The 207,267-nt window shown below is 38.9% G+C and overlaps 1 protein-coding gene and 1 long non-coding RNA gene across 20 annotated transcripts; both read left to right on the forward strand.

Annotated features, from left to right (window-relative positions):
- The first annotated feature begins 13,779 nt into the window (after window positions 1–13,779).
- On the forward strand, window positions 13,780–106,622 carry LOC110469129 (uncharacterized). 19 transcript variants are annotated; one of them, XR_014955298.1, is made up of 18 exons: window positions 13,780–19,873; window positions 23,032–23,506; window positions 38,315–38,794; window positions 40,515–40,608; window positions 51,071–51,152; window positions 51,660–51,711; window positions 55,119–55,282; window positions 63,929–64,114; window positions 66,986–67,177; window positions 70,826–70,950; window positions 72,665–72,740; window positions 73,810–73,898; window positions 74,564–74,694; window positions 79,055–84,653; window positions 96,355–96,622; window positions 97,230–100,773; window positions 102,593–102,721; window positions 103,823–106,622. It is a non-coding gene; the product is annotated as an uncharacterized LOC110469129 (long non-coding RNA). The 19 variants fall into 19 exon arrangements; XR_014955294.1 differs by having other exon boundaries at window positions 79,055–79,196; window positions 84,500–84,653; window positions 96,355–100,773; XR_014955293.1 differs by having other exon boundaries at window positions 38,315–38,378; window positions 38,652–38,794; window positions 96,355–100,773.
- Window positions 106,623–111,030: 4,408 nt separating this feature from the next.
- LOC110469133 (inositol 1,4,5-trisphosphate receptor-interacting protein-like 1) lies at window positions 111,031–140,253 on the forward strand. Its single transcript, XM_085579660.1, has one exon. It carries the CDS (start codon window positions 138,147–138,149, stop codon window positions 139,635–139,637), a length of 1,491 nt encoding a protein of 496 aa, XP_085435786.1. The 5' UTR covers window positions 111,031–138,146; the 3' UTR covers window positions 139,638–140,253.
- Window positions 140,254–207,267: the final 67,014 nt, after the last annotated feature.

Consider the following 207,267-nt stretch of genomic DNA (forward strand, 5'->3'; position numbering starts at 1 on the left):
TTGTCAGATCTACAGATGCCAGCTGTCACCGGCGTGACACTCGGTGCCCTAAAAAGATGTGGGCACAGAAAACTAGTGGCAGGAGTCACTCAGTATTTTATTAAAAAAAACAAAACTAACGCAGGCACCAATCAAGCGAGAGGGAGTTGGTACATGCAAAATGTATCGAGCAGTAACGAAACCCTGCGATTGTGCATTGAAGCATTAATTGTGAAGAATTAAGAATGTTGGGAAAGTTAAGATGATAGTTAAATTAGATGTTGCTGAGTTAGCCGAAGTAGATAGATAGGCTTTGTTCATAGTTAACAGTAGCAGTTTCTTAGATAAGATATCCAGGCTCTATTAACTCATTGTTTGCCAACTTCTTGTTAGGGTAGCTGTGCTTATCATGAGAAACAGAATGTGATAAACAAATATCAGGGACACAAAAACAGTTGCAGACTTCTCATACTAAAGGAATCCACTGAACACAAGAAAACTACAAAAATTCATTTGTCACGTATGCATGGGAAAGGTAGAAAGGTCAGAACGAGAAAGATTCATTTTACTTCTTCATTTTGGAGACCCCTCCCCGAAATGGACCCCCGACTCACTTCAGGGAACAAAACTATGCATGCTTAATAGCCTTTTTGTCAATTAGCATATGAAGCAGAGCAGAGGAAGTGACAGGGATATGAATATGCATTCATATTTTGTGTATTTCAAGACTTCTGTAAATAAAAGGGCTTTGTAATACCTGTGATTTTGGCAGTGCACAATAGGGAATTATCCCACGTACTGCCCAGTGTCTCAATACACATACACTTTCTAACTTTAAACTGTTAGAGAGTTTTTGTCTGTCTCAGTTGGATATTGATATTAGATTGATATTCATATTTTAGTAAATCAGCATCAGCTTTGATGTAAAAAAAAAAATGCCAGGCATAGTTGGAGGCATAAAAAAATCCCCAAACCAAAACACACCCGCCCCCCAAAAAAATCTCAACCCAGAGGTTTTATTTCTGGCTCGGGAACACAGTGTTTGAAAGGGTGTAGTAAACTCCAGAAGTAGCATTGGTTAAAAGAAGTGAGGAAGGCACTGTCCTAAAAGTCTTTAACTTCTAGAGGTTTTTCTTCAAGGCTGTAAGTGAAATAAGCCAGCTACTGATGATGGAAGGATGCTGGTGATGAAATGAGGGAAAAATGCATCTTCAGGTGGTTGCACATGGCCAGCTGATGCTCTGCAGATCTGGTGTTCAGGATTGTGGGGGTTTTGGTGGGTGGGGATAGGGGTTTGCCTACTCACAGAATTTTCCATTTTGTTTGTTTCTATTTGAGGATGAGACCTGTCATTAATTCTGGTTGATGATTATTTCTTTAGCCTTACTTCTTTCCATGAAATGCGACACCCCGCCTCCAGCCCTAGGCAGCAAGTGAGGGCATTGCTGATTGCTTCTGTGGAACTCAGAGCAGGCCAAAAAGATCCTCTCAGGCTTCTGGCAGGAGGACTTTTGGGATGGATTTAAGCTGATTTGAGGCATTCTGGACAACCCTAGTAGTAGAGGTGCTATACCAGTACTGTTGATAAAATATTGGTGACTGCAGGGGCTGTGGAGGTTAGTCAGGATCAATAAATTCACTTAAATTGAGGTGAAAAACCCACTGCACTGCTAATGGAGCCTTGAGCAGACTTCAACAGTGCACAGCCCCTTAGGGACTGATGTGTACTCTGGAGTAAATTCCATTTTTCAAGCCTTCTCTTGAAAAAACCAAAAAGATTTTCTAGAAGCAGAACTTCTGTGCACTTTTAAGTGCAGTGCTCTGAGCTGTGACCCAATGCTGATGTGAATGTTTTGCAGCTTGTCAGATCTACAGATGCCAGCTGTCACCAGAGTGACAGTCAGTGCCCTGAAAAGAGGTGGGGACAGAAAAGTAGTGGCAGGAGTCACTCAGTATTTCATTTTAAAGCCCAGTGTTACAGGTTAGAGTTCTGAGTTAGAGTTTATGCATGCTGTGTTACATGCAGCGTGCCTCAGTAATTAAAATGCCAGTACCAGTGCAATCCCAGTACAGGCTGCATATTTTGTAAATGGAACAGATGTATTTGAAATAAACCCTGCTCAGAGGAGAAGTCTGACAACAAGATTCTCTCTGGGCAGCCTGTTCCAGTGCTCAGTCACCTGCACATTAAAGAAGTTTTTCCTCATGTTCAGGGGCAGGATTCCTCCCTGACCTGCTGACAATGTTTGGGGATGGAGGGAGGGAAAGTGCACCACAGGATGCCATTGTACTTCTTGGCTTCCAGGACACACAGCTGCCTCATGGACAGTTTTTTGTCCACCAAGACCCCCAGGTCCTTCTCCACAGAGCTGCTTTCCAGCAGCTTGGCCCCCAGCCTGTATTGGTGCATGGGGTTATTCCTCCCCAGCTGCAGGACCTTTAGGCCTGTGATGAATTTCAGGCAGTTCTTTTCTGCCCATCAAGACTGTCATGCTATGAGAGGTGAGAAAACCTCTGCTTTTAGCAGAGATAGCTGTGCCTTATTTATAGTGTTACACACAGCCCACACACCTGCCTTCCCCTTTGGCACTGAAAATTTGGTCCCAGAACTGGGAACATTTATTCCTAGGTTCTGCACGTAGACAGGCTGACCATAAATGACACAAAGAGCAGAGTTTTGAGACAAAAGTTGTCTGTGTGTGTTTTTTGGCCAGCAGCTGCACTGGGACCAGTAGCTACAGAGCTGTGATCCGGCAGAGGGAGGCAGACACACACTTGTTGGCGTGTCACAGTTTGTCACATTCAGCACCTTCATCTCTGTGTGTTTAGGTGCTGATGTTTGAAGTGTTTTTGAGAGTGTTTGCTTTGGAGAAGAAAATATTGTGCTTATCTAGCCAGCAAAATCTCTAGTGACAGCATTCCCTCCACTTCTTCTCTAAATACAAACATCACAGCTCTTTGAAAGTCTTTGCTAAGGATAGTGAATTGAAATGATGGAGTCTGAGGACAGCTAAAATATTCTCATATTACTGGCAGTAGTAGTTAGACTGCAGTGTTAATGACAATAACTACTGATACTCAGAAATGTGTGTGTGTGAATTCCTGTTTTCATACAAGTTGCTCCAAATATCTGTAAAAGCCACAAAAGCTACAGTTCTTCCCCTTTTACGCTAAATTTTGGTATCAGTTAAAATACCCCAGATTTTCATTGCTGATGTATCATGAAAGCTCATAGAAAAAAGCTGGATTTAACAATAATGTGTTGTTTAAAATGTATACTAATAAATCACATTATTGCACACAGTTGAGAATTGTGTTGGTGTTCAAGCATGAATATTCTGCCATCTCTTCTTTTTATTTTAGGTTCTCTTAGCTGAGTTGTCTTTTTTTCCTGCCTTTTATAGCCAATTTCATTGTATTGGAGTTCCTGGTTGGTCCAGTAATATATTTTATACCAACTTCCTGCTTTTGGCTCCCAAATTCCCAGCCTTTTTCCCTGTCATTCAGATTCTCCAGCAAAATTTTTTCTCCTGTATTTTCTCCTTGCCAGAGGAAATGCTTCTAAAAACCTCTCCAGGAGCTGCTGTGCTCCCAAAACCTGTGTCTGCAGCTGTGACCCTCCTGCTCCCCTCCTTCCTTTCTGCTCCTGGTGCTTCTTGTCTCTCACATTTGGGACATTTTTTGGTGCTGTTTCTCGATGAGAAGCAGGAGAGCCCCACTCTCCTGTGTGGGAATGATTGTCCTGCCTCTGATTTGCCCCTTGTTTCTGTTTGTGCTGGTGCTGTTCCACCCAAGCCTGATTTAGACGTGTGACCTCCACCACACAGAAAATGCAAATAATTTCATTAATTACTAATTATTCATCACCAACAGAAATTTTTATTTGCTGTTAACAACGTGTACTTGTTATTCCTCAGTTCCTCCCAGTTTCCATTTATGACCTGCAGGATTTCTCAGTGCAGTTGATTCCAGAAGGATGCCACTCCCTTGCCTGCTGTGTGCCTGGCCTGCCACATTGTCACATCACAGTGATGCAAACCCAGTATGAAGTGGGCTATTTATAAAGTCTCGGAGCACTTTGGCAGCAAACTTATAATTAACAGAGAGCAACTAATTAACAATTATACCATTTGAAAGAGGTGTTAATTGACAAGTTTTTTAAGAGGTGAATTTTCAATTGAAATACAGAATTAACCAGAGACTTAGAGCCTGAAATAGAAATTTGGACTGATTAACAGAAATGCAAAAGAAGTGCTAGCTGTGTAAGAAATGACTTTTTAATTTTCCCTTCAGTGCCAGGTTTAGGATCTGAAGATGTGCTGTTTTGCCTAGAAGGAATAAATCAAACTATTTTTCAGTAGTGTTGTTTTAGTCTTGCAGTGTTTATGGTTGTAGTCTATCACAAAAATTGGAGATTTTGGCAGAGGAGCCATGACTGCCTCTGATGATTTCTGTGCCACTGAATTCAAAATTCCTGCCTTATTTGAAGAACACAACAGGAAGTTTTCTGGAGGACAGGAGTTGCTTAAAGGAATTCAAGCCTGGTAACTGGGGAACCTTTTTATGTTCTGGGGATTTTCTCCTCTTTGCCATTTTGTCCTGTTCTATGCAGTGCTGGGAATGGGAATCTGGTGGTTTCAGGAATGGGTTAGATGTTGCATTCTTAGCAGAAATGGAATAAAAGCAGTATTAAAAACTGATCTACCTGCAGGCTCTCTGAAAATTTCCCTTGAAATTCCGTGGGTTTATGCATTTTATCTTCTGCATGAATATGTGTAGGATGATGGAGAAGAAATGAGATTGTTTTGATAGAGCAGAGTAATGTCTGCATATTTATTGAGCAGGTAAATACTTTGATTAGCTGTGTTTGTATCTGAGTTAACAATGTGTGTTTTTTCTTGAAACATGAATCTTTGTCAAACCCTGATAGTTCTCTCCAAATTTATCTCTAGAATGATCTCATTTTTAAAGTTTAATTTCATAGTCTGTCTCTTTTCAGGAGACTACATTGTTTTAGCTGTGTACTTGGCAATTTAAAGGAAATAATGAGATCTCCTGTGAAATGAGAAGGCTGAATTCCACTGAGCTTTAGACAAGAGATCTGGCTTCAGTGCTACTGAAATGAGTCATCACAGCAGGTGAGGTTGCTCAAAAAAGGCACAGTTCACCACATAAAAAATTAAAGAGATCCCAATCCATGCCAGCTTTGAAAGAATAGAAGTCATGAATAGTCCTGAAGGCAGAATCACATCTTGCCCCTGGCTGCTATTATGCCACACTCCCAACACCTTCTGAAATTCCTATTGTAGAATGATTTAATTTTGGCTCAATAAGCACTACTAGCCTTGGCAATAATAAAGTTTACTTAGCAATATTCAAACGGGTTGCATATTTTCCTTTTTCCTGTTTTGAATTGAGAGGCACTGAGAGGCAATGTACATGTCAGCCAAATATTTTTCTTCATGTGTTGGGAATTGACACCGTCCTAGATCTGTGCATTTTTAGATGGTGCTGTGTCTTTATGGGACACAAAATGAGTACACAGAAGCTTGGTAAGTTTAAAGGAGGAAAAGACCCAGTTTCATTTAAAAATCTGGTATTTATAGAATTACAAATGTGACTGTGGATTGGAGGATGCAATTACCACCTCTCCAACCACAATGGTCCAAAGATCAGTCATTTCTCTCTATCTACAGAGAGATTTGTAAACTATTCTGTTTGTACCTGAAATTGTGTGGGAACTCTGACTCTCAAATATGTAAACATTATCCGAAAGCTAAAGAAGTTTCATGAGAACTTTAAAACTTTCAAAAAAACTATAAAAGAAAACACTTTTAAAAATCACAGCAACAGTGGTGTGTGACCTATGGGTCTCAAAATTTATTTGGGAGGCTTTAGGCATCTAAAATTCATATGTATTTCACTGTGAATATACATATGCTCATAACTTAATTCAAATAGGCATTAACCAAAAAGCCTTTTCAGGAGTCTGTAAGATTTGTTCTTTAATAGTTTACACTGTAATTAGAGACTAAGCATTGTGCTAAAAGCTTACCACATCTTTAAGGGTCAGTAATGTTTTTTCAGAGCTGTGTGAGTATCATTGGCAAGTAAAGAGAGGATTTTTTCCAGACTTTGCAGTAGCTTCTGTGAAAGATGTTTTATCCTGGTTATCCTCGAGATTAGAAGTGCTGCAGTTTGGAGATGTAGATGGTTTCTAATTATGGCATCAGAGGAATGTGAGTGGTCTCTGATTCACTGGGGAGACTCTTCAGAGCTGCAACCTGTCCTGTCAAGGAATGTGCAATCTTTGCTACTTCCATTAACTAAGGATAGTGGAAACTGCCTCGTGCCAAACAGAAAAGCAGTGGTTGCAGCTGAAACTCTATTATAATGGTACAAGGGGTTTCATTCAGAGTCATTTTCATCACACAGCATAGCCGATTCAGAGCAGAAATGGAGAAATCCAGTATTTCAGAGCAATATGCCTCGGCTCACTCTTACTGGTGCCATGCACTGCTGAAGAGAAATTATGAGTAAAGTAGCATTTTCTTTGAAGCCAATTAAGGCTGCTTTATTAAAGTGTCCAAAAAATGTGTGTGGTTCATAAACAGGAATAGCAGCTGGTGTCTGTTGACTGATTGGTTAACTTTCTTCTGTTATCGGCTTAACTTTGCTTAAAATACATTTTCCCTGAAGCATTAGTATTTCTAGGGCTTTTTACTGTTTAGGCAGGTGTGTTACTGTAAATTTTCTGTTGCCTCTTGAAAAATTGTTTTCATATCCCTGCTATTGACTCATTTGGACAACAATTCAATGGCCTCATCCAATTTTCAATTAATCCTGAGACACCTCTGCTATTTTCTTACTTTCAGTACTAAATAAAAGCAAAAATGTGAACAGGTCATCTCATTTAAGCACATTTCGGGCAGAGGGAGGGAAAATACAGTGAGCATTGCCACACACTCACAAAACTATTAAATGAGGCAATTGCCTGTGCAAATGACCTGGAGGGAGAAATAAGAGCAGGGAAGACATAAGGAAGAGGAGTCCTGCCAGGAGCAGAAGGTATCCCTCCAGAGTGCTGCTTTCTAAAAATCACATATATGGGCAACCTGGTATATTCCAAAAGAAAATGGAAAGTCTGGTCACAAGAGTTTGCCTAAGACCTGTGGCTAAGTCCTGGAGAGGGAACAGCAGCTGTGGCTTGTGGATGCCACTGTCCCACCTTGCAGGGGATGGTGGAACAGGGGGCTCCTCCCTGAGCAGGGCTAGAAGATATTGCTTGATAATGGGGAAAAGAAGGCTGGACAATTTCAAAAGTGGGTGTGGGTTATCATTGCCTGGCTGTGGGTTATTTTGTGCCTCACTGTTTGTTTGAAATGTGCTGGACACCTGTGGCACATTTTCCTTCCTGGCTCTTGATAAAGTTTAAACCATGAATATGAAGCCACAAGCCAATCCAAACCAAGCTAACAAGGCTGGGGCTAAGTGTCACTTTAAGGCACTGGCTAAGAAGGCTTTCTCCTTTACAGCTCACATGAAACTTGGCTAAAAATAATCTTTATCTCAATTACAGGGAAGTGGCTCCAGCACTGGAGGCTGGCTGGATTCTCACCCCCGTGGAGCTGTGCCAAAGATCAATCACACCTCCTTTGGTGCCAGTGCCATTGCTGTGGGTGATGTTCGTTAAGGGATCATCAAAGCTGGATCGTTTACAAATAATTGCTGTGTACTAATTGGTTAATGAGCGGCATCCTCTCATTCATTTGCTGAACTTATAGGACTCATATTTATCAAATACCTTGCACTCAGAGCACATATTCCAGCTTTGATACAAGAGGTGTTTTTTTTCCTGAAAGGATCACAAATCTAACTCAAACAGCATCCATCCCACGAACATATTTGTGGGGTAAACAAGCAAACCACATCCAACAAAGCCAGAGGAAATGCATCACAAATGAAACAGGATGCAGCTGGGAGAGGGTGTCATGAAAGCAAACGTGGGCTCAGCAGATTGGGTATTTCTAATTAGCCCTGAATGGTTCATTGTCATGCCTAGGTAGGTAGGTAAATGTGTAGTGCTTTGGTGGTGGTGGTTCTTGGTTGTTGCTGCCAGCAGATGTCTCTCTTGATTATTGCACAGCACTGAACTGAAATCTGATGCGCTGCTGGTGGGCAGCAGGGAAGTGCCTCATTCCAGCCCTCCCCAAGAGCTGCAATCCTGCTCTGTGCAGGGATGCATCGAGGTGAGGCACCCAAGGGTGAACATGCACCAATGTCACCCACACCTGTGCCAGTGCCACGAAAAATAATAATGAAGTGATGCGCTTTAGGAAAGACAATTTGAGAAATATCTCATTTGGTTTGCTTAAAAAATATTACAGAAAGAAGTGAGGGCTCAGACACGGCTTGGATAATCTAGCTGAAGGAAGAATCTTTTACTTAAAGCTGAGAGAAAACATCTCTGGTATAATAATGAAATTACTCAAGTGCCATTTTAGATCATTTTCCCCAGTTCATGTTCTGAGCTGAAAGAATAAAGTAATCTAAGTAGGGGTGGCAAATGGATGTTATAACCTTTTCCATTTCTGACTGTGGGAGTCCAGGGCTTCCCTCTGGCTGCCCTGGCAGGTCTGGGACCCTGGCAGGGGTCAGGAACCCCCCTGGACAGAGCCCCCAGAGACACTGGCTGTGATCTCTGTCCATGGAAAAGAGTTTTCGATCTTACAGGATGAATTACAAGCTATGAGTGTTTGATATGAATAATAATTAAGTGTGGCACGGGTGCAAAAGTAAAATTTTAGGATTCTAGATGAGGGGTCCAAAGGGGACAAGATGGAGGAAATTGGGTGTGCCTTGTCCTTTTCCTCCTTCTCCATGCCCTCCATGTCTCACTGTGGTGTTGGCATTTTTCTGTTGGTTCAGGCTGGGGACACACTGTCCAACGTAGGTGACAGATATTGGCACGTTATTGTAAATCCAGCCCAGGGAGTTTCTGGTATTTAATGTTTGTCACATCCCACTGAGGGCAGAGCCCCACACGCTGCCCTGCAGGACAGAGCTGGGCAGGGCAGCAGAACATGTGAGAGATAAACAGAATAAACAACCTGGAAACCAGCACAGACCAATTATGGCTTCTGCTTTGGCAGGGGGCTGAGAGACAGAGACTTTCTACAATCTCAAAATCATCAATAGCTCAGATTCTGACATCTGACCTTTGCAAATACTGAAATAAGTTCTTGATGGAGAAAGTGTGATTTGAGGAGTAGTTTGAGCAAAGTGGAATTCTTCTGAGGCTGGTGTACAGTAGGCAAAAGCCTTTCAGGGGTGGCTGCTGAAGTGCTGAGAAGATGAAGGCAAGGCTAAAGTTGCCTTTTATCAGTAGAGGGACAGGTCAAAGATGTAATATGTTTGAAATTCCAGCTGCCCTGGTGGGTGACAGAAATTCTGATGTGTTGGAAAGGATGTCAGAGAGAAAGGGAGAGAAGTCAACGTGGAGGTTTTCTCGTTATGGAACAGAGCTTGGCGAGTAAATGTGGAAAGTAATTAATTAGTATATGTTGCAGAAGAAGTGGTCTGAAAATAAAGATTAAACCAGACAAGCATTCACTAGGGACTTTCTCTTTGGTAGCAGAGCCTGGTGCTGCAGCCTGCAGCTGAGATAAAGGTTCACAGGAAGGATAAGGAACTTTGGAAATGGGAGGGATTATTGAGAGGGGAAAACAGGGCAGTGGAAAGGGTCCAATTTTACAATGCCAATTGCAAACAGGGGTGGTGTGTCCAAGCAAGCATGTGCAGCATTAGCAGGCTCTTAAAAATACATCTTACTGAAATGCAAATGCACTTCACACCCTGCTCCCTCAAGAATGGTCGAGGTGGAGAGCGGTGAGGGCAGAGACTTATTTTTCTCGAGGTAGAACCAAGGAATTCTCCCCAGTGATCCTCTTCAGGTGCAACATGAGCACATTGCTGGAGTGGAGGATCTCATCTGCCCCCTGACATCAGTGTTCAGTGCAGCAGGATGTTTTCTTTTCAGATAGGCACTTCTGGAGACTCAGAAATGAAGCCTGATAGAATCCCTAAAGAAACCTGCTGTGTGTTTTTAAAGTGGTGTGCTTTTTTTTTGTTTTCTTTCTTTTTTTTTTATTTTTTTTTTTATTTTTATTTTTTTTTATACAAACCCTTTAGGAAACTGTGCCACATCTCCAAAAGAATAGCTGCTTCAGAAAAGCTCTGCTAGAAATAAATTCTTTTATTGTGTTTTGTATTACTTTTCAAGTTCTTTTAGTTTCCTTTATGAAAAGCTATTTTTCTTTCATTGTGAGAGTATTTCTCAGGGAAATACATATCTGATATCAACAGATTCCACACTGGGTTGTTTCAGGGATATTTGTAGTTTCTGATGGCACAACTTCCATTATAGGGAAAATGAAAGTTCTCATTTTCTAATGTACCACACAGTGTAAGAACAAAGAGGCCCTTGGTAACTTTGCAACAAAGAAGAGGGGAGAGAGTCTTATTTCCAAGCCTGTAAGCAGAGATTTTTTGAGTGTAGAATCCCAGATATGCAAAAGGAAGAAGAATCCTGGATTTTTAGGCAGATTACCTTTAAGGTGAAGGTAAATCCATTTTCCCAGCTGGCTTTGAAAATGTCAATTGTGGGGTTTTCCTTGCAAGTCTAACCTTTAAGCTGCTGCATCCTGTTGCTCTGCATACCCCCGGAAATAGTGGGACATCTCTCTCCAAACACAAATTGATTTTTTGGAAACTGTTCCTGCACAGCTGCTCAGACCTTATTCCACTTGCGTGCATGATTGTTAGAGTGAATTCTGCATAAAATGATGACTGTTGGTTTTGGTGATAGGAAAGGAGAAATAATTGCTGATAAATAATTGGGTTAAATTGCTTATCATTGCATTAACATTGTTTTACTGAATTGCTGTGCTTTGCTGGGGAGGGAGGAACTTTCACCATGTTCTGTGGGAGTCCAAGGCCTTTAGCTCTGAGTAGCAATCTGCCTCTGGAATCAGGATAAGTGATTAAGGGCACTGGAGTCATAACATTCCTGTTTTGTCAGCTTTGCCTGGATATCATGAGGTTTTACCCTCTCTGAATAGCAGGAGTGTGGATCAGCCCATGTTCATTGCTGCTGTGGATTTTGTGACATGGGGAGTGGTGTCTGGGCTTTAAAAAATGGATGGCCAATTAATTTATGGCTGTTAACAGCACTGCTGTTTGCAGAGGTGGGGGAAATATTGTTCAAACAAAGCTCAGAATCCCTGCTGGTTGCATCTAAATGGCAAAATTAGGATTGTTTCTGCTTTTCTCTAGTGCTGCACAGCAGGTACCAGACACAAATCTTCTTTTTCATCTTGTGGTGCCCTCAGTGTTGGAAGGTCTGATCTGCACTGGTCACTCCATGCATCCTGCTCTGAGCAAGCAGGAGGATGAGGTGGCCTCTGGTGGCCTCATCCCACATAAATAATCCCACTAAATAAAGTTCTGTGAGCATTTTCTATGCTAAGAATCAATTTTCTGTCCCCTTTCTGGTGATGGCAACTATGCAAACAAGTTGTGCATCATTGGTGGTCCTTTGCTGCTTTGTTAGTAAATAGAATTTTGCAATCAATTTAGTCTAAATGTTATATTGCAGTTGAAGTGAGTGGGAATATTTTTATTGGGAGCAAAAAGGTTTAGGTCAGACTTTCTAAACTTATTGTAAACATAGCAAAAATCTCAATTTTTATGTAAATGCACTTAAAAAGGTATCCTTTACTAAAATTACCTTTTTCCAGGGAGGAGAAGCCTTTCTGGAAAATGGCATAAACCCCTCATTTCATGTGAAATGTCTAATTAAATCAGCTTTGAAAGCTACTTAGATGGTTTAAGTAATTTATGCTGATTGATATTAAAAATCTGTATGTTTTTCACCATCTGAGATTTTGTTTATATTTTATTTATGAAGCAAAAGTAGATATACGTCTGGATATAGACACTTGCATTTACATTATTTTAATACCCCAATCTATTTTTTGATTTCAGTGTTGCACAAAAATATCAAGTTAAAATAAGCCTGATTTTAAAAGCCTTGTTCTATTACTTATACAGTGACATTAGAAAGATAATTTCTGTAATATTTTGTCAAGTCTTTTATGTAGCATCTAAAATTTACTTTTGAATTATTTGATTATATGATTCCTAAATAGTACCAGAAGTGTGATACAAAGCAAGACACAAAAATTGCTAAACTAAGGATGTAAGTATTCTAGGTTTCATTCACATTAAGATGTATCTGAGTAAATATTATTTCTTTGACCTTCATAAGTGTGTTGTATATATTATATTTATTTGATTTTTATCTGTGTATATAAACTTCATGTGATACTATACTCCAGTAACTTTTGCCTGAATAGTTCTGCAAAATTTAATAAATATATGCTGCAGTCAATTTATCCTGATTTGTTATAATTCATCTGAACTTTCTTTGTCATTTTAGGCTGAAGCACCCAAAACTCCTTGTTATAAAACTTTTTATTTTTTTAAAGTGACTGTGAAAATTGGTTGAGTAATTGCAAAATGATTGAAATGCACACAATTGCATGCGGTGTCTGCCTATACAATTAATGCAGTATTTAGAATTTACAGCTGTAATGCAGATCAAAGCAAACCCACTGGTTATTTCTGTGGTTGTAATGAGATATACTACAGGGAAATGTATTCTAAGGTTGCTGCTTCTCATAGGAAGGAACACAGCATTTGTAATGAAGTCTTTCCAGGGAAAAAAAAAAAGAAATCTGCATAGTTAATGTGGTGTTTTCCTTTTGGGCAATACCCTGATGCCTCAGGTTTTGGCTTTTCTATTTTTCACATTCTGTGCTGCTTTAGTGTGTGGGTCTGGGCCTCACATGAGGGGATGCTGAGCTCTGCACAGAGCAGAGACACAAAACAATTCCTTCTCCAGCTGGGCACCAAGGACAAATGATCCAAATCTCAGCCCAGGAGCACAAACAGCGTGGGCTGGAGAGAGAAAAACAAGCAGGATGGGGCTGCCTGGGCTGAAGCTGGAATGGGACAATGAACTCCAAGGTGCCAATGGAGCAGAACTGATCCCAGGGAGAGCCCCGGGAGCGCTCGTGCATTTTGGGACATTTTGGGTCATTTGGGTGCAGCCCTGGCTGGGCTCTGGTGCTGCCCAAGGTGGATCCATGGAGGAGATCCTTTTAATCAATCCTTGCTTTGTTCTTTAGCTCTGTCCAGCCTCTGTTCCAGGTCAGCCTTGACAAGGCATCACCCAGTACACAGCAAGTCACAGATGTGTTTGAGAACATCCAGGGAACTCTGAGGAGGCAGTGGGAGCTGTGGGGTTTGAAGGTATGAGGATGGCAGAGGGCCCTGTCTGTTCCTTCATGCAAAGAAAACCTGACCAGGATAAGTAGTCATCTTGCATTTTAAAACAGGAAAAAAAAAAAACAAAAACCAGCAAAACCCCATTTTTTTAATGATAGGAATGATACCTTGGGTTTTAAGTTTTTCTGTTCTGATTTGGTGTGCAGCTTTTAGCTTTATATTAAGTTATTACTGGTACCTTTTCACGGGGTGGGGAAGACAAGACAATTCTATTCCAGCTGGAGACTCAAGCACAGTCTCTTCAAACTTCAGGCCCAAAGCATAAACATGGTGAGAAGAGGAGGGAAAGCAAGCAAGCAAATAAGGAGGATGAAACTTCATAGTTTGAATCTATTAACTGGAAAGTTGGCTCCTGTGTACAAATGGACTAAAACTTATAAAAATGTGAGATCTCCTGACCAAGCCCTCTTTTGCTTCCATCTTGGAGCCATCTGGGCAGATCCATGACTGCCAGGTACTGCCGGGGTGTGGCCTTGGAAGGCTCTTCAATAAATCTCCACTTTATTCCTCTTAACTCTGTCTAGCCTCTGTCCCAGATCCTTAAGGCATCAGGAATAGCCTTGGAATATGGGAATTTTGATTCAGATTTGGGGCATGTTGCTGAGCTTTATTCTAAGGTGCTCCTGAACATCCAGAGATGTTCAGGGCTCTGTTTGCTCCTGTGCCATTTTTGGGCTGTTTGAGGCTTCTTGGAGCAGTTGTGCTGCAGTTCCCCTTTGTCCTGGCAAACTTTCACTTCTGTTCTGCTTGGGAATGTGACACTTAGGGATGGCTTAGAACCTGCAGTGTGATCAGTACGAGTTTCTGTGGTTTTTATGGCTTCATTCACACTGCAGCTACTTCGTAGTGCCTGTGCTGATTCCCAGGTTGTTGCTAGATGCATTTTAAGCAATTACCCTTTTTTTTTTTTCCCCCTGAGTGTTTTTAAAGTGAGAAGCCAATTGTCTCTCTCTTTTTTTTTTTTTTTTTTTTTTTTTTTTTGCTGCAATTAGGATCAAATGAGGCAGCTGAATTCAGCAGCACCAAGAACCTAATACTGCTCTGTTTTGATGTGACATGTGACAGGCATGTTTCATTCAATTGTTAAAATGTGTTAAATTTTCAAGAGCAGAGCCAGGGCCCATCCCTCTATCAATGCAGCTACCTTGGCTGCTTGCCTGGCTAGAGCTGGAATCTATACTCATTTCACAGCATGCCAAGTTACTAAATCAGAATTTAACCCAGAAGGAATTTGCAAGAATCAAAAGCAAAAGATGTGGTGGCATCAGCTACCAGTTCCCATCTGAAAGACACGATCTGTAAAACTGCAGAAAAAAAATGAGAAATAGGAAAGACAAAATTCCTGCCCTGAGCTTTGTATTTCACTCTCCTGCAGCCTTGCACACGCAGCCTTTGCTGTTGTTCCAGCTGAATGGGAATAACGCACATGAAAATACAGAATACAGCCACTGTCGTCCTCCTTTCCTGCCAGCATTGCTCCCTTCTTCCTGAGGAGAACTGAGGTCTGACTGACATCCTGAGCAGCATTTTATCCTTTATCCTTTATGCCTTGTGGGCCACAGATGCCTTTTGTGAGAGCTCCTGGGCTGTGGCCCCCGGGGGTCACGGGGTCCCTGCGTGTCTGGCAGTGGTTCTGTCTGCAGCACTGGGGCTGAAATGCTGAGGATCAGCCACAACCTTCCCTTCCCAAGCAGTGTCTGGAGACTCACTGGGACCCGGGGCCACTCTGTGTGAGGATTACCTTGGATTAAAGGAGGATACATGCCTTTATTTCCCATTAAATTTTCAGGAGGGGGCTGCTGGAGGGTTGCTGTGATGGGAAACCACTTTTCTGTGGCAGGCACATTTCTCTCCCTCTCAGGATTTTTCATGGAGGCGCACGGAGAGAAATGAAAGAGAAAACAATTTCTGTTTCTGCTCCTTGTTTTTCCCATGTGGAATGTGTTTGGAGAATTGTTTACCTAGGGTGAGTGCTTGGTTGGATTCTGGTGAGGATTGTTTGAGCCTGATGGCCAATCCAACCCACCTGGGGCTGGGCTCTCAGAGAGGTTCACGAGTTGTGTTAGAGTAAGTAGCATGTAGTTTTAGTATCCTCCTTTTATATAGTACATTAATGTATTTTAGCATAGTTATAATAAAGAAATAATTCAGGCTTCTGAATTGAGTCAGACATCGTCATTTCTTCTCATTGGGTTTAAAGCATTTACAATACTTTTCCATTTCCAGCCTGCTCTGCAGCTGACTGGGGCTCAGGGCAGTGAGGTTATGGACACTGCTGGAACATGGGGAGTTATGCACCTTCCTGAATTTCTGTTCCAATTTTCCATGCATGACATACCACAGCAGTGTCCTGTGTGTGTGGGAATGAGCAGCCCAGCACACAAACTGGCTCCCAGCTGGGAACTGGGCTTTACATCCCACTCCAGTGGCCCAGCCATGGCCCAGTTTTCTGTGTAGATGCATCCCAAGTGGTGGAATTGCTTGTCCTAATGTTTAATTTTCTCTGGTTTTGAGAGGGTTTTTTCCCTGGTCTTTATTTAAATCTGTGTTTCCTTGAATTACTTCTAGATTGCATTCCTGTAATGTGAGAGGTTTCCCCAAGTTTGTGTTATTAATTTATGAGCTACCTCCCACTGAGACTGTTCCCTGCAGAGTCAGAACTCTTTTTTTTTTTATTACAAGAGAGACTGAAATCCTTAAATGAAACTTTGATAAAAGGAGAACTATAAAATAAGTACAATTTTTAAAGAGAAGAATTATTTCCCCTGTCTTCTGCTATCAGAATGCTCAATGCTCGATTTCCAAAACAGGGAGTTTGCAATCTCTAGCACTCCATAACAACTGCAGGTCCCAAAAGATCAATAATAAACAAGCATTTATAGTCAAATCTGACAATTTCATTTTTAGAAGGAACTCTTTGTGTGCAGAGAATGAATCTCTGCTGTTTAATTTAATATTTATTGTCTGGCTGCCTGTCTCCCTTTGCTTTAGTGATGCCAAGAGGAGTGGGCCTTACTGATATTTTTGTCTTTGCTTCCTGATGCTTTAAAAATAACTAAATAATAAATTAAATATGGAAGTCTGGGTACTGGGCTGTGTTGCTTGTTACTGTCATGTTTATTTTCAGTAGCCTAAACACAAATGACATTGTATTCCAGCAGATCAAGGAAGGTACAGCTTTTGATAATAATAATAATGATAATAATAATGATAATAGTAATGATATAGGGGAGAAATCCCCCTGCACATTTCCTTCTCCATGTGCTGATTTGCCTGTTCACACTGACAATACTTGTAGTCTCTGTGTTTGTGCAGTGTCTGGCACACCTTGACTTTGATATCTCAGCATTTATTATTGATAACTACAATACCATGTTCAAGAATGTAGGGTGTATAAGAAACAAATCAGTTTTTAACTCCTCTTTAAAGATCCTGTTTTGTTTCCTCTCTGATCTGCAAACATTTCAAGGCACTTAATATTATGTGTTATTAAAAATTCCTGGGAACAGAGTTACCATCATCCACTCTAGGTTTATCTAAAAATAGCAGAATTCTGAAAAAGAAAAATAGTTCTTGAATCATAAATTGAGTAAGGAACGAACCTTTGTAATACTTATGATGTAGCTCTAGATGTTAGGACTTTATCAAAATGCACTATTTATGTGGATTCTTTCAGTTCAATGGAGCTAATAAATTAATAATTTTTCATCAGGTCTCTGCTGAATTAAAACATGAAACAGCAATTTTGTTTGGTGACAATATTAGTTACTTATACCAGTCTTGAACATGTTTCTATGACTTTAGCAGCTCCAAGCCACTGCTAGAAAAGTACTCTTCGTGTTAAAGTCCCAGGAGAGTAATGGTTTTCCTGAGTGGGTACTGTGCTCATGCATATTAAGAGCTGCATTTGAATATTTTTGCATACCCTAAAGGACGTATGACAAATGTTGCCCTGTGTATAAATAACCCAGGGGAATAAGGGTTGTCTATGAAGACTTCCCATTTCAAATCCAGCATCTTTACTGTTACTACGGTGAGTGATGCTGTAGAAATGCTTAAAAATAGAGTTGAGAGCTAAAAATTATTTTCTTTCTGGTTGTCCCTATGAAATGTGAGTCACCCTTGCTGCCATGAGACCACAGACACTGAGACCCCAGTCATCAGCAATTATTGCTCCTGTTCTAGCAGGTGCCACCCAGAAAACCCAAGGGTGATGGTGTTTATACTCTTTTATTACCTCGATTTTCTTGCTTCTTTCTCAAGCACGCTGATGGAGCTGTACCAAAAGATGGGATGAAATGCCTTGTTCTGCCATTTGCTTTGCTGGAGGCAGGACTTGAACCTTTTAAAGGCAATTATATAGTCTGTTATTATATGTTATTTACATAAGCACTGGTTTTGTTCAGCTTCTGCCATCAACTCCTCTTCGTACTCCTTCATTTGTAATTCACACAGGTAACATTAAGCATAGAAAATATTAAGAGATATTTCCAAAGCAGAGGACAATCAAATAATTAACAGACGGTGGCAGGAGCAATGCAGAAGGTGGAATAGTCACCCCAGGTATCTTTAAAAAGCTCAGAGAATCCTCTCCTCCTTTCAGGCTTATATTTATAGACTTTACCTCTTGGCTTAGGACACAGGTTACTCTGGCGTTTTTCTTCCTTTTTTCAGTTCATCTGAAACCTTTTTTTTCCCAGCAAAGACTAAAGTTCAAGTAAAACATGACTGTGTACTTGACCTTTTCACTACTGAGCATTGTAGCAGGTTTGGTGGATTCCTGGTATTCTCCCTGGGAGATAAGCCTGGGCGACACAGAGATTTTTTGGTTTTTTTGAGTGAGCTTTTGAATCTTCTGGACAAGAAGGTCCGTGAAATTTTAGAAATTTCAGAGTGGCTGAGGCCAGGTTAATACCTTCAAGACCCTTTTTTATTGTCCTAGTCACATTCACCTTGATGCTTGCAATTAGATTTTATAGGGGAGCATAAAAGTGCATGGAATGGAATGCCAGATTCAAAAATGCATTGCATGGAAAACAGAGTTAATTAATTTTATTGAATATTGACTCAGAAATCTTTTTTTTCTGATTACTCAGTTCTTAATTTTTTCAGTCAAGATGGTCAGAAAAGGAGAAGAAGAGGTGAAGGTATAGCAAACCTTTTCCCCTACTGTATTCATACAGTATTCATACATGTTGTCTGTCTGTAGTGGAGAAAAGTTTTTATATGTCCCAGGTTTTGCATTTATGTCTTCTTTATTTTCTTTTTCCTAAAATTTATTTGGACCATAATAATTTATAGCAGGCTGGATTATGGATAGTGCTAAATCCTGTAGAAACATTCATGAAAAAGCCAGTTCTTTCCCAAAAACCCATTTGTCCAAGTGATTATCACTTGTGTGACAATTATTACTTTACTGCATGTACTCTGCCAGAAGTTATTTTATCCGTTGTGATAGAGCTCACTGCTCTGCACCAGAATAATTTTGTGTATTACACATAATTTATTCCTACCCCAGCACATTATTAATAATTAGCATAATCTGCATCACAGCAATGCCAAGAATTATCAGTTGTAGGCCAGAAAGCTGTTGTGCTCAGTGCTGTTAAAACACATCACGACAGCAGTCCCAGGCAGGACAAGGTTTGCATGGAAAATCTTCATGGCTGAATGGATAATAGGTAGGATTGGAAGCCAGTAATTCTTGTTTTCTAGTTCTGCTTCTGCCACTGATTCACCGTGGGGTTGCTGCCATCAGAGCTACTGCAGATCTCTGTGTGTCTGTTTCCCTTGACACAAAATTGGCATTAATTCCCTGCCACGTTTGGGTGGAGGAGAAGAGCAGACGATGCATTCTGTGTGTGAGAGAGGTTTGCTGTGAGCTTGTAGGAAGGGAGAGCGAGACAGAAATTCCGGCTGGGGGTTCAAGTGAGGGGTCAGTGCTCATCCATCAGGGCCCTGGGGTTATTTCCTGCGGAGCTGCTGCCCAGCCAGGCAGTCCCCTCCAAGGAAGGATTCACAGGACTGCTCCAGCCCACGGTCTGGCCTTTGCATCCTTTGTTTCACTTCGTGATGTTTTTGATGGTTTCACCTCCAGCTTGTTGAATTCCCCCTGAATGTTTGCCTTGCCTTAACTCCCCCTCTTTGGTGTCGGCTGCAGGTTCGTCCATCCTGCTGGTGACCTGGGGTGGGCAGGTCCAGCTCCTCTCCAGCGTGGGCCAGGCTCTTTCCCAGCAGCTACACAAACACTCCAAACCCTGAGAAATCAGCAAACCTGATAAAACCCCTCTGCACAGCGCTCCAGATTCCACACGGGCATTGGTTTTATTCCAGCATTTATTCCAGCTGGCGGCTCTAATGGAAGGATGGGAGCCAGCCCAAGCCCTGGGGTTCGGACCGGAGCATTTGTGTTTGGGCAGCCAGTCTGTCTACAGCTGACAGAGCTCTGAGACAGCTCCGGTGACAGCAGGACCTGTGACAGCAGGTAACAGGAGCTTGAGGGGTACCAAGTGGCCCCACGGGGCAAATTTAATGTGGGAAATGCCAGAGCCAGAGCCCTGGGGGATGCCTGTGGTGTGCAGGGCCACAGGCTGGTGCAGCTTGTGTCTGCAGGAGGGGAAGGGTGATTTTGGAGAGAGGGGCATTCCTTCACCTTGCTAACAGCCTGTCTGCACCAGCCCAAAGGTGATTTACCCAGGGCTGAAGAGTGAGAAGCATCAGAACTCTCAGTGGCAACACTTTGCTCTAAGTGTTAGCCATGCTAAAATGAAGTAAAACTTGATTATACCAACAAAAGCAAGGGAAATGCACAATTTTATATAAAGTCTGATTCTCCTTCCCTCCTTTGTGCTCAAATGTGATTTTTTTTTTTTTTTAAGTGTTTGAGGGGAAGAAGGGAAAGAGGGACATTGTGAAGGCTCCTGTCTGCACACAATGGGGAGATTTAGAAATCAGGTTGCTGCCTTAACTCTGCCAGTTTAAGCCAAAGCCACAGGGATATTATTTTTGACACTGCACAGTGGATTATAACTTCAGCTCCCATTACCTCTAATGGGATCTTTGCTTGCAGTCTGCCACTGCTACAGCAATGAAAATTTGTCCCTTAATGCTATTTTGCTATTCCAGGTTTTTGTGTTTAATTATATTATATAACAATTTGTTGCAGCATTTGCACGATTCCTTTAGGAGTGCACTTGAAATGCTTATGAATTTTTATAAACACAAGCTGTGCATCACTTCAGGTCTCTCTCTGCTTTTGTAAACTATTCTGCCTTAATACAGCAACATTTTTTCTCTCTTTCTGGATGAGCACCATTTTTTACAGTGTGGCCATTTTGAAAAGCACAAGGATACTAATGCTGAGAAGCCCAAACCTCTTGTTATTGCATTTATGACTTGTAAGGAAAAATATTCGGTTGTTATAGCTGGCTCCCACTTGGGTTAAATTAAGGGGAAAAAAAGGCAAGACACAGTAGGTAGAAGATTTGTCTTTAGTGTTCAAATGCATTATAATAGTTATAAAATTACTGACGTGAGAAAATAGATATATATCATGGCATGCATTTTTTCACAGATGTCCATTCAAACTTTTACACAAACTAGTTTACATTTTGCTGCTTTCTTCTCAGACATGGAAGTACAGTTAAGTGATCCACACAATGCCAAAATTGTGAGCTATATCTAAAAATTACTGTGTCTGAATTACTCACCAAACTCTGTGCTGGCTGTCATCAGCTCTGTAGCCCTGCAAAGCTAATTTCTCAGAGAGATAAAAAATGAACATGATGGCTCCTGCAACCTTATTTTTTTTGTATTCTCTCTCTCCCTACATGTGTATACATTGGGTGTAGAGAGAAATCTGTATGACTGAAGGAAACAAACCCACAGATTTATTGCTCCCCTCTCACTTTGCTGGGGAGGCATTCCTTTCTGGAGACACACTCTGGACTGAACAGAGCATTCTAATTAAGCAGCAGAAGGCAAATCAGCCCAGTTACTTGAGACTTTGCCACAGATGCATTCATTGTTTACACATCACTTTTTTCCTCCCCTCTCCCTTCATTTTTGAACCATCTACCCACTTGTGACCTCTCAAAAAAGGGTGTGTGCTTAAGTGCTTAAGTGTTCCCCCCAGCCTTGAGCAAAGCACACAGAGGTGTGTGTATATTCACATGGAATTATGTGTATATTAAATATAAAATATAAATATATACATAATATAAATATAACATTATAAATAGAAATGTAAATTTAAATGTAAATATACACATAATATATTATGTGTATATTAACATGGAAATGCCACAGCCCAGCCTATGTGACCTGGAATAAACCATATGATGCTTTTTTTCCCCATGATCCGAGCTGCTTTTTTGACTCCCTCAGCTCAACCCTTACATGCATGTTTTAAAAGAACTTTTGAAATATTAGATAAAAAGGTCTTATAAAAGCAGTGCCTCTGGCAAGCAGAGAGGAGCAAATTTCTCATGGAAGAATCTGTATTTGGTGTGATTTCTATCCCAGATTGGCAGGATGGAGAGGTTTAGAGAGGATGGCTCTGTGTGATTTCACTTAGTCCATCCTTGCTTTGTTTTAAGTAGAAATTAATTTGTTTTGATTTCTAATTATTAGTGGAGCACTGACTGAACAGGGCTGTACCTACAGCGAACTGGGACTTTGGCTGTTTGGGAGTGTTCTCAAAATAAATTAAAGGCTTAATTCTGGTGCCTGGTGCCAAGTAGTTAATTTCTTCCAGGGAAAGAAACAAAATAGTAACCCACCATACTGTGTAAGTGAGGTATGATTTGTTCTTAGATTTTGAGGTTTGATAGATTTTTTTTTTCATATGTCTGCCTTCAAAGAGGAAGGTAATTATATTTATATAACTGAGGTAGAAATGGTCCCAGCAGGTTTTCAGAGAAATTAAGAAAGAACACACTGTTATTCTTGCTTTAAATTTATTACTTGCAACATAATAAAAACAACAGTATTTTTCTGGAGTTGATTTTATGTATTTGTGTATGACAAAACCCACTGCATGCCCAGTTAAATATCCAATTCTGCAAAATACTGTGTTAACATATAATGAGAACTGATTTCAACCATAGTCTCCTCTAAAATGCTAATAACTGAAGTGCATTTACACAGTGTCTATGCATTATTTAAAGGTAATATACTGTTGTTGCACAGGCAGCTGTTGGCACTGCATCAAAACCTCTTTATCCCTGCCTTGCTTTTTCTACTTTTCTCCTTTTTCAGAAACCAAAATATCTGTGTATTGCTTACTTATCTAATTTTGAAGATTTAAAAACTATATGTAACATTAATAAATCTCTGTCTTCAGAGGGCTGATATTTTCTTAGTGGCACTCCTTTTCAATAGCTTCTCTTTCAGATATCAATCTTAAATTGCAAATTAAAGATTAAAGATATTTCAGGAATTGGCAAGAATTCTGAACCATATTTTATTGAGTGTGACATGATTTGCCTTGATCACAGGCCCTGATAATTTCTCTGCACTAAGGAATACATAAATTATTGAAAGAAAACAAAGCACAAGGAAATTCAAGCCACTAAAACTCAGGAAGATAAGAAAATTCATGAGTAGCACAGCTCAAGGAAATAATTTTTCATTCCCTTACAGATAACTGAAGAACTGATTTTTCTGGTCCGGCCTCATCACTGTGGCTGCAGTAATGGCTATGTCTGGGACAAACTACTCAGGGTGTCTGTTAAAATGATGATTTGTTATTCAGCACTGGAATTATGGAAGCTTTAGGGAACGAAATGATTTTTACTGCGTGAATCCACACATTTAGAATTCCACCCGTCTCAAGAATAAGAGTAGTTGTAATCAAGCACTGGAGAATAAGAGATTGTTAAATTTAAATAATAGAGAAAAATGCCATTAATAATTTAAATAGTTGTTTTCTACAAGTGAAAAAAATAGGAGTAAGCACTTTTCCAGTAGAATAAAGTTTCTGGGCTGCAGGAGGTGAAATGTTGACCAGAACTCCCGAGTTCCTCTTCAGCACTAAAAATCCAATGTCTGAAGATCTGCAAGAAGATGCTTATTTCATAAAAAGTGCAGCCATTGTTAAAAGACTCCAAACCAACAGGTAAGGGAAGTATGTTTCAATACAACTGTTTCTTGACAATGAGGGAATTGGGCATAGTAGGTAATTTATTAGCTCTATTCCAGCTCACATGTCCCTGACACTGTAGTTTCACAGTGTTAGAGCAAAACAACAAGTGGATGAATTTGTCTGAATTTGATTTTTAGTCTTTTGGATGCTTTCTGTTCTGCCTATTTTCTCCAATTAAGACACCTGAGGGAAGAAAAAAAAGAAACAAAAATTTAGGAATGGCCAACTTCTTTGAAGGGAACTTGGAACAATAATTCATGTTAAGTCATTGTAAAGGACTTAATGATTCAGTCCATTGTCTGTGAGCTTAATACATCTATGCCTTGCATCAAGAGACATTCTTATTGGTAGCAATGCATGGTAATTACTTATTAATCATAGAGAAATACTTTATGTGGGAACTTCTCAGATAAAAATCAGCCATTCAACCAGATTAAAGACTTCTGTACTGCAGACCTTTCCTCTGCAGTTAATGGTTTTGATTTTCCTGCCTATTGTTAAAAAAACAAACTTAGGGAATCTCAACAATGGAGTTCGATTTTACATTGCAAATTTCCATTTCTCAGATGTTTTTCAAATTTTGTGGTCTGCAGTTATTTGCCAACCACTTTATTGCTCTTTAAATTGATAGCTCTGAATCCTGTGGGGGATGTAGATAACAAGGAATCAAAACAGGATGGTGTAATTTTCAGTGTCTGGGTGGGATCACACCTCCTTTGGGACTTCAGTCCCTGGTGGAGCTTCAATTATGCAAATAGCTGGTGTAGCTGTGACTGACATTAATGGCAACTGCACCAGACTGGTGTGGGCTGCTTGGAATTGTCCCATGCAGCTGGAGCACTGAGAGGGATTCCTGAGTGATGGGATTTGCTGGGCTGGCTTTGGAGCACAGCTGGGAAGGTGCCATGGATGAGAGATACTGAGGGGTAGTGGGGGCAAAATGCCATTTTTCAACACTGGGAAAATATTTTGGCTGTGGAGAGAGTGTTGACAATGCTCTCTCCTTGAAGACAAGTGCCTTGTCTTCTCTATAAATGGGAACCATGCATGTTTTGGCTGCTGAGTTGGAAAAAAATGAAATGAGGGGTAGCTGTGGCTCCCAGAGGGTGCATCCCATGCTGGGTGGGGAGCACACACCCAGCATCCTGCTGGAGCCTGGAAGTGCCAGGGCAGGAGTGCCCCCAGGTCCTCCCTGCCTGGTTATCACAAATTGATTCAAAAGGATGGAGCAAAACTGGCAATTTGAAAGGAACATCCATCGTGGGATAAAGCAGCATTTCTGAAATGCCAGGAATTGTTTAAATTGCCGTTTCTGAGAAGGGTAGTGCCTTTTTTTTTTCCTAGCAGTGAAAATGTGATTTAAACATTTTCTGTCCAGATAAGGAAACATCATTAATTGTGAATAAAACCAGGATGTGCAAGATATCCATTCCTGCTTTTTTTGTGTGCTAGCATCACACATCTTTGAATAATGGCTTCTGCTGAAAATCTTCTTCTTAGCAGAGTTTGTTTACACTCCATGCCTGGGCTTAACTCCCCTCTTCCCAGATTTGCTGTTTGTGTAGTTGTATTTGGTGTCATAAAATGAGAATTTAGGAACTATGGTCTTTTTCTCTATTTATTCCAATACAAAATTTGGACAGCCTTAAAGGAGAAAGGGAGAAATACTTTGTTTCTTTAAAGGGCAGACATGCAGCTTGCAGACAGAGTCTGAAAGTCAAGCTAAGTTTTTTAGCATCCCTAATAATAGAGATCTTGCAGGTCAGATTTGCACATCTGTTGCCCTGATTTGCACATCTGTTGAACTCAGTTATCATCAGGTTTAATGTGATAGCAGGTACAGATAAGTGGCTGGGGTTTTGGTTCTGCAACTGGAACTTGGCTGAAAATTCTGTTTATACAGTGGAGAGCTCCTCTGCTGCCCCAGGGTTGTTTGTGACTCTGCAGAGCTGAGAACAGTAAATTGGTGAGAAATGGTTTTCATTAGAGAATACCAGGCTAGGACTGTGAGAGAGGAGTAGCCTGCAGAACACAGAATTTCCTTCCTTCTGTTGCTGAGAGGTCTGCCTGGCCCTGGGCTCCTGAGGAATTTTTGTATCTGTTCAGAACTTCTGAATCTCTGATTCCCAAGGAGGCTGTGGCCTGTTTCTGCCAATCTGTTGTAGGGCATTGTGTCTTTGTACCATGGGAATGGCTTATTTTGAGTGGCAACTACCTATTATCTGTCCTGGGGGTCATGCTGACATCAAACTGTGAGAATCCAGGAGGTAAAGAAGTTATTTTTCATTTTGTTTTGCCCATTTGTGGTGGGTTCAGTGGTGGCTAATTATTAGTGTACTTATTGGAATGTGCTTATTTATTTCTTGTTGTGATATAGGATTAGGAGAAAGGAAAAGTGGGCTTAAAACTTTAAAAGGGTATAAAGAAAAATTAATTAACAGTATCTAAAAGAAAGAGTCATAAGAATTAGAATAAAACCTTTGTGACACTTCTCCTGTCCTTTCAACATTTTAAGTATGTCTCAGAGCTCTGAGTTCATCCCACTGAAGCCTTACACATGTCACTGTCTATGCCTGTTAACTTTTCAACAAGGATAAAAGGCATCTGGCTGAAAGGTTTTGGCCCCTGAAGTGAGACAAAATGGATTTGGTGGTGCATTATGACAATTAGACTTTTAATATTTAGTATTCCTCATGAACAGGTACATAAGCAATTTTTGGCACATAAAGAAGAGGCAAAGTTACTGGTTTTCAAAAGTAGAGAGGACTGCCACTGCTGGGTAAACAGGATGCTGTGAAAACCTTGAAAACCAAAATCCCATGTGAGAGTCATCTCACCAAACCCTTTGTGTCCAATGGCCATAAAAAAACCAAGTTTGGAGTTGATGCTCCAAGTGGCTCATCCATTAAAGCCACGTTGGATCCCAGGGTGAATTTTATCTGCTTGGTTGGCTGGAAAAGGTGGGACCTGCTGCACTGTTTGAGCTGTGTCTCTGTTACTGCTGCTGAGTTCACCCTGGTTCCAGCAAGCAGGGAAGGGTTCAGCACCCTCCACAAGGTTCCAAGTACAGATGGAGGCTAAATTGCCCAAAAAAGAACATATTCAGACAGTAACTTGCTAGTGTTGACCACCACAAGAGCCCTTCCTTGTATCACGTTGTCTGAATCCCTCAGCTGCCTGGATTGTCAGGACATAAGGCTCTGAATGAGGTGAATGTGCTGTTTGAGTGACAAATAACACTGTGAGTTTTCAAATTAGCACTGTGTTTTGTAAAAGGGCATTTGGCTTTGTCAACAGCCATGCCTCGAGGTGAAAATAGCTATCACCAGAGCGTAGCACTGAATTTGCTGAAGGGTCAGAAAGAAATTCAAATGGGAAATGAAAACGTTGCATGGTTCCTTGTGCCACTGATGAAGAGGTGGCTGAGCAGGATCAAGTGTTTCTCTCCTGCTGAGGTGCTGGACTTGTTTTGACCTCTGTGAAATTTGGGAGGGAATCGAGAGCACTCCGGCTCATGCCTGGCTGCAGAACTTCTGTGTGTGCCATACTTGTACTGTATAAATATATCTTTGCGCTATTACAAAGATGAAGTTAAAGTTCATGTGCTATTTTCTGCACTCCAGAGAAGATTTTGTGAGAAAAAAAACAGGGAAAAATGAGAAATAAATGCTGCAGAACTCTGCTTCACACTCTTGTCCTGCAGAATGCTATGGTCTAGGAGAATCAGCAGTACTTGGATGGAGCTCTCTGGACTTGCTCAGCCACGGAGCTGGGGGTGGAAGAATGCTGTGAGCAGAGATGTCCTCTGCTGGTTTGTCACCCCTGCACTGCAGTGAGCACAGTATGATTTGGGCATTTTAAAATTATCTGTTTCTGTCACAGGCAAATGAGAGACAAAAATAGTTGGACTTGATCATCTTAAAGGTCTTTTCCAACATAAATTATTCTGTGATTCTATGAAAAGCTCCATTTGTGAAAATGATCACACAGAGGCCTAAAAAAAGTGTGTAAGGTAGGAAGTGGGGTGTGGGAAGGCAAAGTGATGGACTGATCCCCTGACCAAATTGGAAATTACATGGAAATTCCCATCCTATAGAAAAAAACCCTTAGAACCTCCCATACCCCAGCAAGTTCCAGAGCCTAAAAAGCAGCCATTGTTCAGGACAAACATCTCCAACTTTCAAATGGGTAGAGCATCTGAAATCGAATAATTTCTGTAGTTTTCCTATGAAAGATGCTTTTTCAGAAAAACAAAGTTTTATCCTCCATTTTCAGCTTTCTTTTATCAAATCCAGGTTGTGTTAGAAGAGCAGCTGACTGGGAACAAAAAAAAGATTAAAAAGGGCCACTGGTGAGGAAGTTTTTTTCCATAAAAAATGGGCTTTATTTTTAAATTTGCTTCCCTGCCTGTGAAAGAGATGTAGGAAAAGGAAACAATGGATAAAAGTGAAAATAATGGTAATGTTGATGACACTGTATTTATATTTGCCTTCAGGCCACGTGTGGGATAATCTGTCCGTGTGGGAATATTTTTGGTTATTTTTCTGAGGCTGAGGGGTTTATGCCATGTGGCTTCCAGTGCCCTGTTTATAATAATAAATAAAAGAAGGCTAGAGGAGAGGTTTGAGAAGTGATCAGCTGTAACATTTAAAAGCTTGTGTGCTGCATGGCAGGGCAGGGACCCTGCAACTCCCACTCAATGTAAATGGAGGATTTGGGGAATTGTGTGAATGCTGAGGGACAGTGATGCCTTGTGCAGGCTGACCTAGAGCAGAGGCTGGACAGAGCTAAAGAATAAAGCAGGGATTGATTAAAAGGATCTCCTCCATGGATCCACCTTGGGCAGCACCAGAGCCCAGCCAGGGCTGCACCCAAATGACCCAAAATGGTCCCAAAATGCACGAGCGCTCCCGGGGGCTCTCCCTGGGATCAGTTCTGCTCCATTGGCACCTTGGAGTTCATTGTCCCATTCCAGCTTCAGCCCAGGCAGCCCCATCCTGCTTGTTTTTCTCTCTCCAGCCCACGGTGTTTGTGCTCCTGGGCTGAGATTTGGATCATTTGTCCTTGGTGCCCAGCTGGAGCAGGAATTGTTTTGTGTCCCTGCTCTGTGCAGAGAGCTCAGCATCCCCTCATGGGAAGCCCAGACCCACAGACTAAAGCAGCACAGAAACTGAAAAACAGAAAAGACAAAACTTGAGGCACCATTTCACAAGACACCAACAGCTCTCCACAGCAGGATGGATAAGAACTAGGCTAAGCCAGAGAAAAGGAAAAAGCCTGTTTTAATGTAGTGCATAGACAAAATTTTTACATTTGGCCCTGTGTAGCATGATTTGAGTGAGAAAGGAAGATTGTGTTCCAGCACGGTCTGACCTAATTTCCCAGGTTATTAGGAAATGGAGGCACCAGATTGCCAGGAGTTTCTGCAGCACAGAAATGGATCTGAGGGACACAGCTGTGTCTTGGATGACAAGGTGCTGTTCTGAGGTGCCTGTCACCCTGTCTTCCTCCTGCAAGCTGCAGCTGGTGGCCACCTCCCTGTCCTCAGCCTTCTGCCCAGCCTCCTCAGACCCCCCTGCCCCAAAACTCTCCTACACCTGCCAGGATTTGCATGTACATTTTTATTTCTTTAGGGGAAAATGTGAGGGGCAAAAAAAAAATCCCACAACTAGATTGTGTCTCTGTCTGAGCAGTCCTGCTTTTTGTTTCAAAGATAAACCAGGATGAATACAAATAAAGTTGCAAAATGCAGTGAATGCTGCTTTCTAGCTGATCTCTTGGGGGGAGCCCAGTGCATCAGGATGACTGGCTTTCCCCTTGCCTCATTAAGATTCCTCATTTCCCTCATCACACTGGCACATTCTCTAGCAGAGGTCAGGCTCATTGTGGAGGTCATGATCGTTTTCTGTTGCAGCGTTGTTTTCTTTTCCATCATGGAATCTTCCAGTGTGGAAAAAGCAGGGTAAAAATAGACCTTTCATGCCCTGCAAAAGCATGTTTGCATCCTTCTGTCCTTGCTCGAAATGTCTAATGCTTTATCTCATCTTTCTGTCAGTTCCTGAGTTGTCCCTCTGCCTCCAGAGCTTCCTACTGACAATCTGCCTCTGTCCTGACTGCATTTTTTGGTCCTTCTTCCTACCACCCTTCTCTTCTTGAAGAGAAAAAAAAAAATCCGTGTCCTTTAAACCCAGCCATCTCCTGTAGGTATTATTTAAACACTGAAAATGGTCATCTTTGAAATTATCTTTTTAGGAACTCTGTATTAAAATTTATTGATAGGTGTGCTGCAAAATTTTAGCTGAAATAGCTGCTTGCCTTGATAAAGGAGCATTTTAAATGTATAACAAATATACACACTGTAATCTGATGAAAATATTATTATGACCTACTGTTCCAAGATTATAAATTAATTACTTCTGCAGAATCTGTTCCTTCATGGTTTGGTTTTCTACCCACCACTGCAATTTTGGTGCCTTGTAAAGAAGGTCTAAAACAAAACAAAACAAAATAAAATTCATTGCAATACTGACCTGAACAGGAACTTTTGTTCAATTGAATATGTTACACAGTTCCTTCACGGGTGATTTTTAGTATTTCTAAGTTTACTGAAGTGAAAAGTTGCAAAGAGCAACAGCAACAAACAACAACCATATCCCTTAGTACAGGAGGCTTGGAAAATATGTTATTATTTGTTGGAATCCAGGACATCCCTCTGGCTGCCCTGGCTGTCTCAAGACCCTGGCACAAAGTCCAAAACACCTGTGGCTTTGATTTTAGCCCATGGAAAAAACCACCAACTTTGTGTGAGGAATTACAAGCCACAAGGGTTTGAGTTGTGTGATTGGTGAAACAGGGTGAAAAAGTAGAATTTTGGGGTTTTTAGAATGTGATTCAGGGGTACAAGTTGGAGGAATTTGGGTGTGTCCTGACCTTCTTCTCCTTCTCCTTGTCCTCCATGTCTTGGTGTGATGGTGACTCTTTTATATTGGTTTAAGGCACTGTCCAACATAGATGATAGGAATTGGCACAATATTGTAAACAGACTGCATGGAACTTTTGATATAAAATGTAAACACTGCCCTGAGGGCAGACAGAATGCTATGGCCTCCTTGCTAGCCAGAGCTCAGCAGGTCAGAAAAGAATATTATAGATAAGGAAAAACAAACAACCTTGAGAAGCTGATCTTATGCATTTCAGCCTCCTTCTTTGCCTGCTTGGGCTGGGAAATGAGGACTTTTACACTCTTGGGCTCATTCCAGCATAACAGACCCTGAGAATTACTCTGTTCATAGCCAACAGTTCAGACCCTGTGCTCTCCAAAACAAATGGGAGCACTGGGAGCAGAGGCCATCAGGAGGTTTGTTTCAAGTGCCTGTTCCTCACCCAAATCAAATGCTAGTGCAGATCCACCCTCTCATTCCAATTTATCCTTCTGAGGGGCTTTAGCCTGTGGAAAATCAGTTCTGCAAGACATGAAGGTGTTTCACAAATCAATATCTGGATCGCCGAGAAGAGTAAGAGTGTGGAAATGTGCTCTGCTCAGTTGTGTCCGGGCTGTAGATAGCACATCTGCAGGCAGCATATCTTCCAGCCTCTGTGGAAAGGGATGAAATGGTGGCCTCTGTGTCAGACACAACATTTTTGAGCAAGATTCTCACCAGAGATATGGAAAAAGAGATTAATGCTGTTTATTGACCCCGTGCAGCCACGGGAAGGCCCTTCCCTTACAGACTGGATCTGGAGATCCCAGGGTTTTTGCTGAGGATTTGCTTTCCCTTCAACTTATGCAAACATTCCTCAGGAGACAGTATTTTATCCTTGCCATGCCGACTTGGGTTCAAAGTGACTTCCCACTTCTGGTGCCCCCCGCTTGCCGAGCTCTGCGAGGAGCCAGCTGGGACAATGCCATCGTGGGCACCCCTGTGAGATCAATTTGGCTCACAGCTGTACTCGTTGTCAGCTGTAATTATTGGGGTTAATGTGATTAGCTTCACTTGTGGGGTTGGGAAGTGCCTGTTGTTGTTGCCTCTGGCAATAAACTCCCCTGTGTAGGGAGTTCTTTGCTGAGCTGCTTTATGGCACCAATTGCAATCACGGCAGGTAAGGGAGCAGCTACGTGAGGAAAGTTGGAAATAAAGACAGAGGGGAGCAGGTGGGTGAAACCTCTTTTAAAACCAAGTAAAATGCATACTGCCTGCTTGCTGTAAGAATAGAAAGAACCCCCACAGAGAAGATTTTTACCTTCAGATATTTTTTTTTTTCTATCTAAAGATTGACTCAAATTGACTACATTCTATTGGTGTCAAGTGGGTAATACCAAAATTCAGATAAGAATGGGTTTGCTGTTGATAATTTCCATCTCATTCAGGTGTTGCTGGCAAAAGCAAGCTCTTCTGTATGGTATTCCAAAATGCATTTATCATTTGTCATTTTGAAAGAAATAAGAGGTGGTAGGTGAAATGGTTCTTTCCCTCTCGCTTTTATGAACTGAGCAGGAAAGTGAGATGAATTGTAGTCAAAAATGAGGAATCTTCTCACTCTTAATTTGCCATCTGAGGATCATAAGGTTTAAGCACAACATGTAATGTGCGGGAACATGAGTCAGTGAAGGAGAGAATCAGCAATATAAATTAGTTTATTCATACAAAATTAAAAAGACTCGGTTTGTTCTGCTATTGTAGCTTAGTAGGGATGTGTGGAGTCTCTCAGATGCCTGAGATTTTAGGGATTAGCACTGCTCCTGGAAAAGAGATTTGTGCCATTGAATACCACTTACCATATTTCCTTTTAGCATAAAATAGCACAGGGCTTATTGCATAAAGCATGTTTTTTGTCTTTACCTGAGCTGTGTGTGCAGTGTATGTGCACATCTGTCCCTCTACCTTTCTGATTTTGGCCTCCTTCCTTTTCCTCACTCTCTCCAGGTATTTGGCTGGCTCCAGCATGTTTTTACATCCTTTTGCCAATGCCTTAATCTTTGCACTGAGTATCCATATTTCTCTTAATCTGCTAAAATTGATTTAAAGCTGAAAAGATAAGAAAACAGACAAGAAATATTTTCAAATTGCAGTTGAAGGTAAGAAGGGAAACCCCCTTCCTAAGATAATGGGGGTTTTGGAGCACTAGCAAACTGGAAATATGTACTTAGCTCTTGATATGGACATTCCGCAGAAGGAGCCTGTATAAAAAATGGATTTTGTTTTTACTGGTACAAAGAAATCTTTTAACATAAAGAGAGAATTCCAGTCTATAAAATTTAGTCTTTTGTCCATTTGAATGCATGTAATTCCCATTAAAGTGGCATTTGATTTGGTATGGAAATGAGATGCACGTTAGGCTTTTGTACAGATTTTGAATTAAACTCAAGCAGAAAGATTTGGTTTTGATGCATGTGTCCTTCTGCAGAAATAGCCATGGTGTCTTAGGCACTTTGAAATTCCCATCCCCAATCACAGATTTTATTGGAAAGCTTATAAAGAAAAACTTAGTGAGGAGAGTGGGGACTTTGTCCTCTTGTCCTTTTACCCAATCTTACTTTTGTAAGTTTTGTGATTACATTCTGTTAAACTGTCACAGAATTATTACTTGCAATTTAGCCTGCTCAGGCTCCTCTCACAGCCACCCTGGTGCCCATAAATTGCTATCGATGGCTTCTTTTTAATTTCCAAGCTGAGCAAGTGGTGCAGAGGAAAGGATCTTGCAGATGCTTCAGCTTGAGAGCCAATTTTGGCTTTCTCAGGAGCATGGAGAGGGTGGTGCAATCATGAGCAGATCCCTCCCTTACCAGCAGCTGGACTCTGTGCTCACCTCTTCTTTTGGCAGCTGGAGGAGCTGCCAAGGCAGGGACAGGATGCTGCAGGTTTCTTCTGGCAGGATTGAATTTGTTTATCTCTCAACTTCAGCTTGCTTTCCTGGGAGCCGTGGTGCTTCCCCAGGAGCAGGAGTTGGAAAAGCAATGTGCTCAGTCCCAGCTTGGATGTATTTTAAACATTCTATAAAGACAAGTTTTCCACAGACTTGCAGGATGTGTCTCCCCTCCTCCAAAAGAGGTTTTATTTTATTTTCAGGAAAACACATATTTTCAAAGGAATCACCTCCTGCCTGTGTGTTTGCAGCCAAAGCCTTGCAGTAAAGAGAAAATGCAGCACAGCCAGGAGTGTCATGGGCTCCAGAAAGCATTTCAGTCTCATGTGGAGGTTTCAGTTTGAAACTGGGTGGAAAAACTAATTTTGGGTAGTGGTTTTGGTTAATGTACTAATGAGTATGATGGGTTTAGTGTTGGTTAATCACTAGTGCAGATACTAGGATGTACTCACTTATTTCTTGTTGTGAGGTGGGATTAGGAGAAAGGCAAAGTAGGTTTAAAATTTTAAAAGGGTATACAGAAGAATTTATTAATAGTAACTAAAAGAAAGAGTAGTAGGAATCAGAATAACACTTTTAGGACATTTCTCTTGCCCTACAACCTTTACTTTCTTACTGACATTGTAAAGAAACAAAACTTCAAATTTAAGTCACAGCCATAGCCAAATGAAAGGAGAAAATTCTTCCTCCCCAGGCTTCTTGCACTGCATAAGAAAAGAGATGCTTTCTGCACTTTTTATTTTTGTGCAGGGGCACTCTGGGCCAGTGGCTTCAGGTCTTGCTCTGCCAGCCCAAACACAGAGTGCAGGTGCCTGAAAACTCTAAAAAGTTTGTTGGAACTCTTGGTTAAACTTTATGCTTTTCATCTTTTTTTCCCCCTGAGTGAAAGTTGTTTTACAATGCACAGAAGTTTTAGGAATCTATTTCCAGCTTAGAGTTGTGCTGTTCTTTAGGAGAATCCTGAGTTCTGTAGCTTTATGTGCATTTATTCAGAGCCTTCATTTTTGTGTTTCCATCAGGTAACTTTTTTTTCTTTAATTTTATTTACTTGGAATTTGTCTGTATGCATGCAAATGGAAATTTAACTTAAATGTAGTTTAATAGCAGACTTGATTTAATTAAATAGAAGCATTTTTAAAATGACATTTATTTTTCACTTAAACTTAGTTCACTAAAGAAAGAAGTGCACTAAAGTTAGTGGATGAAATGTTTCTTTAAAGCTGTTTTATAAATTCTCACTCAAATTCTGGAAAAAAAAGAATAGGTGCTTTGACAGATAGTTTTTGTTTGAGGTGTGTAATTATGTTAAAATCTGACTGAAACTCCAAAGGAGAGATTTACCAAGGATAGCCATTAGTTACCACCAATTGAAACAAATAAGGTGTCTTAACATTTGTTTCATTGTAGAGAATAAATCCAGAATAAATAAATAAAGCTACTAATACATTATGGAACACTGAAAATTGTGGAATTGACATAAAACCAGATATTTGCCTTGTAGTTTTACCTGTAATTAGAAAGCATCATTATTGCTTTATAAATTGTCTTGCTAAGAAGTGTTTTAGTCTTATTTAATACAATTAGGCCTTTCCAACAGTTGGCTAAAGTTGAGTTTAATTTTTAACAAGTTCTCTTTTTAATAAAGTTTGACTGCAAGTGTTTATGATTCTATTTTTTTTTTTTCCTCTGTGCTTTTAATGAAAACAGAAAGACAGAGGAACAAACAGAGTCAACTCGGTGGTGCAAAGCTGCTACAGAGCCCTGGAATGGACACGAGTATAAGAAATAAATAGTGTGCAGCCTATAGAGTTGTTGGATTTTAGTGAGTTGTGCTCCTGAGACTCCTGGCAGAGACACTTTTGCCATGGTTGTTACAGAATGAGCTCCACAGCCCTCCAGAATGGGAGTGGCTAAATGCCAAGAGACACTTCAAGGATGCCTGATGCTATCAATATGACCATGAAGTGATTCATGCAGCTTGTTGAGGTCATTAAACTGAGAGATGCAGCAGGCTAAAGTTTACAGTATTGATCCAATTCCCGTCCTGGTAAAGAGATCTGTGGAGGAAATATAATGGTATTATTGCCCGTCGTAAAGCCATGTGCAAAGTGAACAGGAGATCTCTTAAACTTTAGTGTTGCATAACCTATATAAAGCAAAGGTACATTCATGCTGAAAAAGCAGGGCAGATGTTTTGTAATGGAAGCAAATTCTAGAGCACAAATAATTAAATTGCAAGTCGCAGTTGGGATTGTTTCCTTTATGCTGTGCCTAAATGATTCCAAAGTTCCAAAGAAGACATAAACAGTGAAAAAAAGGAGCTGCTTTCAGATGCAAGCTGCAGGTGCAAGGAGCCACAATGGAACTCAAGAAGAAGTATTGAATTAAAACTCTTTACCCTTCCCATCTGGCCTACAAAGGGCCCCATCAGCTGGCTGCCACCTGATGTAGCATTTCCTCTCATCCTTTTCCAGTGACTGGCCTCACTGGAGCAGCTCTGGTGGCTGGAAAAGGTCAGTCCTTTTCTTTCTCTGCAGCATTTTTCCCCTGGGAAGTGCTGCTGTCTGGTTGCCTCGGGGAGCCCAGGTGGGATGTGCACTCTGGGGAGGTTTGGCTCCCTTCTGTGCAGCCAGGCAGCACCACAGAAATACTCAAACTAATGAAACATGGAGGGATTTCAATATTTCCAGATGGCCGAGTCCCTTGCAGTTTGTACTGTTGTAACTGTGCTGTATTTCAATTATTTCTCAGCCATTAGTATGCACAGCTTAGCATTTCTGGTTAACATTTGATTTCCCAGTGAAGGGAGCAAAGGAAACGCCTGCTACAAGGAAATGCTTCCAGTGGGGCTGAAAAATATTGCCCAGGAAAATTTTCTTGCACAAAATACAGTATGTTTTTCTGGCACTTTCCAGTGATTATGAAGCTAATGAAAATGGAAGCTGTTGCATCCATCTGTCCTAAATATTACTTGCTTTGGAAATAAGAGCATTCAGAACTGTGTCACAACCTTAGGAAGAATATGAGGTGGACTCACACCTTCACCTATGTGAAGCCAGAGGGACAACAGGAAAAAGAGGAGATCTGTTTTCCTCTAGTTTTGATTGTTTCAAACAGCAGGACATGGGAGTGGATACTGATGTCCTGGTTTATCATACAGATTTAGATTTATGGATTTAACTCCTGTGTTTGCCATGATTTGCTGGCTGCTATCAGTGTTCACAAACTGGGACTTGTAAAGGAGGATGTTCAGACTAATATATTCTGGATATTACCAGTGTCAGGGGCGAGTGCCTTGTTATATTGCTACAATTTGCCTTTTGTTGTAAAACTTCTTCTCCCATGCCAAGGGAGAATTCTCTCTCTGTACCCAGTTCCTTCATGTCTCATGCCCTGACTTTGAGTGCTTTGTTGCCACAGCAACTCTGCACCATCCTTCTGTTGCATTATTGCTGCTCCCATAACTAAGAAGTACATCAAATAAATTAAACTTGTCAATCACATCTGGAAAAAAAACCAAAAAAAAAAGAAGATACTGAAGATTTTTTCTGCCTGTTCCCAGTATCATAGCAGGTGCAAGCAGAGTGCTGGTTCTGGGCTGCAATCCCTGCCTTGTTTTCTAGGTCCTCATTTCTTACAACAGATGCACTGAACCTGGTGGGAAATATTTGCTGGCTGAAAATAGCAAATTCCTCTGGATACTGAAAATTCTATTACTATTCCACTCTTTACTGGCAAAAATGTCCCTTTTAATTTTTTTGTTGATCTATTCCTGATCATGGAAGTAAATATATTAATGGTTCTCAATCATTTGTGCTTGAACTGTCTTGTAAAAAGAGTTATTCCTTACATTTTTGGCCCCTAATTTGAAGACCAAGGATAGAACAAGACTTTTCAGTCACTTGCAAGTTGGGCTTTATCTACTTTCTGCAAACATTCATTTTATTTTTTAAAATGTCTATCAAAACATGTGAATGCTATTCCACACTAGCAGCCCATAGAAAAGAAAACAAAAAAAATTTCTTTCAGGGAGCTGCCCAAAAAACACCTGGTCAGTAAATGCAGCTGACATATCATGCTTAAATATTGAGACATTTTATTTGTAGCTGGAAATGCCAAAAATGGCAAAAGTGTTATTTCTCTAAGACACTGATGAGGTTAATTACTTGTCACCATTTTATAGATGTGTTTTCCTTAGTGAAATATCTGGTTTTCTTTTGTCGGGCTCTATAAAAGTAAGGAAAATGAAAAAAAAAAAAAAAAAAATCCATGCATCACTCTTTAGGTAACAGTGATATAATTTTAGAAACAAGTAAGCTGCTGCAAATTATATTTAGCATGATATGCCTGATGGCTGGAGACTGTTGTATTGTTTGTAATTCCCAGTCTGAGACTGTGCTGAACACGATGTAATTTGCTGGAAGGCTGTGTAACTCACGGGAGGAGATACAAGGAATTCCAGTACTCCCATCAACACTAAATTGGTCTGAAACCATATTATTTGTTTCCATTTTCTTCTGAGGAAGAATAACAACCCTTACACAGATTTTTCCCTCATGCAAGCTAAGTCTATTGGCTTCCAAAGTTAGATAAATGTGTTTCTGGTATGATTTCAAAAGGGGGAAAAAAAAAAGAAGAAAAAGATTTTATAATTCAATAAAAGTCAAAGCCCATTTCTTTTTCAGAGTAACATTGGCTTTTGTTTGCAATGGTTATGAAGCACTGCTGTTTCTTGTGCATTTGAATGTTCAGGTGATGAAGCAGTGTGTTAATGATGCATTAAGTGAATAAATAAATGTATTATCAATTTAAAAAATAAAAGCATAAGAAATAATTTTTTTGTCTGTGAGGATTTTGCAAGTGATTACCTTCTTAAATTCAGCCAGTGGTCAAATTCATCCATCTCTTGCCTTACAGGTCACAAAACTTTTCCCAGGTCTGAAAATCCTGTTGGTAAGGAAGAGTGGAGATGTCTGCACTGGTAATTATTCCAATTTCTATTTTGTTAACTATTGCAAGAAGGCAAGTGGGTAGAATGCCTTTTCTGGACATTTAAACATCCCATCTTCACCAGGGGCAAATAAAACTATCAACATGCATCCCAAGAAATCTGTTTATATAAGAAAATGACTCTTTAATAGGTAATGAAGATTTCTCTTTTATGGGTTGGGCAGAGGAGGGAAGGCAGCTCTGGCGGTGATTAAAGCAGCAGGAGTGCAGCAGTCCTCACAGTTGTTAAATTTCTCCCCTGCAGAGAACTTTTCCTTCATTTTTTCCTACCACTGGGGCTGGGTTTTGTACGTGGGCTCAGTTCCTGTTCCTGTAAGAACAAATCTTCATCAGCGAGGAGACACCGATGAGGCTCTCCCATCCTTCAGGCTGGGTCTGTGAGTGAAGGTCAGCCCAAATCTGAGCTAATAGTTTGAGCTCGGTGTGAATCCAGTGTTGCAGCAAAGTTTGTTCCCCTGGCACCGCAAAGCCCAACTCCAAGATTTGGATGTGCTGGTTTTGTTTGTGTTTTGGTGATTGCTGCTCGCTTTGCTGGCTCCCGTTCTGAGCAGCCCCACGGATGCTGTGAAGTGCTAAATGCAGGACAGACATCAGCCTGCAGCCTTCCCCTCCTCGGGGAGCTGACAAGTGTCTGCTGTCTTCTGGGAGCTGAAATTCTCAAATAAAATGCTGCATTAATAGCAGCTTGTGACAATGACAAATATTCCTGCTGATCTCCAGAGTCTGCGCAAACCCCGAAGCAGCGATCCCGATTCTATCCAATGCCACTGACAGTTTATTCTAAAATAAACTCTTTTCTTTTATCAAAGGTGGTACAATAAGCTGTGATAGAGCCACTGCTGTAATAAGGAATCATGCTCCTGGAACCCTTCTTTAAACCAAAATGTTATAAAAATCTTCTTTCCCCTAAACTAAACAAACAATTAACGAATGCTGGGAAATAAGTGACAGCTCTGCAACCTCTCAGCGTTCTCCTGGGAAAAGGAATTTATGTTGCCTGTAGCTCAGAGAACATTTCAAAATAATTGAAGGCAAGGAATGGCAAAGGATGGAAAGAAGTTTCAGGGGAAGTTGTATCAGCAGCTCCTCTCCTGTCAGTGTAAGCAGAACACCAAGGACAGCAGAAGAGGGAAATTTCCCAGCTCTGCATCACCAGCATGGTCAAAGATATTGGGTGTAAACAAGAGTCTCTTCCTCTCATCTCTTATTTGTGTCTTCTTTATTGCCTTTATTGCCTATGCTTTTTGGGGGGAATCATGAGAACCTGTGAACTGTAGATTGACTGTGAGCTCTAATGGCATGAGGATGTTGGAGGCGACACCAGGGGCTCTGGCAGACAGCACCAAGCAGGATTTAACTCCCAGAAGAGTCAGGGGTGTGTTGTGGAGGACATTTGTCCTACCCTAGGAGCTGTTTGAGAAGCTGAGTCACTCTCTAATATAAAAAGTCATTTTAATCTATGTTGGTATTATTGCAGCTTTGTCTTATTTGTGTAAGTCTGTGGCTTTGAAAAAAACGCATTGCTGTAAGTTTTTAGGCTGAACCACAGAGGAGTTTTAGGAGTTTTAAGGCTGAACCACAGAAATCCATCAAGCTGTAAAATGCACCATGCTTATATGTGTGTGACCCACTGAGCTGTGCCACCGACTCGTTCATGTGGCACTTCAGATAATTAAAAAAATATGCAAAATGCCTATATGGCTTTAATTCGGTAAATTAAACAGTGGCAGTTTGCAGGCACACAAACACAGCTATTGACAGGTACTGTTAAATGTTCTCTTGAACCCTGACCTGTCCTCCTGGAGAATTCCTGGGTCTATTTTTAGAGTTTTGTGGAGCATCCTCCACAGGCAAATGGGGCCAGCACAGTGCTGGAGATTTACTGATTTCTGTGTGGACAATTCCATAGGAATTGGCCCCCAGGACAGAGAACTGCTCAGAATATTTTTATTTCTTTATTTTAATTATTTATATTGTTTAATATTTTATATAAAATATATTTAAATATATAAAATATATTATTATGCATTTGTGTTATGTATATTTTAATACATGTTTATTTTTAAATTATATTTTTATTAATTTTGTTTTTTATTTATTGGTACAGATGTAACCAAAAAGCAACTGTGGCTATTGTGGGAAACTTATATTGCCAAGTGTTTTTCTGCAAGAAGCATCTTCCTGTGATCAGGGTTGGTCAGGTAATTCTCTCACACACAGCCAGGCCCTGGAGAAATCTTAGAGTCCAAAAAGGACTTGAGGGATTATTAAAACATGAGGTGATGACAACTGTGGTTTTACAACATTAGTTTCACTGATCAAACAGTGAATCAGGTTGATGCCCTCTTCACACACAGATTAATCTGAATCAAATTATTTGCCTACATAGTGACATAAACAATCTCATGCTTCTGCATGGTTTTGTTCATTTTTAGAAACAAGTTGAAATAGAATCATGTTTTTAAGGGATCAGTTCATTTTTTTTTTTCCCTTTTCCATATGATTTAAACATATCTTTAGCTATTGGGTGCCTGTAAACTCCAATCTACTATGGCAGAAATTCTCTTTATGTTCCCTGTGTTTCACAGTTGTGACCCTTGCCCATTGTAATAAGAAAACCATTTTTCCCTGGAACACTCTGTAATAAAGTTTTCAGTCTATGTATTCCTTTTTATATGACACATTGCCAGAACTGCTCAGGAATTATTATTTTCTATGATATTTACTCTTTTCAGAAATGCTTGAGTTATTGGAACCAGACATTTTATTGGGAATATTCCACTTATAGGGGGGAAAGAATTTATCAAAAAAGTTATATTTGGAACAGATTTTGTGGGCAGAAGAGAAAAAGAAGACCCTCCCCATTCAATCTGACACCTAAGGCATGTGATCTAGGAAAATGACATGGTAAGGACATGACATGTAAATAGCCTTCTGCTTGTAAGGGAATAATATATTTTTTTCCCTCTGTTTGGGGTTTGGTTTTATTTCTGTGCTTTTATTTATTTTATTTTTTTGTGAAGGATAATTTTAGGAAGTCTCAGATTCATCTGAGTGATAATAGGAAAGTTTCTGTATTTTCAAGAGGTTTCTTAAAATGGCAAAGAAGTTTTGGGTGGTTTTTTTTTTAAGCTTTGATCATTACACAATCTGTTAAAGGCATTGTAGCTTAATGCTCGATCTCTGCAGGAGCTGTAAAGCACTTTCAAAAATCAGATTTAGAATGGAAAATTGGTGCACTCTGTGCAAGCTCACGCTTTCCACGGCCAAGAAAGCAGCCTTGCTACTGAAATAACAACTAATTACCACTTTTGTGTTGCCTCGAGGTCCTTGTGAGATGTCTGACACCTGTCCCAGCTGCAGAGGCTTTTGTGCTCATCCCCCCAGCATCACTAGCCCTGATGGGTGCTGCAGAGGGCTCTGGGCTGAATAGCTGGGCTGAGGCATTTGGGATGCTTCAGGGTGTCTGCTAACCCAAAATATTGGGAGGATGCTGGAGAAATAGGAGCCAGTGGAAGTAGGTAATTATGTGAGCTGGAGAGCTTCCCAAGGGGCTGTAACCATGGCTAAAATAAGTGGCAGAACGTGAGAGGCACAAGCAGCTGCTCATGCCTGGTACTCAAATATCCCCTTCAGGTCAATCATAATCACACACTGATATCTATATACATCTATAACTTGTGTTCTCTATTTAAACTGGCATAGGTGAGCTTCTGTGGAAAGACTGAGAACTGGCTGCATTAAGAAACAAGGCATGAATGCAGAGTTCTTTTGTTTGGCTGATGGTAGAGGAATTATTTTGTGCTTGCTGAGGCTGACTGCGCTCTGTGGCAGGCACTTTGTGTCTGCTGTGCTGGGGATTTGCTGTAAGGGCTTGGGAGGATGCCGTGAGAAGAAGAGCCTGCTGCTCTGGTGCAGGAGAGAATAACTAGGCTATAACCCAAAACTAACCTGACAAGTGCTGTGTCAAAGCCAACAGGCTGAAAAAAGCATTTGAGGGGTGAAGTGTGTGACCTTGTCCTTATCTGCAGCAAGGCAAACTGAGAGAACAACTTATTTTAGCAAGGGGCTTAATAAACACTGCTTTGGGCAATTTTCTGAAAGCTATTTTTACCTACAGGCAAAGAGTTTCTGAGGTACAACTCTGATTAAATCCTGCATTGAACAGATTTTTAGCAAGTTACAAAGGTGTGTGCCCAGGCAAGTACTATCCTGTCCATTTTCCCAGTTTTGATCCAGAGTGCACATACTGGAAAGGTGGCTGGGCTCTGAGAGAAAATTGCCAAAGGTTCAAAGTCACTTAGGAATTGCCTTCCATTAGAATTTATGAGGTTTAGGCACCCAGATTATGTCACAGAAATTCAGAATTGTTCCCCTTTTGTGAACAGTAGAGTTTTAAATTAGTTTTGTTAAGCCGGTGAAAAACTCTTAGTTGGGTTTAAATGTGATTTGTCATGAGATAAGTGCACCGACTAACAACTAAAATAATCTTTAGGCAAAGGTAAAATCAATGTTTTTGAAGTTGATTTGCAATAAAATGTGGCTGCCAACTAGAACTGAAAATTTAGATATGTGTGATATTTTCAACTTTTTACTAAAAAATGGTCCAAATGGTGTAATAATGAGATTTTGGATCTTAGAAGTGTTGGAAATTTTGTATACAGAGCTGTGCTTGAATAACTAGAGCTTTTCTTATGTCAGAGCTTCCTTCTTCTAAAATTCTCATCAACCATTTAGTCTCTTTTTTCCTTTCTTTTCCTCCTCCCTTTTCTTTTTTTTTTTTTTTTTTTTTTTTTTTTTGATAATTTTTTTCTTTTTCAAAGAGAATAGCAGAAAACCACTTTGTTCCCAGCCAAAGTACTTTCCAAAATGTGCTGACTGGACCATTAATGAAGATGTTAAGAAGCATCATCCCTAGAACTGATTCCGTGGAGGACCCCACTAATGACTGGTTTCACAGAAATAAAATGCTGTTTTTCTCCTTAGTTCACTAGATTTCAGGTGTTTTTCTTTCTTTTTAAGAACATCCTGCTGTGACAAAAAAGCAGCTCAGGGTTTTAAACCTTGTTGTAATGTTGTTTTAGGACTGCAGAAAGTCAGATTATTGTCTGGATAATCTTAAACCTTGAGAGGATGTACAAGAATGGATGTAAAAATGAGATTAAAAAGGGGGATCCAAGAGCTTTTTGGGTGTTTGCTCCACAGGGTTGCTTTCTGCTCTGTAAGTGACAGAAGCTGGGAAGGAATTTAGCATTCTTTAATAAATGGGATCCTGGAGCAGCCTGATAGTGTGGCCCAGGAGTTGGGGCTTCTTTTATGGAATATTTCTGTGCATCATGTGCTGGTGCACTCCTGCAATGGAGGGGGATGCTGTGTGGCCATCCCTCAGCTCACTGAATTATTGAAAATGAAGTCATTCTGCTTCCCCCAGTTTAATCAGACTTCCCATCCATAAGGGCTATTCTAAAACCACCTCTTCAGATGCACCTTCCACTTATCACCCCAAACAGAATTTTGCACATTTCTTCAGAACAAGAATTGGTTAAATGTTCTGCTTTCTTTGCTTCTACTCACCTTTCCCCTATTCCAGACTTTTCCTTCCACCATACAACACAGAAAGGTCTCACATCTGCTCTCCTTCTCTAACTCTTGCACTTGTTTAGTGATATTCGGCTGAGTTGGTTTCAGCTGGGGTAGAGTTCATTTTCTGTGCAGTGGCTGGTGTGGGGCTGTGTTTGGATTTGTGCTGAGCACAGGGCTGGTCACACAGAGATGTTTTTGTTGTTGTTGCTGCACAGAGCCAAGGCTTCTCTGCTTTTTGTGAGCTCCACTGTGAGGGAGCTGGGGGTGCCTGGGAGGGAGGGAGGGGACACAGCCAGGACAGGTGACCCCAGCTGACCAAAGGGACATTCCAGGCCATATGGCATCATGCTCAGTGTGTAAAGGGAATGAGGAAGAGGGGGACATTTGGGGTGATGGTGTTCATCTTCCCAAGCCACCGTTATCTGTGATGGGACCCTGCTCTCCTGGAGAAGGCTGAACTCCTGCCTGCCCTTGGGAAGCAGGGAATTAATTCCATTTTTCCCTTTCTTTCTGTGTGTGTGGCTTTTGCTTTCCCTATAAAACTGTCCTTATCCCAGTCCATAAGTTTTGGAGCTTTTTCCTTCACCTTCTCTCCCCTGATCCCCCTGCAGCTGCCTGGGGCTTGGCTTCTGGCTGGGGTTCAACCATGCCAGACTCAGGAAATCATTTAGGTCCCACCAACTAAACAAGGCAATGGTTGCCAAAAGAAGCAATTGAAACTTGGGAAGAGATATTTCAAATTTAAGTGAGTGTTCTTCACTCACCTGTGTGCCCACAGGTTGGCATGATTAGAGGTTGCAGGTTAGAAGAGTTTAACTTTTGTTTATTGCAGTTCCTTGATTTTCTCACCTTTCACCTGTTTTCTGTGACAATATCCAGTTAAATGAATGTTTCTGGTTTCAGGAGAAGAAATCTCTATTCTGACAAGAAGTTCTACTTCATGCATATTATCTGTTGTGTGTGCAGCTTTTTCTCAGGCTGTTTTTCAAAACCTACTGCTGTTTGATGCTCATCACAATACAGTAATTTTAATGGATTTCAGGCTCTATTTTGAGCTTAATGCCACTGTCAGTTGTGTGAATTGTTGCCAAACGTTAATTGCTAGGGCTGAATTTTTTCTTCAGCAGGTGTTTGTATACTGAAGGAAGTATAATCTTTGGGGGAAAAACAACAGATTGTGTATTTATAGTCTGCATCACAATGGGTGGCTGAAAGCAGGGAACAAGAGGCAGATAAAATGTATGCTGACACTCATGTATTTTTTTTTTCCTTCTAATGTATACTCAAAATCACAGAATTTTCACTGGAGTTGAGCCTTGGCAGCTTTATCCTTACAGCTTGGTGTGTGTAAATCACACTGAGGAGCCAGGGCTGCTGATACAGCACTGAAGGGTCAACCAGGCTGAAGGGATTTCCCACTAAATATATTGTGATGCAAAGAATTCCCAATTACTCTCATTTAAGACTAATTTATTCTAAATAAGCCATCAAGGAATTTGGCTCTACCTGGAGCCACGTAAAAGGTGTTTTTTAAAAATTTAATTTCAATTTCTAATGACATGAAATGGGTTAGAATCGAAGGCAAGAGTTGTGGCACCATTCAGGGAATATCTTCCATTCTTATCTTTACTTCCTGCTGTTCAAGTGTACTAAAATCTGTTATTTCTCAGTGCCTCAGTGTTGTGATTGCACTACACTGGTGCTGCAATGCTTAAGTTTCTTGCTCCAGATGTCAGATAACACTGACTTCTTTTTAAATTCTGTTTAATTTGGAACTCCTCTGTTCTTCTCAACCCTTGGTTGCTTTATATATTAAAAATCTATTGTAGTTTCTGTTGAGCACTCAGTTTTTTTCTTGTCTTTACTTATTTTATTTTTTTTTATGTTTTTTTTTTTTTTTTTTTTTTTTTTTCCCCTTAGCAGTGCTGTGTATTGCATACAAATGCAGTTTTTTGGAAAGTGTCTTGGTTCTGAAGGACAGGAAGGCATTAAAATGCCTTCTGGATGATTTGCTCATCCTTGGTGGTAGGCAGGAGCAGTGGGACATTGAGGCAGGGGCTCAGGGATGGGGAATGGAACACAGAAGGTTGCTTTTATAAGTAGTAACACCTAATGAGGTGGTACCCAGAACACTGGAAGCTGTATCTTAGAATATCCATCAGAATGATGGAGAACAATTTTTTCCCTTTGCTAGTCTGTCACATATGACCTAAAACATAGTCAGAGACTTCAGCACATGTTGAAACATATTTTTCATAATCATCTCGTCAGTGCTGGACAGTTAGGCATTCAAAAATTCACCTCATAATTGAAAATCAAAGTAATCATCTTTGCATTTCTGCTTGCCAGACTCTGTGAAGAGTCTCAGGGAGCTCCTGTGTTTGGTGTAACTGTGAATGCAATGTCTGAAATATTAAATAAAATCAGCAAGAATGAGTGAGCCTCAGTAGCTTCAAACAAAGATGTGACAGGGCAGGAGTGGCAGAGTTGTGACCATGCCTGAGCTTTTAGGAATTTTAGTCTACAGCACCAACTTGGTGGGGTGAGACTGGTTGAAAACCCATGACAAACCATGAGGCCACATCTTATTTTCCGTTTTTCTGGTGTCTGGCTGTAGCTGTGGAAATCTTCTCTTGGGATGTATCTGTGAGACTGGAAAAACTGTCCTGGATGTGCTGTAGTGAGACCGTCCTTGCACCTGCACAGGAGAAGTGAGTAAAGAAAACCTTCTGTGAGATTTCTAGCCTGCAGAGGAGCACAGCAAAATGTGCAAAGCCATCATCATCAAGAGTTTCCATTTCCTCAGGCAGTGCAGGGATTTTGGCAGAGTCTCCAGGAGATCTCAGGTCACAGCCTGCATGTGCCATTTGATCAAATCTTCTGCAGATCAGTGGTTGTGTTCCTGGAGCAGAGCCAGGAGCAGGGTGGGATTTGCTGCTGTAGGCACAGCTGGGCAGAGTCAGGAGCTCCTGATGCTGCTTCCCTGCTGAGCCATTCCCTGCCAGCATGGCTGTGGCTCCAGATGTCAGAACTCAAAATGTCCCTCAGACATTTTTGGATGTTCCAGGCCCCGGTCAGAAGCATTTGAGACCCTGGCAGGCAGCTGGAAACAGCTGTGATTTTGAGTTTGAGCCATGGAATGAGTTACCAACCTTGCAGGAAGAACAAGAATCACAAAAGTTTATATATTATAGTAGAAGTAGTTACAAAGTAGAGGGAAGAATTTTTTAGTGCTGTACAGGGGGGTTTTAATGTTTGAACAGGGGGGTTTTAGTTTTGTACATGGGGGTCAGACGTTTTAAGGTCGAGGGATTTTGGTTGGTCCTGTCCTTCCTCTTTCTTCTTCCTTACCTCCATGTTTTTGATGATGTTGGCACTCACAGATTGGTTTAGAGTAGAAAAGCACCATTTAATATAGGTAGTAGGTATTGGGGGAAAACTGTAACCATGTCACACGTAATGTACCATATAAAAGATAGAAAAGCACCATTTGATATAGGCAATAGGTATTGGGGGAAAACTGTAACCATGTCACATGTAATGTACCATATAAAAGATAGAAAATCACCATTTAATACAGGTAATAGGCATTGGGAAGAACTGTAACCATGTAACACATAATGTCCCATATAAAAGAGAGCAGCAGCCCTGGGCAGGGAGAGAAGAAGCAGTCGGAGTCAGAGAGGATGTCAGGGTGTGTGTGTGCCTCTGCCTGAGCTGTGAGCAAACCACAGCAGCCCCAGAAGAAAATCTTTTAGATAACTTGCAATAAACTGCCTTGGGACTGAACAACAGAGACTGCTGAGCCTTTCTTTGGAAGCACGGGCTGGAGGAGAGACTTTTCCACCACATGGAGCCACCCCCGACCCAGGGTGGTCTTCGACATCCAGAGGCTCTGGCTCTGTGGCTGGGCACAGAGCTCCTCTGGAGCTGGAGGATCAGAGTGCTAAATCTTTTTTTTTGTACTTTGAAAACCTCTCTGAAAATCAAAACCTCTCTGAAAATCTTCCCTTCCCCAGATGAGTTCTGCTGTGTGATTTCCAAATGTTGGGGTTTTGCTTTCCATTGAAACATACCCAGAACCTGCTTAGGACTTTTCTGAAGTGCACTCTGACCTGATGAATTCCTCAAGTTCTGAAATTTCTTGAATGAGCAAAGGCATAGACCTCTTAGATCAAAGAGATCATCTCAAAACCTCAGGGGCTCTCATTCTTTCCTAAAACTAAGGGAAGGCTTGCAAATATGAGGCAAAAGCAGCAATAGGAGAAATTATTTTCCTGCTCTTTTGGGATTTTAAATTTATGTCTATTCAACCTTTTATCCTTGCTATGAATTTCTGATGTCTCACTAATTACACAAAAGAGGCATAATATTTTCCTTTGCAAGTTCATCCTGAGGAAGTCGATTAGTATTATTGAAAATCAGTGGCTAATGTTGTCTTTGTATTTTACTGTTTGCTGTGAGCTGCAAAGACTGTACCTAAGCACACTAAAATCAGATATTTCAATTGAACTTTACACCCAGAAGTCTGGCTCAGCAGAATCTTTGGTTAATGTCCTTAAGATTCCAGGTATTTTCTCCATTGGCTTTCCAAATGGCTACATGAAAATGAATGTGGTGGGTTTTAAAACACTTTTAATTGAGAAATGAACTGTCTACTACATTAACACTGCTTAACTGTGTGTATTGATTTCTAATCTGGTTGGCTGAATGTACCAAGGTTACAAAATGTTAACTCTTATTAATTAAAAAAAAAAAAAAGCATTAGTTCTCAATGGCAAAAAAGAAGACATAAAGGAGCCACTTTTCATCCCCATTATTTAGAAGTTAAGGCCTTTAAAGTAAGATGTGTGGTTATCAGAGGTGAAAACTGTTTGACTTTTTTTGCATAAGACATCTAAAATATTCATTCTGTGCCAGCTCTGCTATCCAGAGGAAACATCAAAGAGAGCAGGTCTCATTAGGAGAGCTCTCCTGACTTTGACACATGCCTCCAGCATGCTGGGGAACTTTCAGAGCACTGTGAAGGGATTTATCATCCTGAATCCCAGGAATGGCAGCGTGAGCTCGGCGGTGAAATGGCTGCTTTGAAATCCCCCTGCCTCTTTGGGGAGGTTTAATTGGGATGGAAACGTGGCTGCAGCAAACGTGGGGATAACACTTTTCCTCCATCACCTTGTGCTGCTCCCCTGTGACAGGTTTCCTGCTTTTTTTTTTTTTATATCAAATATCTCTGATACCAGATATGTCCAGCACCTCCATGGTAAAGGCAGATGTGCTGGCACCCTTGGCATTCCAGTGGTTTGGAATTACTCTGTGCAGAGAATTGCCTGAATAATTACTGCCCATTACTACATCTGCCTTATTTTGAGCAGTTTTTCTAATAAAGCAGTGAAAATTGTGTTCAGTTTGGGTAAATTAGTCCAGTCCTCATTGTCTTCTTGAGGTCTGTACTATGTTAAAATTTGAGCACATCATTCCTTTTCATAATGCACTTGTCAGGTAGGGGTGAATGGTGGAGTCTCTATTTTAAAGAAAGAAAAGAATAAAAAGATTGAAGATTATTGTTGGTTTTTATGTTTGTTTTTTGTTTGTTTTTTTAGAGACATTCTTTCTTATTCACAGCTGCTTTAGTGGATCTTGGTGATTGATTAATTTGCCAAAATCCCTGACTTTAAGACTAATGAAACTTATAGCACTAGAGGCAGGGGAAAACAGATCCTCCTCATGCTCCCTGTGTGCTCCACACCTCCATAGCTTTGCTTTGACTCCTGCATTGAACTTGGAGAGAGGAGCTCAAGGAAAGCCACAGGTCAGGTTGAGCTTTCAGAGCTGTATCTTAGAGAAGCAGAGGCAAAGCAAATAGGAATCACTGAGTTGTAGGAGAATGAAAACTCCATAAATACCTTTTTTTTTTCTTTTTTTTTTTTTTTTTTTTGACTAGCAGTCATCCCCTGTGAAAGTGTTTTAGGTTTTTTTTTTTTTCTGACTATACTCAGCAGTGGCTGGTGACTGGTTGAGAAGCGATAAGCACAAAAGGAAAGGCAGGGAGTTCTGTTTAGACATAAGCTAAAAAAATAGCCATATTTTTCTGTGAGGGCAGCCAGACACTGACCCAGGTTGTCTGGAGAGGGTGTGGAGTCTTTCTCCTTGAAGATATTCAAAGCCAATTGATCTGGTCCTGGGAAACGGGTTGTAGGTGGCCCTGCTTGAGCAGGGGTTGGACAAGGTGACCTCCAGAGGTCACTTCCAACCTCAGCCATCCTGATTATGTGAATAAAGGTATGTACACCCTGTGCTGAAGGTGCCACATTCTTTAATGACAGAGAAAATTGTGTGAGGTTTGCTCCTGGCAAGGTAGCTCATTATCTTCAGGAGTGCTAAGGTTACTATAGGAACCTGAATGTTTTAGTGAGACTAAATGTGATAAACACACAGTGTGAGCAACATAAAGCTGCATGCTTTTATATATGCATCAATATCAAAACTAGTCTGTGTTAATGCTTCTTCAAATCCTATTAATTTCATCCTTTTAAATGAATCAGGCCTCTTTCTTTGCAAATCTTATTAAGGAGAGGGATAGGCCATAATAACAATTATCTGAAAGTAATAGTTGAGAATTATCCACTCACCATTTTCCATGTGGTGGTGGAGCACTGTAGTGGAGCAATTCCTGTGCTTTGGATATTCCACAAAACCAAAATTTTTCCTGCTTGTGTCCACCAAAAATATCTCAGAAATTTTCTCATTCTTCTATAAGTCTAGTCCTAGATTTCTGGTTAAAGACACCCAAAATTTTATCTGTGTTAAATCTATGCAACCATGTTGTTAATTTGAGCTCTCTTGTGGGTGAAAGCTGCTATACATATGCAAAAGCATCATTGCTCTGAAAATTGGTCCTTTACCTGCTGGATGCAGACTTCCTGTGGGTTTTTCTATTTAAAACAGAAAACAACTGCTCTGCAAATTCTTTTAAGTGTCAGCATTTTCCATGCATTTAACTTTTCTCACTTCCTGGGTGGATGATGGGATTCACTTTCTGGAAGCCAAAGAGAATGTAATCATCTTCCTGTATCCCAGGGCTGCTCTGGATCATCCAACTACAGCTGCTGGAGACAGAGGAAATTCACCTTTAGTGCAAAAGAGCTGCAAGACTGCAAGAGTGAGTGGTTTTAAGAAATTGGTATTAACTTTCTACCAGCCCTTGCACAACATATTAGCAACAATAATTGAAATGCACTTGGTAGAAGGCAGTAACTGCTTGGGATGGATGTCCTGAAAATGCCCCATGAAATCCCTGATATTTCCAGGCATGGGGAGGGCTGTGGAGGCTGGCAGCACTGGGCATTTTCAGCTGAAAAATGCTTTCTGCAGCTGGATATTTTCAGGACACCTTGCAACAGACAGAGAAAATTTCCCTAGAAAACTGGGGATGTGAGTCCACACAGCTTTTGTGGCTTTCCAAGTGGTTGATTTGAGCTGAGGTCCTGATATTGTTAAATATTCTCTGGGTTTAATGCTGCTCCAGGCTGCTACACCTGGAAAGTGCACCCAGAGTTTCATCCCTGGCACTGTAACATCAGCCTGTGTCACACCCTGGAAGTCATTAGGGAGGTATTAAAACATACCTTTATGTGTAAAATTTGCAACTTAGTTCATCTCTTGACAGGTTTTGAATTCTGGACAGCAAAACCAGTTCAAATTTAAGGAAAATATTTCAGGTGAGGTTTTTTTAATACTGAATTTTAGTTTCAAATAGGCATACACTATGTGCTCATGTACTGTCAGAAGAGTCCCCTCTAGATTTCTCTTTTTTCTCTTTCTTGTTTCTCTAGATTAATTCAAGTGTCTTATTAAGAAAAACCTCAGTCCACCTCAGCTTTTCTGGGATATTGCTTATAATCTACTAGTTATTGAATATGGCCAGGCTGTCTTCTGTTCTCATGGAGATGTAGTTTAATTCCTTTGTATTGCAGCTACTACTAGGACTCAAAAGCAGCCTTTAGATCATGCAAAAGGTCCTTTGATACATAAGAAAAATGAAGTATTTATTATAATTTTGATGAAGCCTCCATGTTCTCTTCTCTTTTCAGTTGCTCATGCATAATATCAATTAGTAATTTCTGAAATTTGCCTGTGTCTCATGGTGTTACGGTTGCATCAGTTTGACCACAGGCAGTGCTGCAGAAAATATTGAAGAGAGGGCAAATGTGAACAGCCAGTAAAAAATTGTATTATCAGAGACATGTAGATGTAGGAAAAACTCTGCATGTACCAGTCTTATTGGTGCTTCTCATCTCTTCCTCAGTCAAATACTTTAGCTGGGTGAGAAAAAACTAAATCCAATCATCAGAGCATGCCTTGTGTATTTTATGAGGAAGCACTGTGCCCATGAGAGTGTTTTCCACACAGATTTGTCCTTCCCATGGTCACCTGGCAGCTCTGCAGAGATGCAAAGTGAGGGATTGCATCTTTCCAGTGATGGGAAAGAAAAAACAAGTAAACTTTGTTGCTTTGGGCAAACTGTTTGTGCCCAAGTAAGTTTGAAAAGTGCAGAGAAGCTACAATTTGCTATCTTTTTAAAGGGATTTTAGCTTTTGTGTGATAAACATTGCATCCATTTTTTAAACTGGCAGTAGCACTGTCCTGGTTTTGGTGTGCTGCTGTGCATTGTGAGCATTCCTAATCAACTCTTCAGGTGGGGTTTCAGCTTAATCTGCTTCAGTTCTTAAAATGGGAGATCAAACAGAATTTTGAAGGCTGGGATCACTTTAAAAAAAGAAACAAAACAAACAAAATAAAACTTGTCCATATTGCATGTTCAGATGCTGTAGTAATGGCTGGTGGAGCAGTAGGTGTTTAAACTTCAGCACACTTAGCTAAAACTGTGTGTTTTGTTAAAAACATTCTTCCTCTAAAGCAGCCCTACGCCGTGCATTCTATGATGGAACAGAGCAGAAATTGGAGAAAAAGCTCTTAAATCAATGCAGGCCATCATTCCAGGGGGCAGCATTGTTTGCTGAAGTTTTTAGCTCTCATTTGAGCTAGTTTCCAATTTCCCATACAATGGGGTTTTGGCTGCACCCATTGGGAGATTATTTCACAGTACAATAACGCTGCTGTGATGTTTGGTTGATGTCTGGCCTAAATCTTCCCTTTTAATTTCATCCCATTTTTTACTGTTATGGCCCTAGGTATCACACTAAACAATTCCCCTTTTTCCTAAGTGGTTGGCTCATCAAATATTTCTAGACAACTACTTTCCCCCTTAGTTCAGTTGTCACTTGGTTAGTATCTAATCTTAACATTTCTGTAAAGATTTATGTTTAAGCTTTCTTTGGTTGGTTTTTATTTTTCTTTTTTCCTTTTTAAAATTTCTTTTCCTGCCACCTTATTTGTGAACAGCCCATTTCTGGGAGCTCCTGAGCATTAGCTGGCCATAGGTTCACCTGCTCTATTTTTGTTGCCCTGTCACATCCCCAGTTGGGTTTCTTTTTCTTAGAATAACTGCTTTCCAAATAATTCTTTCTTATTTCAGTTCTAGATTTTTTTCTTATTAGGAAATTCAGGAAAATGCACACAATTAAATGAAGAAGTGTTTGTTGACTCTCGTACTTTTTGGTTTTTGTGATGTCTTGCTATGACATGGATGAATAAGTTAACATTTGCCACTTTACTCTTCTTCAGGACTGCTGAAATACTGTTCAGGATTCTCACATCAGCTGAGACAGTAAATAAACAGTCTTGTGATGTGCCACTAGATTGGTAAAATAAGGACTACGTGGTAGTGAAAATTGCCTTGAAAATATCAGTGAGACTGATACTTTTTAACCTTTCCAAATAACTCCCCTGTAGAAAACTGTGCCTTTTGTAAGAATAGAAATACAATTGAGTCTGTGAATATAATTAATAGAAGTCTCTCATCCCTGTGGTTTCATATAAAATGAATCTTTAGGATTTTTTTTTTGGTGAGTCTAGCAATATTTCCTCTCTTTCTAGAGGCACTTAATGATGTAAGAGTCTCAGCTTTCATTTTTAAAAGAATTTGTCTTTCAGGCTTAATTGACTGAAAAGTAGAAAAGTAGAAAATATGACTCTGGAGTTTCCAAAAATGCATATAAGATAAAGATAACTGAAGTATTTTTTCCTCTTTTAATTTACTGCTGCTTATGCAAGTTGCAAATAATTTAGATTGACCTAAATTCTTCCATGTGACTTGACAATTACATGAGTATTTGGGTTTTCTTCTAGCTTGGCTTAGAAACAGGTGAGTGGCTCCATGTCCTTGTAAGGTGTGACCCTATTTAGTCACAAAAAATGACCAAATTTTTGTGCTGAAAGTAAAAGTGCTCAAACAGGAGACATTGTTTTGCCCCAGCACAACATCCTGATTTATTTTCTAGGATGCATTCCCACTCCTTACTCAAACTCGTCAGACTCCTTCCTTGTATTTCCCTGTAATTTCTCAGCACAATTCCTTAAGTCAGATGGGATAGGAAGTATTGAAAATGGTCACCACGATGGGATGATAGCAGGATGATTGCAGGCAGGTTTGTGTCTCAGTGTGTCCTACATCTGAGCCACTCTATCCTTTCCGTCCCATGTGAAAGAGTCTCACACATTTTCATTTGTTGGCTCAGTTTCCTTCCTCTCTTTTACCTCTGGGATGAATCCTCTCCTTTGCCAGGGCAAATTTTTCCTGGCATTCAGACTAAGTGACAAACTGAACAGTTTAGTAGGCTAGAAGAGTATGTGTTGCAGTTCCCTCAAGTATGTCTTTTCATCTTCATGTAGCACATCTGAATAGAAAATATCTTTTTTTACAAGATGTTTTATCCTGAGGGATTAAAAAAAAAGTATGAAAAAAGATGAAAAAACCCCATGAAACTGAACTGAAATGTTTTGCCCATGTTACAAGATTATAGCATATAATGTTCCTATAATGTAAATATTCTTTGGCACACTATTGTGTGTTTACACATAAATTGTAGCTTGTATATATTTTTTCTTTTTGCAGTACTAACCGGGTGACATAATTGTTGCATTAGGAAAAAGCCATGTTGTATTTCCAGAAAAAAAATTTAAGACCATCTACAGAAGCTAATGTTGTGTATTGCAATTTTCTCAGCTACCTGATGGACTTTCTGCAGCTTTTAAAGAACAACACATTGTGGCAGAGGAAATTCTCTAAGTCTCTGAATACCCAGGACATGAAGCACACTGAGGGCTGTCACCTTCCACTCGTGAAGCTACAGAAAAAAGACCTGATATAGTCATGATCCAGTTCAAAAGGTACAGGAAGCCACATGTCAAAACTCTTGATTTTTATATCAGTAGCATTTTTGCTATATCGATCTTTTTTGCTATCAGACATGCTCATCTTTCCCCGGTTGCGTTATTTGTTGTTTATTGAAAGAGTTTGTTGCCATATCCTCAGTTGGGTTTCTTGTTCTCAGAATAAGAAACCTAATTTCTTTCCAAATCTTTCTTTGCCATAGCAGTTCTGTATTTTTTTCTTATTAGGAAGGTCAGGAAAATGCACACAATTAAATGAACAAGTGTTTGTTGACTCTCGTACTTTTTGGTTTTTCTGATGTCTTGCTATGACATGGATGAATAAATTAACATTTGCCACTTTACTCTTCTTCAGGACTGCTGAAATACTGTTCAGGATTCTCACATCAGTTGAGACAGTATTTGGTGGCTAAGTAGAATTAAAGCTTTGTGCACCTATGAATTACAGTAGTCAGATAAGTGGTTTCAGCCTGGACAGATGTGGATAGATTTATTCTTGAAGAGTTGGCTTCTCCATCTATGTGGAGCAGCATATGCTAATAGAATGGTAACAGTATGAAATGATGGCCATAAATATTTGTATCAAATATACAAATTTCAGGCTTTCAGAGAGTTTTTGAAACAGAGATAGGAGGACAACACTAAAAAAAAAATTATAAGAATATCTGTAGAAAAACCCCAGAAGACTAAGAAATTATAAAACTCCTAAATGTCCTCAAGGAACAAACATTGTCAATAGCAAAGTTTATTAATAGGAAAAAAATAAGGGAATGGCTAAGGAAATGACCCAAAAGTATAGCTTGAATCTTGGAAATTAGGCATTAATAAAAGGTGAACTTGTTCCATGAAGCAGTGATTGAAAATTAATAGTGAATTGAGATATAAATTGAGATTTGAAGATTCTGTTAATAATACATGTGTCACAGGACGCCAGTATGAAGAATTCTAGATTTGGGTCTCTATTGCTCCTCAGGTATTACTGGTGGCAGTAAAACACACATGCATGGAAATACAATTATATTTTTATAATACAGTGTCAGAGTATTCCAGATTTATACTGGATTTTGTGTTTTGCACAATCACTGGAGGATCTGAGGTCCTGATTACCCCTGAAGAGAAGCTGTCTATATCCAACATGACTGCCTGGTGCATCCCTGCTGGGGCATTTTTGGCATGTGTGCTTCAAACAGGCAGATCTGTTTTAGGGCTTTGATTTGTGCATCAAAACTCCATGCAAACACTTCTTTTCCCCTTTATTGTAAAGTTGCTTCAATTACTGAGATGACCAGAAAGCTCTTTGTGTGAGAAGCTGTAATTTGTGTTGGCACTGCAGAAGATCAGGCAGGGGTAGAAACAAAACAGATCTTCTGATTAAAACGTGGATAGTGATGTGGTTGTGGTAATGGCAGCTACTTGCACAGATGGGCAAAGCAGGAACACCACAAAATAAAGAGATTAAGCTGAAAACAGTGAGGGGGTTATGTATGAAATCCTAATGAATATTCATATAATAACTAAAGCGACTGCTGACACGGAGTGCTAATCCTTCTGCAAATAACAATTAGCAGAGGTTGTATGATGGGTGCTGATTTGCACACAGTAGCAAGAGCTAAGAAATATCCTGGCTAAACAAAGGCTTTTGAATCTGCAAGGAAATCCTGCACTGTGAAGCAGATTGCAAAATGATGAACCAGGTGCAAATGTGACACAGTCCTGCTAAGTATTATCTAAGAAATTATCTATGATCTAAGTACTGTTTTGTAAATACCTATACAGAAACCATCAGTAGGAACACACTGCTACGAGAGTCAACATATTCACTGAATTCAGCTGTAATGCAAGTAGCATTACAGAAACAGGAATTCAATTTTCTTGCTTACCTCAAGAGGCATTTGGGAATGAGAAATGTGGCATTTTTCAACTAAGTCTGGTACACAAATGACAATTATTAAGGTGCAGTGTATGGTTTGTGAAGGAGGCTGGGTATGTGTGGTGGTTTTACCCAGCCTACCCACCAGAGCCACTCAATTAACCCCTGAACAAATATAACCATCAATTAAAATTCCATAGATATTGCAGATCTTGATGAGTTCAGCCCTTTAAAAAACATCCAAAAGATCTATGCAGATAAGCTCCTAAATTCTTTGGAAAAGTTATACTGACGATGTACAGTAATTACTCTTTACTCATGGAGCTAATATGGAAAATGAAGCTAAAGCCCAATGCAATTTATTCCATTATGAAGATACTCTTTTAGGCTGGCAGTTGTCAATGGAGCAACTGTTGATTTTTATATCAGTAGCATTTTTATTATATCAATCTTTGCTATCAGATGTGCTCATCAAAAATTGCACTATTTGTTGTTTATTGAAACAGTTTAGACCTTTGGAAGAGGTCTAAATCTGAAAGAGATTGACTCAAAAAGCACTTGGTGTGTCCTATATGACACTGTTACCAAAAAAAGGAGGTAAGGAGTGTAAGAAAGACAGAAAATGTCAAGTGCTGTGCTTCCCTCTGAATAATACATCAGTTTAGTGGCTCATCATGCTTAATAGCCATGGAGGGATGAGATCTCTTCTCCATAAACTTCTGTAAATCCCTTTTTGAGCCCCCTTCACTGTGTGTGCAACTGGTATCTCAAGCACTTGAGAATGTTTGGTTTTAAGTATGTTCTTTATTTTCCCTGGCTTTTTTTTTTTTTGCCTTTTTTTTTTTTTTTTTTTTTTGTGAGTGCACAAATGAGTTCAACCAGTTGTGCAGTTTGTGCATAAACTAGTTAAAACACTGAGGAATCAACATCTTCATGTGTTTGAGTGATACACTTGAGTATATGTGTGCTGTAAGGAAAGAAAAAACTTTGTTGTTGTTAAAGAAAGAGATGTACAAACAGACATTAATTCTGTCATCTTCCCTTCATTCTGCTCCCTGCCAGTTCCCAGTGCAGGTCCATCTCTTGCCCCTGTGAAATTAGTCTAATTATCAGTTAATGATTGAAACTGGCAGTTCAATACACGTGTTCTGACATGCTGCAGGCTGCTAATTTTTAGCAGCATTGGATCGGTGCACAAAGAAAATTTGACAACAAAACAGAAACATTCTGAGAAATTATTGGGCCTTGAGAATTTAAGTTTTGAGGCTACTGAAACTTATTCCTTTGAAACTGGCTGTGTTTCCCACAAAACCAGGGAAAGATAAAACTGAAATTGCTCTTTTTAATTTTTTTTTTTTAATTAGCAGCATGTATCATGAGATAATTACATACTACTTACAAAAAAGAAAAGAGAGATATTGTATCATCATATCTGACATTGGGAAAGCTGCCTGATATAAGATAGGCAGGTTTGTACCTCCTACCCACAAAATTAGGGTCTCAGAGCAGCTTTTATACTCCCAGCTTGAGCTGTGAATTTAGAACTGTTGTCAGGCTATGAATCAATTTTAACTGCATCTTCTGGCATTAAATCAGCATAAAACATGGGCATTATGTGTTATTTTAGTTTGGACCATTAGTAGTCATAGTACTTTACTTCCTGGATGAAAGAATTTTTGACAGCTGATAAGAAATTATGTTGTCTTCACCAATGGATTTTACAGAAATTAAAAGCCAGTGAATATTTTAAAAATCAACACATGACAAAATAGCTGGAAATTTTCATGTTCAGTCTAAAGCTGTCCCTGTTTCAGGTGGCTCCTGATAAATAGGAATGCAAGGCCTTAATTAGGTGGGTGCTACAGATGGATTCCTTACAGCCACATCCTTTTAAAAATCAGAAATCAACTTTTAAGATCTGTGTTTGACAAATTTTATTGTGAATTTTATTATAATGTTTTTTTGTACATTTAAAGGCAGAGGGGAAAAATGGTATAGAATCTCAGATTTTTCCTTCGAAAATAAATTGATTCATTGCACTGTAAGCAAGTTAAATGCCATAGTCATCCTCTGCAGAAAAAGATGCTGAAAAAAACTCGAGATTTCATTTTCTGATCTGTGCAGAAAGTTGAGCACTCTGGAAATTCTTTAAAAAAATTCTCCAAGTAGGGGAGGATTCAGAGCAAGCCTCTAGTCTCACTAGCAAAGCCACAAGGAGGAACCTCAAGGGATAGCCTGTTTGCCAACTTCATTTCTAGGTATTGTTAACATGACTGCTTCTCCAGTAGTGGCTTATATTAAATTGGATGTCTTTGATCCAAATGAAATAAAACAGGAAACACCACTCGGTAATTTCTATGTAAGAAATAAAAAGCTGAAAATGTTTGGTATACTTGTAAAAAAAAAAAAAAGATAAATGTGACAATTTTTCAATCCTTCTGTTAGCCCAGAGCTTAAGCCAAGTTCCTTAAAAAAAAAAAAAAAAATCTTAAAAATGTGCATGTCACAAATATGGTTCAACACTAAAGTGAATTTATACCAGGGAGTGGGTATGAAGCTATCTTAGAGGAAATTCTATGCCTTAAATCTTGGCTGGGGAAAACATGCTGTGTTTTTATGCTGCCTGTATAAATCAGAGCTGGGGGGAAATGTTTTGACTGACCTCTGGAAACAGAAGCTACACTTCTGCTGTCTTTATGCCATGAATTGATGACAATTGGTGTTAAATGCTTCAAACCAGCAATGATACAAATATCCTCATTTCAACTTATCAAGAAGAAGAACAAAATTGCCTAGATGTATTTCAATGAAAGAAGGCTGAAATTGCCTCAAGGAAGTTAATTTCAAGATACGAGTAAAATATTTGAGTCAAATTTGCTCTGTGCTATCAGTAGAGTTGAAATAGTGTAGAGACACGAAGGAAAAAATCCATTATTTCAAGAATTAATACCATAAGGAAAACAAAGTAAATATGAAAGTCATCTTTCAACTGGGAGTTTTCTTTGCTGGGATGTATCACCTTATGCAGGCACACGGGAAGAGATTGCTCTCACTAAAATATGATGATGTTTACAAAGTACTTACTGGACATGACACAATATATCTGACAACTTCCAGGCAGAGTATAAATGTGAAATATGATGTTCAGGCAGGCACACAGTCATGGAAAGGGCACTGCCCCTTTCCACTGCAGTGCCAAGAACGTGTTTAACTGAGCTTTGTGATACAGCCCAGCTAAAGCAATGTTACATTATTACTTACAAGGGAATGGAAATTAATTAACAGAGTGAAAGCAAAAAAAAGCAATTTTAAAAGATAATGATGATGATATGTGGCACTTCCCACAGTGGTTTCAGGATGTCTGGGAGTAGGCCAGCATGATGCTGTTTCTCATGCCCCTGGAAGGAAAGGCATCTTCTCACTGTGCCTTTCTCAGCTGGCTCTTCTGTTCCTCTGACAAACTCTGGAATAAATACTGAGAGCAAGTGAAAACAAGACCAAACAGCAACCAACTCTTGAGGAGAGACAACTCTGTGTGATGTGCTGTGGGACAGCACCAGCTAAAAAGATAAAGTGAGCTCAGCCTGAGCCTTGGAAGGGAAGGCTGATGGTGTGCAAAGATCAGGGACATTTTCCCAGGGAATGCCATGGATTTTTCCCAGGGAATGCCATGGGTGAGGCTGAGGCTGATGGTGCACAGAGATCAGGGACATTTTCCCAGGGAATGCCATGGATTTTTCCCAGGGAATGCCATGGATGAGAGCAGAGCACGGCACTAAATGGCTGAACCTTCTGATGAAATGCATGGGACAAAGAGTTCCAGCCAGGCTGCTGTTCTGTCTGGCAGCCCCAGTGGTTTATGTTTTATCCATGTCCCAGTCATAAACAGCCCCAGAACTTCCCTGGGGCTCGCCATGAGGAGCAGCTTGCTTTGCAGGAGCCCTGAAGCAGACTGAGGGCTGAAGGAAGGGATGCTCTGGAGGTGGATGTTGCTCACTTGTGCTGGCTGCAGCATGAGCATTTCAGATCTCATTTTTTCAGCGTGTTTATTATTTTAGTGGGGAAAATCCATAAAGTTCAGACATATCTTGCCTCTTTTGCCCACGTTGGAGGTCCACTTACCTCACAGCAGTGGGAGCCTGTGGCAAGGTATCTGTTGCCAGGTCTAGTCCATAAAATATTGCAGTTCTGGAACATTATGTGGATACCTAACTGTTCTTTTTGAAGACTTTTGCAATGTGAGAATCCTGTTCACCTTGCCAAGACAAATTCTGGAACAGGATCTCCAAGTGTGTTTTCTCTCACCTCCCTTTTGATGTCTCTGTCTGATATCTACGTCTGAGCCTGTCGCCTCAGGCTCCCTCCAACGATAAGGAAAAGAAAAAAAATCTTAAGATATGGTTAATTTAAGTGTTCCTTTTTTCCTCTGTTGCCTATTAATGGAATTTAAAAAGAAGACCTGAGATGGAGGTTTTTCTTTTTTTAAAGTATAACTTTTTTTACATATTAGATATCCACATTTGGCCAGATGAATTTCATAATGCAAGGCACCAGCAATATCCATTCTTTCTTCTTTACTTTTAATTTTTCAACTGGAAATTTTGGCCTGCTGTAATGATACCACACATTAACCCAGTTGTTTGATATTCTTCATATCTGCTGAACTATTAATTCAGTGGATAAATTCTTTCAGAGAATTCCATCACCACTGAATAAGCTCTTTGAGACTTTCTTGTTGATATTCCATTATTACAACTTTTTTTGCACAAATTAGCCAAAAGTATAGACCATGCAGTGCTGATAGTTAACATTTTGCTGTAAGTGATGCATTAACTTATGCAATAGAAATGTCTTGTTTAGAACTCATATGTTAAACAAACAGACAAACAATATGAAAATCTTTAATTTAGTAGGTCCTAAACCACAATATTCCCACAGTTATGAAATTTAAGCATTGGTCTGTCAATATCTATGCTCAATAGCATGTCAAGGGATATAAATAAAGCTGGTTTTGACAAAGAAAATGAAATTTTTGACATGTAGCACCTGTCTGATATGGTCAATGCACAGCTTTGAGCCACAGAGTTTGATAAGGATCTATGACCAAAAGGGTGTGTGGTAAAGTGGGCTTAGAAAGGACAGCTGGTGACCCAAAAACTAAAAGTGGGATGCAGTTTTTTGTGTGTGTGAAAGTGCTGGCATTGTAGTAGGGCTGCTCTGTTTATAGGAATTGCAATCCAAGCCTGATTTGAGTTGGATTTATGTTGTACAAAATAGAAATATAAATTGAAATGTGGTTGGAGAATGAAATGAATTACATTTCTTTCTAGGGAGCAAGGAGCAAGTCACTCAGAGCAGGGCCTTGGACAACTTAATAGTGACCATCAAAATAGCAAGAAGAAAATGTAAATGCAAAGATTTTTCCATGATGTGTCAGCCATAGAGTTAGCTACAGGTGCAGTTTGTAAAAATGCTGGAGCACAAAGGAATGCAGATGGATAACAGTGGAATGCAGATGTGGAGAGTGTTACCAAACCCAGGGTGTTTCATCAGCAATGTGTGTTAAAGATGTAAAACATTTCTTCTGAGCAAATACATGGAAATTTTCTTTTCTTTTCTTTTCTTTTCTTTTCTTTTCTTTTCTTTTCTTTTCTTTTCTTTTCTTTTCTTTTCTTTTCTTTTCTTTTCTTTTCTTTTCTTTTCTTTTCTTTTCTTTTCTTTTCTTTTCTTTTCTTTTCTTTTCTTTTCTTTTCTTTTCTTTTCTTTTCTTTCTTTCTTTCTTTCTTTCTTTCTTTCTTTCTTTCTTTCTTTCTTTCTTTCTTTCTTTCTTTCTTTCTTTCTTTCTTTCTTTCTTTCTTTCTTTCTTTCTTTCTTTCTTTCTCTCTCTCTTTCTCTCTCTCTTTCTTTCTCTCCCTTCCTTCCTTCCTTCCTTCCTTCCTTCCTTCCTTCCTTCCTTCCTTCCTTCCTTCCTTCCTTCCTTCCTTCCTTCCTTCCTTCCTTCCTTCCTTCCTTCCTTCCTTCCTTCCTTCCTTCCTTCCTTCCTTCCTTCCTTCCTTCCTTCCTTCCTTCCTTCCTTCCTTCCTTCCTTCCTTCCTTCCTTCCTTCCTTCCTTCCTTCCTTCCCTCCTCTATTTTTTTTTTAATAATTTCTCACAGTTATAATTTAGCAACTGTGTCATTTGACATTTTCAAAACACTTGCTCAGAATGACAGGTATCATTAGGGTTTAGGTCTACTAATTCTGAATTATGCTTGTGAATGAAAGTTTGATTTTTATATAAAGTGTTCTGAAGATTCCTATAAATAGAGAAATATTTGTATAAATATAGAATTTAGGATATCCTTTGAAAACAAAGCAGTTTTATGGATGTCTTGCATTTCCCAAAGGATGCTCTGCTGTAATTTAATGGTTCCAGACTTCTGTCCTTTTTGATTGTAGTAATCTTGTTTATGGAGTCCTTTGCATGCTTGCCTCTGGGCATGAAATCGGATCCATTTAGGATCTTCTTCCCAAATTTTTTCCTCTGTGTTCCTTGCTCTGGAAGGGCTTTTTGGAACCTCTCTAGCAACAGGTTAAGCATTTTCTTTTAGATTTAGGGTTGAATCATGGATCAGCTACCTGGAACAGCTGCATTTGTCATTGAGTCTAGAAACATGATTTCTCAGCCACTCTTTTCCATCACACTGATGATTTTTTCCCATATCATTTTAGTTGTTTTGTGTTTGGGGCTGCCATATCCTAGTTAATTCTCCTTTTGTATTTGTACATTACAGGCATCAAAATTGTAAATTGGATTGAAAAATGTCTCCTTGGACTGGCTTGAAAGTGAAACAAAGACTTTTGAATGGATATAATGTGATGATTATGATCCTCAAATGAAGGGAAGTAATAATTTTTTTCCTATTTATCAGTTTTCCAAAAGAGCCTGGAGGTTTCACAGAGATGTGCAGTTCAGCAGGGTGAGTTGGGTATGGCAGTGGAAAACTCCTTCACTGCACAAATTGCTGTGAGATATTTTATTGCTTGAATCATTGGCTAGGACAGACAAGAAATTACGGTATTGTCTTAAAAATTGCCACACCTGGGTTAGTCCTTGCTGCTTCTTTCTTCCTGCAGTTTAGCTCTCAACCTCTGGGCATCCTTTGAACTCTTCCTCCAAAATTACTTCTCCAGGGATTTCAAATTTCTTCTCTGGGATTTCATTCTAACCAAACCTGGTATTCTGCTTCTGAGGCTGTGTTGTGTGTCTTGCTATGCATGTTGATTTTTAGATTCAGACCTCTGAGCTATATTGAATTTGGGTCTCTGCCTTCCAAAGCTGTCACAGAGTAAGCTGAGGCTGAAAACCTCAGGCAGATCTAAGCCAGAGGAACTTCTGGATGCTTTTAACACCACATTAAGGGTGGGAACTGATGGAGAATTCTCAGATGAGACTTCAGTTAAGTTTAAAGTGAAGGAAATTCACCTGCAAAAGAAAAAGTGAACATTTCTTATTACCAGAAAAGAAACAATGATCTTTAGGCTGTTAGAAAAGCAATTTAGAAAGTTTAGACATATAATTTCCCTTAAATGCAATATTTAAAGGTCTATGTTTATTTGATTTTTAATAGTTCTATTAGTAAAAAGGAACTGGAAATCGTTGTAAGTGTGAAATACCCCCTGAAATGTGATTTAGAATATTTCAGCCATTTAAATAGTAGAGTTTCATTTTTATCAGCTTGTGAATTGACAACAGAAAAGGGTTGACATCTTATGCTATTTCACCTTTTGGACATCTCTGCTAAACTTCAGCTTAATGCTGAATTGTTTGCATATCAAAATTTGGTTTTTTTTCTAAAGTAAGGATAGATTCTTAAATATGTTAGATTGTTATGTTTACACTACTTGTGATCAATCCTGTATTTAACTCAACTATCCTAGATACTTCTGTTTGCCCAGGGAGATTGTCTTTTCCAGCTGTGTGGATTGTCACAGTGCTTTTAACATTTAAATTGCTACATAGAAACATTGAACCAGAGTTGAGGAGTGTGCAAGAGGAGACAGAATTTTCTGTTTCCTCCACTTCTATCCTCACTTGGTACAGTTGATTTTCACCACTCTTTTTATTGTGAAGGGCCTACATTTCTCCTCAGTAGAATTAAATATATCTGCTGAGGAGAAGGAACATCAGATTGCAATTAATATAATAACAATCTTCCAACTAAAATATTCATAGCTTCTTTTTTTTTTTTTTTTTTTAAGCCTACATTTAATGTTCCAGAACAGGAGGTCATAGAACATAACCAAGTCCAACAAAGATTGCAGAAAGCATAATTCTTGTTATTAGCATCCCATCACCACATGAGGGTGACAGGTGGTGATCTACAAATGCCACCACACCCAACAGAAGCTCTCAGTGAGGAAATGAGCGCCTTCAAAAAGTGCAATTTTATGGCAGTGAAGAACAATTCAGATCTGTTATTGTTAGGTAACTCTAAGATAAATGTCAAAGTCAATATTTATGGTGCCTTGTGGGAACTCAAAATGTCTCTCAGACATTTTTAGAGGTTCCAGGCCTTGGTCAGAAGCATTCTAGACCCTGGCAGACAGCTGAAAAAACAACTGTGATTTTGAGTTTGAGCCATGGAATGAATTACCAACTTTGGAGGTGGAACGAGCAGTCACAAAAGGTTAGATAGTATAGTATAAGTAGTTACAAAGTAGAGGGGAAATTTTTTTAGTACTGTACAGGGGGGTTTTAACACATGTACAGGGGGGGTTTTCACTTTGTACATGGGGGTCAGAAGTTCTAAGATGGAGGAAAGTGGGCTGAACCCATCCTTCTTCCTTCTTCTTCCTTACCTCCATGTTCTTGGTGATGTTGGCACTCACAGATTGGTTTAGAGTAGAAAAACACTTGGCAACGTAGGTAGTAGGTATTGGGGAATAATTGTAAACATGTTATACGTAATATATCTTATAAAAGATAGCAGCAGCCCTGGGCGGAGAGGGAGACGAAGAAGACAGCAGATCGAGAGGATGTCAGGGGGTGTGTGTGCCTCTACCCAGGCCGCTGATCAAAGAGCCGCAGTCCAAGAACATAATTTGTTAGATAACTAGCAATAAACTGCCTTGAGACCGAACAGCTAAGCCTGCGGAGTTTTTCTTTGGAAGCACGGGTTGGAGAAGGAATTTCACCACCACATGAGGACCCAAAGCAAGGCTGGGTTCTCACAGTGCCTGAAAACATGCTTTTTAGATTATTGGCTGTGTAGGATGCTGCACCCTGTAGTTATCTGCAAGAGCACTGGTGCTGCATGCAGACCTAGCAGTCATGTATTCTGGAGTTTCCTAAAATAACCCTGTGTCCTAATTTTTCAAGAGATGGGAAGAAAGAAATTTATGTAAGAGGGTCTTGATTACAAAATGTAGAATTATGTTTAAATAGAAATCTCTTTCAGAATTACCCATTAATTTTATTATTTAGTTGAGCTGTAGTTAACTATTTTAATTGATGTAATTTTCAAAATAAAAATGCCTATTGACTTTATTTTTGATCCATGAAATGATACACTCATATTGTTTACTTCTGAAATCAAATATGATACAAGAGTGGTGATAATAAGCACAAAACCAAATTTTGAACTCCAATGTAGCATGCATAAACAGCATGAGAAGATAGCATTTGCCAGTTATGAACTGCTAAGAAAGAAAGAGTTTTAGATTTATATGTCAGTCATTTTTTGAAATAATTTTTTGTGGATTTTTAATTTTTTTTTTCATTTTAGAGGTTTTTTAAGCTAAATAACACAAAATTAGGATTAAGGCAATGCTTTTATCCACTATGGTAGGTGCATGTTGGGAAAAGAAGAAACAAGACCAAAAAGTGCTCTGCTACCTTGTCGTCTCTCTTGGGATCATTGTATTGTGCCTGCTGTGACATTTAGGGCTCAGCTCCATCACTTGGCTCCAGACGTGCATTAAATCCCGAACTGAAAAAAAAAAAAAAATAGAGCTATAACTTCAACAATAAAGTATTTAAGGTTGGTACTTGCAGATCAACTATTTTGTCTGTCTTGGTTTGAACAGCCAGGTATCTGCTAAGGAAGGCAGGAGATTCTCTTGAAATGGAAAACGTAACTCCCGTCCCTCTAAATTATTACAATTTTTGAAATTAAGGGGCTCTCGGGCAAAGATATGGGAGTAGGAATAAGAAGTCTTTATTAGGGAAAAAATAAAAATAAAATAAAAATGCAGTAATACAAAACAACCCTGCCAGAGTCAGAGCAGCCCTGTCCCCTGTGTGTCAGGGAGGTGTCTCAGCCCCATCCCAGGGGGGCTCAGCCCTCCTGCAGTGCCAGCTGTGCTTCTGCTGGAGCAGGATCCTGCACAAGGGGGGAGTTTTCCTCTGGAGCTCCAGGGCTGGGAGAGATGGGCCTGGGCTCCTCTGGGAATGCAGGGGGAAGGAAGCTGCTCCTCTGGGAATGCAGTGGGGAAGGAAGCTGCTCCTCTGGGAATGCAGGGGGAAGAAAGCTGCTCCTCTGGGAATGCAGGGGGCAAAGGCTGCTGTGCTGTTCCCAGGTCAGATTGTATCCAGGTAGGAATGTTTGGCTCCTCCCCTGGGCAGAGCATCTCCCCATGGATGATGGAATTTTATCAGCCATACAGGGACACTCACTGGCCACGAACAGAAGATAATTAATAATTAATGGTCCATGAACAACAGAGATCTCCTGGAGGGGGATTGGCTGTGGGACAGATAAAGAAAACTGCCCCATGAACAGCAGAGAACTGCCCCAGCTCTGACAGATAGGAATAGAACACACACCCCAGCCACATCTTCTATTTGCAACCTAAGATGTGTCTCTAGTTGTGTTTGTTTGGTGAGGTTCTTTGAAGCTTCCTCTGGTGTAAAGGGCTGTGAATTTGGAGCCAGGCTCAGAGTTTCTGCTCCCCCAAAGAACAGTGAGAGCAGATTTACTGCTTGCACATAAAAACTAACGAATCTCTTCAAGCCCTGCCATAAAACGGCAATTCTTTTTGTACCTAATTAGAGGGCCTGAAAAAGAGGAAATTGGACCAAAACCCTGTAAAATTAGCTTCATCAGAACAAAGTGGAAACAGATGAAAAACCCACAGTGACTCTGTAATAATAACACTGCAATCCTTACGTATCTTGGTTTTTATGGATTTCTTGCTCAAGACCCCATTTGAGTCTTCCCCCACATATTTAATCCTTATATTATGGATTTGCCTGCTTGGTGATGCTTATGGGCAAGTTAGTGTCCTGCTCATAGCCTTGTCAGATAGCAATTTCTTGGGCAGATATTTTTTTTCCCCTTTCCCAGGGTGTTTCCTTAGAAATAACATAGGAATTTCTGGGCAAAATCACTGTATTTTTGAGAACATTTCCCACATTACACATTTTGAGAACATTATGTTTACCCAGAATTTCTGGGTAAAATAACTGTATTTTTGAGCTAGTAAAAAAAAAATCAGTGGTATTAAGTTGAAGTGAAATTTGGTATGTTAATAATTTGGGCAAGGGTTTGAAATCTGGCAGGGAATCAGGAATGTGACATTTTCTGAAAATATCCCCAATTTAACCAACCTTCAAGGCTGGCTTCAAAAAATTGCACTTTGCACACGTGCAGTAAATGTGTGTTATGTTAGTAGCTTAAATCTGATTTCTAAACATTCCTAGGAGTAACAGAAGCACTGGAAATATCCAACGTAGTTTTCTTTGGTGAGAGTTACTCTGAAAAACCTGATGGAAGGCCTTTAACTTGGATCCAAAAAAGCTCCCCATTTGCAAAAAGGTTCCACCATCCCCTTTCCTCCTGGTAGATGTGGAATTAGGACTTGTGAAAAGGATCTTAGAAAATCCCATGAGCAAATGAACAATTCTATCATCTGTGTTTAGTGAGTATATTACAGAGCTGTTTGCTACTATAAAAAGTACTGAAAATACTTAATGGCTTCTTGCTTAATGAGATCAATTAATCTGTGAATGGAATTAGCAGTGGGTAAACATGGCCACAACAATATTATAGTACCTAAACATAGGCTTTGTGCTGGGGCTTGATAGCTTTTACAGGATTGACACTTGCCACTTTAGTATTCTTCTAGCATCCTTTTTGGGTGATGAGTTAATAGCTGTCAAAGTGGGACTTTGATGCTGTAAAAGGACTTGGTTTTGCATATTTATGAAGATTTGCTTGCACATTTGTAAATTTGGTTATTCACTTGAGGACACTTATTTATATAAATGGCTCAAAAAGCCTTGTCCACTAGCAATTTGTTAGAAAGTAATCTACACTAATTTCATCCCCTAGGAATATTTTTGGGGTCAAATATTATTTTTAGCTTAAGAAATTAATGATTAGGCCTCTTAACATTCTGAACTTGTGTTTTCACTTGGACTTTTAAGACGGTGCTAATGATTCCTGACTTCAGCTCTTGGTTGTGCTATCACCAGAGACTTAGACATATCCCAAAAATGCTTTTTGGAAGCCTTCTTAATTTCTGCTTTAGAGAATGCAGTGGACAGGTGATGATGAAGTGCAGGTATATTTCAATTTCTCTTGGAGGCCCAGATGAGATCCATCCTGCTGACAATGTCCTCTGCATATTGATTCCTCTATTGGTAAATTTAAATTGTAATTAGCACTTTTATGGAGGCCAGACACAAGCATGGTTTTCAGAGATGGGGATGCAGCAAAATTATTGCAAAAATTACTGAAAATACTTAATGGCTTCTTGCTTAATGAGAGTATCTTGGAACTCTAATCTGCTAGAAAGTCTCTGCTCTCCCCGCCATAAAAATATCCCCACTGTTCAAATCAGCACCTCCGTGCATTTATTTCCTCACCAAAACATTGGAAATTTCTTTTGGCTCTCACAGAAAATTCACAATAAGAAAGATTAAAAAAATATGCCATGAATGGAAAAGCATTTTTGAACTAAATTTTAGATGAAAGTGATTCATTAAACAAAAATTATATTATCTAACTGTTTTGATTTCTTCCCTCAGAGCAACTCATGTTTCATTTTCTCCTATTTTCATCTGTACTTTGTTTCTCTTACAAAAACAATAAACTGAGTATCTGGAGGGTTCCATTTTTTCTTCTTTTCTATTTTATCTTTCCTGGATATCAAGAGTTCAGGAATGTTAATTATTAAAATATGGGACATCGATGCTTTTGGACTCATCTGTTGAGGAAGTGTCAAAAAATTAGAGTGAAAAATGAAAAAGGAAATCAATGTAGGTAAAAAAATTAACTTAAACATATATTGTATTTCATTGTTATAGAATAAGAAAGCAGTGGCAAATAATTGGAAATGCTCCTTTTAAGTAGTATTTCTGGACCTTGAACAAACTGAAGTTTTTATGTTAAACAAAGCACACAGTGAAACAGAGAATAGAAAGTAAGGTGATGTACTTGAAAACTGTTCCCTGTGAATTTTTGATGAGATCCATTTGAATTCTTTTGAAGGAGTAAAATAATATTAAATCATATAGGATAAAAATTATGCATTTTTTCAGTGTTTCTAGAACCAAAACGTGCAACCTTTTAGTATAGTCCTATTAAAATGTCCTTAAACCCAGTTAGTTCAGAGTAGGTGCTAAGTGATGCAAATAGAAATGTTTTGTCAAGTATATTTATAATCCACTAATTTTTCCTTTGCAGGAGTATCTCAAGGGAAGTGTGGGCATGATGACATCAATCCTTCTTGTGCTGCCAGAATTAAACCTGTCCATAAAAGAGATGGGGAGACACAGTGAACCATTTTAAAGGATGGCAGAGTTCCCGTGGTAAGTTAATGCCCAAGCCAAACTACCTCCCTTTAAGGGCTCTACAACTCCTCTTCTCTGGCCTTTAAATATACATGATGTCTTTAAATGCCCCAATATAGGTAAAACCACAATCCAGCTGAGATTTAATCTCTGTAATGCTGATCTAGGTCTGGATATTTGTGCTTTTGATTTATTAAAAATACGGATATTGATCTAGTACCGATACCCAACTGTGGCGGACAAAAGCTCTCTAACAGTTTAAAGTTAGAAAGTGTGTGTTTACAAAGCTCCTGCTCTGAATTATTAAAGAAATATGGATATTGGTCTAGTACTGATACCAAACTGTGACGGACAAACCCTCTCTAACAGTTTAAAGTTAGAAAGTGTGTGTTTATTCAATTCCGGGCAGCGTGCGGGATAGCTCCTGAATCCACACCACAGCTTCCAGGTGATTACAGAGTCCTTTTATCCATACAAATATTTAATACTCAAAATACAAATATATATTCACAATTTTAGTACATCCCATTCCTTAGTTTATATGCTAATCACTCCAAAAGCCATTCAGCATGCGTGGTTTGTTCCTTGACATGGGTTGGTGTCCCTTTCATGGGGAGGGACCCCAAAATAAGGAACTCAATGAAGTCTTCCTCCTTCTGACCTTTCTACCTTTTCAATGCAGATATGACAAATGAACTCTTGGTAGAATTCCCATTCCTTGTCTTCAATTGGTTTCAGAACAGAGGAGGCCCACAATTGTCTTATGTTCCTAAAAGCTATTTGTCAGTTTCTATATTCTTCATTATAAACCCAGCTAACTAAACATTGTGCTGACAAGCAATCAGTTATTAGTTAACTACTAACTCTTAACTTCATCAAGGCCTACCCATTTATTTTAATTAACTCTAGTAAGGCTTATTTTTAACTAAAATCTTAGCTCCTCTAAAATCTCTAAATTCCTTAAAATTTACATTTCACTGTCACACCCTCCTGGCCTATGAAAGTTTGCTGGTGCAGCTGGGAGGGAATGCCTGCTGCCATCCCACTTCAGGCCGTCCGTGCGAGCTGCAATCCATAATTCCAGCTCAGCCCTGTCTCAGGGAGCAGTTTCTCATAATTGCAACCTAAATGTTTCATGTGGCAGAAGGAAGGATGGGTGGGAAAAGCTCTGAGCGTGGAGTGTGAATGAGCTCGCAAAAGGCAGCGATGGCTCTTACCCTCTCTTGGTTATACAGATAAAATTGTGGGGAGAAAGTGAATCAAGAGTTTCCACCTCTCCTGTTGGATATTGAGGGGTTGTTTGTTTGTGGGTTTTTTTTAGGATTATGAATCTTAACCATGTAGCATTCAGAAAACAAATGCAATGTGTGCAATTAATGGCTCCATCCTACTGAGCTGCTAATTTAAAGAGATACAGTTTTTTCTTTAGCTGTTTAAAGGAAACCTTTCCTTGTGCTCAATAATTAAATAATTATTTCCACTTTATGCTTTCATATGACTTTTTCCTTTCTAAATTCAGTAAATTTCTGCAGAAGGTATGATTATAAGTAAATTCAAACACTTGCTTTGTGTTGTTTTTTCCTGTCTGTTATTTGTAATGCCACTTACTTGTCATAACCCTATGATTCATTATGAATAATGCAGTCCTAGTGAAAATGGCTTTATTGAAGTGAGGGTGCAATGGTTTCTTTGTAATCTCTTCTGTGTTTAATTCTTTGATTTGAAAATGCAGGTTTTAGAGACTCCACTTAAGAAGATGGATACAGAAATGCAGTAGAGCAGTTCAATTTTGGATTTTGCCTTTGTTGGTGAGTGAAAACCACATTCTTTACATGTGTAGGACAGCCTGCTCCTAAGTTCTGGTGCTGGTAACTAAGATACAGTGCAGTAAGGTGTATGTTTCTCAGAAATAATTCATTTATTAGGATTGTGGAGATGTCCATGTAAACATAATTGAGAATGGTTTGGAAGATTTTTTTAAAAAATCTAATTTCTCATATGCTATTTTGTATTTCTTTTGCCCTTGTTTTACCAGTAGCTTGTGGCTGTGTTATTCCTCTGATTTTGGTGGAAGACATTATGTTATTATCAGACATATCTGTTATTATTGTGAACCAGGAATACCCTATGATCATAATTTCTGGCTCTTTGCCACAGACCAAAACGCACATTTTTCAATATACTGAGCTGCTGGTTTGGAAATTAATGGAAATACTTCTTAAAAATTGTGGTGTTTTGCTCTGATTTTTTTTTTTTTTAATTGCTATTTTCTTACATTTCCTCAATCTGCTTTTCCTTAGCTTATAAACTAGGTTGTCTTGCAATACATAATTTCTGTTTTTTAAAGAAAAATATTTCTGATACTTCTAAGCTATTTCTCACTGGAATTCATGCTGACTTGTATAAGCTGAGTAACTAGATTTAGAGATCTGTCCTATTAAAAGAACAAAAGTAAAAATTGATGTGTCTATGAAAATGATTGGAAAATTTAGAATAGTTTCACACATGCACCTGCGACATCATGAAAATCACTTTAAATTTAACAAAACTCTTTTGAAAAATTATTTTCTATTCTCTTGTAGTAATAATCTTGGAGAGCAGGTACTGATAAGTCTTGGGTAAAGTACTGAGTAAAACAGTGATGACCCACTGCACATATGGCTTACTCAGGGAAGAATCATCCACTGGCAGCAATTCAGTACAATCACAGAAATTCCTCCTGTGAAAGGTTTACCTTTTTTCCTTGTGTGTGATAGCCAAGGCATTTGTATTCCTGAGCATGTACAGATATTAGATAATTTAAATCAGGGAATGCACTTCTTTCCCAATTTTCCTTCTTTGATCCAATACAGTAATTTGGTTTATACCTTTGAATAGCTTTGGATCCAAGCAGAAGCTGAAGGTGCTCCACAATCTCTTGACTCCAGAATGTGTGACTTTGCTGTTGTTAACCCAGGGCACTGAAGGTGAGTCCATATCTGACTTCTAATCAAAACCAAATCTGCTTCACCTTCCCTGTGATAAGCCTGGATTTTGACTTTGTGTGGGCTCCACAGTGATTTGTGAGTGATACACAGAATGAGAAATCCTTTTTCCAAAGGGCAGGCAGACCTCAGATATTTGCTCAGCTTGCTAGATTTACTTAAATTTCAAACAGCCAGGAAGAATATCAACTGAGAAACTATTACTATTGAAAAGAGATTTCAGAATACATTGAAATAAATGTGTTAAAAGTCTGTGACTTAGCAGCTGGGGATACACCTACTTATATAGAGACACATAAATCTCCTTTCCTGCCCAAAAAAACCAATAAAAAATTGCATGGCAGTTCTAGGGTATCACCTGGATTCATCTGAGTTTGCCAGGTTTGCAGTCGTGCCAGATTAAATTTATGTACAAACATGTTCCTGTTGTAAAGGAGATCTGTGTGTCCTTCCAGTCACAATGTGAGATTCAGTATAGTAATAAATTGGCTTGATGAGCACGTGTGAGCCATCCCTACTTTAGTTTTACAACCCTGTCAGCTCTACGGTGACAAACACCTCAGAACCAGGTTTGTTTTGGACAGTTTTCCCCCAAAATATTCAGTCAGCCTCCATTTTTATCCCTCATGGCACTGTTTGAATTGCAGGAGCAGCCAATAAACCTGTGGGGGATCCCCTCCTGCACTGGGAGGAATCAGAGTGGACTGATGGCTGATTTCACCCTGAGCTGCTCCACAGGAACAGATTTTAGCCAATCTGTGCCCCAGCTGCTCTGCAGGTAGGTTGGTTCCAGGTAGGAGGGTGCTTTTACCTGCTTGGGAAATTCTTACAGTGGAGGCATCAATTAAATATCCTTACACAAGCTGTGCTTAGAGATGCCTCAGAAACATTTTCTCTGTGCTTGAGAAAAGAAGAAGCCTTTTCTTCACAGCCAGTCTGCTTCTGGGACCTCTTTCAGGTGTGTTCCTGATTCCAGGCATCTCCTCATAATCCCACTGGGTGCTATAGAAGGTAACTAAAGAAGCATCCAGATGAATTTTTTTTTTTTTTTTTTTGCCCAACCATGAGTAAAATATCTGTTGATCATCACAGTTAGCTCAGTCTCCTACTCCTCTTGAGATTTTGGTAGCTTCTCTCCACCCCATTTCTGTGATTTCTTGCATCATATATTGCTGTACTCAAAGAAATTCTTCCTATGCAAGGGAAAAGAATACCCAAAACTGCATATGATAAAATACTTTTGATTTTTAATTCATTCATGGGCAGATCCATTCTAAAACGTTGCTTAAATCAGATGCGCTCAATTGGCATTTCCAACCTTACCAGTCTTTGTCTTCCACTTGGTAGGAGACATTTCAGTGTCATCTCGTGCTGCTGAGATGAATTTTTCTGGAGATTCTGCATGACTCTTTAATGCAGTAGTGCCTGAGTGTGGGAATCCAGAGCTTCCCTCTGGCTGCCCTGGCAGGTCTGGGAGCCTGGCAGGGGTCAGGAACCCCCCTGGACAGAGCCCCCAGAGACACTGGCTGTGATCTCTGGCCATGGAAAAGAGTTTTCAATCTTACAGGATAAATTACAGGCTATGAGTGTTTGATGTAAGTAATAATTAAGCGTGGCACGGGTGCAAAAGTAAAATTTTAGGATTCTAGATGAGGGGTCCAAAGGGGACAAGATGGAGGAAATTGGGTGTGCCTTGTCCTTTTTCTCCTTCTTCATGCCCTCCATGTTTCACTGTGGTGTTGGCATTTTTCTGTTGGTTCAGGCTGGGGACACACTGTCCAACGTAGGTGACAGATATTGGCACGTTATTGTAAATCCAGCCCAGGGAGTTTCTGGTATTTAATGTTTGTCACATCCCACTGAGGGCAGAGCCCCACACGCTGCCCTGCAGGACAGAGCTGGGCAGGGCAGCAGAACATGTGAGAGATAAACAGAATAAACAACCTGGAAACCAGCACAGACCAGTTATGGCTTCTGCTTTGGCAGGGGGCTGAGAGACAGAGACTTTCTACAATCTGGGAATCATCAATACCTCAGATTCTGACACCTGAGCAGCCCTGCACCTGCTCAGAATGATGCACAGGGCTAAAGTGTTTCCTGTGGAACACTTTTGAGAACCATTTCTAGTGGAAAGACTTGCCAAGCAGCTGTGCCAGCCTCTGTTTTTGCACTGCAGCAGAGTTCTGCAAATAGAAAACAATTCTGTAGTCTGTACCAAGAGTCTGTACTTGGCAACAGTTGTTTGCTTCAACTTTATTACAACTTCCAGTGATTTAAAAAAATCTCTGAAAACAAAGATGAATATTAGAGTTCCTCACAGGTGACTTGAATTCTGACAGCTCCCAAGATAACTTAGAAAACCCCCCAGCGTTTTTCTTCCTCTTTCAGAGAGAATTATACAAGACATTTAGATACTTCTTAGGGGGTCATCAAAAGCTGAAATTTAAAATTTATAAATTCATTAGTTTCAATCCAAGTAAGTCTGCCACACCTCTTGTTTTGTGCATTTGTAATGGCAGAAGAGACAACATGAGGGGCTGTGTGACTCTGTTGTTGGCCAGCTGCAAAGGATTGAATTAAATTGAAATGAACTTCCAGCTGATTTTGATTTTTAAAGAAAAAATTCCAGCTTTGACATTTCAGAAAATAGGTTGGAAATTAGAAGTTTTTCTTTTTTTTTAAAAAAAGCATGAAATATTTTCTAAACTTATTTCACAGTTTAAGAGATTCTTGTTTTCATAGTCTGAGACTGTTCATTGCTGAAGGGAGCAAAACTTTAAAAAACTTTTAAAAATAGCACAAAGGAGTCAGTTTTGATGTGTTGGCATCCCTGGCTTAGTCCATTTCCAGCTAACCAACTGAATCTTCTTCCTGTGCAGTTTTTACACCCTTTTTTAAAGTTTGAGGTATCATCCTCCTACTGCCGAGTTTTATTTTGGTGATAAATTGCTAAAAAAGAGAAAATTATTTTGTCCAAATGATTTTTACATGAATATAATCTGAATTGAAAATCCACATTTTAAAGTAACTTCTTCAATTACAATACCATAAACCAAATATTTTAAATTAATTTAAACTTATACTTTTATACTTTATTAATTTAAATTAATACATCAAGCTGGTTTTTAGAGTGTTAAATTTTTTATTATGTCAATAGTTTTCCATTACAAGCTACTGCATTTTGAAAATAACATCCAGGGAATAAGAGATGATGAAATTCACACAACAAATAGCTATTCTGTATTCAATACCCATTAGTTCAGTGCATCATTTCAAGTGTTCATTAGTCTCATGAAGCAGAGACCTTATCTCAGCAGGTTTTATAATTTAAGCTGTCTGTGGTGAGTGAAGGAAAGGGAGTTTGCAGAGCATTGTTTGAGATGGAGAAATGCATCCTAAAGGGTGAAGGGTCTATTGGGAAGTTCTGTGGTCCCCTCTTGAATATGGGAGAATGTCTGTGTGCAATTCATTATTATCTTAAATAGAGTACCTGACAAAAGTGATCTATGATAGGGCAGAAGAAATTACTTCATCTTTTTTGGGTTTTTAAAAAAATATTAATGTTGAGTTGCACTTTTTTTGTTCCTTGATGAAACACAGAAGGGCTGAAAAACTGAAGGTTTAGAACATAAGTTGGTAGTACAGGTGCTGCCCACTCAGCCTTGTCTGGAAGGTGTCAAAAGAAATAATACAATGAAATTATCAGTGAAAACATCTCACTGGAATCCAAGGAGCCAAAAAAAAATTTAGGCATAATTTCAAATAATTGTTGTTTGATTTTGGCTGGGAATTTAATGAAATGAGAGGCAGAAGTGTTCCACACATTACCCGGGGCACAAATCTGAATATTTTAGTAATTTGTGGAAGAAGGATTGAAAAAATTAACATCTTCAAAAATATATCCTATTAAAAAATTAAACAATTCCCAACCCTGTTGCTTTCCATATCTAACAGAATAAACAAGGCAGAATCCCCCTTATTTCTTCAATTTTCCCACTAGCAAGTATGAAAAAAACATCTCCCAAATCTTGCCATTCATCACAATATCTGATCATGCAGCAAGGATTTTTTGGGTCAATTAACTGTTCTTGATAACATCAGGATAGTCTGTTGTGTGCCAAAATGTCAATCTAAATTCAGGCAATACCTTTAACTTTTAGGAGAGGCCCCAAATTCTCTGTTGTGCTGGGTCACACTGTTTTGCAGAGCCAGAAACGTGGGCATGCTGTAAAATCTGGCTCACAGCACCAAGTTTCAGATTAATGGAGGCTGAGAGCTAAGTGTTTTATCAGAAATAAGGGAGAAGAAATGAATAGGAATTCCATCAGGAGTCTATTAAAGGCATCCTTGTTGCTGCAAGCCAAGCCTGCTTGCTGCAAGCACAGAATCACGTTCATTTGATATCAGTATAGAGTGAAAATATATTTTTCAGGCTAGGTAGAATTATTAAAGGGGAAAAAAAAGGTCTTGATATACGTATTTTTCCCCCATCTCCACTCACAAAGGAAGCAACCCAAGAGCCTCCAGTAATATTTTTAGGCTCTATACGGGTCCCAGGTGATGCTTTTCTCTCGGATAGTCTTGCAGTGACAGCAGACCTTTAACTGAAACATCTTTCACTGAAGCTTTCCTCATAAAAGGCTGAAAGAGATAACACAGAAAGAAGACAGGCTGTCAAGAAAATTGATGGTGGGAAGGAATCTCAGCTTTTTCCTTTCACCAAGCACCAACAAAGTGCCTGATCAGTCACTTAAACCCTTCACAGTTCTCTAGTGCTCAAAAAGGGCCTGTGCAAAGAAAATACAATTAATTCCATGTTGTGGGAATCCAGGGCTTCCCTCTGGCTGCCCTGGCAGGTCTGGGACCCTGGCAGGGGTCAGGAACCCCCCTGGACAGAGCCCCCAGAGACACTGGCTGTGATCTCTGGCCATGGAAAAGAGTTTTCAATCTTCCAGGATGAATTACAAGCTCTGAGTGTTTGATATAAGTAATAATAATGTTTGTAACATCCCACTGAGGGCAGAGCCCCACGCTGCCCTGCAGGACAGAGCTGGGCAGGGCAGCAGAACATGTGAGAGATAAACAGAATAAACAACCTGGAAACCAGCACAGACCAATTATGGCTTCTGTTTTGGCAGGGGGGCTGAGAGACAGAGACTTTCTACAATCTCAGAATCATCAATACCTCAGATTCTGACACCATGTAGCTCTTCCCACAAGGACACGGCAGAGCCACTCAAACAGGAGTCGGTGCATGGTGGTGCCATGGCTGCAATGCTGGTAGGAGGCATTTTAAGGTTTGGTTGTGTACAATTTCAGGAAAGGGGTTTTCTCCTTCCCCTGCACAGGCACAGGAAAACCAATTATCAGGGATTTCTGCCCAGTGCATGGTGGCACATGTGCAATTGATGCAGGACAGTTTTAAGGTCAGCAGTAGAAGTGACAATGGTGTTCTGGCACCAGAAAACTGCAGTTTCCTTGGTGGTGGAGCCAGGGGAGAGAAAGAACAGAGTTTGGACTTTTCCCCGTGTGTTTTGTTGTTGCCTAGACTGGATTCTGTGCTGGTGGTTTTGCTTGCATAACATTTTTCATCTCATATTTAGATTTTAGTGCCACTTTTGTGGGAATGGCAGTGTCCCCTAGTCACTCTTTTCTGAATGGGACCTGAACCCCAGCTTGCCTGGTGCTGGTGTTAATATAAATGACCACATCCCTGCTGTGTGAGTAAAATCAAAATAGCCAAAGTTAACAGGCAGAACTCGTACAAGCCAGCCTGAAAAGACTCCAAATAAAGCTGCCTGTCTCCATTTGTGTGTGCATGTGAACACTCCCTTTTTGTTAAATGCTGCTACTTTTAGAAAGAAAGAAAAATTGAGCTATCCAGGAGAATAATCCTGGGATAAATTTACTTGCCATAAATAAAGTCATGAGTGTCTGCTTGTTTCAGAGTAAAGTCTCAGTTTTCTGATGTCCTCTCATACTTTAGAGTTGTCTGTAACCATTTCCCTTGAAACCTTGGGTTCAGGGGATTCTTTCATGTAAAAGATCAGTGAGTTTGGAGAATGTTAATCTGTAAATCCTTGTTCTGTCACTGTGCTGCTTTCCAATGCTCCTCGTTTTTCTGTGTCCTGATTTGGCTTCGTTATTCTTCTCAGGTCTTATTTCCTATCCCTGGGCCTCCTGCTAAATTTTCTTCCTGGCGATTTGTGGATTGATTTTTTTCTGGAAATACCTCTAAACAGTCAGAATGTGGGTTTTGCTGCTTCCCTTGCAACAGGCTGCAGGGAAAGCTGAACCTGCTTTGTGACCAGAGAATCTGATTCTCACCTTCTCCCCCTTAAAGCCTGAGCTGTCCACAGACATGGATAGAAACAATGAACATCAGGAGGAGTGGAGACCAAGCTCTGTAGAGTTTTGGATTCTTGTGGTGGATCTCAGCTTCAGCACTCAGCAGCTGGATTGGATAAAATCCCTGCTGGCTAGGCTCCGTGCCACAGATCACATAAAAGCCAGGCTGCAGCAGTCACCCCAGGATGAAAAGATTATCCTGGATCTCCTTTCTCTTCCAGCTCCTACTGTCCTGCTTAGAACTCAGGGAAATTGATTTTCCAGCTTACAAGGAGAGAAACTTTTCCAGACTGATATCTCCCAGGGTAGAACAAAGCCAATTGATTACTGAGAATAATCCACTCAGAAAAGTAGAGCTGCAGGGTGGCTGAAAGACTTGAGGTTTCTCTTGTCAGGCTCAGACTTCTGGACAGAAATAAGAAGCAAAGAGTGTGTGTGGAGGCAGGAGAGGGGCAGATAGGGGTGTCTGAATGTCATCCAAGTCAGGTGTTTTATCTCCTGCCTTCTCTGCCTTCCTCTTCCTATTGAGTTTATCCAATCCACTCTATGAACCTCTAGATGCTGTTTCTTTCTAGCTTGTATCTTCTCTTATTCTAAAATTGCAATTTTTTGCTAGTTCAGATCTTCAAAGATGGCTTTTCTTAGACCAGAGCTAGAGTTTTGATATAATTAGAATAACATTTCTTTACATTAGGAGCAGCTTACTATTTGTTTGCAATATATCCCTCTTAATATGGACAGGCAAACTGCTAAATATGGATCTTTTTCAAGAATGGTAATTCTTTTGCAACTTTTGTCTTATTTTGAGTGGTAGGAGCAGTGTAAATGAATTTGTGTGAGTAGCTTTTCCAGTCAATGAGGAAGGATTTCTCCACAGACTGACTGATGCTTGGAGCTCATCCCTGTGGTGTCTCTCTCCTTTTACCAAAAACCACAGAGCCAGTCTGGTAGTGACACATTAAAGAGAATTTTTTGAGTACAGCTCTCCTTTTGCTTTTTTACTGGATGTATAATCATGAGAAAAATTTATTATCAGCATGTTTTTGATTCCTCACCTGAGTAGCCAACTTTCTCTCCTTTGTCTTTCCACTGGTACAAAAGCTTAGCACCATTTCTCCTGCATTCTCTGATTATTGTTTATTGGCTACATGCCCTTCACCCTAAGGCAAAATCCATCTGAAAAGTCCCTAGGGAAAATCTCAGCTCTGCATTGTTACTTATTAGAACTTTGCATTGTCTCAGTGTAAGAATTCTGTGGGCATCATATGACCTTAACAAAGAAAATGTTGCTTTCCTGCAATATGCTAAATTAACTTTTTTCTAGTCTCAGTGGGCTAATTATCTGTTATACTCAGTTAAAGATTTGACTTGTTTTATTTTTTCATGGAATATGTAATACTAGATAAGATAAAATATTTTGCGTCCGGTCCAGAAATTAAAAGATAGCAGAAAGCTTGCCAAATCAATATGATAATTTTTGTTTGCTTGTCTTTTCTTTTTTCTTTTTTTTTTTTTTAATGGGGGAAGGAGAGGAAAGAGTAAGCAAATCTTGTTCCACCCCTGCTATAAATAATGTTATCTAAAGATGAAATAAATTTGTTTAGTTGGGAAAAGATGAGTAAAATATACTTACATTTTTTCCATTAAAAATGAAAGACTCTTCCTCTAAGTGTTGATTTCTAAAGACTTCTACATGTTTTTCCGGTCTTGGTAGACCAATTGATAAATGCCTTTTAGAATCTCAAAGTTTTAATTGTTAAGAATAAATGTAAATTTGGTCTTCTCCTAGTTAATAGTACAGAGGACTGAAGATATCAGTGTTTGACATTTAAAATTCTTACTTGCAGGTTTTAGACTGTTAGTAGTGCAAGAGAAAGCCTGAATTCCTGCAGCTGTTGGCATCTTTACTTAGATATTCTCAGCATCTTATTTTGCTTTATCTAAGCAGAGTACTGTAATTGCAGATAATGTAATAAAATGCAATAATAAAATTAATGGGCAATTATGTGGGAACGATTTCTGCTCAACCACAACACTTAAACACAGTTCCCTTTTTCAACGCTATGAGAAGAAGACTTCAGAGTTAGTTGCTGCAACGATTTATTTTTCTTTTCATTTTGTGCCACGTTCCATTTCAATAAAGGTTGTTTTAGAGTTCAGTACCCCAGAAAAGGAGCAGTGAAAATCAGCTCCTCAAATGCAGCTGAACTGATGGCTGAGCCCAAGCAACAAGCCCAGCCACTGAGCACTGACAGGTTCCACTTGCCAGGTCTCCCGTACAGCTCACAGTCCTGTGCCACATTTCCATAATTTATGGAAAACAAGTGGAGTAAAGCAGAAGCTGTCCTGTGTCTCACTATTTCCCATCCCCACACATGGTGATGAAATACAAAATGCACTGGCATCTTTGTTCTGGCCAGCGTGGCATGGGCTGCCCTCTGTAGCAACATGCTTTTACAAGAAAGGAATACATCTTCCTCACTGCTGTAATCTCTGGGGAAGCATTCTCTGAAAAGCATGAATAAATGCAGGTTTTACAGTGTCTTTAACACAGCCTGTAAGTCCTTCAGCCTTCCCCACTGCTTGTGGGAAATGAGCACGAGGTTCACTCTTTGCTGTTAAATTTATATCCTCTAAAAGTGATTCTCACATCCCTTCATGGCTGATTTGTATGTAGACATTGTGCAGCAACGATTTTAGGGGAGGGAGCTCCTGTGTAGAATCAGAGGCAGAAATAAACGCATTTTATGTGAGCACAGCCCAGCACATTCAAAATTAAATCCATGCCTATTGAACAGAACAGCATTTGGGCAATGGCTGATCCATAAGATCAGGAAGAGAATTTTTAAAATTTTGATCTTCTTCATGGCAGAAGGAGGAAAATCTTTTAAGTGGTCAGAACAGCTCCTAGGGAATGCCAGCAGATTTGAGTGTGCATAGCAGTAAAGGGGGTGTGCTATCTTAATTTTGTGCCATTGTCAATGCATTAAATTTCCCCCAAGTCACTTTGCCCATGGCAGTCACTTCTGAGTGATATCCCCACCTTTAGCTTCACCCACAAGATTTCTCATCTTATTTTTTCCCCTTCCAGCAGAGGAGGGAGTGCTGGCTGCATGTCTGGCAGCCAGACAATGCCAACCCACCACAGATGAGCAGGTTTAAAATTGTTTTATATAACAGTAGTGCTCCTTTGCTTCAGCCTGAGATCCCATAGTTGTTGGTTTTTTTTTTTAATTTCTTTTACTTTAATATTTAACAATACTTCAGTTACAGCCGCCTCACTGCAAGTGCTTGAACTTTAAAACTTTCCTTATGAAAATTTTCCAAACACCACAAATCTTGCCATTGCTGTCATACTTGATGTGTGAGTTCTCCAGAACTTCTCTGAGAGAATAAATGCTTCAGACGATTGGAAAGCTCTTGAGCCCTGGTTCTTCAATTTTATACTTTTTTGGACATGACTCAGTGAGATAAAGATGTTCCAGTACATCTCCTGCAGAGAAACTGGAGAAATAAAACCAACTTGTCATTCCAAATAAATTGTCATAAGTGATTACTTAGGATGTGAGAAGAAAAAAGTTCACACTATTTATTGGGAAAATAACAGTGTAAAGCAAAAGCACTGAAGGATCATTAGGTTTTGTCACGCCGCGAAGGAAAGCCAGGAGCTTAGTTGTGTTCATGTGTTCAGCCTTTGGCAGATAATCGTTCTGTAATTCTGTGCTGCTTCTGACAGCAGGAAAGTTATTGTGTCTTGATTCCCTCTCCCTTTTATTTGTATGGATCTCTGCTAAGCAAACCCCTTTAAATCGTGTTCTTTCAGGGAGCACTTTGGTCCAGTGGTCACACAGACGCTGTTTAGTCAGCTCCACAGAGGTGGATTTCAACCTCCAATGCAATGTTTTCCTGAGCTCAGAACATGATCTCAAATCCCTCTCAAAATGTGGAATGGGAATATCTGACAGTAATGTGGTTTTCTGATTCAAATTCTTGATCTGAGGCTGGAACCTGATTTTTAAAAATTAATTTAAAATCTTAGTCTATTTCTGTCACAACTTCAGTGTTTCTTCCCCTCTTCAGTCCAGATGGCATTGCAGTAATTTTGTGCTTTATTATATAAACATAATAATTTCATGGCATATAATTCATAAATATTGTCTTGTATGTATAATTTTGTGTCTGTATCAGAAAGGTTCCTCAAAATTAATGTGAATTGTTTATCCCTATTTTCCCAGATAGCAGCAAGCATCTTTGGAAGAAATGTTGCCCATCCTTGCTTGCTGATTATGTGACCATGGGGGGAGGATCTGAGATCAGATCCCTGACCCTGTTCATCTGAATGTCCAAACCTCTGCTATTTCATTGGTTTCTTTTGCTTGCAGCAGACTGGTGAGTTTGTTGAAAATATTTTCTCCTTATGGATGTTGAGAGGGTGTGCAGATGTGCTGGAGAATAGCATTTGAACAGAAAAAAATGGTTTTTGCAAGTTGAAGTCATAATTTTGAAATTAGTATTAATTTTGAGAATAACACCTGCAAGGTACTGTCCTATACCACAAACAGGAGTGGGAAAACAAATTGGTTAGTGACAGTTCTCCAGGAAAGGGTTCTGGTGCTACAGTGGTTTGCAAATTTAATGTGACTCTACAGTTTTAAATTATTGCAAAAAGAACAGAAGCCATGCTGGGTTGTATTTGAAAATGACTGTAGCCTAGATGATGTGGAAAAGAATGTCTCTGCTTTGCACAGCAGTTCAGCTGCTATGTCTGTCTTGGTGTATTTAAAAAAAGAAAAATAATTCCCAGCTTAAAAGAGCTAAAGAGTGATCCACAAAAAGATATAAACCCATATATCTTAGGCCTTAATGACCAGGAATTACTTGGCAGAAGGGCATAATTTGTTTTCCATGTGATTGGCAGAACAAGAATTGCTAAGTTTAAATGAAAGCAAAAGGGAGGCATCTAATCATTAGCATCTCAATAATGGTGAAACAGCAAAGTAGATTTTTGAACCTTATTTCTCAGAGGTTTTAAAGTCAGGTTAGATAAATACCAGTTAGGAAGGACTTGGACATGACACATATTTGCCTCGAAATGAGGCTTCTAGGACCTGTTTAAGAGATATTTTTTGTGACTGTAGAATTCAGTGGGAGCTCTGCTGAAATGGAGGAGCCAAGTCAGTGATACCTTATGAAGGCTGAGCTAGAGCAGAGGCTGGGCAGAGCTAAAGAATAAAGCAGGGATTGATTAAAAGGATCTCCTCCATGGATCCACCTTGGGCAGCACCAGAGCCCAGCCAGGGCTGCACCCAAATGACCCAAAATGGTCCCAAAATGCACGAGCGCTCCCGGGGGCTCTCCCTGGGATCAGTTCTGCTCCATTGGCACCTTGGAGTTCATTGTCCCATTCCAGCTCCAGCCCAGGCAGCCCCATCCTGCTTGTTTTTCTCTCTCCAGCCCACGCTGTTTGTGCTCCTGGGCTGAGATTTGGATCATTTGTCCTTGGTGCCCAGCTGGAGCAGGAATTGTTTTGTGTCCCTGCTCTGTGCAGGGAGCTCAGCATTCCCTCATGTGAGGCCCAGACCCACACACTAAAGCAGCACAGAATGTGAAAAATAGAAAAGCCAAAACCTGAGACATCTTCAGTAACCCCTGGACACCATAAAAGTAAAAGAAGCACCATATTCTCTTATTTTCCCTTGTCTAGTCTCCTTCTATATGAAACTCTCCCATCACCACCTTTTGGCTTCCAGTTTACTGGATGACAGAGATCTTGTTGCCTTTATAGCCAATGCTGCTTCCAAGTGACATGAAACTGCACCAGTATTGTGTCTGCTGCTGCTGGCATGATGGACAACTTGTTTTTATCCTCACACAAAAGTAAATGGATTTAAAAGATGGCAAACAAGTGCCAAATAATTCTGTCTCTTATCATCAAACAAAGATTCAAAGATAATAAGATTGATATAAGGAAAAATTACATTTCATATCCAACACTGTGCTCTTGAGAGCATACTAAATATAGAGTTAACTTAAACTAAATGAAAAGAATAAAATATTTCCATAATTATATTCTGGAGGTCATTGTTCAGTCTGTTGAAATCTCCTGGAACACACAAATACATTGCTTAGTGAACCTGCTATTCCCAATTTCACCAATTTAATCTACACCAGATCTCATTAATACTACCAGTAAATAGGAGAAATATTGTCTGATGTACTTGGAGATTAATTATGCTTGTGGCAGTCTCTCCTTTCTAGGAGAAGGCAGCTCATTCCAACAATAGCAATGAGTTCACTTCAAATGTCATGATGATAGAATGCAATTTTGGGAATAATGCAAATGTGAGTTTCAGTAGCTGGAAGCTATTTTGTTTTAATGAGGTATGAAGTAACACACCTCAAATGCACTGCAGCTTCCACCTCTGGCTTGGGAAAGGAATACAGAGACCATGAATATGATTAAATTTAATACTGGTATGATTCACCTAATGCTACAGCTAACTTTAGGTAATTGCTCTATTTTATTTATGCAGATGACCCCAAAATAGTTTGTTTCTGCCAAATTATACCTTATTAAAGTTCAATATCTAGCTTTATTTTATTATAACTCTGATCTGTGTTGTTAATAGGGAGAGCTTGATGTTGTATTTCAGGAAGGAGGAAGCACAGTTCAATTTCCTGTGATCCAAGGCAAAGCCTATCACTTTGCCAGGAAGCTGAAAAAGGAGGGAGTGGTAGCTGTAATAGCAACTGTAATTTTCAGAAAGATCTTGCCTATATCCTAGAATTTTTCCTGTTATGCACTGCTATGGAAGACTAGCACACCCTTTTCCACATCTAGTGCAAATCTTGTTTTTTTCCTGCTCTCTGGGGGAATTGTGTCACCATATAAACAGAAACAACATAAGAAAGATAAAAGATAGTAATAGACAAGTTGAAGGAAAATAAAAAGGGAAAAAATTACCAATAGCAAATTCCTTTAAGAAGGCTATTTTTTCTGTAGAGAAATTGGAGAGTTTTTCTAACTGTCTTGGTATCATAAGGGCTACAAATGGGACAGAGAATATGTGTTTTAAACATCCAGCCAAATAGTGCATCTGTACTTTTTCCCTCTATTGGAAGTTGTCCAAACCCTCTGGAAAAGGATGACTAGACAAGTGATGAATGCATCACATATCTTAAATATACCCTATATATTTAAATTGCTTGTTAATAGAGACTTCAGAATAATCTGTATAATGAAAATTTTCAATTATAGCACTATATTTATCAGCGACCCTGACTTCCAGTCCTGTGTGGACACTGTCTTAATTTCTGTGTAGCTAAGCTGGAGTGCAACTTTTTGGGAGCAGGTCCTTTGATTCCTTAGTTTGGGGCCCTTCCTTTGACTCGAGTTGCTCTGAAGCTGTTTGACAGAAAAGGCAGGGCAAACTCCATGGGGCTGTGACCACGTTGTGTCCCCAGCAGTTCTGGCTGAAGAGCTGCTGCCTGCAAGTTGCATTTTGCACCCCTTTTCCTTCGGCAGGCATCTGCCAAAACTGCTTCTCCTGGATGCTGCTCTCGCCCTGGGAATGGGGTGTGCTTGCTCCTCTCTGGTGATTTATTGAAAAAAATATGGATATTGATCTAGTACTGATACCCAACTGTGATGGACAAAAACTCTTTAAGAGTTTAAAGTTAGAAAATGTGTGTTTACTGTGTGTGGGATCGCTCCCAAATCCACACCGCAGCTTCCAGGTGATTACAGAGCCTTTTTATCCATACAAGTATTGAATACCCAAAATACAAATACATATTCATAATTTTGGTACATCCCATTCGCTGCTTCATATGCTAATTACTCCAAAAATCTATTCAGCATGCGTAGTTGGTTCCTTGAAATGGGTCGGTGTCCCTTTCATGGGGAGGGGTCACAAAATGAGGAAGTCAATGAAGTCTTCCTCCTTCTGACCTTTCTACCTTTTCAATGCAGATATGACAAATGAACTCTTGGTAGAATTCCCATTCCTTGTCTTCAATTGGTTTCAGAACAGAGGAGGCCCACAATTGTCTTATGTTCCTAAAGCTCTTTGTCAGTTTGTGTATTCTTCATTATAAACCCAGCTAACCAAACATTGTGCTGACAAAGCAATCAATTATTAGTTAACTACTAACTCCTTACTTCATCTAGGCCTACTCATTTATTATTATTATTTTAATTAACTCTAGTAAGGCTTATTTCTAACTAAAATCTTAGCTCCTCTAAAATCTCTAAATTCCTTAAAAATTTATGTTTCACTGGTAAAAAAACAACTTTTTGACATCAGGGAGGAACCTGCCAGAGCTGCTGGTGTTCCCTCTCAGTCCATCAGCCCCTCTTCCTGAGCAGAGTTCTGTGTCAGGTCTGCCCTGGATGTCAGGTGGGTTCTCTGACTTGTGTAATTGGTGTTTCTCTGGCAATTCCAGTAACATCTGTTTGCATCCCCAGGGTATTTTATATCTTCACCAGAAACGATGAGATTGTTAAACAAGTTTTCTTACTGAGTCTAGATCTTGTTTGCCAACATTTTAAAGTACCTTTTCTGCTTTTGGGCCGAGTATGATCAGAGTTAATGATTATTTCTTAATTTATTTTTACACCTGGGCATCCGGGGGAGAGGTTAGAGGGAGTTTTATGGGTATGAGGAAAACTTTTCCACCAAAAGGGTTGTGAAGCACTGGAAAAGGCTGCCCAGGGAGTGGAGCCACCATCTCTGGGTGTATTTCAAAGCCATGTGGATGGGGACCTGGTTTAGTGGTTGCTTTGGCAGTGCTGGGTTACTGGTTGGACTCAATGGCCTTTGAGGTTTTTTCCCAGCTAAAATGATTCTGTGGTTCTCTAGAACCTCATTTATTCTAACTGCTTCCTTGAAAATACATCTTAAACTAAGGCATCCTAAAATGGAGCAGTGGTGTTCTTTGTAGAGTTAATTGAATGCTATTTTCAGATGTGAGTCTTCAAATCCCTGAATTTCATAAAAGTACCTATGAACTGATGGAACAAATAAAACAAATGGGACTGAGGTTGTCAGTCTGAACTGCTCACTGAGAGCAGAGCTTACAAGTTTGTTGTGGTGTCATCCAGAAAGGTCAGAATTTTTAATAGTTTTTAAATTCATAAAGCCAGCTGCCACCTTGAGCAGTCAGGCCATTTTATAAAAGAAAAGATATGCTAAAATAGAGGTGATCTAAATATAGCCATTTTTTTCCTATATACTATTCATAGCAGGAACCTGGTGTGAATATTGTTTGTCCAGAAACCCACTTACCCTTTAACAACTCATTTTCATGTGGCTATCAGAGCTGCTGTTTGTAGCCCATGACTGATTTGTGCCTCTTCATACACATTGTGTGTATGGTCTTTCCAATTTCTTTTCAGCAAACCCTTGCATCATCTTTAGTCCAGGCTCAGGACCAAAGGGAGCACCCAAACAACCAACTCACAAACTCACTGCAATCCTGTGCTGGCTTTTGGGAACACCAGGTACCAATTTCTGGGCATGTATTTCATGCAGCCTTCACAGAAATTATTGAACAGGGCTCCTGCTGTTAAGAAATAAATAATGTGAGAATTAAAGCTTGCTCCAGAAGCAGACTTCTCTAAGTGCAGTTGGTGATGGGATGATGGGGAGAATGTGCTATTTTTTATTAGCCATTATAAAGTGGCTTTTCTGCTGCTACAACACCATCAGGACCCTTGCTTTTGTAGAATAAAGTGAAACTCAACAGATTGGGAAAAATTCCTTAGTGTGGGTTTGGATCATGCCTGAATTAGGACCACAAAAAAGTTTGACTTGACAATAGGCTGTAAAGCTTACAGGAAGCCATCATTTGGAACGTTTATTAAGAACACATTTTTAATCCAGTGCAGTTATCAACTTCAAGTGTGACTGTAAGAAGAATCATTGATGCTGCAATAAAAGATGAGGATTTCTTTCCAGAAGACATGTTTTGACACATTTTGCTATGTGTTCTGACACTAAGTGATGAGTTGAAAGCACTGCTGGGCATAAAGCAGCAAGGCAGAGTGAAGAGGAGAACTTTGTAGTGGAATAATCTGCTACCAGAATAGCTAACACTGACGAGGCCTGACTTTTCTCACTTAAAAAAGAAAAAAAAAAAAAAGAAAAAAAAAAAAAGGTAATGAAAAAAATAACCAGAAGTTCAAATATTCTCAACTACTTTATTTGAAAACCACTGATTTGTTTGTTTCTTTTAGCCTTGCTTGTTTCTTGTAGCTCTTGTGTTTTCTATTGGGAAATATAAATATATTTTATATATTTTATAAATATATGTTATATATTTACATATAAATAATATTTTATATAAAATATATAATATATATTTTCTATATTATATATTTTATGTGCATTATGATATAATTTAATAATTATATAATATAAATGTATATAAATATATCTTTTATATATTTTATAAAGAAAATATTTTAATAAAAAATATATATTTGATAAATATAATTTATATTGGGAAACATAAATATGGGTTTGGATTCAAGGTGGCTGTTAAAAATGAGTGGCAAATAGGAAGCACATTTTAAATCCTATTTTCTGTAGGACATTATATCTTCCTCACTGTGTCTGTAATGTCAAGCTCTGCGTCAGTGAAATCTGGCACCACTTGGAAGCCAATCTTGCTTCCACTGGAGCTCAACAAAAATTTCTTCCTTGGTGGAAATGAAACTTAATCTTTCCATAGACTATTTAATTTTCATATTAAATTTGGAGCTTTTTCTTTTCATTCTGCATTAGCTAGCATTTTCAGCTGGCCTCAGGAATTGCGTGAGCTGAAGAAACCATATGTTTGGGATTACATTTTAGTAAAACTTTTCTGATTTGTCAAAACCTCTTTGAACTGGGTTTCTGGCATGTTCCTCTGTAAATATTTGAAATGAGATATTTGTGTGCCAAAGAACTGAGGGAATTCAGTTTACTGTGGAATATGTGAAATGTCTCTTGAATAATTTATCATAAAGCAACCTAATTAGGGCTTTATTAAGCTTTAATTTGATGCTTTAAAATTAAACAGCAGGAATGGTGCAGTAAAATGCTTTTAATTCCATATGTAGTGGAGGGTATATCAGCTACCCTATGTACCCATCAAGTGCTGCCAGAAGCTTAATGCAATAAGTTTGTAAGATAGTGAGGTTTTTTTGAGTTCTTCTTCATAATTTCAGCTCAACTTGAAAATCTCTGTGGGGCATTACAGTGTAGAGTACACACATAAAGAGACTTTCAGAGGGGGAGTATCCACACCTGAAAAAAACAAAGTTTCTGCAGTAAACTGGAACTATTTGAAGTATTTATGGAGAAAGCTGTGCTTTAAATAAGGAAAAATCATATAATTTTTTTATTTAGTCCATAATCTTGAAAGGTTCTGTCACCCCTCTAAGAAATGCTCTTTTCCAAGAAGCAGAACCATCCACCCAACAGGTACAGTTGGGTGGATATGCACAGAATTGATGTAGTCAGGAAAAATGGGATGCAAGTTACAGCTGCAGAGCTACAAGATCCCTGTGTCCATCTGGGATGGGGTGTGGGAAGTGTCCCCATCACCTGAGAGGCATCCCACAGGAATTGTACGAGATTTTTGCTTGCTGGATGCTTCACAATCAGAGTATTTATTTAAATTATAAAGACTTAAAATGCACAAATATATTGTCAGACATGACTCCTGCAGTTTGAGGTGTGTTTGGTTGTGACAGCACGAGCAGCAGCTCTTCAGCTTCATGGAAGAACCACAAATTTGAATTAAATTGCACTTGAGGTGTTGCCTGTCTTGCCCTCCTCCATGTTTAATCAAATGGTTGTTTATTTCATTTACATTCTTGTTATTGTTATAATGTTATTTTATTCACATGCTTATTACTATTTAATTCTTGCTATCTTATTTATTTTTATCTGGGTAGACCTTGTTCCTCTTCAAACTGCTGTTCCCACAGTCAGCTAGGAAAGTTGGGAAAAAAATAGTTATTAAAATATTTTGAATGAGAGTTTGAAAGCTGCTCAAAAGATTTGGGAGCAGGGAACATTTGCATTCTCATAACTGATTTTGAGGATATGTTTTGGAGGACAGTACTTTGCTGCAGTCTCATATTTACAATGAATTAGACAAAATAAAAAGCGTTATTCAAAACCCATGCAAAACAGGATATATAATAGCCATATCCTTTCCATTTTTGAATTGGACAGTTGGCATACTTTCAAAGGTTAGATTTGCCTTAATTGTTTGTCTGCCTTGTCTGCCCATAGATTATTTTTGTGGCCTCTTTCTTAATGTGTTTCTGTACAGGCTTCAAGATCTCTCTGGTCCAGCAGTTTTCTTACGGGTTGTTTTGCTTAGAGAGCTGGAGGCTAAATTCAGGTTTTAAGAGAGAACACAAAATTGTGCAAATGTGTTTTCGAAATATCTAGGAATAAACACACTGTCTAGAAAAGCAAAGAGGCCTATTTTTCACATTTACTGTTTCATGAGAAACAGTAAGTGTTTTTATAGAGAAATCCGTGAACAGGGAAATCAGTTACAATCTCCTTTTCCTGTAACAGAACAGGAAAAAGAAAAAGATTCAGAAAATCAGCAGTAAGAGATACCTGATTAAAAAAAAAAAAAAAATCAGCCATGCCTACCAGTTGGTTTTGTGAAAGCTAAGAACAAACACTTCAATTTCAGGTAGCTCAGGCAGTTGGAACAACCCTCTGAATCTTTAAGTGCCTATATAATCTTCACAAAACCTTTGAGATTTTCCCATTAGCGGGAAAAAAGCCTCTGTTCCAAGCTTCTAAGAAAATGGTCTGCTGCCAGGACTTCACACAGGAAAATAACCAGTCCTGGAATTGAAACAGATCTTTTCTTTTCAACGAGCCCAAAACCCAGAACAAACCGTGCTCATTCACTCGGAGAGGATCCCCCCTTGTGACCCGAGCAGCCTCTGCTGCCTGTGTGCTGACAGATATTCTGCAAGTGCTGTATTCTCTCCCACTTGAGGTCCTGAATGACTTCAGCTATGCTTAAGATTTATCTGAAGCTCCAAATAAAAAGCAAATTTGTTCTTCTGCTGGCAAAAGTGCTGCACTTGCTTTTGAGCCAACGCTAGTTCTGAGCAGAGACTTCCCAGCTCAGAGCATTTATTAATCTCCCTTTCAAATACTTTTGCCTTTAGTTGTGTGAAAAATGCCAATCACTTGGTTTTTAAAATGTTAAAAGTTTAATAATAATAAAATGGTTAGAAAAATAATAATACAATTAGAGTAATGATGTTTAGAGTTAGGACAATTACAAGACAATAAAAAGCAAAGAATTATTGATGTCTGGATGCTCTCGGACATTAAGTCACAAAAAGCATGACTTGTGAACAAAGGAATAACCTTAAACCAATACACTTGTTGCATATTCATACATCCTTCATGGGTATGCATACATTCTATTCTGAACAAGAAACTCTGTCTGTTGTGTGTCAACTGTTTCCTTTAATTCCCATGGCGTCTTTGAGTCTGAGTAAGGTTTGAAGAAATTAGCTTCTTCTGATAAGAAGCCATAAATTCTTCTCCTTTGAAAGATTTAGGTGTTCCTCGAAGCCAGTATCTCATTCCTAAAAAAACACTTCCCCCACATACATAGTCTCTATTTTAACATTATGTTAGAACCCAAAATTATATTTAACACACTACTTAAGAGAATTAATACAGCATAACTTTCTAACATTACACATATAATATTCATTGTAACATTTTCAAAAAGCCAATCATAAAATATGCATTTTTCACAGTTGTGAGAGAAGTTGGAGACTGAGGCTTGCTGAATCTTTGGTGTGCAAAATCTCGGGGTGAAAGCAGGTGGGACGACATGCAGGAGCTTGAATGTTAAAAGAGAAAAAGCTAAATCACGGTAGAAGCAAGACATGCAGGCAGAGCTGAAAGTAGATTAGCTGTCAGACTGTACCAGGTGTGCTTGTTTCACTCCCCATGTGTGCTGCCAGTATATTAAACACAGAATTCTGCATTTCAAAAGGAGGACACGAATGTTGTAGTTGAGATGGAGACAATACAAAGCAACACTCCATTTCCAGAAGGCTTCAAACCTGTTTTTATTGTAGCATGGATGCTTTTATTTCATTCTTACAAAGCTCCCAAGTTTACACTTTGCTCATTGGTCAGGAAAGACAAACAAAGTGCTCATTGGAACGGGCAGTTGCAGGTTTCTCTTATTTATCCTTCTCTCTTTCTTGGTTTCCATGTCAATGACCTTGGTAGGAAATTCTTTCAGGGGTAAACATGGATCAAACTTCTCTCAAATTCTTCTCAAACTTCTCTCAAACTCTTCTCAAACTTCCCTCTGGCTCACAGATGTCACTGTAAAACCTCTTCCACACACAAATTGTGTTCAGCTACTGTCCTACGGCTTTTTCTCAACACTAAAGTTAAGCAGCAGAAGCAGGAAGGGCAGGAGGTGGTCAGTGGGAGGCAAAGACATTCCTGACACTTGGAATTGCAAAAGGCCCCTCCAAAATGAGGAGATTTGGGGCAGGAAAACTCGAGCTCCTGTATCATGATGGGACAAAACTTGTACCGTGGGTGGGATCCTGATTAAGCTGCTCAAAATTAGCTCATACATCTCATTCTCCTTTGGTAACTTATTTTGTGTGCAGTACAGGCATATTTGTAGTAGCTGCCTCAGGGTATTCATTAGGAAATGCAGAATTTGTTTGTTTGTTTGTTTTTTTCTATTCAAAATATTCTTTTTATTTACAGTTTTCCAGCTCTTCTAATTGCAGCTCTCAAAGCTGGCTGTATACCATTAGACCATGAGACACTTTTTCATCTTTATTCTGGAATCTGTAATTTTTAATTATCATTTGCATGGAAAGACGAGAAAGAAAAAAAAAACAGTTTAAGGTTTTTTTCCTAGCAAATGATGAAATTTACTTCAAAACCTAAGAGAAAATAAAATTGGATTTGAAGAACTTTGGCAGTTTTTCCCAAAGTCTTGGGGGTACAGGATATATTAGAAAGTTGAAGAAAGGCCTAATATTTAGAGACAATGAGGTACTCAGAATGTTCTGGGAATAATGTCCCTGTGTACAATATGAAAGCCCTTGCAATATTGAAATTTCTTAGTCTAATTCAGTTGAACTAAGTTTTACACAGACTTCTGTGCCTGGTTTTCCATGAAACATTGTACATGATTTATCTTTTTAGACAAAATTACTTACCATCCTAGGTGTTTCTCCCTTCTAATCTTGCCTACAAAGAAAATCCAGATAATAGCTTATCTTAATAGCTTATCTGCCTATGCATGAAAACTATTTCTTATAATTTAAATATGTTTGAATATCAGTGCTTATTGTAAGTGCAGCTTTCAGGTTTTTGTAAAAGCAGATTTTTTTTCCCCAAAGTTAGCCTGCTTTGACATTAGAGCTGACAAGGAAGATGCAGCAAAGATCAGCCAAGGAGGAGAGGGGGATTTTGTATCTTTGTGCACTTGGGATGAGTGAGGGAAAGTGGAGCAGATGCAGCCTGCTTGGAAGAGAAAAAATATTAGGAAAGTTTGTTCCCTCCAGCTCTGGTTGTGTAACCCTGAGAAGACTCAGCTGAATACTGTCCTTGTCATGCACATCATCCAGCCTTCCACAGCCCAGTGTTGATTAGGAACTGAAATATTTAAGGTTTTCATTTTTGAAAAAAATGAATTGCAGTAGGCAGCTCACGTTGGGTATGAACCTCTTTCATAGTGGTGGGATAATTCTCCACAGTGGAAGAACACATCTCTGAAATACATGGCTCCTCAGGGCTTCCCCTGGAATACTGGCTCTCCCATGGCTGTATAAAAATAGCACACAGCAGGAAAACTTCAATAACCCCAGCCAAAGGAGGACAAAGGTGTGCAAAGTTGGCCCTTCCCTAAGTGTGCTGCAAACACTGAAACAGTCATTTGCTGCTGGAGTCCAGCATTGTTAAAGAAAAACACTTCAAAGATATCAGCGTCCAGTTAGGAGTTATAAACTGCCCCCCCAATCTAAAATGACATAAAATCCTGTTCTGATCTCTGTTTACCACAGTGATGTCACAGAACAGCACCACTGAACCATGAGCTGTGCCCGACCGTGTTTGCACTGCCACTGAGACCCCCAGACCTGCTGGGAAGTGGAAATCTCCAAAGCCAGCTGGGAGAGAACAAATAAACAAATAAATGATGTCTCCAGCACTGCCTCTCCTTCTGAACAAGTTAACCTCACAAACACCAGAATAAGAAGCTCTTTGCCTGTGCATGTGTGCTTTTCCTCTGCTGGCATGCTTTGTCTCAAGGTTTTTTTCTCCAGATAGGGCGTAAGTTCTCTTTCCTGGAAACACTCAGAGTTTTAAAAAAGCAGAAGTGTGCTCTGAAGCTTTTCTCTCAGTGGAATATGCAATGTGATAACATAAAGATCTCTCTCCTCTTCCCATCTGTTTAGTGTCACAAAACTCGTGGGAACATAATATCTCTGAGGCCATATCCCTCTGTCAAATTTTGTTAAAATTGAGAAATGTGTTCCAAAGCTATTGGAGGAGATAAACAGTGTGAAGTTATAATCCAGATTTCCTTAGGATCAAGGGGAAAAAAAAAAAAATCAATGTTCCATATCTCTGCGACAGAAAAGTAATTTTGCATCATTAGAAAAATTCCCTGCTAGGGTTACAGCATCTGTGAATTATGTTAATGCTGGGTTTGTCTTCCTGGCCTTTAGTTCAGGTGGAACAACGTGGTTTTTGCTACCTGGGCTTCAGGAGCTGCTCTTGAGACATTCTGGGTAATGCACTCTTGCCACATCATCAGCATTTGGGGGAAAAAATGGAACATTGAGCACTTTCCTAATCTCTGATGGCTAAACTGGAGATACCACCATAAGCACTTACTGAGGAAAACATATTGTTCATTTCTTTTTTTCTTTTCCAGGTAAAATATTACAGCTGAAAATTCAGTCACAGAGGAGAACCAAAACATGAAAAGTATGAAGTCACTCTATTAATTGGTTTTCTCTCTCTGTTTAGTAATTTTTGATTTTTCTTTGAAAATTAACATTTTTAAATCCTTACTCTTAAGAAACTGTTGCACCATGAGAATGTTTAGCTGCTGGGGAAAATTAATAAATGAAAGTGGCTTAAGAAATCTCATCAACATTGCACCGAGCACAATTTCCAACTTCCACAATTTGGGTTTGGCTTGGTGCTGCTGTGTCTCAGTTTCAGTGATTTTGTGGTGATTGTCTCTTTTCTCCATTAAATGACTTCATTCTCTTTCTTATCATCTTTTTAAAATTCTGTGAATTTGGGTTTTTTTCCTTTTCTGTCCTTGCTCAAGCTGCCAGGAGATTCTTCACAAACCTGAATTAGGCAGTAGCTGGAGACACCCATCAGATTTTGTCACCCTTGAAGCTGCACAGGGTGGAGGTTTCCTCTGTCCCCAAACTCCACGTGAGGATGTGGGGCTGCTTGGCCAGCGCTGATGGAATCCCTGAAAATGTTTTCCCAGATGCAATTTTCCTGCTCTTACAAAGGAAACAACAATGGCTTTTTAACAATGCAAATGAAGATCATCAGCGTAATGATAGTTCTCTCAGCATTTGAAAAATTAAGTGTTTCGCTTTTTTACAACTATAATGAAAGTATTAGTAGATGTTAATAATACTAAATAACAGTTCTTTCTATACTCCCAGCCAAAAAAGCCTCAAATATTTTATAGATATTTTTTTCTCCTGGATTCTAAATCCCCTAAAGATAATAATTTAACAGAAACATATAAAATTGTATGCATTCAATGATTTTTTGCCTCTTTCTTTGTGTGACAGATGGCTAAATAATCTTGGCAATTGTTTTGGAACTTGAATTTCGTGAGCTACTGTGGCTCAGTGTCAGCCATCATATATACAAAGGTTCAGTTTTGGAAAATACTTCATTGTAAGGAGTTTTTAGTTTAAAAAAACCACTGAGGACATGTAATGTATTTTAAATTGATTGCTGTATCTTCCCAAGGTCTCTAGCCTGAGGACTCATGGCCAGGACATTTTGGTTTATCATATTTCATACGCCCAAGGGACAAATCCTCTTTAAGAGCTATGCAAACCTTAGTGTAATTAAAGACCAAATACTAGAAGAATATTAAAGAACAGGACTCCAAAACCACACTCTAAAGCCAGAAGTTGCTGAGGTGCATTTAAGGAAATAGGGATGCATCAACCACTGATACAAATGTCCTAATATATTTATTTAAAAATATAACTGCATTAGTCATTTCCTTGGGCATTGTCTGTGGATTGTGCTTTCTCACTTTAGGAAGAAGCTGATGCTGCTTCTCTCTGCACAGTATTCTCAGAAAATGCTCTTGTGTAATAAACTTTTTTCCCCTTTGAGGCTCTGCAATGTTTCTCTCAGCTTCTTTCTTTTTTTGGAGGACGCAAGCATAAATAAATGTTTGCCTTTTCCAAGGCCAGTGTTAGTTATTCTATGGGATACAGGTCTCTGGGAACAGCCTGCTCCAGTGTGGATACAGGGGGAGCTTCCAGCAGCTTCTTCCAGAAGCCATCCCAGTAGCCCCTTTCTGCCACCTTAACCTTGCCATGCAAACCCAAATCAGATTTCCAGAACAGAATTCCCAGCTTTTATGAGCTCTTTCTTGAAAAGCTTTCAGTCCTTGCTCAAAAATAAATAAAAAAAAATTATCTAAGAGGTCACACATCTTGACTAAGCTCCACTTCTTTGGCACTTGGCTGTTCTTCAGAATGCAGTGCCAAACTCTGATTTTTTTTTCAGTTCTCTGCCCTGGGTGACACCTAGCAATGGACTTGAGGATTTGTTTTATTTTCAACCCATTAACCAATTGCCTTTCCCCCTGCGCCATTAAATTGTGTTGGCTCCAGTGAGTTCACCTCATTAGTGTGTTTGCTTATTCTCTAATAAGGATAATTTTCCTGTGCACATCCTTTCTCCTTCTTATTTATCATCTGCAGCCTGTGACTTTTCTAATCAGAGCCAGCAGAGGTTTGGTGATGTGTGGGGTTTTATTGCACGGTTGGAGCTGCAGCAGCCCTCAGTTGCTGCAGTCAGTGATTTATCTGAGCAGGTGGTGCCAATTTCTCTGTTGTTTCTACCTGCAAACAATTGGAAATCAATAGCATGCCTTGACCCTTTTTTGTGGATAACACTGATTGTCTTGTCTGTAAAGGCTGCTTTTGTTTGTCTCTGCCTTAGAACCAGATGGGCCATTCTGTCTGAGATGTTTGGATTTTTGGAGGCATTTTAGATCCAATCTTCCTGTGTTTGGGGATCCTTTTTCATACAATATCATTATTTTTTTTCATTATATGTAGCAGAGTACCAAAACAACTAACCTTTTCTTCTGCTCTGATAGAGAACCGACTGGCACCAAGACTGACTGACTGTTTAATCTGAAATTAGGCACAAAGTTCTCATGAATCTTTATTAGAAAATGTCTTACTCATGTTTTTATCAAGCTCAGTAGCCCTCAGATCTCCTCAGTGCAGTCTGGGTTAACTGGTGTAGGGGAAGACTAGCAAAGAAAACGTTTCAACATAGCAGCTGCTGCTGAATTAACTTGTCAGGACCTGGGTGCCAACAAAAAGATAACCTCTGTCTGCAGCTGGACAGAGGAACCATCCTGAAATCCCCTGCAGTTGGAGAAAGTTTCACAGCTTTACCCATTCTGCATGAAAATCAGTTAAAGGCAAAAAGGGCAAAAAGAGGTGTAAGTGTGTGTGCACGAGTGAAAGTAATTTGGAGTGTGAGGAAGAAAAGGAGTTATGAATAAAAAAGATATTTATAATTTCAATGCTCATTTTAGATCAGGAGAGTTAGCAGAGCTTTGTGTGATCTAGGTTTCCTAAATAGCTTTCCATAAGAGTGAAACCAGGTGCTGTTGATGGATGGATGGGAATGTTCTGCTTCACAAAGTGCACAGTGGAAGGTCCACAGAGCCAGTTCAATTTGCAAAATCTGACAAATTGTTTCCAGCATGTTTGCTGCTGAGACAAGTCTTCTGCTGCTTGCTTGAAATGGCAAAATAAACAAGTGGCCAGGTTCTCTGTTGTGCAGGGTGGGCTTTTAGGGAGAGGAATTGCACTGCTGGCTGTGCTAGCACCCTGTGAGGGGGGATGGAGTGTGCTTAGTGTGAAAAATGCATATTTATGATGGGCTCTTTGCAAATGTTACAATGAATATTATATGTGTAATGTTAGAAAGTTATGCTGTATTAATTCTCTTACGTATTGTGTTAAGCATAGTTTTAGGTTACAATATAATGTTAAAATAGAGACTCTATGTGGGGAGAGTTTTCTTTTTAGGAATGAGATACTTGCTTCAAGGAACACCTAAATCTTCCAAAGGAGAGGAATTTATGGTTTTCTTATCAGAAGAAGCTAATTTCTTCAGTCCTTGCTCAGACTCGAACATCATGGGGATTAAAGGAAACAGTTGACACACAACAGGTAGAGTTCCTTGTTTAGAATAGAACATATGCATAACCATGAAGGATGTAGGAATATGCAACAAGTCTATTGGTTTTAAGGTTATTCCTTTGTTCACAAGTCATGCTTTTCGTGACTTAGTGTCTGAGAGCATCCGGACAGCCATAATTCTTTGCTTTTTATTGTCTTGTAATTGTCCTAACTCTAAACATCATTACTCTAATTGTATTATTATTTTCCTAACCATTTTATTATTATTAAACTTTTAAAATTTTAAAAACCAAGCAATTGGCATTTTCACACTTAGCCAGCTCTTTAACAGGAACATGAAACCTTGTCTGGGTGAAAAATGTTGATGCTTTTATGGATAGGGCTCAGTAAACTGTAAAGTATTTGCTACCATCCATTTTCCATGCTATAAATGCACATGTTAGTTTAAAGCTGTGCTGCCCTAATCTGTATTTCATTCCCCCAAACTTGTTTCAGCTACTTTTAATTTTTCAATTGCTCCCCTCAGATCTTTGTGGCAAATGAGAGGATTTTAATGCTATGCAATATTTTAGTTTTTGAGGGTAGGTTAAATATTGATTTGAGTGCTAGAAAACAGAACTTGAGCTGCTGAAGGAATATTCTACAAAGATACTCTTTCAAAGTGATTTATCTGACATACAGAGATTGTGTTGAAGAAATCATGGTCAATGAAACAACAAAATGCCAGCAAAATCCCAGGCAGTGAATTCAACTGGAATGGGATTGTTGTCCTTGCAGTGTGACACTGTGGAGACCAAAGTGGCAGTGGGTTCCAGAAGGGATTAAGTAAATTAATTAGGGATGGGATTGCCATACCATCTCCTGAGTTCTGGGAAGTAGATTTTGTTACCATTTCTGTCTGTGGATGGTTCTACAACCAGAGAAACTGAACACAACCCCTTGGATCTTCCTGAGAATGTGGTTAAATTGCTTTGTACCTCCAAAAAAAAAGTGGATAGCTGAAGCTGTCAGCAATTGCAAAACCATTTTACAGAAATGATTTTGTATGTGACACACCTGACCTTTATGTGTCAGAATATTGACTTGAGAGCAAAAAAATTTCAAACACTGGTCAAAAGTTCAGTGTGATTTTATTTATACATGATCATGGGTGTCAAAGAAAAAGAGACACTTTTTTTGGCAAAAAACCCCTTTATATTATAATTGGGAAGATAATAAAGTAAATATTATTTAAAATTATAAAGACTTAATTTATCTGTTTTGAAGCATTATGAATTGCTGTAAGAGTAAAAGCAAAGAATAGATAAATAGGTAAAATGAAAACTTCACTCACTGGGGTTTTTTTAGTTTTTCCATAACATGGAATGGCTTACATAGAGAAATTCTATTTTCTTTAACCAGGTTTATGGTTAAAGAAAAATGCTTATCCCAACTTGTATAAGAGAGAAATAATAGAATGGCTTTTACACCAAAATCTTTAATCAGCATTGCAATTGTTATCATTATTATAATATTATTTTATTAATTCCAGGGTTGGTTTTACTGGGCTTCTTCACTGAGAAAAATTCCTTCAGCTGCTAGATTTGGCTGAATAGCCCTGGTGCTTTTTCTAGAACCATTCACCTCAAATCATCTCTGGGAGGTGTTCTAGCCCATTTGGCAGGATGGGTTAGAACATTTCTCTCTCTCTCTTTTTCTCTTTTTGCAGCTGTTCAATTTTGCATAAATATTTAAATATTCACTGGAAAAGGTGTTGGCACTCAGGTGCTGCCCCTGCCAACCCAGTGCCCTGACCCCAAAGCTATAAACTAATTTTCAATGCTCTCTATTGTCCCAGTGAATATTTCAGAGTTTCATGTAAAATTGAACAGTGAGAAGAGGACTGACTTTGGGAGATCTCTTGCAGCATGGAAACAACATTCCTGCCATCCTGGGAAAGGGGGAGAATGAAGTTCATCGTGGGGACATGAAATATGAGGTGAATTTGAGCAAGAGTCTTCTCACACAGAAGAGTTACAACTTTTTTAAACTCAGCTGTAAGGGAGTTTCTTGCTGCTCTTTGTGTTTTAATTTTTTTTTTTTTTTTTTGCCAAGTCACCTTGGGATCACTTTTATTTTTTCCAAAATAACAAAATGTAATACTTATTGATTTGTTGGAAACTTGAAAACATTTTAGTGCTAATGCAAGAAAGAAGATTTCTTTTATGTGGAGTCTGTATTATGTCTCACATTATGGATTGATGTGCTGTTGCCTTGTAACCTGTTATTGAAAACTGTCCCCAAGCCAAGAGCAGGAGAAATGAGAATTTATAGTGTACAAATTATATATAGTGCATAAATTCAGAACTACAGTAGGTAGTTCCATGCCAAATATATTGTGTTGTGTGAAATTAAAAAAGGAAATTAAGTAAATGAAAATACTGTTGAAATTTCCATATGTTATCACAAAAGCATAGTATTAAGCATTCAAGTGTTTTTCAGTAACTTTTAATTTCTCAATTTCCAATGTTCTGCCCAAGCTGTCCACAGTGTTTTGTTCCTGTACTGTGATACATAGAAAAAGAGAGGCAAGAGGATTAACAGTTGAAAAATTAAATCACAGCTTTAGCTAAATATCAAGAAACAACTCTTGGGAAAATTGAATACGAGGTGTTTTTTTAAATTTTGAATTAAAAAACTGAATAAAATCTTTATGTCATCTGTAATTTGACAGCAACTATTTACATGTATCCCTATATACAGATAGGAACAACATTTTGGTGTACTCTTTCCTCTTACAAGCTTGCATTTTGGAAAACCAACACTTTTCAATTTTCTAAGCTTTTTATCTGCTTTCACTTTCAAGTTAGTTATAAGTGCATTCTTCTAAGAGGAAAGAAAAATTTATAAAGGAAAAAGAAGCAAAAGCATTCATAAGAACTAAGAATACTGAGATTATACTTGAAAGTGTATTTTGGACAGGGACTTCATTTCAAGAAGCTCATTTGCCTCATGGGTGCCTGTTACCGCTTTGGGAATACACTGGCATTTTTTTCTTGAAGTGAACTAATAAATGTTTGTTTTTCTCAATTTTGTCCAGCTAAATCAAGCTCGCTACTTTTCCCTCTTCCCTGGGGAAATCTGAGGAAGAAAAGTGTATTCTTTTTCTGGAATGCTGCTCCCAACCCTGGTTACCTGGAGGTGAGAAAGTCTGCACACCCTGTGCTGAGCCTGGTGAAATCAACTGGGAAACAGTTTATTTTACTGAGAAATAATGTGTTTAAAATGGACTTTCCCAGCTCTTTATGTTCACAAGTCACTGCATACAAATTTCAGAGATGGATTTTTTCCATTCCTTTGGACTCCTTGTAGCCCTCTCAACCAGGGCAGATGGGTGTAAAAATCACCTGATGTCACTTTACACACTGGGCGTGAGCTGGATGACACTTTTTAAACAGTTGTGAAGAACCACATTTACTGTAATTTTGTCCCCTGAATATAATAAAGCATAGAGGAATGATGACAAATTTCTAAGATGCACATCAATAAGGTCAAATGGTGACTTCTTAAAAGCAATTAGGCCACAGTTTAAATATGAATGTGAAGTCACCTCCACGTCCAATAAATTCACTGAGTAATTATTTTTCTCCACTAATCAAGAAAAGATATTATTGAAAATATTCCAATTTAGAAATATTTACAAACAATTCAGATCTAAGTCAATCTGACTAATTTCCTTGGGGTGCTTTTGTGGTTTCTTGCTGTGTTCTTTAATTGAACACAGTCACAGGAGAGCAAACTCCATACTTCTTTACCTCCCATGGAGCACATCATTGTTCTGCCTTTTAAATTTATTTTCTAAAAAAAAAAGTAGTGTCTAAGAATATTGCAGAGTGAGAAGAGGTGATGGGAGTACTGGAAAGTATGGTGCTTTTTAAGTTGGAATGTTTGGGAATGTTAAAGAAGCAAAGTTGTTATTTTACCTTGACGCTAGAATATTGTTTGGCATCTGGTAGGCTCTGTTCAGTCATCTGTATTGAGGTACATTAAATATCCAGGGACTTGTCTGTTTACAGACTGTAGGCAGGTTAACTCTGTGTGCTGGAAATGCTTTGATCTGGTCCACCAAGCAGTTTCAGAGGAAGCACAAGGCATGGGAGCCCTGTTCAGCCTGGCTGAGGCAGCTCCTGCTTCAAAGTCTGGAAAAACCTCAAGGAGAAATGTTTTCTGTCCAACAGAACATTTTTCTGCCCACTGACAGCCAATTTGGGTGAATCTGCTGTGTGCTCCAGCTCCCAGAAACAGACAGCAAATGTGTTTCAGCAAGAGAAAGAAACTCTTCTTTTAAGTCTGTTTTCATCTCCTGCGCATGTTTCACCCACGGGCTTAGGTTTGGAAACAAGTGAGCACAGCTTTTCCTCAATGCAGCCTTTAGATGGTTTCTTCTGAGAGATGACAACTACACCTACACCAGCCAGAATGACTATTTCATGCCCCTTAGAACCTGTCCTCATTCAGCTCCTTCCACTGGTGCAAGCTCCTCCTCAACTCCTTCTCCTGTCATTGGAAGTACAATTTGGTCCTGCTGCCTGCAGTGGTGACATCTAGAGAATGAACATCTGGTGTTTCAAAATGTTTAGGTTCACTGTACCCGTCGAGGTATTTTACAGTAATAAAGCTAATGATTTACTGTGCTAAAGGCCCACATTTGAATGGCTGAATGCTGCAGAATCTTGGAAAGGCCTGTGTGAGAGTAAACCACTTACAGGTAAGGAACAAGATGTGTGACATCAAACCATCAGCTGTTTTCCACTTTCCTGCAAGATTTTGCCAATCAAACTGCTTTATAACATCTCAGTGATGCACCCTGCCTGAAGATGCTGTTTTATTCCTGAATTTAACCACATCTACTGCAATCCCTCCCTTCCCACAAAAGATTCTCTATGAGTTTATACCAGCATTAAACTCTAAAGAAGATACCCCAAAACTTATCATTTACTAAAATGAGGAAATGTCCCCATTGCATCCTTCCCATGTGTATCCATCCTGAAGAGGACAGCTCAGTTTAGTTGACAGTAGTCTCAGTAACATTCTTTCACTGCTATATTTTTATGCTAGGTCACAACATGTGCATTTTAAGCAGATTCATTGCCACGAGTTCAACATTCAAGAGCAGTCTTAAAATAGAAAAATGTCGTGCATGAAAAAAAAGGGATAAATAAAAAATGTAAGCTGTAAAAATAAATGATTGCTTTTCTTTTGCTTTATATGCAAGAAATGTAAAAACATTTTCTGAGGTTGTCAATTAGTGCATTGTACCTTTCTGTGTGAACGTTTGTAGACAGAAAGTTGCTACAATTCCTGATGAGCTGTGTGTGGCTCTGAATCATACAGCACAGTCAATATTAGTCTTGTAAATCATAGCATTAAATAGAGACTGTCTAGGCAGTATAAAGAGAGGAAATTCTCTCATAACCAAAAGGGTTTTTTTTTATTATGAGCCTTTTTGCTTCCTCTTTCATTAACCAAAGAACTTCATCTACCTCTGTTTTTGTTTTTTTTTCCTAGGACAGGGACAGTGTGATTATACCTTATTTTCTCACTGGTTCTTATTTTTGAATTGGCAAATTCAGTTTTGCTTACATTCTTGAGAGCTGTTGAACTGACTGTGAAAATAACAGATTACTGTAAAGTTATTTTTCAATTGGTGTAAAAGCATTCTACATTTTATGTTAAATATTTATGTGCTATTGCTATTCATTTGAGGTTTAAGATAAAATTTGAACATTTTTTTCTTCTTAAGATACTTAGGTAATTCCATGACATATCTCTATGGCCAAGAAATAAGATAATCTTCTGTTTTTTATTCTATCACATTTTAAATACATTAGATTAAACTGTGTTTAGCCTCTTTTCTCTATGCATTATGTAATTCAGTATAGGTAATTAATGGGTATCTAAATGTTCTTGTTAGGCTCAGTTACATATTAAACCAAAAATTCTGGCTCAAAAAACTTTTGTAACTATTCAAACAAAGATATGTGATTAATGCCACTTCTTGTAGCCCCAGTGCTCAGCTCCGCAAAGGTTATTTATGGGATTAATTAAATCAGCAATGTGCTATTTGCCATGTGTCTGCCATAAAAATAAACTGCTTAAAAGCTCCAAAGAGCACAGGATGCCTGTGGCAAACCTCAGTCTGAACAGACAGCCTGATCTCATTTCCAAGTGATCTTTCCACCCTTCTGAAGGGGAATGCACATTTCTGTTGTACAGCAAGTTCTGTCCTAGTTCCTGTGGCTTGAAAATGAACCAGCACACAGCTCGGGGTGTGGAATCAGAATGGATTTAATTGAGTTGCTCAAAGGTTTTCACTGAGAGGAAAATTTAGATTCTAATTAAACTATATCAGCTAACTGGACTCTTCATTTATCCTGGACAGTACTTCAGAGTTCTTCTCAGCCTGACAACGTGCTGCAGTGCACTCTGCTGAAATGAAAAAGCACTTCTAATTTAGTGTGGCAACTTTCTTATGCAAAGTGCTCCCGAGTTCTGGGGAAGATTTAATATTAATATTTTTGCTTTGTACTTCACAGGTTTTAATCTGATAGCAACACATCAGTGGAAATGAGATTTAAGGGTTGTTAGAGAACCAGGTGTGTCTCCTTTATGAACTTTGTAGAAAATAAACCTGTGCATACACTAGAATTTTGTCAAGACATTCTGTAAACAATGACATCTTTGGCGTATATAAAATTATTTTGGATTTCTATTTTCAACACCTTATTTTTGATAATGCATTGAGATTGTACATTTTTTATGAGTAGCAATTCACAGTGTCATTCTGGCTTGTAAGAGAGGACAGAAACCTGCCACAGTCCTGTCATCCATTGAGATCATGCTTTTACTCTAAAATAGCTTAAAATCTCATACAGAGTGATAAATGTTATTATCAGGGTGAATTTATTTCCTCACATCCATTAAGGACTTAAGGCTCTTGCAAGGTCTTAGCAGAATAATTTGGGCTCGAGATCCTGATTGTTCAAGCCTTTATTTCTTCCTTCTTTCATCTGCACCTAATGAGACTCACCATTGTTCCTGCACTTTTACAAGATTTTGGGGTTTTAAACAGTATTTGTTCTGTTGGCTTTGCCTGGTGTGGCTGGGAAAAGGCTTTGTGTGCTGAGCAGGGCAGTGAATGCACCCTGAAAATTAGGAAGCAGAAGAGCAAGGGCTGTGATGGATAAGTAGGAGTAGTGGGTGGGATTGGCAATTCTTAATTTCCCTCCTGTGGAGACTGGGCTCCATGACACTGAGGGGGAAAATCAATTAAATGCTTAAGACTGATCAAATTCTCATTAGCAGAACCTCAAAACACTAAGTCAACCAGGGTAGTGGGACTTGAAGAAAGGGGGAAGGGAAATTCTTTTGGAAAGGCAGTGGTTCTGTTCTTCAGAGTATCCTGGTTATTGGTTCTGTACCAATTGATTTCTAGTTCTTCCTCTTCCTATTGATCCCTGTATCCCTGTAAAATCATGGAGGACTCATGAGATTTTAGGATGAGTCCAAGTTTCTCTTGCACTTCTCTGTTCTTCAGTTCAGGTAATTGCCTTCCCCAGGAAAGGGCTTTGATCAGAAAATTACTTTTTTTTTTTTTTTTTTTTTACTTCAGCAATTGCACATAAGGATATAAAAGCTGATTGACAAAACCCATGTTTTTTATGCTGCCCCTTAGGCAACTTTCAAAAAAAAAAAGACTCTAAGATCTTTGACACATCTCAGTTTTGCCTCTGCATCTCCTAAGTGCTTGGTGTTTCTGCCTGAAACTGGATTTCTGGTGTTACCTCTGTAGGATTTTGCCCATTCCAGAAAAAGGATTTGTTACCACATTTCACAGGTGTGCTGCCACCCTGATTAATCATCACAATTTTCCCAGCTGCTCCTCCTGGTGGGAATGAGAGGGGAGAAAAAGGGGGTGCAATGGGTGGACAAAATTACTGAGTAACTGCACCTTCCTCCACATACCTAAGGAAGAAAAACTAATCTGAATAAAAGCTGTTGGTGCCAGTGGCTTTTGTGTAGAAAACATAATCAGGCACATGGAAAATAAAGCCCAGTACCTGGCACAAGCTTCTGGGGAGTCTTAAGACCAGAACAAAGCTCTAATCAGCTATTAATATTTCACATAACTATTCTCCTAACTTCAGTTAGGCTCCCAAAATGGGTAAGAAAAATCTTCTTACCATCAAAGCCAGTGAAATAATATGTATTTAATATGCAAATAGGCCTCTGTCTCCTGTTACTCTGATGTTCTAGTTCTTAAAAAATGTGCATGTGCAAGCAATATAGGTCACAGTATAAATGGGAGTAAAAATTGCTCCTCTTGTAATATTAATTGCTATGGAGACAGATTAATAAAATTATAATTTAAATAATCTGTCTTTTAAGAGGAAAAATGTGGGATTAAAACCATATTTTTCTTCTCTCTGTCATCTTCCCTCAAGTCGCATAGTAAATGTCAGAATATGCAGCACTATATAACTTTTCCTTTAATATTTCACGCTGATTCTCAGGAAGGGTATTTTAGGAAGCAATCCTCCTTGATTAATCTGGGATAGAGATATTTTTTAATAATATTGACCAGCACCTGACCTTTAAATGAAGGCAGCTGTGCCAGCCTTGGAGGGAAGCTGTTGTGGTTTGCCAGATGGCAAAGCTGATGTTTTTTTTGGGGTTGCTTATTTCAGAGGGGGTGCTGTGGGGATATTTTAGTTCTCTTCTGTCTGTGTCCCATTGTGTCCATTTGATCCCCCTCCCCACCTTTGATTTGGTGTTGATTTTTTCCTTCTCTCTGCCTTCCAAACCCATCTGAACCTTTGGTTATTTCCTGGCAGGGAGCTGTACTAGTGGGAGTAATGACTTGGGCCAAAGTAAATATGGATTATAACATTACCACCAAGATGTTCTGGCAGGATTAAACACTTTGCTGGAATTACTCTGAGTTTCCAGCAAGATAAGTGAGATCAAAATCTACATCTGAAGCTGCTGAGAGATTCTTTTCCCTAATGTGGTGAAAACTGTCAAGTGCAAAGGAGTTTCTGTCGATTCATGGTGTGACTTCAGTGCTGGCTATGCAGAATCAAAACTTGTTTTCCTCAGCTATCAAAATGTTTCCTCATTTTTTGATCTTCTGACAGTAAAATAAATCTTATCTTCTTCAGTAACAAGAAAGAGAAGAAGTCTGTCACAAAGCCTGGTAATGCTTTTATAGTTCCTTCAGTGCTGTGCCAGAGAAAAGCTTCAGAGACATGAGAGAAGAAAATAGAAATTGTGTGGTTCAAAGCTCTTAGGAGTTTGGAGCTTCTGCAGTTAACAGCATTTAAAAATGCTATTTTATTACTGTCTAGAGAGTTCTTGTTTTCTAAATAAAGAAATTAAGTGCTTATTAATGGAGTTTATTTCAAGTAGTAACAATTTTCTGCGATCCTTTTCCCCTGACACATTATGTAGCATTTAATGGTGTTTGGTTGCAATGTTTTATGCATTTCAAGCTCCTTAACATTTCAAACAACAGAAATTATGCGGAAAGAAGAAAAGCAGTTATCATAAGAGAGGTTGTATGTACTAAATATGCTGGTGAACAAAATTAAAGCTCTATAAAATATCAGATTTCAAAACATGAGTGAAAAATTAATTAGAAATCCTTCTTTATGAGTTAATATTATTTACCTAAAAATGATACCCCTTCAATCACTGGCTGAAAGCAAAACATTAACTGTTCTATACAAGTAGATCAATCATGTCTCATAAGAAAGGGAAATTATTTTAATGGCAAATACATTATTTTCATTTTTATTCCATAAAACAGCTTTATGAGGTATATATTTTTTACAAATGTTGTTCATGGGCAAGTTCACTTGCTGAAGAGATATTGACTGAAATAATTTTTAGCTCTCAACACACACTTTAATGCCTGAAGCACACCTTCAAGACAGTGCAGCACAGTGTCCTGCCTGCTCTGTCAGAACTGGTGAGACATATCAAGACTTTCAGAGGGGTCTTCCCTGCTTTTATTCACATATGAAGGGAATTTCCCATGCTCAGCTGTGGTTTTCTGGCCAAAGAATACAGCCAGCAATCTTCCATGTAAAGAATATATATATTCTATATATATAATATATATAGAATATATATAACTTATATTTTATATATATATACAATATATATAATATAGATAGTATATATTATATAAATTTTATATATATATATAATATATAGTGTATATATATAATATATATATTTTATATATATATATACAGTATCACCATACAATTTCAGAAAGCTTCAACTCAGAGTCACACCAGGGCACTCAAGGAGGCTGCAGGCTCTGCTCCCTTGTCCTTCAGCCCAGCCTTTCATCCCCTCCTGTTGATGCACTGCCCCTGTGTGCCTCTGGGCCCTGTGTGCTTGCCCAGCACACCTGGGCACTCCCTGGCTCCTTACCTGCAATTTTATTCACCTGTCCTGCACAGCTGCACCCACTGGGGATGAGGATCAGCCCCAGCACCACTCCCCATCACCACACACTGTGTGCCAACAGTTTTACTCATCATTTCAGCTGATCCTTGACTCATTTCAAGGAGTTGTTTTCTGCTAAAGCTTTAGGATTTGCTTCCCTTTCTGGAAAATTTCCCTTATTATATGGTTCTTTACTTTAAAAAATATTCTTGTATCTCTTCCATTACTTGTCATAGTAGTTCAGATGCTTTTTTTTTCTTGTGTGTGTGTGTTTCTCCAAATAAATGAACAGCCTTTAAGTGGCATTCTTCTAGTAAATACTTCCATAAAATTTAGCACAATCTCATCAGAAGGCTGACAGTGAAGGTAGGTTTCTGTTTATGAAGGGTGATTCCTCTATTGTCAATAGAGGAATTGTCAATTAAATATATTACTTCTAAGTTTTATTTTAAATATATTAAATATCTTACTTCTAAGTTTAAATATATTACTTCTAAGTTTTCCTATTTTAAGAGAAACAATGTTTTCAGAGCAATAGAAACCCTGTTAATCAAAGAGAATCAGACAAGTTTCGAGTTTACAAATTCCTTAATACCTGCTTCTACCTGGTAACCAATGAATATTAATAACTTGCTATTGTTAATTACTGAATTATTCTAATTGACAAATGTAATTTCAACCCTTGAACTTTTAACACTAAAATTTAGAATGGACTCCCACATCACTTTTTGATTATAAAAACATTTTATTTTTTGCTTCAGAATTCACTGATACCATAATATGTGTGTTTATTCTTCTCATAGGGTGTGAACAACTCAACTATTTTGACTGTATTGCAAGTAATTGCCTAAATTTCTAATTGTTTTGCTATTTCCAGAGGTTAGAGACAGCATGGCTGCAAAAAATTCCCAGTGTCAAAATAAACTTCTTAGGGTGAAGGAGAGAATATTATGAATTTTCTTCTGCTTGCTGAGTGCTTCCTATGTCACATCCCTGTTTTGTCAGTGCCAGTGCATAGAAGAAAATACAGAATTAAAGACTCCAAGGAATAAAAGTTTTGTGGTAAAGGGAGCAGCTTCTCTGGGCTTGCAAGAAATCAAACTGCAACGAGGTCCTTTGCTGCCACAACATCACCATTAACACTTCTGGGAGAAAAATCCCTGCCTGGTTCCTCTACCTGGGCTTTATTTGCTTTGTATCAAGGCCAGAATGCTTTAATGAGCTTCAGGTGGGCTGAGTACTGTGCAAGAAGTATTCAACTACCCTGGGCTGATAGCAAAACAGCTCTCTCTTTTTTTTTTTTTTCCCCCTAATTTGGATGTACCTTCACTGCAAATCCAAAGAAGTAGGGCTGTATTCAAGGAAATTAAAGGTCAGTCCTACAGATGTGTTTTTTAATATTGGATAAAGCTATGTGATCTACTGATGTGATAATTATTTTTTGAGTATGTGCATTAAATATCTAAGTATTTGTCTGAGTGTGGGCCTGTAGCTTTTTGCATTTCCTCTCACTCTTCCTCGTGTATTTAATATTTGAAATTTTTTTTATGGTAAATGTTTAAGATATTTTATCACTCGTTCCTAATTGTTATTTAAATTCTGAATTGGAAGGGAATGGCAGCAAAGTCTAAAGAGAATTTGTTCATTGTCATGGGAGGGCTGTATGTTATGGTGGACCAAGTAATTTTTTTGTCTCTTTAAATATGAGTCCCTCCAACTGAAGAGGATGACTCTTTCATACACTGACACATTTATTTCTTTAGTAGCATGTATTCTGAGGAGATATTGCAAATACTTTTTGCAAGTTGAAGGGTAAAACTGTGACTCACACGGTGTGATTTCCCTTGATTATTTGAGGTATGATACACTGGATGAAAAAAAGTTATCTCACTATTTATGCAGGATCAGGAAAAAAAGGCATCATTATGTGGTACATTAAAAAAAGGCAAATTTATGTTTAGGAGTTCATTATTTCTTTGCTTTTGCAGGATTTTTAAAATAGAAGATCAGTTTTTCTATAGTATTTCTAAAACATGTTTTCTGACCATTTTGTGTTCTGCTTGCTTTGTGTTGCTACCTTGCTCTTGGAATTATTTATGCTCTTTAAAGTAGCTTCAGAAACTCTCCTATCTAAATCTGGAAGTAACATTTGCTTTTCAGATGATCAGTGCTCTTTATGTAAGAACTTGGTGTTATAGTCAAACAGATATTTGTGACTTTTTAATGAACAAACTGAATTTCTCAGTGCTGGCTTGTTTATCCCCATTTCTGTTTTTTTACTGCCAGGTTTTGTAAGAGATTTCCACTCAGTGCCTTCCAGCTGAAATTTAAAGCAAAATATATTTGTGCTGTCTCCTTTGTGCTTCCTACTGAATTTCACTGAGTTACCTTGGAGCTACCTACTGGAAGTGGTGGGATTTTTATTCTCTATTTTAGTAGGCAGAGTATTCAAAGGATTAGATTTTTTTTATACATGATTTCTTATGTCTTCAGAGGCATAAAACTTTTTGTATAAAACTAGACTGCCTTGTGAAATTTTGTGAGGGTCTGTCTATTCATCCATCCATATGAAGTATTGTGATTTAAGAGCATTTATAATATTCTCTCCCATATAAAGGGATTGCATCAATTTTAGCATTTTATTTTTTAAGCTAAAAAATGTTTTCTTGTTATGCATCTAAAACTACAGTAAAAACTCTCAAGTTCTTAACTAAAATAGACAAACAGTAATCCTGCCATTCAGGTCATTTGTTCAGCTCTGATCTGGAGGGAATTTAGCCCAGACCTCCTGTCTGACTCCTTGCAGCTGCATTTCCTAAGGAAGTCAAACCCTTTAGCAGTTACCAAGCACAGATCAGCTTCTGCCACTCCAGGTTAATTCTCGTGCTGATGTCCTCTCTGGATAAGGTTGTTTTTGCTGCTCTAGCAAGCTGAATCTGTGTATTATCAGCAGCTGAATAAAAGAGGCATAGCAGGGAATGCTGAATATCTTCAAATCAAACTAATGCATAAAATCACGAGTGAAACATGGTGTCTTCAAATTTGTCATTTTCTTTGTAATAAACATGGTTTAACTTTATCTCTCGATTTCTCATGCCAGTGTCTGAAATACTGCACTATTGCATCTGAAATTGCTAAACATTGCTTTTGTAATCTTCATATATTATCAATGGCTCATGAAACCCAGTAAGAGAAAACAGAAAAAGCAATCAGGCCCTGGATGGCTATAGATGTATCCATGAAGAAAAGATTACTAGCCACGTCTGTAAAATCAAATGAATTTTCTCCTTTTCCCCTGACAGTTCCAGCAACCTTTCCACTAAATTTAAAGGGACATGGACAGGGTCCTTCAGTGTCTACTCATTTATCTCTACCATAAATGGCTGAAAACTAGAATATGTAACATAGATAATCCTGAGAAAAAATAATCTTCAGGAAAAAGTAGAAAAAAGCCTCAACAGGAGGACTTTTCCCCACTGCTATATTTTGCAAATATTATGAAATAAAAACCCTGCTAGTGACCTGCAAATGTAGAGATTTGGGCACAGCTATCTTTGTACACCTTACTAAATATTTTCAAATATTTTTTTCTTCCATTGCAAGAATGTCTCAGCTTCCCTGCAGCTCATGGAAACAGAGGGGAGAATAATATCATCCCCTATTTATTAATAACTTAGAATTTCTTACCTCTGTTTGATTCAAGTATTCTATTCCTCTGTCTTGGGTCAGGCAGTTAAAACTGTAAATAATTTACAAATTATTGATTTGGCTAATTCACAGGAAGAAGTAAACACTGTTAAGTAACATTTTTAGTCGAAAGGGTAGGAGATGGTTTACATTCTATTTCATATAGAAATAATGCTTAATGGCCTGTGCAGGATGTATTACACTGGGTCTTTATTTCAATATGATGTGAAGACTGGAGAGGAAAGTCATGCAAGCCTATTGAGGGATTCATGTGGGAATTACTGCTAGTGGCAATTAGCCAGGAAGAGCACATGTTGTGTGCAGTGACTGAAGAGCAGGGAGAAATAAGGTACTGGTTTCATTTTGATGTGGAAATCTGTGTATGAACCTTGGATGGCTGCTGTGGAACAGTTAGAGAGTGAAATAATCTTTTCTACTGCAATGGGAGAAACAGCTTATTTCCTCTTGGGGCCTAGAAGTAGCATGTGCTATAAAATGCGATGTTAATCGTGGTGAAGAAAGGAAAACAAAAAATCTCAGGGCATCCATTCCTCAAATTTCTGGGCAGAGAGATTTGCAGTGAGTGTGTGAAGGAGGCTGGGAAAGCCGGGGTTTCCCTGGGGCAGGTGAATGCCATGCTGACGCCTCTCTCTTGGGCTGGCAGCTCCAGCTCGGAGGTTTCCACTCAGCCCATTCAGCAGGAAGTTTTGGAGAGAGCAGAGGTTGATCAGGTCCTACACTAGAGAGGGAAATTCCCCCATCTGTGCCAGGCAGCTCAGCTCTGAAGGTGTTGCTGCCCTGCTCTGCCCAAATGGAGCTTGCCCTGGTGATCAGCCAGACACTTCTGGGTGACATCCACCTAGAGCTTGTGCAGAATTCACCTCCGAGAATATGAATTGCACAGCCTTGTGTCAGTGGGGTTACCCAGCCATGAGTAACTTTTAAACTCTGGTTACACTTGAAAATAAAGCAGTAATAATTGAAAATATTTTCAATTATTTTCTACCCCCCAAAATGCAAATATTGTAAATGCAGGTGAACCCAATGGGAAGAAATGACAATGTCTGACTCAATTCAGAAGGCTGAATGATTTCTTTATTATAACTATGTTAAAATACATTAATATACTATATAAAAGGAGGATACTAAAACTACATACTACTTTCTCTGATTCTAACACAACTCGTGCCCCTCTCTGAGAGCCCAGCCCCAGGTGGGTTGGATTGGCCATCAGGCTCAAACAATCCTCACCAGAATCCAACCCAGCACTCACCCCAGGTAAACAATTCTCCAAACACATTCCACATAGGAAAAACAAGGAGCGGAAATAGAAATTGTTTTCTCTTTCATTTCTCTCTGTGCACCTCTATGAAAAATTCTGAGAGGGAGAGAAATGTGCTTGCCATACCCAACCATCTAACCAAACAAAACCCCAACTCAGACTTTATTTTTTGTTTCATTGTGTTTCCTAATCTACATGTCAGGTTCTGTCTATAGTTGGTGCTCTGCAATACACTTAATTTTTTATCTGGTGTACTTATATCAGATGCTGTTCTGTATGCTGACTGCCTCATTACTTACATATGATTAACATAATGCTCCAGGGGAAAATATTTAGCTGATGATTTGCACCAAATTTTGTCTCTGATACTATTTGTTTGTGGTTTATTTTATTTAACAACAACAAAAAAAGAAAGGGCAAAATAATCCATTTCTGCCTCATTACTTTAGTACCTGTTTAGGGTAACCACTACAGGTTTTGTAAACGTACTCAAAACACATAGGAAATGTGTGAAGTTGCATGTGCATACATTCATGATTAACTCTTCAATACTAGGTTGGACTTTGTTACACTTTTCAAAACCATTTTGTATGAATGAGGCTTTCCTTTTGTAAAAGAAGAGTTGTTAAATATTAGATTCTGATTTTTTTTTTTTTTTTAGTTTCTTTTGATTTTAAGGTTCTCTCTATAAAGGTTTTGCAGCCTCGGAAGGGAGAGCATCAGTCTTAAAAGAATATTTCAAACCTATGCAATCAGTAAGAGTTTCTTCCCTCTGTGAGAGGTTTCTTTACCTTTATAAATATTCTTCAGTATATTGAAGAATATTTAAAGTGCAGCTTCTTCAAATTTGTGCTGTTAAAAAGTGCTTAAAAAAGGTTCTGCTGTTGTGAAACAGAAGCATAAAATGAACAATTATTTTTGCAAATTATTTAGCCAAATATTACTTACTTCTCAACAATATTTTGTATTATCAAGGCAGAAACCATGTGTTACTGTAAAAAATTAAAATATATGTGTGCTCTGAAAATAAAAATGCATAGTAAGCACACCTGCTCCTTGACTTGGTGATGGGTCCTTAGCTCATGAGAAAGAATTGCAAAAGTTTAAGTAGTTCAGAAATAGTAAGGTTTCTGGTAGGTAATCCCTGCTGTTAAAATGTCATGTCTTTTGTGGGGAAGATATGTTGATTCCTTCCCATTCCAAGGGAACTTAAATCTGTAAATACTGTACTTCCAAAACCTTGCAGAAAACTGAGATGAAGCAGCCTCTCCCTATTTTGGATGAGCTAAAGAACAAACAGGTAAATAAAGAAAAAAAAGAGCTAAATAATAAATAAATAATATAAATAGATAAAATAAATAATAAATAAAATAAATAAAAATATATAATATATAAATTAAAAATTAATAAATAAAACCATAGGAAGACGCTTTTGTCCAGCCACTTTAGTCTCTCTCTGGGAGATGGGAAGGAAACATGAATTTCTCCAGTGTTCTGGCATCTTTTCTAAGCACAGCAGGTGATGTATCCTACAGGAATAAAATATGAGAACAAATAAACCCAAAATTTCTCAGATTCATAGAGGAATAAAGCCAGGCTTTTGATTTTTAAATTGGAAGATATTTTCCGAGGTTATAAAACCAAAAGAACAACAAAGGAAACGGAGTGCCCAGCTAATTTCGGGCATCTCAAATAATGATCCTACTTTATACCTTGGTCCCAGTGAGTCTTGTACAGCAGACATTCTATCAATATCTGGAGGAGATATTACAAAATGACTTTTCAATGTTCAGAAAGTTGCTGTCACTGCATCAGGAAAAGCTGCCATCTTATGTGAGACTCTGGCTTTTTCACTCCTTGCTCTAAGCCTCCCTCCACGTTGCTTTCAGGTAGATTTTGTAGCCCTTGAATTTACAGGTTCTTAAAAAATAAAGTGAAATTAAACTCCTGTTGTCCAGGAAATGCAAAGCAGTTGACATCTTAACTGCTTTGCAATAGAGAGAAACAACAGAGAAAGGCACTGGCATGGAGAAATTAATGGAGATATATTTTCAATCATACAAAAAAAAATTTCACCCAGAGAAATGAACTTATTGTCAGCTAGAATCCAAATGAGTTTTAAATTGATCACTTATTTATGGAAATTTCTAATTACTTTTTTCATGACTTATTAAATTTATCAGAAACAATTTATTTTTCCAGACGGACTCCATACACAATAATTATTGCTATGGTTCTTATATATCCCCTTCTGACAAAAGATTATTTTCCACTATAGGATGGTGCAGCCAACTAGAATAATTTAGTGTATCATATTGTGCAGTAACTACACTGCTCCAAAATAGAGAAGCTGAGGTGCTCTTGCCAGTTCATACTCATTTTGCCTAAGAAAGGCTTTTTACTTTTAATTTGCTAGAAACACAGTCTAATTTAGGTTGGAAAAGACCTTTAAGATCTTTGAGTCCAACCATCAATCCAGCACTGCCAAGTCTACCACTGACCACGTCCCCAGGGGCCACACCTGCACATTTTTAAATTCTCCCAGGGATGGTGACTCCACCACTGCCCTGGGCAGCCTCCTCCAGTGCTTGACAATCCTTTTGAGGAAGAAATTTTACCTTATATTCAGCTTAAGGTGGTTGTTTCCCCAGCGTTTGCAGATAGCATGGAAGTTCTTGAAACTGATTTGTCATCAAAGCTACTTAAAATAAATTAAAACCAGTTTATTGCTCAAGTGTTATAAAGCAGTGAGTTCTTGGTTCCAGACAGGGAGAAAAAAACAAAGCAAAGGAGGAAGAGGAGAAAACAAAACTCCCAACATGTGAGCACTTCCTTTAAGCATGTGAAGAGCAACACAGATATGATATTTTATCAGATATGATATTTGATATTTTATTGAGCTGGCCCAGGTTTCTGGGGCAGGGCTGAGCTGCCCTTGTGAGCAGGCACTGGCTGGTTTCTGTACAGCACCACGTCACTTTGGGTAGCATCCAGGTGTAGTTAAAAATCCATTCCATGCTGAGTGCAGCGTCCTGGCTCTCTGCTAAGACAGTGGGGTAATGACTTTGTAAACCAACATCTGTCTCACCTGAGTTTCTGACTTTCCCCTAAATTTCAGATTTTGGCATTGCCTCCAGATGCGTTGTCATCAGTGAACCACGCGAAAATATCTTTGATTTCATGGCAATGATTGCCCTGCTCATTGTCTCATTTTGTCAGCTGCTGTGTTTTGGTGACTCTCTGCAGCACCCTGCTCTTCAGTGGCTTCAGCTGGAGCTCACAGAACTGGCAGCTGTTACCTCCCCTCATTTCTAAAGCTTTTTCACTCAAAGAACTTTCAGACGTGTTGTGTAGACACCAACGTAATTATTTCCCCATCAGAGAACATATGTTTGTGGAACATATAGCATTGCCTTGTGTTACTCATTGTTCAACACATGCCAGAGATGTTTCATTTTTTTTTTCCCCCCTAGCTTATGTCAGATATTTAAAAATACATATTTGTTTTAATATCTCCACATGCTCAACGTTTCCTTTCCTGAAGATGACGCTAAATTAATTGATTAACCAGCAGAAGTTGTTTTCTGAGCTTTTCTTTTGGATGAACAATGCAATTGTGGCATCCTCACATATTTAATAAAAGCCACTAACACATCCTCAGTGAGTAAATAGGCTGCAGAGATGTGAAATCACATGTGGTAGTTGCCAAGGAATTTATGACAGAATATAAAGTAGATTTCTTTATATATTTTGTAACATTTTTAGGCCTGTGGTTTTGTTTGTTTGTTTTGTTGTTTTTTTTTTTTTTTTTTAGCTAATGGTGTACTTTGTCATGAGGAGGACATTTTCTTCCTCCCAAAATCTTATTTAAAATTAGTTTTCTTAAACATATAACATCAAACTTACTCCTGATCTGAATTATAATGAAGAATCTTATTAATGCTGTTTACATTGAAATATTTGCAAATAATATTTTACATTAGTTGGCATGACAATGTGCTTTCTGGCACTGCACACAGATGCTTTCTGCACTGATAATCAGTTCTGCTGAGGCACTTCAAAGAAAATACATCAGCAAAGAAAGCTTTAGCAGTGCCTGAAATTGCACAAACTGTGCTAAGCAAACATTGTAAATTATAAACTAATTTTATCGTCAGCAAAAGGAAGCTTTTATTCAAAACTGGAAAAAGTTAATAATAGTTAAAAACACTGTGAATTCATCAATGCCAGAGTCATGTGCACAGTTACTGCACTGAAGGAAATATTTGCTGGTACATTCAAGTGAACAGGCATTTGGATTGGAAAAAAGTATTAGCATTTGTTAGTGCTGTTTTCCAGGGAATGTTATTAAATACCACCTCGTTCAAAACCAGAGATGGGTTAAGAAATTAAAACCCAAGCTGCAGGAGTGTGCAGTGCTGGTGTGCACAACACTCTCATAAAGTAATCAGCATCTCCTGATGTTTCATAAAATATAATCACCAGCCTTGATGTGGAAGAAAATGACTGTTATATATAGATACACACATATTATTTGGATATTGAAGGGGTTGTGTTGGGCAGGTAGTGGGGGTGAGGGGAATTGTGTTCAGCACTTTTAATGTTTTGAGGTCTGAAAGTGAGGAGCTGTGATGAAATTATCTTAAAGGTTTTATTAAGATGAAGTAAGACATTGCATATTCAGCTCTTTTGGAGAACTTTGCAACAGGCACACAATACAATACATCTACACAAACTGTTTATGAAAATGTTTGTTTTTTTTTCTTCTAATTATTCCTTCTTACGTGTTCCTTGAAATATAATAAAGGAGAATTGCAAGTGTTGTCACTATTTTTTAGTCTCTGTTATTCCCATTTTCCTGCAGCTTTCTCTGAGACTTAATGAAACTGTTCTTTCTTGGGCTATGCATGGTAGTCTAATTATCAATAAATGCAAAGATTTCTGTAGATATGGAAGGGTAAAAGGAGTATTGAAGTTGAGGGAAAGAAAATGAAATAATCATGCATCTTAATTAAGATGCAATAGCAATTTACTAACTTTATCAAAAGTATAAATCTTTGTTGGAGTGCTCAAGAGGCATCAAGCTCTGAAAATATGCTGTTCTTTTTTAAGGCTAATGGACAGTGCTCTGCAATAATGCAGCCCTCCATTCCAATGTTCTCCTTTTCATTTTTTCCCCTTTTCCCTTCTTTTTTCCTTTTCCCTTCTTTTTTCCTTTTCCCTTCTTTTTTCCTTTTCCCTTTTTTTCCTTTTCCCTTTTTTCCCCTTTTCCCTTTTTTTCCCTTTCCCCTTTTTTTTCACTTTTGTTTTCCTTTTCCTTTTTTTTTCCTTTTCCCTTTTTTCCTTTTTTTTTTCCTTTCCCTTTTTTTTTTTCCTTTCCCTTTTTTTTCCTTTCCCTTTATTTTCCTTTATTTTCCTTCTTTTCTGAAGAGTATTGTGGAATCCAAACTGCCAAGTATGGAGTAAAACTAACTGAAAAGCAAGCTGACTTTGTAAAAGTCAAAATAGAGTTAAAAAAATATTTTTACTGCTCTAGGAGGCATTGTTTGTTTTTGGGAGGCCCATTAGAGTTTGGGAAAGCCACAAATGATCTGTTTATGGCAATGCATAACTTGCACTGTTTGCAAATGAGTGGCCATTTGCTGGGGTAACCCAGCCAGGCACAGGGAAATTGGAAGCTGGAAATAATGAGGATTGTGATGAATCATTCTGAGAAGGCAGCTCACAGTGTAATCCGGGAGAAAACTCAGACTTTTAAAGCTCTGTTCACCACAGGGAGACTTTAATTGGCTTTTCTTGACAGATATAAAAATGTATTGGATGTTTCTGTATTTATTTTTAAATTATTTCAGAACTAGTTCCATATACCTTTTTATTTTTTTTTAATTCCTTTCAGTTTAACAGAATTAAGATAACCTGAACAGTGTGGAAATAGCAACTGGAGTTCAATCTGGAATAAGAAAAACAGTATTTTGAAAGCATTATATGTCCAACATGGCCATGGTTAGATCAGTCACTGTGCTTCTGTGCCAGGCCATGGTCCTTTGCCAGGCAGCTCTAGGTTGTTTGTGGGGTGGTTGTTTTGTTTGTTTTGATTTAATTGAACAGATAATTCAGTTTGGGATGTGGAAAGGTGGAAATAAACCCCTAAATAGCTGTGCATATATTACTCTCCTGAAACTGTTGTTGTACCTTCAGTGGGACACATAAAATGTGTTTTTATAGCCACACATGTTTACTGCAAAGATGACAGATTATTAATGTGTAGCCTCTGTTGCAGTCCTTTAAATGCTGTATGAGAATTAAGCAGGTAGGCACAGGTAAATATGTTTGTGCAGGCAAATATAAACACATCAAAGAGAGAATCAGGTTTGCAGTTCAATGGCCAATGGAAAACAAAAAGAAATATGCTAAGGGCTGGTGCACTGCTTTAATCCTGTTCCAGGAGTAAAAATAAAGAGAAATGGGGCACAAGGTAGTCTTGAGAAAGCATCTTCATGTTGACTTGCAGATAAAGAATTGCCAGAAGAACTGAAAGACAAGCATTTTTAAAGGAAAGGTTTCAAGGCAATTGTAATCCTTACCACAATGAATGCTTATTTAGCATATTCATAAGGTGGCTGTTATCTTTTTTTGGCAATTTTTAAGAACTTTACACTCTGGATTTAAATTACTGTCTCCTTGGAAGACAAAGTGAATGTTTTGTTCTGAAAGCATTCACAGTATAATGCATTAAATGAATGATAGGAAGAAGAGTACTGCAACAGGAAAAGGGATACCCACCCAAGGTCGTATTGATTTGTTTTTATTTACACATTCTATAAATGTCAGGCTTAGCGTAAAAAAAGGTTGGAAATAGGTCTGGCATGGTGAACACAAAAATCAGGAAGCTGAAGTGTAAATTTATGCCTATCTAGACTCTGTGTTTGTGTGACTGCAGCCCTGCCACTATTGCTTTGCTTGATTTTTAGGTTTTTTTTTCATTTTGTCTGACTGCTTCTCCTTTAATTGAGAATTTAAGGTGATGTCTGGATTTTTACACTGTGTAAACTTAAAATTTATCTTTTAATTTCAATCCCAAGCAGCCTCAGGTTTTCTTCCCTGTAAAAATTTGTATGGAGCCACAGCAGTTCTTTATGCTTCAAAGGCTGTAATTACCAATGCAGCTCTCCACTATTTCAGCAAGAGAAATATTAGAATTTTGCTTTTCACTGGGGCCAGCTGCTTACCTAAGTTCAGTCTGTTGGATAGAAAATTATAACTAGACATGTTGGTAATGAATCACACAGCGTGTTCATCACCTTGAACAGGGGCAGTGAGATTGTCACTGAGATTTTGATTTGACAGAGGATTCCTGTATAACACAGAATCCTTGTTGAAAACAGCTCATAATGCAGAGTTGTTTCATTTGCATTAAGACAACAGCAACCCAGGTTATTCTGGTCCTATGAACAACACTGCTGAAGGAAAAAGAAAATGAGGAAAAATTGTCATCCACTTTATAAATTAATGATTTTCACCTCCTTAAGTTGTCCATTGCATATATTTACAAGCATGACTATATGAAAAATGATCCTTAAACTCCAGAAGGGAAAAACCTTCTGAATGTTTGTTGTATTAAGGAATAACTGGACAGATATCCATCTAAACTATCCCAGACAAGCAGAATCCTGCATGAATTAGGACAGTGTTTATTCCCACAGCCTTTGACTGTGCAAGATTTTAACACTTCAGAACAAATAAAAATGATCTTATTTGAAAACAGCTGTAATAGAACTAAATTTTTATACCTTTGAATAAATAATTGTTGGAAAGGCTTTTACCCAGAGGTTGTGCTGTGTCTCAATTCCCTTCTCCTTCCACAGAGTAATTCCTTGTGTATTAAAAAAAAACCCAAAGCAAACAAACAAAGAGAGAGAATAAACTGATAAATATGCTCCTGATCCTCATGCTCTGGCACAGCAAACATTATTATTGTGTTTTTTTACTGCCATCCATGTACACTGTTGGATGTAGGGCACGAAGTGGTGATGTCAGATGTTCACAGTCACTCACCTTTAGGCAGTGCAGTGTCCTGTAATGATGTGCACGAGGCCAAGGAGGGAATGAATCCACTTGTGTCAGAGTCTCTAGGAGTGCCTCTCAGAGGGATGATTCCTTTTCCCAAGGGCTGGGGATTTCTGTGCCCAATCTCCCAAAGGAGTCTGTGTATGGGAAAGCAAAAATAATGAACTCATTCCTTGTACCTGCTTCCCAAAAGTCACCTGAGCATTCCTGTCTGAGAGCTCCCTGGCTAATGCACAAACATAGAAAATGGATGATTTCTTGGGTGTTTTTTCTCATGGACTCTATCCCCTTTGTGCTGTTGATGGGTGTTTAGTATCAGGCTCTTCTAGAGAGCATAAATCAAACATTATACATGATAAATATTCACCATCTCATCGATGAGTTGGTAGCAAGTGTTTGGGTGCGCTGCCATGAGGGCCAGAGCACAGCAGCCAATTTTCACTGTAGATTAAATCTCCCCCTTCAAGTAATGAATGCCTTTGCAAGTTAACCAAAAGTTAAGTTCCACTAGAAACAGGAAATCTGGAGGCAGAGACATTCAAAGGTTTGAAATACAGGTTCCCTTATGTTTTATCACCCAAATAAGCAGCTCTTACATTGTTAAAACAAATTGCTTATGTAGGAGCTATTTTAAACCTCACAGTTTGTAATTTAGCAAGCTTGGTCTAAAAAAACCAAGACTGTAGGTATGCTGAGGTCCTTTCCTGACTGAATTTATTTTAAAGAAGACCAGGGAAAAGCTGCTCTCCTTATGAAATGTGTGGATTTTTGGAAAGAAGGTCTTAGAAGTACCCAAAGTGTTCTTTCATTTGATTTGTGAGCTATGACATAAGTAAGATGGGGCGTTTTCTCTTCTCCCATGTTTTGCATGGTTTTAGCAAGTGATATACCTTCTTTATTATGTACGTAATAATACAAATCTTTTCTTCTGATAGCTCTTCCAGGAAGAGAAGCTCATCTGAGCAGTGTGGCCTACACAAAAAAAAAAAAAAAAAAAAAAAAAAATTAATTCCCATATTAAAAAGCTATATAATATAAATATTTTATTTTAATTAGGAAAAATACATTCATGCCTAGTATTCCTCATGTATTTAATAGTCTTGCCAGTCCTGTGGCATTATCTTTCTCTGGCTTCCCATCAAATTCCAGAATATTAAACAGTAACTGTGTTGGAAATAATGTAGGTTAGTTTGTGACTTGCATCACAAAAGATTCTCTCCACGGCATCATCAATAAATTATGTCACCCCTCTCAGTGCACGTTCTACTTTACATCTTTCATACTACTTGTTTCTAAAAATGGCATCCCAAGCTCTTACTTATTTACACGACCATCTGGATGGTCACTGTGTAAAAGAACTTTGAAATTTGTAAGCATGAATTAATTAAAAACAAGTTCTGCTTTATTGAATGCCTGTTTCTTGCTTTTCCTTATATCAGACTTTACAGGAACCATAGATAATATAGTGAATTTCACAGATAAATCTGGTTTTACTTAAAAAAAAAAAAAAAAACACCAACTTTGAATTATGTAAATAGGTAAATAGGGAATGAAACCTTAGGTGTTCATGAGAGAAAAAACATTTCAAAATGCTGGTCCCATGTGTGCTTCCATAGCTCATCCCATGCTGTTGCTGTCTCATGTCTACATTAGAGATAATTTTGTGCTTTATAGATGCAAAATTCCTTTAATTGATGTGAATCCTAAAAATGTTGGTGGACTGGGAGAAGCAGAGGGAGGAGGAAACATGAAATGAAGAAATAAGGTATGCATTCATGCTAGCTGATTTGAGTAGGAGGGACTGATAACTTTAAGGTATTGAAGGTTCTGGAGAAAAAAACTTCAGTACTCCTTGGATAAGGAGAGTGGAAATAGAACAGGAATAATGAACGCTGCAGAAGAAAATGAGATTAGAATAAAGAACCAAAGAAAAAAGAGAAGAAGTGCATTAGGGATGTGTTAGCTGCAAAGACAGGGAAATTATTTTGCTGGGGTGAAAAAATGAACATATTAAAGAAAATTTGTTGGAGAGGTGGAATGACATTAGAAATCTTCTACCTTCCTTTCCAGTCTAGACAGGAAATACCAGTGACAAGCTCCAGCCAGAATATAGCACTCTTGGCAGGGGTATTTCATGAGGAAGTTGACAACCTACTGCTTTTATTGCATGAGATAAAAGTACATCTTTAAGGTATCTGGTGGAGTGCTGTCTGGAGCAGCCTTGTTGAGGATCTATGTGCATATAGATATGACATGATGCAATTAAACCCCTGTTATTCATAGTCCTGAAAAGAGAAGATTATGCACAGGTTTCTCCTTTCCTGTTGTTTGTCCAACGTCAAATTAGCTCTCTTGTCCACATGCACTATGATACTGCCTGTAATTAAATAAGCATGCACTGTATTCCCACCAAGCTGCTGTCTACTGGGGCGCTTTGCAGCTAAATCAGGGCTGCAAAGAAGAAGCTGGAAGTACAGTAAATGAGGCAAGGATTTAAAAGATTAAATGTGGCCTAGTGGTAAAATGTGGTGGGCTGGATTTTGTTCAGTGATAGCTAAGACTAGCTCATGACAGGATGCCAAGACTAGCCTTTTATGCTAAATGTTGATACTGAGACTTTCAGAGCCAGGCTATACAGCAATTTGGATTCAAAACAAATAATTCTAAATTCTTTCAAATTTCTTTTTGATTACTTTGATCACTATGCAGTACCAAACCCACAGTTTTCACAGTTAGCCACTCTGTGGCTTCTTCCTTTCCTGTATATTTACTTTGTGGATCTTCAGATCCATTCTGGACTTGCAGTTCTAGTTGCAATTAATAGTGTTCTGAGACAATTATAGTTGTAGTTGCAATAAAAGACCAGGTATACATCAAACTTGTTTGTCTCGATAAAATTAGGTCTTATTGCAATGTGATGAAATGTTTCCAACTTATAGTTTATATTTTAGTCTTAGTGCATCCATCTGTCAAATACAGAAAAAAAAAATTGAAATATACAACACACTTGTAGCTGAAGCAAGGATCTAAGTCCTCAAAGAAACCAATTATTCTTTCTTGAATGCTATGTTTGGGTGGTTTAAGGTCAAAAACCAAACTAAACCCCAAAAAACCCAGGCACAGAATCATGATCCATTCCAGGGGGTGACAAGATAATTGAGGTTGGAAGGGTCCTCTGCTCTCCTGGTAAACTGCTGAAGTGTTTCTTCATGGCCATTCTGAACCCCTTCCATTTGGACTCCTGCCTGGGATCTGCTGCCATCCCACCTTACTGCTGTGAAGATGCTCACATTGGCACTGGGGCTCCTTTCTCTGTTATTGCCTGTTGAGATTCATTTCAAAGGTAGAAGAATTGGCCCAATTTGTAGGCACAGAACTATGTAAAGCAAATTTTGCCAGGGCTTGGCCACTCTAAGAGGCATGGGGAGAACCTGGAGCAGCACCTTGCAGTCTTTTTAATTGTACTCATTGTAGTCTCAATTACTTGCTTTGTGCCAAGAGGAATGACTGCATTTTACTTTAAGGGGACGAAAAAGAATCCTAGCACTTGAGTAGAAAGAGAGTTATGAATCCTAAATCTAAAATAAGAGCAGCAGATATTTTCTTCTGATGGTCTTGTGACCTACTCCTCACTCATTCTGTGCTGCCCGAGTTCTTGTATTGCTAATTTTAGTTCTTAGACAGGAGCTTGCCCAGCTGCATTATGCAGAAGAAAGAGGGCTTTTTTTCCTGCTTGCAGGTGAATGATCATAAGAGCTCCAACAACCTGATTATCTTTTAAAAATACTTCTGCTAAAAGTTTTTTTTTCCACCATGTTATTGACAAAATTTCTGAAACAGCCAAAGTTAATGAAATGTGGTAAAAGTTGGAATGCTGCAGGAAGCAGTGAAGAGTAATAACTATTTCTTCTGAAAAAAAAAAGAAAAAAAGAAAGCTAATGAGAATGTCAGTTAGTTGTATACATTCAATGGTTTTCAAATCCTACCCTGTGAGTGTTTCCAATGAGAAGTGTGTTCAGTAAAACAATAAACTTGTTTGTTCATGTGAGGAGGGGGGAGACTCATTCCTCATTCCTCAGGCTAGAGCTTGATCTTTTCAGTCAGATCAATTTGCTACAAAGATTTTCAATAATGCAGAAGGGCTTTTGCAGAATTAACTTTGTCTGCAGAAATTTTTCTTGTGCCTTGCGTTTGGTTGGTTGGTTGGTCGTTGCTTATAAATATATAGCTGAGTGAAGGAGACTTTTCCCTCTTGTTCTTCTTCTTGCTTTCCCTCCCTACTGTTTCCTGTGGTTTCCTGAGGTTTTCTGAGGACAGAGGATCTCCTGAGATTAGGAGAAGAGCCCTTTCATTTGAAGATGTATTGCAGCTGGACTCAAAATCTTAAATAAGCTGACACATGAAAAAAAAAAACCAACTGGAATGATAAGAATAATTTACTGGCTTGAAGAATTTATAATGCAAATTGTCAATAAAAAAGAAAGAGGAAGAAAGTGTTACACTGCCAACAACTAAGAGACTGAGGCCCAGGGGGAAAGTAATATCTTTATATAGGATGAAGTTTATGTTTCGTTTAATTTTGGGAGTTTTGGCTTTACTTGGGCTTCAAGTTGCCCGAGTGTCATGAGTTTGTTGTTCCTCTGCTGGTTTTAAGCTGTCTCTCACTCCCATGAACATCATCAGTGTGTCACTTCAACAGCAAAACCGGGTTCATACTGCCCTTGCCAATAAGTTTATCCACCATTTACCATTTTTATGTACCATTTATGGCCCCCTCTCCCCCTGCACCACAGCCCTGTGCTCCTGGGAAATCTCTCTCTAAAACAGGAACAGCAGGTGATGATATGGGAAAGGGAGCTCACTATGATAATTCTTTTCCTGGAAAAAAAATACCTGAAAAAAAACCTTCATGGAAGTGGGATATATCAAAGGTTTCTCTATGACTTCTAGTTTTTACTGGAATTGAGCAGGGGAGGATCAGTAGTTCAAAACTGGATTCCTGCTCTGTCTAAAGAGAATTTAGATGCAAATATTAAAGCAGCTCTGGGCTTGATTGTCACAAATATCAACAGCCCACAAAGGCCTTTTCTGGAAGAAACTTGAGTAGTTGGGGTTTTTTGTTTGTTTGTTTTGTTTTCAGAATTTCAATCAATTTCTGATTCAGTATTTTGATATTTTGATAGTTCACATATTTTTCATGTTTTTACTCTCTCTTGTTGTCACTTACCCTAAAAGCTCAGCTTCAGTTTAAAATGTGTGTTAATACAATGGGTTGGAAGGTCTTGTTTTATAAATGTCTAGTGAAAAAAATAATTTACTTGTGCTTGGATTTTCTGAAGAGATGTTAATTTTAAACCAAAACCTGATGAGGAATCAAGTGAGCTGGTGATAAAGGAACAGCAGTATACATTATTTGCTTTTTCAGTTTTTAAGTTTACAGACTGTGTTTCTACTGAATATAATAAAAGGCCAGATTAAAACAAATAAATCAAAAATTAATACACTGATAAATAGGGAGAAATTGTACTCTTATTAATAAATCCTAATCTTAACCAGTAAATACATCAATAAAGTAGTTAAGATACTAGTTTGCAATCAACTGGTTGGATAAAAAGTTTGTTGCATGAGGATAATTTCCAGAAAATATTTTAAAAATTCAAAAATCAACTAAGCACCATATAATTTTGAGAAACCTTGTATTTTATTGCCAGAATGTCAGCTATTCAGAATTGTTTCTATTTTCCTGCAGACAGCTACAATATTCTATTGCAATCAGATTTTTTTTCTGAGATGATACTTTCCAAACATTCTGTTCTTTAATTTATTTTGTTCCAGCTGAAGCCAAGTTTATGTGGCAGATGGATTGTTGGAGCTAGGCACATTCTCTGCAGTTTTATGCTTAATTTTTATCACTGTGAAAAAAAAAAATTACTTGTGCAGAACACAGTCCCCATTTTTACTTTCTTCTGGTCTGACTGAGCTGATGATAAGAAGTTTTCCCTTCTTTCTGCTGTTTATTGGTGAAGAACAAGACATAATTTGTTTTTCATAGGGCTTATATAGTGAGCTAAATGGTGTGACACAAAGTATAAATTTATACTGGAAAGCAGATTTTTTTTTTTTCCTTGCAGTTCTTTTTCTGATTTATTTACTATTTCTTTACTATTTTCACTATTATTTACCCCTTCTCTCTTTGTCTCTGCTAGGTAGTAAGATGCTTGTTAAATGTAGCATAAATGCAAAATTATTAATTTAAGAACAATAGTCAGTGACATCTACACTGGGACACACTTAAAAAGATTCAATCACTATGTTGTATATATTTTTAAATGAAATTTTTTAAAAATCAAAATGCTAGGAAAATTTGTTTTCTATTACTGTGAAACTAGAAGAATCTTTGAGAAGCTGATGAGGGAATAAGTTGCTGGAATTGGAAGATTTCTTAGCATTTTATGGAAAAATGGCACCTAACATATCTCATTCCACTACTTTTGCAAAGTTCTTCCATAATTAATTCTGTCCATCTGCTTCTCTTATTGCACTGCAGGTTGTGGCAGGATTTACTAAATTCAAATACAGCAAAACCACTGACTCCTGATATTTTGATGAATGTGCAACTGCCCTTTCCTGTAACATCTCAGTTGGACTCCTGCTCTGTTAAATTTTGGGAGAAAGTGAAAATTCCTGTATGGACCTGGCTCTCCACACTAAACCACATTCAATCTCTCAAACTCCAGAGTATTCTTTACTCTTTTTTTTTTTTGTGCAGGGGAATTACAAGGTGAGTGTGCAGGCTCAGGTTTTTGTCTTCCCTCCAGGTAATGCCTCTTGGCTGGAAGTGCTGGCAAATTCAGGCTCTTCAGGAGCCACAGAAAGGCAGAAAGGACTCTCAAGCTGATACAGAGCAACCTTTTCTTTCCAATCCTTCCTCATTTGTGCTTGACAGGAATGAGTCTCACCCCTCTTAACTGGAGAGTTGCCTGTCAGACTCAAGAGTTAGAGGTCACCCCTAATCATTCTTGGCCATCAATTGCAAGTTTGCAAAGGGCTGCTAGCAGCATCTTTTTCTTTCTTCTTTATTGCTGAAAATGTCAGAAATGGATCACCACAAAGCCTCTTGGTATATGAAGGGAGGAACAATGTCACCAAGTGCTGATTCTGTCGTTCCTGAGGTTTTTCAAATATGTTTGTCATCCCCATTCAAGCTTTACAGCTCAAGGAAGGCAGGAAGAGAAATTGCTGTAAATGTCTGTAATTTACTATTGCAGTTTGTGAAAAGTGAATCTTTAAAAAAAAAAAAAATTCTATTTTTTAGCACAGTACTTCCCTCATACCTCAGCCACCTGCAAACCCTGGTGCAATGTAGGCTACTTAGTTCTAGGATGTGGACTGTTTTATTCAAAATGTTGAATAAAATAAGATTATATAGACACTTCAGTTTCAAGTATGCTTTTTTCACATATCAGCTTACAACAGCCATCCCTTTGTCCGCAACCACATTTCTTCTATCTGGATGTAAAGTCTGCAGTAGTTTTGCTTTGGGGCATTTTTCTGCCAGGAGATGTAATTCAGGAGCAGGGTTTCTTTTGATAACTGACAAAACCAGATCGTTATCCCAGTAAAGTCATGGTTTCCTTGAGATTTATGCATAATCCCAGACTGGCTTTGTCAAACATTTATGTTGTGTCACTAGTCCTGAGCACCTTAAAATGTGAAGCATCTGAAGGACTTGTCCTGTAGCTGCTGCTAGGGTATGTTAGCCTGGGAAAGCCTGGGCAGAGGCCAGAGACACAGAAGGATGCTTTGTCATTCATTTTGGGTTTAAACAAGCCAGGAGTGGTGCTGTAGTGGTTCTTCAGCTGCTTTTGTATATGAGGCGCTTGTAGCCAAATGCTGTTAGAAAACTACATTTCTTTGGCTAAAGGTAAATGTACAACTTTGTACAAAGCAACCTAAATAACATCTCCCTTCTTCTTTTTTGATAGTAAATGCCCAAATCCTGCATCTGTTTTTAGATAAATTAGCAAGTTTAATCCTGTAGCCTTATTAAACAAATATTTGTCTTTATAGTAAGGACAAATAATATTTGTATTTGGGTTTAAGGGGAAAGAAATGAACAGTGTGTACAAATAGTGGAGCTCTTATTTGGAAAGGGTCCAAAGCCCTCTAACTCTCATGTTTTGGTTGAGAAAAGTTGAATTCAGCATTTCCATGAATGTGATGGTCTTCATCTAAGACTTTCACATGGACAGCATCAGTCCTGCTGAAACTGTGGATGGTGATACTCTGTGGAATCCTTCCTCTCACTGTGCAGAGATGCTCAGCAACTCTTGAATCTGCTCCCGACCTCAGTCAGAGCTGGAGATGCACAGGATGTTACAGGCCAGCCTCTGCAGTCACTGAAGTTGGGAATTTGGCCCATTTCACCCTGCTAAACACATCCCAATGAAGCTTGGCAAAGCAAGGGGGATGAGGTGTGAACTGTGCTTCTGAAAGGTGGATTAGCTGTTTTTTTCTGAGGAAACTCATATGTCTGCTTTGCCAACCACAGAAATAAATCCTTAAGATGCCTTTTCTGTCAAGAATCACTGTTCAAAAATCTGTGGCTTTTGAGTATCCGCTATGATTGTCAGCTTTACAGGACACCTAAGCTGCAAAGAATGCTTGACTGCATGCATGGAGATTTCTGGTCAGAGGATAAGAAAAATAATGCTTGTTTATGTATTTATTTACTTATTTATCTTTATCCTTTTAAATCACTCTTGACGCTGGAACTGAAAGCTAGGAATTCAGACCTCACTGTCCCGATGGTTCTAGCTGTGGCCTTGGCAAATCCCTTTAGTCTATGTTTGTAAAACACCCCTGTTTTTCCTCTAATCTTGTGTGCCATGCCTTTTACAAATCAGAAGAAGACTGAACTCTTCTTCATGCTTTGAAAAAAAAAGGCCTTCCTTGGGACTCCTAGAACATTTGGAACCTGAGGAGAGTGCTGTAATTGCTAATTACTGCTGTATGTTAGCAGTGCTAATAAACATGTTTCTCAAGCTTATTACTGCTACTCAGAAGAGCTCCAGGCCAGTCATAATATATCTAAGAATTTAAATAGACTGCTGAAGTGTTTATACACCAAAGGTATTTTTGAAATGCAACAGCAACTCATCACCATTTCATATTATACAGAACAACACAGAAAATTTAATCAAAAGAACAAAATGTCAACAGAAAAGCTGACAAGCTTTAAGGTATTCACGCTTTTCAAGCACAGAAAGTTCTCAACAGCAGTAGTCTCTTGTACAAAGATTTATTCCCTCTGAAGACTTTTTACATGGCTCATAAAGAGTGATGGATGAAGTTAATTTTTAGTTTAATCTTTTTCTTCTCAACTCAGTAATTTCTTTGATACTTTGCAAAAAATTAGTGAGAATATGGAACCACTTACCAATCATTAGTGATTGTGTGTTACAGACTATGCATAGGCCACAATAAGTTGCCTGACATTTCTAGAGAGTGGGAAGAAAGTTTTCCTTTCAATAATTTTTTTTTTTTTTAAGCAGCATTTTAATATTTATTCTGCACAACACATAAAGAATTGTTCAAAGTGTGGCAAAGAAAGAGCATTGAACCGTGTGTCTAAACTTCTATTTTTCTTGGGTTTTATATTCTAAAAACTCTGTATTGTGCCATCTTTGCTTGTCACATTGCTCTTTAACTATGTTGCTATATTTTGAATGGCAGAAAATGTCTTCTCCCCCAAGTGATACTTTTCTTTAGCTCAGTGGAGAGTGTTACATAGCATCAGGACCACGCTGATACTCAATTCAGATTTTCCAACTTGCATCTATGGCTGCTTTATGTTGGCTTAAGAATTAAAATCGAGCATTTTGCTCTTTTAATACATTTCAAAAATATTTTTTACTATAAGGCTGGCAATTAGTGGAATTCATTGTATTTAGAACTTTACAGCTCTTCTTTTTGAAGGAATCATCTATTTTAATTAGTTTTCTTATCAAAATAGGGAAAAACAATGGAGAAAAAGAGAAAACAGCTATATGCGTAGGAGATAATTTTTATTCTTTTGAAGAACCACATGGAAAATTGGCCCCTCAAAAATCAACTTGAATGAAACAAAGCAGGAAATTACTTTTGGGCAGATAGTGGAATGTCTGACTCAGCTTTGGCTGTGGAATGGGTGCACTGCTTCCTTCAGACCATTGAGGAGGCTGTGGTGAAGTCACCCACAAACCTTGACACAAAGATTTTTCTTATGTTGTAGTTACTGTGTTAGGCTTGTACATGGTGAAGGAGCCCATAGAAGCAGCTCATTTGCTTTAGGCTTGTGTTGCCCTTGAGGGAAGATACAGAAAAATTATAATTTTTAAGTCCAGAAAAAGCACTGAGCTAGAGCGATGCAATTAGAATGCATAGAACATTTTAGATAAGATGCATTTGTAACAGCAGAAATACACAATAGATTTAAAGTATTTTCTATGAGAGACAGCTACTGCAACACCTGTGGGTGCTGTAGCAACATTAATGTACTTTTTAATATATGAAATTCTTCTTTTCCCTAGGCTTAGTGCCATTCTGTTTATTTTTTCTAACTATGGCTTGAAGTACCTATATAAATTATATCCAAAAAAAGTACTTTCATTTTTCTTCTTACCTTTTTTGTTTTCATTGTTGTTGTTTTGGGTTTTTTTTCCTCTTCAACATGGTTCTTTGCAGTGAGGACCTGCCATGTGCCAGAAAATCACAGTCCAGGGCCCCTTCAGTGCAGTAGATCCCCTGAACAAATGCCATTTATCTGTAGGAGTTTTAGCAGCTGCTTTTCCTGTTTGGAGCTCTTACTTAGCTCAATCACATCAAGAGCTTCAAATACCATGCACTGAAGGTAAAAGTTACTTAAATTTTCTAATTATTCTTACTATGGAATTATTGAATTGTTTTTCTAACTATGAAGTGGTTTAGTGAATCATTCCATCTACTGAATTCTAATTATTGAATTATTCAAGCTATCCTAGCTGTTACTATTCTAATTATTCTAATAAAATCGCATCCATGAGGTCAGAGGTCTGCTCTAGGTATAATAAATTCTTTTTATTAATTTCTTAACTTATAGCTTAGAAGGAATGTAATAAATGGGAGAAATTACTTGAAATAAAGGTTAAATTCTGAAAAGATTGCTGCAAAAGACTGCTAGGTAGTGATAGTTGGCTAAACACCAATTTGTCATCACAAAAAAAGGTGACACATTTGTGCTGCTTGCACAAAACTCTCTGAGCTTAGAAGGGTTATGCCAGGTATCTTTACATTGGTGGGGGAACAGCAGGAGGTGGATAATTATTTTTTATTCTCTTCAAATTGACTTTCTAGTTCAATACTGCCTGGAACCAACTTTTGCTGCCTCTTTCCTAACACACAAAACAATATATAGAAATCGCCTTGTCTGAGCCTCATTGAAGTTCAAAGCCTTGTTGCTGATCTTTTTTCTCTAGCAGTATTCTATCAGGGCCCATGGTTGTACTCATCCTTCTGCTGTACTGACATTTTTAAAAATTGCCCTGGCATTCTAGTTCCCTGTCAAAACAAGAAGGAGCAACTTTTGCCCTGTGAACCTTATCTTTATATGAGTGTTCAATAATTTCCCAATTTTCTCATAAAATTTCTTTAAAGATCAGGAGACAGCCTAAAGATCACCAACATCAGCCTTTTAAGATATCATTTTTATTGACAAGAACACTTCATCTTTTTCCATATTATACTGTAAGAACTATAAGATGGAAATTCAGAGAAGATGCACTTCATTCAAGAGAAAATGGAATAGTTCAGGTTGCATTCCATGGAATCGTAGAACGGCCTGGGTTGGAAGTGACCTTAAGAATAGTCTGTGTCCAAACTCCCTGCCTTGGGAAAGAACACCTTTAAGTAAAACAGGGTTCTCAGAGCCCTATCCCACCTGGCCTTGAACATCTCCAGGGATGGGTTTGCCAGGGCTGCTCCAGGCTGTCTTCCAATGTCTTCTCACATTCACATGGAGAACCCCTTAACATCTAATCTAAATATACATTATTTTGTTTAAAGTCACCTGCCCTTGTTCTATCACTGAATGTCCTAGTAAAAACTGCTTTTAGGCCCCCTTTAGGAGCTGCCAGGCCACAATGAGATCTCCCTGCAGCCTTCTCTTCTCCAGGCTAGACAAGCCCATTTTTCTCAGCCCGTGTCCATAGGTGCTCCAGATCCCTGATCGTTGTGGCCTTGCTGCAAAAGGATCATCCTCTGTTAGTGCAGGGGACCTCAGAGCTGGATGCAGGGCTCCAGGTGGGGTTTCCAGAGCAGAGGGGCAGCATCCCCTCCCATGCTCTGCTCACGCTGCTTTGCTGCAGCCCAGGGCACATTTGGCTTTCTGGGCTGTCACTGCACACTGCCAGGTCCTGTTGAGCTTCCTGTCAGCCAACACCCCATCCGCTCTCCTCAGGGCTGCTCTCCATCCATTCTCAGCCCAGCCTGTGTTTGTGCTGGGGATTGCCCCAGCCCAGGTGCAGGACCTTGCTCTTGGCCCTGCTGAGCTCCATGAGGTTCTGCCCAGCCTCTGCAGGCTCAGTGTCCCTCTGGATGGCATCCCTGCCCTCCAGAGGCTGCACACGGAGCGTGGTGCTGGCAAACGTGACTGGCTGGGAGGAGGAACTGTTCTACAAAGCCCTTTTGAACAAAGGCACAGAATTCTCAGTGCTCCTCTCTTGGGTCTTTCTGGTGTGGCAGCCACTGAAGATCACAGCATGTACAAAGATGATTTTTGCCCTGTGTTTCCCTTGCTCTCTCAGGCCATGCTGGCCATTTCACACGGGCTCTGAAAGTCCCTGGAAGCTCTGGCGGGGCAGGGAGCAAGCAAGAGGCAGCGCTGCTGTGCCTGCTTGTGTTCCCTGGGGAGACAATGAAGGTTCTGCTCGTCCCAGACACTCTGCAGGGCTTTGGCACCGCACAAATGAACTTGCAGGACATGCAGAACACAGGGCTCTGTCGGCAGTGGGAGCAGCCTGTTGGAAATCACCAGCACACATGCTCATCAGCCCTGGGAAATGACTCTGTGCAATCGCGGGCCTCTCGTGTGGAGCAGCAGGAACAGAGATCCTGCCCTGGAGAAGCTCCATGCCACGGCCAGGGTGTTCACCACTGAGCACCCAGGGCTGTGCTGAGGTGCCAAGAGCAATCCACAGGCACAGAGCTCAGCGCCAAGGGAGCCAGCTGCACCTGAGAGCAGCAGATTTCCAGGGGCAAAGCATTCGTGGGCCATTTCACCCAGTCTCACAGTATCAAAGGGCCTGCGGGGCTTCTGCCACGTTTGGGCAGGGCAGGCCTGGGCTGGATTTCAGCCCGGGCTCTGCCCTCGGTGTGTGTCAGGTATTTGGCAGCCGGGTCCACGGCGAGTCCCTGAGCTGGGGCAGAGATGGAGGGCGGGGCTGGCCTGGCCGGGCCGCACTGTGACCCCGGTGACATGCCAGCCCCGGCGTCACAATGGGGCAGCTGCAAACAGCAGCAGCAGCGGTGCCGCCGCCCCAGTGCAGCCCCGGCCGGCGAGCAGCGTGCCCGCAGCCAGGAGGCCGCGCCGGGCGCTGAGCGCTGAGCCAGGGCAGCCAGGCGAGTTCCCGGGGAGCCGCTGCCCAGCGGGCACCCGGAGCCGGTCCCGGGCGGGAGAGCCTTTGGCAGGGCACGGCGCTGCTGCTGCCGGGGCAGCGGCACAGCCGGGCAGCCTGACGGCTGCCGGGCCGCTGTGCTGCCTCCGGATCCCCGGGGCTGCTGCCCCGCTGCCCCGAGCAGCGCATCCCTGCCGCCCGCACGGACCCTCCCGGTCCCGTCCTCACCTGCCGAGGCCATGCTCGGCACCACCTTCCTCCTCCTGCTGGTGCAAGGCCTCCTCCGGTACCCGCAGCCGGCCGCCCGTGGGCTGGACGAGGCCACGCGGGAGCGCATGGAGCAGCGGGCCGAGTACCTGAGCCAGGAGATGGCTCGGCTGGTGCAGGAGCTGGAGCGGCAGAGCCTGGAGCAGAGCGCTGGCGCCTGGGGAGCCCTGCTGCTGTGGCCGTGCTGGGGAACTCTGGCAGTCCTCGTCCTCCTCTTGGCGCTCTGGTTTGGAGCAAAGCAAGTCAGAAGCCATGAGGAGAAATGGGAGGAGGTCGGTGCTCCTGGAAATGGCAAGGACAAACACAGCGGAGCCCAAGACGACGAGGCCCACAAGATTGAAAGCAACCCGGGAGGCCTTTCAGTGCAGCGCATCCAGTTGCCTGTTGTGGATCTGGAGAAAGGTTGCTCGCTGATTGGTGACCTGATGGCCAAACTGAGAGACGTCTTTGAACAAGGCTTGTCACACAGTTTCTACCCGGTGCCACAGGAAACCATCGGAGTGGGCAGCGCCTTTGAAGGCTGGCGTCCCCGTGCAGAAGATCCTGTGTACCAGGTGCTTGTTGCCCTGAGTCCCCCTGCGGGACACGCCTTCCACCTGGAGCTGGACACCGCAGGGATGCCCCAGAGGAACTTCTGGGTGCGCGTGGAGCTGCTGTGCACCTGCCCCAGGGGGCAGCCGGGGGAGGACATGCTGTGTTTCCTCCACCAGCCTGAGCAGGAGCTGAGGAGGAAACAGGAGCCCAGCCTCCTGCACACCCTGTGCACCGGCTCCTATCTGGATGTGCAGAAGACTGCCCAGTGGTTCTGTGGCTTTGTGAGGGTAGCCTGGCTGCTGTTGCCTCAGTCCCGCCACTGGCGCTTAACATTGCTGCCCTCCAGCCGCTCCTGCCGGTTTCAGCTGAGCAAAGGCCAGGAAAGCTTCAAGGCTGAGATGATCTTCGGGGTGCGGCGAGGAGACTCTGACATCTTTGCGGGCAGCCTGGCCACAGAAGCGGGCACGCCAAGCACCGCGTGGCCTGAGACCTGTGCCGTGGCAGAGGCCAAATTCTTCGGGCACATTTCCAGGCAGGCCCCCCAGGACAGCTGCCACTGCAAGTGCCTGCAGCTCCTCAGCCACAGCCTGCCGGGTGTAGCTTTGTCCAGCTACACCTTGAAGACTGTGCTGATGCACCTGCTGAGCACCGTGCCCCCGACACGCTGGCGCAGGAGGGATTTCCCCCGGCGGATGATGGACATCCTGAAGCTCCTGCGCTGCTCGCTGGAGACCAAAGCGCTGCAGCACTTTGTCATCGGCAACGAGAGGCTTCCCGAGGAGATCCGTCTGCCCTCGGACTTGCGGCTGGCTGAACCTCCCAACCTCTTGCAGCACCTGGCCAGCGATCCCGACGCCCAGGAGAAGGCCCTGCAGGACTACTTTGGCCTGGTGCTTGGGCTCAGGCAACTGCTGCTCTCCGGCCACTGAAAGAGATGCTGCTGCCCAGAGCTGTGCTCCTGGGGCCTCTGGACAGAGGCTCTGTACATTAACCCCTGTATATATTAACCCCCCAAGGTTTTACATTCATTGTATTCATTACTGCCCTGTAATGAATGCATTTCTTATATATATTGATACTCTTTTCTTGTGCTATTACTGCATAGATTAAGACTCTCTAGTTAGTGCATTAACCTATTTTTTTCAATAAAGCCGACTATTTCTTTATCTGATTTGTGGTAGGTCTTCTTGAACTTGACCCGACCTGTAATCTACACACTGAGTGTTTTGCAAGTTTATTTTTCTAGCTGCTTGTAGTCTGTTTTGATAGGCAAATATGTGTATGAAGTAGTGACAACTAGTGATGAAGAAATGATACTTGCGTTTATTGGGACTTAAACCATCTTTGCTTTCGGCTGGTTTTGATCTGCACACAATCAGAACAGCACTGTCTTAAAAAAAAATGTTAGAAAATGATCCTGTTGTCCACAGGGGTCAAATATAGGTACTCTTGGGATATATATTTTCGGTCTATTTTTTAGGTAACCTGTCTTTATTTCATTAACCCCAGTTATAGATTTCACAATTTAGATATATTATAGAATAATATAGATTCTGTTCATGGCAGAAACTTAGACATATCAGCCTTTGAGAAAATGCAGTGTAAAATGACAAGTGAGAAATTGTTATGTAGTTTTTGGTTATTAGATTCAAGCTCAGTAGCTTTTATAGATTTACGGATGTCACTGTAGATTTATATAGTGGAAAGATAGTGGAAGGTCCAGAAATCTGATGTTCTATGGAGGTTTCACTGTCTCAAAGGGATTACCTGTAAGTTCTAATTTTAATAGTAATGTAAATTAGATACCTAATATTTTCTTATCATTCTACATTTCTCTATGAGGTGCTATTTGTATAGAAGATACTTGACCTGGTTAATTTATATTGCACATCTCATAATTCCAGTCCTCATAAATATAAATATATGCATATTTTATTTTCTATATATGTAGTGTTTGTACAGACACCAACAGAGGACACAAACTGGCTGTCCTGATAATTGTAAAGATAAAACTTAAAATGTTATTAATGCCTTTTTCTTTGTGATAATCTTTAGTTTTGAGATATATTTGCGCTGGAAGTTACTTTTTTATATATATTGGGGGCTTCTGTGTCTTCACAAAGTGCTAAATATCTTAATTGTTTTTAATAAATTAGTAAAGAAGGTTTTCATTAGAACACTGAAACCCAAGATAGCAGAGGCTGTCATTTATTAGTTAATTTTTTCCTATTGATTTTCTAGGATGATAACATTTTTTAAAAATCTGTTCCTTATCTCATTTATATTGGTCATCTATTGTGACTTGTGTTGACAGTTCCTTTTAAAGAGGTAAACATGTTTTTTTTAAAATCTGCTCTTTTTCACTGAATTCCCCTGCCAGACGCTTGTCACTCTCCCACTGAGGTGGTTGTTGGTATTTTCCAAAGAACAAAAATGTTTTTTAAAAATTTTTTGGTTCTTTAATCTTGTATTCCCAAGACAAAAATTTGCTGTTTCTCTCCCCTGATATGGCTGATGACAATTCAGAAACTCCTTTCATTCTTCAGCGTTTGGGCTAATTGGGGTTTTGCTATTTTAGGGTCATGATTTCAGGGCCCCTATTTATAAAGCATTTTGCTGTGAGTAACTCCTAAGATAAGCAAGGCTGGGTGCACACCAAGAGATGATGTGTGGCATGCAAGGGAGAGCTGCAGCATGGAAAAGGCAGGATTTGGTCATTGAAGTTTGTAACTTTAGTGCAAAGGGGAAAATCCATTATAAAATCTCTCTAACTTGAAGGGAAGTCTGGAAACATCCAGATAAACTTTTATTTCTTCTTTCTGCCTTCATTCTCTTTTATTTATCCTGTAGGGGATGTGAATAAAACCTTATAAATAAATTTACACATCACCTGAATATTTTGGAGTCAGCTGGACGCAAAAAGACAGGATTTGAATGACCAGTGGGAATATGAAGAGATGCACTGACAAAAACATAAGTTAAAAAAATCACAGATCACTTGCATCTACCAGATAAACAGGAGCTGTCATTACACTCCTCAAAGCTCAAATGCCTGGAAGAGAGTGAAGACAACCCCAGTGGGTAAAGAAAAGGAACTTTGTAGTGAGGAAAGACTGAAACTGGGGAAAGGCTGGGACAGCTATGGGGAAAAAAAAACCTATGGAATAGAATGATTTGGTGACATGGTGACTGTATTGGTGCCTTTCAAATAGAAATTCAAAACACATTATCAAGAAACAGAGAAAAATGAAGGAAAAGTGAATAATGGGGCTGCTTCTGGGAAAAATGTAATGGAAGTGCTTCTAAGTTCTTTGTCCTCCCATGTCATATGTCATCCCATGCCAAATTAATTGTGCTGGTAGCAAAGTAATTCAAGTAGTAAGACTTTACTTCTTGGAAGTAATAAAGATCTCGAGAAATGGGTGGAAAATTTTGCAACTTCTAGTGAAAGAAACCAATAGATTCTGAAAAACATAGAACTGCCAGCTGGTAGGGAATGTTGTTTCTCTCTGGGGATACTTCAAGGATCCTGATAGTAACGACTTCTCATTTGGGCAATTAAAACTGGAGACAGTAATAAAACAATGAAGTAGGACCAAGAAGAGAAGAAAGTGTTTTCTTAGCCTAAACCTGTGGGGCTATTCTATAAGAAATAGCTGTATCTGATTGCCTTAAAAAGGAAAAAAAAAACACAAACCCATGTCTAGTAATACACTGGTGGACATTTTAATTAGATTTTATAATTAAAAATGCAATTTATCAAGGTTCTTCACCTTTAAAAAACTTCTACTTTGGATTGAAGAAATTAACTTTTCTACCTTGAGAGATCAATTTGTTCTTTGTGCTTCTGGAAGGAAAGGATGATTTAAGATTTTTAGAGGCAGCACAGTAGGGAACCACATTCTGACTCAATGAGCCACCACAAGTTAATCAGTACTTTTTATTCTGTATTGTTTTCTCTTGCCTTTGCAAGTCTCATGCTGTTCTTGAAATGCCTGGGAATTAAAAGAACTGATTCGCTGTCAGTTCTTGGGGAAAAAAAGGATATTATTTCACAGTGAGAGGAGTGTATATATCCTTCTTTTAAAAGTTTGTACATTCTTTTTTTTTTTTTTTTTTTTTTTTTTTTTTTTTAATGTAACTGTTAGAACCCCCAGAAAGAGAAATGCTCCTTGTGGAAATAAATGCCTTCCTGTTCCCTGCAGAGAAAATTATTAAGAACAAATTTACTCCTAAAGTAATAAAATAAATAATAAAGAAATTGCCATGAGCAAAAAGTGCTATTAATTCTGAGTAGCTTCTGGCACAAAGCTGAAATATTCTTAATATTTAAGAATGGCTTAGAACCTGAGCTATTGCTCCTGTTTTTAAAGGCTCAGAAATACAGTAAGAACAGTTACAGCTCTGGATGTGAGTTCTGGATACATTCAACTGTTTGGAGGTGCTTGCTATTGTAAGTTTTGTCTCATTTTTTCTTCATTATTCTTGCCTTTCCACACTAATCCCTCCCTACTCCTAGCTCAGGCTGCTGTAAAAAAGAGAGGAAATACTCACAGTACCTTTACACATACTTAGAATAAAAAACCAAGGTTAGGGGAAGCTCAGAAAACCTCATTTTTCCATTCCTTGCAGCACCTAGCCACATTTTGTACATTTGATAACAGCTCTGGAGCTCCTGACCCCCTGTGACCACCCACCCTTAAGGGGAAGGAAACACCTAGGATTCACTAATGCTCATGATTGAAAGGAACAACAAAAATCAGAGGGGCCACAAAGTTTCATTGATAAATCACACCCTTAGCAAGGGAATTGGTGTATTAGTCCCTGGCTGCTCTGCAAGGACATGGCAGTGAGTTTTGGATTATTGGTAAAAGGAGAGAGAAAAAGGAAGAGATGAATTAAAGAGGGGGAGAGAGAAGAGAGAGAGAGAGAGAGAGAGAGAAAGAGAGAGGAAAATAGAAAAAGAGGAAGAGAGAGAGAAAAAGAGAGAGAAAAAGAGATAACGAGTGCTGGTACCAACTGATGGGATGTCAGTCCTGATTTCAGCATCAATCCAGCTCTGCTGGTCTGGCTGAGGAGCTGAGGAGATGCCCAGGGTCTTGGGGGCACTGCCCAGGCTTGGCATATATTTGTGGACAGGTTTTTCACTTGCTGTGCAAATTAGTTCTCATGCACAGTCCATTCTTCCAGACCATTCTGGAAATGGGTCAGAGACTTCAGGGGTCTTTGGGGGTCGTAATCCTCCTGTACAGTGCATGGCCACTTCTTGGCCTCATTCCTGCACTTGTGCTCTGCTGGGTTGTGCTGCTCTCTAGGAACTACAAAGGTGTGAACTGTAGTTTCCAAGTTTCCAAGGCTGATGGTTTAAAAACCAGGTGCTCTGGTTAACAGGTTTTTTAAACCTGTTAATTCTGGGAACAGTGATTCTAAGAAGCTCTAGAGCATTTCTCAGCTCATAGTGAGTTGGAGGTGGTGAGGATGCACCTCCACAGTCCACCCTGTGCCTAAATTCAACTTCTCTGGGCCTCTACAAACCCATATCCCAGCTCCAACCTGTAATTGAGTAAATAATTATCTGAAGAACTGAAATTTTTCTTTCCAATGTGGTGAGAAGGAGACGAATTAATTTAAGATGTATTATTATGTTTACTAGAAAAATATGGATATAAAATGAAAATTATTTATAATGTGGTATTTGTATTCCAGTAGGAGCAATTGCAGTGACAGAACAGTGGGACTGAAACCTGGGTATTATTTTCAGGAGACAGAGGCAGGGCAAACATAAAATAGCTTTCAGACAGTCCAACCAGTTTCTGTACAGTCTCTACTTGTGTGCTATTGGTGAAATGATTGACTTTTTCCCCTCTCCCCAACCCCCATCTGGCTTTCACTGCATCACATTGACTTTGGGATGCACACAACAGATTGAACAAAGCAAGTCATTAAGTTAATCCCCACAGGGGTGGAGTACAAGCAGCTCAATTCCTGAAACCTGACTGAGGCAAGAGGAAATAAATCAAAACAATCAGGCAAATGTTTTATTCCAGAACATGTGCCCAGGGAACTATCTGCTGGTGGTTGAAAGTCTTGTGTTTTATATAAATGAAATGAGGTAATCCTGAGTCTCGACTAAATAAAAAACACGAGAATAAAAATCACTACCTGAAAAGTGGAAGGTAGTGATAGCTGAGACATGTTTTTAGCGCCAAGCAACATTTTGAGGGGTTTGACATAGACTTATACAACCTGTCATTAAGATGATGAGGTGAGATAAGCTTTCATTAAAATTGGCACTTTAAGATATGATACAGCTTCTTCAGTAGTTTCCTAGGCCAGTCAGGAAACTTGATGCCTTTGTTGTTAACAGTACCTGCAAGCCATGAAACTGTTTCAGCAGATTGTAAGCTAAAAAAAAACCCCAAACTCCCATATGAAACAACAACCAGCTACACACAAAAATCTTGTGAGATTTCTGACATATTTTTATTTGATTTGGAAATTCTCCTGGTAATGATATTAATAGACCTTTTGCAATCATTGCCAATTCAGTTTTGGTTTCTTGGTTTGGTCTTTATTTTAATGTTGTTGTTTGTGGAAAGGGTGTTCATGCAAAATACGTGGAAGAATCGGGAGCCCCAGTGCCTCAACTCTGATATCAGTGCATGAATTTCAACTCAAGGCCTGAATGAACTTTTAAAGACTCACAAAGCACAGATTCCAAATGGGATGCAGTGTTTAAGGATTTCTCGGTGGTGGTGTGAGAGAGTGTTGAGTTTCTGAGTTTGTTTTTGTTTTGTCAGTGCAGAGGGAGAGTTTTGCTGTAAATATGAAACTTGGAAGAAATGCTGGGAGGAGTGATGGGACTGATTTCCCCACCTGCTTTGTTGCAGATGTGCTCCCAGTGATCTGAAAGCTGCTTCATCACTAATTACGGGAGACCTCAGAGCCACAACCCCGCGACAGCTTGGGGCCAGCACTTGAGTTCACATTTTTAATGATGCATCTGCCACTGCCACCTCAGAGCTTATTTCATGCTAATGTAGTAGGAAGGATGCTCACACTTGTGATCCCTGCTGCTGAAAAGAATGAAAATACGCAATTTTGTGAGGAGGTAGAAGTTACATGTGTGTGCATATATTTTTTGGTAAAACGGTGCTAGGCTTTGGTTGTTTACTCCTTTGAAAATCTACACTACTCTTACTGATGCCACTCTTTCTACAGTTTTACTAGAGATAGCAATTTGAACCTCCAAAGGCTTGTTTTTCACTTAGCACCACACTGATTCTTGCCAGGATTTAGTCAGGAAAAGAACTTCCCTGAAATACTGGAATTTCAATATGCTACTGCCTCTTCTGAGATGTGGAAGGTAATTATTCATGTATGTAGATTGCATCAAGGCATACAGACCATGGAGGAAACTTGGGAAAATGGGCTCAAGTTCTGTTTATTCAGCTGTGCATTTTGGAGCCAGCTGGAACTGGCTCTGCCCAAGGTGGGACAGCTCTTGCTGCCAACACACAGAAGTCACCCCTTCAGCCCCCACTGCCAAAACTTTGTCACATAACCCCAAAACACCCAAGTTCCTTTGCAAATAGTTCATCCAGTTATATTTCCTGTAGACAGAATTTGTTTCTTCCCATTGGCATCAGACTGTTACGCTTTGTCATTATGATGACAGGATGGGAAGGGTTTGAGTCTCTGCAGAATTCGAAGACAGGTTGTTGCCAGAAACATCCTCTTCCTTTGTGCAGGACAAAATCTCAAATCGAGCATGAAAATGAAGGGAATAATAAGAAGGTGACAAAGCAGGTAGCAGATTTTGAGGAAGCAGTTTTCCTTGTCTGTTTTTGGATGGAGGTAAAGAGCTTTTTGTTGTAAAGAAATTCATTGTGAAATGAATACCCCCTAAAAAACCACAAAGTTTATTTCTGTGGTTGGGTGTTCCTTTTCCCCTTCATTTTTTTTTTAGGATTCCAAAGGTGGGCTGTTTCTTATTGAAAAAAAATTTCTGTGCTGTTAAATTATTGGTAAGGAAGAATGAAGTTGCATCTGCATTAGAGTTGGTAAGATTTTTTTTTTTTTTTTCTGTTTTGTTCAGGGTTGAGGCTTTGCAGATAGTGATGACATATAATTGCTTAGACACATTTGCCCTTTTGAGTGGGATGCTCACTGAGTGCTTCCTTCCTATTGCAATTCTTTGTGGGGAAGAGGTCCACATTCTTCAGAAAAAGTAATCTACCTGTTCTATTAAGCTTGCAAACAACTCAGTGAAATGAACTGGTTTTGCTCCAGTAGTCCTATATTCTTTGAATTACATCTATTTTCAAGCTGCCATTCACACTAGAAGAGAATACATTGAATCATATCTTTCTCACAAGAAAGCTTAGATTTTTGTTTTTAGTGTTTAAATAAATGATGCTACAGCTTTTAGGCCACTACATGTATGCAAACCCTAATGTCAGGAGAATTGCAAATACCAGAGATGACTTTGATGCTATTTCTCCATGAGCTTTTAAACCACAGTACTGCTTAAATATAGTCCTTAAAGTTCTGGTTTGATTGAACCCAAACTGAGCTCCAAGATAAGTTGATTTGCAGTCCACTTGAGAGCAAGGTATAAAAAGATCACAGTTAGACAGAGAGTTTTTAAATTCAATTATAAAAAATGAGGATTTTATTGGTAGTTTGGTAACAGCAGAACACAGAATGGCATAACATTTAGGAATGAAACCATTGTAAGTAACTGATCTGCCAAATAATTCTTTTTTATAAGCTGAAATATCATTTCAATTCATGCTTTTGTAAGAAGCTGAAATGTAATTTCATTTAAGTATGGAGCTAGGATTGTATTGTTTTGATTTTAATTGGAACTTGCCCTAGAAAGTTCCTTCTTGCCTTTGATTAGACCATTCCTAGACCGTTTTAGAAACTGATCTGTCAGGAATCAATTATACACTGTACTAATCAACTAATATTAAAGGTGATTTGGTAAAACACTGTGAATAACCTTGAAGAAATTGCAGCTGAGAACTTCATAGCAAAGTATGCTCCCTATCATTATCAGCTGTTGAAAAAAATCTGAGATTAAACAGTGTTAAGAGTTAGAAAAAAAAAAGATGAAGAAGCAGAGTCCTTTTTTTCTATAAATTGATGGCAGATTTGTCAACATTTCTGTTTGTGTATTCTGAATAGCTGCTACTTATGGAAAAGATCCAAAGTTAAAAAAAAATAAAATTAGGAAATTTTTCACACAAATCAGTGAGCTGAATGAAACAATAAAGTCTCTGTACATGGTTCCATCAGTGACATACTCAGGAATGAGCTGAAAAGTTATTTCTGTACTGCAAAGTGGTATGCTTTTCATATTGTTTTGGTGTGGATATATATGAGCTTGTAGATAGTATGAAATATGTAGAAACTTTATGGTATTTAACCCATCAAATAAGTATGAAGAGATTGCCCAGTAAAACAATTTTAGTGGCCAAGGGGAGGTTACCTCAGCAGAAATATGAATTGAAAAAGAGTGGAAGATGGAGCAAACATAGGGACAGTTGCTTAAATAACTTCTTTAAATCCTATGACATTATATATTAACTGAGCTTTTTGAAGAACATTTACAATCCCAAATTTTTACTTGCTCCTTTCCATTCAAGTGCATGTTATCTCCATTTCTGTAATTTCTTCCCCAAAAGCTCTTTCTTGTTCAATTTTTCAGTTGTTTTTATGCTTGCCCTCTTTGCAGTACATCCTCTGTATTTCTTCTTCCCTTTGTATTTGCTGACCTGATACACACAGATCCTGAAAAATTGTGCTGCTGGACCACAACTCTGTGTGCTCACTGCCAAGCTCAGGGAAACATAGTGCTTCAAGGTCTCAAGCATAGCTTCCTCAAACTGAAAATCTTTATTTACAGCTGGTTCTTCACATCATAGATGGTGTGTGGGGGTATGTGTGCATAATCAGGCCAGGGGAAGTATAACTAATTTATTCTAATCTAAAATTATGACTCCAATTCCTCCTTGATGAAGAGATCTTGAAAGCACTAAGAAACTTAAGTTTCCTGAGTCCTGCTCAGCATTATCTCAGAGCAGAAGTTTGCTGTGAAGGTACCACATGTGATGTGACAAATGTTAGCAGTGCAGACAAGGCGGGTGGGACATGTGAAGCAGCCGGGGTGCTGGTCCTTCTGTGCTCACAGAACACCAGGATCCTGGCACCACCCTGTCAGTTTATCACTTTGCACTTGGTCTTTCTGTAGGTGTGAATTTCAGTGCTGGTTCCTGGCTCAGGGCTCCTCACAGCAACAAGAGCTGAAATCCCGAGAATGAGAATGCACATGGTGAGATACGGCTTTGGCTGAGCCTGTTCCAAACCAGGTCTTCTAACCAGAGCTGCTACTCTGAGGCACTCAAGTGTGAGGTATTCTGGACAAATTGTGGGAATCCAGGGCTTTCTGTGGGTGACACTTCCTCTAAACAGGCTTGTTGCAACACTTGTCATTGATCCAAAAAGATTGATATCTCCTGTGTTTTGGGTGGCTCTTTCTGAGCTGAGTCCTTTGCTGCTCTGCCCTGTAGCTCTTCTCAGGTATCATCCCCAGGGAAGATCTGCCACCATCTCTTATTCTTCTATGTATTTCCAGGTGTAATGGATCAGGGCTCTGTTCCCCTGGTAGTCCCCTGCTTTTATCATGGATGTTCTTTGTGTGCTTTGGTCTCCCTTCCTCTCTTCTTTAACTGAGATAGAGAAGAGGCAGACTGATAAAAAGTCAGTAAATCCCATTTTTATCTTGACCTTGAATTAAACTCAAAGTTTTGTATAGCTTTTAGCAGAAAGTTATGTGGAGTTTGCTTTTTTAAATTTTTTTTTTCCTGCTACATTTTAACTGAATTCACTGGGATACTTTCAGAACTCAAACTTGGAGAATTAAACTATATCAATCCTAAGTTTGAGAAGCATCAAATCTCTTATGGTCACTGCATTTTATACAACTCCAAGTTTCAGCAGTTGGATTCAGATTTGTGTATCACTAAATAAAGAGTAGGTGAAATTTATGGCAAATGTAGCTTTATTGCTACAGTTTAGTTCTGTGGGCAAAGAGCTTATGCTGATTTATTCTAACAGAATAGCAGGATCAAGCATTGTTTATGGGGTATCAAAGGACATAAAACACCTCATGGAAACCTTGCTCAAGCTATGAGAACACTAAAGGTTAGCTCAGACACGGGTATGAGCAGAGGTCTTGCACAAAATGTTCTACAGAAAATCGGGTGAGATAAGGGGGAAAAAGTAAATCTATAAATATGCAGGGGAAAAAAACCCTATAAAACGAAGTCTGTTGCCTACAAAGGCATTTTTCCCAGCACAGAGCTCAATGATTTAGTAACATTTAAACTTCAACTTGAGGCCTCACATGGAAACTAAGAATGCCTCTTGCTGAATCTCTGCCTTGCTGTTCATCCCTTCCATCAGGGATGAGAACTGTTTGATGTTATTAATCATCTTAATCACATTGATCTTATTAATGAATACACAAACCTGGACCACATAAAAAGAAATAATTCAAAATTGGTTTCAAAAAGCCTGATAAAAAGAGGATAAACAGAAGAAAAACAGATTTTAAAGAAAAAAGTTTACAATGGTTTTTATTTGGTCCTGAAGTATAAATTGGAATTCTGTAAGCACTAGTGGAGTAGATGCATGAAGGTTTTCTTTGAAGGGAAATCTATATTGGAGACTTTAATTAATAGATGTTTGAATGGGACAAGTTGTTTATTTGTTAAACAGAGCATGGTCTGGCTGTTAGAAGTGCAGTCTCAAGTGTTTGTATCCATGTGGACTGGAGACTTTGGAAAGGAAGGTTTGTCTTCTGCCTCTGCAGTGGGTGGGAGAAGATAGAACACACACCACTGCTCTGAGTGTGGTTGTTTTCAGCTTCAGGGAAATTATACATATTTCCAGTTTACATTTATAAATATTAAAAAAAAATGTAGTAAGTCTGATACGATCCAGAAATATTGAAGTGGACAGGAAATCCTCCTCTTTAAAAATGCCATAATTTAAAAAATAAAACCTATGTTTATGTACAAAAATATGAAAATATGTTTTTGGATTATTTTTGCTATCCATGCTCAATCCAGCAATCCAATTTAGAGGTTTGTATCATGAATATTTTATTTAAATGCATTTTCTGAATTGATGAACAAACAGACACACTAATTTGCTTAAATTTTAGGATGATATATCAAAACAGTCACATTTTAAGTCCCTAAAGCTTTAATAGCAGTTTAGCTAGTCTTTAATAAGACTTCACCTTTAAAAAATTAAAATTTAGAAAAAAAAGTTGTTAAAAAGAATCCTTAAAACCAACTCTTCATTAAAAGTGGACATGAATTCTTTCCTTTAATTGCTGAAGGTGTAGCCTCTGTCCTTTGCAGCACTCCTTGGAGTGTTATTTCTTTAGTGGATATGAATGAAAGCATACAACTCCATATGGATTTTCTTTCTGCATGCTTTCCTTCAAGCCTCAGTTTAAAACCAAGCAAAAAGGCATAGGGTAGGACAAGAATTCTTGTAATTAATGAAATTTGAACTAAAGTCTTTGCTAGTTATATTTTTATGCCAGGTTTTGATATGTGTGGTGGTGTAGTGTCATTTAACTGGATTTGTAAATGGGCAAAAGTTAGACATACTATAAGCACAAAAACTCTGCAGGTAACATTTCTTTCATGGGTGGCTTATACATATCAGTTTCACAGAGGGCAGTAATTCAGAAGTCTGGTGACAAAGAACAAAAGCACCTTAACCTCCTCTTTGCTGAGAGGTGTAAATTCACTTACCTACAGCTACTGGAGAGTTGTGGGCAGGAGGCAGCACATTGGCACTCTCCAGTCATCTGCTTGCCTTCTTTCAAAGTTACTTCGCATCCCTGGGAATGGACCACACGAGAATTGATGTTTTCGTGCCAAATGAGGATTCTCCTAATCTTGTGAGGGGTGGATAAACTTGCATTAAGCTGATTTATGCCGGCAATATGCTCAAAACAGATGGAGAGCAGCAGTGCCTTGATGTAAAGTCTCCTAATGAACACTGCCAGGCAAGGAACCCCCCTGACACAAAATGCTGCAGAAGCTGCAGTTACACGAACCAGAGCAGTGAGTGTTCAGTAGGATTTGTAGACTGAGGCAGGTTTTTACCTCTGTTACTTTCCTTGCAGCTGTTGTAAAAACTAGCAGAAGGTTCATTTTCCCCATGTTTTTTTCTGCAGGAATGCTCTTGCAAGGGTGTCATCCTTAGTTTACCTGATTTAGAGGGGGTCTAAGAAAGACACTTGCTTTGGAATGTTCTAGATCAAGCAGATTGACCTGTCTGCAATCAGGAAGTGTAAGATAAGATCAGTTCAAGAGCTGTCATATTCTGATTTGATTCAATTTTATTTCTTAATATGGTTTCTGCAGTGCATACATACAACCTATCAAGTAATATAAATAGACACGCATTCCATTTTATACACAGCCAACTAATCATTTGAGACACTTGCCTTTTATGCTTGATTTCACAACTAAACTGCTTTATTTCCTATGATAAGACAACAGGGACATCTTGGCTAATATAATTTTTAAAGTAGTTTTCTTATCAAGATGCAGGTAAAAGATTTTTTTTTAAATGCTGGATTAATAATACAACATGATTAATTATCCTGACATCCCACAGTGTTTGGTGCCCTCTAAAAATAGAAGAGTCAATTCAGTGTCTAACTATGCTTCAGCAGGTATATTACAGTTGGATTAACTTTCTCATTCTTATGCTATTTCACCTTAAGCTATTTGTGAGCAGTCTTTGACCTTCCAAAACAATATTGCAAATGAAATTAGCATTTGTGATGTTAGTCATTAGCTGCAAATTAATAAAAAAAAAAGTTGGGAGGAAAGAGATTCAAGGACAATGTTGGTTTTTACATAGTTTTTCTGTGCTATTCTTGTGCAGGGTTTTGCACTGCATCAGTTATTTCCTAGCTACTCTTGTTCCACCCTCACAGCTTTTAGATGATTATGCACATGGAGTAAGTCTAAATGTTTCAAACACCCTTGCTTTTGGAGCCTCCTGGAACCTAGAACCTAAAACGGAACTTGTTACAGTGATTTTAGTATTTTTTATTTAAAGACAGTGGCAGCATTGATCTTTCAGGGATTTTTTGTGTGTGTGTGTGTGCCCCTAGCTTGCATTTCTCCCTGTACTCCCCCAAGGGAGGATTAATGTAAGATGTTGAGGACATTTCTTTTTTCTGTGGCACAATAGCCTGTTGTTCACATGTAGAAGAGATGCCCATTAACGACAAGTGAAATATTTGTTTTCCCACCAAGGCTGACACACAGTTTCAAAGGTCAAGCACTGTCTGATACTGCATTTACTGGCTTAAACCTTTCTTTTCCCACAGTGGATGAATTTGTGTAGCTGCCCCAGCTGCTTTTCCATTTGCTGCAATGAGTCTCTAGCAGTTCTCCAGCTTTTTTGCTTCGCTCAAAGCTGAACACAGCACAAGCAGCTAATTAGTCTGTCCTGATAAATAAAGCAGTGCTTTATGGGAGACTGGGGCAGACCTGGGTAAGCACGAGCAAATGCCTTGGCTTACAAGTTGATTTTTGTTCAAAGCTTCAATTAAGTGTTTTGATCCTCACTTTGATTAACAGGTGAAAATGCAAAATGAGACTGAGCTGGGGAGTTGCAAGTGAGAATTTTTTTCCTCATTTTACATTAGGTTAAGTATTTTCACAATCCATAAATGTTTCCAGGACGTGCTTCAATTCAGGGACTTCAAGGAAAATAATGTCCCATGGGAACAGTGGGAGGATGCTTGCCTGTGCCAAAGACCAAATTTTGTGCTGTGTTTTGGAGTGGTTGCCTCCACAGAAAGCACGGGCTGCTGAAAGGAGATTCCTGTCCTTTCCCTGTCCCCCTCATTAAGCAGCAGGTTCTGGCTGAGCACTTTGCACATCAGTCACACAGGGCCTTTCTCCCTTTCTCCACAGCTGTGGCAGCAGTGAGATAATGTCCTCTTATAAACAGGCAGGACAAAACTTGGTGAAGCATAAAATCTGTTATTTCCAACCAGCTTACTTCTGATGGAAGGAACAGCTTCCAGTCTCACAGTAAGAGGACTAGTCACTCACTGGGGCAATTTACCTGTTCCAAAAGGCACAGCAATTGTTTCCAAGCATGAAAGCAGCCACAACCAAATGTGGATAAGATTAAATTAACATTACTTAGGAGTGGGTCACCCTGTTTGTTTGGAAGCTGTCACTGTTTAAAATTTTTGTCAAAAAAGCATCTAATTAGTGACACAGAGGGAAAAATGTGGTATTGAAATTTAAAAAAGAGGGTCAATCACAATTGTATTCAGAAGTACTTCAGGGTAAGATTTCAAGCAGCTAATGTTATGTCAGTGTGTTCCTTTGTGCTTTTGAACAGTTCTTCAGTCAGGTGGTTGAAATTATGGTGCTTTTAAGAAAATAAATTATTTTTAGTTTAATTTGTTTTACTGCACATATTTTTGCCAATGAAATAGTGTGTCACTGACCCCCTTTTATAATATTGTTAGCTCAAGTGCAATAATTGCCTTTTCTTGCATGCTGAGTGAGGCATCAACCTGTGAAGTATGAGTTAAAGTTCAAATTACTCAGCCTTTGTTCTTTGCTTCAGACTATCTGCTCTGAATATATAACACAGCTAGTAAGACATGAAATGGGATGTCTCAAAAATGTATTTTTCAGTTCCAAGGGTAGATCGGTATCTGGGCAGGAGACAAGTGTAGCGTATTTCTTTCTTTTTTTTTTTTTTTTTAAATAAACACAAGAACTTTACAGGCAGTTTTAATAATGTATCTTATTTTATAGCCTATTTATTCTCCTCTCTTTTCCTTAACCAATTAGCCTGAGTGTTAAATTGTACTAAGAGCTAAGTTAAATTGTACTAAGTAACTAAGAGTTAAATTATACTAAGACTAAAAACTAGGAGGTTTTTTTATAAAATAATATTGCAGCAAACTCCCCCTTAAAGCATCAGTTGATTTATCTGTATAGACTATGTGGAAGTTCTTTCTGGTCAATAGGTTAAGGCAGTAGAAAATAACAAGTAGGGCTATCACAAGTATAAGAATGAACTATCACAGGGAAAGGTCAGCACTGTGTCTGCTCCAGCAGTGTGGCTTCTCCCATCTATACGAGTTATATGCCTGTCGTCAGGGCCAAGCCATGGAGCTTAAACAAATGTCTAGCTGAGACTGGATATTAGAAAAGGGCTAGGAAGAAGGTAAATACTGTTTGTATTCTGACGATTCATTGCAGTTTCCACAGCAGTTTAATAATGTAGTCAGCCCCTTATGTCTTTCTCATTTCCAGTAGGATCAGCCAGGCTACTTTTTGGAATATTGTATTTAAAACACCCTAAAGTAATCACATTCCATATTCAGTAGCATCTTGATTTCCCTAAAGAGCAGAACATTGCCATCCCTGGCACATTGATACGACCCATGTGTAATCAGACATGTAGAGTAACATCCTGTTTCTCAGAGGACAAAAGTGCTCTGAAGGCAAAGTCTCTGCACCCATCCTTGTTAATATGCAAGTCCTGTCCCTATGGAGTTGTCATTCTGGGCCATTCCTGGCTCCAAGCTTTCCCAGTGCTGCTGAATGAAGATGCTCTTTCTTAGTGTCCAAAGCTGTCCATCGGTGAACTCCTCTGTATCTAGGTAGAAACCTCCACTGCTGTTGAGGACCCTGGGAAATAGGATGCAAGGCTAAAACCCTTTTATGAAAATTAAGTGACCAAGCAGTGCAATACAGGTCTGTCTGTGAGACTGCCAGCTTGTGCCAGCTTCGGTCAACATTATTCTTTGCTCAGAGGTTCCTCAATTAGATCAGATTTTCTAAAACACTTTAGTCTTGTGCATATATAAGAAAGAAAGGACGGAAAACATTTTTTAGGTGGTGCTGATGTGTTGTTATAGTAACTCCAAAAGTCTAGGAATCTGAGGCAAAACCCTTTAAACAGTTGGCCTCTTGAAATATCCCAATAGGCAAAGATTCCCATTGTGTTATTTCTACAGCACTATCTCCTTTGTTGGTGATTTAGTGATTTATCAAATTCTCTATGCTTAGCACACATACTGGAGGTAAATTATAAATAGCTATACTGGTCAGGCCAAAGATCATCTCAGCTGGTGTTTGTTATTCAGCACCATCCAAGCAGAGGAGGCTAGGGAAGAGCAGAAACACTGACCATGCTTCACCCGCATCCTCGCCTTGTCTCCCAATTCCTTGTGGCTCAGAGCCCTCCTCATCCAGGAATGGTTTCTTTGTATTAAGTCATCTTTGTTGGATTCTGTTCCAGCAACATGGTCATTACTCTCTGAGACTATTGACTTTTAATATCTAATACTAGATGAGATTAATTAAATCAGAGGATGGGTTAGAACTCGGTATACTGGATGAAGTAATATAACTCTGTTCTTGTTTCAACCATTATCTCACTAGGAGACTTTGGGAAATCATGTAATCTCTCTAAAGATTTAAAATACTTTCTTGTAAAATTTGACTAGTACTTACAAGTCTTGAAAGCATTTTCCCTCTCTGTACAATGAGCAGATAAAATATTATCATTTTCCATCCTCATCCGTGTCTTCTATATCAAAGAAGCTGTTAAAAAGCATAAACATAAAAGGAGAAAATTTATTCAATTTAGACAAATTGCTGAGAAAGGATGCAAGAAAGACTTCTATGAGGTAGCATGCTTTTGCTTGAACTCCCTATTTTAAGTACCTAAATAACATTTCTACCCACACATTTGTGTCAGGTGTAGCCTAAGGCAAATTTGGAATTTCTGTACCCTTGTCATAAAGAATCTATAAGTTGTGAAATTGGTTTTCTCAGTATACATAGATAATTTACTCCATCCTGGAGCAGAGATTTTGAACTGTGAACAAAGGATATTTAAAGGCTGCTTTATGCTAATGACCATATCTTAGAGAATAAGGCTGACATTAGCTCTGTGTCAACTCTGCAAGAACTCTCCAGCCATGCTGCTGTTGAGTGAGGCTTCTGCAGGAATTCTACACTCCTCCAGTACAGGCACTGGACATAAGGACAAAACTTCTGCACAAGGATTCTATGAAAGCACTGGAATGCGTTGTTTGGGGAGGTGGTATGGTCTCCAACTCTGGAGTTTTTAAAGCTCCAACAGGATAAAGTGCTGGGCAGCCAGATCTGATCTCCCAGCTAACCTTACTCTGTGAGACCTCCTGAAGTCTAACTTGAATTATCCTTCAGCTAGGACAATCAAGACAACCAGATCTATCTTTCACATCTTGAATAGTCTCTGCTACTGCATTTAAAACAGAGAGTCAACAGATTTTTCTCTGACAACTCTTTTAGTAAAATAGTGACCCTGCCCTCATGTAATGGTAAGTCTGGTCTATGGTGACCAGACTTAGGAAGAATTTCTAGGATTTAGTCTTGGAATATCAGAGAGGCCTTTATCATCATAATGTAAAGTGTCTTAAGTGAGTTGGAATTGCAGAAATTAGCTTCTGTGTATTTTGCTTTCCAGTAAATCTACAGGCCTTGCTCAGAGTATTTATATTAGGAACATTTCTGCTCAGCATGTTAGTTTTTACTTTCCATTTCTGAAAGTCCACACAATTTTGTTCAAATTATAGTTGGAACAATTTTTCATTTCTGCTACTGAGCTGGATGCTGTTCTCCGAGCAATTTGCTGTTAACAGATTCTTTGAATGTTTCTAATCTGTTTTGATTCAAAACCAAAACAGATGAGCACGGCATACCTTAACTGTTAATTTAACAAAACCTGGCTGTCTTCAATGTAATCTCCTGTGGTAGTTTAACTGCTGGTGGGGACTAACATCTTAATTTGCCAGGGCTGTCTCCAAAATAGCTATGCAGCTGTTTTGTAATGGGAAGGACAGGAGTCAGACTTCCATCTCAGAGGCCAAAATACTGACAGTAGTACTGTTGTCCTCTCAGCTGCCATGGCAGAGTTCCTTTTCTTTTTCACAGTTTCTGGCTACCTTCCTTCTCATGTTCCTCTGTGAAAATATGACTACTCCTGTCTCTGTTACCAAGCATTTTGGGAGGAGTTCATAACCAGGACTACCCTAGCCACTGCTGTAGCTTTGTCTCTTAATTTCTGAACTGGTACTAAGACACTTTTGGCACTGAAGTTGTGAGAAGCAGTGACATCAAAATGAGATTTAGACTTGAAGCTCAATACTTTTGTAGAAACACAAAGGTTGGGAAACAAGAGGTGAACATATTTGTATAGATGGAGAAGTTTGTTTACATGCCTGAAGCTGATTGCTTTATTACCTGTGAAAACTAAGCCTTCTTCTTTCTAATGTGTTGAAAACCCCATGACATTGTTTCCATGTCTTTATTCTTAAATATATTACAAAGGAGGGTAAAAAACAGGCATAAAAGACAGGATGCTCCACATTCCTAAGAGGCAGCAGGGAGTGACTTTTCCGGTTGCACCTTTTTCCATTAAGGCGATCTTTGTGCAGAACATGTATTTAAGGAACACCCATTAGCCCGTTTTTCCAGGGAAATTGTACCCCATCACACAGCATTCTAATCAACAAGTTGCTAAATGTGAGTGTTGACACAGAAACAAGTCAGGCTAAAAAGGCTTTGAGATGGTTTTGCATGTGAGTGGAACACACTGCAAATGCTCTTTCAGAGTTAACTTATGTGGGATATGTTTTCTAACACAATGTGTTTTCTGGAGGCAGAATTAACAAATCCAAAATCTCATCAGTGTTGCACTGTTTTTCATAGAGAACTGTTTCAAGAAAATAACTCTGATTAAAGTAAGGAGGAATCAGAATGATGTGTCTTTTACAATAGCCCTTGAATTGTTAAATGTAGAATGAATCTATCTTAATAAATAACCCGAAGTGTGATCATGATACTTGCCATTTCAGGAACTGATATTTCAGGAATGTTTGAGGATTGATCATGTTGCTGGCAGTTTTTGATTGGTAAGAGGATGAAAGGACATGCTTTCATGAATTCTTGGAGGGTTCTTTTTTCTGTGTGTTTTCAAGGAATTTTTTTCAATGTCACTGTTTTCTGAATACTGTTTTATGTACAGAAGTCCTTCCAGGCAGTGAAAAACTTCATGGGTTTAGGAGACTGTAGAGGAAAGTGAGCTCTCTTAAGATACAGAGTTCCAAATGTGTAACAACAAAAAAAAGCCCTCAACAGCTTCTTATAAAGCCCCTCGTGCTTTTGAACTTTATATGCTAACCACTCTGACAATATGAAGAAAGGTAGTTGGTAACTGAAACCATTCCAGATGCATAAAGGACGTAGTTACATAACAATCTCAAAACTTTCAGTTCAAAACCACTATTATATTGTAAAACAACTTTTAGTCATTTCAAGAAACACCCTTACAGCACTGACTGTTAATGATTCTGAATCTCAGCTGACATTTGTTTCATACAGACTGGCAGTCTATCCTCTCTATTCTTGTTTTGTTGTTTGAATAGGTCACAATATCCTACTTTTAAAATGGAAAAATTGTATGGTTTTTTTGGTTATTTTTTTTCCCTCTTTGGTAACCTACAGAGAATGGCTTGAATTCAATGATGTCAAACATCATTTGTACACATTCATCCACTTCTTGTCATGTTTTCATCTAGAGGAAGCCAGCCAAGGAAGAAAGTTCTCTTGTAGAAGGAACTCTTCTGACAATGAGGAGAATCTGTTTCCCAGGGCACTTTCACATGCAGGATCTGTCACTGAATGTCTGTCCTCCTCCTTTGTGCTCCTCCCTTTCACAGATGCATATTAGCAAGGAGAAAATGTTGACTGCAAATTATTTGCTTTGCCTTTCTCTCACTGTTTTATCCCTATCCTAATAACTTGTTACACAAAGTGTCCAACACAGTGAGTGTTAGCTTTGTGTATCTCCATGGAATAAATCCCAAGCTCTTTAATCAAAACATCTTTGCTACTGTTATAATCACCCTTTAAAGAATATGCTCCTAGGCTATTCTTATTGATTAAAAGGAGTAACCCCCATGAGTTATGATTAAAAGGAGTTGTTGATTGACTAAAATTAGTTGATTGATTAAAATGAATTATTTATTAAAAAGAATTCCACCCCCAACTCATTCTACACAGAATTCTTTTGCAAATTGGCAAAAAAAGTGATATTTTTCTTCAAAAATGCATTTTATTTTTCCTAGCATTTTCATACTAACAATGTGTTTCAAGTTTTTTAGTGTTTGCAAAATTTTTTAGTGTTTATGATAAATTTAGCTATTATATTCATCTGTGTAACAACACTTCGGAGCTGTTATTCAAAAACTGGAAGGTAAAATGCAACTTTGTAGGTAGAAACTTTGGATTTTTTTTATCTGTCAGCGTTGCAGGCTGACTTTCTTCCAAGGAAGTGTAGTTAGAATAGTGTCTTGTCAACAGATCAAGTACATCACTGAAATCAGAGAGATCTTTGCTTTAAACCATCTAATATGTAATGGATTAATCATCCATTACAGCATCAAATAAAATAAAAAGCGCATGTTATTTTGCCAGTCTGGGCAGAATTAAACATGATTCTTGCCCAGGGACAGTATAACATCAGGAATAAATACATAAACCAAAAAACTGATTATGTGCTTTATTACTTGAGTTTGCATTTTATAGGGAATAAAATCCTGAGGACCATGCTACCTCTAAGGGGAATATTCCAAGTTTTGAGTATGACTGTGAAACTCTGTACTTCCGTTGCTGTGTGATATTTTTTTATTTAAATAACTACTTGAGAAGAATAGTCCATATTTTATTCATGCTGTCATTTTATCGCAGTATAATATAGTTCAATTAATTAAAATTGAGTTAGAAATGGTCATGCAAGCATTACTTTAAGAGAGTTTTCTCTCTAAGGTGTCTGGCAGATCAATCATTCTACATAGTTTAAAAAAAATCAACAACAAAACAACAATAACAACAATAACAACCCCATCCAACACTGCAATTATAATGACTGAAAATGTATGCACTGCTAATCAGTCACCCAGTGAATGAGTAGCAAGCCTTTTGCTTATCCCATCAGACAGTAGCTTAACAAATACTTCAGTAGAGGGAGGTAAAGGTTACATGGGCAGTTGAGTTTCAATTTACATTTTTAATAAAGGACTGTGTCTATAAAGGTGGCTGGATTACTTTTTTTTTCCCCTCAGAGGAATTCTCTTTTTGTCTGAGTTATGTACAGTGAGGAACAAAGTGAAAATTCTTGTCACTTCTGGGCAGCATCCAGGTCTTCAGACTTGCACATGTGCTTCATTTTAAGTACAATTTCTTATTAATAGCATTACTTTAAAATGCAATGACTGGAAAATTAACCACTGACCTAAGTTTCAAGGTCGGTGACTTTCACTCCAAATTGTTCTTAAGGGCTTTGGGTTTATGTGTTAAAATTGTCCCCAAAGTGGCAGCTGTGGAGTTCCCTGTCCATGTGTCCAGGGTTTTAGAGCTGAGTGAGGCATTCCTGCCTCCTGCCCAACTTGTTGCTGCATTTCAAAGGAGAAAGATAGTGGTCACTCTCCCTGGAATTAAACTAGGGCTAATGGAGTTATTAAATCATCCTTCAGAACAGGTATTTCTCTTAATTGCTGTGCACAATGACAAAAAATTAACTTCTGGATAAGTAAGAGCAGACAATTTAAATCTTGGCTAGCCCTGTCCTAATTCTGCTGATATCAGTGGGAGCTTTAGCATTGAATTCTAAAGCAAGAAATATGTTAAGTGCTTTGAAATAATAGTTATGTACAACTGTAATCTTATAGAAATATTGTTTAAACTGTTTCAAGGAAGCAAACTGAACAAAAGTAGATACTTGGACAGTATCCTTAACACAGGTCTCTTTTTGTGAGGGGGAAAAAATCAGAAACAGAATAAATCAAATGTAAGGCTCTGCTTTTAACTAGACCTCTCACAAATTCTCAGCATATCATTCTGAATGTTGATTAAATTTCCATTTTTAAAAGACATAGTATAGATGTTAAAATGAAGTTTATCCATGAGGGAGATTCATACTTTTCTTTACCCCTGATGCTGTGACTTTGTAGCCTTCCTGACAAAGATGAACTGTTGGAATCTGAGGTATTGATGATTCCCAGATTGTAGAAAGTCTCTGTCTCTCAGCCCCACTGCCAAAGCAGAAGCCACAATTGGTCTGTGCTGGTTTCCAGGTTGTTTATTCTGTTTATCTCTCACATGTTCTGCTGCCCTGCCCAGCTCTGTCCTCCAGGGCAGCGTGTGGGGCTCTGCCCTCAGTGGGATGTTACAAACATTAAATACCAGAAACTCCCTGGGCTGGATTTACAAGAACGTGCCAATATCTGTCACCTACGTTGGACAGTGTGTCCCCAGCCTGAACCAACAGAAAAATGCCAACACCACAGTGAGACATGGAGGGCATGAAGAAGGAGAAAAAGGACAAGGCACACCCAATTTCCTCCATCTTGTCCCCTTTGGACCCCTCATCTAGAATCCTAAAATTTTACTTTTGCACCCGTGCCACACTTAATTATTACTTCTATCAAACACTCAGAGCTGGTAATTCATCCTGTAAGATTGAAAACTCTTTTCCATGGCCAGAGATCACAGCCAGTGTCTCTGGGGGCTCTGTCCAGGGGGGTTCCTGACCCCTGCCAGGGTCCCAGACCTGCCAGGGCAGCCAGAGGGAAGCCCTGGACTCCCAAAATGAACATGCTTTTTGGGATAGAAGAAAAAGCAAACAAAAACCCCACGAAGTTTTTTGGAAGCCCCACTGCTGGAACAGCAGCATTTTCAAGCAGTGTGAGGTGGACAAATGCAAGTCATGCCTGAGAGAGTGGGGTGATCAGGTTATTTGGGGGCACAGTTCTGCGCAGGCAGAGAGCTCTCCCGCTGTTGTTAGCATTTTAGCTTTTTGCTGTTACATTTTTTTGCTTCCTATGGATTTAAGGTTCGTTTTTATCGGAAGCACGAGTGCAGTCTGTGTGTGGAGGGCATCCTTGGCCGGCGCCCACCCCGCCGCTCTCACCCTCCTCCTCAGCTGAGCAGGGAGACAAAGATGGGGGAAAAGCTCAAAACAAGGACAGGATGCACCCATTTCTGTAAAATAGGCTCAGCTTGGCGAGGTTAAGCTATTTCCAATGAAAATATATTTGTATAGTGAGGTAAAAGATTGAAGCATTAATTCCGAGCAGTGCAGGCTCCTCGTTCAGGCTCTCCTGTGCTGCCCACAGGGAACTCCCCGATCCCCCCCCGGCTCCTCCGGTGTCACGGCCACTTGTCACACTTGTTCCTCACCCCTGGGTGCACATTTTATAGTGGTTTTTAATTTTTTAATATTTTTTAATTTTTTTTTTTTTTTTTTTTTTTATCTCGAGGCGCTGCCAGCCGAGCCTGCTGGGCCGGGCCGTGCCTCCCCTCACGCGGCTCTCCTCCACCTGCCTGCCCACTGAGAGTGCTTCAAACACCCCCCAGGTTCAAAAGCCAGAAAAAAAAAAAAAAACCAACCCAAAAAACGAAAGTTATCTTTTTGTGTCACATATTCCTATTCTATTTTTAAGGCCTTATTCCTAAATTGTTGAAATTTACAGCTTTTCAGAAAAAAGGGTGCAACTGCTTGTGCTCCCCGTTTTCTGTCTGTGCTGAGGCTGCAGGAAAAATGCTGTGATATCCTACAAGCTCTGGAATTGCCGTGTTCCTGATAGAAATGATGAAGCCCTGGTGTGCATCACCTCTCCCTCCTCCTGACAGAAACAGTATTGGGATATCTGCAGAAAAACAACATCTTTGTTGGGTGCTTCCTTTTTCATCTTTAAAAAACCAAAGCAAACACCAAACAATCAAATAAAAATCCCAGAAACAAATACTCAATTTAAAGATGTATTTTACTCCACTCACCCCCCACCCCCCAGAAACAATATTGGGATATCTGCAGAAAACCAACATCTCTGTTGGATGCTTCCTTTTTCATCTTTAAAAAACCAAAGCAAACATCAAGCAATCAAATAAAAACCCCCAGAAACAAATACTCAATTTAAAGATGTATTCTAGTCCCCTCACACCCCAACCCCCCCAAAAAAAATTCCATATATCTTAGCTTTCATATTCTTGGGCGGTGGGGGGGGGGGGGGAGGGGAGCGGAATCACTGCTCATCTTGACTTTCCCTGAAAATGCATTTACTTTATGTATATTTCACTAATTAATTTCATGTTTTCATTTAATAGGCAGACACAGGGAAAAAAAATTCTCTCAGTTTTTCCAAAGCAACATTTGTTCCTAAGTCATTTACTTGATCAAAAAAATTTTTTTCTTCTTAGTCTCATAGAAAATTCTGTAAACAGGGTGTTCTGTGGAGCAATATTTATCTATGAATTGCAATTACATCAACAAAATCAATATCTGCTGGAAATGCCTTACAGATAGCTGCAGCAGCGTCAATCATTTGAAAGTATCTTTTTATAGAAGGCTTCTCAGGCTGTCTTCTTGAACTTTCCTTTGAATTTTTGCATAAAATAAATCAGTCCTTCCATCAGTAAATTAGAAGATTGAAGTGAGTAGCTGTTCAAATCAACATGTTGTTATCATTAGGCATCTCAGATCCATATTAAAATGTGGATATATTAGTTGTCTTTCCTCCTCATTCCCTCACACCTAATCATAAAGCTGTCTTAGGTGCGTGATTTGCAGCTGAGCTGTAAAAAGGGCATCAGTCTCTTCAGGCTGCCATGGAGGCACAGCTTCAGGTAGTTACTCTGGCCATGGTGTGATTGAACTAGGAGATGGAAAGAGGCCCTATGAAATAATGTTCTGGTCAGACAAAGCAGCTCCGGAAAAAAAGTATTTCCTTTTGTTCTGGGTGTTGTTTAATCTTCTGGCACTTAGCTTGCATAGAGCTTTGTACGGTTTAGCTTTGATCAGCTTCAAATGTGAAAGAAAAATCTGTGTGTTGGTTTCATGTCTCTCTTAGGGCGCTTTCCTGGTGTGCTTGGAATGAGGTGTTCTCAAACTAATTTGAATCTGTTTTCCCTGCATTTGAATCCACCTATTCTTAATATCTTTTTTCCTTTCATGCACTTATATCTGTGGTATGAAGAACCCATTCTTTAGAGTTATTGCTAAAAGAGAGTTTGAGAGTGTTTAAGGCAAGGCAAGAGTTCTTAACTGCTTTGAACTTAGTAAGATTTAACTGGTATGTTTTTGTGTCAGCTGTGATTGTTAATGTGTCCTGGTTTTGGTTAAAAAGCCAAGGGGTAATTGTTGTTTTTTAACAAGTCAGTCACATATATTTATACATACAGAATGAAATCACCTCTTCTCTTTGTAAATACAACATTATCCAGCGTCTTGTATCCTTGAGCCCAAATAGAAAAAATAACAGGTAGGGGAAAAGACTTGAGGCTCCCATTTACCATTTGCTCATAGATAGCTGCTTTCATGCTTCCCTGTTATGTGTAGATCTTCTCAAATCCCCAGGACCAAATAACCTTGTCCTGCTATTAAATATTCAGAAAATTCCAGGGAACACTTAGGTGCTAACAGGAATGTCAGAAGCACAAGTACAGCTGAAAGAGCCTCTTGTAAAGTGTTCCACTGCAAGGCTTTAGGAGTGGTTGCACCAATGCTTCTGCAAGCCTGGCAGGGTGATGTTGTACAGAGTAATGAATGCTGTTAACCCGGGCAAGACAAGAGAAATTATTTCCTTCAGGCAGGGTTTGTTTTGCTCGGAGGGAGCAGTTCAGGACAAACAGTGGTTTGGAGACATGATCAAGTTCCAAAGCTGGGAGTTTGATTTAATATGTTGTCTTTTCTCAAAACACCAAGGGAATGCATGCTATTAGAATGCACGAGTTGCAGAAAGGAAGCACTGAAAGTTTGCAGTTTGTGAGATAAGTGTGTTTCATCTTTGAGTAGCTCTATAAACTGTGTGAAGAGAAACCACAGACCACTTGAGGAGTAGTGCAAGTGGTAAAATTAAAAGAGGGAAGAAAAGGGTGATGGTGTAGATAATTCTTAATATATAAATATGGTGAAACAGCTGTTTAGACAAACTGTTTAATAAATAAGGTGGGGCAGATAGAAAGGAAATTGTGCTATTTTGTCACTGGCTAGAGTTGGATGAGATATACAGATATTTCAGCCTAGCCTCATCGAGGTTGATACAAATGTGTATAGAAACTGACTTGCTGATATGAAAAAAGCACTCAAATCACTATGTTTCTGAAAGAAATTGAAGCCACTAATAATGATTAAAACAAAACAAAACAACTCTACACTGGAAAATGGGTAATTTTTAGCCAAATTTGTTTTTTTAAATGTTTATAAAAGAAGGTTGTGTGAGGAAATTCCTCTTTTTTGTGCTTCCTGGGTGTTTGGTGCAACTGTGCATGAATGAATGTTACTTCAAGCCACTTCAGCTATAGAAAGGAAAAGGCCCAGAAGGCAGCAGTGTCTTTGAGTGCTGTAAAGCTCTGTGTCACTCTGAAAGCCATCTGTAAGGATATATGATGCTGCATGTTAGGATGTACACTGGTGAAATTACTTTTTTATCTCTGTGTCTGTATCTCAGGTCTTATTCAGAGACTTTCAGCCACAGTTTGTGGTTTTTCCTCTGAAGTAGCTATGGAAGGACAGACCAAAAACTGCTGAAGTCGCTGAAATAACTTATTTAAAATTGTGCTCAAATGAGCCAGGTCTTGTAAAATCTTGAGTTGAAGCTGATGTCATGGAGCTTAGAGATATTAAATAGTTCACAGAAAACTTTTCAAACTTCTTGCTTTTTAGAGCTGTAATCTAGATACTAAACCCTTTTTAAAAATCTTTTTTTTTGTCCTTTTCCTCAAGGGCCCTTCATTCTGAAGTGTGCTCCAGTGACTGATTTTAACATGCTCAGGTATGAGAACCAATTCATTTTCTCTCTGCAAGGTAATGATTACAAAAAAAAAAAAAAAAGAAAAAAAAAAAGAAAAAAAAAAAAGAGAAAATTATACCAGCTGCAATCACAACCCAAAAAGCAAAAAAACCTAATGGCAATCATATTAATCAAGCTCTTAAGGAGAGAATATGATTGTCCCAAGAACTGCTTATGACAAGTAGAAAATGTGGAAAAAATTATCTAGTCTTTAGGTTTGCTTGTGTGTTGCTTTCATAGAACATTGTGTACAATCTGTGGGCTTTTTAGAAGTTTTATCAGTTCCTTTATTGTGGGAGCAGCTCAGGAAAGCAGTGCCATGTGTGCTTCTCCCATGGGTGCATGAGTGTCCCTCTCAGTAACACCTGCAGCAGCTCTGGCACCCAGATGTGTGTGAGACACACAACAAAGAGGTGAGTCCCAAGTACTCCAGAGCCGCACTCTGCATTTGGGATGTCACTGAGCAATGCTGGTTGCAGTTCTCCATGTTTAGATAATTGGAGAAGTGTGGTTTGCCTTTCATAAACAGCTGGGTGGGATTAGCTGCTCCTTATTTTGTAAGTGCTAAAGGTTTTGCATGTAAACTCTTGTGAACCACATAAAATAAGAAAATTCCTGTAAAAGGAAAGTATGGTAATGTTTTCTGGAAAAGCAAATTTTACCAGGTTTTCTTCAGCTTTTGATATCTCTGACTGAGAATCTGCTGTTTTTTTAACCTATATGAACCTAGAAGGCCAGGAAATAAGAGTTCTTTAAAGCTACTGGGTTAGATTTTGCCTCTTGTGTACAAAATGGAGCAAGGATGTGCTGTTTGTTTACCATGGTAACACTTGGAACTGAAACCTTGGCTCAACTTGTGTTATTTCACAGTTGGATGAAATACATTAAGAAAGATTCAAAACAGGATTTGAAGCACTGTGCTGCTTCTAGGGTAGCACAGGTCTAAGTGACTGTGTGGGACACCAGTAAAAAAAAAAACAACTCTTGCCAAACTTGACTGTTTTCAGATTCCCAGCCATTGTTGGTGTTGTTCAGCTCATGGTGGCTGTGTGTGGTTGTGCAACCATTGGCTTTGCACCAAAGCCAGCTCTGATTGAGGCAATAACTGGGTAGGATTTATCCTGCTCTGCTATTAGCAGTTCTAAACTATAACATAGATTATTTGGTCTAGGAACTTAAAAGATGTTGTGAAGCAAGGATAGGAGTGGATCGGAATGACAAGTTAGAAGATGTATCCTGCAAGGAGTAGATAGCCATTATAAATCAGTTAATACTGGAGAAGCAGAATAGATATTGTCTGAACTCTGCTTTGTTAAAATAAATGGAAATTTTGTGATCAGATCCAATGAAGAACATGAATAAACACTCCTGAAAGCCCTGTCCCTGGATGCCAGTTCCTTATCCACTTGGCATTGTTTTAATCTGTTGATGCACTTACGAGTTGCCTCAGGAGCTGGCTCTGCTGTGTTAATCCAATACACAGTTGGACTGAGGTTTTCAAAGCAGATCTTTGATTAAAACTGATGGGGGAAAGAGTTTCTAAATTATCTGCATGTTCTGAAATTTTTAGCCTTTGGGTGTTAATGTGCAGCCTTTAATCTGTCCTTAATCAAGTAGAATTCTCACAGGGACTTTTGTTTGAGTGAAACTACACAGTTTGATCTTTTGGTAAGAGAGTTTTGCAGGAAACTGGTTGCTGCAAGCAGAATTTATGCAAGAAAACTTCTAAAGTGCATGAGAATGGCACCTTTTCCCAATTACAAGTAGCTCAATTCCTTTTGCTGATTGTGGTGGTATTCTGGTAAGCAAGAATGTACTAGCAGGTAATCTGAAATGCAAATAAAATAGAAATAATTGCTTCAGTTGCCATTCTACGTGTTTCTAGTTGATGCTTTTATTTCACAAAAAAAAAAAAAAAAATCTGTCGTGTGTTATTATAATTCTGATTTTCAGTGACTGCTTCTTACAAAATAGAGACAATGTTTACAGGGTGGTAAACATAACTGTGTGTGTTCTGCTTCTGTTTCTGAAGAGGCATTCTCAGAAAGATGAGTGCCCTGATCTCCTGTCTAAGCACCATCAGTAGTGATGTATTCCTATAAATCTAAACTCCAAAATTCTGTCTGTCTATATATTTTTGCAAAGATATTTGTGACTCAAAGCAAAATGTAAATCTACTGTTAAAAAAATCCAATTTACAGGCTTGAAAGAAAGTAATGTTTGGCATTTTCTTTTTGGCAGTTTGAATGATCCCTTATTTATTTTGAAGTGAAGCATAGCTCCTCTTCAGATTTATGTTATGTAAAACAGTGAGAAAATTACATACATAAAGGGGGGAAAAAAAAGGCAAGATGTTCTGCTTTGATTTAAATTCTGCAAGATAAAAATTTCCAAATGTATTCTTTTTTTTTTTTTTTCAGTGAAATAGTGGTGATGGGGGACAACATCTCAATCTTGAAGTCTGGAGAAAGTGTATAGGTACATTGTCTTACATAAGGCAGTACTGCACTTAAAATAGGCCTAAAGGTTTTGTTATTTAAAGCACAGAGAAAGTGCAATCCTATAAATTCCAATACCAAAAAATTCCAGAGATGCACTTCTTTCCTTACAGCTCCTGTGCACAGGTTGGGGTTTTTTTTTGCATCAATACTTCTGGAGCCAGGCTCTAATTTTGCAAATGCTTTGAACTACAGTTGACCTCACTTCTGTTTAGAAACAATTCTCAGCTAAAGGTACTTCTGAGAAGTGTCCACTGCCCTTTTGGATTCCTTCAGGACATTGAATGAGGGGAATCTCAGAAAAGAAGTAAAAGAAGAGCAGGAAACACATTAAACAATGAAGTTGGTTCATGTGTAGATCCCCTATAAAACTGTCTTTCCTAATACCAGCATATCTTTTATTTCTAGAAGAGTTCCTTGGTTTTGGTGGTGATTTATTTGGGGAACTACTCAAACAAATGTCTGGTGGGAAAGGAAAGAAGCAGGTGGCATTTGTCATGAGATAATTTGAAATTTTTCCTACTGACAGCAGTGGCAAAGGTCTGTATCACACTTAAAATTTCCAGGGTTCTCCTGATCTGTGGCATGATCCTGTCATACTTCTTGCTATGCCTTAGGTGGCAAATCAATGATAAAATCCTGACACAGGATGGGGGCTAGATTCAGCAGAATTCATCTCTGTTTTTACAGAGCGCTGATATTGAGTTTTGATCAAGTGGTATTGAGGAAATTCATGCATTATTTATGTCTGTCTGTGTGGAAAATTATTTTCACAATATATTTGTGTACAAGAGTCAAAATGATTAATGGACACAGAGCAGTCACTTTATAAGGAAGAGACAAGGCTGGGGGAAAAGGCAGCTAGGAGATAACAAGGCTGAAAGTTGATATGATCAGTGTTCACAAAATCATGAAGGTCATGGGTAAAATGAATACAGAGTTGTTATTTCCCTATCCTGCAATGTTTGAGCTGCAGTGTATTGATGAAACTATTAGGAGTTTGGTTTAAAGCTTAGGAGAATGCACTTGGAATTCTGAGATTTATTGCCAAAGGAGGATGTGGAGGCAGATTTAAATCCATGGCCAACAAGTCCATGCAAAGACACTAAGGGAATAGGTAAGGGTGTACTTTTCAATGTCTTTCACCTAATAAGGTGCCAGTGGAACATCCCAACAGGGATATCCTTGTGTTCCTGCATTTTTAATCTTCTGTATATTAAAAACCTGTACATATAGATAAACCCTAGGATTTGAAAGGAGATTTTCATTTCAGTTGGATTAATGCTTCATTATTTCATGAGTAGAATAATAGTAAAATCTTTCAAGAGGGATGGTTTCAATCTGAAATGTGCAGCAGAAATGCACTGTTCAATAATTCCTTAGCATATTGTATGTGGATCCACAAAGGAATGCTAAGAAATTCTGAGGTAAATTTTTTCTGAATCTAAATGTGACAGTGTGTTGGTATGGTAATCCTGCCATCTTGCCGCTTTACTCTTGCTGTCCCTAACAAAGGACACTTGAAATACCAACTACATTGCAGCTGAGCTAGATGGGGTGTTCTGGTGGCTGGAGCAGGGGGTATTATTGCAGAACAGACATTTTTTCATAATCAGACAGTAGCTGGTGTATGTTTGGCAGCAGAGCAATTGTGGAGGAGACATCTCAGTGTCAACGTGAGCTCATAACAAACCCCTGCCTCTGTGGGACCACGGGCTGTTGTGTGACTGTAACAGGAGAATTTCAGTGTTCTCACGTGCCAGGTACCACTTCATATAAAAGATTTGTATCTGACTGATGCCTCATAATGGACATTTGGCTCTGGATCCCCTGAAATGGGGACAGCTCTGAAACAAGTGTCCTGGAGGGGGCTCGCAAGATATCAGAGATTAGATTTGCAAAAATGCTGTATATTTTAATGCTTATAGTTAATATCTGATTTTGTTAATCTTCTATACAATGCATCTATACAGTTTCACATGTCATCTCAAAGTTTCTGTGGTCTTTTCTTCTCTGACTTTAACCTAAGCTCTATAAAAGTGAGGGCCTGCCCAGTCTTGGAAGACTTCAAGTGAACCTGATCAGCTAGTCATAATCATTTCCTTTTCTTTGCTGTGCTGTACTTTTATCTATCCCTAAGGCATGCTAATTTACAACTCCTTTTTTACTGGGCTATTAAAGAGATTTTGTGCAGTGACTTTGGTTTATTATCTGAAACACTGGATCAGATAGAACAGTGCTGCATCAACTGGAAATTGATTTGATGTGGGTTTGTCTTTTTTTGTTTGTTTGTTTTGTTTGTTTGTTTAAGTTTTATTTTTCTCATTTGAAATTTGTCTGATAAATCAAGCAGTTGTTTCTTGTGACCTTGCAATGTAGTAAAGTGTGCAAACGAGGGGGAAAATGCTGCTTCCTGGGATTCACTGTATGCCATGGATTTGTGTTTTCTTGTTTCATTTTATAACAAAAGAGGTGGGTCTCTGCCATTAAAAAATGTATTAAGGATCAGAAATTCATGATGAAAGAAAAAGGTGGTTGAATTGCAGTTGCAAATATTTTTAAATTAAATTGTTAGACTTTCATTAATGTGAGTAACAGAGATGATCCCTTGTTGCAGGAGATTTTAATGAACTTTATGGAATGCATGAACAGGCTGAAGTTTTTTTCCTTTATCCAACATTTTCTCATAGAGCATAAGACTCCTGTTTCTCTAGTGGTAATCAGCTGCAGCTGATATTTTTCAGCTCTGACAGAAAGATTTCTGACCTTGAATCAGTGATTCTGGCTGCAAGTAAAACCTAATGGATTGCTTGGACCAGAGAACAATTGACAGCTGTAGCACAAATCTGAGTCTGCTGAACGTTGAATCTCTTGTTGTTGAAACCTCAGGCTGCAAAAAGTAGACAGTCCATCTGAAGCCTCATATTTTTTCCTGGCGAAGGATTTCTGAGAATTATGTGGGAAGCTTTTTAGTAAACACATTAAGAGGAACTAAATTCTGTATTAAGGAAATGGATAGGGTAACAAGGGGATAAATTATTGGGTACTTGATTTTGTATAGGAAAAATTCTGGTTTCTAACAAAGAATTTTGTTATAGTCAGAAATATAAGAAAATGCATGAACTCTCTCACAAAGCAGGAAAAGAGCATAAAATATTGTCCTGGTCACACTGGCAAAGGCTATAGAAGATCTATGTGTCTTCTTAGAAGCATCCAAGAGTTTAAGACTAAGAGAAAAAATGTATAAGGCAAGAAAATCCTCAGTTGTGGCTGAAGATCTATTCTTACACCCCTGCATTCTTGAAGTCCTTCATGACATGGAATGAAGGTGTAATTTCTCTGACTATTCTGTTGCACATCTTTTAATAGCATTTGGTAATTTTCTCTAATTGTTGTCTAATTTTTCTGAGCTGATACACAGTCTAGCTAAATAAGAGAGCTTGAATAGGTGGGTCACCATAAAAGAGGAGTAGTTAAATTATGGAGAACTTTCTGACCTACAGAACTGTGCTAGCATGAGCATTGGCAGTGCTGGGTCCACGCTGCTAGAAGCCATTCCTGAGCAACAAAGAAAACTTGTTTGGTTAAAAGGAACGTGTTGTATGTGTCACTCAGTTCTTAAATGAAAAAAAAGTTGCCGACAACTTGGATCCTTGTGTGTTACAGTTATTTCCCACTAAGAAATGATGTTTCAAATAACCTGGTACTGCAGGCTAGAGTGCCTTGTAAAAGCAGAAATATTGCCTGTGGCTGCATTATGATGTTGAAAATTGTGTGGTTTTGTGACTGCCAGTCCCATTAGAGGCTCTGTAGAGATCAATAATTGCTATGAAAAATCATGTTTTCGTGCTGGAAAACAGATGTTTTATAGACAATTAAAAAATAAAAAGGCCCCACTTTTTCTAAATCAGGAAAGATTTATAACAAGAAATATTTTTGTTTTTATCCATTTGAATTAAATAATTTATTTACTTAGGGTGAGATTTAAGTAGTAAAGTATTACCTGTGCTCTCTAGCCAATATCCTTTTTTGTCCTTTGCACCTTTCATATTATTGGATTGAAGCATTCTGCTGACCAGTTGTGTCAAAATTCCGTTTGTGTTTTAAGGTAATCATTGCCTGGGGGGGATCTGTGACTGAAGGAGTCAGTGGGACTTCCTCTGTTTTATGTCCTGCTCTGCATGGACTAACAAGAGTGTGAAAAGATTAAGCATTGCTCCAGTGGCAGGTGATTCCAGCACTTAGGCTGGGATTTCTTCCTTCAGCATTAATTTGGCATTTTATTAAATAGTGATTCATACCAACTGCTCACTGGAACCAGGAGGATGGCTGGGCCTGGGCTCTCATGGGAGTGCTGTGCTTAGCCCTTACACCAGAACTCAGTAAAGATTTAGGGATTACATGTATGTCAAAGATATTTTCAAGAGGATTAGGAGCACCTCTGTGACTTGATGGGGCAAATGTGATTCTGAATCTGCCAGAGGCTTTTCCAAAGGAAGATGTAGGACCTCCTTCCTTGAGGCACTCAATATTCACAGATTCACAGAATATCTGGGGTTGGAAGGGACCTCTAGTCTAACCCAAAATTTAATGAGACAAGACTATAATAAGCAAGCTGATTCATCCTTCAAGATATCCTTAATTTTCATTGAAGTTATCCCTACTCTGAGGATGAAGTAACAATAAACAAAAGCATAAATTCCTCTATGAATTTGTAATTTCATAATAATTTCAAAAATATAAACATCTGTGAGATTTCTGTTTGCTGCTTCTTGAGAATTCCCTCCATAGGAACCAAAAATCCTCCCTGTGTTTGCAGACTACTAATCCAAGTCTGGATGCTATTTTGTTGTTCCTGGGAGCAAGTACCAAAGTACTTTTTTGCGTCCTAAATGCTTGAACATGTGACTTTTAGAAGAGCAAACAATATTTATATCTTTTCCTGATGTGTCAGAGGAATAGCTTGTATGATTATGTGGACCTATTTTCAAAATTAAACAGGTTTATTAATAAAAAGAAGAGTTTGGACACACAGAAAAAATAAAGCCCTGAAGCAAAGCAATCCATTATGAAATCCTTCAGTAAGAATATTCCTTTGATGTTAATTTTTATGGAAATATTGGTTAAAGTTGCATGTACTTTCCAGAGAGGTAGGATATGATTTTATGTTAGTTGTTAAACAGGTCATTAATATTCAGTAGCAAAGTCATTATTTTTCAGCAAGTAATGTAATTCCAAGCTGTCCAGAGAGAAGGGAGTGAAGCTGTGGTGCACATGCTGAGAAATGTGTGTTTGTCAAGGTATTGGGTGTTCCTGGGCTCTGCGAATCCGTCATCCTGAGAATGTTCTATTCTAGTGCATTTTAATGAGCACTGCTGAATCTTGAATGGTCTGTCAGCACTTTTATTAGGCATCTTATTATTAGGGAGTTTATAGCTTGGCTGTAAAGCCCTTGCTGTAGGCTAAAAGTAGTTAAATAATACGTTCAGAGCGCTGTTTTGTGCCAAATTTAATCCAGATAGCTTTAGGCATTTTTCTATGTTTGTATCAGAAGGCAATATTCAAGTTCTGATTGAAATCTTTTGAAGTAGGGCAAGGCAAAATACAAATGGCCTAGACCTGCAGCTTCACTCATAGGAGGCAGTAAGACAGCCTAGTGCAGCAGAATGTATTTTTCATGAAATAACCATATACAGGGGCTGCAGCAGTGGGACCCAGTGCTTCAGGGTGAATGATAAAGTCCTTATTGAAACAGAATCCTGGTTTGCCTGGGTAGGGTCTTCAGAACTGGAGTACCCTGAGGCAGGCTGTGAAAGATCTAAATGAGTCCCTCTGACAGAAATAGATGACATGGTTTTAAATGAAAACTATTAATTTGAGATGCTGTTGAAACGTCCTGTTGCTTTTTTTTTTTTCTGAGTAGTACCCAGAGAACAGCTCAGAAGAGTAGGGAGCTTGCAGGACTCTGTTTTCCCTTTGTTCATGGAACAAATGCTCTCATTTCATACGCAGGCAGTCACAGTTTGCTGGGGCTGTTCTGCCAAGTCAAAGCAAAGAATTTTCAGGAGGAGGTGACAAAAAGTACTGCATCATTTTATTTTCACTTTGAGACCTTGGACATGGAAGTATATTCCTCTTAAACTTAACAAAGATTTTTGTCAGAGAAGTTGCATAAGCCTGTTGCTAAAGAATCTAAGCTTAACAGGAAAAAAAAGATAAAATATAATAAGTTCTGTGAAAACGTACTGAGTGCTTGTTTTATTTCAGTACAACACGAGGGGACAGATTGCCACATAGAGTACATGTTGCTTCAGTAATTCTCACAAAGTCTTTCATCAGCTGACAGTCACAAGCGAGTTCCTGAGGGTGAAAAAATTTCCCCATGTTCTTGTCAGCAGTGCTATGTCTGGAGAAACTTTTCTGAACTGATTATCAGTGCCTTCCTCCCGAACCAGCACGCTGTGGAAATCTCTGGTTGGTTGAAAGAGCTCTGTCACGTAGCAATGCCACCCTGGCCACGAGTTCCAGCCTGTGCAGGCTACTGGGTGTCAATGGACACAGCTGTGGAGCAAGCTGAAACAGAAGTTGGTAGAGGTAGACAGATTTTATTAACCTGTTGGTGGTTGTTTGGGGGTTTCTGGTTTTGTTTGGTTTTCTTTTTTCTTTTTTTTTTTTTTTTCCCTGTAAGATTTGATCACTGAAAGCCTGGAATTCAAGGAAGAAAATCAGGACCAAAGGAGTTCTTCCTCTGTACATCTCTTTCATTTGCCTTTCATCTTCATTGCTTCACCTGTGCCCCACCAAAGGCAGCTGCCAGTTCCAAGGCAAACCATCACCTGGTAAATAGTTTCAGGTATCTGTGAGGATCCAACTGCAGTGGAACAAGAAGTATATAGAAACCCAACTTATGCAATTTTTGGCCAAAAGCTAATTTATAAGTTTTTGCAGGTTAAATAATTGTTTTTAAAATTAGCAGCGAGTGAATATTTAAAGGTGAAACCCAAGCACCTCTGAACACAGTCAGGAATCTAATTCTGAAAAGGTGAATGTGATTAATTGCATCAGGCTATTAAGTCCTTTGTGCTAAATGCTGGACAATTGAGAGTATCAACCTCTTCAGTTCTTCCACTTTATTACAGTGGAGGAACCTCTCTTTCAATTTGAACCACAGGTTATTCCTGTTGTTTTTATCAGACCTATGGAAAAAAGTAACAGATAAAGGGTTCTAAAGGATTATTTACAGTCTTTCTTCACCATAAAAACTAGGTATATGATGTTCAAAATCTCTCAAAATTCTCAGATTTTGAGAACACCTTAAAGTAAAGGAACTGTCAGTTGCAATTTAAAATATACCTTTCCTCCTGTCCTGCTAAAAAACCTTGTTTTTCCAACATCCAAGGCAGCTGCACTTGCCTTCAAGTGTTTGCTTCAGTATATTCCTGCACAGAAAATCTAATATCTGGTTGCTGAGCTGCATGGTTTACGAGAGCTTATTTGCAATGTGGAGAGTTTTGTACTCTTATTGATTTGTGGAAGCAGGACTGGGTTTTTTGTCCTTCAGTTTTTAATTTGTTCTCTGTACTTTTTCATGAAGGGTTATTTTTGCCATGCATAAAGTGGGTGGCTTTCTTCTGTACATGTTTAAGGTTTCAATCCAACAGAACAAATATGAAGGTAGCAGAGGCATACAGGCAGCTAGAGCTAAAAGGTACATCACAGGATGTGATTCAGTCTACAGCATTAACCTCTGTTCTATACCTAAAAAACATTTTTAAAACTTGAGGATATACTGTTTTTTTTGAACCTTATTAATGCTTTCTTGTCTTTGAAGGAAACTGGTCAACAGTTTTAGAAATGTAAGGGCTGAAGGAGGGAGCCTGGCATAGAGGGTGGCCACGTTTTCTGTGCTTCCTTAGGCAATCAAGCTCAAAAGGAGCAGGGACATCTGTACTTACACTGAGTTTGATTACATATTTCAAAGCCCAACTTTGGGTGGAAGTGCTTTGATGAATTTTTAAGCAGTCACACAGAAATTCCGGAAAAACATTTGTACTGCCTGTTACTTCAAAAAAGTAGTACTCAATTAAGGTACTTTTTCTTCATTTAGGAGTTTTGGCTTGGTTTTTTGTAAATCCACATGCTAACTTTTCATAATTACATCCTTGTTTTAGATATGGTGATTGAGCATAAGAAAATTAAAGGAGAGGTTTAAAGAATATCTGTATTCATAGAATATGTATATAAAGTCCACTGGAATAAAAGAAATATGGCTGTAGTTTCTAATAAATTATTGAGGCACAGAATGAACACCTTATTTACATCACTGCAGATCCTTATCAAGTCTATCTCACTTTTATGAATGTGCAGAAAAATTCTGTGCCTGAGAGACATTATCCAGGAGGGGTGATGTGAGGACAGAAGGAAAAAATGATATTCTCTTGGATATATACCCCACTGGCTGCTAAGGACTAGTCAGAGGAAATCAGAAGGAAAATTGATGAGATTACAAAAATAAAATAAATATGCCAATGAGAGGTTTTTTAAAGTGCTGGTGAGACAATTAAAAAGGGAAAGAGAGTAATGATGAGCTATACCCAGGTTTTCCTGCTTTCATGTGATGAAAATACTGCCAGCATCTGCTCTGCCTGTTTGAAAGGGTCTAGTATTCATTTGGACTTCTGAACTTTGAGTATTTATTGTTAGCTTATATATTACCTTTAACAGCTGTAACTTTTCCAGTAGTCTGAAATATGTCAAACGATTGTTAAAAATGCCCTGTAAACAGTGCTGATTAGACAATACCTCTTTTTCTAGCTCAGAAGCAGAAAGAACCATTAGGTTTATCCAACGTGACTTTTTACATCTCACAGTCCATTACATTTCATCTGGATACCCCGTTTTACAGATGAAGATTGCAGTAAACAAGTAAATAAGCCAATTAATCTGGGAGATATTACTTTGTACAACACACTGAGTAGCAAAGATCAAGATGCATTTGCTGTCAAGTATCTGCAGCAGCCAAAAAAATGGAGTGAGATATGCCTAGGTGGTATCAACTGCTGTTTGATAGATATTTCTGTTGCATTCCAGCTTCCCCTTCATCTAGGATCTCTATTAAGGGGGTACCTGACAGCTGGAGATGTTCTTGTTTTTTTGTTATCAGCTAGAATTTCTTGAAACAATAATGGATGTCTCCAAAGGCAAGAGTAGTGATAATTCTTCAAATCTTTCTACTGGTCTTGTGACTTGGAGTCTGTGCTCGTCTCTTCCATTTGTAAATCAAGAATTTTTAAAATTTATATATAGTGGTTTTGTACAATTTTATTGTAAATTCCTTTTTCCTTTGGTCTTTCAGACAATTGAAATTGGTGTCTTACTTGTGTTTACTTGAGTCAGATGGTGTTACAGCATTTAGCTGCATTCTCTTTTTCTCAGCTTCTTGTTCTTTCAGCTTTCCTGACAACCCTCAAAGACCTGTTCTATGGTAAGGGATTTTCTGAGCTTAATTTTGAGATATTGCTGTTAGAGGAAAAAGGCAAACTCTCCCCCTCCCGCCCCCCCCCCCCCCCCAAAAAAAAAAAAAAAAAAAAAAAAAAAGATAAAAATGAATGCAAAATGTGTCTTAAACTTTCCTAAAAGATTGCAGACACTATCAGCTGTAGTGTCAGTGCCAGTGTAGGATGTGGCTATCCGGTGTAACCACAAGGAAGATCAGCAGGAGAAAAGAAACATGGCTTCAAGCTGAAGGTCCACATTTGCATCTTTCACATTTGCACAATCTGCATTTGATTGAGGTTTGCTGGCAATAAGGCAGACCCTTAGTCCAGTTCTGCCTTTAAAAATTCATAGGTTATTCCTAAGGGTTAAATAGAAATTACAACATGCTTGTTGGTTCTGAGTGGAAGAATTGATTTCAGCAGAGGCAAGAAAACTGAGAGCAAACTTTCATGTTTTAGGAAATGTCAAAAAATTTGGTTTATGAGAAATCTGACTTTCTATTTCTGCTCTTTTGAGAATGCTCGTAGCTTGAGACTGTCTAATTCACAGGTTACACCAACCTCACACTTCCACAAGCTCTGAGATCTAGGGAGAAAGGGAATGTTGTGATAATACAATCCATCTCTGTGGCTTTGCATACTTCATATTTCAGGAACTATCTAAGTAAGGGGAACAGTAGTAACCTTAGTAAATAGCAGGTCTTGAGCCATTTCCCTGTACAAGAACAGATATTTATTTATTTGACCATATTTTTCCTACTGGTTCACTAGGAGGATGTTCTCAGTTTGTGGCACACTGAGTGAAATTTGCGAATGTAAAACTTTCTTAAACTATCTTAGGTTCATGGCTTTAATTTTTCAAGACTTTAAAGTACTTTTGACAACTGGCAGATAGCTCTACAATTTACCAGAAAAAGACCATCACAATATGAGGAAACGTTTAAGTGCATATTTTTTCATGCTAAAAATAAATCCAATTATCATTCTTTGTATCACAGCAGGCACTTTACAGAAAACTAATTTGTGAAAACAGAAAAAAGTATGTCCACCAAGGAATATATTTTAAAAATCAATATAGCAAGTAGATGTGTATAACTTCACTGCGTCTATTCTCTTTCGCTGTATGTTTTTATGTCCCCATTCTGTCAGTCTGCAGTTTTAAACAAACATTTCCAAATGCCACTGATATTTTTGCTTAAAAGACAGAATCTGTAACCCTTCAGAGATTATATTAATAGCTGCAGCACTTTGCTGTATGTGGTATTTCAGCATTTTTCTTACATGCACAATCTAGGAGCACTAAATCTCTAATCACTAACCTTTCTTTTCTTACTAAAAAGCACTGTTAAATTAAATGATGCATTATTAATAAGCATTCTTGAAAATGGAACCATGGAAAGTTAATGCATTTTATATTCTATTACAAAGAATATGCTGCACTGAATTTCTCTGTCCACCTGTACTGGCACTACAGTGCTTCCCTGTTTATTGTTCACATGATTGATTATTTTAGCTTAATTTTTTGCTGTCTTTTAGCTTACTCCTTTGCAAAAATACACACGTAGGCAAAGGAATTCAAGGCCAGGTTGGATGGAGCCCTAAGCAACCTGGTTTATTTTTATTTCACAAGCATATCCAGTAGGTATATTTAGTTTTCAATTCATACATTAAAGCATAATAATCAAATAAGATTATCATATCCAAAGATACTTTTCCAGTCCTCTTTATTTTTGGGGGTGAGGAGCGTATTTTAAGGAAGGGATGTTGTGTAAACTTTCCATGTTCTTCAGTATTACCTGGATCTTTTAAAGCCGCTGCTGGAGCTTTGTAGTGCCAAGCCAAAGGGATTTTTGGATATTTAAAATAATTTTCTCAAAGTTTGGACACAAGTGATTTATCATCCAATCAGTACTTTAATATGGCATTGATTACAGAATGTCATATGTGGAAATCTGTTGTGAGTTTTGCATCTACTTTCTTCTTTTGATTTTATGAGAACATTCATGACTTTAGGATAGTCTCTTCTCAGAGAGGAATAATGTCTCTCTAGTGAGCTGGTAATGAAAGGAGAACTGCTTGGAACATTTGCAATTTATGCAGCCTTATGGGAATGCATTTTGTATTTTGTAGACCTATCTGGGCAAATAAAGTAATTGCTCACCATGGCAAATGTCTCCTGAATTCCACAGCTCTCAGGAGTTACCAGTTTTTCATCTCAGATGGGTAGCTGTCCTGAGTTTTTAAAAGTCTGCTTACCTGGACTTTAACTTATGTGTTCAGTTTCCATTTTTCAGAATATAAATTATATAATAGATACCATAGCTTGCATCTCGTGGGTTCATTCAATGGCCATTGCACATGAAGAGGAGATCCAAGATATGGTAAGGTAAAGTGCATTTATCTCATAAATGAAGCACACTGGTGCTTTTGGGGAGATAGAAGTGTGAAGCATTTAAAAATATATTAAAAAAGAAAACAAAAAAAAGGGAAAATGTTCTTTGCAAGGCTTTGGTTGTGTTAAAGAACACAAAGCTTGTGTTTGAAAAATGCTTGAGCAGCATTGAGATTGTTCTTGTGCATGGATTTTTTTAAATGGTACCAAAGGAAATGTTACATAGCTAAAATATGATAAAAAGATTTTTCTGTTTAACTGTTCAGTGAAATCATAAAATATGTTGCTGTATCCCTTGAGTCTTTTCTCTAATATAAAGTTCTGAATCCATATTATACAGCTTACCTTCCAGAAGCATTTGTAAACAGAGCAGTGCTTGGTGGTAGAATGGATGGTGGTGATTCAAGCTTCTCTTTAGAGCTGTGACTGGAGGTAATGGAAAATCCAGGTGTGCTAACAGTGCCAGAAAAGCTGGAGCAGATTTGCTGGAACTTTTGTAGGCACTCCAAAACTGCTGCTGTATTCTAGGCACTGGCTTTGTTGACTGGCTGATGGTGAGTCTGACTTGGAGGCATTAGACTTCCATGGGTCACTAAATAACTCCAGTTTTTGGAGAAGCTGTTAGGAATCTGCCTCTGTACTAGGGTTTATATTTTAAATGAGTTAATTTACCGGTGCTTGGGATGATGCATTTCTGCCTCCTGATTTCTAAATAAGACTTTTCACATGCTTGTGTAATGTTTAGCAGCAGTAACAGGTATTATCCATAAGCAAACACCAAGGAACAGACTGGTGCATTTGTATTAGACTTTAATTTGGGAATTTTTCTTCTCGCTGTCACATCATGAGCTCTGGAGCTGAAGAGAAATTCTTTGTTTTAGCCAGAAGACTTTGTTTTGTTTCAACCAAACTAGCAAATCTTACCACATCTTCAGCCATTAATTTTTTTGAAGGCAGAATTTCAGATGAAAACAAGGGAAAGTGTTATGCCATGTTCCCTTACCCCACAAAAGTTACAGTAGGCTGGGGAATAATGCAAATATTCCCCAAGAGTTGGATATTCCAGTACAAAAGCTGGCCTCTTCCTATTCTAAACACAAATTTAAGTCCTTAAACCTCCCTTTCCTGAGTACTCTAAACAAAATTATCTCAGTTTTGAGAATATAAGTGGGCATAGGCTTAACAGCTTTTAAAAGTCTCAACTTGGCTTTGCTGTAACATCTGAGATGTTTGCATAAGGCAGGAAAACTGTTTATCTTTTCATCTCATCATGACTGCCCCTGTATTATATCTAGCAGCATTTTCCTCTAGATTTCCAGCTGTGTAAATTTGTTCCCTGAAAGAGGAAACTTCATATTTAATGATTCCTCATTGAGCTTTTGGAAAGTAAATTATGTGATTGTTGTAGCGCTAATCTTATGTCAATCGATTTCTTTGATTAAATGACAAATAATTTTCAAATAATTGTACAAAAAGCTATACATAGAGCTTCCACTTTGTACTTCCACACTTTCTTTTGGAACCTTTTGGTGCAATGATTAAAGACCTGCTTTGGAGTGTTTTTGATGCCTTTTGACACCTTTCTCTTACTTCCTGTGGCTGTGCTATGCATTGCAATCTGTCAAGGATAAATATTTGGCTAGAATAATAGTGGATTTTATATACATTATTCTGTAGGTGATATAAAACACATAAACAATTTAAAGAAATCTTGAGGGACAGTGTCATTTAAAATTCCATGAAACATGTCGCTTAAGTCAAAAAAGTCCCAGATGCTTTCATTCGCCATTCTAAAGAAAAATTAAAAGAGTTGTCAGGCAAGATTTTCCAACTTAAAAAGCTCAGCAGAACTGGAAAGTGTGAAGTTAAAAGGGAGCAAACCTCTCAGGAGAGGTTGTCCAAACAGCAAGTGGGTGATTGGTGCCTCTCAGGGAGGAGTCTAAATACCACAGGATATTTGGGGTTGGAAAGGACCTCTAAAGATCATCTAGTCCAGCCCCCAGTCCTCCTTTATCTCTTGGCTATTTTCAGCTTTACTGCCCCAAGGTATAAAGTACAAACAAATAACTCAAAGCATCAGAACCCAACAGTGATGCTTTTCTCTTTTATTTAGGGGGAAAAAAAGGCTTGTGTGCATAGAAAATGGCCAGGAATATAGAGCACTAGCCATTTAACCATGACAGAAATTAAATGCTCTGCTAAATCCTCCCGAGAGAAGAAATATGCAGGGTGGATGGGTACACACTCCTAGCTGTGTTTTGCACAATATTTCTGTGGTGTTTGTATTTGGGCCTGTAAGAGGAGCACATGATGCAGGGACAATGGCAGAGGCAAAAGAAAAGAACTTGTATGGTTGCAAGCAAAACAACTCTAAGTTTATTCCTTTGCTTGAATCTATCTTCTTAACAGAAGCCTAGTAGTTCTAACAACCAATACAGTGATTATTCCTATCAAGAGAGTTTAAAAATCAACATAGATTATTTATAAGAATAAATATTACATAAAGATAATAGATATTTAATGATAATAATAAATAAATAACTGCACTATAGAGATTATTGATAAGAAACAACACAGAGTCTGTTACTAGCAACTAATACAGAGAAAATAGCAATCAATAATATTCTTTGTATAAATCAATACAGGAACCATTTCTAACAGTCAATACAGAAACTATAAAAATTATACAGAGTATTTCTAACAACACAAAGACTATGTGTAAGAATAAAAATAGAGTATAAAAAGTATAGAGGGTAATTCTAACCATCAATACAGAGACTTTGTAATAATCAGTAGAGTATTTCTTACAATCAAAGGGGGGTATTTCTAACAAACAATAAAGAGAATAAACCAATTATATAGATAAATTATGAGAATTCCATTTTCAGCTGGAAAACACTGGACTATTTGGTGAAAATATATTTGCCAGAGATGCTTCATGAAAAACCCACAGTGTCATCATGAGCACCACCTCTTGAAGAAAGTGATAGTACGGGCTGAGTCTTTGTCTTAAAATGAGGTTTGGAATGCTGATATCATGTGGGTTTTTCTTGTTGGTTGTAGTTGTTGATCCTGGTTTATTTGCATTAAAACCCTCCACACTGGCTTTCTTAGGTTTGACACCTGCACAGATGGCGAGGTGGCCTCCCATCCTCACCTCTGTGTAGCTAAGATGAACAAAAGGACAGCAAAATTTCTCTTGCTGCTGTGAAACAGAACAGAAAATGTGCAACCCAAGCGACCTGCTTCTCATCCTATACTGTCTCAGAACATGACACAGAAGAAGGCAGAAGCAGGCAAGGAGAAACTCCCCTCCAAGCTGAGGGTGAGTAGTGCCTCCTTCCACAGACCTTTGCAGGCACATGGTAATATCTTAAGTTCTATTGGTTTGTACTGTTGCTCCACCCCAGTCCAGCCCTTGTTCACCATATTTGTATATTCCCTGGCATGTTCTCCTCTCTCCTGAAGCCCGTGTCCTGCAGTGTTCCACCCCTGTTGGTTCCACTGCTTGGCTGCCCCTCTTCTGCACCATTTCCGCCTGTGCTCATTGGCCCTTGACCCTCAGATCTGCCCCTTTTCCCCATGGAAAACTCTCTGTCCTGAGTCCAAGATTGGCTTTGTCCCTGGACTCCCTTAGAGGATCCTCCCTTAGAGAATTGATGAGCTTCCTAATGTTTTCCAGCAGCTGAAAGTGAATTAGAATAGCAACAAGAAGGAAATTACCTCTGTTTTCAGCTTTGTCTCCAGTCTGTGTTTGTAAGGACTGCTGTAGATTTCAAGAATGCAAGTTTTTTATTAATCAGTGGTCTTAACTGACTTACATTCAGAGATTAATGCAGTGGCCTATTTTTTTTTCTGTTTGATACTTGACTCATCAATAATCTAATTAAACCTGTGTTAGTTCTTTGTGTTGCATTTGAGGAACTCATTCATTTGTGGGTTTTTTTTTTGGTTTTGTTTGTTTATCAAATTGTAATAAAACCCTACAGACCCATGGCACTGCAACATTTTAGCAATTTACATCCCATCATTTATAGAAATTGTGTAATAAACAGTTAAATTGTAGCAAAAAAATTGCATCATTGGAGTTAAGTAAGGCAGGCACCCAAAATTTAGAAATACAGATTTTCTAATGATGGAAAACCTCAACTGAAATTTCCAACAGGTTCTCTGGAAATGAGATGTAGCCTTAATTTTTTGAAGGAACCACTGTCAAATTTTCAGTTTTGTCGACAAAATTTGTGACTTTATTCTGATGATTTCCTGTGAAAAAATTCTTACTGCAAAAGTTTTATTTATTTAAGAATATTATTTATCATCAAAGTCTTTTTTTGCTGGGTCCTAAAGTGTAGCATGGAAAACACATAGGTATTTTTAAGGCAGTAATTAATCATATAATTGATATCAGGACATGTCTAACATTTGTTCTCTTTTTTTCTCTCTTCCAATAGCTGCTCCCCAACCTCCATCTTAGGTGATGGAAAAAATATTCTGTTCAACCATCATCAATGAGCCTTCTGTCACTAGGCTTAATCCACATGTCTTTCTTTTTAAAATATTTTTCTTTCTTTCTTTTCTTGTGTATTTCATGTCTTTTTTCTCCCACATTGTTGCCTCAATGATTTTTTTTTTAATTTCTCGGTGACTGTTTGGAATTGTCTACCATTAGACAACATCACACTTTCAATATTTAAAAACCACAAAAACTTCTGATGCAAGTATTGCAAACTATTAATTAAAAGTAAATCTATAGGTTGCTCGTATTATTGCTTTGTAATAAATGAAGAAGTTCCTCCTTCCTTATGTAAGGAACAGCTAGGTAAATTCAGTGTATTGCCCTCTTCAAAGGCTATGGAATGCTAAAATCCACCCAAAAAAATTTGGGAAGCTGTGTACCAGGTTAATTTGTGTCAAAGCATGACAACTGAGACGCATCATCTTGTGGGAGGTCTTTCACATCTTTTTTTGGAAATTTATGGATCCTGTGGAGGTGGTTTTGAGATTGGAATGAGGGAAGAAACAGGCATAAAAATAAAACATTTTTAGCAGTTCCCAGTATATTGCTCTTGTCACTACTTGTTTTATTTATGAGCCTATTGGACCCAAATACATACTCACTCTTACCTGTGACAAACTGACAAGTGGGATATAAAAATGAAAAGTTTTTTCCCTTAGCTGGTGGCTAAGGAATCATTGATCTTCCCTAAACTAACATTAATCTTGGAAAGGCAGCAGGAGGCTTATAGGTCTTCCATGAAGTTTGAAAGTGGTAAATTGGAAAACAAACACAAAAAAAGCTATTTGTCCAAATTCCTTATTGTTGGGAATATTTTATGACACTGTGGTCATAACTTATAGTTCATTAAAATTTTATGCTTGGATCATAACTATACCATCTTTAAAATAATTTAGACAGTGCTTTATAACATAATTGATTAGAAAAATAAGCTTCTTTTGCTGCCTGTGTCATTAATAGAAACTCTCAGGTGATGAACTCTTAGACAATCCTCTGAATTGTTCCATCTAACAATCATTAGTGAGAAATTCCAAAATAGCAACAGACAGTATGTTATTTTCTTGGCAGATCAGATGATTTAAAAGACCACAAATGTACATGGAGACAATTTTTTTAGCTTTCTGAAATAAAAATATAAGGGCTTGGGAGCATGATATGCAGATATTTGGGGGTGTAGGTTGTGTGTTTTGATTGCCATGTCATCTAAATTCTTCCTCTGCATTTCCCATCCTCAATTCTGCAGGAAAATTTTATGTAACCTTTGATGACTTTTTTGTTGATATGAAGAAGGACCTGAATCAGTAAAACTGAATTTGGATTCCAGCTAGGACACAATCTTTTTGAAGAAACTGTTAGTATTTTAAATGTTATAAAATTTGTTTGTGCATGCTTGATAAATCCTTATTACACAGTAAACACATGAACCTTGCTTTTAGCTCAAAACTCCCCCTGAACCTGGCAGCAGCAAATTCAAGAATTTTGTATCTTCTTGCCTCTACAATAATACAAGCCCCCTCTTCTAGCCCCCCAGTCTATCACATGGCCATAAACACACTTTGCAGTTTAGCAATTTGCTTTCTCTCTGATTAGTAAAATGTGTTCTTGTGCAACTTGAGAACAATTTCTGAACTCTCATGTTTTTCTCTGATAGATCAATGAAACCTCTTTCTGCCATTTATATGCTGTTTTCTGAATGTCTTTCATTGTCTGTCTTTTTGGAAAGCATTTCCATCGTTTTGGAAAGCATTGCCCTGCTTTTTGGAAATATGTCCATTTGATTGTATCTTCACTTCCCTGACTGAAGTCTTGCTGATCTTTTATAAATATCCTTTTTAAATATACTTTCAGGTTCTGAAATTCACCATTGACTAAGACTTGGCTATTTTGTGTTTTATTTGTATTTCTGAGTGCCATTTCAGAATGGGATTTGATTTTCCTTGGTTGGTGGACCCTGATTTGGATGGAGGGGTGCCTCAGCCTGAAGCTCTGCTACGTCAAGGTTCTGTGGTTTTTGATCCAAGGGAACCAAAGCCTGAACCTATTCCTGAGTTTAGCTTTGCAAATGGAATCTGGCAGTTTTCCGAGAAGTTCAAATTGCCCAATTTACCCTGTTCTAAGCAGACACAGAACCCATTGCTCTCTACAAGTAATGAAGGGAGGTTATAGCAAGGTGCAGCCTGGGCACCTCACCCGCGTAACAAGAAACAGGACAGGAGGAAATGGCCTCAAGTTGTGTCAGGAAAGGCTGAAATGGAGTGTTAAGAAGAATTTCCCCACTGAAAAAGTGGTCAGGCATTGGAATGGGCTGCCCAGGGAGGTGGTGGAGTCACTGTCCCTGGAGGGGTTTATAACACATGGAGGTATGACACTTGGGGACATGGTTTACTGGGATTTGGCAGTGCTGGGTTAATGACTGGACTCGGTGATGTTAGAGGAGTTTTCCAACCTTTTTATTCACATTTGCATTTTCCATTGTCCCCATCTCTCAGACTATTCTGGTGATTAAATTGTACACTATGATGAGTTCAGATTAAGAGTTTAAATTGAAATAATTCAATGTTTGCATGAGTATACAGTAAATTATAGATAAAACAATGTATATAATGTATACTGTAAAGAACCAAGTCATCTAATCCTAATTATGAATGTAGTATATTTAGCCATATAGTAATTACATGATTAGATAAAGAAAGAAAAGTTTATAATTACAGCATGCTTTGCCATGATGAACAGAGGCTCCAGTATAACTCTGGAAATGAACATATTATTGGTTTCCATTGTTCATACATGAACAAATATTTTGATGCCAGAGGAATGAAATTCTTTTAACTTACTAATTTGGAGAAAAATTTTGAGAATTGATAGCATTTTCTTTCAATTATATGAAGCACATATAATACTCCAAATGTGAACTGTGACTTCTATAGGGAAAGAAAGATGAAGAGATCAGTTTTGTACATCTGGAATTTTACTTGATACTAAAACCTAATGGATGAAGACATTTATAACAGTATGATTTCATATCTTTTATTCATGTATAATTTTACCAAAGTATTCCCATCAGCCTGCTATTTTAATTTCCCATATATTTACATATACTTTCTCAAATAATGTAAAAATGTGTGGAAAAAAAGATTGCTAATTTTTTTTTTTTTTTGAGAGAAAGAAAATCCAAGTGAAAGAAAAGTGTCAGAAATTATGCTCTGGTATAACTATCAAAGGAATTTCTGGTATATCAAAGAAATTAAAAGCTGGGGAGGCTGCTAGGTTTTGACTTTGTATTTTCTGTCTTTGTATTTCAGGTCACTTAGAGCACCTTTGATTCTCAGTGCATTAAGAGCAGAACCTCTCTCCATATACCTCATTATGGGCACATAGATTCTCTTTTCTAAATATTTGAATATTTTGCGCTCCTAGGATTATCTGTTAATGAATAGACTGTACAACAAGAGCAAACCAGCACCTTATGGCAGCACACTGGTTAAAGGAAAAGAATCAATTGCATATTCTGTGCTGGGAAAGATGTTCTTTTGAAAGGGATGAGAGCCCAAGTTAATTCACTGAATAATACATTGCAAGTGTGAGAGAACAGAACCAATAATTTTAAAAAACCCAAATTGTATTCATGTGGTCATTTTAAGGGCCTGAGAAGGGAGGGCAAAGCTTCACAGCAGTTATTTTGTCATTGTGCAGAGACACAAACACACCTGACAGAGGAAAAAGCAATAACAGGGAGTGATCTTTGCCTTGTGGCACACAAGCACCCGCATGTCAATCACCTGGTGACTTCTGGTGGGGCAGGACAAGGCCAGGGGCTCAGAAAGAGCCCAGGAGATGGTTTTCTTTTCAGAAATAAAATGCTTCTTTCTGCAGTCTGCAGTGAACATCCTAAGAAGAACATCCTAAGAATCTTTCACTGCCTGAGGAAGAAGGAGGTGTGTAGTTCTGAGGTGCTAAATGAATGTTGGACCATGGTTATTTTGAGTTCTGTAAATAACTGGTGAAAGGCACAGGTGTTGGAGAGGATGTTTGATGTAATTAACAGATCACCAAATGTCTGTATTCAAAAAGGAAGAGTGTTCTGTGGGAAAGGTGTGTTTTTTACAACCATTTTTATACCCTGGAAAGGAGGTGGAGATGGGTGGAACAAGGTGCTTATATTAAAATAGACCTGCAATCACATAATGATCCCTTTGGTCCAGATATTCTCAGCAAAAAAAGTGGAGAAAAGGAGAAAGAAGCCCTTTATGCAAATATGAGACAAACCTGTGTCAGACATCCTTTCCAATGACAGTCATGAATGGAACATGTATAGCATGATGATCCTTTCTTACTTCTAGCTTTTCATCTGAGTACGTCTTGTGCACCACTTTTGACTTTTTGAAGAACAAAAGAAATAATATGATTGTTGATGAGCATAAAATATTGTGCTTTAGTGTGCTATTAGAGAAAGTTTAGTGTGTTACAGTGTTAAGCACTCTGAAATTGTTCAGTTATATATAAACCACAAATATAATAGGTGTGAGTTTTCATGCCACATATCAATTCTCACTTCCTAGGCTGTGGCTGGAATTTTGTATGAGTACAGCTGGTTATTTTGAAATAACAATTGTCTATTTTGGAATATTGTAAAATAAGATTTTCATGGGGAAAGAAAGCTCTTTAATGCATGAATTGAAAAACTTTTCCAACTCCACCTGTGTTTCTTGGATGTTTTGGAAACAAATTTATAATGATGAGAGGAATATTTGGGATAGTATATGTTGGAATTGACCAATTGTATATCAGTGAGATCCGGAGAAGACAGAAGAGGCCCTGAGGTGACTTAGGGTGAGTCTAGAAGATGAAAAACTTTTTGGCTGCCCCACTGTGTGATAGTTCTGCTCTGGTCATAGATGAGTTACTAAAATAACCTTGAGCTTATTGATGCTCTTTAGATGGTCCAGGTCATTAGAGCTCAGCTGGTAGTCCCACTGTTTTTTGCATCAAGTTCATTTTCTTGCTTTTATAAATAGAATTTTTTAAGGTAGATTTTAAGGCATTTGTTTGTGGCCCTTTTTTTTTTAACATGATCATTTTCCAGGCATGCTACTCACAAGCTGGTACAAAGGTAGGTCAGATTTTGGCCTAACTAAGCATGAGAGATTCGTTTACCAAGAATTTAAAAAGAACAGTCTTTTAAAATTGTAGAAAAACATTCCTGACATGATGTCATAATTTAAAAGAAAATGAGAAATGAATACTAATTATTACAGTGTTGCATTCTGTGGAACTTCTGATTGCAAAAGTTTGTGTTAAACATTTCCAAGAAATTCATGGAATGAGCTGCCCTAGTTTGTCTTGGCTTTCTGTAATATTTTTGCAGGAGATTTAGAGGGTAATCAAATCCAAATCTACTTTGTCTCAGCGAAAATAGCAATTTCTCTTCTAAACAAAGCTGATAGGTTTGAGATATTATTTTCATAGCTGTAATGTCATCTAATCATGGGACAGGCATTGTGGCATGTGCTGGACAGGCAGAACAAAGCCTTTACTCCACAAACAGAGAACCTGAGGGTGGGTGGAAGAGAAGTCCATATAAGCAGGTCTGCGTTGTGGTTTAACCCTGGCAGCAGCCCAGGCCCATGGAGCCACTGGCTCACAGCACCACCAGTGGGACTGGGGAGAGAATCGTGAACTTGTGGGCTGAGATAAGGACAGTTTAGGGAAAGCAACAACCACACACACAGACGAAAAGGAAAACAGGGAATTAATTCCCTGCTTCCCATGGGCAGGCAGGAGTTCAGCCTTCTCCAGGAGAGCAGGGTCCCATCACAGGTAAGGTCTGGGAAGACAAATGCCACCACTCCAAATGGTCCCCTTTTCCTCCTTCTTCCTTCTTGTCCCCGCTTTACACACTGAGCATGATGCCACATGGCCTGGAATGTCCCTTTGGTCATCTGGGGTCACCTGTCCTGGCTGTGTCCCCTCCCTCCCTCCCAGGCACCCCCAGCTCCCTCACAGTGGAGCTCACAAAAAGCAGAGAAGCCTTGGCTCTGTGCAGCAACAACAACAAAAACATCTCTGTGTGACCAGCCCTGTGCTCAGCACAAATCCAAACACAGCCCCACACCAGCCACTGCACAGAAAATGAACTCTACCCCAGCTGAAACCAACTCAGCCGAATATCACTAAGCAAGTGCAAGAGTTAGAGAAGGAGAGCAGATGTGAGACCTTTCTGTGTTGTATGGTGGAAGGAAAAGTCTGGAATAGGGGAAAGGTGAGTAGAAGCAAAGGAAGCAGAACATTTAACCAATTCTTGTTCTGAAGAAATGTGCAAAATTCTGTTTGGGGTGATAAGTGGAAGGTGCATCTGAAGAGGTGGTTTTAGAATAGCCCTTATGGATGGGAAGTCTGATTAAACTGGGGGAAGCAGAATGGCTTAATTTTCAATAATTCAGTGAGCTGAGGGATGGCCACACAGGTGACATTTGGTAGAGGTAGAGATGCTGAACTTTGATGAGTACAGGCTCTGATAACCTGGACTTGCTTTCTCCAGGGTCTTCTGGCTTCATGCTAGCTTGAAGTATGAGTTTTATGAGCCACCACAATCTGCCCAGCTCAGGGAAATTCCTTCCTGTAAAGAGGAAAACTGATGGAGAGAGCTGAGTATGCAGTCACTGACGGCAATGCACAAGAATGAAAGAGAATAAGAGCTACAGAGTTTCAGAAAACGTAGAAGAGGAATTAAAAATTGAAAATGACACCAGGTTGTATAGAAAGCTACAGTCTGACCCCATGGCATAAAGCAAGAGGAAATAGCTGCAAATTATGAATTAAATGAGATAATAATGCATATCAACTAATGAACTTCATAAAGGTGGCTGAATTTATTTCAGAAATTGTTTTTAAAGTAGGTGATCAGATATGAAATGTGCAGCTTTGTTTATTCAATTATTTTATACAGCTATCTTCTAGAAAGCCCAGGTGTGAATTCCTTTTCTTGCTTTTTCCCCCCGCCCTTTAGTTACAGAGCTGATTACAAAGGTTTTTGAAAAGTTTGCTTCCTCAACTAAATATTTCAAGTTCATTTCAATCCTTTTGAATGCAAGATAAATTGTTTTCCTGCAGTAAGACATTATACTGAATATAATTGAATTCTTACAGCTTACTGCATGGCTTGCTTGTGAATGTTTACAAGTAACCAATTTTTCCTTCTACAAGTTAATACATAATGAAGCAGTTGTGGTTTCTTTGGGCTTCTAGAGATGGAAATTGGCCTGTTTGCATGAACTGGGACCAAGATGCTCTGCAGCCTAAGAGCACAATCAGCAGTTATTGTGGGGAATTCTCAGTGACTGAATTCAGCTGGCCAAGTGGGCACACATTGCACAGGGTATGGAGCGGAAATTTTTCAGAGTATTAATTTCTGTTTTGCCCTATGCCGACTTCCCAATTTTATCCATGTCTCATGTGAGTTACACTGTTTCTAATCCTTTCAGTAGGAAAATCAAACTACTCTTGTGAAGTCCAAAGACCACTCAGTCCAGCCCTCACTTATCCTTTCTCTCTTGGCTGTTCTCAGCCTTGCTGCCCCAAGGTAAGGAAAACAAACAAATATCAAAGTGTCAGAACCCAGTATAATGGTATTTCTCTTTTTGTCTGGGGAAAAAAGGGTTCCTGTATACTTATCCATGGATAATGGCCAGGAATATAAATAGCTAACCATGCTAGCATGGAATATTCAAATAAAATGGCCTGAAGACATGGACCTGCTCTACTATATCCTCCCCAGAGAGCAGAAATTTGCAGAGGTTGTTTTGAAGGACAGAATGAGACCTTTAAACTACTGCTGTAAGTCTCCTCAAGAAGGCTTTTATTTATAACTGCAGTTCCCTTTTGATTAATCTCCTTGTCTTGCACATGCTTTAATACTGCTTCCATAAGGATCTACTCCATAATCTGCACAGAAGTGAGGTCTAGATTTCCCCAGGTATTTCTTTCTTCCCTTGTTAAAAACAGGAGATTCTGGCCTGCCTTTCTTGATCTCTTACACATCAGGTTGGAGAGTCCTTGTGCTCCTAAGAAAATTGATCCAAAAATGTGGGCAGCTCAGGTCAGCTCGGCTGGCTCTAAGGAGAACTTCTCAGGAGACATCATCCATTCATTCTTTGCACAAGTACAAGTTCACTCTTCCAAAATTCAGGGTCCTGACTTTGCTCTTTGTCAGACCCTTGAGACAAGGAACTCAGCCAGGGCATGGTCACCACAGCCCAGGCTGCCTCCAGCCCCAGTTCCTCTGATAAGTTTAGCCATGCTGCTGGGCACCACATCCAGCAATGCTCCTACTCCATTTGGTTTGACTCCTACCTGAACGCCTGTCTTGTTCTCCTGGACAGCTGTATTTCTTTCCCAGGAGATGTCTGGGTGGTTGAAATCCCCTCAGGATGAGAGCTTGGGAGTGTGACACTTCCTGCAGCTGAAGCAAGACCTCATTGACAGCTTGCCCTGATCAAGGTGTGCTGCGCCTGATCCTTCATTTTCACCCAGAGGCTCTCAGCCTCTTTGTGACTGCTCTTCCCAATCTATCCATTCCTTAACACCACCTGCAACACCTCCTCCCCTGCTTCCCAGCTTCTCCTAAAAACAGCAGGCTCAGAAGCAGAGTGTCATTTCAGCGGCTTCCAAAACAAGATTATGTAAATACGTGGTGATGAGTTCACACCAGGCGACAGAGAATTCAATGGTGTTTTTTCCCCTTGTTCAAATTTGAGCTCCAGATTTGTTGTGGGCTGATGTGCTCTTGATAAACAAATATTGGAATTTAATGAGCAGGCACGGAGTGTAGAATATCACAGGAGAAATAACACATGAGTATCAAAATGATTCTAATGGACAGTGAAGTCTATGCAGCATAAATGTAGTACCCTACACAAAAAGTCTCTGTTAGGTAGCAGAATAATGTTCTTTGATGGTCTAACAGTTTCTCCTCCTCAGGGATACCTCTTTTACCTTGTAAAAGAATATTTGAAATGTTTGTATCAACCCATTTTCATATCCCTTGTCAGTTTTAGATGGTTCTTTTCAGTTTAGTTAAATGAATTTCACTTTTGATGTATACTCTGAAGTGTAGTTCTACTCCATAAAAATGACACTATTGAGTCCTATATTTACTTTACTCCAGCAACTAAATGTCAAATATATTTACTGTTGAAAGTGTTGCTTGATGTATCCCATATCTGAAAACTCAGGCTCGATCGTAGTGTTGCATGGTTTTTTGTTCTTTTTTTTATCCACTTTCACTGATGCTGCAAAAGTTCTGCAAGAGGAATTATGATGCTGGATTTGCAGAAGTACAGCTGACCAGAACTCATTGGATAACTGTTCTGGTGATGCCCAAGAAGGCAAATAAATTGATTTTCTTGCCCTTGTCTGGGAAAACATAACATATAACATAACATAACGTAACATAACGTAACATAACATAACATAACATAACATAACATAACATAACATAACATAACATAACATAACATAAAACATAACATACACAATGGGTGCTGAAGCTGCTGGCCACAAATTTGCTGCTGCTGATGCTTGTGTTGCCTTGATTAAATAATGAAACTAATCACAATAATTAGTCACCTTTGCAGAAATTATATGTTTGAAGAAACATTCCTAAGCATGCTGCAACTGCTAATAATTAAACCAAAATATTTTCCTTAGTGGTTGTCATAATGTGTTGCAATAAGAGCAGATGTTTTTTAATGAACATACTGTGTTTTAAAGGGCTGGAAAACAAAGCCATGCAAGGACTATTGGTACTTGATTGTTTTTTAAAAGGTTATGCTCACTGGGATTTTATAGCATACTTCCTACTGACATGGATGATTTTCCTTTGCGTGAGCTGCACTGTTCATGGTTTCCCAAATTTTACTTCATTTCTCATCAACAGAGCCTGTTTTTTTGAGAATCTACAATCCAGGCATTCTTGATCATTTATCTTCCCATGTTTTGAAAGTCTGTGTCCTTATAGAGCAACTGCTGTCTTGCTGGTGTCAGTCTGAATTTTAGGCTGGAGCCTTTTTCAGAGGGTGTGGCCTTTTAATGCCTTACTCTTCATCTCTCAGATTATTGTGGTTCCTTGTACAGTGAATTATTCCTTTAAATTCATTCAGTTTGTTAGGGACAATCTATCTATGAATGACTGACTTAAAAAAAAATTGTCTCTTACCTAAGAAATAGCATATCTGAAACCTGGAAAGGTTTATCTGAAAGTAGGTAGACAAAGCAGCATGATGAAGTTTTAAATTAGCATCTTAATCTAAGAAGCTGATCTTGCTGCTTTTCTGACAAAAACTATGTCCTGAAGCTGCCCCAAAACAATGGATTTCAGTGCATGGCTGATGAACATGACGAAGTGGGATTTGCTTTATCTGATAAACTTTCTGATTTCAGTGCTCCTCAAGTCAAGCTGACAGCAGTGGGAGTGATCCTGGTGTCTCCAAAAAGTAGAAGTTGATGTATGTTTTTCCACATATCTGAAAGTTGTGCTGAAAGACAGGTTGGCTGTATCAGAAGGTGAATTTTGTAGATAGAAATTCTGGCTGTTTAGGTGAAGGTCTGTTTTGACTAAATAACCAGAAATATGGGAATGTGTCTGAGGGTTTGGTGTTTTTTTAATTTGCTTTGATTATTCAAGTAAAAAATTATAAATAGGTATTGATGTCAGTGTGATCCCTTGTGCAACTGGTTATTTGATATTTTCTATATTTATCCTTCTTGGGGTGTAAGGAAGAGATGGAAACCCTGTTCAGCAACTTGTGAAGCTCAAATATAATTTCTAGTCCCATATCCCCTTACCAAAAATCCTGAGAGAACAATTTGTGGTCGGGCCAGGTAATATAACAAGCTGTTCAAACAGAGGTTAGCAACTCTGACTGTGAACAATCCTGGGTGGATGTTAGCATTTAAGTGAAATGTTCACCCATAAATGGTGCTGCATTTTTGTATATATTATTTAAAAATATCTAGAGTGATGTAACACTAGAGGCTGTGAAGGAAAACACCTACAGTGTTTGGCAGTGTATTACCTAATTTCTGCTTCTGTATTCTTCTGTAGTCTGTATTTTTTTGTGTTCCATTTGGAAACTGGGCCTTGAAGGGAAGGGGGTTGGGTGGAAAATGTCACTCAGTGACACAGGAAATACCAAGTGGCAGCCAGACAGACATGAAATACTTCATTCCTGTCTTAGAAATTGTTAGATAAGATTTATACAACCTATAAAAAAATGAGACTTTTTGTGTTAGGAGTGGATACTGTTTGCCACAGGACTGGAGGGATCACCAAGGTCATTGGGGAGAGGAGAGAGGGCTTTTCAGAACAGAGCATTCCCCTCAAAGGGTGAGCTTTCAGCTGCTTCTTTCCCACACAACTGCTACCCCACGTTATTTTTTTTCCCCACCATTCAGTCCTGACTGATTGATTTCAGCCAAACTGAGAAAGATGCTGCTGTTGAAAATATTCAGCAAAATCCTCACGGCAGCCGATTTATGTTGGACACTGATTCTTGTATTTGTAGGGAGTGAGTTCTGCCAGCACAGAAATGTGTCCTGAAAAGCCAGCATTTTGTGTAGTTTATGATCCTGGTCTTGACTTTTCTAGGTAGGAGTTTCTCTTCTTGCTTCTGTTGGTAGTTATGAATTAAGAATGAGAATACTCCTACAGGTATGTAATAAAATATATAAGAAATGCTCTGCAGTGTGTCCAGTCAATGTTTTTGCAGTCTAGAGCCTTTGACATTTTGAAGCTTTCCATGACAGTTCATTAGAGATTAGAGCTTATTAGCACTTTTCACTTACTTAAAAGCATAAAGGGGCATGAAAATGGAAATGCAGAGCAGACTGTGGATTGCTGTGATTATTCTTTTATCTCTGGGAGCTCTTTCTCCCAGATTCAGTGCTCTTCACAGTAAAAAAAAGTGGTTTCTCTCCTGTATGAGCTGCAAATTTCCTTCTGAATGAACATTTAAAAGATTTTATTTGACTGGTGTGTCTTCCTTTAGCACTTCAGCATCATCAACTGCTTCTTTACAATGCTTTTGTCTACACTTTGGTTTTGAACTTCAACCCATGTTTGGATATTCTGGTGTATATGGAGTCTTTCCACAATAGAAACTTTTTCTCTGTATTTAGTACTTGGAAATCTTAAAGATTTTTCTTTCAGAACAGACTCTGAACAACCACAGGAGACCATTCTTCAGTTGCTCTATATTTGTTCCTATGCATCCCTTGTTGGAAGGAACCCTTGATAAAGCTACTCACACAATCACTGTGTGATTTGTGAGCATTTGGGTTTTGGTTTCTCTCCTTCCTTTTGGGTGGTCCATCCACACAAATCTTTCTCTCAGCCTGCTGTATGTAAACAATCTGTTTTTTCTCTGAATTATTTGGAATATTTTAAAGTGCCTACTGGAAAACTTTGTTCCCTTTACAGGCAGTACTTACAAACCCAAAGGCTTTCCCTGTGATTTCTCACTGAGGGAAAACATGGGCACAAGACTTCATTACAAAATGAATGCACTTTTATTTAATCTAAACAGGATCAGATTTAGAAGCCACAGAATGGATGAATGAGGTTGCCTTATAATTGAAGCATGTGAAATTAATAAAAGTATATTTAATTTTTTCCTTTCATACCTTTCTCAATTTCTAATTTACTGTCAGTGTTGCTGAAATACAAAGATTAAACTGTATATCCCATGTGAGGAATTATCTGATTTTCATGCAGGAATATTTTTAGGTAAATGTTGATGTAACTTCAATGGGAAAGTTCCCAGAAATCAGGCAAATTGAAGCAAACTTTTTTCTCTCATTCTTAAAATTAAATTTAAAATAAAATAAGCAGGTACCCAACTTTTTTTTTTTTTTTTTTTTAAGTCAGTGTGCTTGATGTTGCATTTTGTAAACTTACAGAGCTGCTTATTAAGGTTAAGAAGGCATATCCTGCTGTAATTTTAATTATTTCATATTGCAGTTCCTTCCCAGGAAGCTTTACTGCAGTGAGTTGTGCTACATGGGATGTTAAACTATAGCTGGCACACAGGAAGATGATGCACATTACACCACCCTTGGTTTTAATGCCACCTAATAAATAACATTATGGGTCCCACAGAGTTTAGGAGGAGAGCAGCCAGTTGTTTTACAGCACCAAATCCTGGTCCCATTAAAACCACTGGGAGCCTTGCATGGGCTTGGTTCATTCCAAAATCTGAATTGTGAATAATGGTAACTGTTCAACTAGAGAACAATAGCAGAAGTATTTTCAGAATTAACAAAACAGCCATCAAACCCCAAACATATAAAATAATTACCCAACACCCAATGAAACATCACCCCCCCCTCAAAAAAAAAAATCACCCCCAAAAATCCTTCAGTCCTTCAAAGGATTTTTAACAGATCAATGATCTTGTATTTAAGGCAGAAAACAGAGATACCCATTTCTCTTGCAATAAGGTGGGGATAACTTCATATAGCTGAAATACAGGCTCACCTAGGAAGGTGAGGAAAAGGTGGCATAAAAATTCTTTATGGCCTACACAGGTGAAGAACAAAGCCTTAACAAAAGCTTGAAATAAACAAACATTTCAACAAATGAGCATTTCTGCACGTTAATAAAAGGGCAATTTCTTCTTTATGGTAGCAAGCATGGTTGCATATATCTTGTAGCACATGACTGTTCCCAATGCAAATATTTATTGCAAAAAAATCACTTAATATCTCGTTTTCCCCTCTGATTTTATGCCTTTCTTATTATTTTCCTCCTGTCAGTTTGCAGTAGATTTAGCTGAGCTCTCCTGCTTCAGAAGCAGAGGTAGATTGGTATCAGTTGGAAAAGCTTCAAAAGCAAATGCTCAGTTATTCTGAATGTGAATGTCCCCCATGTGATTTGGAAACTAATTACACCAAAGTTTGTAAGGAAAAAAAATTCTATTAAAGATTCAAAGCTTAGCAGAACTTTTCCACTATGATGAACCACTACAGTTATTTGGTTTCTTAATGTAGAAATTAGTGACTATGACATTTTCTTCTAATTCAAGATCAGTATGAAAAAATTCAGCATCAGCTTTTGTTATGAATTTACCCAAAGACAAAGTATTTTATAAGAGTCCAAATATTTAATGTTTTTTTATTTTTTACAGCTGAGAGAATGCTGCAGAAATATTTCTACAGTTCCCAATATCTCTAAGACTCCTCTAGTTTCTTAGGAAATGTAAGTATTGAAGATTTCTGAACTTGAATTTCAAAGTTTTCTTTAGTCTTTTTGGAGACTCTTGTGTAATGTTACGTTATGGGATTTCTAGCAATTATAAACAAATGCAAAAATTGGGATTTTTTTGGGGGTGATTTTTTTTTTGGGGGGGGTTGGGGTTATTTTTTGCTTTTTTTAAAATTTTATCAAGCTTATTGCAAGTTTTTATTTGTTTGGTTTTTTTTTTTTAATTTTACCAAGATTATCAAACTCATTGTAGTCATGATATTTTTTGTAGTGTTGTGAGGGGAAAAAGAATTAGTGGTATTGCTATGTTTTTGCAAATTCTTTCTCTTTTAAGGCCGGAGTTTTCATAAATGCCCACTACTGGTTTCAGTGGAGTAAAAACTAGAAAGAACCTTTCAGTGAGAAGTAAATTGCAGCCCATTAGAAGAATGAGATTCTATTTTATGCAGTTGTCAGAGACTGATGGTGAAATTTTTGGGGATGTGGGGAAAAAACAGTGAAGCCTGTATTAATTAATTTGGAGTAATTAATGATAATACAAGTTATGTTTGCTGTAGAATATATAAACAGAATTTTGCTTTAGATTAATGTTAAATATAACTTGACGATAGTAAGTTAATTTTCAGAAAGTCCAATAAAGATGAATTTTTTGATTTTTGGTATTAAATAATTTCAGCAATTGATTATAGTTTTGTTTACAGGCAAAAGTTTTTAAGACTTTTACATACGTGGAACACAAGTGTGGAAATATATGATACTTATCCCTTTTAAACAAGGAAGTGGTTTATATGATATTTATCCCTTTTAAACAAGGAAGTGGTTTATATGATATTTATCCCTTTTAAATAAGGAAATGGTTTTAGTACTTTTTTTTTTGTCTTTGCTGATTATTCTTTTTGTACAAAGATTATCTAAATTGGAGAAAAATACAAGAATTTGGAGGCATTTTATCCATGGTATTTATGAAGGTTTGACCAGGAAACATGAGAAAATATGCCTGTTTTATCTGTTTCATGTCTTAACATGAATTGTACTATTGGCCTTGTAGGTTGAATAATTCAGCAGCAGATATGGAAGGTTCTAGTATTGGCTAAAAAAGTGTGTTAACTGTCAATGAAGTTCTAAATATCTTTTCTATTTAGGCGAGTGCAAGGAGCAAAAACAGGAAAAATGGGTCTTACTTTTGAAATGAATAATTTTGTCTAATACAATTTCTGTTCCATATGAATAGTTGAAAAACTTGGGATGTTTGAGCTGAAGTGCTTCAGAAAATGAGTGTGAAATGTAACTGGGGTCTGAGAAGATACATAAAAATTCAGAAGGGAAAAAAAAAAAAAAGAACTGTGCTGGTTTGGATCTGCAATACATTTTCTGCATCATCTTATTTACTGCTGGCATCAGCCTCTCCAAAAAGGTAAATCCCCTGGGAGGAGGCTGTGATTAGTGATAAGCAAATGTCAGCAGGAGTTATGAACTCTATTATTAGTTGCTTCACCTCTTGAACCATTTTCCACCCTTCTGAGGCTTTTATCAAGCCACTGACATGTTGCCTGAAAATTAGGATCTATTCTTTTAATAGATGCAGGGCTAAAAAGAAGAAAAGTATTCCACCAATTGTAAAAAGGATTTATATGAGCATTTGTGGAGCAGCCTTGGCTAAAACATTTTGGGAAAGGGCATTGAAATGCAATAAAAAATGGGCAGTTACCTTTCACAAGCACTTTTTCAATTCTTAACCACTGGAATAGAAAAATAACTGAAGGCTTCACAGCACTTCTAGAAGTGCGAGGTTCTCCTGTTCTTTTAAAAAGATCTTACTTCTGCCTCTTCCACATGAGAAAATACTGGAAATTGCATTCTTTCCTTTGAAAGACCTTTCTATGAGAAGAATACGCTTTAAAGTTGCCATTTTTTGGTAGTTATATTTGTTTTTTTAGAAAGAAAAACTATGATTTTTCACTTTTGCTGGGTGTTCTTAGCATACTCATCTATAATGACCTTTCTTTTGCAATTTCCCTTTCTAAGCTGCATAACTTTCTGACCCTTTGTGTTTCCAGAGCAGACTATTCTGTGGGAACTTTCATGAGATCTTTTGGTCTAGAGCTGATGTTTCCTTCTTAAAGAATAACTGAATAAAGCAAGGGAAGGTCTCTTCCATCATTTCTATGATCACATTTTACTGCAAGCTTAAGCTATACTGGTCAAGTGCAGCATTTATTTAATGACCAAGTGACTTTAATTTGAGTTGGTATTTATTACTGTCGATGTGAGAAGGCTGTGTGAGTAAAGCTCTGTTCCTTTAAAGCTGATGAAAATAAATAATAAAATCTCTCTTCTGTTTCACAGAAAATGTGTTGCTCAGAATAAATTACCTGAACGAACTCATATTAACAAAATGAGAATCAAAGCAGCTCATTTGCTAGGCATCTGTAGGGAATAAACTAATTTTTGAACTTTTAGGCCATGTAGAATCTTTTCATTACTTTTTATTTCTAGGTACACACTACTACTTTCAGGTTTCAGTTTATAGCTGTCAGGATCAAAGTTAAGTGAAAGTCTTACTTTTTCTTCTCTTTCAATTGGAAAAACCAAGAAATCTCTTAGGTCCTGTTCTTGTCACAATCTAAGACCTTTAGTACAAAAAAATCTGAAGGATCTGAAGTGGTGTGTAGTGTTTCCATGACCAGAACATGCAGTCTAAATTCACCAATGAATAAAAAAATCATAAGTATCACTAAAACTGTCTCATGTACCATGTATTTCTTCCTGTGTGAGGCCAGCAGACCAGTCCTGACATTTGCTGGTAAAACTTGCAAGGTTTTTCACTCCAGGTTGTTCCTGTGATCTGCTTTGTCTGCAGAGCAGAAATGTGGTAATGGATTAAAAGATTTTAGGGCATGATTAAAAGATCTTAGGGTGTGATCTTAGACTATGATTTTTCAAGACCATTCATACTACTTCTTTAGCGATGAATCTTCTGACAATATTCAAATCAAGCAAGTAACATGGGCTTGGGTAGTACATGGATATACTTGGATTTGCAAGAATTCAAAATCCTGTAAACTGATTAAGTAATTGACTGCATCCCACTAAGGATTTAATTGTGGTACATCCTTTTAGACATGTTCATATACTTGAACATTTTTCGCTAATCTTGCTCATACCACCTAAAATTTATCTAAAAACTAAGTGTCTTTTTGAGGTGGAAGCCAAGAATTTCTTAACAGCACAGAAGAACAGAAATAGTCTTGAGGGTGGAAAAGGAAAGGCTGGATTTGGAGGTGGGATGGAATGGGAGCAGGCAGGAATCTGATGGCCTGCACGGGGTTGGGGCAGCAGTTCAGGGCCTCTGGTTTTAGCAGTTATGTAAAACTGTTTTTACAAGTTATGGCTTTCACCCACTGGTGCTGCAGAGACAGTCTGGTTTGGTTCAGTTTCCTTCAGCTATTTCTCCTTCGTGTCTCTCTGATGGATAAATTACTGAAACTCAGGGACTGGTGGTAAAAAATTTCGAGGGCTACAAACCTTGCCTGTCAATGGAGGAGAAACTCATCTCTTCACAATTAATGAATTCATTTTTCTTGTGTGCAAAGTCCCTTGAGGTTTGGAAACACCACGGCATCGTCACGTATTTAAATCTTACATTCCCAAAGGCAGAAAACCAGGATCTGAGTGTGTTGCTTCCCCTCTTATCATTGTGGCTGCTTTTAATGAAAGGATGGGACTATTTTTGGGCTAAGAACAATTCATTGCTCAGATAAGCATCAGCCTCAGAGGCTGTGAGATTTTAAAGGAGCAAGCATTCAGCCATATCTCAACAAGTAGTCACAAGTTCTTTATTACAAGACAATATAGAACTTTCTAACCCAATAGTGACCACAGGGTTTAATTTGCTTTTCTAACTTATCACCTTTGCTCACTTCTGCTGCACTGCAGATACTTTTGTCCAATGGCTTCTGTCTCACATGCACACAGATGCTTCATTATAACTTCTAAAATCTCAGCTCACTCTATACAACCACACCCCTACATTAGAAACCCTTCACCATCTTATCACTGCAGTTTCTCACTTCCTTAAGGCATAGTCTTACAGCTATAGAATCAGAAGTTGATGATTTTTCTGCTTAACTCTGTGTGTTTTATTTTTACATCAACCCAAGCTTCTCCCAAGGGTGCACATCAAACCCTGCGGTGTGTGTGGGAGTTTCTCTTTTTCCGATTCCCACGCCCCCTTTTCTTTTATTCCCTAACAAACGGGCGTTATGGCCGGGCTTGTAGGGGCTGTGCTGCTGCAGAAGGGCAGCTTGTCTGTGTGTCCATCTGTCTGTCTGTGTGTCCATCTGTCTGTCTGTGTGTCCACCTGTCCGTCTGTCTGTGTCCACCTGTCTGTCTGTGTGTCCACCTGTCTGTCTTTGTGTCCATCTGTCTGTGTGTCCATCTGTCTGTGTGTCCACCTGTCCGTCTGTCTGTGTCCACCTGTCTGTCTGTGTGTCCATGATTCTGTCTGTCCGTGTGTCCATCTGTCTGTCTGTGTGTCCATCTGTGTGTCCACCTGTCTGTCTGTCCATCTGTCTGTCTGTGTGTCCACCTGTCTGTGTGTCCATCTGTCTGTCTGTCTGTCTGTGTGTCCACCTGTCTGTGTGTCCATCTGTCTGTCTTTGTGTCCATCTGTCTGTGTGTCCATCTGTCTGTCTGTGTGTGTCCATCTGTCTGTCTGTGTGTGTGTGTCCACCTGTCTGTCTGTCTGTCTGTCTGTGTGTCCAACTGTCTGTCTGTGTGTCTGTCTGTGTGTCCACCTGTCTGTCTGTCTGTATGTCCATCTGTCTGTCTGTGTGTCCATCTGTCTGCATGTCCACCTGTCTGTCTGTGTGTGTGTCCATCTGTCTGTCTGTCTCTCTTTGTGTCCATCTGTCTGTCTTTGTGTCCATCTGTCTGTGTGTCCATCTGTCTGTCTGTCTGTGTGTCCATCTGTCTGTGTGTGTGTGTCCACCTGTCTGTCTGTCTGTCTGTGTGTCCGTCTGTCTGTCTGTGTGTGTGTCCATCTGTCCGTCTGTCTGTGTGTCCATCTGTCTGTGTGTGTGTGTCCACCTGTCTGTCTGTCTGTCTGTGTGTCCGTCTGTCTGTCTGTGTGTGTGTCCATCTGTCTGTCTGTCTGTGTGTCCATCTGTCTGTGTGTGTGTGTCCACCTGTCTGTCTGTCTGTCTGTGTGTCTGTCTGTCTGTCTGTGTGTGTGTCCATCTGTCTGTCTGTCTGTGTGTCCATCTGTCTGTGTGTGTGTCCACCTGTCTGTCTGTCTGTCTGTGTGTCCGTCTGTCTGTCCGTCTGTCCATCTCTCTGTGTATCCATCTGCCCGCCCGTCTGTCCATCCGTCTGTCCGTCCGTGTGCCCACCCGTCCGTCTGTCCGTCCGTCGGTCCGTCTGTCGGTCCGGCCGGCGGCTCCCGGCCGCTCCCAGCCGCCGGAACGCCGGAGCGCCGGGCAGGAGCAGCGCCGCCTGCTGGCCACACCCCGCCGCTGCCGGCCGCAGGCTCATGCCGCGCGCATCCCTGGCTCGCCCGCTGGGGAAAACCGGCCCCAACAGCTTTGCCTGCTGAGCATCCTTCACCAGGAAACACCCATTCACATTCACTCCTTTTTAATTTCTCTCCGTTTGCTGGCCGCCAGTTCCGCTCATGGTGGCGACTTGCAGAGCTGCTGGTTGATGCTGTGTGGCTGCTGGGATGGTGGGAGGGGAAGCCGCTGTCGTGTTTGACATAAATACTTGTAAGGGTGACAGAAATCGGACCCTCCAGACCCTCAAAGGTATTCCCGCGCCTAATTAATATCTTGGAAATAGGTAACTTTGGGAAATTGGCCTCTGACTTTAATGGAGAGTGGCAGCAATAAGGAGAAGAGATTTGGATGAATGCCATCCGTTCCCAGCCTCTTGGGATTGCTTTATAAAACTGAGATGTCTGGTCTGTGAGAATAGGTTGTCTGCTTTGGAAAGCCTTATTCTTTTGTGTGTGGACAAAGACATATTGAATCTTGTTAAAAAAAGCAAAACAAACAAAAAACCCACCAAATTTAAGGAACTTTTTATTTGAAGAGTTTTACAGCTGCACCATTTGGACTGGATGTTTACCAGAAAACAAAGTACTGTCGTGAAAAATTGGGATTTTACATGAATGTTTGTAAAAATTTCCAGATCAAGCACAGTAATAATGTTTATTTTCAGGGTATGATAAAAATCTCTTCTAGTATACAGGTGTATTATGTTTTAATCTAAGAGGTGACTGGGAAAAAAATCTGGCAAAAATAGTTGTATGTCTTTCTGATGAATTACTTTGCACTTCTATCATCTGTCATCTGAGCTTAGTCTTGTGTAAAAGACACAACACACTGTCTTCTACTTGAAGAACGTGAAGAAATCATAAAGAAATAATTTATGTTTGATGGAAATAAATAAAAAAATTTTTTGGAGATGAGGAAATTTTGACTAAGTCTCCCAGATTAATTATATTTAGTCACGAACTATAATTCTGGTAGGTTTTTTTAGATTGTTTTACCTGTGCCTTAGAAATGTGTCAGAAGATTTAACTGATATTTTAAAAACATGTCCAGATCTGGAGACAAAGGATGAAAATGGCAATGAAACTTTTTGAAAACAAGATGAGTTTTAATGCCTTACAGTTTTAATCTTGGTATGATAGACTTATACAAATATCCCACATCCAAATACTGCACCTGAACTGTAATTCACCTTTCACTATTTTTTGGGCAGATTCGTTGAAGTGGTTCCCACTGAACTGCTTATTTAACTGATTTCCTGGGTATGATGTGTAAAGACAACAAAGAGGGGAAAATTCCAAGTACAAGTGACTGATTCCTGATTGCTACGTCACTGAAATAAAAATAAGTGCAGTGAATTCCTTTCATTTCTGTGTAGCAGATAAATGTATCTCTGTTAAACAGAAAGCTGGAGCTTCTGGAGGCTGTCAGGCTCTGGCACAGAATTCTTTAGCCAGAAATAAAGACTCGTTTTGGAAGCATTGAATCCCCCAAGCATTAGTGGACTTCATCCCTATCAACAGATTTGGGGCTGGTAGAAGTATCCCCTCTTCACATCATATGTGTTATCTTAAAATTTGAGAATCCTTTTCATATTCTGTCAGGCCCTAAGTGATAAAAGAGAGATTAGAGAGACTTGGGGAGTCTCTAGAGAGGTAATACTATTTTTTTTTTCTTTTGTCTCATTCTATATTTTAAAAGAGAAAAATATTAAAACTGAAGTCTGAAATCAGGTGAAGGTCAGGTTAAATGAAGTCAGTGATGTCAGGACTATGGGGCTAAGGAAAAAACAGCAATAGGTTGTTATTTGTGATCTGTCTAAATATCTTTGTGCTGTGATTGAAATAGAAATTTGCAAATAT

The sequence above is a fragment of the Lonchura striata genome, chromosome 5, assembly GCF_050655825.1.
Source record: "Lonchura striata isolate lonStrDom1 chromosome 5, ASM5065582v1, whole genome shotgun sequence".
NCBI classification, from domain to species: domain Eukaryota; kingdom Metazoa; phylum Chordata; class Aves; order Passeriformes; family Estrildidae; genus Lonchura; species Lonchura striata.

What these genes read in the sequence shown, in the direction of transcription:
- LOC110469133 (XM_085579660.1), top strand. Translation starts at nt 138,147, where the DNA reads ATGCTCGGCACCACCTTCCTCCTCCTGCTGGTGCAAGGCCTCCTCCGG.